This window comes from Diadema antillarum, unplaced genomic scaffold (genome assembly GCF_040938485.1).
Source record: "Diadema antillarum isolate AM-2024a unplaced genomic scaffold, OU_Dant_1.0 seq00001560_RagTag, whole genome shotgun sequence".
NCBI lineage: Eukaryota > Metazoa > Echinodermata > Echinoidea > Diadematoida > Diadematidae > Diadema > Diadema antillarum.
The window spans coordinates 289140-577497 of record NW_027272286.1 but is presented as its reverse complement, the minus strand read 5'-3'; the positions used below and the strand labels follow the sequence as shown (position 1 = coordinate 577497).

The following is a 288358-nucleotide window of genomic DNA, read 5'->3' as shown; positions in this document are numbered from 1 at the left end:
GGTCTGCTCCTCCATGGGCACGTAATCCACTTTGAAGTGCTGCTCCCCGGCCAGGTCCTGAAGCATCTGGGAGTAGGTGGGATCTGGCAGAAAGAGGGAGCAGCAACCTTAGATCACCCAGTATATATCAGTGGATAGAGAAAGCTTATTCTCATACTAACACCTTGGCTCTTTAGAGTCTACCTTTGGCCTGAAGATCCATATTTGGAATGACAAGCTATCATTTAAGAAACCTCTTACTGCTTAACACTTACCAACACTATTCATGATTTGAACAACAACAACAAAATCATTTGAAATAGCTTCAATAGTCATACCTTGGTTCAAGAAGTGACCACTTTGCTGGTGCATCTATGGGACTGTACTGTTTTAGTGGAATGCATGAGTTGAAACATATGCTTGTGTATACGTGTGTGTGCGTTTGTGTGAAATGTGTAGTTGTTCTTTTTTATTTTAATTTCTTAACTTTTATCTTTAGTTGATACAAAAAGTAACAAACACAAGGTACTTTTCTTTTTGTATACTCAAGTGGAATGTGAGTTGCACAGTAATATGTTTCACGCTTAATATGTTTCCATTGGTATATATTGTACATTTGCATACTATATCTAAATACGGAATGTGATCAACAATAATTAAGTAAATATGCGCATGCAACCGAACCTAAACCAATTAAACAAACTGGATCAAACCCACAAACATTCTAGTAAACAAGCAAAGAAACAAACAAAGAAACAAACAAACATCTGACTGTGTTCACCTGGAAACTGGAGTGGGTTCACCCTGAGACTGCCAATAAATGGACCGTCAGCTTGAGGTAGATTCTTGATAAACAGTCGGCTCTGGGAGGGAAGCTTTGGACGCTTTTGCTACGAGCAAAGAAAGCAAAAGACAAAGAAAAATTATGCTTTGAAAATGACATCTGCCAATGCAATCATTTGACAGAAAGCAAAGAAGGTTTTGGGCTCAAGTTTTGCAGCATGGGTGCGGTAGAGGCACTGCAATGTTCGGCATCGCAAGTTGCAATTCCCTAGCCCTGGCCTGCATACTATGCTATGATATTAAGCATTGAGCATTGGGGGAAGTCGCCTGGAATGTGGTAAAGGGCCTGACATGTGCACCTTGTCCACGCAAAAAGGCTTAAAAACAGTTAACACCAACTGTCTAAATAAAGATGTTTGCCTGAAAAAAAAAAAAAATCTTGATCACTTAACACATGCATCCCTTGGTGTATGCCAAACTCACTTTTGAATATTGTGCCAAACCATGACATTAGCCAATAGCAATATCTCATCTTGATTTATTCCTGTACAAAATGTAATGATGTTAAATCAAATTCATACCAATTCATTGTACACAATAACAAGATTTCAAAATTCTTACTGTCTTGAACCTGACCCTTACAGTATCTCTGCGCAGCCAAGAGAACTCCTCCACAGAGAAAGTATATTATGTTTGAAGACCTTGCAAATACTGACCAACTTGTGTACACAGACAGAGGCCCTTTAGTTTGTCTTCTGTGGGCCTCTTGGCCTAATGTGGCAGCATACATTTTAATCACCTACTCTTTCTTTTTTCTGGTATATTGCTAGTTATTTAAAGTAAAAGGAAGTATAAGATACATCATAAATCTAAGTGCACCCATTCATTTCTGGGGAGGGACAATTAATTGATTGATATGTAATTGGGAATCACACATGTGATAACCATTGCAGATACAATGTGATAAACTAGAATTATCACTGAAGGTGATTAATACCCTCGTCCCTAGTGTCGCTTTATAGTATGTGATGTCATGATGGCAATCATACAAACAAAATGTGACCACAGTTGCTTGAGTGCTATGGTAACAGTTGGTTCCACAAGGTTTGGGTAAAAAGTGTGGTTACCATGGCAACTCATTGTCTGATACAGACACAAGGGACATTTTGCATAACTACACATTATACAGGCACCAAATTTGACCTTCATAGCTTGAATGATTTATTTCGATACAAAAATGAGTGATTACGATGGCAACACATTTTCCTTGTACTAACACATTGGTGTCTTGCAAAGCTACACTTCTACATCATGATACATACTAAATTTGACTTTAATTGCTTGAATGATGAAAAAGTTATTCGATCTGCAAGGTTTTGGTAAAATTGTGGTTACCATGGCAACGGTTTGTGTGACAAACACAAAAATTATGTGTTCCACATCTATACCTCAGGGCCATAATGCCTACCAAATTTGGTTTCAATTGCTTGTAAACTGTGGAAGAAGTTCACTCCACAGGATTTCAAAAAAAAAAAAACATGCGGTTACCATGGCAACACATTGTCCGATACGAATACAAAGGACATTTTGCAAAACTACACTTAAAGAGCATCATACGCATACACACCAAATTTCACCTTCACAGATTAAATGGTTCAATTTGATACAAAAATGAGTGGTTACCATGGCAACACATTTTTCTTATATCAACACATTGTTATCTTTTTTTTTTCAAATGATAGAATTTATTGATTTCTCGAAGCAATATAATTTTACAGAGGATAAATGAATTACAAAGTTATTACTTCAACACAAAAACATTTCTTTGATACAAACAATTTAAACACTTATCTGTGTTTTTTATGCTTTTTTTCAAATATTTAAATAACTTACACATTGTTATCTTGCATAACTTCACCTCCCGATCATCATACATACTAAATTTGACCTTAATTGCTTGAATGATGTGGAAGTTATTCAATCCACAAGATTTTGGTAAAATTATGGTTACCATAGCAATGCTTTGTCTGACAAACACAAAAATTATGTGTTCCACATCTATGCCTCAAGGCCATAATGCCTACCAAATTGGATTTCAATCGCTTCAAAACTGTGGACGTTGTTCACTCCACAGGATTTCGAAGAAAACATGTGGTTACCATGGCAACGCTTTGTCAAGTACAAATACAAAGAGTGTCTTGCATAACTACACCTATAAATCATCATAGATACCAATTTTGAAATTGATTGCTTAAATACTATGGAAGTAGTTCCCTCCACAAGGTTTTGGTAAAATTGTGGTTTCCATGGCAACGCATTGTCTGACAAACACAAAAAACATGTCTTGCACATCTATACCTCAATATCGTCATTTACCCTAAGTTTCATTTAAATTGCTTCAAAACTGTAGAAGGAGTTTGCGACGCAAGATTTTGCAACAGACCGACCGACCACCCGATCGCCCGCCCGACCGCCCGACCAACATCATGGTGATTCCTATACACCTCCTTCACACTAAGTGTGGCGGGGGTATAAATATAGTTACAACCCTACAGGCCATTATCTTTTTTTTTTCAAAATCCCATTGAGCAGCTGCAATGTACAGACTTGACCAACATGGAAAGAGTGAATGACAAAGGCAGTCAGTAAATTTATTTGGAATTTCTCCTTGCGCTCACCTTCTGCTTCTTGTTTATGAGGCCTGGGTTGACGTCAACTGGTAATTTCTGCAGTACTTCCAACATTGCACTGGCTGCTGCCCTTTTTGCCAGCCTTTTGCTCTGATCAATGCCTGATGCCAAGATAGTGAGGAAAAAGTGTTGGATGTTCTGGTGATTTTTAGAAGAACTCTTAAACTTTCAATTACATTTTACAGTTGTCACTTTGGCGTAAAAAGGACAAGCTTGGCCATGAAATATATAACTAAATAGAAAGACTAAATGAGAACTTACCTGTTTGAAATTTGATCTTTATTTTATGAGGGAGTTTCAGGAAGAGAATACATTGAGAGACCCGCTTTGCGCACGAGCAGTCATTTTTCGAAGCATCAAATGTGGCTGCTGGATATTTGAAAGATTATGGAGAACTTAGCCTCAAGTTTGAAAACTTTGGGAGGGAGAGGAAGGAATGTATTCTCTTCCTACAACTCCCTCGTAAAATGAAGATCAAATTTCAAACAGGTTAGTTCTCATTTAATCTTTCTATTTTACTTCTGGAGTCTCCGAAAGAGACTACATTGAGATTTTGAAGCCCAGCAGCCATATTTGTAGCAAAAGATTACAGAAATGACTCTATGAATAGTCATTTATCAAACGGGTAAATTGTTTACCTTGTCTGGTCATTTCTTTAGTAGAGCAGTTGTGAGACACTTGCTCCCATCATCGAGCAAGGGTTTGCTGTAGAACCTCCTGAAAGTTCTTTCGTTCGTCCAGCCTGCCTTCTCAAGGATGAACGAAACTGGCAAGTCTGCTCTGTGTGCAGCTGACATCGCAGCTGCTCTTGTTGAGTGAGCCTTATATTTTGAAGTGTCGATACCTGCCGCTGCCATAACATCTTTGATCCACCGGGACATGGTTTGCGATGTTACTTTCGCGTGGGGTCTGTGAAAGCTAATAAAGAGCCGACGCTCTTGACCTCGAATTTCCTTGGTCCTCTGCATGTAGGCTTTGATGTAGTTGACAACGCACAATCGACGATCCTCAATGACATGATCTATCCACCATTTGAGCTCTTCTTTCCCTTCTAATGACAGCTTCATACAGTAGGTCTGTCAAAATGGCCTTTGTTAGATTCAAGGGCGGCAATTTTGTCACATTCTAGGCATCTGTAGAAAAGAGGGCCATGTTGGACTCCAGGGAAAGTAGCTATTATCTTGCCAAATAACATGTGACACCTGTCTGATTGTGGGTCTAGTAATGTCAAGCAAATCTGAACAGACTGTGATAATGTCCTGCATTTTCTCTTCTGGTAGGGAGATAGTCATATCACCCGTGTGCAGCTTAAACTCTAGGAATGTGAGCTCTTGTTTGGGTTCTAGCATAGATTTCTCCTCGTGGACTATGAATCCTAGTTCAGACAGGAGATTTGTAGTTGCATGTACAGCCTCCTTTGCTTGTTCTATTGACTCTCCGATAATGAGAGTATCATCAAGGTAGCCTAATACTTTGTGCCCCATTTCTCTCAGTGTAGCGAAAACAGGTTTCATGGGCTTGGTGAAAAGTCTGGGCGCTGTGCTGAGCCCATTTGGTAAGGCTTTGAATCTGTAAAATTTCCTTTTCCATGGAAATTTCAAGAATTTTCTGTATTTAGTGTCAATTGGGATGGAGTAGTAAGCATCTCTGAGGTCGACTGAGGCTAGGAAATCTCCTGCGGAGATCAAAAGGGCAGCTGTATGAATGTTATCCATTTTGAAGTGTTGTACATACGCTCACACACTTGCTCAAATCTGACAAATCAAGTATTAGTCGGACACCCCCATTTTTCTTCGGTCATGTGAAAATGAGGAGAGAAATTCTCCTTCTTCATGACCACACTCTTCGATAACATTCTTAGTCAGTAAGCTTGCGATCTCTCTGTCAATACAAGCTGAATTGTGTTGGTTTGGTCTGTGTTGAATGAAGGGCCTATCCCTCCTAGGGGGCATACATGCTTCTTCAAACTCAATTTTGTTACCCCTGATTGCTGCCAAAATAAATGGATCAGCTGTGATTTGGCACCATCGCCTGTAAAAAAGCCTCACTCGATCTCCGACTGCTACTGGAGCTTTCATTGGAATACATTGCACACATGTACAAATACATTGGGGACTGCAGGTATGATCATGATGTGAATCGAAACTACCTACCTCTTTGGGTATGCTGGTAGTTATTTCTTGCGCTGCATTGGAGGCCTGTGCTGAGAAGCCTGCTGTGGGTGGCGGATCGCTGTGTGAGGTGGTGGCTGCTTGCTGTGACCCCACTGTGGGCGCTGACCTAAAAAAGGCCTGCTACTACCGCCGAATGTTGGTCTGTGCGTTGAAGCAGCTGAACTTGCAGTCCAGCCGACGCTTCTGTATTGTCGCTTGGAGAAAGCTGCTCCCCTGTATGGGTGGTACGTACTAGACTGTGGCCGTGACACCGGGTTTCTCATCACTCCTGATGCAGCTTTCTGCTCCTCTTTGAGATCTTTCATTCTCCTTCCCAATTCGTCCCCGAATAGGAATTTAGTGACGGGAGTGGAAGGTTTGCAAAGATGAGAGTAAGTGGCTGCCATGTCCGGCTTGATAAGCTCTTTCCTCAACGAATTGAGTTCAAAATTGGCATTGCACAGCAACGCCAATGCGTCCTGCTGTGTGTCAGTCAGCCGAGGTGATGGGAAGGACTGTATTAGCGCACTTAGGCCCTTCGTCAGCAACTTCTGCACACGCTGTAACTTGGCATCTCTACTGCGTGTGTGTTGCGGTAGGTTATCCCATATCGGGCTGTTCACCTTCGGTGTAGCGAGGTAAATACAGTTGCTCGGGGCTGGGTACTTAGACGCGTCTCTTCCAACACTTTTTCTTCTAGCAGGTGGCTGATGAGGTAAGTAGTAGAGCTGGCTAAGTCCTCGTCCACCGGTAGCCCCGTATCACCCGGCTTAGCAAATTTTGCTGCGAGAACGGGAATTTCTTGTATGACATCTGCCGCGTCAGACACAAACTCGCCTTCTTCCTTGTTGGCTTCGACCGTGTCACGCGCGTGCGGCTCCCCGCACTGTTGAAAATCAGTTTCCATAGGAACTTCACACGGCCTGGCGCTGTGCGCCTTATCGTACGCCACAAACTGGCGCGATGCCGGTTTCGGCGTGGAGTTTACAATGGGCAGTGCGTCAACTACTTTACTGAGAAGACTTTCAAGCCTCGTTAGTCTGTCCTGGACATCCGAGGACTTTTCAGCCATCTTTGGGCCCCGCTTTGGAACGGCCGATTGCGGCGCTTTACCCGCCATGTTACTAGTAGTACCGGAACCAGTACCCGACTTTTTAATAGCGGATTTTTTTTTCGGCTCGTCTATTTTGTCTGCCGGAGAGGAACGTTCTTCGCAAACAACTTCGATGGTTTCCGCTGCGCCGGGCTTAGCCGGATGATGCAGCTGTTGAGCCTCCATCACGATATAGCCACCGCGTGACTTTCGTGGAATGAGACAGAAGAAGCTGTGCTTGCTGCCTTGCTAAGCACCGCAAAGATCGTTGTATGATCTAGAAGATTGTGGAAATCTAAATTCCACTAACTGCTGGTTTCCAGAACCGTTAGTACCGCGAAATGCGATAAAAAAACGGATAATGCGATAGGAGAATTACGTTCAAGTACTTGTGTGTAGAAAAGCGATATGACTGCGCGTGCGCAAAGCGCGTCTCTCAATGTAGTCTCTTTCGGAGACTCCACAAGTAAAATCTGATTTATACTACTAACATGATAATACATTGATATGCCACATAGCACATAATAATCTCTTAAAGATTCTCTATGCTTTCCATAACTTTTGTCTTATACATCAGAAAATTACAAATTACAAAATTACAAAATACAAATTGCTTAGTGTCTGTCTCAGCCATAAATCTGTCCAGCAACTTATTCCACAAAACAGGCGCTGGAACAGCAAACAGATCTCCACATCAACAAGTGGATGAAACTGGGGCAGTAAGTAAATGCTTATCAGAGGAGCAGAGGTTTCTTATAGGTGAGTAGGGAATCATTACAGTATATGAACAGGAAGGGGATTTTTTTTTTAATTACAACTCTATGACATAAAAGAACAATTTTATAGACAATTCTATTTTGCAACAGTTATCTAATGCCAGTGATTCACTCAGCATTGGCATAATTGGATCCCTACCTTAAGCATGTTCAATTAGTCCTGCAGCATTATTTTGGACTATCTGTAATATTCCTATTTCTCTTATAGGGAAGCCACACACAAGAACATTACACAAATCTCCTCTAGATGAACAAATGCATACATCATGTATCAATTTCTCTGTAGTCTTCTCACACAAGAAATTGTGAATTTGTGCCACTTTTTCAAGAGCACACTTAAATGATTGCATACCTTGCTCCTTGTACTTGTCTACGGTGACGGCGACGACGAAGCGTCTGTTGTGGGGTGGCCCACTCTCATCCACAGCCTCGTACTCTGGTTTTCTCCATCCCAGGCAGGTCACTAGCTCCTGAAGCTTCCCAACGGGATTGTATTTCAGTGTTCTGCAAAAATATGTGAGACCAGCACAGCTGTAAAGCTTCTGTTGTTGTCATTCATTTAGTTTCTAGTGTAATCATTCACCTGTCATTATCTATTCCTCGTATAATTTTGTTGGAATCTTATGGAGAAAGAATTACTGAAATGGAAAAGCCCACGCTGTTTCATTCGCGCAGTTCTGGAAATTCTGAACGGGTGGTCATTATTAATCCTTGGCTGTGTTTTAAATATTTTCTGGCTATAGTCTAACTTCTACACTTCTCTTCACAATAATATCAGAGCAGAACACATTACTGGGAACATTTCTTTCTCTTTCTCTCTCTTTCCTATGGAATTTACATTTCCCCATCATTTCCAGACTACCAGAATACAGGTAGTCATTACTATTTGAGAAATGAGTCAACTGAGATGCCAAAGACATGTGCCCTTGGATAAGAGTATTACAACATAAAATATCAAATCTTCTCACAAACTTTGATCTAAGATGCAGAAGATATTGTAGAGTGTTCGGAAACACTTGGAAACAAAACGCTTGATTGAGTGAGAACATACCAGACAGAAATAGGAATTTGGCAGAAAATATCATACACAATGGAGAGCCCAAAATGAGATGTTTGATGTACAGAAGAAAGACTTGGGGGGGGGGGGGGGCAGGGAAGTTTGATGATGAGAAGGCATATCTCTGCTAATAGGTAACAATTGTGATGAAGAGAGGACAAACCTGCCAGTTCAGTTTGGTGCCAAAGGACAGACAAGCAAGTTTGACAGTCACACACTGTAACAATCGTTTGATGAGTGGATGATACACTTGAAAGAATATCTGATGACAGAAGGTCGATTTGGGAGAACGTTTGATGAACTAAAGACCTACTTGAAAGAAATATTGATGAGTGAATACAAGACAGAAGTAAAAGTATAATGCTTGATAAAGAATGGAAGACAGACTTGAAAGCATACATGATGAGTAGTAGACAGGATTCTGACACCCACGAATGAGGATTCTTTCTAACTCAAAAGATTCTGCTCACCCTCCATCAGCCTGTTCAGTCTCCACTGTTGGCACTTCTACATCTAGCTGCTGCAGAACATCTTCCGCAGCTGACTGCTTGGCCGCCCTCTTGCTGGGGCCCTGCCCCGTGCCACCGACATCCCCCGCCGTGCAGCGGATGGTGAACTTGGGCTGGTGTGAGGCGCCCTCCTGGCCTATCGTGTCGTAGACTGGCGTTACCCCCTTGCTGGCACACAACTCCTGGAGGATGCTGACCGGAGTCTTGCAGTTTGCCATGGCGACCGGATGAGATCCAAGCCACTATAAACAATTAAGGTGTGCACACAACTATTCTTAATGGCATCATACTGAACACAGAAAAGGGATGTAAATAAACTATCAGTATGAAGAACTGCAAATTTCCTCAGCCAGCTCAGGATTAATTCTGGTGTGGTGGTCATATCATCACACATTTATGCATAGAACCTAATTACCATTTTGTAGTCATTACTATTATGATAATTATCTGTAATCGTATTAGATTTGTCACTTCTTAAATGTTCTTCTCCTTTTTCTTCAATGACTATGATTGATGAACTGCAGTACCCCATCACTCGAGGACCACGCTGTATTGCCCACCTCATCATGCTGTACAAGATCCATCACAGCCTTGCCTACGTGGGAAATATCAATGAACAGTTCCACCCACTGCCATCAAGACAAAGAAGGGGCCACAATCAACAATTTGTCACCCCACAATGCCACACACATTAAAGGACAAGTCCACCTTCATATAGGATTGAGAGAATGCAGCAATATTAGTAGACAGAAAGATCCGTCTGTCCGGAGGAGTCTTTTATATTTTTGACGTTATCGCTCTCCTCCGTAGACAGACGGAAGGTACAAGTACCCATCGCTGTGTGGATGTTCTTAACCACTGTCTCTATGGAAAATTGGGTGAGGTCGGGTGGGGTGAGGTACCTCACCCTTCTCGACTGCGTCTAATTCACGGCCCTAGGTCAGCAAATTTAAGCTTGTATAGCAAAATCAAAATTTCAAGAATGCACTACACTCACCAGATTAATGAATAGTTAAAAATGGAAATATGTTGAATTTGTTTTATTCTTTCTTTATATTGTTGTACACATGTGACATCACAAGCTAAGTAGTCTTTTCAATCAGCCATGACTGAGCAGAAACTTCACAAATTCATAACTTTTGAACAGATTGTCTGCTTTTCTTCAAAATTCTCACTGATGTGTTCTACTATTATTGCTGCATTCACTCAACCCACATGTCTATCCATGAAGGTGAACTTGTCCTTTAACATAGATCTGAAATTTATTCCTGCCACACACCACCATCAAGCAGTGGATCGGACTCTCACAGGATGTTGTTGAGACCAATTGCAATTCCATTGACACTTTTGTGTCAAGACCTCAAGTCTCAAGACTAGTCTTTAGATCGTAGACAAGAGAGTAGGTAGCTAAAAAATTACTAGCTGATCATAACATCTGCAAGCCATTAATTTATTTCTGCTTATCATAATATTAACCACTGCTAATCGCGCCTATTGCCATGATAATTATTATATTGATTGCTATTGACATTTGATTATTGACGGTCGCTGTGTTTGAAGCCAAAGCAAAAAGGCAAAAAGGATGAGCTGCCATTATTGGCTGATCCTCTGATTATCTTCACTTGTTGTCGTTGTAGGAGCATGAAGTTGTACAACTGTATCTTAAACATGAATACATTGATTACACGCCATTTGCGTCACGTCAGGAATATGATGCAAGTCCTTCTTGCAATCTCTCACACTCACAGTCACAGACATAGACACAGTCCATTTCGGCATTGACATCGGTCATCACTCGGTTTGGTCATTGCATGCAGCATGCAGTGACTGACTGTCGTCTCACTAACACAGGTCTCAATAAGTGGGACCATGGCAGCCACTCCAGCTACTAACACTGACCCCCAGGCAGGGCCCGGTTCGACATGAAACAATGTTGAATTACACTGTAGAATCCTGGTTTCATTAATGGAACTATGCAAGAAGCAGATTGCAGTAGACTATTATGACGACGTAATTAACCATTACATCACACAGATTTTCATGTCAGCTTACCTCCTCAGAGTCAGTTGGTCGCGCGTGCACAATACACACGGTAATACACGCTATTAAAACACAAATGCGTACACCACACCACATGCATGCATGCACATGCCAGCGCAGCTACTGTACACTGTAGTGACGGTGATGTAGTTACCCATAGTGCCCCATATATCACCATGTGTTGGGGGGGGGGGGGGGGGGGGGGAGCAACAGTGGGGCAAGAGTTGCAATTAAATTGCCAGAATTGAAGAATATTATATTAGGTACATATTGTAAGGATGAAAAGGAAATCCCCATTAAAAGAAATGAATTGGGTTTTTGCATTCATTGAAATGGGAGTGTTAGGCCTACAAACTTTCAGCCCCCGGACGTTACTTTTTGTGTCCCTCTTTTTTCCCCCATCATAACAACGGCTATATCTCTTTTTGACAGGTAGTTTTTTAAAAGTATTTTTATGAATTATCTTTCTTATTATAACAACGGCGATATTTGAGTGGGGTTTCTTTCCATGTTTTCTTTTTTTCTAATGAGTGATTTGTGTTTAGGTATATCTAGTAAAATAGTAAAATTGTATATGGGCAGGGGTATAGGAAGAACTACTTAAGGATGAGCATGTATGGCTGGAGCAGGGATGTCCTTTTAGTTTTAGTGTTTTTGTTGTTGTTGTTGTTGGTTTTTTTTTTTTTTTTGGGGGGGGGGGGAAGGGGTAGTTTCTAGTAATTAGTAGTACTCAAGTACCTCCGCCAAGAAACGAGGCTATGTTTTCATCGGCGTTGGTTTGCCTGGGTGTGCAAAATAACTCAAAAGTTGTGGACAGATTCGAATGAAACTTGCAGGAAAATTTGATAATGACACCACAGGAACAAATGATTCAATTTGGGACGGGGTAGGCCTATCTCCCTCCCACATACACCCTCCCCCCATCCCCGCTCGGTCGCTTCCCTCGCCGAGGATCTCAACATTGTCACATAGAATATGTGCCCCAATACATCATCGAAGTACCCCCCCCCCAAAAAAAAAAAAAAAAAACACACACACACACACACACACACACACACACACACATACAAAACCAAAAAAAAAAAAAAACCCAAACTAAAAAGTGTTCTGGCATGCTTGCATACCAGCTTTTATGCATTGTGATAACTCGAGTGGTAAAGGGTGGCTTTTGATACGCAATTTCAATAGACCCTATTTGACAAGAAGTAGGACTTTTTTACACATTTTTTTTTTGTTTTTTTTGTAGCCTCTAGTCTAAATATTTCACTTCCATGTTTGAAAGTAAGTCCACCATTAGATACTGGTATATTTGGGCAGATCATGGGTTTTTTTTTCTGTGTGTGTGTGTGTGTGCAAGAATTTTATGTTTTTTCCCAACTTTATTTTCCCGATTCACGTGCTGCTTCATACACCAAATACATGTATGATAATGAATAGTACATTATGGACAAAAATAACATAGAAAACTAAGATATATAAGAGCTTGCCATTTCCTCACATGAAAATCAAGACGATTCTTTTTCATAGCTACAACGTTCTGTCTTTTTTCCAAATGCTTCATAGAAAACAAAAACGGACTTAAAGGTGGAGGGATATTTTTGATTTTACAAGAAAATATAAAATATTTTGCGTAATAGATAATTGTATTCACGAAATGCCCTCTTTCAACATGTTAAAATTGTGTGTGCGCGAAATTTATGGGTTTATTCTTTTCCCGTTTATCCCTTTCTTTTTCCCCTTTTAGTAAAATTATTTCTTTTTCATTCGCAATATTGATAATGTGAAATTTATGTTTTCATAATGAAATTTGTATAATTATTACCTCAACTGTTGTATCTTTTTTCAGTATTATGTATAAAGATCCCCCAATTTTTTTTTTCAAAGAGTTAGACAGAAAAATTTATAAATTCATTTGGAGTGGTGGAAGAGATAGAGTAAAAAGAAAATATTCTTGTAAAGATTTTGCTTCGGGTGGGCTGCGAATGATTGATCCATAACTTTTTGCCATGTCACAGAAAATGGCTTCTTTTGGACAAAAATTACAGTAGTTTATGGATGATAATTGAACTTTCAGTATTAGAAGATTTTAGTCAGATGAATGATATTTTGTGGAAATCTCATGTACCTGAATCTGTTTTAATGAATAAGCTACCATGCTCTCAACTATCTGACTCTATTACAGCTTGGTATTTTTTCAGGGAGAAAGCAATATAGGGAGTTTGGTGTGAAATTCTCAGATTTAGGATCATGTCAATGTTTATATGGTTTAACAGAAATATTAGATCCAAGTCAAAGCGATTCTTTCTTTTGTTTATTCAAGAATGGTTTGATAGGGGTATAGTCTTTGTCAGTGATCTTTTAGATTCACCACTCCCTGATGGAAGCAAACTTTTTGAAGAACTTATTCTTGATTTCGGTATTTCGCCCAAAGGAAGGAGGAAATTTATATTTTTAATGAGCAATATTCCTCAACCATGGTTAACTATCTCAAATTGGGATCACAATGAAATTTTTGACACAGTAGTAAATAACTTGTGTTTAACAAATATGTTTACTCAATTATGGCAGAGAACTGTGCTCCAACAAAACAATATCAAATTTGTTTTTGGGAAGACCTGTCATTAGATCCAGATTCAGAATTGTGGGATAACGTCCATTTGAGAAATTTTAAAAGTTTTATTGACCCTCGAGTTCGTTCCTTTTATTTCAAGCTATATCATAGAGTTATAGCACTAAATGATTTTTTTTGCACAAAATCAAAAGGAAGGACTCCCCAACTGCACATTCTGTCAGAGATTGCCAGAAACTGTTATTCACATGTTATTTATTGAATGTCATCACGTAAAAAAAGTTTGGGATGAGATAACTAATGTAATAAATCAAAATACTAAGAAAAATTATAACCTCTCCGGTTTTGAAAAAATTTTCGGGTTTAAAGATGATAAATTCATAACTTATATTTTCCTTATCCTTAAATGTTTATTTGTGTAAATTCAGAGGTAACCAACCCTCATTTCAAGGATTTAAGGTGTACCTAAAAACATAAAAGAACTTGAGTATCGCATTGCTAATAAGAATGGAAAACTTGTACTTCATTTCCGTAAATGGAGATTTGACATATGGTGTAAGGGTATGTTATTGCGGTGAGCACTCTGAATTTAGCATATTGAAGCGATCATTATATTGTTAATGACACCAGTTGTAATATGCGCCAATCTGTGGTGCCAGTGGCAGTGGGTGTGGGCCTCCTTTGGGCTTTTGGGGGCATCTACTTGGTTCCACATATAAAGTGGTTTAGCCATTTGTTATGTATACATGTTTCTATATGCTGTTAATTGTCTCATGTGGAATCTGGTGGGTTCTCCTGAGGGCGTCTTAAGGGCGACTTGATGCTCTCTTTTATCTCTTAAGGCTGTTTTTCAAAGAATGTACCATTGTATAATATTATGTACAACATTCTTATTGATTTTATTCTATGCTGCTTTGCTTTGATTTTCTATAATTTGTCGACTTAATCTTTTACTATTATTTATTATAAGTAGTATTTTTATCATCTCGAATTTTGATGTGATGCTTTTGTAATCTTGCTAATTTGATCAATAAAAACTCGATGATTTTTTTTTAATAATCTTGTGATAAATTTATAGTATGTTACTACATGTAGTATGATCTTTATTGTGTGATGCAGGTGTGCTTTTTTTTTAAAGAGCCAAACGTTGAAAGGCTGTACTCCCCAAGACCTCACCTCCCTCCCACAGCCACCCCCCACCCTCACCCACACTTCCTTCGAAGTTCCCACCCCCACCTCCGATCCGCGGCCCCTGTAATGAATACTAGTATACTACACTGTAAGCTCCTCGATTACGAAAGACTGGTACCCGGCCCGGTAATTCAATAAAATTTTATCGATTTTTCGTGTCCGAATGCTTAGACTACACTTGCTACCTTTTAACCAATCAGAATGCTAGAAAATTATTAAAGCGCAGTTTTCAAAATGGCGTCTGTTTGACAAGGACGAGGCAATACATCGTTGGCGTAGCATTTGTAAACAAAGTGCCGTCAATCAGAGGTTTACATATTTACAGCCATTCAGGAGACAGAGAAAAGACAGAACAAATTGCGGTAAGTAGGATGTCTACATTGATTTTGTAAGTGCATGATTTTCGAATGTGGAACGATTACGATGAATTTTTCCACTGCTGCACTGACCTTAGGCTTATGACTGGCACTCGCACACACACTGCGCACTGACACAGCACCATCGAGACCCCTCGCCCTGCCCTCGGTCGGCTAGCCGGCCGGCCCGCGAGCGGCCCATGTCCGCTTCGCGCTTCCTCGCTGCGCCGCATCAAATGCCGCCGCATCCGCATGCCGCCGCGCCGTTGGCCCATGCATGGATATGGCGTCCAGCATTGTATATTAAAAGTTGACCGGAAGATCGGTCTGTATCTTGTAGTCGGGGATATCTTCATCATCATCATCTTCTTCTTCTTCGAACTTCTTCTTCTTTCAAGAACAAAAGATCCGTCTGTTTTCTGTATCTGGTTGTCGGGCCTGATCGGGGATACTCTGAGTCTGAGTAGTCTGAGTCATAGTCGTGGATAGAGAGCAAGAGGGAGCTCTTTTCTGTGTAACGTTAGCAGTTAGCTTCTTTTCTGTGTAACGTTAGAGTTAGTATGTAACAGTTAAAAATTGTAAGAGGTCTATGAGTACAGTGCACTCCCGTTATAACGAACACGGTTATAACGAAATTCCGGTTATAACGAAGTAAAAATTTTGGCTGCAATGCCATCCACTCTATGTATTTCTATTGTTTATTTGTTCGGTTATAACGAAATTCCGATATAACGAAAGAAAACTGCTGGTCCCGAGGACTTCGTTATAACGGGAGTCCACTGTATGACTATCTTAATGTTCCGCGGAGACTGCGTCTGGCTTCCCAGATCCCCTCAAAGGATCGTGGCATGAAATTTTCGCGAATATTATTGGAATTGCCACTGGCGTTCAATGCATAGAGTTTTATAGATAATGTAGTGTAACTGTTAGACAAGAAATTTCGCATGCATTTCAATTTCGCGAATCTTGGCACTCGCGAAATTCGCGGAATTAAAATGCACGCGAACATTCCTCGTTTTACAGTAAAAGGTTAGATCTATACCGTAGTTATGGGTAAACTCGGCCTAGCGGGTAAACTCGGGCCCCCAGCGCGCGCATTATACATGCGTTAGATAGTAGTAACGTGCGCGCTGGGGGCCGAGTTTACCCATAACTACGGTAGATTAATAGCAGATAGACCTAGGTTTAGGGCCTAACACATCTTCCGCAGAGATTAAAACAAAAAAAAATGTCAAGTTTCACAGAATCCCCTCGGAGGAGGCCCGTATTTTAGTTTTAAAAAAATGATTAAAAAGAAGCTCCTCTATACGGACGGATTTTTCTGTCTAAATCGTTACACTGAAAGAGCTCTAGCTTATCCTTAACTACACGCAGCCGCTGTCGCGAAGCACAGCGGTCTGGTCAGGCTAGCTTATCCTACACCGTGATGGATACATCGTGTCGCAGTCCGATACAATACAACTAGGGTTTCCATCATCATTATCATTATGTACGTGACTCCTTTACTCCTGTACGATATTTTTGCAAATATAAGTAGATCCTCACTCGTATTGTAGAATGGATCTGAGAGTGTCTGTAAATACTGTATTAAAATAGTTTGGCCTGTTAGCCTGGAGCATGTGCCCTGACCTGCTGAAGGACGCTTGTGGGGTCCTCACAAACCACTTTTTTCGTCATCTATCTTGTACTAGTTTACCCAGAGATTCACGCTGATTGGTGGGTATCCGAATTGTTATTCTCAGATACAACATGGATGCAAAGGATGATCCACCCTCGAATAAAGATGGGATGCTGGAAAGGAGCATCGAGGAGATTCGCTCCAAGATGAAGGAGAAGAGGCGGAAGAAGTTCCAGGCTGATCTCAGCTCATCGAGGTCTCGCTACAAGAATGGTGAGTTTGGCCATCCATCTAATACCTCTTTCTTTTCTGTGTTTGTTCTTCAATTTGAAGTTTATAATTGTATTGCTCATTACATCCATAATTGGTCCACAACATGACGGGAGTAGATTTACCACAGTTTGCACACATCATCAAATTCACAACAAAAACTGAAATGCATGATGCATTCACAACATGCATGCATTCAATGAGAAGAAAATGAAAATGGCTACATGTAAAATGAAAAACAGCATTATACAGTGAGTATCTTCCGTACATTCTCACAGCAAGTAATAACCTCATGTTCTATGTCTGTCCAGTGAATGTTATTCTGAAAACCAATCTGCTGATGAACAACGTATAGCCGTAGAGTAATATCTTTTGTGCATTCTCACAGCAAGTACCGTAATAACCTTTATGTCCCGTGTCTGTCCAGCGAATCTTATTCTGAAAACCAGTCTGCGGATGAACAAAATATGTGTCCCGCTACAACAAAAGGGTTCTAAAGTCGCTAACGGCTGAGCCGAGAAAATCGAGTTTGAAGTCACATCATCAAAATTGGTCAAACCAATCGAATTTCTGTTTTCGGCATAATTTTGTAGTGTAATGTTTTGTCTATCATTTGCTGAAATCTTGATATGATTAAAGGAAAGGCAAGAAATCAGTGATTTTCTGGGCCATGAATTTCCGACTTTCAGCGGAACAGAAACATGTCCAAAGATTGGGATTTAGCGCTGCAGCTATACTGTGCCCCTAGCAACGAGGGAGTGATCTTATTGGTCAGTGCAAGGCATTCTGATTACTGATTGGTCGTGCGTAGACCACTGGCGCTAAGCTTGAATGAACATCTGGGAGGTCACTAGGAGCATGCCTTCTATTGTCAAGCGATGAAAACCCTCTCGTCACCCCTTGATCATGATAACGTCGGAAGGAAAAATTTGAAGGCGTTTTTCTCAAAACTGATTTCCTCGGCTACTTGACATGCGCTAATGAAATCATTGATATCTCAGCAACCGAGTACTTTTATGAGTTGTTGTGCTTTATATGAAATTAAAGTAGAAGAGTCAAGGAATAATGCCGTGCCATTTTTAGAAAATTGTCCTCCCCCAACTTTCGGATCCTTTTGTTGTAGCGGGTCACATATAGTCATAGAGTAATATCTTTTGTGCATTCTCACAGCAAGTGATAACCTTTACATGTATGGTCCATGTCTGTCCAGCGAATCTTATTCTGAAAACCAGTCTGCGGATGAACAACATATTGCGATAGAGTAATATCTTTTGTGTATTCTCACAGCAAGTGTTTAACCTTTACACATGTCTTTCCAGCGAATCTTATTCTGAAAACCAGTCTGCGGATGAACAATCGCAGCTTGGCCAAGTCTCTGGAGGTGGCGCAGACGGAGTTCCGCCAGACTCAGCAGGCTAACCTTGAGCTCCAGCGGGAGCGCCAGCTCCTACAGAGCGTCATCAATCGGTACCAGGAGCAGCACAGCAAGCAGAGGGTGTGTCTCTACTGCTTTCTTTGGGTTAATTAAAGGGAAAAATCTACCCAAAAAAATCAGTTTTTGTGAGTAGAAGCAGAAACTTTGAGTAACAGATCTGTTAACGGGTTTGAGCAAATTTTGTTCAAAACTTTAGTCCTTCTTTGTAAATTCCCAGACACTATGACAGTCTGTCATTTCGGATGTTTTCATTCAAATCGTGGCACTGTTGCTATTAGTTTGAATGACTTGCTTGATGAATAGCTTGATTCCAAGGGATAAGGTAATCATGGCAGTGTCTGTACCCAGTTTATGAGTTGGGTTTATGTGTGTTTAAGACTGAGGGTGTGTCTGTGCTTGTAAACATCTGTTTTTCTTGTGTATGTGAATGTGTATTTGTGTTTGCGTATGTGTGTATGAGTTCATTTAACTTACAATTCATACCTAGTTCGATTCCAGTTCAATTATTCATGCAATCCTGGAAAAAGAAATGAAAAGAAATAGAGTTATTTTTGGTAAAGGTTTTCATGTACATTTGTACTTTTGTAGTGTCAGTGTGGCAAACAAGCAAAGCAATAAATAATCATAAAATCTGACATAGGAAGAATAAAAAAGAAAAACTGCATATTAGATTTTCAACAAAATCTCCACATGTCCTTACTTACTGCTTACTATCTTCACTTCTGCACTGTAGAATCAAATATCAGGGGTAAGAGACCTGCTGAACAAAGTGACCGCCAGCCTCCTGGACACTGTTGGCATTCTCGGTCAAGCTCTGGACATGTGCGTCATCCCGAGACCAAGCAAGGACAGCAGCCTCGGCACAGTGTTTCGCAAGTCATGTGCCATGTCTGACGACGATGACTCATCCTCGTCCGACTTGGAGAAAAATAGTGCGGGAAGGTGAGGTTTTGACTCTTTAACTTAAACCGTTGTCACAAATCATAGCATGGTTAGCATGGAGTAGTTAAGAGTAGCACAGGTTTACTGGAATGTGTATACTGTGCTCTGGAGATTGGGAGAATTTCCTTACATTGATGCAAGTAGATTATCTAAAAGTATCATCTAAAACAAAGGATTCTCAGACAATAGTTGTCTCTGTATAGCAAATTATGTTGTGAGATGTATTTCATTTATGCAAACCATGGTCAGGATGTAGCATTTAAAGAGCAAGTAGAACACATTTTCAAAGATGATTCAGACTGTTTTAATAGCCTAGGAGAGATGCCAATCACTTCCAGAAAGAGTTCTATTTGGGTCACACTTTGCTCAAGATTCTGTTCATACCTTTTCCTTGAATAGTCTGTGTATTCTACAAAAAAGAAGAAAAAAAAAAACCCTGCATGAACCAAGGGAACATAGCAGGTGCACTAGGTTGAACTCAAAGATCCAACAAGAATGGTTGAGGACATTCTTGATTGGTAGTGTAAGCAGTGTAAATAGACAAGTGACCCATTTTCGAACAACTCTTGATGTGTCCAAAACATAATATAGGACTGCGCTGTATAAAAAGGGTATATGCAGGTGAGAAAAAGAAGGAGAAAAAATATGTTCTGTCAAAGGCTTTGTCCAATGTTCTTTCCTTTTGTCTGTGTTTTTGTCCCCGCCGAACGAGTTCGAGCAGGGGACTATGAAATGGGCTTCGTACGTGTGTGTGTCTGTGCGTGTGTCCGTGAGTGATCAAAATGCTACAAAATGCTACTCCTTCGCCATTTCTAACCCGATTTCGATTCCGTTTGCTTTATGTGATGGCACTAGGTGAGGGCTTCAAAACTCCTACACAGAATTTTGACCTTTGACTTCTTTGACCTTTGACCTTGATTTTTGACCTATATTGTACATTGGCTACAAAATGCTACTCCTTCGCCATTTCTAACCCGATTTCGATTCCGTTTGCTTTATGTGATGGCACTAGGTGAGGGCTTCAAAACTTCTACACAGAATTTTGACCTTTGACTTCTTTGACCTTTGACCTTGATTTTTGACCTATATTGTACATTTTGCAACAAAATGCTACTTCTGGCGGGGACATATATTACGCACCGCGTAATTTCTACTTTTCCTTGTTAATGTCTCAGATCGGCTCCATCCAGCAATCCAAACATCTTCAATCAGAACATTGTCAGTAAGAAGAAGCTGCAAAAGATGTCTGCCCGTTCAAAGGGCCCAGTAGGCGACCAGGAGGATCTCTGCCAGGACTCGTCCAGCGACAGACCCCAGGATGAAATTCCAGACCTTCCGGACATAGACATACCGCTCATGTTTATGTCGGATGACTACCCCCTGTCCAAAAAAGGCAAAGGTACTTATCTTGACCTTTCAACCACCATGTTTGATTTTTTTTTTCATTACTTGTATTGTTGCTGCACTCTGCGAAGGTCAATACAGAAGGCCGTATGTGGACATTCAGCTTCTTGTGTTATGCTAATGTAATTTACTATAATGCCAAGTTGTTGATAGAAAGCTGATATGAACATTGCTTTCCAGCAATACACCTCACTGTGTGCATTCTTAAAACAGGAGCAGCAACCAAAATGGAAAGAGGCAAGGGTCATCTAACGACAGCAAAGGTGCTAGTTTTAGCTGCAGTTTATGCAATTATCGTGCAAATGATGTACTTTTGGTGACAAGAGTGTGGACTCTTTCATATATGCAAATTCTTGATTTCTTTATTTGACTTTTTAAAGTTCTGGTGCACTTTAAAAACCAACCTATTATTAAAGTCAATATATAAAGGGTTTGACGGCAAAACAAGTTACGTCCATTCTTGTGAATTTGAGATTCCTTGTTATGTAGCAAGTGAGGGGTCATTGGAAAGGTTGAATTTTGCTCTGTGATGATAGACTTACTTTGTAATATTTGCAAATGGTACCAAAATCATTATGCAATTAAATATTTCATATCTCAAGCTAAAGCTGTGATTTAAAATCATAGTTGCTGCCAGTGATGCTGACATCTAATGAGAATGCATTTTGGCAAGGTCTTGTCAGTTTTGAAAGTTTTGTCAGATGCTGGAATTACTCGATAAATTAATCTTTTAAAGGCTATCAAAAAAGTATGCAAATTAATGAGTGTAGTACTGATTGCATTATCACTTCCCGTCCAATATTTCAGTGACGGCCAGAAGGGATACCAGAAACATCTCGCCTGAGGAGCTGTTACCAATGCCAATCTCACGCGAGGATCCTGGAACCAACTTCACAGCAGATTCTGAGATCAAGGAGGTGGCCGAGGAGACTGAAACGATGCTGAATGAGGCAGCGGCAGAGAATCCTGTCCGTAGGAATTCATCGCTCGACTCAAATGCAGATTTATTTGACGCTGCGCATGCTGGCACAGATGGAAATGAAGTTGAGATGATGGAAGATGTAAGGGTTCCGCGAAAGAGGCGCAGCAGGCAGTCAAAGAAAGATCGCACAGGTGGGAAGCCCTTAGACCAGAAGAACGATGGAAAGGATGGATGCAAGAATGACGATGCGGAGGAAAAGCGTGGCAAGGAGAGAAGGAAAAAGAGTGGGCGACGGGGAAAAGAGGAGGAAATGGTTGCTCCTCAGCAGAATTTAGTGGAGGAGGAGATGGAGGCAGACTTGGAAGCCATGGAAGTGGGGCCAGATGAGGACCTAAATGATGGGACAGCAAGTCGCAGGAGAAGCAAAAGACAGTCGAAGAGGAGGGGCACATTTGTCAAGCACAGTCATGAGGATCGGGAGGTGGCAGTCCAGTTGGGCGTCAGTGAAACAAAAGACGAGCCGGCGAGTGAGCGTACAGAGGCTGAAATTGGTGGGATTATTGGTGAAGGACAGCCAGAGCACTCGGGCAAAGAGAACAATTCCAGTGGAAAGGATGCATCGGTGATCGCCCAGGCTGAAGAGATTGAGCACAAAGTAGATGGCAGTTCTGGTAAAGGGAACTCCACAGACTCAAGTAGTAGGCAGGACAAGTGCAGTCAGCTGCAGAAAGAGAAAGAAGATTCCAACGGAAATAAATCGGATTACAGACTGGCAGATATGGAGATGACCAGCACGGCCCTCGGACACATTTCAGTCTTGGAATCTGGCAGGGATAGAGGTGTTGAGGCCATGAGCAAAGGTGATAACAACTTAGAGATCGGAGAGGAAGACACCAACAGTCAGCCGACTTCGAAGAAGAGTAAGTTGCCTGTAATGAAAAAAGGGAAACTCAAGGACAAATCAAAATCCCTGAGACTGGTCAAACACAGCTCAAAGATCCCCTCGAAGGCTAGGAGCAAGAAGGAGATGCGGGATAACACGGATGACAGGGATGTTGCGCAGATGTCCATCTTTGATCTGTCAGTTGGGGACAGTTTTTCCCATCCAACCCCTTCCCGCCTGCACAAACCGCATCCTCAGACCCAGCCCGCTCCTGATGCGATGGCCAGCCAGGAGGCAAGAATGCCTGAAGGGGACGATGACCACAACAGATCAGTGAGAAATTCTCCATCTTCTGCAAAAACCACAGAACTGGCGCATACTCAAAGCTCAAAAGGCCAAGAGAATGTGGAGAAACATGGTGTGATCAAGAGAAAGTCCCGAAAATCAAAATCGGTTGTCACCCCGAGGAATCCGGAGGCCAAGAGGATGACGTCGGAGAAGGCTCTCCTGGAAGAGCTGAATAACCTCGATGCCTCCTACTTGAGCGAGGTCACCAACCCCGAGAGGAGGAGCAAGATCGGATCCTCCCTGCCATCGCGGAAGAGCAGCAACCAAAAGGAGGAGCGGGAGAGTCTGAGCGATTTGATCACAAGACCCCTCGTGCGAAAGTCTTCCAACAAACGCAAGCTCTCAAAGATGCAATTTTTCTTGGAATTGGAGGATGCTGAGAGTGAAAGCCGCAGCTTGAGTCTTGGCAAAGAGACAGAGAAGAAAAGAAGCTCAAAGGTTTCTGACATGAAACTGAAGGATTTGCGTGATGATGATGTACCTGATTGTAAAGGAGGGCAGAAAAGCCTTAATGTTACCCACAATGTCCTGGAAGACATAGATCATCTGGTGTCAGTGAGTAATGCTCAGGGCAAACTTAAGCCAGTCCCAAGACGTACCACAATCCTGAAGTCAGGCAAACAGACAGAGACATCCAACCTGAATGTAACATTTGATTTGGATGTTCAGCCAGAGAATGATTGTGCTCGGATGCAAATTTCTCACAAGCCCCAAAACTTTCATGGCAATGATGATTCCTATCAAAACCGTAAGGCGCTGAATGAGGGTGGAAAGAAAAGTTCGAACTCAAAGAAGGCTACCGAACAGTATTCGATTCCCTCGAAATGCTTTGATGATGAAATTGGCCATGACAAAGAGTCGACCCAGGGTGTAGCCAGAAAAGCATCTTCTGATACAGCAACTGAGAACCGCGAAAGAGTTCAGCAAGATCGGCATGCCCCCTTGCCCCGGGAAACAAGTGATCGCCAAACAGCCGATGCTGTTGAAGCAGCTGGGAGGAAAGGTATCAACACCAGCAAGAGCAAGAAGAGGCCGGCCGAAGACAACTCCAGCGGCGACCGGGAGGAAAAGCCGCACAAGGTCTCCAGGACCGATGCTGTGTCAAAGGTCATGACAGATGTGACCAACACATTAGCAGCTGGCGAGGAGAGCCGTGGGGATGACGTGGTGCGCACAGGGGGCAAGGGAGATGTTCCTGCAGGGGATGCCACGAAGGAGAATGCCCCGGAGGTGCCCCAGAGAAGGGCGCGCAGGACAAAAGGCATGGTCAGCTACAAGGAGCCGTCAGGAAACAAGTATGCTCATTTGATATTTGTATACCTCTGTGTTATATGTTGTACTGGTGGATAAACTGAGAACCTTTAGATATCATTAGAGATAGTGAAAGGGAGTTATGTGGCATTTGTTTCAAATATATTCCATAGGTTTCCTTTACTGTGTACTTGCAAGCTACACAAACTGAAATATAGAGGGCAAGAACTGAGACACGTGAAGGTATTAGACAAGGTTAACCTCTGCTTTTCTCTAGTGGGGCAGATATGTGAAAAAGATGCTCACTTCCGGCGGAAAATATGAAATTTTGCATATAGGGGTATTTTGGGGCGCTGATTTCAAAAATTGCCGGATCCAAGAGATCTGGCCACGGGGTCGGCCGCCATTTTGAATTCCAATATGGCCGCCGTCAAAGATCCCTATCTTCAGTTCTGAATGACATAAGCCATTGAAATTTGATACATAAAAGCGTGGTGATATGATGACTTCAATAACAGACTTATTCGATTCTTCTGACAAGCTGCACGGCAGTCAATTTGAATTTTCCTACGTAGTTTCCATGTTGCAGTGTTGAAAATCTCTTTCTCGGGTTTGTGAATTAGGCTACCTGATTGAGCGCGCGTCTGTAACTGATTGAGTGCGCGCTGCTGTATTTACATTGTGACGTCAGTGAAAGGTGCGTTATGCTTCATTTTTGTTGCACTTTTTGGCATGCCCGTGAATGTTAGTCGTGATGTTTGTCTTCGCAACCATATTGGAATTCAAAATAGCGGGCATTGCATTTGTCAGACACATCGCATTAGTCCATTTTTAAACTCAGTATGTTAAAATACTTCTTTGCACGTAATTTCAGCGTCACTCACCACTTAGAACTCGAGATAGGAATTTTGACAATTTCGTTGAGGCGGCCATATTGGAATTCAAAATGGCGGCCATTCGATGATTGTCAGACACCACAAATGAATCTTTCATCACATTTAATATGTCAAAACGCTCTTGTGAACCAAACTTTGGTGCCACAGGTCATTTAAAACTCAAGATAGGGATCTTTAAATTTGTTTTGTGATGGCGGCCATATTGGAATTCAAAATGGCGGCCGATCCCGTGGCCAGATCTCTTGGATCTGGCAATTTTTGAAATCAGCGCCCCAAAATACCCCTGTATGCAAAATTTCATACTTTCCGCCGGATGTGAGCATTTCGATCAATTTTTGTTACATCTGCCCTACTACTCACTGTATACTTACAAGTGTATCAGGCAATATTTGCTTACGAACATGCATCCTTAAAGCACATGATGTCTGCCATTATACATCATAACCAATCCTTTTTTGTCCCCGCTGAACGAGTTCGAGCAGGGGACTATGAAACGGGCTCCGTACGTGTGTGTGTCCGTGTGTCCGTCCGTCCGTCTGTCCGTCCGTCTGTCTGTCTGTGCGTCCGTGTGTGATCAAAATGTTCAATTTGCTACTTCTCTGTCATTTATGAGCCAATTTTGATTCTGTTTGCTTTATATGATAGCACTACATGGGAGCTTTGAAACTTCTACACAGAATTTCAGTTGTGACCTTTGACCTTGACCTTTGACCTATATTGTACATTTTGCTTCAAAATGCTACTCCTTCGCCATTTCTAACCCGATTTCGATTCCGTTTGCTTTATGTGATGGCACTAGGTGAGGGCTTCAAAACTTCTACACAGAATTTTGACCTTTGACTTCTTTGACCTTTGACCTTGATTTTTGACCTATATTGTACATTGGCTACAAAATGCTACTCCTTCGCCATTTCTAACCCGATTTCGATTCCGTTTGCTTTATGTGATGGCACTAGGTGAGGGCTTCAAAACTTCTACACAGAATTTTGACCTTTGACTTCTTTGACCTTTGACCTTGATTTTTTACCTATATTGTACATTGGCTACAAAATGCTACTCCTTCGCCATTTCTAACCCGATTTCGATTCCGTTTGCTTTATGTGATGGCACTAGGTGAGGGCTTCAAAACTTCTACACAGAATTTTGACCTTTGACTTCTTTGACCTTTGACCTTGATTTTTGACCTATATTGTACATTTTGCTACAAAATGCTACTCCTTCGCCATTTCTAACCCGATTTCGATTCCGTTTGCTTTATGTGATGGCACTAGGTTAGGGCTTCAAAACTTCTACACAGAATTTTGACCTTTGACTTCTTTGACCTTTGACCTTGATTTTTGACCTATATTGTACATTTTGCTACAAAATGCTACTCCTTCGCCATTTCTAACCCGATTTCGATTCCGTTTGCTTTATGTGATGGCACTAGGTGAGGGCTTCAAAACTTCTACACAGAATTTTGACCTTTGACTTCTTTGACCTTTGACCTTGATTTTTGACCTATATTGTACATTTTGCTACAAAATGCTACTCCTTTGCCATTTCTAACCCAATTTCATTTCCGTTTTCTTTATGTGATGGCACTAGGTGAGGGCTAACACCTCTACACAGAATTTTGACCTTTGACTTCTTTGACCTTTGACCTTGATTTTTGACCTATATTGTACATTGGCTACAAAATGCTACTCCTTCGCCATTTCTAACCCGATTTCGATTCCGTTTGCTTTTTGTGATGGCACTAGGTGAGGGCTTCAAAACTTCTACACAGAATTTTGACCTTTGACTTCTTTGACCTTTGACCTTGATTTTTTACCTATATTGTACATTGGCTACAAAATGCTACTTCCGGCGGGGACATATTTTACGCACCGCGTAATTTCTACTTTTCCTTGTTTTTTTTGGAATGCACTATTCAGTGCATTGATATTGATATGTTTTGTTTGTATACTCAACTTAAAAACATGTTATCTAATCACCAAAATCAACACAAAACTCCTAGTAACTCAGCTACAATTCTGAGTGTATTTCTGAAGAAATTGGTCACTCAGCTTGCCAAGACAAATTTAGTTTTGCTAATTATCCCTGGGTGTCCTGTTTCACATCTAAATCTGCACATTATTAGGTGATACGCTATCAGCGTATCACCTATTGTGATTGTCAAAATCTCTCTTTATTTCTTTTTATTCTTCTTTCTTTCTGGACAATTTTGTGTCATCAATATCTCAAGAATGACATTACGGAATAACATGACATTTTCAGGGAACATGTCTCATGACAAAATCTAGCCACAATAAGGTTTTCATGACAGTAACATATCTATGACGTCATCTAGGCGCCATTTTGTGATTTTCGGACCATGTTACATGATCGATCATAACTTCATATCTAAAGGTCATGTCTGTATCATTTTCGGCGGACATTAAGTTCAGGTCACGCTCTATCATACATTTTAATGCTAATTACCTAAGACATTATTACGCGCGCGTACGCGCGCGTCAAACTTTTAAAAGGCTCAAAACAACTTACCAATGGGAAATCTCGAAGTTTCAGACAATTTTAAGCGTTTCGCGCGTTCGCGTCCGTCCGCACATTTTCGCGCGTAGTGCGCGTAAGCAAACTGAAAATGCACATTTTTTGACAGATTTGGATTCCTGATACATTAAGTAACAATATCCATTGATTTCCGATCAATTTCGACCTATAACAAAGGAATGCGCTGGCGTCAAAGTTGAAATTTCGTGTTCGCGTCTATGTGGAAATATAGCGAAAAACATGTCTTTGTTTATTTCGCCATAGCTCTTTAAAACGTCAGGTGACCCTATGTTTTTATTGCATATTACAAAAGCATATGAATTGAAAATAACGTCTCAAGTATCAATATTTCCCTAAATACATTATGACGTCATCATATCATCATCTGAAATCAAAAAAGTGGAATTAATTTTTTTGAGGTACTGTTTCTGACATTCATTTGCTCGTATCTCTGTTGTTTAAGCTCAATATTATCCCAAATTCAGATATGTTGTACTTTGAACATTTGCCTTTTAAGTCCAAGTCATGGTTTTGAAATTTGATGACGTCATCATACCTTAAATTGTGATTAAAGGTAAAGATGCAAAATCGGACAAGTTTACGTGTATTGTCTATGGGAGGTGATTTTTTTTAAAACCATGCATTGACTTGACAACGTTTAAGCACCTTTATCTCAGCTGATTTTGCTTCATTTCCTCTGAAACTTAAGTATGTTGTAGCTGAGACAATAAGCTTCAGTAATCATGCATTTTATTTTTTGAAATCTCATCATCAGGTTGACAATTTTGCAGTTTAAAACTGAAAATGAGAATGGAATGTGGACAAAACGATTCCCGATTCAGCTTTCACATACATAAGTTTACGTTCCTCATATTTTCTCGCCGAGACGTATGGCCGAGTGGTTAAAGGCGACGTCTCAGAGACTTGAGGTTGCGGGTTCGAACCCCACAAGATCACGAAACAAAATACTTAGCTATTTTACTTTTTTTCTTCAATTTTGTATTACATATTCGTCCATGTAGAAATCACGTTCGTATATAAACGCACCTATACACACACACAGACACACAGACACACGCCATATCCCTCTTTTTTGTGTGTTGGAGACCACATTGCTTCGACTGCAGCAACATTTTGCAGGTTGACTTTGTCAAACCGATCATAGTATGTAATGACGACGACTGAGGTGTTGTACTTTGAACATTTGTCTTTCAAGACCATGTCATTGTTTTGTACTTTGATGACGTCATCACACTGAAAATTGTGATTAAAGGCAAGGTATCAAAACCAGCCGATTATAGGCTTTATGTCTACGGCGCGTATTTTTCCCAAGTTGCCAGAAATGGCATAGCGACATCAGTCGTTACAAGGCCGCATTTCCGTCTAGCAATGCAATACATGTTCACGCGGCCACGATTGTTGAGTGGGCATTGACTTTTTCCCCCTGTAATATCCATACATTTCTTTTTTGCCTTACCATTTCCGGGGATGTCCCGTGGCCGATTGGTTAGAGAAACGGTTTTGCATGCACGCTCAATATAACTTCAAGGTGCCTATATCACATTCTTTTCTTTGTCGATCACAGATGACCGACACCTGATGACCCCAAGCGTATCACCTAACTCGTCAGCGTGACGAGTTTCATATCTCGTTATCATTATTATTTAAATGTGCACATGATGCTACATTTCTTCGTATTTGCCTACTTTTTGTCTGTTTCATCCAAACTTTCTGTTGTTACTTCCCAATTTATACAAATCTCATGCATCTCTTAAAAAAAGACAAGAGCACCCCTTCATAGCATTACAGTGCTATATATGAAATGCTAATTTGAATCTGCACATGTACAGTGTAATTGCAACAAATCAAATTTTGTCATATCTGCATGTACTTATTTTCATTGCAGGAAACTCCGCCAGGGGGATCCCTTCACAGACACAGTATATAAGAGCATTGCCCCAACCAACGTACCCAAGGTAACAAAATCATTGAGCTCTGTGCTTCATCCCTGTCATACATATATGGAGCTCCTAATAACGCACCTTGAATCACTTTCATAGTGCAGTCCTGTCATAACAAACACAGTTATAACAAATTTTCGTTACAATGAAGTAAAAATTCAGGTCCTAAAACTCTTATCTAATATCTTTATGCACTTTAATTTGTTTGGCTCTAGGGCAATTTCCCCCTGGACAATTGCCCCGACCCTTCCCCAGACCCTAACCCTAATCCTGATCCTGAATCTAATCATAACCCTGACCTAAACTTTTATCCTAAACCTTACCATAACCCTAATCTTTACTCTGACCTTATCACTAACCACTATTTAGCTCTGTGTGTGTGTTTTGGGGGGGGGGGGGGGGGGGGGGGAGAAGGGAGTAATTGTACTCAGGGGGTAATTGCCCTGATATGATTTGTTCGGTTATAACAAAACTTTGTTTTAACAGGAGTTGCCTGTACTATTATTGAAATTCAAGAGTGGAGCGGGTATGTGAAGCATTACAAGTATTTGCTGCATATAGCAATGGATTTTTTTTTTTTTTTTTTTGATAAAGCCGTGCGTCTGATGTGTCTTAAACCCTTGATGAAGCAAAATTAGTTGTGATGTAGCTTTCCCGACTTTGGTATTGAGCCAAAACGCATGGGTCAATAATGAGAGTTGCATCTCTAAGCAGAGTGGGTGTGTTCTCATGTGCCCTAAATATTAGCCTATGATCCAGGCAGAGGATACAGCTATTGTCTTTGCTGTAAACGCTAAACATCTGATGCAGTGAGATTATTGTCTTTGCTAAGCAATACGTCTGATGCGGCGAGACCATGAACAGTGGACGCATCCACCGCCTATATCCACTCATCTTGCTTTAATTGTTGTTTTCTCATTATCCACTGAATCCAGAGACTCCACCCCCAAGCACCTTCTGATCTGGAGATTCTCCCGCCTGAAGCCCCTTTCAAACGGGAGACTCCAAATTTACAATTGTATGTGCGCGAAGCGCAAATCACAAGTGCGAAGTCCCTTGCGGCCTTGGTCCAGGGCCCTTAAGCGGGCCCTGGAAGCTCTAGGGTTCCAGATGCTCTCTCGTGCTATCTCATGCTTATTTTTTGACATACGATGATACTAAGTAAGATATCATTTCAAGCGGGAGACACAGAGCCAGGGCGGGAGAAATTGCATCTCAAGCGGGAGAACAGGAGATTTTGCAAAAATGGGCTTTTCGGTGGGAGATCTCCCGTTTTTGACGGGAGAGTTGAAGTCTCTGTGAATCAGTGACATTTTTTCATAAGAAAACTGCCTCCAATTCACAATCAATAATCAGAAAATAATGACTACAGCAAGATGAGTGGATATACAAATGTAAATGGTGGATGCTTTGGCCGCATCCACTGTTGGTAGTGTGGCCGTGTCAGACCTATTGCTTAGCAAAGACAATCTCGCTACATCAGACGTTTTGCGTAACAGCAAAGACAGTAGCTGCATCCTCTGCCTAGATTATAGGCTACTTTGATATTAGCTTCAGTGGTTGATCATGAGCAGTATGTCATACTGCATTTACCTGTTCCCACATTTTGTCCATCTCCAGGCCTGAAAGGAATGAAGTGCTGACCAACATCGCTAGCACAGCATTCTACCAGTGTCCAAGCAAGGAGCAGAGGAGTCCCCCAGACATAGGAGCATGGTCAAGCCCACAAGGATGGCAGGTGTGGCTAGGGCAGTACGCATCATCTTCGCTGGACAAATATTACAATGTACTGCTGGTCTGAATTGGCACTCGAGCATCTGTAGTTGCATTTAAATCCATATGTCTTTTTTTTATATTCTGAATCCTTGTATTAAAATGGTCATCTTCTCTCACTCAAATCAGGATATAATGTAAACAGTAAGTTCTGATGACAGTGCCACTGCATGCTGGCAATTGAAATCTTGCTATAATTTTCAGATAACCTCCCTTCACTAAATTTAATCCTCAGCAGTGACCACATGTGTTCCTCGTTTTTAAGGTGTCAGCCACTTCACTTGTGATATTATTCCAATACATGATTTTGAGTTTTATGCTGTCTATCAAAATGATTCCATTTCAGCTATAATAAAACAGTTGTGTATGTGAATAAGAGAGCAGTGATAAACACAGTAGGCTTCTTCTTTTTTCTTTTTTTTTTTGTGACAGAAGGAAAAAATTGCCTGTTAGGACATTCCGGGCTTTGAAATTGCAGATTTAGGGTTTGGATGATTGGGAATAGGGAAAATGTCGCTAATCTTACATGTAAGAATGTCAATATGTATGTTAATTCATGCCCCAAATTCATGGCTGAACTTGCCTTTCCACTGTATCCAAGATGTCTCCTTCATAAAGTAAAGAGTGAAAATTCAATCATCTTAAAGGCACTCAATCGTGGCGAGTGGTTTGTGCGGCACGGAGACGAACGCAACACGCTGCCTCCCCCATTCTGTATCAAATGTAGTGACCCCGAATGAGAATAACGCTGGCTCAATGGGTCAGCGAACAATATGCTAGACTACAAGAGCTCTAGTGCTACAAATCTCCTAACCCAAAATGGCTGTCCGAGCGAACCACGAGAGCTTCCGAATGGACGCATACTCTCAGTGCGCATGCGCATGAAGAGAGGCCAAAAGAGCCACACGTCTTCTGGCCTCTCTCCTCCAATCACCGCAGCTCGCGGTGACAATGTTTGTGTATGATGCGTACACACACACGCACACACACACATGTGTCTCAGTGGCAGCATTGTCCCACACGTTTATGGATATAGCACCGAGTCTGGCATTGCGCAATTGCATGCACAAACTTCGGTCGTTCGGAGTTTACGTACCATACAAGACGATCGTATGCCTTTAATATTGTATGTGTGATCATCAACATGGGCTACTCAAATTACTGCTTGCTTGGGGAAAAATGTGTTTACAAGTAGACTCTACTTATGTCAACTTTTATGAGTCTATGTTCACATTTGCAACAGTCGCCACATATTCTTCTGTCCACAAATATACAATGTATGATGTGCTACATAGTTTGGTGTTGTAAACCTGATGTACAATCGTGAATGTATCACAATATCATGTTTATTTGACAGCTTTGTTGTGTCCGTGAGGTTTCTTGAAATAGATCTGCTGTAGTACCTGTGGGTAATGATAGATACACATTTCCTTGGCAAAATTAAGAATAGAAGTGTAGCCAAACCTGATACCTTCTTTCTTGTGTGTGCGCACATGTGTCACCAGCCCATGGGATTGTTCCCACAAGGTATGTTCGATTTAATGCAAAAATTTATTCCTCTTGATTGTGATGTCTTTAACATTTTCTCTTGTTTTGTTTTTTTAAGACGGGATCAACATGTACAGGCAACTCCTGTTATAATGAAGTCTCGGGATCAGCAGTTTTCTTTCATTATACGGTTGTATCAACATTTGGATGTCGCCAAATGGTGTGTAGATATAGATAATTTTGGGACCTGAATTTTTATTTTGTTGAATGGAGAATTTCGTTATTACGGGAGTGCACTGTACACATTGTATTTACTTTCTCTTTGATGATGTAAGTGTAATTGTATAAAGATTGTAAGTTTGCAGTTATGTACATGTAGAATATTTTGAAAATACATAATCAGAGAATGAGTGTAGACCACAATTTTATTGTAGTCTGTGTAGACTGTGTGGTCTTTGATTTTTAAGAGTAATGTTGTACATGTATTTACAGTGTGTGCCTGGTGAAGGGCAACAAAGTGAATTTTGTCCTTTCTTATTTTATTCTGAGATCCACTTCACTTCTGAGGCCTTTTATGTAGGTTGAGGTACTTTGTACAAGGTATTTTCTCTCCAACTTGCAATACATGTTGTAGCTGACAATTTCATTGTCTGTCTGTGTTACCAACTGCTAGTGTACATTGTTCATATCACTTTCCACATGTTCATATATGTCCAAAAATGAATGTTTTGTGTAGGTAATGAATGCACAGAATCGTATGTCAAAGTTTTACAATGTATCAAAGCTTGTGTACAGTGTACAGTGTAAGACCTGCCACACAGGAATGTACAAATGTATATATCATAGCTAGGTTTATTTAACAAGACAGAGAAAGAATCAGATTATGGTAAACATTACCTCATGATTGCAAATGGCAAGAATGAATCAATAAAACAGTGTATGATACCTGAAGGAATAGTGCATGCTGAAAAAAAAAAAGAATGACTACTTTGTAACACTCCTGTTTTTTTGTACAAATTTAATGTGTCCCAGTTTTCCCACTCACACACACACTAGAAATTTACAATTCAAAAAATAATGATTGATTGTTGCAATGCAATGCGAAATCTTAATTCTTGTGCGTGGACACCAAAACATGGTTAATTCTTCAAATATTTTTTACGCATTTGATTGCTATGTGAAAATAAGTTCAGGTTGATTTTTTTTTTTTTAACTCATGATAATTTGAATTGCATGACAATGCATGAAAAGCATGCAGATTTTTTTTTTATTCTTTATCTTTAAAATCAAATAATGCAACTTACCACACTAGGTCCGCACACTTGGGTGCCCAGGTAATGCTCCAGTCATATTGTTTTAACATGAGTAGTCTGGAGATTTAAAGCACCTGAATCCGATTGTGACCTGAGGACCTTTTGTATCTTTTGCTGTGTATGAAAAGTGGCAAACAATTGATTTTTCACATCGCGATGCAAACGCTGATAATTCATTCCTGTGTGTGAATGCAGCTAATGTATGGCCAAACCAACAGCATTGGTTTGATCCTGGACAGATGCTTCTGGAATAAGAAGAAGAGTGTGACTGTGCGCATGTGTGTGTATATAATAAATTATGTATGCGTATGTGCGCACATTCTTATAAGATGCTTTAACTGGGGATATGATACAAGTTGTAGTTTGCTCAGGGCAACCGGGCATTTTCCATTATTTGTTTCTGGAAAATAAAAAATCTTTTTTTTTTCTTTTCCAATAAATCAACGACCAGTAATTGAAATTGAAAAGCATAGAAATTAATACTTATTTAAACACAGGTTAAAATACTTGCACTCAGCTGTTAGGCTGTTTTTCAGGAAGTCCGTATGATATGCAGAAAAACATGTACAATTGTAGTGGTACAATCAACATACAAGATAATACATTTTATATACACAATAATCATTACAACGAAACAAAAAGATGAGAGAAAAAATACTTTAGTAAGTAAAAAATCAGGCTTCATGTATTGTATAGATAATTATCCAACAATTGAGGATATGTGTGAAAATGTGCAAATTTCCCCATTTGAATGGGTAAAGATGCAGGTGCATTCTTATGTACATTGTACAGCTGTACCCCTCAGGTACTGTACCCCTAGGGCCTTGAGAGGGCGGTTTTTTATTTGTTTGAAATACATTTCAACAAACGGGCGTATGTGCTATGTGAAATGTATCCCTGGTTGCCTGGAGTGAAACACTAGATTGAAGCTGTTTACGAGAACATGTGTGTGTGTGTGTGTGTGTGTGTGTGTGTGTTTACATAAGATTTATGATACATATTCGCAAAGACTAGAAATTCTCCTATGCTGTAGTTTGTATTACTAGTACACATGTGTATCTCCTGTGAGCCATTCTCCCTTCTCTCTCGCTTTTGTTTCAACAGTAATTTCTTTTTTTTTAATATAAAATAATGATTATCATCTGCCATCTATCTAACAAAACAGATATACACACATTCTACACAAGAGCATGGGCACACACACACACACACACAAACACAATCAAGGAACCCTCTTACAATGAGGTCATCATGCAGGGATTGCCAAGTTTACCTCATTATGATCCATACCTAGTATGCATTACAATGTAACAGTACCTACATGTATATTAAAGAAAAAAAAAATCCACTCAAAGTTTTTATCAATTTCATAAGAGGAAAAAAAAGTCCCTGCAGAACAGTACAAAAATGATCAAAATCTGACAAGAAATAAGGAAGAAATGACTTTTGAAATTTCCAGAGAAATTTATTCAGAAAACACTTCTTGACCACTCGTTATGAATATTCAAATCAGCAAGATGATGATGTTATGCTCTTACAATTTCTTCTTCATTTCATGTATAGAAATGACAAATGTAAAACTTGCCGCCCAAAATAAAGAAGAATAAATGTTAACTCCGATATATTTCGCTATGGGAATATGCTTTTACCTCTGAAAAATATGACAATTTTTCCGAACTTCTTACACATATAAACATCCACGAAAAATTGTGAGGGCATGACATCATCGCCTGACTCACTCATTTGAATATTCGTAAGGACTGGTCAAGCAATGTTTTCTGAAAAAATGTGAAAGTTCAACATGTCATATCTTCCTTATTTTTTATCCAATTTTGGTCATTTTTGGAATGTTCTGTATATATTTTTCTTCTTTCTTCTAGAGTTTATCTATTTTTGGGGTGGACTTCCTCTTTAATGGAAAATTGGGACTTCACAATTCACCTCGTTCAAAGCGGTACAGTACCTCATAAGCGAGCTTGTAATAGGAGGATTCCCTGTATACAGATACAGCACCAAACCACATGTTGTGGTCTCTTGAGACTTGATTTTCAAATTGGATAAACCCATGACTTGGTTGTTTCTTTTTTCAGTGCTCTGGAGTATCAAAATACAAATTCTCTTTCCCTAATGCATTTTGCATTCATGGCTTGTCTTACATTTATAAACACGCACAGGAGGATGGCTGATCCCTGACAAAATGACTGCCAAACAACACCGTATCATCTCGCATCTACCGGTACACAAAATCAGACCACATGCAACAAAGTTCTGTCATTCATTTTTAGTTTTTATTCCATTTTCTTCAACACTGGTAGAAATGATAAATACAAACAATCACGTAATTCATAATTTAAAAATAATTCCACTGTAGCCAGCTCAATCTTTGATTCCTCTCTGCATGATTTCTTTATAGCCAAATTCGCCACACCATGAAAGTTCAAGAGGAAGGGGGTGAAAATTAAGAGCAGTAGGAGGAAGAAGGAACATCAAATAAGTTAAAAGGGTGAATACAATAAGACATAGTTGTAGCAAATTATACTTTGCACAATAAATACACAGACAAGATACAGTACCAAATTGGCAAGACAAAAAAAAAAAATACAACATTTCGTCCATTGAGTTTTCATATACATTTTTCTTTCTTTCAGAGTCAGATAACAAAGTTACTTTATGTACAGGGAGCAACAATCTCATGAAATCTGTACACGAAATGACACTAACATGCAGGTAGCTCACTTTGAAACGGAATATCGACACAGGCCACTAACAAAGCAAGCCAGCTAGTACAGAGCACAGTTTGCCATGTTTCTTTACACATTCAAATCATCGCGAGGAAAAACAAAAGGCATTTGGTCCAAAATAAATCAAAATAATTCTTCAGTCCAGCAGAGCACCAGGACCTGTGCAAGACAACACACGCAAAAAACAAAACAAAAACAAACAAAAAACACACACACAAAGAAAAAAATCCCAGACAAAAAACAAAACAAAACAAAACAAAAAACAAAAAACAGTACACTTATATATCTGACAAATTTAACACTTCATAACAATTAAGATTCATCGGCAGGGCTCTATATCAGTGGCATGGAAAAATAAACCACCCCAAAACACGAGATGACGTTAGAATAAATGGCATGGAAAAGAGAACATCTATGTCTACGTTATCTAAAGTTGTAATTAGGCAGTGTACACCGCTGGCTGTTTCAAATTAAAACTTTGCAAGAGTTGTGTTTTGTAAAGTATCTAATAAAAAAGAGAGGAAAGTACACGACGGACGTAGATGCATGGGAAATAAGAGCACAAGGTGGGCAAGATGAAAGCATTACACTTTTGAGTATTTTGGCAAGAATCTCACTTCTTTTTACGATACATATGTTAGTCAGCTTGGCTAAGAGCCTTTTTAGTTCATGTGCAAAAATCTTGCACTGACTTCAGGGGTACAATAACACTTCTGGCAATGAAAAGAGATGATAATATAAATATACTTCAATATTCACAGATGAACAAACCACCTACGAAATAAAAGGGGGGGGGGGGGGGGGGAAGGGGAGACTGATCCAAAGCCTGATTGATTTGAGAGAAATTACAAGTTAAAGTATTGTGAAACTTCATTCAACTAATGAAAAAAGACATTGTATCATAGGTGTGAGAAATCTCATTCATCCTCCAGACCAAAATAATGTTAACTTTCAGAGTTGTTGGCAGTTGTCTTTACAGAAATACAATACAAACTGTATGCCATTCCCTCATACCCACGTACGTTTGTACATAGGTACTTTTTAGTTTGAGTGAATTCCAGCACAATTTCATAATTTTGCATGAATTTTCCTATTCCACATAAAACAGTCTTTACAAGAAACTTGCAAAAGGATCAAGCAATCTCCCCCAAATGGAAAGGTTTCAATGCAATGAATGGCCCTTACACTTTAGAATATATATACTGAATATATTTTTCAACAATAGTAATCAAGGTTGCATATGAAATATTTCTAAAGGTGTGACATTAAACATACTACGAATCTCAAAAAAGACAGTCTTTTGTAGGCCTATAGTGCATTTCCAATCACACTGATCAATGCACTCGACATGGTCAAAATCGTCTGAATGATGAGGTCAATAAGAATATCCGATCTTGTTTATGTTGACCCCAAAAATTCCAAGAGAAAGTGTACGAATAAATGAGGACACATCAACCTCTCATAAAGATCATCAATTATTTAAAAATAGATTGACATACCTCATGATACATGGATAATTTCTACAGAATGAAATTTGTAATCAAAATTTGATAGTCTGTTCTTCCCCACCATCCATTCCCACACACACTATCACCTCATGAGGTAAATCTTGAGATAGTTTGCCCACATGCATTGGATTAAAGTAACAGTTTTCATTGATGTGAATCAGATATTAAGCTGGTGGTCAAAAGCGGAGAGTCAGCTTGGTAGATGATATGCTAGTTTTGGGGGTATTCAGGGTAAATGGTCTCTTTAAGTTTAACCATACACCTACCGAAAATTTGTTATTGCTTTGTTTTGTGACGGGTCTCCCCTTACACTACGTCAAGTTGTATAGTCCCTTGCATAGGGTATGGGGGGGGGGGGGGGGGGGGAGATGGAACATTTGCGGATTGTGGTGTGCTTGTGTACAAACCCTGGTCCCAACAAAGGAGCTGTTATGCCCCCTTTTGGTGTTGCACACACCATGCCCTCCCCTGCATTGCAAAAGACCTTCCCCTTCTTTTATAGAATGGAGGGATTGGATTATCTGCCAAAAGCTGTTTTGAATTTTGATGGGAGAGAGTGGTTGGTCAAATTTCCCATGTGTGGAACAAATTTCTGCTTGGCTTCTATGTATGTGCCTAACTCATGTCTTAAAATCAAGGCTCTCTTACGTTTAGAATGAGAGTTTTTGTGCAAGAGAGAGCACCACAAATGTACAATAAACCCAGTTTCCCCGACACCAGTTTTCCTAAATTGTTAGAAAAACTGTGGCCACATGTAGTACTGGGGGTGGGGATCCAAAATGCTTCTTGTTCCATCCAAGATGGCCAGAAACTGTTAAAAAGATGATCAGCTCAGTCACATTATGCCATAAGCAAAGGACTGTCTGTAACTGAAAAAAACAACATATGTATATTAAATACAAAACACAGTAAGAACTGACAAAATATCATGTACAAAATACAAAAGCAACGACTACACAAAAGTCTTGGAAAGTGAAACCATACAACTATTACCACCCTAACCCCCTTTGCAGTAACAACAAAGCAACATTGTGTAAGAGCCACAAAAAATCAAACGGCTACACTGAAATGAATTCTTCCTGAGTATGTATGTAGTAGTTAGAAACACTATACAACATAAAAAGTACAGAGAACAATAATACTGATCTTCACGTTGGGTACTAGGATGGACCATCAAAGCAAGAAGGATGTTAATCTCTCTACTGAAAATGCTTTGAGAGGAACACGACACAAGATAACACATATTTTTGTGTGGGGGGGGGGGGAGGGGGGGGGGTGTTCATGTAATCACACATGAAGGTTGAAATAAACGAAAGGATATTGTCGATTCTTCTCCGTCCCAAGCTGATCTGTAAGGAGGACAGTGGGGTTCAGGCAGATTCCATCATATGCACAATTTCCATGTGTATGGGATGTAACGGTAGCAGCTGCAAGCACGTAACCACATAACGTAGCTAATAAAATTTCACTTTTTGTTGTTGTTCTTGATCTAACCAAACAAACAGCGCCAATCCCATACACACATGCACTGAGACTAAAAAATGACTTAAAAGCATTTCAATACCACCACATCAGTCAGCACGCAGAAGCCTCTGTTGTCTTCAGTTCTGCTTAGAATATTCTGGAGAGGGGGAAGGGGTCTAGAGGCTTTGGGGTATTGGGGTGTGGGTTTTAGAATTTGGTAAACCCCTGATACCAAACACACCTGAACCACTGCAAAAGAAGACACAACAAAACAAAACAAAACAAAACAAAACCCAGAAAGAAAGTCAACTGCAAAGAAATGAATGCACACAAGAGCACGCCAACGTTTGGGTTTAGCGGCTTGACTCGCATGATTGCACCGCATAAACATCAACACGCGCAAGAGAGATTCAGTTGCCACGCCTTGGGTGTCACAGTTGCTCTCGCTCAGACTCTATACGCCCCTTGCTGACATCATCATCGTCCATGCTATGTGCTAATGGCCAAAAACTTTTGGAGCACATCTGGCCACAAAAGAGACGCCAGGAAAATTGCTTCCTGACTTGCTGTTTTGTTTTTTTGTTTTGGTGCTTTCCATTTTGGATAATTGAATATTTCAGCTATAAATATGAAACTGCCATCAAAGAATTATCCACATATTTGGGGGCACAGGATAAAAAAAGAAGAAGAAATGAAATGAACAAACAAAGACAATGAACAGGGAAAGGGGAGGGGGTAAGAAAATGGTTTAAAGCTCGGTGGTTGTAGTACACAAATACACGACAGAACAGTCCAGACATAAGTCAAATACCACGATAACACACAAGCACACAAAAACACGTCTACATGTACCAAAAATAAGTATTGTATTCTGTGACAGAGAAGACACGGAGAGACTAACTCTAGTCTAGCAAAAACAAAGACATTCAATAAAGCTTTCTAGTACTGTGAAAGGAACAACTGAAGAGGCGAAGGGGGGGGGGGATGAGGGGATGAGGAAAGAGAGAGGGGGGGAAGTAAGGTGCGATAAGTTATCTACACACAAAAATACATGTATGACTTATGAATATTGTACACACTCTGTCAAATATCATTACGTCATATAAATAGATAGCCTCATCTACAAAAAAATTCTGAACCTGCTGAAAACAAGCCATCAGCGATTTGATATTGTTAATCAGTACATACACTGTATGGTAGTAAAAAGGATAATTGCTGAAGCACCTAAAGGTAGTAGCAAAAATGCAAAAACACATTCATATAATTATGTATCTTTACTCGGGGCACTTAAAAAAACAAAAACAAACATATTACAACATATCATAATCTCCAAAACTTAACAAAATGACAAACACATTGTACAGTGACTATATATGTAAAAACTATTTAAAAATGCACTCATAGTACATTTGCTTGGTATGACAAGGATTTAACTGCATTCTTTCTTCTTCTTTTTTTTTTACCCCTGCTACATACAAATACATGTATACCACTTGATACAAGTATTTCTCATATTCAGTCTGCATATATGCATATCAAATGATAATCTGCATAACAGATGCTATTCAGGGTGTCATTTGCACTCTGGAACCAAAAGGATCTAGGGATACATCCATTTTGATTCCCCACAGCAAATATTTTGTGTTGGGAAGATTGCAGCATTTGTCCCATTGCAAGCAAACTAACAAAGGAACGTGAGTGAGCGCGGTGTGACACGCAGATCGCTGTTGAGAACAACTGACTGGCCCAGTGGGAAAATAACGCCCGGAGTTGCGTAGAAATTCTATACGAGTCTCGGCGGCTCAAAGTCCTTGACATCGTCTCGCGAGAGCATTAAACCTGTTTCGGTCGCTTCGATTTGGCAACAACGCACACGGGATATTATCGGGAACATCTCATTCCTGGGCACAAATCATGCAACACCCACTGCCTAGCTACAATGTAGGTTGCACTAAAAAAAAAAAATATATATAAAAACCTGACATGTCCGTTAGGATCAATTTGGCATTTCAGATAGACTACGTGTAGGTACTAACGCCTGGTGCCTACTGTACTACACAAAATACATACAGAACTTAATAATGAATACTATGGCAAGACACTATCAGGAATAATATTGCATTTTGAACGGAATTGAAGCGGGAATGGCAACAGGGTTTGACTAAAAAACAGTAACGACAATAAATAGAAAATTGACAGGAATACTATTATAGCAACGGCCACTGTGCCTGCATGTCACAAATCTCATAATGGCTTAATAGTACATATCAATCACAGAGTCATGATTTGTAAAATAAAATCACTCCAGCTTGGTTGCAAGTTGAAGAAAGAATATCTATATATACATTATACATACAAATGTATATACTATTGTTTGCATGTCATTTGTCATCATACCCACTGAGTGTCAACTGTTAAAAGACGCCAAGAGCTGCATCACTTTCAATACAAAATTTAGTTGTCACAAGTTGGCATACAACGTCATGTCTACATCGACATCAACCTCGAATTGCTACTTTATAAACGCACAGAAAAAAGTAACTACATGTAGTAGACTTGCACAACTACCGGATGTGACCGTTTGCTCATGCTAAGCATTCAAAACACACTGGTAAGAGTCAACGGCAGACAAATTTTGCCAGCTCTTGAGATTTGGCACTGAGCGTTGTCAAACCATGGCAGGTTTTTATGGAATAATTACTCTATACTTTCTAATCATTGGACACTGCGTGATACGTCAACTATAAGCAAATCTAAACTGCACTCTACCTTTTGTACTGAAATTATCATATAATCGCTGGGGTGACAAAACCTCACATCTCAAATTTTGTTGAAAATCACTTGTTCGAGTTCATTGTAAGATAATCACTTTAGATGATGTCCTGTTCAAATCCTACTAATTGTCTTGCCCTCATAGTAAAGCCACCACTGCATGTTAAAGGAAAGGTGATCCCATTTGTTATAGTGCTTTAGCTGCTTTTTTTTTCTGCTCTCCAAGAAATTTTGATATTTTTGAGATATGAGGTTTCGTCGCCCCATCAGCGATATTTGTATCATGTGCATGTGTGAGTGTGTGTGTGTACTGTATGTGAATGCTTTGCTTACAATCTTTGATGTCATAGTTACAGTTGAGCAAACACCTTAACCCGTTAAGGACAAGCTGATTTTGCTACAACGCACATTCCCAAAAGACACCTGCCCGAGTATACTCGGGACTAGTCTTCAATGGGTTGAAAAAAAAAAAAGCCCTGGGATATTTTGTCAAACTGTTTACGTATTGTGTTTACCCCATCACCTGTATGAAGTTGGCATGTTAAGTATTGAAACCATGGGAAATTACTGATCACAAAGACGGGTGGGTCAAACACACCCTGGCTAGAGTCTACGGAATGTGGGTGTCTCACCTGCGAACTCTACTCTTGTTGAGAAAAGATTCTTAAGTTGTCAATGCAGGTGCCAGTACTAGCATATTCTACACACACACACAAACACACACCTACAAAAGGTATTTTGTTACTCCAGCGGTATAGCACAGTATAGTTCTGATTGGATTATTCATGGAACTTTCTGACTTAACTGTACGACAAGAGCATCTTCTCAAAGTCATTTGAATAAAGTGTTGTCACAGTGATTTTTTTTTTTTTTGGCCTCCCTCTCACACATTATGACAGTATAACAAGGAAGAGGTTGACAAAAGCCTGGATCGACACTAGCACTTCAACATGTATATTGCTCTGTCCTGCATACAGCCCAGTACTGTTAGGATTCTACAGATTTTAACAAGGTCATGCTAAATTATCCTCCATGATCACTAGAGAGCTTTGAAAAAGGGAATACAGAGTGGGCATCTTTTCAAGGAAGCAATATTCAAAGAAATCAAAAAGAAAGAAAGAAAGAAGCATATTGTATGAATTATCGATTTGCTGTATACAATTGCATTCAGAAAAAGCATGCGATTTTGAATACCAAGCATAACAGACAGGTCACATGACATACTCTAAATATACACTTGGGAATCTGATTTCCCTGTCTAAATATGTACAGAACATCATCCTCAATGACACGATAATACAAAACATCCTACTGATCTACTCGATAGATACTAAATACTGGGTTGTATAAGTTAAGTACAGCTGTATTTCAAAGACTTCAGCAGTAGTCTCCACGTTTTGTGCCCTTTTACACAGATACATCATGGAAAGTACGGACAAAAATATGTACTGACAACTAGGCTTTACAAGATACGAGGAATTCACAGGTGAACCATCATTTCGTTTAAATATTTCAGGTCTTACCGCTCCGACATTTTAATCTTCAACTCCACTAGTTTCTTCCCCTTAGTCTCTTTGCCTTCAGTCAACACAGCTGTAGTCCTTATCAATATGTCCTTATTTTTTTAATTTCCAGAATTGTATTAACCTTGCGATCTATCCTTTTCTTACTCAATTTTCTAGCACACTTTCGAAAAAAAAAAAAGGTGAAAATCAAAATGTCCACTGGTGTCTTTTGATCACTGCTGACAGATAAATATGGAATATAGTCTGTGCTGTATACACAAACTTTGGATGAATTGGGATCAATATCGTCACACCAAAAGTCACTTGTCATCATAGATTCAGAAGAGAGAGAGGAATTAAAAAAAAGCAGCACGAACCAACCGGTGGTTACCTTTACACTTATAACTCATCTTTAGAGTGACTGTCACAGAGACAAAGAGATGTGAATTTTCAGTCACAATTACCCTCAGCAACTTCTATCTTTGTGATCGTGTACACCATTTTTTCTTTGATCTAAAAATCCTTGCATTAAGCAATTGGAATATCTTTATCATCACAAGAAGCATCTAGGCAAAGTCACCTTTGAAAACAGTTCAGGCTCATTTGCCTGCACCTTGAGGCAAACATTTTGTCTATTCATTCATTCATTTATTCCATAATGTACTTGTGTAACGCCGACAAGCCATAATAATGCTGTAAAATTTCAGTGGGTGGTACCATTCTCTGTGATGCTGAAAGGGTTGTGATGGAAAACTATAATTGACTGCAAAACTGCATTGTCAGATCAACACTTGGTTTTCCCTTATTGTGTCTTTTGGTTACAATTCTTTCTTTTCCCCCAATCTACTTCTCTGCATGGGACTCACTACTATTCTCGACCTATCCTTTGAATGATGTAGTTCCTCCTTTAACCTTTAAACTGCTCAGTTGCATACCCATCTGGTCCCTATTTATGCCTACATCAGTACATTTTGTGTTTAGAATTAAAGTGGGAAAATACCACCCTTGACCTACCTTCTAAACCATACCTGCACTGGAAGAATCAAATATTAAAGTGATCCTGCATCGTTGCAAATTCTTGTTTAGAATTCTTATAAGGTGGCCTCAATTTTACAGTAAAAAAAGAGTTGCTTTAAGGATACCTTCATACAAACTTTCCCCTTTGCCCTTAATGTACGGTCACTAGACATATTTGTCGTTGAGAATTTGGAATACTAGAAGAGGGAGGGAAATTTATGACTCTTAAAGGCATTTGGTCTGCCCTTGACTGTTGTAACCTACCCTGGGACTCTTATTCTTACAGAGAAAGAAGAAAATTGGACCATTTTCCACACTAAAATTTCTTCTGATGAGATATAACAGACAGGTGCACATGTGCTGACTGTCACTAGTGTTGTACCAAAGAAGGTGTCTTGCCGCACAGTGCTGCTTATAACCTCACCAACAATGGGTTGTAATAGTAAGCAGACACTCGCACAATTTCACAATCACTTAATTTACGCACAATATCTACCACCAACCTGTGTCCCTGCAAAACTGCACGGAACAGCAATACGATTCCCAGTACTGACTTACAAGCAACCCCATAGAAATGCTCAGAAACGATAAAGCACGAGACTGTTTTGAGTATACACGAGTTCTACACACACTTTCTCCTCGTGACGAGCTGCCGCGAACAAATTTCCAGACCAGCGGAAATCAAGCAGACCACACGTTTTGACAGCGACACGTTTTCGTACAAGACACATTCGTATCAAGTTCAAATGTACAACCATTACTTTGGTCCTGAAGGAAAAAAACAAAAGCTTCCTTTTAACTCTTTGCACTCCTGTAGACTTTGGTATATCGGGTGTCCTTTTCGTAAGTCATCACTTCCATCTACTATACCTGTACATGGTGACTACGTAAGTGTAGAAGCCAGCGTTGGATCTCCAGAAGCACGCTCAAATGATGATTGCGCAAGAACACTCTTCTCATACATATCGTTCAGAAATGTCTCTCCCCCCACCTACGGAAGAAATGCGCTGCAAGAAAGCTTTGGTAGGCTTATGCACAATACCAGTGGGGGGACAGTATTGGAAGCCTAATGTTATGTATATGTTAAGTGGCAGAGAAAAAAAACAAAAACAACAAACAAACAAAAACAAATAAACATAGTGCTGTTGTCAACTTAGTGAAGCTAAACAACCTGCACTGTAGAGTGTGGCTGCTGGCTTGTTTTAAAAAAAAGCTTGATGAAAATAATCATAAGTAAAAGATAAATTAGTAAATAAATTGGTGTCATTCCTCTACGACTACTGTACAGTGGTAGTCACAGTATTGATAGAGGTGCTACTTAGTATTAAGATTGCAAAGTGTCTGAGCTAATGTTGAGTGAACGTCATGTACATCAAATGCAGTACACTGTTTTTGTGACTTAATCACTCTCCTGCTCAATTACTGGAAGATTTGCACCTAATCCTGCATACAACTGCCTACTACGTGTATCCCTTACTGAGGGTCTTATTGCAGTAGCAAAACGAAATTTGAAATTCTATTTTCTACCTCTTTGCTCCTTCTTTCCTGTAGCTCTTTTGAGGCTAACTTGAATTTGCTTCCGAATTTTCTAAAGAAAATTAATACCGGTAGGGTAAAGGTATGGACAAAGTAGCAGTGGCATATAATGAAATGTGAAATTCTGAGTTCTACCTCTGCTCTTTATTCCTTCTCTTTTGTAGCTCTTTTGCTGGGAAAATTGAATCTGCTTCAATTTTTTTTTTTACAGGAAATGAATACCGGCAGGTTAAGGATATGTAAGTTAAACTAGGCAGGAGCTATGCTTTACTGTATGTATACTTACTGCAGAACAATACTGCTAATTTGAAACAAATCCTGTGATGAGGAATGAGAGAAAATCTATTGCCTTTCCAATTATTTAAAGGATAATTTGAAAAAATAGATTATTCCCTACGTTGTAACTGCACCCTTGTGAATTAATTGCCTCTTATTTTTGAAATACTGCATTCATTTCTCACACTACACGGGGTAGGACCATCTATCACCGTTTCTTGGGCAAGCATCACCAATGTTATGTACTGACTGTGTCTGTAATTCAGACAAAAAAAAGAAAGAAAAAACAAAACCTCTTGCCAATTGAAGGCTGCACCTTCTATTTGCGCTCCCAAAAGTACTCCCCATATGGCAGAGGTGCTAGATACCTCTGACCTCTCAATGCCAAAGATTTTTATTACACCGCATCTCGACATCTTGAACTGGCACGCTTGAAGATTAATGTTGGTCTTTGTTGTATGGATTGATCACTAAAAAAAAAAAAACCCTTCATGACAATATTGTCAATTTATTCTTCACACAGAATAAGTAATTGAATATCAATTCATCAAGCAACAAAGTGACGGTGGAGATCAACCTTATGAAATTTGGCAGACTAAATCCCCCTCGAAAAAAAAAAAAAAAGAGTCTGGAATCTTGAAGATCACTTCAACTGCTCACGTTGTTCCATCCTGTCACAAAGTATTCATTTACTCAAGGCTTCGTCTTACTGATACTATGTCAATGTACACGTTCCCAACCACGACTGGTTGCCGTCGACACCAGGGGTGCCGCTTCCCTGATAAGCAACTCACAAAGTTTGAGAAGTGCCCTCTCGCAACCCACATTTGCAGCTTTGGGACAGTGCCCACATCCACTCGGCACCCGATAGAGATGTTGCTTCTGTCTCCACTCAATCAATGTCACATCAATGCATATTCCAGAATGTTCCACGAGTTCCATTGTCCTTCTCTTTAAACTTGGAAAACACTTAGCTGATAAGCACCATTGCCCTTTTTTTTGCATGCCAGAGTACACAAATTCTCCCGCCACCTCGTCCTTGGCTGAAGATTCTCGTTTGCCCTCTACCGGCGAAAAAAGAGCTACACATGCTCCGGACTCACGGCGGACTCAGAGTCCTCCGCGTTGTTGTTTATCGTCGCCTCGGCAGCCTTCAACTTCTTGATTGTGTTCTTGAGCGCCTGGCGCTTGTTGCAGAACCAGACGCGGATCACCTCCCGGTCATAGTTCAGCTCCTGGGCTAGCGCCGTCATCTCGGCGCCTGTCGGGTGCGTGTTCTTCTCGAAGTGGCGGCTGAGGTACTCCAGGGCCTGGGGCGTGAAGGACGTGCGCCGCTTGCGCTTCTTCACAGGCTCGCTGCCGATGAAGTCGGTGAGCTGGTTAAGGCCGTTTTTGTGCCGCTCCTCCGCCTCCGCCATCCACCGCTCCAGGACCGGCTTGATCTTCTGCGCACTCTTCGGCGTGATGTCCAGCTTCTCAAACCTACCATTTGTGAAAAAAAAGGTATCAAACACGCTTATGACATATCCTGTTCAACCATCAATATCCAACGTATATTTCAAGGAAGGGCAGTGAACACAATGAGATGGGTCTCAAGTAACGCTAACCAAATACAAAATTCTTTGAACTTCAAAAAATAAGAGGCCAAACATGATAATGAATTCTGATTTCACAGCTAACAACACCAGCCAATTTCCTGAACTCAAGTGGCTGCCTTTCTCCAACATTTGAGAAATAAGAACAAATTTATCAATCTTTTGCACCATGTTCAATCTTTAAGAGTCTTCAAGTTGCCTCTAAGAGAAAAGTTCTTCACCCTATCCAATTCTGAGCTATTGAAATGCTTTTGCAGAAACGGTCACCTTGTTATATTTAGACTTGCACCATTGAGTTTTGCTGCACACTCTAGATTGAAGAAAGACTAGATGGGTCTAGTGATGGGCCCTAGGGCTAGTGTGCCCACAAAATCACACACACACACACACAAAATGATGGTTACATTATATGAAAGAGCTTCCAAACTGTCAAATAATGTCGCAAACCAAAATCCCATTTTGGGGGTTGAAATTTCACGTTAGGGCCCTTCTGCTGGGGCAGACAGAATCAATTTCATTATCACTATATGATAACTCAATACTCTCAATAGGTTGATACTCTACCTGCAGATGGCCGACTGGCTGTAGGCGGGGCCCTCGGACTGGCTCAGGGCCTGGCCCACCTGGGTCTGGGTGAGGCCCAGGGAGAGCCGTCGGATCTTGAAGGCCTTGGCAAACTCCTTGATCTCCTCCAAGTTGATGCCGTCCACTTCGGCCGCGTTGCCCATGTTACTTACTGCAGCCGGGTCACAAGAGGGAGACAGACAGACAACACCATAGAGATGATAATTCCATTAGCAGCTTTTTTACCTACCACTAAATATTGCTACAAAGTTATTGAAAATACAGACCTACATGTATGGAGACAGAGGAAACAATTTCACTACAGAGCTGCAGCTCAATATATTATGAGTTGAATATGAAAGCAGCTGTCTTCTTGTCACACTACAGCAAAAAAAAGAAGAAAGAACAGCAAAAACAAACAAAACAAAACAAAACAAAAAACCCCAAGAACTAACAAGAAATGAAAACAAAGTCATGGGCACAAACAACTAGTCACCAACGAACCAATCATGAATGACAACAACAAAGTATATAATATATGAAGGGCAGAATATAGAGAAAGGTTGGGAGATTGACAGAAAGACAAAATAGCTAGATAGAGAGAGATGGCAATGACAGATTGACAGATATATGCATACTGTATACATCATGGTGCAGAGACTCCAACTCTCCCGTTTTCGACGGGAGATCTCCCGCCGAAAACCCAATTTTGCAAAATCTCCCGTTCTCCCGTTTGAGATTTAATTTCTCCCGCCCTGGCTCAATGTCTCCCGTTGGAAAGTATTTCTCACTTATTGCTATCGTATGTTGCAAGAATAAGCCTTAGATAGCACCAGAGAGCATCTGTAACCCTAGGAACTTCGCACTTCGCACACATAAACTTGGAGTCTCCCGTTTGCTAGGGGTTTCAGGCGGGAGAATCTCCCGATCAGAAGGTGCTTCGGGTTGGAGTCTCTGCATGGTGTAGTTCACAGAAGTTGAATTTTCACATACTTATACACTGTATTGCCTCCTGTCTTGTTTTAAAGTTTGCATGGTGATGTAAATGAGGGAAAGAGATATGAAGTACAGTAACACCATGCGTGTGTAGTCATTCAAGGCGCATAGTCCCGGTAGTGAAGAGGGCGCTGTTGATGATACTGCCGATTACCGTTAGCATTGATGCAAAGATTGCCGAAGTTGAGCTGTCATCAAGAGTAAAGCACGTAGGTGTTGCTAAGTAACGTTGCCTTCATTGTCTTCTCTGCGCATCACGCAGTCTGTAGTAATGCCAGGGTGCGTGCATATGTGCTTCTTATGACATCACAAAAGAAGTTTGCTAAAGCTGTCATCCCCCTCAGCCGAATCATGAGCCGAACTGTGATCGAACCAATGACTACAGTGGATCGGACTTCTTCGGACTCAGGGGAAATGGGCCACAGCGTAAGCACTAAAGAGGAGTCGATAGCGTAGGTCTCTATAGGAAACTTGCGCCGTGCGCTCGCATACGCCTTTGACTTAACCACCGGGACCATGCACCTTTAAAAGGACTGCTCTTTGGCAAAAGAAGACCCTAGAAAGAGAAGAGTGGAGGAGGGAAGCGACATAGGGAGAGTGTAAGGAAGGCAAAAAGTGATAGTAGGAGGGCAGGGGTGATCTGGAAGTTGAGGTTGCACCAATGGAGACAAGAGAATAGTAGATAGGGATACATACGTACATTTTTGTAGTTGTAGGTAAGAACAGAGTGAGAATCAGGTAAATGGCTCGGAGGTCAGAGGGAGAAGGAAGATTTCTTTCAGGATTCTCTCTCTTATCCTACAGTCTAACTTCTCTTCGACCTACCTCTCTCCTTCTTCTTTTGTACATGTATTTCCTACTTTCCTCAAAACCCAACAGTCCCATTCAGAACCTTCTCTCACCACTTCACACTTATTTACGGGAACTAGTTCTCAAATTTTCTCAATTCTTCTTCCCCATTCAGGACTATATATTTTTTTTAATTTTATTGTCTTCTCTCCCACATTCCCACTTCCAGAGGAGTCCTTTTCAGGACTCTAAAAATAAAATTGAAAAAATTATTCTTCCTCTCTCTCAATTCCCCCCCCCCCCCACCCCCTCCGGAGTTCTTCCCAGGATCATCCACCCCCCTTTCTCACCTTTCACACATTTTGACTCCTCATTCAGATTTTCTATCTCTTATTCATTCAGATTCTTTATCTCTATACCAATTCCATTCTTTCTCTCTTTGTTTCATGATGCATTGTTCTGAATTTCATCTCTTCATCACTTCTCTCTCTTATCCCCTTGATTTCCCAATCTTCTCCTTCCCCCTCTCCTCCCTCCTTTCTCGCTCATCTTTCTCCTTCCAATGACTTCTGAACCCTTTGACATTCTCAATCTATTCTTCCTCACAAAACTGCCCTTATCTCCTTGTTGTATATCCCACATGCCACTTCAAGAAGAGGAGGAAAAATAAATGGTATGAGGACAATAATTCAATCATCGCCTGCATGCCGATCTTTTCATGTTACACCTTGTACATTTAAATGACTAAGCCTACACCTTGCCCATAATCTAGTCAGTCAACTGCCCTGTCACACTACTATTCCACATACAAACTTCTTCAAATAGTTTGCTTGAATAAAAAACTACAATGTACTGCTAAATTTGGAAGCCGACCTCTGACCGTTGCCAGAATTTGGCTCTGCTGAAATGATGGGATCCGGTCATACTAAGCACTTTGCAGCCAGTCTGATGAAATTACATTTCAGTACTTTGTTATCAAATTTTTGAGATATCAAAGAAATTCCAGCAGTACACCTTTTCCCCTAGAGCCACAGGTGGCGCTCTTCATAACTTAATCTGTGCAAATTGAGAAATGTGAATTGACAGCATCAAGTAAATTGGAGTGCATGTGCTGCTGACTGTGTGTTAACTCTAAAATTTCCATATTTGGCCTCTATTTTCAACCTTTTCAACTCAAACAAATCCTGCTGAAATCAAATCACTCAACAAAATGATATATCTAACTAATTTCTTTTTATATAACTAGTATCTATTGCAATAAAAAAAAAAGCAGAAAGAGGACGAAAATGGAAGAAGACAATGATAGCCATTATGAAGATAATGAATAAGAAGAAGAGGAGGAGGAAGGGAGGGGGGGGGGAGCAAAAAGAACACTGAATGGAGCTGTGTCTAATCCATGCACAGGTCTGTATGCAAAAACTTACAACTGCATGTACAGCTGAAATGTCTTCTACTTGTCATAGTGAGTGTGCCCAATCCTCGTCAAACTATCAACCTGACTTAAAGACTCTGGTTGTTAGCAAATCATTCAGAATAAGGAACTGAGAGCCTAACTGGGATGAATTTTCTCCCGAACCCATTTGTGTGCCAGGGACTGTGGATTGTGCATGTTTATCAGCACTCACAGCACACTATTCTAATGGTTAAAACATCTATCTTCATCATTTAAACCACTTCACCAATCTTCCTTCTTCTTTTACAAGAAGTATAATCAGCTACTGAGGACTGATCACATCACAAACATGACCGAACTTTCATTTAAAAACATACCATTTTGGGAGATTCAGGTATAGAAATTTGACAGGTGGAAATAGACACATGACTTTGTGCTTATAGTTCTCAGTGCAAAGGTAATCAGAATGACAAACACAGATGTTTTGACAGCTTCACAAGGTGGCATATTGACAATATTCTACTATCCACAGAAGTACTTCTACAGTGATTTTAGTGCTCAAAGAGACAGACAGACTTACTGCACAGGTATAAATGCTACATGTGCTTGTATCACTTAAAACTTAAATTAAGGGACTAATAAATTGAAGCAAAGGAACTGAATGCAGACTTAAAAGCACTGGTATGTATATATACAAATTGTATGCACGGAACAAAATGACAATTTCATTCGTTGTTTTTGTTGTTGCTGGCATCACATTTTGTGTTTTAGTAGGACAAGAGCTGAATTTATCCATATTCAAAAGCAGATGGGGATAAACAAAGTGATAAAACATTGACATAAATGAATAGGAATTTGATATTCATATATCTGGTTGCTCTTTTGATGTGTTCATATCATAACAAAGTTTACAACTCAGTAGATGACATAGATTGACTTTATTTTCTTTTTCTTAATCAATTTCTCTCAGTGAGGTGTCCTTCAAAAAAAAGAGACAAAAATTATTACTATTTAAATGGACAGACAACAAAAGGCTCACTAAAGAGGGAAATATTAGTCATTACAACTTTCCTTCATGGGTTGGGTGTTAAATCTAATGAAGCACGGAACAACACAAAAATATGACCTATATCAAGGTCTAGAAACGGCTACACAAAAGCCTGAATGTGGTCACAGTTGCATCTCAAATGTCAGCTTTCCTATCACAAGAATCTCTATGGTACTGTATAAGCAGTTATTTTCGCGAGGGTTTAATTTTCGCGAATTTCGCGAATCACAGTTGGATCGCAAATTTAACAACACACAAAATTGTCTCCATGCGCTTTGTTAACAGAGCATTAACGTAAGCATCGGCGTCGATTCGCAAAAACAACATGTCGCGAAAATGTCTACAACCTCATCAATCGCGAAAATATCTGTACGCGAAAATAACAGCGTAAAACAGTAATTACTACAAAGCACACTTGCGTCTTCTCGGGCCACACTCTCACTGTTGAAAACATGCACCACATCAAATCATGTCTACACAAAACAAGCACAATATACGAGCATTCATGAAATATATGCATTGCATAGAGTTAATCTCATGCATGAGACAGACACACACACACATATACTGACACAGATGCTAAAGACATGTACACAACATCAACCTGGCTCCGTAGTTGTATGTAGGGTATTTTTGGGATGGGGACTTCTGGGCTTTGCTGCATTTGGGAGGCATGGCTTGGACAGTTAACACTGGATTTCTTGTGGGGCAGGAGGGACATTAAACCACATATCTCTGACTTAACATGTCATGATTTGATCTTCACTGTATTTCGGTTGCATAAAAATTTGTATTATCTTAATTTTGCAGTAGATTTTCAATCGAAATGTGGATGAGACAAGTGCAGAGATATTCTGTGCATTAAGGCTGGAGTTACTCCTGTCATGTTAACTGTAATTCCAGTAGCAATCGAAATAGAATAAACCCAATCATTTTCATGAATCTGACCCGTAAGAAGAGAGTAAAATTTTAAGATGATCTGCCTAGATGCACAAGGTTGACTAGAGAATCAGGACTAAAGTTCATTACTTGAATTGCAGTAATGATGAAATCAATTATCTTCTTGCTGCCACATGCTTGTGACTTGGTAGATGTTTAGCATTACAACTTAGTGGTAACTTCCATAAAAGTTTGATGTTTGATTTCTTTGAGGGGCAAAAGTACAATGACTAGAGTCAATTGAGATCAGAGCCTGTTTCACAAGTGCCAAATATTGCTGCAAAACTGTGTGAAGGAGGGTCGACTGGCTGTGCGGAGTAGGTGGTAAGTGGGAGCAGAAGGGGGTTAATAAACCCAGTGTTAGTGCGTCAAGCCATGCAAGAAGGGGAGGAGGACACTTTGATTTCGGTGTCGTCAGTCCGGAATGGAGACACGCGACACTGCTGACGTGAAAGGGACACAAATGTCCATTTGTTAGGGTGGTCAGTTGAAGGAATCTATCGCGGACAGCAAACAAAAAATTTGTCAGTGGGTGGGAGACACAAACTAAATTTTCCGAAAGCATAATTTCACTTCTTTCCTCTCTAGTTAATTATCAATTGTTTGATTGTTTCGTTTGTTTGTCGAAATTTGCGTCGCATTGAGTTTGGTAAAAATCGTGAAGCCCCATCCCAAGTAATGGAGCCCGGACAGTACCTTTACCTGGGCTCGCCAACCCTCCGGCCACGTGGTTGCCGCCCGTCGTTGCCGTCGTCGTGGAGACGACGACCTGGTGGCCCGGCTGACCCCCGACCTGCGTGACCCCGACGGGGGCCGCCGCGGACTGGCTGGAGACCACAGAGCTCCGCACCAGCTGGCTGGGCAGGATCTGGGCGATGCTGCTCTGAGAGCCCTGGGCCGCCGCTATGTGAGATATGACGGTGCCTTGTGCCGTGTTCAGCCCGGCTGGGGGGGAAAGGACAACAAAGATATTGTAAAATCAAAATCAATCATTTGACGTCATGATCTCACAGTCAAAATCAATCCATTTCATGTCATGATCCCAAAATCAAATCAATCTATTTCATGTGATCTCAAAATCAAAATCAATCTATTTCACAAGATTTCAAAATCAAATCAATCTATTTCACAGGGTGATCTCAAAATCAAAATCAATCCATTTCACATACAATCACACATACAAAGGTTGTACCACCATAAAGAATTCCTCCTTCATACTTCATTCTCACCCACTTAACCCATTGAGGATGGTTCAATTTTGCTACAACACACATTTCCCATAGATGCTTGCCCGGGTACTCTTGAGACTCGTCCTCAACGGGTTAAAATTTGCTGCAACTCTTCATTTCAAAGTGCAAGAGCACTGACTGATCAACAGCACCACGAGGTGGAAGTATATATGAAACTGTAGCATGCCATAACTTTCTCTACACTTTGCACAATTCTAACGAAACTGTCACAGTTCTGTCTCATTCGTTTCTCCTCCCTTTATCACATTCAAACATGAACAATGAGTTCTTCCTTGTGGCTGGAGCTCGAGGGAGGAACGCTGTGAGTAGTACCTGCCAGTCCCTGTAGTGAGAGGGCTTGGGCGGCGGCTGATGACGTGGTGCTCAGCTTCTGTGCCGCGAGGAGAGGGGCAGTGGGGTTAGAGGTGGTGGTCGGTTGTGACACCAGCACTGACCTGGATGGGGGAGAGAGTTCGAGAGAGTTTGAGAGGTCAAACAGAGGTCATGAGAGAGAAAGAGAGAGATTAAAATTGAAATAGATCAATGCAACATTTGCAATACAGCCTCTGCCTTTCTTTAGGCGAACTGACTCTCTTTTCGAATGTAGAAGACCCACTAATGTAATATGTACAAGTTTCCTGTTTCTTTTAGTAATACTCATTCAGAAATTAGATGCCTAATGCATGCACCCCTATCCCTGCAAACATACATGTAGAACTTTTAAAACTTTCTCATGGAATACTAGGAAAGCCAAAGAGGTTATGATTGTTTTCAGCCAAAGACAAAATGTACAAATACACTGTACTTGTTTGAAATATGAATCTCACTTCATACAGCAAATGGATGTATTCAGTATACATTTATCAGGGTACTGGATACAGTAAACATACATGAATATACACTGTATCATACTGAATGATATACTTGCATGTGCATCTGTGCATACATATGCACACATTAGTGTCTAAAGACTTGTCTATACAGACATCTTTGATCAATTTTGCATTCATATTTTGAAGTAAAAAGAAACAGAATGGATAAATTGCTTCAAGTGGGGGTAGGGGGTTGGGGTTGGGGGAAAAGAATGTACCGTGCTGCATGCTGGCCTGAAAGGCTCAGTTGGTTGGCCGTGCTTCCCATCAGGCCTTGCGTTACCGTGGCGAGGGAAGGCAGGGCCTGGCTGCTGTGCGTGGTCACGAGACTCGGAACACTCGCAGACGTTGTACTGTCTGCAAGGCAAAACAAAACAAGAGTTTTTGGACAAAAATAATTTCACTGACAAATATCTACATCAATCAGCATCAGATCAGTGTTTGTCGTCGGCCAATCTACTGATGTCTTTTTGTAGCCATACATTTTTTTTTGCTTTTAATCTGTTAAGACGCAATTACGACACTATTTAAAGGCATTTTTTACTATTTGCAGACAAAACAAAAAACTCAGCTTTAGTGCTTCAAAATAGTTCTAAAATGTGAGTCAGGGATAGAAACAACCAATGTAAAAATTGAATCAGTATAATCAGTGTAAAGTATTGTCAAAAATCCAAAATGTGAACAACAGTTTTAATATGAATGTTTCTAGACTAAACTGGTTAATGAAAAAAATAGTGATATCTCCTTATATTTTAGGTTTTTATTGCTAGATCTTTACATGGTACATGTACATGTACAGTGTAGTATGTTTTGTGATACATCTGACCTACACACAGTGACCTACACACAGTGACGGGGCGATCGTTAACGATCGCCCCATCACTGTACAGGCATGCTAACCTGGAAACATTAAACTGCACATTACTTGAATATGAGACCATTCTGAAGCAAATACTTTTCACACAACAATGATTGTACATGCATATACTGTACTCTTAAATGAATCTTACAAGGATTGGAACAATCATCCCCCAGCATTCCCACTGATCAGTTACTAGCCATCCACTTTAAATTGCACCATTTATCTCTAGAAACAATCAGAGGCATTCACCTCCCACAAAGTGCTGGGGGTGCAGAATGAATCTGATATTACAGAATGCGATAGATGTGGTATAAATTTGACCCTTGACATAACATGAACCTAGTAGCATCACAGATGAAAATACAAGCACAGATATTAATACTACTGTATACGCCATATATTTCATGAGTCTAAATTTTTGCGAATCGGGAATTCCCGATGATTTTGTGAGTGGTTAAATTCGCGATCGTGGAGTCCTGTACTGAACGGAGAAATGTATGTGCATATCAGAGTCAATATTTTCGCGTGTCTTTAATTTCGCGAATAGCACCCGACTCGCAAAATTCGCGAAAATAAAAACCTCGCGAAATATTCGGCGTATACAGTATGTTGAATAGTCATATCAAAACAAAACAAGCATACATAGTCAGGCAATACAATAAATCATGACAGTCTGCGATGCATCACTGTCAAAATGTTTTCCTCTGACATCATCCAATACCTAGCTTTTCTCCACCACACACCATTCCACACACAATCACAAAGGGCCTACCAAGCTATCACATTTGATACACTAAGCATGAGCTACACTTTGTGTAGAAGAGTATCAGTAGCGCCAAACCTCCCCAACCCTTCCCCAGCCCCACTCCAAATAGGAGGAAAAAGAAACACATGAAACAATATCTTTCCCATTTTGAATGATTTCATCCAAGTGATCACTTTCTTATTTTCCCAGCCTAAAAACCCAAATGATATGAAAAAAGGGGGAAAAAAGGTAGGGAAATGTCATTTCACTTTTTTTGTGTGTGGGTGAGTTCTTTTTATATGCCAGCTCGTATGCCTGCAGAAAAGTTCAAATAACCGCACTCTGCTTGGCGTCCGGGTAACATGAAACTTTGTGCAATACAAATCAAATATTGACCGCCCTCCGAGGTTGTAAAGGAGGAACCTTCCTTCATGGGTTGTTCAGAGAGGATTGCGGGAAGGAAAAAAAAAAACGAAGAAGAAAACCCACAAACTGTCCAACATTTGGAGGACTCGGGGGATGTTTATTTTTTTCCGGATGTTTAGGGAAAAGGGAGTCGGAAAGACCGTCCACTGATATCTATCCATCAACAAGGCAATAGAGGCTCCCATGCCATCGGAACCACTGTGAATGTATGGAAAATTTTCTCTAGAGGCTCTGTTCCTTACCCCCACCCCCTACCCCTTGGGGATATGCAGTTTTAGGGCAGAGTCTATCGGAAGAGAATGAATACGGTTGCATACGCATGACCCTATATATCTTTTATATAAAACTGAGCATTCAAAATCTTGAAAACTATCATTGAATTTTACAAAAAGCAAACAGTCTAATGACCAAAATGAATGAATACCTATTGGCCCAAATAGTTGCATATGGGAGCAAGTGCAACAGCTTTAAAATGTGTGTGTGTGTGTGTGTGTGTGTGTGTGTGTTTATTGCACACAGTAGACGTAAAGACCCACTGGCTACATGCAAGGACCACTGCGTGAAAGAGCATATTATCACGGCAGGTATTCTTTATATTCCGTTATTCATTCGGCGAAGACTGAGAAGAAATCAGCTTCATTCCAATTCAATGTAAAATCTTCTGTAAAATCTCTTCGCAAAAAAAAAGAGGAAGAAAGAACTGACATCTTTTAACCATTCTTATGTAATTATGGCCTACTACTGTAAAACAAGATTTTTTGGGGGCATGAAATTTTCATGAATTGGAGCCGACAGCCCTTTTCGCAGCATGAAATTTTCGCGAGTTGCCTCTAACATTCAATGCATATAGTGTAGGACAAGAGCTTTGGCATGCATTTTCATTTTGCTAATTTTGGCTCTTGCAAAACTCGTGAAATCAAAATGTACGCGAACATTCCTCGTTTTACAGTATCTAATCTGTGAGACTCTAATCACCTACACATAAAGCGATGAACATGGAATTTTTCAAATATTCAAGCAATGCTTCTGACTAGACTTGGTTGAACTAGTGACATATTTGTTTTAATGTGTGAGCAAGCCGTTTGTACCTATTGACAATGGTAACGACATACAATTCACTCAAATACACATCCCATAATAATTCAAGTAGTGTACATTTTAATCGTAAAGAAGATGAGGACAGAAATGGCTGAAAAGAGAAGAGAGAGAGAAAAAAAGACAAACTGGAGAAGAAAAGAGAAGAAAAAAGATTGAGATGATGAAAGAAGAGAATGGGGGAGGGGTGAAGATAAAAATCAACACGAAAAAAAGAAAGAATTACAGAAAAGACAGAAAAGATAGAAAAGAGGGCAGTAGAACACGGTCGCAGTTTCCTGCGCTCAAAAGACTTTGTCTTGAAGTTCAGGAGGCAACACGATCTCCCTATTTTGAAACGGGAGCCAGCGAAAATAGAAAGAAAACACACTCACTGGTTTTGAAAGCTGTGCTGGATGTACTGCTGGTCGGCGTGGAGACGGAGAGGACCTGCGCCCCCGCCCCCATCAGCACCTGGGGGAGGGGGAGTGTGCCCAGGCCGGTCTGCCCCGTCAGGACGGAGACCGGAGGGAGGGGTGCGGTGGGTGAGGTCATGTGGTTGGATTTGGCAAGATGCGCTGCGGAGGAGACCACGTTGGTGCTGCTGGTGATGCTGGGGATGGCGGCCGGGGCCGACGGCAATACCTGCAAGATGGCGGAAACAATGAAGCCGAAGTGACCACCTGGGTTAATTTTGCAGGTATGCTTGCGTGTCTGTCTGTCTGTTTGTGTCTGTAGGTCTGCATATGTATTTTGTGTATCTGTCTATGTGTGTACTGTATGTTCGTGTGTGCACCTTTAAACTCACTTGCCTAAACACAGATTATTATTGGAATACACATGGGAAAATACAGACATCTGCAAAAATTAGGATTATAGAGATTAACAGATCTGTAGCTGATTACTTGTCACCATACAGCACTACATTTTGAAATTGGGTCTACACAAACACAGGGATGTCCAGAGTCCAGACATTTTGTGTCAGAGCAGAACAAAACCACATGCATGCATCTCTTGGCATCTTATAGAGACAAATTCAGGGGTCAACAATTGGGTTGAGTGTACTGTGGACTTTATAAAACATGGATTAATCATCATTTGAAAGGTTCACACATGTACAATGTATGAATAGTCATGGTAATGTGTGAAATTAGTCTCACTCACACACAATAGAAAAGTGTGATTTGAATCGTGATTGAAATCATACTTTCAACTGGTCCAGAACTGCTCTTTTAAAAGGTACAGTATGAAGTGTTTATCAGAGCAGAGTAACACATTTTCATGTGGCACTTTCTGCGATATGTGGGGACTTTACATCTGAGGCTCTGAGGGTACGTATACCTGTGACGGCATGGCTGCAAGGTTAGCGAGGTTCGGGGAGGCGAGAAGCTGCCCGCCGGTACCAGTGGGAATCAGGAACTGAATGCCCCCAGCCCCCTGGGCCAGGGTGACGGGAATGGTCAGGATCTGCTGCTGCCCGGCCGCGTTGGTGATGGGCAGGGTCAGTATCTGCTGCTGGCCACCGTTGGACGGGATGGTCAACAGCTGCTGGGCCCCTGAGAGCTGTGGTAGTGAACAAAAAAGGAGACAGAGAGATAGAGAAAGGGGATGGATGGGAAATGGACTTTTTGCTGTACTGACACTTTAACCCATTGAGGACAGGTTGATATTGCTAGTACAACACGCATTTCAAATAAACACCTCACGAGTATACTTGGTGGAACTCGTCTTTAGCAGGTTAATCACACATGACAGGTCTTAGTCAAGAAATATGATGGACGGTCACAACTTCGTTAACCTTTGACCCACACACTTTTTGCTTCAGCTTATAAACTACATGATAAATTGAATTGATTTGTTTTACATGGCCACTAATGGAAAAAATGAGTGCTTGTAAGTAAGCAACAACGGGTGCGATGGCTTTACGTTAGTCCCCTCGGAAGGATCAGGCAACAAAGCCAAGGTAAAATGCCTGGTCTAGGGGCACAACATCTGCAGCTAGGGGATTTGAACCAGGGACCTTGTGATTAACAGTCCATGGTCTTATCCACTGAGCTGCAGGAGCTCCTCAAAAGCATTTGGCAATCTGAAGCCCCAGTCACATAGACATGCCGTATCACCCTGGATCTGATCCAAGGTAATCCGGGGAGAGATCCGTATTGACGCCTTGGGCATCCTTGGACATCTGGGAGGCCAACACGGCAATTTTTGGAGGTCAAAAACATCCGGGATTATCTGGGGACTGCTGTGTTGGCAGAGCAATCCGGGATGGTTCGTGTGGCTGCCGCGTAGCTGTGTTGGTCTGTGTAAGCGCCGTGTAGATGCCGTGCTGTTCCGGCCTTATCCGTGTAGCTGCCGTGTTGATACCATGTGTACAGTCATCAATGCTTGTCAACGCTCCATCCAGGGCGAAACTATCCAGGAACTCCGCGGATCATTGTGTAGATCCTTGAGGATCCGCATTTATATGTGACTGGGGCTTGAAAAATAAACCCTCACAACTTGGCCACAATGAGAGTCAGGCACACCAATTGGGCTTTGTAAATGTTACAACCGTCCTACACTATTGAAGGTAATTGTCACATACTAGGGATACGCAATCCCTGCTCACCGCCATTTACATCTCCGAACATTGGCGCCAGTCGACGAAGAAAGTAAAGAAGTGGACAGGCAGAGTGGTGAAGAGAGCAAAGCAAAGGTTAATTCTCCCTTCTAATTTGGCTGTAAGAGTGGCATACAAATCTATTCCCGCAGAATGAGTTACAGTGCCGCCTTAACGGCAGCTGTGATACATTTTAGTTATCTATTGCATGCATTATCTTTTCACATTTGATATTTAGCCGGAAGGCATTTGCGGAAATCAGGGTGAACAAAGTGCACTTTTATTGGTTGGTGTCAGAATCCAGGTTCGAGTTGTCTACATGTATGTTTGAAAGTGGCAGATAAAAGAAAAATCTGAAATATAATAGTGTAAACAACCAAATGATAAATCTTCATATGATGGAAAGTCATCTGCTGTCATAAGTCAGTAAATCTACTCTTAACTATATTTTTCAGATTCAAAGCCAGTAACACAACAGCAGAGTGCAGCATAATGATACAAGCTACAGTGCCAGAGAAGAAAAAAGAGCCATATTACAGAGCATGATCAGTAGTTGAAGCGAACTGCGCTATTTTTTTTGTGTGTGTGTTTTCCTATTTTTTTCTTAAATCTGTCTGACATGCTATTGGACATAAAATGGAAAAAAAAAATCTTAACTCTGCCTCACAGAAAAAAGTGACATGTCTGCTTCAATCGCCGTATTTGAACTGAACGCCCCTCAAGGAATGATTATGAATGAACGCGTCTCGCCGCAACAGGTTCCCGTACAAGATGATGTCATATGACAGTGTACAACTGTTTAGTTGTAGTATTCGCCGACAAGTTGTATGCACCGACCTGTACAGGCAGATTTCGTATGTTTTGAAATCTCACAGAACTGTCCATGCATTATTCACAATGAGCGAATTGCCTTTGGGTACCAGATATAACGCTCCTTTTTTTTTTTTCCGACGGGGCATTCATTCTTTCATTCATCATTCATGGTGCAGCATCCTGGTGTCCGGCTTGTGGCCTTTCTGTGTCTTTTTTTTTTTCATTTTGACAATTACACAGCGGGTGGTGACATGGTATTCATCACAAAAACCACTGTGGCATTCGAGTAGCAGTGTATGTCAAAATCAATAATCTGGGTAGATCTAGAATGTGAAAGATCTACATTATCTATAAATACACTATTTCGTATAATTGAAGCATTGCACATTTCTGCTATTTGACCAAAGCTTGGGCATACAGGTGTATTTCAAAGCAGATGTACAGCGTATATACCAGTGGCAAATTGAACTGGTCTCATGATCCAAGTACATATGCATTTGCAAAAGAAAATAAAAAATCCACATAACATGAAAAGATATTCATGAAATAATCAATATTCAATGTTTTGGCATCAAAAGGATGAGTAAAGTTAAATTGGAATCCATGTGAGGATATTTTAACACATCCATAGCAGTTAGCTTATGATTATCCTGCATTTAGCATATTGTACTTATCCTTCTCTGGAAAAACAAACTAACAAACAAACAAAAAACAGTGAATGTGTTCGACTGTGTAATGGCACGATTATTTTAAACTGCACTACACACGCTGCTTTTTGATACTCCACCTGATTTAAGAAAAAAAAAATAGTGAACCACATTCTTTTTACAAATAGGATGTGGAATGTTTTTTTTGGTTGTTTCAACTTCCTTTTATTGCCATAATGTCACTAGAATTGTCCAGATATGCCCAGACTGTATAGCAAACCACAATTTACAATAAAGAATGCTCAATGTGATAGTGGAAACTAGAAATATCACTATGGGGACTGGTATGCCTCTGTCATGATTCATGGTTCTCCCAATACAGCTGTAGGTCTAAAGTACGTCTTGGCAATGTGAGATCAATGACAATTTCACATAATTGGCAATATATCAAAATGACATGTTTGTCACAAATGTGTTGAGTGTGTACTTTTCGTGAACAAGGTTTCATTTGGATGGATGGCTTAAATTGTTTACAGAGAGCAGGTATTGGGGATTTTAGCATTTTCAACTGACATTTGACACTTGACCCCCATGGCCCCAAACTTTCCAGGAGAATCACTGTCAGGCAGTACAATGCACATGCATATGTAAGTTTCATGATAATACCTTGAGTTATTTCTGAGATTTGGGCGAAGAAAGTAAAATCTTAGCATTTTCTTTTGACCCTTGACATCTGACCCCACAGCCCAAAACTTTCCAAGACAAGTTCTATCTGGTTATGAATGTATACACTATTAAAGTTTACAGAAAATAACTTCAGGCATTGCTACCATGGGGGAAATTGTGAAATTTTTAGAATTGAACTGATTTTTTTACCCTTGACCTTTGACTCTATGACCCCAAACTCCCAAGAGAATCACTGTCAGGCAGTACATGCAATTGCATATGTATAAGTTTCATGAAGACACCTTGTGCCATTTCAGAGATATGGAGAAGAAAGTGAAGTTTTAGCATTTTCACTTGACCTTTGACCCTTGACTCAATGGCCCAAAACTTTCCCTGGAGAATCTTTATTTGGTAATACATGTTAACACTTAAGTTTCAAGAAATTTACCTTCAGGTATTGCATAGACATGGGAAAAAAAGTGAAATCTAAGAATTTGACCTTGACCTTTGACCTTATGCAACCAAAAGTTGACAGGTACAACTTCGCCCACTCATACATACATATGCCAAGTTTCATTTGGATACCTCAAATGGTTCTTAAGTTAAATGCTGTCCACAAAATTGATTATGGACAGACGGACGGAAGGACGGACGGATGGACAACCCAAAAACATAATGCATCCGGCGATACTTCGTGGCAGATGCATAAAACCCCCCCACCAAAAAAAAAAATAACGCATGATTCTCCCAATAGGTGTATAGTACAATGTCTTCACAATGTGTGATGACAGTTTCACATAATTGGCAAAATATTGTTACGGTCCCAGAGTTAGGCAAATTGGGACTCCACTTGAAAGTTGGTAGGACAAGTCTTATGGGCGGACACATTAACTGAGAACATTGTTTGTATCTGTGGTTCTTCCTTTCCCCTTACCACGGACGAGCCCCCTAGAGTTTATCACCCCCAAGTAGACTCCCTGTCCCCAGACCAGACCACAAATGGTCATTGGTAACGGTCACTGTAGAAGACAGTCATTGTATACAAGAAGGTGATGAATGATGCTTTGATGTTGTAAGAAATTAAGAGGGAGTGTTGAGGAGTATATCTTGGGACGCTGACTGGAGTAAAAGGCAGTCTTGGAATGAGCACTGGCTTGTCATAGTCATGTAATCTTGCGAGCTCGAATAAAAGACTACTTTTGAGACATGAACCATCGAAATGACTGGTTGCCTGGTTTCTTCTTGTGTCCCTTAGAGTTTAACTCTAACTGTCTTGGGTACCAACTCGGCGGTCCCAACAATGGTGGCAGCGGTAAAGCGGTTATTATCTAATTTCGGACAAGACGCCATCTCGAAGCAACACGGCAAGTTTGCATGTTGTGAGGAAGGGAGGAGCTAGGACAAGGCAATAGCCGGCGACTTGCTTGAACTATGATTACCAGTATGAGATTTGCTAAATAACTCTCAACTCAAGGACATTGAACACGATGAAGGCCCTAACTCTCATACTGTTGATGGCATCAGTAGCTCTTGTAGCAGCCCATGCCCACAAGCGAATGAAATTATCGGAAAAAGGATCAATGGTTATCGCAAGTGTTTTCTGTGACACTGTGATCAGAGAAAAGGAGATGGGGAGACATGGCCTTCTTGGGAAAACATTACCAAAGTCAACACAGAACTCTTCCTCTCTTGGAAGTCATTTGAAAGCATTTGGATACGATGGTAGCAAATTCAACTTCGTCATCAAGGATTTCATGATCCAAGGCGAGGACGTCAGTCATGGAGATAGCACTGATGGAGGCAAGCTAGTGGCGACGGGTTCGATGATGACAACAACTTCTGCTGAGCTACTTCAAGTCTGGTTGCTGAGTATGGCAGGCGCTGGCAGGAACATGGACGGATCATATCATAACTTTGTCATCGCGACTAAGGATACATCTTTGTTGGACAGGGAGCACATCGGATAGACCCGGCACATATCACCATGGCAACGAGGATGCAGCGACCATATACGACCATCCACATGACTAGCGACTATGAGTGCGACAGAGAATCAAGACAGCCAAGAATCGAACACTGGGGCCAAGAATATACCTCATACAGGCACATGAAGGTCTAACATTGGACTCGGGAACTGGTATTGTATGTGCTCATTCTCCGTCAATTATTGTTTGGACCAAAAAGTTATTGTCATTATGTTTCACATCATTATACACTCAACCCTGGTGTTGTAGCTTAACTGCACACATATCTTTAATGCAAGCAAACATTTGTGGAGTTCCTTTCGTTCTATGACTGTGTGCTATTGTCAGTTTATGTTAGTTTTCGATATTCTGTAGAAACTGCATGAAAGATTTTGCGCATAAGGTTAACAATGAAAAATGGTGAAATCGGCATGATGAAGATGAAATTGAAACCCACTTGTCAGGGTTGTCAATAAGATGATGATGAAGGTGCCTAAAATGAAGAATAAGAGGAATAATTCAATGATGCGCATTGTTGTTCAGATGTGTATGTTGTTAGTGGTAACTTGCCCTGCGACTCCGACAAAGTCGCCATAGCTGAAATTTTCAGGCAGCAATGATCCAACTTGTAACAGCATACATATAGGAATATAGCGACAGTTTATCGAAAACATAGCGAGAGGAGTGTTTACACAGTTTAAGTGGAGGGTAAGTCTTTCATGTCGATCACACAAAACTCTGGAAGATACGCATTAATCGATCACCGTTGATCACGGTTTGGCAATAGTTGAAAACTTTTCCCGATTTTTTAACGAATTTTGTGGGTGTAAGGAGGCTATATTGCCCTGCGTCTCAGAAAAAGACGCCTCGCTGGATTGAATTTCAGGCAGCAATTGGTCCCTGGTCGTACGAAATTTGTTAGATAGTGGCCGAAGTTGCTTTATTTGTCATAACACGTAAACTGAACGATTTGTTACTAGAAAGATAAATGTTCAGCTGTTTGTGATTAGACAGATTAAGTCTCAGCCAAAAGTGGTTCACCACGATAGATTGAAGCCGTACCTTAGCAATAACTTTCCAGATTGGGTTCCCAAAGTACAAGTACACGTAGAGGTTCGCATAGTATTTCATTTGACTTAAGCTTATATTTGTGTGTATACTTGTAAATAGAGTTAAGATTATCAGTCGGCTCTGATAAACAACATTTTAACCTTGTTTTAGCTTAGATCATGCCAAAGTACTGCAGAAAGACTATGAGTGATGGAGAACTGTAAGGAGAACTAACACGTTGGTTTTATTGGCTCTCCCTCCCTTCGCCCCCTGCACACATTTTTTTCTCTCTCTCTCAGTCAATGGACTGCAAAGGGTCACAGGGGCCATGGCAAATGTTTTACGATGTTTGGAGGATTTCTCTTTTTTTTTTCTTTCTTTCTGCCGCCTCTGATTGTTGTGACTGGCCATTATCGTTGCGTTATGTGATTGTGGACGCTGTAAGAATGCATTTTTGTTTACTGCTTGATTAATGTCTTTTCGGTGACTAAGATACTGTAGTAGTATCGTAGTCATGATCGCTGTATGTGCCATGAGAACAGTAAGTCCTGTTCAAAATGTTTGTTGTGTAATTTTTTTTTTATTACCTACAGCCAATAAGCGATGTATAATTCATGAGCCTACAGGAAAACGAACATGTATCCATTTTTTTTTTGCTTTTGTTGTTGTTGAGGCAGTCTTTTCCCCTCTCTTCCCCCTTCCTCTCCCTTTCTATTTCTACCTCTGTCTCCCCCATTCTCTATGTAAATAGGTATTTCTTCTACTCGCTCATTAGCTGTGCCATTTTTTTTTTCGCATTGTGATTACATGAATGTGATTTGACGTTTTTACCAATGCTGTGTTGTATGTTAAAAGAAATCGTCTTGCCTTTGTTTGATCATCCATCTTGTAAAATGGATGGTCCATTTTGTTTGATTTTCCATCTCGTAAAATGGATGGTACAGACATTCTAGTTTACAAACCCTGATGGAGGTGCTCCGTATTGTGTATTACTATTAGTACAGTCTTTTCTTTTAATTGTTTTTATTGCAAAGACGCTGCTCCCTTCCTTTCCTCCGATTTTTCAATGTATCCTTCACCAATTCATCTCACTCGGTTTGTATTTCTATCTCTCGTTCAGTTCTTCCACTTCTTTGCTCTCTTTGATGAAAACCATCCTTTTCTTTATTGTAGCAGCACTATTATAATTTGCTGATGTGTTTCATTTTGTTTTAGCTTGGGCACGAGCGTTGTTACAGTGTAGAGTTACTCGTTTTGTTGATGTACATACAAACTGTTGTTACTGATGCGCATGACACATGTTGGATACTTGGAGTTTTTATTTCGGAGAAATGGGTTTCCTCTTTAATTTTACCGCTCAGTTCCCTCCGCTTCTCTCCCTTCCTTTCCTCTAGCTCCCCTCCTCTGTTTCTCTCTCTCCTGTCCCTTTCTCAATGTTTTTCCTCAATTGAGCATTTGATTCGTCCACAAGGGGTGCGTTCACTGACCAATCAGAGTAGCTAATTCCACTCTCCTTGGCATGAGCCTGCACAGGATAGGAGGTTACATGAGGTCAGACTTAGCATGTGCCTGCTCCATAAACTTGGGAAAGATAACTCTGAGATGTATTTTGATAATGTCCAGCTACATAATTCCGTCATCTGCATGGTTTGTGCCCGACTTCTGGTCTGAGTAATAGATAAGGAATTCTAGTAGGCGGGTGACCATAGACGGTCGGCACCTGTCTGCACTGTCCATCATGCAGTTGGTGTGGTCATTATTATGTTGTTTTTAAAGTGATGTTGTTTCCTGTCTCCAATAGGGGAGATGTAATTCCGTGCCATTTTTTTTTCTTCAGCCGGCGTTAGTGCTCTTTGTTTCATTTTCCAGTTTGTTGCTAGATATCATGAAGTGCGAGTATGCGTAAGCTTTGTACGTAGAATGGTTAGTATAGATTTTCGTATCTGTTGTCAGAGTTAGCATAGATTTTTATGAAACATGTCTCTCTTGTATTAAGGTCATTGTGTCACTTCTTCTTTTCTGTTCCCCTTTTTTTTCAAAACTTTTTTGAGTAGGTTCGTCAATGTTTAAAAAAAAAAACATATTCCGTTATAATTTGACATTTATTTACAATTTTATATAATTGGAAGGTTCTTTGGGGTCAAAAATTTGATGTATCGTTAACACATTTCTCTCTCGCATTCTGGTATTGCGGACAATACCTCTTTTTCAAAGGGGGGAAGAGTGTTACGGTCCCAGAGTTAGGCAAATTGGGACTCCACTTGAAAGTTGGTAGGACAAGTCTTATGGGCGGACACATTAACTGAGAACATTGTTTGTATCTGTGGTTCTTCCTTTCCCCTTACCACGGACGAGCCCCCTAGAGTTTATCACCCCCAAGTAGACTCCCTGTCCCCAGACCAGACCACAAATGGTCATTGGTAACGGTCACTGTAGAAGACAGTCATTGTATACAAGAAGGTGATGAATGATGCTTTGATGTTGTAAGAAATTAAGAGGGAGTGTTGAGGAGTATATCTTGGGACGCTGACTGGAGTAAAAGGCAGTCTTGGAATGAGCACTGGCTTGTCATAGTCATGTAATCTTGCGAGCTCGAATAAAAGACTACTTTTGAGACATGAACCATCGAAATGACTGGTTGCCTGGTTTCTTCTTGTGTCCCTTAGAGTTTAACTCTAACTGTCTTGGGTACCAACTCGGCGGTCCCAACAATATTGAAATGACAGGTTTGTCAGGAATGTTTTGAATGTTCACTTTCCTTGAACTAGGTTTGCTATAATTGTCTAAGAGTGCAGGTACATGTATTTGGGGAATTGAGGATTTTTACTTGACTTTTGACCGACCCTTTCATAAGTTTATGCATTGAGTGATTTTAAAGGTATGAAGAAAAAGTGTAATTACAGTATAAAATAAACAGTGAAATTTTGAGGAGTTGACCTTGACCTTTGACACCTGACTATAGACCCATGACCCCTAAATTCCCTAGATATTCCCTGTCAGTCAGTGCATGTGTATGTACCAAGTTCCATGAAGATGCATTGAACCATTTGCAAGAAAAGAGAAATTGTAACATTTTCACCTTACCTTTGACCTTTTGACCTTAGGACATGAAACTCTCTCTGGAGAATCTTCATGCAGTAGTACATGTCTACACAAAGTTTCAAGAAAATACCTTTGGGCATTGCATAGATATGGGGGAAATAGCAACATTTTTAGCATTTGACCTTGCCTTTTGACCTTTGACCTCTTGCCAATTTCGCTACAAAACTACTCAACTAATTGCCCCATCATACTTCATCCTTGGACCAAGTTTGGTGGAAGTTGCTTCGTCCAGTTTTGAGTTACAGCGTAAACAGATAAATTTTAGGATTTGACCTTGATCTTTGACCTTTGACCTCTGTCCGATTTCACTCAAAAACTAATCAAGTAAATTGTCTTATCATACATCATCCCCGGACAAAGCTTGGTGAAATTTGCTTGATCCAGTTTTGAATTATCGCGTAAACGGATACAATTTCATGATTTGACCTTGACCTTTGACCTTGGCCTTTAGCCGATTTCACCCAATATCTAATCAAGTAATTGCCTTATCATACTTTATACTTGGACCAAGTTTGGTAAAATTCCAGTCAATATTACTCAAGTTATCGCGTAAACGAACGCGGACGGACGTACGTACGGATGGACAACCCGAAAACATAATGCCTCCGGCACCACTTTGTGGCGGAGGCATAAAAACCTGAATCCTAAAGAACACGATTCTAAATCAAAGGTCAGCTAGAACGCAATTTCATAGCTGTCCAATGTATGTGACAAAACCTTTTACATTGTCACATCTAGCACAGAAACACAGAATGTTATTCAATGTCATCCAATACACATGCAGTGTACACATCAGCCTTGTAATCTGCTGTACAGGTCAAATTTTATCTATCTTTGACAGTCATTCTGTCTGATCCCCTGTAAAGGTCCTAGCCCATTGAAGACTATAGACCTGAGTATTTGTACACATATGTATTCTCAGGTAGTGTCAGCTGGGAGAAATGTGTGTTAAATGGCAAAATCAGCACATCCTCAAAGGGTTAAAGTGTACAGGGAGGGAGTGCGAGCAACAAATTACATTCGAGTTGATGGCTGATCCTTCTTGCCACAACACCGAGTTGGCATGGTCATCCATCTGCAGTACACATGTATAGAGTCTGTCTCCAGAGTTACCGCAAAGTGTACATTCTAAATGCCTGGCGGATAAGCGATATCTGTCCCTGTCTCACAAAGGACAAAGGAGAATTTTGAACACATACTGCAAATTGTTCAGTTCAGCAATTACTCATCAAATGCTGACAAAAATGAATAATGCAAACATACAAGTAGAAGTGCTATTAATGTACAAGCAATAAATAATTTCTCTCTCCCTTTCTCTCTCTCCAAATGTTGGTACATATAAGAGACAGAAAGACATACAAACATAAATACATACAGTGTAGTAGATATATATATATATATACAAATTACATGTAAGTACTTATATAGACAGATAGACAGACAGAAACAGGCACAGAGAATAGAAACCAAAGACACAATAAACAAATACAAATCCAAAGACGTATAATGTACCTGATTGGCAAGAATAGGTTGTGCTCCCTGTAACGTGGGGCTCATTAACAACTGGGGCTGGTGCTGCGTCTGGCTGCCTGGGGGTGGGGTGCTCACTGCTAAACTGCTCGCCTGCGATGCAATTCCTGTATTTGAAAGTGAAGTTGCAGGGGTGGGGGGGGGGGGGGGAGTTGGCGGTGGAAACAGAAAGGATGTATGAGACGGAGAAAGCGTGTTTATAAGTGTGGGTGAGACAAACGGAATGAGAGATAGAAAAAAGAAAAAGACATAAACAGAGAGAGAAAAAGAAAGAGAGAAAGAGATTAAATACGCTGGTTAATGTGCTTTAGGCACACGCCATTAAAATTGAAATAAGCGCAAAAGGGAAAATGCCACTTGGGCTTTTAGTGTAATTGCATTAATGTATCAGTGTATCACCACATAAAGCAAAAATGTATACAAATTATGTGTGTAATCAGTCTTTCTCCCTCAAATGTCACTTTGGACATTGTAATCACATCCTCCTAGGCACGTTTTATTGTTGTTCTGTAAGTCACCGATGCATTAGATGTTAAAATTTAATCTTAATTACTGTTAAAAATGGTGTATGAAATCACACTACAGTTCTGCAAACTGCAATAATGTATATGTCATACATTGTCAAACACTTCCTCGATACACCTGCCCCCACATACACAGAGACTTGCAAGATTCATGTAATTAATAGCATAAGGAAAACCCAGCATGTCAAAATCCTGCAATCTCTCCAGGTTAAAAACAACAGCAACAACTGCTGTCTCCTACCGTTGACTTCTTTTGCTCGCTTTATCAAGTTAGTCAACTTTACTATTGCATAATGCAACTATATGTGTGCATACAACGTGGTTAAAACTTGGTTTTTTTGACTGGAAGTCTTTATTTCTTTATGAAAGTCTTCATGAGTCCTCAGGAAATAGGAATCTGGATGACTCCGTAAGGGCATAATACTAGTAAAAAAAAAAAAAACTCACTCCAGGTCTTTTGAGATGGAGTGAAGACTTCTCAAGAATCTACCTATCAGGAGCCTGAAAACAGATGAGCATGTGCCCCCCCCCCCCAAAAAAAAAAAAAAAAATCATGAGGAATACAATGAACCCACAAACTGTCACCTCTAGCCATCAGGCGGTGCAAAGTGGCACCGTTAGGACATCATACCATGCATGAAATGATAGACTTGTGCAAGCTATTTGCAAAAACTCCTGTACAAGTTGTACATGGACCACATATTGGCTATTTAATGCATTGGTAGTACCAACCATCGAACTGTATTTGACCTGCACCACAAACGGTGGCTTTTCACAGCATAGCGCGTGAGATGCAGAATGTAATTGACATCGTTCTTTGCAGCAGCTATGCAGATAATACTGGTAACATTATAGTCTTGCATTAAACAAGGTACATGGCAGAGAAGCTTTTCTAATAGCAACCATACACAGGATATTGACCCATTGAAGACGAGATGATTTTGTTATAACACACATTTCTCATAAACACCTGCCGAGTATACTCTGGACTAGTCTTCAACGGGTTAAGACTCCTTGACCATGAAGGCCAATGCATTTGTTCGCCTTCAGATCACGGTAAAGGTTAAATAATGAACCTGTCTGTAAAGACCACCTGGCTGCTCCCTGATGAGGCCTTTTTCATATGAGATTGGCTGTATTATGGTTGACTGAAAGGGGATGGCTAGTAACTGATCAGTGGGAATCAGTGGGAATGCTGGGGGATGATTGTTCCAATTCTTGTGGGATTCATTTAAGAGTACATTATAAATCTATTGTTGTGTGAAAATTATTTGCTTCAGAATGGTCTCATATTCAAGTTAATGTGCAGTTTAATGCCCCTTCACTGTACAGGCATGCTAACCTGGAAACATTACACTGCACATTACTTGAATATGAGACCATTCTGAAGCAAATAATTTTCACACAACAATAGATTTATAATGTACTCTTAAATGAATCCCACAAGAATTGGAACAATCATCCCCCAGCATTCCCACTGATTCCCACTGAACAGTTACTAGCCATCCCCTTTAATGACTGTAAATTGACTGCAACAATACAGATAAAACAACTCTACATGTCAACTCACCGTAACCTTTCAACAGCGCCAATCAATCATATCGTCTGCACTCACTGCACTCGACAGCTTTCTAAAAGCAGAGATTCTGCACTCAAAGCCATGGCAACGCACATCAGGCAACAACTGCATCAATGTGTTTGAGTGTTCATTTTTGGGTATCACATTCGTCTAAGGAAACGCTAGACTGTTCACACTTTCCCGACAGATCAGCACGTCATTTGAACCCTTTTTTTTTTGTGCCCTGGCACGCACTTTCAAAAAATCTGTATTTGTTTAATTGGTTCATCAAAAACCAAAACAAAGACAATGAAAGAATTTACTAAACATCATTTCCTAAAACCCTTTCAGGAAATCCCCAACGGAGTAGGGATTAGGGAGATTACATAATCCTCACTCACTGATACTGAGGCTTCAGAAATTTGAATCACTGACAAAGGGGCCACTTATATTCAATTTGCGATTGAAATGCTGATCCAAAATTCCATTCACAGGGGAACTGTTCCAGTTATTATTATCATTTTTTTTTGGTAGGCTTGAGAGAGAGGCAATACCTTGAACATGCATAGCACATTTTTGGAAAACTAAAGATCCCTATTGTAGCGAGCTGTTCTGCACACGTCTACTTAATGTGAACCAGAAAGGCACTGACATGACGTCAGAATAAGCGCTCTATATGTGTGATTCTGTGTGTGCTTCCCCATTAAATGCGTTTTAGAGAGAATTTGCCAATCGTAACCATGGTATGCTCATATGTCTCCCTGTTAAAGGCATTTAAAAAAAAAAATCCTGATTGTAAACACACCTCTATGTGCATTTTGAATGCATTTCATATAGCTAGGACGCCACTGTGTCTTGAACTAAAAATGCTTCAAAAGCCTGAATATGGCCCACAAAAGTTGAGCATAAAAACACCCTAACACTGCACGCCAGGGAGTGGATGTGTCAATTGGATGATGTGTCGATTGGAGGATAGAGCACAGTAGGGGATAAATCAAAGTGTTCTGAGGATAGACAAGACTTCAACCCTTTTAAATACTGTGTTAACCTGTTGAGGACGAGTCCCGAGTATACTCGGGCAAGTGTCTATGGGAAATGCGTGCTGTAGAAAAATCAGCCCGTCCTCAACAGGTTAGATCATGTCCACTGGAGTGCTCTCTTCACCGATTGACACAAATGTCTAGAAACTAATTATCAAGGAATAGAGACTATCTAATCCCTCTAATCAACGTTGTTTGTTTGTTTCCATCCTGTTGGACTGATGAGTCACATTGTACCAGTTAATGCCCAAGCGGGCTGGCTCACTAACAATTAGCTCATGTTCAGAGCTAATTGCTCACTGACTGCATGTGAAGAATGAATGGACACATATTGTAGATAGAGGGTGCATAAGAAAAACTTAAACACATTTAACCCTTGCAGTGCTTTATGTGAAACTTGTCTGAGAGGGTTACAGTTACACAAGTACATGTACGGCTTGCCGTCTCACTTATACTGAGTCAGGTGTGCGAACATGGCACATAAAGAGTTTATGAAAATTAATATTCTTCACATACATGTGTGATTTGTTGTTGTTGTTTTTTTTTTTGCATTCTTAGAATTCAAGATTTCCAGCAAAAATGGCTAACATTTAGAGATTCCTCTTTATATTCCGATATCAATTTGTTGTTGTTGTTGTTGGGATGTTTTGTGAATTTCTTTGGAAAATTATGACACAGTAGAAGCACATTAATCATAGGGACATCTTTAGTTGATTTATTTATATATTATGCTTAAAACATTCAATGTAACTATCATTGAAACAAGTAACTGTGATGTGAGATGTGTTTGAATTGTCATGATTGTTGTACAAATGTCAATGGAAACAAAATTTCTATGTCCCATCATAGATCAAAACAAGATGAATCGGAATTTCCTGATAGGCACATCCACTGGGAAGCTCTCCTCATCAGTTGGCAAAGACTTTGGAAAATTCAGAGTCAATGAAAAAGAGATTGTCTGATCCCCCTAATCCCCTAATCCCTTAATCACCATAGCCTTCTAGTTGGACTGAGGCAACACTATGCCTAGAAGTGGGCAGTCTGAATGACATCAAGGTAGAGTATGTGTGAATTGACCGAATGATGTCAAAACTTGGCATGTCAGAGCCATATACGTGCATAATTTGCACCTGTGCATATACAGGTTTAGAGCAAAATACATTACACAAAGGTCTGAAAAAAAAGTAATAAAAATGACATCTGTGAACGTTAATGCTTTATGGACCTGTTGCCCAGGGCTTTTTCCCTCCTGTCTAACTCATCCACACAAATTGAGTTGAGCGATCTGTGTTATGTGTTTCGTCTCGCACAAAAACACCCACTATATATATCTTTTCCTTCCTCAAACACAATAATAGCATCTCATTCATGTATAATTTTATGAGCTTTTCTGTCGAGCGAGCGTGTGTAGGCGTGTGTTTGCATGGTGTGTGTCTGTAGCCGGGAGAAGAGATAGAATCCCCAGATGACATTTCAGGATTAAACAATGTCATTTGGAAGATTACATAAATGCATTTCCCTTGGGTTCACATTTTCTGTTAGAAAGGGAAAAAAAATAACAAGCATGCTGACATTGCTGAAGTCTTCACTGTCTTCCCCCCCCCCCCCCCTCCCCACACCCACAGGATCTTCATCAAGGAGGCCCCAAGATATAGCAAGCTACACCACTGACTGTGTACAAAAAGCATGTGTACATTCTGATGCAACAAACTCACTCCAAGTCACATACTTTGCTGGTTTGTCAAAATGCCTGGATGCAGTAAAATGAAGACCACTTTTTAACAGCAACTAGCTGGTAATAGGGCACTTTAGATATAGTGTACTTTTATCAAAATGCAAACTTTGGCCAAAAAAAAATAGAAAATAGATAATCCAAAATTTTGCAGATGAATGCAATAGCAGGAATGAAAGTATGAACTTGTTTGTTTTACATGGCTACCAAATAGAAACAATGAGTGCTTTACAAGCAAGCAACCTTGGGAGTGATGGCTTGAAGTCCCTTCCCAAGAACTAGGCAAATGAGGAGAGAGTGTGCCTGGCCTATAAGGGGCACAACCACTGCAGCTAGGGGACTTGAACCAGCGACCTTCAGACTGACAGTCCTAGGTCTTATCCACTGTACCACAACAGCTCCTCAAATGTAATAGCCAAGAGGAAATGTCAGCTACAACTAAAGCAGATCTGCACTATTCAACTAAAATGCACATGAAGTGGACTCCAAATCAATCATTAGATGTACGCAAAGACAGGTGGGATGTATCAATTCATTGAGCAGGATGGGTGTGGAATCCACAAAACGGCATCCAGCATGAGAAAACCTGTGTTGAGGAGCAATTCGCAGAGAACCATGATCTTGAATTAAAGCAATAGTTTGAGTTTGAGCCACACACACAGGTGCATGGTCCCCACAAACGGCAAAATCTCTACAGGATAATGCACAGTGCAGTTTACTTCTTTTTTTTTTGTGCTTCAAACTTTTGCACTTCCTTGCACCTCTGTGAAAATATCAAAGAGAACTCATGTGACTCATTTCAGCACTTCTGATTGGCTACTTTCTTAAACCCTCTCTAAAAATAAGTCTAGCTGTCATTAGGATCAGGGGTGTGGGAGTACTTGCAGAAAAAAAGTCTGAAAAAATACTTGAAACTTATGAAAAAGAAGTCTGAAATGTACTAAACTGTAAACATTTCAATGTATTTGGACTGCAAAAAAGTCTGAAAAGTGAGTTTGGGGCAAAGTAAAAATGTTTAAATTGATATCAGATTAAACTCTGAACTCTCACATCACTGTAATAGAATCTTCTGGGAGACTGAATAGTCTAGATGTGAGCAGACACTCTCGGAAGACCGGGCTTGAGGCTCGATTTAATTGAATAAGTGTTCCCAAGCTGAGAGAGTTCTTCAAGCCTTGCTCGTGTGAGATTATCATTGCCTGCTATCTGGCTATCGTACAATTGGATATCAGCATATTTTGGATATGCTGTATGTCCCCCAAAAAAATTACAATGGGACCCTCAACAATGAAACTTCAAAAAAAGTGAATCAATTCAAATACAATTTCAGGGTATGAAACTGTAACTTACTATCCACATCTTACAGAAAACCCCATCCTATGTGCTTATGTGGTCAAAGAGAAATGAGGAGTTTTGTAGAGCATGTCAGGAATCCCTTCCCTCCAAGTTCTGTCCCTTGTGTTTACACATCATGCAGTTCAAAGAGCATCCAAGTGCTCAACTTGAAAGAACCAGACCCATGACATGCTTTACAACGATCCACATAAATTTCTTTCCGACCACTTTTTACAAACCAAAGTGAATGGGGTTTTCGGCAAAACATAGCTAAGATGTTATATTCAAGACCCTGAGGTATCATTTAGACAGTTTAATCAAACTGGAAGTTATCAATGTGAAAATCTGATTGTAATTTTTTTTGGGACATACTGTAGTCAACTGTCTTCCTTACATCAATATTTATTTTTTCTCCCTCAGGTATGTTTGTGTTTGTGCTCTGCAAGCATCTCATCCTCCTAAAAATTCACTGCAATTTTTTTTTTTTTTTTGGAGGGGGGGGGGGATAAACTTGATATGCAACTGATAGATTCGTGGCTCAAAGTCACAGCTCTATCTTTGTGACTGTCAACCGACGTAAGACCTTTAGCAGGAGAGCGCATCATTCATCTGGACAGCATCAACAGGGATTTGAGAATGAGAGGAGAAATGCCTCAGCAAGGACATCGTGAATTGTCATTTTCGCTGCCCACTCTGCCCCACTCGGATGAAAGGGCACGGCGCGTCTGGGTGCAAAGTTGGATTTCGATTGCATTTAGATTGAATCCAATGGAATCGAGCTGACAAGAACTGTAAACTCAAATTGAATTCACCTTTTTTTCCCCTTTTCTTTCAGTGATGGCTTCATAAGCAAAAAAAAAAAAAAGGAAGAAAACCACAGCAGTACATACATAATAAAAGAAAGAAAAAACACATCTGGAGATACAACAACACAGTGTCAAGGTGAAAATGAAAAACCACTATAGAACAAAACAGTGTACTCAGAGAAGAAAGCAAAGACAACTGATATTTTAGCTGCAACTTAAATGTATCAGATGTTGTATATCCATTGCATTAAAGATAGAATGAAATTGTAAGTAAAGGCTACTAATGCCCCAAATGTACTGGGTTGGGCCATGTCTCATATCGCATAGCATTTCAAACTAAAATGCAGCACATATATTATACACAATTCATATACTCAGTGTTTGACTATTGACCACATAGATTATTGTACTTTGCAGTGTTCTCTTTACAAGCTCTTCCTGAATATTCACATCATTAGAAACACAGAATTGCTGCTTCAGAAAATGACAGCAAAAATTGAAGCACACACCACACTGTGCACTCTTTTCTACCTTTTTTCTTCTTGAGTCACAGATAAATCAACTTAAAGCACAGAAAAATTAAAAGAGGGTACCCCTGCCTGTACAGTACAAATCAAACTTAGATATGAAAGTATTAGGATTACAATGACTATGTGAGGATGGTATTTGTCAAATTTAAAACAGCAGGAAATCTACACTGTACTAATAGACCATAAGTAATGAAGACAACACACACATGTACAGTAGGCAGCAATTTTCATCTACATGTTGGAAATGTGGACCACTGGAACAATCTATGCTCTTTACCCCTGAGTTTTAAGCAGCTCCAACAGGTATATTAGAATTAAACAGCACTGTGCCATATGTTTTTTTAATGAAGGCGAGGTTGAGGTATCTATACACTGTACACTCCTGCGCTGCTGATCATTACAGGTGTGCGTATGTGTGTTGTTGCAGACGGTGTGCTGGGGTCCCTAATGCAGCAAATCGATAATCGGTCACTCGCGCCTTCTCCCTTTTCTGCTTCAGCTCCCTTTGCTGACTTAAATTTTCTCGCTGCTGGAGGGCAGTATTCGTCTTCTCTTACACCTTATCGTGACTCTCTGCAGCTCTGGACGCCTCTCCTATCCCCTTCTGAGTCACATGACCCCCCCCCCCCCCACACACACACACACACACAAACACAAACACACACAAACACAAAAACACACAAAATAGAGAGCGTACGGACAAAGTCTACATTTCGGACAAAACATTTTCCCTCATTAGAGCTAATGCATAGAGAGGAATGCTGAACACATTTTCCCATTTGGGACCAGATGGTGTACAAACAAGGTTGAGGGTGTTATGCAATCAGTCTTTCATTATCACATCAAATTGTCACATTTCGCGCGATAGAAGCCAAAAAAAGAGATGCGGTGTGGATCAATTGTCAGACGTCTAAAATTTTCTTGATGAACAATATCTGGTGTGACTGACTAGGTTTGACAGGAACATTAAAAGCAAGATATCGATCAGCATTCCAGAGGCAGCTGGTATGAAAGCTGTATGAAAAATAATGATATCTTCCGACTTGTCAAGATGTTTTAAAACCATGGAACATGAGAATTGCCCTCAATAGTAAGCACTCTTGAAAACTACCCTGTATCTTGAGAGCAAAATCTACTTTAGATGTTGAAGAAGTGGAGGCAATTTCGCATTTATCGTAAAGTGACTTTGTCATTTTGATTGCAACGAGAGAACTTGCGAATCTCATGTTCCAATTCCTTTGAATTTTCATTTGCAGCTAAAGTAATGCAGCTTGCTCAGCACATTACCCTCTCTTCACATTTCATCTAATAAATGTGCAATTATTGTCGGTAGGCCCTTTCAAAATGTTACATCATGTATTTCATCCATTATATTTCATCAAATTCCATGGATACACTTCAAATTGGGTAATTCTTTACTAAAGCACATGACATACATTTCCCTAACCTACATATATGATGTGATTTTTTAGAGAGAAAGGGGGGGGGGGGTGCTTTAAAAATTTTTTAGATTCATTGCTACTTGTACCATCTTGATGAAAGAGACATTGAATACTACCAAGCAAAGTATACTATGTGTAGCTATTAAGTGCTGGTCCATCCACATAGGTTGTAGTTCCTGACTGATGCAGTGAACAATATATATCATGGGTACATTTGGGAAGGGTGGGGGGGGGGGGGAGGACAGAGCATATTAACTCCTCCTGCAAACACAAGCTCCGGATGTACACAATGTCATCGGGTCACAGCCCTCGCGACACCATCCATCTCGCGAAAGGCACACGCCAACATCCACTTCAGGTTTACTCATTTGCCGCTCTGGCCAGCTCCTTTTCCAGGAGGCTGGTGATGTCATCACTATTCTTGTGCCCCCGCTGCTTCCTCCTCCACCTCCTCCTCCTCCTCCTCCTCCTCTAGAGGAAGAGATGGTTCGTTGGGTCTCCGGTCTGTGGCGGTGTCAAGTGGAATGGGGGGGATGGTGGTTAGAGGTAACGCGGTAAGGAGGAGTAGGGTGGAGGGTGGAGGGTGGGGAGGGGGGAGGGTGAGACACCGTGTGATGACTCAATGTCAGGGCGATTGTCTCTTGCCATCTACAGCTACGAAAAGCATCTCCCCACGGGCTGAATCTGACCAACGCATCAGGTTTGGTGATGCTTTCTACAGTCGTGCTACTAACACTCCCATTGTTAAATTCATCAAAGTATGATGGAGCGCACTCCATGCTATATATACATCACCTTCACGTTGACACCTCCAACTCACAGTTCATTCTTACATCGTGAGAGGATGGAGGCACATAAAACTAGTAATTTACAACTTGTACCATCCATTAAAATGAAGTAATACAAGAACAACAGGTATGTTCAAGAAATAAAGCAAAAGATGGACAATTACTTTGATAAAAAACAAAACAAAACATGATTTTAAACATCAGTATCTAAATCATTATGCATGGTTGTCAACAAGAACTTTGAAAGAATAGTAGTGCAAGACATGACTGCATGAAATGTCATCATGCCAATTTCTTGGAAGGCACATTCCCATGACAACTATGCAGAGTGCAAGTGAAGCATCTCATGGGTTGTTGTTGTTGTTGTGGGTTTGTTTTTTATTCTTTCCTTTAATAGAAAAGCTGGTTGGGAGGGCATGAAAAAGACTAGACTGGCCAAAATGAGAATTTCTCAGAAATACAATTTACAGTGTGGCTGCATATACTGCACAACATGTTGTTCTTGCATTTAAACAATATTAACAAAAAAATGTAATATTAATACCAGACATGCTATTTAAATGCATCCTATTGCAACTGAGGACCCATCAAAGTCACTTTGACTCAAACACACACAAATACACACAGCATATGATATAAAAAAGCTACAGCAAGTCAATTATCTTTCAATTATCAAATGTGTATTGTGCAGACTCTGTTGACGTCTGTGCATGAAAAATTGTCATGAATCTTCTTTCTACACACGTGACAGAGCACAGATCTTGAGGTGTGTGTATGTTTTTACAATTATGCCCCCTTTCTTGTATATATCCAGGTGTATTCATGAATCTACATCTGAGGAACATAAGCAGGATAAATATTATAAACACCTTTAATTTTCCAACACAGAGACCAAAAATATTCCTTTACTGGAATCATTATACTATCTGCAAAATATTGAACAAATAAGGACATCCACACATTTTTTTTTCTTTGACGGTGAGTACTTAGTTCATCCTAGACTTAATAGTATCACTATTCAATTCAGAGAACATGCACCTCTACCCATACATGATAGACACAATAAACTATGGTACAACTGTACAATACATGTATACAAGAACATCATGGTATATCAATGGATGCAATACACAAATGCTATGTACACAGACACGCACACACAAATACAAATACACACACACATACGCACGCACACACACACATACACACACATGCAATTACAGACATACATTAGTACTAATGTACCATTGTAGGCAAAGGGGACAAACAAACAAATGGAGACAAATTAGAAGTAATTGCTATTTGAAGGGCATCATTAGTCCCAGAGAGAGAGAGCTGACATTTCTCAAATTGATTCGAGGGCCTGGAGAGAAGGTACAGAGTAGTCTCCCGGATACAATACACGAAGACATGACTGTACACTACACTTCTTATCTGAAAGGCTTTTAACATGTGTGCATACTTGGTAAGTTTTCTATGAAGTCACTTGATGATGAATACAAAACAAAGACATACACCATAGTATGATACTGAGTATACAGTGGATCTCTCTCTCTCTCTCTTTCTCTATCTATTTCCATAAATCTATCTATATACATGTATCTGTCTACATATCCCGATATATATCTTAATATGATCTATCTATCTCTATCTAGATCCATCTTTGTTTTAATATCTATCTCCCTATTTAATCTTTTCTATAGGATTGAATTCCCCTTGACAAAACAATGTGCTGTAAAAGGAGGAATGTTTGCGTGCATTTTAATTTCGTGAATTACGTACGTGAGCGGCAACATTTGCATTATCAAAATGCACGCAAAAGTTCTTGCCTATACAATATGCATTGGATGCCCATGGCAAGTCGCGAAAATTTCATGCTGCGAAAAAAGGCCGTCGGCTTCAACTCTTGAACTTTTCCTGCCCGAAAATATCGTGTATTACAGTATCAGCAGTACATCACTGAGAACTTGTGTGAGGATGAAATCATTTTGCAAGAATATATGGCCAAAGACTAGAATTTTCTGGAAATTCATTCAGTCATCTGGGCAGACCATAATCAATCCTATTTACAATACACTGTACATTATAAGAACTCTGTAAATCATTATTTTGGAGCTTACATTCTACAAGCTTCTGCTTTTTAATAGGTTTCTCATGACAAAGGTTATTGATATTTGCTTGGTGTTTGTTTCTTTTTATCTCAAATTGAGTATTCTATGTAGTATTTCTCTCTTGAAATCAAATGGAACATAAAATTGTATGAAATGTGGAATATTGAACTACACAAGCAAAAAAAAAAAAATCAAATACCTCTCAGGGCAAAAAATATTTTACATTTCAAATATCAGGAGGAATCCTGTAAAAGAAAAAAACCCTGTGAAAGAAACAACAAACCCTTAGTTCTTCAATCTTTCATCTTAATTATAACTACTGTAAAAGCTGTTTTTAGCAAGAGTTTAATTTTCACGAATTTTACAAATCACTGTTTGGTCGTGAATTACGCAACACATGAAAATATTACCACATACTTAGGGTATTAGTGTGCACACCTAAAACAGCCTAGGCCTCAATTGCAAAAACAACACACAAAATATCTGTATGCGAAAATAAAAGATTTTGCAGAATTCCATACACTCACTTGAGGCTATACACTTTGTATATTCCTTGAACAATTCCAAGACTACTATATGAAAATATCTAACAATTTATGCATCTAAACGACAATTTTATCATTCAACAATTTTTACAAGCATCATGTCATCAAATTTTTTTCTTCTCTAAACTTTTCCTTTTCTTATATCAACTTTACACAAAGATGACACTGGACACCAAGTTTTTGAAAATGATAAAATCAAATTAAAGCTGAAATTGCCTCCTGGCTATAAAGCATAGTTACATATCTGATGGTTGACTTTAATTCATTTAGCCCCATCTAATTCATTTTTCTTGGAACCCCCGGATATCTTTTTAACTAAATTTTGGACATTTATACTGTACAAGATCTCTTAGAACTCAAACTCACCTCACCTCTGTATTTTGACCACCTACAGACATATTGTATGATGACCATCTACAGACATATTGTATGATGCCAGTCTCCCACAACTACAAAATGTGAATACTACTTCTTTTTCTCCACCATTTTGAAGGAAATTGCAAAGTGATGCACGGTTGGTCTTTGGAAACACGTTGATTAGCTTTACCTATAAATAATTTCAATACTTTCTTCAGGATACTCAGTACAGCTATTAACTGTTCAAAAGCAAACTATGCCACTATTATATAGACCACTATGCCTACAACCTTGCTGCGTGCTATGATGCAGTAAAGTTTCTGCATGGTAAACAATGACATACGGGTCTGAGTAATTACTGGATGCATGGCAAAAGTACTGGATGCACGATCTTTCAGCCAATAGGCATCTCGTACTGAGTGCGCAAATGCTTGCTTAGTGGACGAACCTCTGTTACAAGTGCGCCTACTCCTGCTACAAGTTCAGGTGTACGCGATTACATGTTTACCACTGTGACTCAGCGCATGGCGACACACACAGTTCTCGACCAATGAGATCGCAGGAATCTAACTACCCATTCTATAATATATAATGCACACTGTCATGGTCGATTAAAAACGATAACAGATAACAAAATAGTATAAAAAAACAAAGGTAAGGTTGTAATATGAACACTGTTGAACAATCACTTCTTCTTTATGAAACCTCCAATCACACTATTATACCACCATCACAGAAATTAAAGACATGTTTGGATACAGGGCTAGACATTAGATATGGCCCAGTGACCCGGTAGCCCAGTTCACTACTAGCATTCTTGTTGGGCCACCAAATTTCCAGAAGATAATCTTTTGGTGGCCCAATGGACCAACTAAGATTGAAAATGGATTGTTACGTTCTTTTTAGTTTGGCCTATACATTTCTTTTTCAGGCCACCAAAATGTTAGATTTTAAGATTTAAGGGTTCAAAATGGGCCACCATAGAAAAGAGTAAGTGTCCAGCTCTGATGTATATATCAGGATTATGTTAAGTCATAAGTAGCACCCTTTCCCCCCTACTTTAAAACCACTCTGGCAGCGGTATTTTCTATGATGGCTAAATAAACTGAGAAGTCAAAATCAAATGCTAGAATTTTATTGCAATGTGCAGAATGCACACAATGATGCATTGTCATAAAAAGTCGTCTGCAGGGCGAGATCCAGATTATAGCAACTCTTCAAATCACAAAGCAATTTTATAGGCACTACAAGGGGTACTGTGAAAGATGGAGAGATAAGCAGAGAGACAGACAGACAGACAGACAGACAGACAGATGGACAGGGAGAGATAGAGATAGAGAGATAGATTTATAGCATTGTGCATTATTTCTACTATTTTTCAGCTGGCTGCTACACCTGTTGACAATTATTAATGCTGCTGCCGGCTACCATTCATTATCTGTGCGCAGGAGCTACACTTTATATACATAGTTAATGCCATGCTGATCTCTCACCAGAAAATCTTGTTTATGCTTTTTGTGCATCTCATGGGGAAAACCCCCTCAAAACAAGAAACAGATAAAAGAAAACAAAACTAGGAAAAGTGAGAAGGAAAAACAGCTCCCTTGGTACATTGCTTGCACTTAAATCTTTTCTGGGGGGAAAGAAACCCCACCCAACTCAGCTTTCTGAACCCAACATACTTTCCCATCTCCTCAATTCCAGCTCCATTACAACTACTTATATGTTTCTTTAACCATACAACTGCACTTTTGAAATGCCAGCTCGTTTCATCCTTGATCAAAGGAAATTGTTGACAGTTCACAGACTTACTTCACGCTGATCATAATGCTTCCATAATTGAATGTATGCTCAGGTAAATAAAAGCTTTTACTGGTATTATTACCTTGTCAACACTTAATGGCTCAACCTGATATGGCATACTGTTCTTCTTTAATATCATGACATCACACTGGGGTATAAATATCTTCATTTGTGACATTTGAAGGAAGTACGCACAAGACAAGCAATTACGCAGGGTCGCAACATTATTTCGTATTTTCCTGGCTTGCACTGCCATTGCAGTACGTCTTTCGACTGTTATTGCAGTAATTACCATCTTGCAGATTCCGAGGAAATGTTGTTCATGTGTATCAATTTCTCGAGGCTATTTGAAACAAAAATATGAGCACGGTGCTGAGCAAGAATTTTGTTTTCATAATTTCTTTAATCTAGATGATGACGATTGATGATAATGATGATGATGATGATAATAATAATAACCAAGCAATAATAACAACAATAATAATGTACCTGGTCTGTTGTAGGGTGCATTTCCAATCAAATTGATTTATGTGCTTTACATGTTTACATGGTAAAATCATCTCAATGGTGAAGTGAAAAATATATTACTGGAAGTTCTTAAAATTCTTCATTGGTGAAGTCAAAAAGAATATCCAGTCAAAGGAAGTTCTTGAGATTCTTTTAATGAAAATTGATGCTGAGTGTGATGAGCGAAGTACCTTTGGAAAAGTATTCCATGCCTATGCTCCACAAACTGAAAATCCACGCTCACCAGCCTTAGTTTAACCTATCATTTTTCTACCATTTCTTGTAGTATCCACAGCATACAACAGACAAAATTGCTACTGATGTGATCAAATTGATAACTTACATTGAAGTGTTGACTAACCTCACTTTAATATATATATATATATCAAACACATATGTTATATACTGAAGTGCCCTGCTCCACTGTTATCAAAGTGCCATCTCTACTTTAACAGCAGGACTCAATATTAGTAGTGGCCCGGGGCCACCAGAAATAGATGCCGGGCCACCACTTTTTTAAGGAAAGATATGTGTTGGTGGCATGATTGGGCTACCAAATTTCATTGTCCGGCCACCAAAAGAAAAAAACAAACAAACTTAGTGTCGAGCCTTAACTATAACATCAAGGGGGGGGGGGGGGGGGGGGAAACTGCTGTGCTTGGACAATTAAAGAATTTTAAGCTCCCCTTGCAGTCTAGTAATATGCTTTGTTCTTGAAAAGAGAAATGCCTCCAATGTTTTTTGATCACATAAAAGTTTGTGAATTGTCTTCATGGGGTCTGGTACAATCTTGTTTTCTTGAGGTATTTCTAACTTCTCCTAAATGTGGTTTCAAGAGCAAACGCAGTTTATACTGTGATTACACTATAAATTTGACACAATACCAGGCAAGCAGGATAGAACAATGTTGGTTTTTACTGCTCTTTTATGCCTGAGTTCTATTTTGGAATCATGATTATCTTGATGTCCTTGAGTAATAAAAGCACAACTACTGTAAAAGTGGAAATTTTCGTGGTGTTGAAATTTTCGCGCATTTTGCGCGACCAGATACTAGCGTGAAAATAAAAACATGCAAATATTTTTGCTTACCATATGTTGCAGTAGTTGATGTCTTGATTCCGCGGAATTGAAAACACACGAAACTCTTCTTGACCAGCCAAGCGCGAAAAATATCCACTTTTACAGTATGTTGCTTAAAATTCTGCTAATATTCACTATCTGATCGTATCAAAGTAAGACGTACATGTACATCAACAAAGATAAAGATCTTGAATAAAATCTATGAAAATCATTTAAGTGTAAAGACCTTTTCATGAATATTGTCTTTCAATGTACAGAAACATGGAAAACAGTTTTTACTTGTGAAATGGCATTGAGACAGATGAAAAAGATAAACAGCTCATGTCAGTCATTACATAACTTCATCATCTGAGCAGGAATGGTGAGTGTGGCAAACTTACACTCTCTTTGCACAATTAAAAAAAAAATGCTTCCAAGATGTAAAGATGTTAAAAGAATTCAAATCTGCATTAAAAATGTATCTGCTCATCTAATAGTCTCATGCTTTAGCATTATGCAGCTGGTATGTCTGAACATTCTGACATTGTACCTTCTTCTCACATCTCTCTCTTTAACCCATTTAGGATGGACTGATTTTGCTATTTATAACACACATTTCCCATAGACGCCTGCCCGAGTACTCTTGGGACTCGTCTTAAACGGGTTAATAGTGCTAAGAGATCTTTATAGTACTTTAATGTTTTAATGTGAAAAGCGCTTTTATATTGTGAAAAACTATTATTATTTAAGACATTGTTTGCACAACTCGGGGCTAAAAAAAAAAGATGTTCCTTACCTGCTTGGTATCCCGCCTTAGCCCCTGTAACTGACGACGATGACGACAGCGCTGTACTGCTTTGAGTGCGAAGGGCGCCACTGTTGGCCGCGGCACTCTGCATGGCCAGGAGGAGTTGGTCGGTGGCGCTTTGTGGCTTGGCTGCTATGCTTCCTGCAAGCTGGAGAGGGCGACAAACAGAAACCGACACGAAAAAGTTATATCATTTCCTTGCTTTTTTTTTTCATCTTGCCTTGCATTCATTACCCTATAATCTGGCACACGACCAGACAAACTAAATCCTTGAAAATCTCCATTACAATTCTGTGACACAGAACCCTATATTCCATCAATGAGGATATTAATGCACTTAAACTCCACTAAATATCACTAAGTGCATTTGAAAAGTCTGCCTTGATTTGACAGGAAACTCAAAAACTGTTTTACCAGTATTACTGTAAAGCCAAAAATGTTTGCATCCATGACACTTTTGAGTATTTTGTGAAGAGCCACAATTCATCAAAGTATGAAGTACAAGCAAAAGTGTTTTGTCTGCACACAGAATGCCAGTGGTGATTTAAGAAAAGTTTAGATTTGTGAACATTTTAATTCTTATGTGGTGAATGTTATTGGTATTACAGTACTAGAGAATGAAAGTCTCCATTTTCTGCATGAAGAACAGTACTAACATATTGGTTTCTTTAATAGAAGGCATATATGTCACATACAAGATAGGTAACATAGCTACATGTATGTGCTGCCCCTTTAATATCAAAGTTGGCACAAGAATAAATTTGACGAGACCTGGGCCCTGTTATATTGACTGCTATCATAAGTCTATGGCAGCCTGTGTAGTAAGGATATTTATAATTGATTAAATATCTTTTGACAGAATGTGGCCCTGAAGTTGTTCTCACACAGTAAACTCTTGAGCTACAGATTTTGACCGCTGAGTTGCTGAGATGAATGCATGTGCTCTTCAAACTTTGGCCAGCCAGTACGAGTAATCCCATTTTCTTTTGACGAAATAAGCATGAGCCATAAGATAAGCCATCGTCCACCCCCCCCCCCATCGAAACAAAACAAAACAAGAAAATAAAGCAAAATAAGAAAATAAAACAAAACAACAAATCATGTGGGCCTCCTACTAAATGGTGATATGAAAATGGAAAGCAAGGACACACACTCAAAAAAACCCCAAACAAATAGGGACAGACGGGTGAAGATATTGATACACTGAATTGGAATTTTTTAACTAGTCCTTCCAGATGTTAATATGGGGGGGGGGGGGAACCGTACGGGTGACCCACTTGCATTTCAGAATCCATTAATAAGATATACGATACTATATGTGCATTTAGAAATAAGGTACAAATCTTGATAGTAGGCTCAGCTCGCACACTACAGCTCTCTTGTTGATCATTTCTGCGAAATGGCAAATGCGACAAAATATATCCTCCTGTATTATGGCACAGCTTGGTATTCCACAACAAATTCCAGCTGGTCTTTCTGGCTGGCTAAGAAAACATGTCCAGAGCAGGCCCTGCAGAAAAGACCCAGCCATCCCCTCCCCTTCTGCTCTTTAAATAGCAGTTGAAGGTCTTCGTATTGGCAGATACTCCTGTCCCATCAATGAATGATTTACAACCTTTTCCACTTCCAGTAAGTTTTGATCACAAATGACATTTCACAATCTTAGGCACTATCACTGATATTCAAGCATTAACACTGAATTGTTGGGAGAGCCCTGCAACATCATTTTGCAACAATCCAACTTTTTTCTGAAAGACTCAAGTTGTGTCATTGGAAGCTTTGCCATGAGAGTTGACCACATTTTCATTTGCTTCTATCCTCAGAGGTGGTCAAACAAATGAACAACTGTAGATTTGGCTTAGTTATGATGGAAGATGGAGTAAAGGAGAGATGAATGAAAACCAGTCTGTCTCTAACCCGTTGAAGACTAGTCCCGTCTACACTCGGGCAGGCGTCTATGGGAAATGCGTGTTGCAGCAAAATCAGCCTGTCCTCAATGGCTCAAGCTCTGAGGACAGTGCCAAGAGATACAAATAGGGAGTTTTCGATTGGGTGAATGAGAAGGTTGTGACGCCGAGCGCAAGAGTATGTCAAGGCGTCACGTCTGTACGTTGACCTGCTGCTGAAATACATTTCGATTTCGGGCATCACGTCTGGTGGTGTGTGCAGGTGGCTACCTGTGTCTTGGGTGCATACTAGTAGTTATGTGGAATTTGTGACTTGCTTTTTACCTGTAATATTTATTTTGTCTTTAGTTAGATACCAAATAAGTACCCTGGGATTAATTATGTGGATTTTAAAACATGATGCATGGTAAGGCTGCAAAGTAAAATGCGCTGCACTATATGCCAAGCACTGAGATGTGATTGCGTACCGCATTACGTGCAAATGCATGTTTGGGACTACGGTGTGCAATTGCAAATTGCGAAACAGTGACAGTGGGCAAATAAAGTAGGGACCAAAGACTGTAGTTTGTATACGGTCAGCGCTGCTGCTGTGACATATCAAGATCATAAGCTTTCATGTAATCAAATTATTAATGTTCTCTCGAAAGAAATAGCAAAACAGGTGAACTAAGCATGGATTTCCTGAGAAGTCACCATGCTCTCTCACGCAACTTCGTCTATCGCGAGAGGAGTGTGACGTCATAGATAAGGTGGGTTGAGCGCGGCGCAAGTGAATTGGGTGAACGGTGATAACCGGGGTTAACGCGTTCGAAATTTGGGTGATGAGCCGAGGGTCGACACTCACGCATGCGCAGTACGTAAAAAATATGTCCACCCACGGTGACGCCTGACTCAACGTGCAAATTGAAAAGTGCCTAATCTTGGTAGGTGGAGAATTGGGAGGGGGGGGGGGTGCTCATGGAGTACATTGTACATCTCCTCAGCTTGATAGATTAGGATTTGAATTAAAAAAAAAGCCCAAGGAGAGAGAATGATGATAGGACACACCCAGGCCAAGAGACATAGAGAGGATGAGATGAATCGCAACAAAGAAATTCAAAACGTCAGCTTCTGACCATTGATTGAATGACAAGCAAACATGTCAATTGAATGGCTGGGAGAACCACTGCAACTGCATGCTTTAGAGAGAAAAGAAGAAGAAGAAGAAGGAGGAGGAGGAGGAGGAGGAGGAGGAGGAAAAAAAAGGTCAAAATAGTCATACACTTCCATACAAGTGAATAACATACATGTACAAAATTCTTCAACTAAATTCGGAAAGCTGCAAAAAATATACAAAAGCAAACAAACAAACAAACAAACAAACAAACAAAAAGCAGTGTCTTTGTGTTTGGACACAAATTCAAGGTCAGGTGACACTTTCCATGTACGTTGTACAAGGAAGTTCCCCAAGTGTTTGTATGGAATGAATGAATGCATAGCGATCAATTTTGTAGAACACATTATAAGTGATAGTTTGAAGAAAATTGCACAATCCCATCAGAAGTTAGAGAATTTCAAAGTTTTTGGTGCTGCCATTATCCAATACCTACAAACTTGATGTAGCCACTGATGCAAAACGCACGACTAACACACCTTGTTTCATATGAATACATGTAGAGAATCGGTGTCGAGAACTTGGGGGGGGGGGGGGCACCGGGGCAAAAATCTGGCTTCTGTGTCCCATGTGTATCTGGGATTTCCTGTATAGTACGGGAAGTTTGTGAATTTTCGTTTTTGTGATGGCTGTAAACTGGGACAACGAAGGCTCTGCTGAATACCATTTGGTAGTCCTTGCTAGGTACATGTATCTCAGCTTCTCTGCACAGAGAGGTCATTAACATCCACTGGGTCTTTTCCTCTCGCAACTGGGTTAGGGTGACAGGGAAATCTGGGTGAAACTATTACGTATGCAGATCGGGTTTGGCTACCACGGACATCGCGAGATGGAGAGCTTCCTCTGGCAAACGAATCCTTATCAAACACGAGCGCATTTAATAATAATCCAAGTTTGTTTTTTATGTTTTCCTTGACCCGAAACTTGCACCGGGGGTATTATATTCAGAGCTCAAAGAAACTCCTCAAGTTATGTTGCATTTATAAGAAAGTAAGCAACAGAACCCTCCCCTGTATAAATCTAAAATATCCACACATCGTAAACAGATAAGGCTCTTGTAGCAAAAAGGTTTAAACAGCTGCAAGCAAAGACTATAGAGTTGTATATTTGCATGAAAATTCGCTTGATGATTACCACAGATATCCAGCCAATACATTGTAGGAGATGTGCTTATATTCACACAGAAATTTATGATTAAACAATATACCATAGATCTGTCAAATCTGGAACATCCGAGTATGCACAATTTGAAACAATGATCTGAAAAACATCATCACCTTTACACCAAAAATTCAATTTCTGAGTGCATTGCTCGGATTCTAGAGTCTTATTTCTAAAAGATCACTTATTTAAACAAACAGGATGTGCAACTATAATACGGTCTCCAACCTGTAATGCACATGCTTTTTCAACTGGTGATTCAATATCTTGTCATGTATGTAAATTCTCTCGTATAATCATTTGTCTATTTATTCTTGGAATGGGGAAACAGCATCTAGAGTTGGTCTATTTTTTGTTATAAAGTACAAATCAGAAAAAAATGGATTTGTATGAGTATCTTCAGTTTTAATACTGTGCTATTCGATACAAAGTATGTTACACTAGTACAATATCATTTTTTAATTGCCTTCATCCATGGATATAAATATCTTTATTGGTTACCAACATCGATTTTCTGGATAAACTGGCACATTGACACTAATATACGTAGCCCATATTTCACAAGCCCTCCTCAAGAATTGTGGTTGGTCTTTCTTGCTGTGTATTACTTGATGTTTTATTGATACATACAGGCATTTTCTTTGGCTAAATAATTCATTGAAATGAAGTATATGGCTCCAGAAATATCTATGTTATGTTACCTTGTTATATCCAGCTGGGCAAAGTTTCTTTTTTGGGACACAAAACATGCTGCAGCTCTGCCCTTGCCCACCTTCCTACACGACGTGCAAAGAATGTCAGTACAGCACACGTTTTTAATACACACAAGTTTGTATATGCATGGTGCGGAGGAGGGTACTACAATTAGCATTCATTTCTAGCGGTGAAGGGTTTTAATCGATCTTTTATAAGAGTTAAAAGTGGGGCAAAAGCCTTACACCCAATGCTGTTACCTATTTTCAACGAAAACACACTAAGATCTAGTTAACTGTATCTTTCACAGTCATCCAGTCAAAAGTGGGAGAAAAGACTTTGCACCCAAGCTATTACTTTTATATAATTCAACAAATCCACAATGAGGCTTACATGTACGCAACGATCCCCGGCAGATCTCTTTTTGTTTTGTTTTGTACTTTTTTGTGCGTTTTTCCAGATGCCACTCAGCATGCATCGCATTTCCATGACAAATCATTGATACGATATCCCTAATCCCCCAGTCTGGAATCAGTGTAATCCACCACAAACAGTATTCAATGACCCTGTTGTCTAAAGTAGGGCTTTCACCAGGTGCTGGAAGAATGAGAACAATTAGAAGAATTTTCATTTTGCTTTTGTCCTTCTTCCCCCAACAATAACAACTCAAGCTTACAATCAAAATACTACAAAGAAGAAAGGGAACACAAAATTAGAATTTTTGGAACAATTATTCTGAGAGGAAAAAAAAAAACAAAAACAAGGAGAAAACTCTATGAACAAAGTGCGTCTTATGGCATAATCAGCCACCACTTAAAATCGAGGATCTGTTCCTGTTCAGTTGCTGTAAAATCATTCTTATTTGATAAAAAAACCCCCAAAGATTGGCCTCATAATAGTCCAAAGCCATACGTGTACAACCCTTTCAAGGAGAACAATATTAATATCACACAATGCATGAGAATCAAAGGAATGTAGAAATAGCAAAAGATATCAGCAAAGTTTGAAGAAAATTGGAAAATCTGTTCAAAAGTCGTTAATATCATGAATTTTTAAAGTTTTGGTAAAGTCATTACTGAATGAGAAGACTACAACACTTTGTGATGTCAGGTGTGGACAATGATGCATTGTAGAAAGAAAATATAAAGAAAATTCAGCAGTTAAAAATTTATTTTACTAGCATAATGAAATATCCCTTGGTACGTCTGTGAAAAGTCAAGTGGAATTTGTATATATTTCAGTAAAAAAAAAAATGAAATTCTGTCAAAAAGTGTTGATGTATAAATAGTGTATCTAGTTTTCAACGGATCAATTGCCCGATTGTCCTCAAATATTACAGATGTGTTTTATGAATATTGCTGCATCCCCTCAATAATCTAAACTTTGGTTGAATTCCCCCTTTTTACCCATTGCTTATTGAACTTCACACATTGTGTACTCATGGAGAGATCTCCACTCTTCCGCTACTCTTATGCATATTCATCTTTTATCTCTGACACTTTCATCTTGGCCACAGTAGGATACTACGGTAATAGCTACAAAGGGCATGTCCATACCACAGAGATATATAAAGTGCTATTCCACACCATGCTCAATTGGCTTTGAATAATAAATAAGAGCAAAATAAGACAGACAGAACATCATCAAGACGATTCTGAACTTGATCTGGGCTGAAACAAGAGCGAACTTTAATACCTTACAGCAAAGAAATCTGGCATAAACTATCAAACAAACACACTTGTAAGCACATGCACACACACAGACAAAATGAAGCTTAATGTTTCATCACTTGGAACATCACTTTTTTAAAGGGACATCTGGCTGTTGCAAGGAGTTAAGGTTTTCCATAATGTACATATATGCTGGACTGGACAATCTAACAAAGCCTGTAAGCACATGAAAAGTGGTCTTAGTAGGATTGTATTGCTAGTTGACACTCATCGCTCGGAAATTTATGTCTCTACAGGTGGTCTTCAACCATGTGCATTGAACCTAGGAGAAAAGTGACATGTAACTACCAAAGGTATGTACACTGTATGTCCTTTTCACATTGCTTCGGTTTTTGGTACATCTGTCAAATACATATATGAGTAGAATTTACACACAATAACTTAGATGATTATTTAATAGCAAATACTTATTTTGTTGCTTTGTTTGCTTCTGTTTGCTAATGCCAAATATATAGTTTATGCCACAGGAAAGAATACATCTAATTCTAGGTATACATATTACTAATGCCAAGGGAGAAATACATGTATTCATACAATGAAAACAGAAAAAAAAACTGCCTGCATTTATTGCCCTGGGAAATGGCCTGTCCCCACTGATATTTCTCATTTCTATCTAACTAGCAGTTTGACATTTCTTGTTTGAGAATACAACTGCTGTGAAATGGTGTGCCAACATTGGTAATGGATGGCAGTAAAAACTGCTCACTATTTTCAACTACTTTATAATGGACTTCTGACCTTTTAAATCGTGCAAAGAATATCGTGGTAGCAGTACATTATCTAGTGTCCTAGCCAGCCTGAGTGCTACTGTCTGGAAGCCATTGAGTAATGGGTCCCATGGACTATCATATAGATTGGCTGGTTTGTCCCTTTAACTCGCACCCAACTGCTTCACCTCAACACACACAAGGCATTGGGTCGGTGGACGTTAGTTTTGCCCCGAAGATCACAATCTCCATTTGGAAAGGTTACGGCGCGCCGAGTTGGGGGCCCCTCTGGAGGGCACAAGACGGTTTGCGAATCAATTCAGTGAAAGGACACAGGGAAAAGGAGCCTCCACTCTCAACACATACTGCATCTGACCACCATGTTCTAGGAGAAATAAGAATTTCTACAGCATTGTCTATTTGTACAAGAGGCTGTATGACACAGGTTGTCAGAATGATAACGGTAACAGTTTCGGCTCAACGCGTGTGGTTTTGTCTTGTGCAATGGCACACACTGTGAGTCATACATTTGACTAGAATTTTTTCTCTATCTATTTTACAAATATATGTAATATTGCTTTTTGAAATGACATAAACTGTATAATTAACATATTAAACTTGACTTTATACCCCCCTTTCTACAAATGTTGTTCTACTACTGTAGTACAACCCAAGACTGTACAGCAATAGTCACTATGATTTATTCAAACATAATTTCATGCATTTTGTTTATTCACTCTCTTTTCTCATCAAAGTAATTCCAGTAAAATCACTCGTACTGTTCGGCTGAAGTTGTCTCATCAATTATATTTGCCTTACAACAACAACAACAACGACAGATAAGGATAAAAGTATGTCTTTTGTAATTCTGAAAAAAAAAAATATCACACAATATCGATAACAGCACTATGATTTTCATGAACTATACTCTTAAAACCAACTGTTACCTTGTGTGGCCAAAAGCCATATATTTGGAAACAACTCCAACTGGAGTATGGTGAAGACAGCCCTCCATGATAAAGAGACATTAAACTGATAAAAACAGTATTCCAGAATTAATTCATACTTCCTTCATACTCTTGAGCTAACAATACAATGAGGTCTCTGTACGGTTGACTTCCTTCATGGGTTTGTGGGGGGGGGGGGGGGAGGGAGTAAACAAACAAAAAAGGTGACTTCAAAAACCCCTTGCTTGCCCAATTCAGGCAAGCATTTTTCTCATTGTTCCAAAGCACTTGACCGACTGATTTTTTGCTTGACCCTGGCAATCAGGCATGCGCTTTAATGTAGCACCTTGACACTTTGCATTGAATGGTGATCCCTTTGTCTCTCTACCCATTGCTCTCCCCTTCATTAATCATCTTGATAAATGAAATGCAAATAGATGTGATATTGTTCTTCAGATCAACACTTATGATAGACATGCTGGGTGATGAATCATACCATCATACGTGTAGGGCCGGCGGAACGTTTTCAAAAGTGTGGGGGCCCACTTCCAGGTTTCATGAGCTACAATTGTAACAAGCAAAAAAAAAAAAAAAAAAAAAGGGTCCTCAGCTCATCTCTCCCCCTTCCATTTCTGGGGTTTTTTTTTTCCAGGTGACAAGCAAAAAAAAAAAAATAATAATAATAACAAGGTCTTCAGTGGAAAAACATAACCTTACCGCACTCACATTCAAGATCTCTATCTATTTCTATTTAGTGCCACTTACGTACTTCCGGGTTAAAAAAAGTGTGGGGCCCAAAGTAATAACACCTTAAATGTATTCCTTTGTATGGTGCACAAAAAGTGGGGGGCCCGAGCCCCCAAGGCCCCCACGGTTCCGCCGGCCATGTCATAAGAGTTCAGATATGATCAATGCACTCATAGCCTGGTATGAAGCAGCAGAGGGAGAAATATGGTAAAAATAGAAACAGTAATATAGTGATAATGATACTCATGACTGCTATATAATGATTAATAAAAGATCATGATGATGTGGATGATGATAATACTGACAATAACGATTTAACCATAAAAAATGATCAAAGCAACAACAACAAAAATGATCTAAACTTGATCTCAGCCCCACTGTCCTATCAAACTACAAGGTAACTTTGCAATTAAGGGTAATTCTATAATCAATGGTAACCATCACTAGTTTCTTGGCTTTGATTGGATAGGAAGTAGTCTTGCTATGGTTGTACTACTGATTGTCGAGTAACCATTAATTCTCAGTATTGCCAATGTGCAAAAAATTCTGCGTATGCTACAGATCAGAGCCCTGTCACAGATGCACTGTGGGATTCCTCAGGAGAATTGTGTGCTTCCAGTTGGTTTGTGCGTGTCTCATTTCCCATGCGATTCAATGCAATATTCGTCTGCTTTTCTTTCATTGCTGCTATTTTCTTCGGTCAGAATTAAGCTACTTAATAAAAAAGTTTGAAACTTCAAAATTTTACTAATTTGTGGTCACAAGAGTCATGGTTTATTACTGAAAGGCTTCAGTGTGCTGGTCACATGATGGAAAGCAACGAAATCTTAAAAAAAAAAAAAAATGGGCTTGATAAAGACGGAACGTGAGCCAAGTGCATACACAGCCAAAACTGGTTGCAAATTTGTCCCTTGAGCTATCTCATAATGCATCTGGGGGCTAAAGCAATGCTCGCCACAAGGCACCCACGTATTGGCGATACCGAGAATTGTAAAATTGACATGGATATGCATACATGTGTAGTTTTATGCAACGGGGGCCATGATCTTGGACTACAGGGGCGGATCCAGGGAGGACCGCAACCGGCGCACGCCCCCCCCCTTTATTTTTTGTTGAAACAAAAGAAATAAAAAGAAAAAAATGGGGGGAGGGGTGCGTGCGCCCCCCCTTTAATTTTGTAAACGCGCCCCCTCTTTACGGAATTCCTGGATCCGCCCCTGGACTACAAAGTGTAAATCGCCATCTAAAAGTACTGGAAAAATTTGCCCATTTCTTGTATAGCACACTAGCCATATCATTCAATATAATTTGCATTTTTTCTTAAAGTGCTCTGCAGCCGTGTGCTATTTCATCTTTAATGCATTATGTACATATAGACGCAATATTAGGATTGTGAGACGCAGTCATGAATTGCCACGACACCTTGCAATTGGCAATGCGCACAAGCCAGTACATTGTCACTCAAACAGTCCACGAATCAAGGTCTGCGTGGGCCAACTGGTGTTATAATTGAAGTTGTAAAATATTCTCTGGATTGGAAAGTGGCGCTCATGTTACAGCAAAATCAACGGCACAAATAAACACATATATATATTTAAAAAAAATATCAATACACACCCACTGTACACTGTATACATAAGAAAATATATTGAAAAAATATATTCGTTAAGTAAAAGAGGTTACTTTTCCTGCCATACCTCCGTCTAGGATACCTCCATCTAGGATTATGACAAGAAGACAAATCACATAATTCCAGCTTTAGTTCACTCCACAAAAATAACCTACTCCCTCAAAAAAAAAAAAAAAAGAAACTTGACTAACAAGTGACACTTTGAATTATCATTTCAGGTCATCTTGAAGTCAGACTAGAAAAGGGCAGATTTTTTTTTTTTTTGATAAATATGAGCAAAATTTCTTTATGTAGCATTTAATGAAAGTGTCATATTTTTGATAAAACACTGAGGAAAAAAAAAGGGGGCAGTGGAATCATCCTAAACAAATTTCATAAGTAACCGGCTTAGAATCACATCAAGGCCCTGTTTTATGAAGAGTTATAATTGATTTGATTTCTACCATAAAGTCTAAGGCAGCCTGTGTCGTAAGGGGTAAGGGAATTTACAATCAAATCTTTTCATAAAATAGGGCCCAAGTAGCACAGCTGGGGCTAAGGAAGACTTTTATTTCATTTCAATTCGGTTGTTATTGTCACTCATCAAAAAGTCTGGAGACTATTCAACAGTGGGAGCTTACATAAAATTGACACAGAAATAAAATCGAAAAGTTAAATTCATAAAAACATTGCAAAATTGTAAAGCATTATACACTGTTAAACAAATGAGTACCGAGGATGAAAAACATAGCAAAGGAAAGATAAGTGTGTGTGTGTGTGTGTGTGTGTGTGTGAGCAGAGAGAGAGAGAGCGAAAGGGAGAGGAGTAAAGAAATTGCTGCATTAAAAAAACGAGAGAAAATATAAGGCAATACAATTTTTTTATAAACTACTTTCAAAATACATTGTACCTGGAGATATATTGTTCAACTGTAAACACAGACATTTTCGTGGTACATGTACACTAATTTTGGGCTACTTCCGGCTAGTGCGAATTCCAAAGCATGCGAAAATATCTTAACGATTTTCTCTGCACATAATAAATGGGTTGACAATTGCACAGCACGAATTCAACAACCCATGAATATGTTTTTGAGCCGCTCAGCACACACACACACACACACACACACACACAAACACACATTAAAACGAAAAAAAAAGTCAAGGTGCTTCTCCTACACAGATATGTGTCATACTCATCTCACTTTTTGCCGAGAATTCCCAGAAACATCTCATAAAAGTGTCTAGTGTCTCTCCTTGATTTATTCCGGCCAAGTGGAAACCTGCGGGCAATCCCATCTTGGGGCTGCAACTCGTCACGTCACTGAGATATTTTTCCCCCCTGATCAAGGGCAGGTCTGTCTAATGGACTCCCCCATGAATTTGTTATTGATGTTCCGTTTGTCTGCTACCCCACATGCTTTTAAAAGGGCAAGACAATGGCTGTAAGTCTTCAAGTGTGCACTGCACTGGTTGCATGTCGTACATTTGGATGTACAGTATGTGTGCAAGGTCACGTCCGAGGGGGAGCGTTTTACTGTCCCGGGCGGGGGTCAAAGGGCAGGGCAGAGGCGGACATTGTTTCGCCGGAATACCGAGGCGCATAGATGCTGCCATAGGTGGTGCATGGGTTTTAATGGGAATTGCATAAATGCTATGATACACTACTGATAACGTACAAACTTGTACTAATAAAAATGAACTCTAGAAATCTGAATCGAAGTAATTTTGCACACCATTAAAACTTGTTTGGTCCATTTTTCTTCTTGTCCCTCCCCTGGCCCACACTTTCGCTCTTCCTTCCTTGCAATTGATTCCGTCCTAGGAGGTGTTTCACAAAGAACATTCAGTTGATCATAAAAAGTTAAGATCAACCTAAATTCATGATGCTGTGTGTGACTTTATTAATAATATTCTAACTTCCTGATGAAAACAAACCTTTGAGACTTTGACATGCGGCCATTATTATACAAAACAGAATAAAGGAAAAAGGAATTTTTCTGCAAATTTTGATAAAACTGGGAAGTTGATTCTCAAAACATAGAATGAAACTGAATAGGGAAGCTAATGGCATACCATACTTGTAAGTTGATTTTCACTTTTAAGATTGACATTTAAATTCTTTGTGAAATGGTGACATAACATTTGCCTCCTCCAACAATTGCTCTAGTCTCATTTTCTCCAAAGACTAAGGGTTAGAGTTGTGATGGGGTATTAGGCTTAGTCTGATGTAAGGATTAGGATTAGGGTGAGGATTATGTTTGTGGGTATAATTTATGTTTGGCTTAGTGTGCAGACATTTCACGAGAGCAATTGCCGCAGTCTGAGCAAATGTCAAGGAACCTTGTGAAACACCCCCATGTCTCTTCTTTAGTTAATGCCCTTCCTTTCTCCCAGCCCTTGTCTCCCCCCCCCCCTTTCTCACTCGCATCTCCACTGTCTTCAAAGTTCATGCGTCCCTTTTGCATCCCTAGACATTCAAATCCTTTCATAAAGCTAGTATATCATGGAAGTAGGTCATTCAGGCCTTTCCTCAGAACATGGACCTAATAAACAAGGATATATTCATCGTATCGTTAATGCACCTGTACATCTCAAAAGCGCCACAAAGGCATTTTTAACATGCTTCACTGCTTTGATCCCATCATCGTCACTGCCAGCAAGCCGGGAGAAGAACAAGATGGAGATTCGAGAAATCTAAAACTATACATGCGCAGAAGAAAATAACTCACAAAAATCAAGTAAAGTAAATGTGCAGTTGTAGTGTGTGTTAGGAAATCATGCCTCAAACAATTTTGCTTGGGAGAAGCAGGCAGTTTTTAAAAGAAAGATAACATTTTGGCAGATGATTGTCATTTGTGATCTCGATATTTCACTTTTCCGCAGCTTATTCCAGAGCAAGAAGGGATGGTAATGGTAGAGAACAGGTATATCTTGCCATTAGGCAAGGTCTTATTTGTGTGTGCGAAAATGTGCAAATCAGCAATTACCTATCTTTTGACACAAAATTTGTCATGTTTTCAAGTTTTGCTGCTCCTCATCATCTGTATTTATTCAAAGACATATCCGTCTGAAAAAGGCACATCAGCGAAACAAGAGTGAAATGAGGGAAACGATTCTTTTGTTAGTGACGATACATGATCACACAATCGTTATTGTCCAGACACCTGAATGTACTCATTAAGTTGCACATAATCATGAGTCTGCGACGATGATTACATCAAAGAAAGACTGCCGTGAACAGTCCATGTATATTTATAGGTCCATGCTCAGAATAATGAAACTGGGAACATATTTACTATGGACGGGTAATGAATACCATAGATTTTTTTAGCCCGTTGAAGACTAGTCCCGAGGATACTCGCGCAAGTGTCTACAGGAAATGCATGTTACATATCTAGCAAAATAAGCCCGTCCTCAATGGGTTAAATGCTATAATACACACACACAATGAGTCTATGACCCACATCTCTGTCCTGAATTCACGAAGGTATTTGAAATCAAATCCATGGCTTTAAATTTAGTCTATAGACTAAAAAACAAGTGCGAAACAGGCAGGATTCACGTTTGTGCATCAGCGCGCATTCGTTATTGGATGTCTGCTGCCATACACCAAACATCAAGCGCATTTACGCAGTTGAAATTTACATAATCCATGGGCTAAATTTAAACTACCTTTTCGCGAATTCCAGTCATGGTGTCCTGAATAGAGCTGAACCTGGTCAGTCCCAAAACTTTCCAATTATACATCTGACGTTGATTATTAAACCTTGTACTATTCTGGTTACTTGAATTTTTACTGTTCATTAGTGTTACCTAGTAACACTGAGTGCCTATGCACTTTATTTTTTTTCATCCTGCTCCAAATATCTTTCTTTCTTTCTTTCTGTCTCTCTCTCTTCATGGGAGTGGATTGGGAAGTGGTACAACAACATCAGCTGCAAACAAAAAGGGCATTATCACGTTCTAAGATTTGAGCGTAAATGGAAAAGAAACAATTTTCATGACATAAAAAGCTCATTTAATCAAAGTGGGTAGATTTATAAGCATTGTTCTAAATATTGGGCACAGTCGCACTCTTTTGATTTTGATTTTTTACCGTTTTACTGAAAATGAAAATAATCTAAAAACAATACCATGATGATATTGAGCTCGACAATGTGATACCAATAATTTGATATCCCCCAAAACTGCGGTAACACACTTAATGGTTCTCAGCTGACGACAATTAAATCTCAATTGAATAGTCTACACAGTTTGATGGTATTTGAATTCAAATATGAGAAAAAGATATGAACACAAGGTCAAAAAGAACTGCCCATCAATTCTATGAGAATATCAGCAAAGGATATTGAAGAAATATTTCTTTTTCCTACAGAATATTCTACAATGTATTCTCATATACACCTTTCCTATGATGCACATAAACAGTTTATCAGTTCAAATCATTTCCTTCAGTTTAAAGGATCAAAAACAAAATTCAACATGAAATTCTGAGAAAAAGGACAATGTTATACACTTTTTGTAGCATGTGTACTTTATTGGAAAACCATGGCAGAAGAAAATTATGCTAAAATTAAAAACAACCATCAAAGAAGAGTACAAGCATATCTAGAAAAGATATCATCTATAGATAGCTATCAATGTATTCAGACCCAATTTCATCCAGATACATATGGATGCACTTTTTACTCCTGTATATATATATATATATATATATATATATATATATATATATATATATATGTATAAATCTTTTACCTCTTAGAAAATAGGTAAAATAATATGTAATTAAAGATACAATATTGGCTCATGTCACGTTCACCTGCATGTAAAGTATTCATGATGTCCAAGTTCCGGTAACAAATGTGTGCAACAATAAACATTTTCTATGACATGTTCTTACATTTAAAAACAATTAATAGTAATTCTTGTTCAATCTTTAACTAGTGTATAACTAATTCTAAGTTAAATAATATATGGTTTCTTTTCACATAATTTGGAGTAACCTTAGGAATCACAAATATTTTCACCCAAAAAATTGCTTAAATTCACTCTAAACTCAGTCTATTCTGTTATTCTCTCCTTCAAGAGTGAACATTTTCACTTGTTTGTTTGTTTGTTTGTTTGTATTTTATTTTTTTAGAGAGAGAGTAGATATAAATGACACCCTCATCATTATCTGGATGTAGCTGTCCAGAGCCCCTTAATATGAAAACCATGTTGCATTTGTGTTTGTGATACTTACAATACACAGGGTGAATTATATTTCCAGATTGCTAAGTGTCATTATCTACAAAATATAATCGACAATGTATGTGCACACATCTTTGTATAAAGTCATGTAAAAATAAAGAGAGAGAGAGAGAGAGAGTGAAGCAATACTCTAGTTATCACCTCAACACTCAGAGAATTCATATCACAAATTGCATGCCTACACATGTAGATGATACTCTACACACAATGTGATACATTGTGGAAGCCCTACTTCAGTAGATATGAAACTACAGTGTAGTGCACTGGTTCTTACTGAATGTGTTATCTGTGGAGTTATGTTCTATGTAGGCATCATTACCACTCTGGACAAGAAAAGAATAAATGACATTCACGAATGAATGAATGCAACTGAAAAAAAAAAAACACACTTGAGGAACAGCACTGCCGACATAACAAGTCATTTATACAGCATCACTATCTGGCCCAGTCAATGAACGTGGAATCCGAAAAGTCTCTACAGAGACTCTGGTAATGAAGTCAAGATACGTGTACATGATGTATGGGAGGCACCTGTCAATCATATTCTTGTTACTCTGGCATCCTCCCCACTTTGCCTTCTACCCCACCCCTCCCCCCCTCTCCTCCTCCACCCCACCCTAACCTAACCCCCATCCCCCCCCCCTTAACATACACACACTCTCGGCAGCACATAATCAGTCAGTCAAAATACATTTTACCAACTGAAATGCAATGCACATTGCTAAGTAGCCAATTAGGAGTATATGCAGATGTTCTGACCCACTTACCTTCGTAGTCTAGCGCAGGACCATCGCTACCTCGATCGGCAGAGAGAGGGGGAGAGAGAGAGCAGGCGTCTTGAGCGCAGCGGAGCCAACGTTTCTGACTCCTTTGGCAAGATAAAGCAAACAGTGTTCACTCTAATGGAGCATTCCGGCGTTGGGCTCTTGTAAGATCCCAACTCCCCTCTGTCTTTCCACATTTTCGGAGCACTAGCGCGACGCCATCGCGCCCCAATCCACATTTGCGACTTTCCACGGTTCCCCCAAAGTGACCTCCTTTCACAAAGCCAGACATGAATATATTAGCCAGACACAAAAGATCCCCAAGAAAGTCAGGCCAGAACGGGAGCGAACGGATCCCCCAACCAGATAATGGGACCAAATATGTTGACGGCCAGTTTGCTTAGCATTTCAAATGGTGTGATAATTTGATATAAATTTTCCAGAGCTATTACCAAATTAAATTCACGCTTTTTTCCTCTCCCCCCTCTTCGTAAATCTGTGTGCCCCCTTTACTGTCTTTGGGCTCCTCCGCATTGCTTTGGACTGCATTTGCATGACTTGCCCCGGATTTGATTTACTCTGCTGCGCAGTAGCGCCCAATGTGAGCGGTGGATGCAGTGTGTATCAAGGGAGTGAGGCATAGCATAGTGGCTCCATAGTTATGCATCCTTGTGTGTGTGTGTGTGTGTGTGTGTGTGCGAGCTAGTGTGTGTATGTGTGTGCATGCATATGTGTGTGTGTGTGTTTGTGTGTGTATGTGTGCATGTGAGTAAGCGTATGCATGATGGCGCTAGTGGTTGTGTGAAATACCCAGCACCGCTGCACTTGACATTTTCTTCCTCACCTGTACGGCTGTGATGAGTTGAGTCTGCACGGCGGAGGGAGCGGTGACGATTCCCGCAATGCCCGGCTCGCTTTTGACCTTTGTCTGCGCAAAGCTAGGATTGGTGGCCGTCACATCCATAATTAATGAGCAGTCATTGCCTCAGGTGCCTGCAGCCAACTGGGATGGGAGAGAGAGAAAAAAAGAAAAGAGTGAGAACCAAAACAAACAAAACAAATAACAAAAGAGAAGCAACAGAAAGAGGTGACACAATAAATGAGAATGAAAGAAAAAGAGATATGTCAAGATAGTAATATAAGAATGATGGGAATGACTAATACAAGACAGTATTAAAGGCATTAATTTACCATTTGTAGATGAAATAAAAACCCAGCATTAGTGCTTCAAAATAGTTCTAAATTGTGAGTTAGGGGCAGAAACAACCAATGTAAAAAATTGAATCAGTACAATCAATGTTAAATATCAATTGTTAAATATACAAAATGTGAACAATAATTATAATAAAAATGTTTCCAGACTAAACTGTCTACAGTTACAGTTTATTGAGAAAAATAGTGATATCTCCTTTGAATATATTTTAGGTTTTATTGTGAAATTTTTATATGGTAGGTTATTTTGTGATACAAGTGACCTACACACACTGCATCAAATGTGATATCTTGAAAATTTTTTAAATCAATGCCGCTCCCAAAGGTAAACAGGACCTTTAAAGGAGACAAAGAGCTGTGAAAATGATATGAATGTACAGGAATATAGAATGGACATGTTTAACTGATCAGTGGGAATGCTGGAGGATGATTGTTCCAATCCTTGTGGGATTCATTTAAGAGTACATTATACATCTATTGTTGTGTGAAAATTATTTGCTTCAGAATGGTCTCATATTCAAGTAATGTGCAGTTTAATGTTTCCAGATTAGCGTGCCTGGTCAGTGACGGGGCATTAATCTGCACATTACTTGAATATGAGACCGTTCTGAAGGAAATAATTTTCACACAACAGTAGATATATAATGTACTCTTAAATGAGTCCCACTGATCGGTTACTAGCCATCCCCTTTAATGCACAAACACACACAAATGGGACAACAACAAAAACAAAATAGAGAGGATGACATGAAAAGGAAAGAAAGAGTGATCCAGAATCCAAAATGTGATGGAGTTTAATTGCAAAAGATAGGAAAAGGGAGAAGGCATAGGACAGGACAAATGGATGGATATGGATATTGGAGGATCAAAGATATAACATACCCCCAACACACACAAAGAAAGTGGAATAAGTTGCAGAAATACACAACACTATATATCACACATATATTGTGAATATAGTAACAATGGATTTCAATATTTCATAAGACAATTTTGCAGGTGGTTAAAATCATCACTGAAAAAGAAAAGAACTACTACAATGTATACCATCTCTTTTTTGATGATACTGGATACTAATATTCCAACATAAAAAGGGTAAACATCACTCTCCTGTCACTGGCAAAAATCCGTAATATTTGTAGACTTTCAAAACTTTGTTTATAAAATACATGTAAAACCACCATGATGAAAATGCCTAGTAAACACACGAAAACATATTGATGACATCTGTATTCAAAGACAGGACTTGCATAGACTATTATTAAACAGTAAAACATGGCCTAGGCAATGTAGAGCTGAAATTGTTTACAAACTCAAATGATTAGAAAATTAGATTGCTAATGGGAAAGGGGACAGAAAATTGGGAGTCGTTTTCCTATTCATTTATTGGTCTGCGGAATGTCACATGAAAGTCTGATGAGGTCATAGAATGCAGATTAGAGATGGACTAAAAATATCCACAAGAATCAGACACATGAAACAGATGAGTTACAGAGAGAGAGATAGATTCAGAACCATATGAACTGAGATCATCTCCTGACAGAAATATAGAATCTGTGGCAGATCCAGAGGGGGCGGATCAGGTAGACGACCCTCTTTATTTCTCTACAAAAGAAATAAAAAGAAAAAAATGGGGGCGCGTGTGCCCCCCTTTAATTTTGTAAGGGTGCCACCCCTTTACGGAATTCCTGGATCCGCCCCTGAGAATCCCTGAAACAAAGCATGAGCATGACACAATTCTAAATGTATAGGACTAATGAAGTTCCCTATTGGGAGTTCAAATGGATGTGCGGAAACACTTTCAAACATAAAAAAGTTTGGGGTAGATACCATGTCAGTATTAACCTGTTCCAATAATGGTTTAAATTCTAATTACATAATATCCTGTCTATGGAAAATTTAGAGTAAGAAGGGTCAATCCAAAAATAATGTTAACTCTTTGCAGTGTTTGACAATATATAATTTTTTGACAAACACCCATTTTTTTTTTCAATAGATTCACAGAATATCAGAGACAATGGTAGCACAAAGGACTATGCCACTCATTTTTCCCCCTCAAAAATTTGTCTAAGCAATGACAGTCGAGTATCTCAACTCGTGCAATATAAAATGATTTTAAAAAAAATCTTATAAATGCAATTATAGAATTATGCAGATGTACAATGTATACTAGCACAGATAAAGCCCTGTGAGTGATGGGATTGATAAATTATGAGAAATAGGGAATGATCTTTGGTAGATGTGAATATAATGGCAGGCTTTTCAAACAACTCTGCTTTATGAACATCCTTGCCTCTGCTAGGAGAAAGAGCAATTTTGAGAATTATTTTTTGCTGAGAGCAAGCCAAAGATTGCAAAGCATTATCAAATAAAGGAGAAACTATGTTCTTCTTCTTTGGAAAACAAACAAACAAACAAACAAACCACTGCATTTCCAATACTGAAAAATGTTTGTATGACATACATTTGTGCCTGTACAGTGAACATCTTCACTACCTTCATAACATCGCTTGAGGAAAAAATTGTGCCCGAATCAACATACCAGAAATGGAACTTATAAATACACTTGTAGATGATGAGAGTTGCTTTTCAGCTGTATTTTCATTCTTTCAGACTCTAAATACCACAATTACCCAGGCACAGTTAATATCAATTCATATTACATTAAATTCTTGGATAATCTACATAGAATTTGGGGAAAATGGGGCAATCTATACTGCAAACATCTGGCAGTGATGAAGTATGATGATTGTCAAAGTCAATACATGTTAAATGCTTTTTTTGTTGTTGCTGAATGTGGACACAAACCCATTATGGAATACAGCACCATTTGTTACAATGCACATGTTTGCTTAAATCAAAGATACCCTTTATACACCTGTAGGAGATATTCCTGTGACAAGAATTCTAAAAGACCTAACATCTTCATCAATATTTGGCAGATAGCCTTTCACATTTTTTTTTGATGTTTGCTCTAAGGATCCATCAAATGTACATATTCTTTTTTAAATGCAACTGGATATAGTAGGACTAAGGTCACACTTGTAATAAGATAAGCTGAGAAAGAAATTTTTAGAAATTCTATCATTTTGACATGGTATGACTCTTGCTGGGAACAATATGATTGGGTTGGCATTGCAAACATAGAATGCCCGTAATCCAAACAGGAGAACAATACACAAGTGAACTGATACCACTGCTGGGAGTAGTTGATTTGTGTGGATTTCCTTGTACAACACAAATAATCTAGGCTTTGACATACATCTGACAAAAGAGTTGTATACATGAATACACACTTTTTTTTTCTCCCTACTCTTAAGTTTAGAGATGAACAATACACCAGGAATTCAGGAGTTACAAGCTTTAGCTCAAAGCACGAATGAGATGGATAGCGGTTTCTCTCGGATTACGCTCGTCGACCGAAAGCAAACACTGCAATTAAAAGCTCTGGTTACAGCGCCAGTGCGGTGGTCGCAGCCTGGTGGTATCGAATGAGCTATGGACAAGAATCGTTGCCTTTGGATACAGAGCAGAAGCCGAGACTATGCGCGAGAGTTAAAATATACCCCTTGTACCCCACCCACCCCCTGCCTTTTATCTCCCTGTCGTCCTCTCTTATAAACCTATGTGTCCTCACGCAAATTACACATGTAGCCAACAGCAACTGACCCACATTATACATTGTTATCTCTGAAACTTCTTTCATATGAACCCCGTACCACATGCCCCTCCCCTCCCCCCCCCAATCCGCCCCACCATAATATGCTCCATTCTTCACTATCTCATCTCTAGGATCCTGTTGCTTCATGGAGGAGACTTTGAGCAACACAATGCATGTGGCATCTACTTCGGCAACAGCCAATCTGCTTTCAGGATTTCCACTTGTTGCCATGGTAACTGCTTCTACGAGGGAATTTTTTTTTTCTTTTTTTTTCTCCTGGCAATGGGCTAATGGGGCACAGGTCAAGTCTTCAACCCTTCCTATACCTACAATTTGTATTCTGTGTCATTTTAAAAAGGGCTCTCATCTTCTCACTGTAAAAGTAGAAATTTTCAAGGTGTTGAAGTTTTCGCGCATTTCGAAATCAGCGCAAAAATAAAAGCACGCGAATATCTTTGCTTGCCATATGTTCCAGTACTTGATGTCTGGATTCCGCGGAAATAAAAACACGAGAAATTCTTCTTACCCAGCCGAGCACGAAAAATTAGTCATGCGAAATTATCCACTTTTACAGGAGTCAGTCTATCAATTCTAGTCATTTCCTACCATTCAGAAAAACAGACACACAGACACAGACACAGACACACACACATGCACAATCAGACACATAAAAATGCTCATATACATACAAGCACACACAATCAGAGGGTAATGCAAAAGAACCCATATAATGTACAAACACACACTATCGGACAAGTAGAAACACAGAAATGCACACACAGAAACATAATACACAAAATCTGAACACGGACCCCATCAAGATAGACCCACATCTTCCCAAATCGATCAATTCTGCGTATCATCTGCACAGCTTCACACCTCAAATTTCTACTCATGTGATTGGAATCTCGACGGGACATTTGATACAGGTGGATGGATGGATTACAACGCTAAAAAAGGTGACAAGCCCACATCATATAGTATGAAAACCATACCTTCACATTGTATGATACATTGTCTCAAAAAAAGAAAATGTGAATGAATGCCATTATCTTGGGATGAATCTGTTCAGACTTCCCCAATGACCAATGGATGAATGATACTGCAAAAAATAAAACGATAATCATACGGCAATTCATGACTAGTCATCCTCACTCTTTTCCACACACACACATAAAGGAAATTGCCTGAATGAAATATTTGGAAGCCATCCATTTACTCCTTCGCTGATTCCTTCATTTAACGAAAAATTACAGTAAAATAATACACACACACACACACACACATAATATTAGCAAAATGAGAAAAGCATGCTTATATGTTAACATTCTGCAATATGCACCTGAATCACATTATCAAAGATATTCGCTATTTGATTTGTCAAATTGACTGACCTCATCCAGCCTAAGCTTTTTTTTTTTAAACAAAGAAAATCAAACTTCATTGCTTGTTGAAATAGAAGGACAAGAGAGGAAGAAAGAGAAAATCCTTGTCAATTAAGAATGGATTTCTACCACTGCACTTCACTCAGCTCCTGAACAAATGATGGCATGTTTCCTAACAAAAGGACTCCCCTTGAGCTAACACCAAAATTGACACAAATTCGGTATCGGTCCATGACATGTGGACTCGTAGCGTAAAAGCACAAAGATGCGTATCTACACCTTGCATCTTCCTGCCTTGAATTTCATTAGGTAAAGGACTATATCCACTCATACTCTTCTTCCCAAGGACAACTGGTGCAGATTTCTTGCACAATTTGCAGAGTCAACAAAATCTAACCATCAGCATTCCCCCAAAGGGGGAAAAAATCAAATGAGATAAAAATAAGTCTTCAGTCTTGTGACAATTGCACTTTCTTCCTCTTTCTCACATTCTAAATCATCTGTTTCTAATGTGATCACATGATGCTGGTGGGGAAGTTTACCCTGATGCATTGCAAATCTGCAAAGCAAGCTCCCTGCCCTCAATCCTGAATTTTACCAGTTCTGAACATATATCCAAATTTTTAATATTCATGTGCACTTGAACTTTGTCATCATATTTTGATATTTTATATTTTGATGATGAGATTTATGATTATGAGAATGTGATAATTGGGCACTTTTGAATTTTATAAGAGAATCAGAGAAAATAGGAATTTATAGGGAGATCACACTTCATATCCCTACCAGAATGAGACAAAATGAAAAAACAAAACAAAACAAAACAACACCTGAAATTCTGGGGAAATAGAAGAGATCAATTACTACATGCCAATAGCAGAATTCTAGTTGGGGTCATTCAATTAGGGGACACCAGGGATGAATTTGTTGGATTAATTATCACTTTTTTAAAACAAGAACCTACCACTGTCAGTGAAATTTAATGCCAGAATGAGGCTGCAATACAAAGTCCCTCAAAATACACAATGTCAAAACAGCTAAAGACAACAAACAAATCTGGTATGATCTATTACATGAAAATAATCATTCTTTGTTGATGTGCTACCCTTTGGCACAAGAAATCTGATAATATCTTAACCCTTTTTGTGCCAGGGACTTTGGACAGAGCGTACAATGCCAAGAGGTTTTCTGTGTCAACTGGTACTCAAAGCTCCATCAGGGTTAATGAATTACAGATTATCTCTGAAATCAATTTTGTGGATTTATGCATTGTACTGTGATGTTCAATTGAAACTGATTGCACTTTGGAAGTTTTTCAAATACACAGTCTCTTGCAAATAAGTTTTCAAGAAACATAATGTACAGATAACATTTTCTTGACCTCTCAGCACATCACAAAGTACATTTGTAAATGTACCAAGCTCTCAGAATGTACATGTATGCACTGTAGTATTTCAATTGAAAGAGCCATACTAATTCATACAATTGCTTAAGACTTATCATTACCTGTCCCTACAAACTTGTTTTCATCAACTAAAAGTGGCATACACTGGCAAACAATCCATTGATGTTTTATAGCTCATTTAAAGATAAACAAACAAACAAACAAACATACACATGTACATAGATCTATTGATAGAAAAAAGTGAACAAGAAATCCTACTCCGCACTTAACTGGCAAGACACAAAATTCATGTCTACGTCTTGGCCACAGTATTGACTTCAGTTTGAGAAGGGTAACCCCTAGAGTACAGTGCCCAAAGCCTCGGAGGGCAAATTAGGTCCACGAATCCACCAGATATAAGGCACACATTTCCACACATCTCCCTACATCTACATCTAACAAAGATGAATTGGCAAAAACCTTAAAATAACAGGGAGATGCATTAAGTTTGAGAGGGATACACACACACGCAAGTCATGTAGACGTGCGTATTATACTCCGCACGGCTGCATGTTCGTGCAGCTGGAGTACCTGTACGCTTGCAAGCCTTTCCCGTCCCCCCTCGACCGCCCCGAGCGCGGGCCTCTTTTCAATCAATGGCAATATATGGACATTCTATGATTCAATGTCCGATGCATTTTACGGCCAGATGGAGGTGATAGAAGGAGACAAAGTCTGGAATGTAAAAAGGGTGAGGGGGCTCGAGAGCTCATGGATGCCAAACTGCTTTTAAAGGACAAGATTAACTTTCACTTTGCCCACTTCTTGCCGGTTCCGAGAGGGGGTGGTGTGACATCCTGTCGTTCCGTTGGCACTGAATAGTCCACGGGTGCCTTTTCAATGACATGCTTTATCATTACTCCTCCCTAATAATTTACTGACCTATAAACACATTCATGAAAGCAAAACATAGAGTGGATTCAACCAATTTGAAATCACAGGGCCCATACCCTGCCCTGTTCCTCATTCATGTTCTAAATAATCTTTTCGTTTGCTTGATTTTGGCTTCTCCGGAATGGAGAGTCAAGCTGCAAATTATTACTTAACCAATTGCTTTTTCCCCTTTCACCCAAGTGCCATATTTGGACACATCTCCACATTCTTATATCCATTCCAGTGATCTACGCTGTCCTATCACACCTTGCTACAACATCTTTGTCTTTTTGGTTTCGTGTTCTCGCAAATCTGTATTTCTACTCCTTTGCCTATCAGTTGTGGGAGAAAAAAATATTCCAGGATGCAAAAAGAAATTACAGCAACAATAGTGGCAATTTCACTGCATAAAACATTAGAATATTATACAAGCACACCATAGTCAAGTGAAAGCAACAAATGGATTGGGTTCCTCATGTCATTTTATTTCACAGGGTGGGGGGGGGGGCATGGAGAAAAGAAACTTTATATATTCTATTGGCATATCAGAAAATACAGAGATTATCTTTAAAAAGGAAGATGGAATTGTATGTGGAAAAATAAATTCTATAATTTTTGTCTAGATATATTTGAGATTCGCATGGCTCAGAAAATTCCATTGATGTATTTGTTATGTGTAAAAGAATCTCATTTTATCAATTAAATGGTAATAAAGCTGGCAACCAGACAGACACAGTATTGTGAAAATGAGCCTTGAAGTTTACATGCAGCCAAGCAGGTAGGTTAAAACCAGTTGAGGATGAGTCCCGAGTATACTCGGGCAAGGATCTATGGGAAATGCGTGTTGTAGCAATACCAGCCCATCCTCAATGGGTTCATTAGGTATCTCGAGATCATATCTAGGTCAACAAGAAGCAAAAGAGTAACAAGCTCCATGAAAACCACAGTCCAAATACAGTTTGAGAGGCAGTCTTTGACATTTAAACACTCAAACGCCTTCTTTTTCCTGCACTTGTAAGTAATCGTTAAAATCTCTGATCTTTTTATTTCTTTGAAAAACCACCTCATCACGGAGTCTTTTCAGCTTCGATGCTTGCGATTTTTATTAGCAACAAAAGAGGACAGCACTCTGCGGGTGAGATTTGTGAAACCCAAATCATGCCATTTGCAAAGCTACGTACTCAAATGACCCTCTGGGAATAGAAAACTGCTGGGAAACTCGAAAAAATTAATAAATGGAGCTAAAAAAAGAAGAAAAGTAAAAAATAGAGACGACATTCATATTACATCATGTGTCTGGGACTACGGAAAATATACATATTGTATCAAAGCCATAATTCAAGGACTTGCAATTTCTACTTCTGCACTGTTGGGTTTGTTTTGGTTTTTTGTCAATTTAATGTTTCTCCCCATGACTTTTTTTTTCTCTGTCTGTCTGCATTTGAGCTACACATACTGTCAATGGTCCATGTTTTCACTGCATAATATTGCAGTCTGGCTTCACAATTGACAGTGTCAATATATGCAACAAAGACTTCTATTGAACGTGTGTATCAAACTTCCAATTTCATAAACCCTGGATGACATCTATTTCTGTTCATTAAATGTGTCTCATAATGAATACAGGCAGTTCATTTCCACGGTTTGCCATTTATTACAGTCTGTGCCGCTTGAATCTCTCGCAACAAGAAACAGTTCTGCACAGCAGATACAAAATTGAAAAAAAAAAAGACTTTATGAATGCAATGTACACTTGGAAGCCCTCGGATGGAAAGTTATTATATCCACTGAAATCTTTGTGAATAGAATTTTTGGATTTTGACAGAATGGCAAACAAAGTGACTATAAAGTGACTAAAACTGATATAAAAAAATCATTCATAAAAAGGATGAACATTACTTTTAAAGGATATGTCCATGAATCATTCACTAGAAAGTACTACACACAGAAGCTACACTACATATTCACATTGGAACCGTCACATTCATAATTCAACCGACATTTTGAAAAGCAATGGCCAGCGAGCCTCCAAATTCCCTTCAAAGATTGTCGACAGAGGATGTCTTTTTTTTTCCTATTAGCTAGTCTCAGCAAAAATTTGAAATCATGAAAAATAGGAGTGTTCAAAATCATAAATGCAATCACTTTACAATATTACCATTATCTATAAATGTATATATGTTGTTTCTCCTTTTTTCCCCTTTCTTTTTTTTTAAGGCTGGAGTAAGGCATTTTCTTTCATGAAATTCCATTTCTATGGAATGATCATGTTTTTACCCTCAATATCTGGTTGCTCATTCTGCTCATCACAAAATGTAACATATTACAGTTCCTCATTTCTTCAATATCAGCAGGTTAAAAACTTACATTTAGGTTGACATATAAATGTGCAGTAAAATAAAGGTGAAAAACTGTAGAGTTTCAACAAAGTGAAAAACACATCTGTCAAGGAAATGGTCAAATTTCTCCTTTCACAACATTGTGTGTGTGTGTGTGTGTGTGTGTGTGTGTGTGTGTGTGTGTGTGCGTGTGTGTGTGTGTGTGTGTGCACCTGTTGTTCATTTCATTGCTGGAAGCTGTCATTCTCACTTTTTAAACATCCAAAAGAAAAAAGTAGATCCTGTTAATGGTGCATCAAGGGACACTGAAATACTTGACATTACAGTGAGGGGGGGGGGGGGGAATATATACATGGCAATTGTTTTCTGATACTACAGTACTAGTGAGGAGTTTCAAAATACAATTCAGATTTTGTACTTCAAACATACAATGTTTAATGAGCTGTTATCTTGCAATGAAATCACAAGTTTCCTTTCAACAAAGGGCTAGTGGAAAATATTGCAGCAAGTACATGGTACTGCCTCTTTGGGGCTACCTCATTGAGCAGTTGGGAGTTAGTGAATGGTTAGGATTTTATTTGCCAACCTGCATACATGTAGCTAATTGAATACAGCTTGCTGGGAAATCAAGAGGAGGAAGTGTTTATGAGATTTGCAACTAGCCTTGTTGCATAAATATTGTGGTATAATGTTTGCTTGCTTGCCTTTTTGAGGCAAGTGACTTCTACACAGATATTTTTTTTTTAATGCCCACTGGAAGTGTAAGATGATCTTTGAAATGAGCTGCCCTTTTTATGCCATCAGGGCTTTTTGCTCGTTTGTTTTTTTAAGGAAATTGGTAGAAATGGGGAAATGGGAAAAGTGGCCTATTAGGAAGAGCTTGTTTTGTTCAACTCCAAATGATGTACTGCATTGGGTTCTGGCACTAGTCCCATGTGGGCAAAACTCCATCTACAAGTAAATTGCACTTTGACTGAACAATCTGCACCCAACTATCTGGAAGCGCCTAAATTTACATTCACGGGTGGCTTTTCTCCCTCCCCCCCCCCCCATCCCCATTTTAAATCTCTGAACTCTACTGCCTTTATCCAGCAAGATGCCACAATTAATATTCAGTGGTGCGAAACTCAGGCCAAGCATAAAAAATACCTGATTTCCCAGCAGGCCATGCTAAAATATTAATGCCCATAAGCCCCTACCCTCAATGCTGGGGACTTGGAAATACTATATTCATGACTCAACCAACTCACAGGGCAGGCACTGCAATAAAATTTGCAAAGATACACTTCAAAAACAATGCAAAATTTCGTCACAGCTGCAGTCATCTCACTGTTTCTTCTCTGTTTCTTCAAGGAGTATCGCCCTAAAGAAGGGGGCGAATCAGGCGCAGGGAGAAGCGAATTACACTTTGCCACACTCCACTTAGGAGGATTAATCTGCTCAGGGCGCAATAGGCAAAGATTATGTCCGAGTCAAAAGCTATCCTCTTTTCATTTTTTCCCCTGTCGAATTATGGAAGATTTCTCTGGGATGGGATCTTTGCAGGTATGGAGAATTGAGTGGCTGGTGGAAGATGTTCGGGGGGGGGGGGGGGGGGGGGAGGAGGACCTGAGAAAGAGGGAGAATAGTGAGGTGGTGATGCATTTGACATGATGACCATGATGGGAGGGGGAGGGGGGAGGGGTGGCAAGTAAAGACACACTGTTGGAGAAGGAGGAGGATTCGGCAAGAGCACCAGTTGAATGCGGCACCATGCATCTATTTGCAGAGTGCCCGTCTTGCAATTCCGCATACTAATGGACAAGACCTAGGGGCAAGCTATTGGGGAGAGACGGCGGTGGGGGAGGGAGGGAGGGAGGGAGGGGGGAGAGTTGGGATAGCATCGATCTGGTCAGGTTCAAGTCAGGCACAGGCGATTCCTGACTTTGTTTCCGACTTTCTTTACATCCTCTAGCAGGAGGAGTTTCACGTTGTGGTTGTGTGTGGGTTTTTTTTAAAAGACAGAATCCATAATTGGTGCAATGGTGGAGCATTTCAGAGGTAAAACTTGGCAAATTCCATCTTTCACCCTGCCCTCTCTCTCTCTATTTCTCTCCCTCAATATAAAACATAAACATAATGGACTTTTTGTTTTTAAGACAGGGGGCACTTCCTTATCAGCTGAGAAGTCAGTTCATAAGCAATACATAACAAAACAACCACATAAAAACAAAGGATTCAATGCCAATTCAAAGTATTTAACCCTTTGAGGACTGGCTGATTTTGCTACAACACACATTTCAAATAGACACTTGTCCAGAGTATACTCAGGACTCGTCCTCAATGGGTTAAAAGAGGGGAAAATGAGAAAATTAAGACACTTTTTTCCCAAATTGTCATGTGTGGTTGGTAGAAAGGAGTATGCCTGATGATCACACAGCTCTTGGTGGCGGTTCAATGACATCTGCTCATGGACTGCAACAACTGCTCAACCATGAAATATATGCACGCTAGGCCAAACATAAATTCTACCAACAAATATGAATCTAACACTAATCCTATCCCTCACAACAAACTAAACCTAAAACCCTGTCACAACCCTAACCCTAACCCTAAGACCTTGGAGAAAATAATAGACAGGAGCAATTGTGGCAGGAGCAAATACTGTGTCACCCTTGGTGACACATTTGTTATCTTCATGACTAACTCATGGCCAATGAGACTGAGGTGTTGGCTTAACAGGAAGATGGCCAATCATCAAATATAAATCTGTTGTTAATATAATATAGACATCTCTGTACCCTCATTCTCTATTTTCTGGGATTTGCTTTCTTTGTGTGTATTTTTCTTATCGGAAAAATGTGGGTGAGGAAGCGGTACTTCTATGATCACATCTTCCTAAAGTTTGCAGAAGCTGTAATTGATATAACTAGATACAGGTGAAACACAGCATGTGTACAGATAGAATAAGACCTACTGACACAAGACTACTGATGGTACATTAATTTTATGTGCAATGCTTTATTTCATGTTTGCTCTCTCTCTCTCTCTCACACACATACTCTTTCTCTTTCATTCAAACACATGCATTGTGCACACACACACACACACACACACACATTTTTCTCATTGTTGCAAGAGAGCCAGATAGCCCCTGCCCCCCCCCCCCCCCCCCGAAGAAGAAGAAGAAGAACAACAACAACAACAACAACAAATAAACTAAACTTAAACATTGGACTAATCTATAACATATTACCTTTTCTGTATTTGAATGGCGGAACAAGTTTTTCTGGTATCACATTGCAATTTGCTTTCCATTTTTCATACCATTGCCACAAAAACAGTAGAAAGTAAATAGCAGAACAATTTTTTCTTCCACACAAGTGTGCAGGATACCATTTCACATATTATTCATCAGCTGAAACTGCTCAGTTGAGTTGGAAGATAATTCCCGGGAATGACAGTAGAACGTGGTGTAATTGAAATACTAATATTCCATGGATACAATGCTGGTCCAAGTCTAATATCACAAAGCGCTGCAATACGCCAGCAGGATATAATTCATTACTTGAATGATCAAGACCCTTAAATTTTATAGGCCCGCCTTGCATTATACAAATGGAAAGTCCACATTTTTGTTAAATCCCCTCCTTCCATCATCACAGCATCCTAACACGAGCGCTGAATTTTGCTAATGTTCCCTGCCATGTCAAGATCAAACGTTTACGGAAGTCAGGCCCTTCGGTCGCTCATGGTTACCGTTTCCCCCCCACAGCAGTATCCACAACAATGCAAATCTACAGGCTTGCGCAATTAATAACGAATCGTAAACCACCGTCAACCCCCATTGTTGGCGTGGAACGTGTGAAATATCCTGCATGTGTGACAAATAATGGCTGTATTACACCCACAATAGGAACAGCGTAGATACAAAGGCTCTAATTTCAAAGGCCATTCAGTCCAAGACAACTTTGACCCTCATCCAATCAGTCTCTACAATGCAGCTTTGCCCATTTCCCATTTTTTCCTCCCCCCCCCCCCCCTCCCCTCCCCTTCTCCTTTCCTCTTTTTCTCTCCCTCTTCTTCTCATGGCTAGCATTTTTTATTCCGCCAGCATTTTCTATTGCCAATCAGAGTCGGAATGAATGATTGAGCACGATTGAGAAAGAGGCGCACATTGGGGGCATGCGGGTAAATTATTGATAGCTCCACTGGAGCGCGCTTCTTGCTTGACAGCCTCTCCTCTGCATCTGCATACACATCCCTCCTGCCTGAAAATTGACAGTTTGAGCCACACGGGCTCAGAGTTTGGTTTCCTGTCTCACATCGCCAGCTGTCCCGAATGCTGGGTGTGCAATATTTGTCAAATCTTGTCATTAGGTTGTCTCTTGACTATATTTTCCTCTTTTTTTGTGTGTGTGTGAATGTGCGGTGTGTTCTTATAAGACATTCTAACAACACTGGAAAAGGAATGCCCTATAGTTACATACATTCATACAATAAATACTCCACTTTTTTAAAAAAGAAATTTTTGCACATAATCTCTCAATCATCTCTCTTTTTGTCTATCTTGTATACATGGTATAGTCGAGAGCTAGCATATATGTATCATGTATTTCTTATAGAAATGCTACAAAGATTATTGCATAATGCCAAAGGGATATCCTTCACCTTTTATTAGTGATGGTGGTATTTAACTGTATTTTTTTAAGTTGTTCAACATCAGCCCATCCTATAAAGAAACAATAAAAGGACAATGGGATGGATACATGGATTTAGTTCTTAATTTCGTTTTCCCCAAAGGACTAAAAACCAAATAACTTGCAGCATGAAGTAGCACTCAAACATTAATTGTTCATGGTAAGAGTTGTTGTGTGCAGTTACAAATTACACGTACGAGATTACTTGGGTGTGTTACGACATTCATAAGTTGCCTTCAGGCCAATACACCCAATGTGAGCCAAAATCCCCGTTCAGTTCAGTTCAGTTTAGTTTGTTTGACTTGTCCACTTGCACAAATTTAAAAAAACAAAAGTAATGGATCATTGACAACTTAAATGGGACAAAATCAGATTGCCATGTACTATTATCTTTTCATTTTCATTTTTATTTTTACATTTATTGTTCAATTCTAGAGGGGGAGGGGGTAATAAAGAGAAAATGACAAAAGCAAAAGGTATAGTTATAAGGAAAGAAAATATTTGTCTTCTTTTTTCCTACAAGACTCACACTTGTTTTTGTGTTTTGTAACTGATTTGTTTGTTTTTCCTCTCATACAAACAACAAAGATCAGCTCTAAAGATATCGTACATACATGTACAGTATAATACTGTATAGTCTCCATCTTATTCAAGTGTTCTCACTTGGCTAAACTTCAACAGACTATTTTGAAGGGTGAATGTTGCAGCAACAATATCAAGAGAAATCGGGGAGATTATGTGCAGAAATACCCTATTCTTGAAAATTCAAATTGTTTTCTTTTGATGTTGTTGTTGTTGCTGTCTACTGGTAGCAAATCAATTCCTTCTGGGGCTCATGACTGGACAGTGGCAGAGATTAATTCTGTATAATTCACTATAAAATTTTAGAAAACACAGACAGACAGACAGACAGACAAACAGACAAACACACATATGCACACAATCTCAATAATGAACTCCTCAATGCTGAGTACGAAAAGTATCAGATCACTCAAAATCAGGAAGGAGCAGTTGACAAGGCAGGGATCGTAACATACAAAGTTTAAATTAAAGTGCTACCATTTAGATGAGGATGCGAGTCTTCCAGCATGAGACAGGAAACACAGAGGCACAGGGCCATTGGCCGTGCCCGTATCCTGTATGACCTCACAATGGCGGTTCATCTGTAATTAGAATTTTGAGGGGATCCTACCAGAGGAGCTGGCTATGTTTACATAGATCTGCTTCATATGCCAGCCAAGATGGGGTAGAAGGAGGGGGGGGGGGGGGGGGGAGGGAGGGGGGTTGGGGGGCAAGAACGTGATCAGGAAGCCACGGGACCGGAAGTGGAGAGCATTTGGCGGAGGGATCGTCCCACGCAGAAACGGCGGCGGGCCACCAACGCAGGTTGCATTGTCTTCCTGAGCTGCGGCCATCCTGATTCCAGCAGACGTGCGGAGTAGTTTCCAGCTAATGCTTGAAAACTCACCCCTTCTCTCTCTCTCTCTCTCTCTCTCTATCTTTTCGAGCAACAGCATGCATGTGTCACTACAATATCAGACTATCTCCCCACAGAGACTATCTCATAGAGCTGTACTACACCTGTAAATATTACAGTATAGCTTATTTCAGCTTTTTATACGGTGACATGACATTTGCTCCTGCAACAATTGCTCCAGTCTTATTTTTTCCGAGAACTTAGGGTTAGGGTTACGGTTGTGATAATGACCTCCTCAACGCTTGAGGTTTCCTCAATGTTTGAGGTTTAGTTTGATGTGAGGATTAGGATCAGGGTTTAATATTATAAATAGGGTTTAGTAGGGTTAGGTTTGTGGGTAGAATTTATGTTTGACTTTTAAATAGCGTGCAGTTATTTCATGGGAGGAATTGTCGCTGAAGCAAGTTTCATGAAACTATTTCATACAGTGAACAAATAAAAAATGTTCCCCTCAATGGTCTGGTCATGTTCTTCCATTCATGACTATCGTATCCGGGCAATTACCCCCAGAGGGCAATTACCCCCCTGCCAAATACTGGTTAGTGGTAAGGTTAGAGTAAAGATTAGGGTTAGGGTTAGGTTTAGGGTTAGGAGCTTGGAATAGGGTTAGGGTTAGTTTCAGGATTAGGATTAGGATTAGGGCCAGGGAAAGGGTGCAGGGTAATTGCCCAGGGGGTAATTGCCCTAGACCCCATGACTATATATGTTACTTTAGTGCAACCTCAGCGAAAAAAATGCAAACCAAAGGGAAACGAAATATCAAACTTCTGGACATGTAGTAACCAACTCCTGTTCAGGGATGACAGATCATAGTTTATTTATAAGTAAACACAGATGACAAAAAATTACACATTTTTTTTTTTTTCACACTACTTTACAGAAAGTATGTAGGTCTAAAAGTAAACACTCTCATATCTATGAACAAGGTGTTCCCCATATAATCTAATCATACATTAAAATGTGTAATGTACAATAGCATGTACAATTTCAAAACCCCGTCACTTCAAATTACAGGAAACACACACACATACTTTCAGAATGTGATACAACAGTTTGTGAACACGTCATGAGCTGCCGCACTCGAATAATGTGATTGGGGAAAATACAACCTAGACGAACCATCCATGGCACTGTTGACACATGGATCAGCTGTCAGCAATTCCATATCTACAGTAGACGTGTCTGGATAACTGTCAAGTGGAGTGTTGATACCAGCAAAACAACATTTTAAGCTGGAGTAGAGGGCATTCCTTCCTTCATTTTGCTGTTTTTGCACATTAATGACACAGCAATATTTCTATTTTTCATGGGGTGGGGGAAGGGGAAGGATTCGGTAATGATGCACTAGGGAAGTTTGTTGTTGTTGCTGTTTTTTATTCCAATATCTACACAAAGGGAAAAGACCAAGAAAAAAATTGAGTGGTCTCAGGGGTTTAATTTTCTTTTTTCAGAGTCTTGTCATTCCAACAATATTGTTTGCTTTGAGTTAATAGCAAACTATTTCATTGCTGTATAAAAGGTAGACAGTTGAGGTGGGGCAAATTTAATAACAATCGCGAGGCAGAATAAAAGCAATTACACAATATACCTCATGTTTAAAGGAAATAACAAGGTCAGAGATATACCCCGCATTCTGGACGTCTCAATCTGTGTGACTCTCTTTTCTTGTCGCCCCTCTCCTGCTTAGCCTGACTACTTTGCCGGCAATTATGCACACGAGGCGAGAAAATGTCGCAAAGTCGGCCAGCTGCCACAATTTCCAAGTACAAGAATACAATGCAGCTCTCCAGGTGTGCCGTGCCTATTAAAACTTAAAAAACAAAAACAAAAAAGACACAAGAAGAAGAAGAAGGGACAGAAGCACGGACCTTCGGGGGGATACAGAAAAGGAAGAAAGGATCGAAGCTTATCCAATATCCGCTGACGAACGAAAAACAAGACGAGCAGGACTGGAGGGCAAGCAGAGAGAGGGGTATAGTTTGTTAGATTAGCAGCTAGGGACTGATGGATGGTGCTACATACAACAGGGTCCATTTTGAAATGGGATAGACAGAGAGAGAGAAGTGAAAGGGAGAAAGAAATGGGGAAAGAGGGAAAAAATGCACCAGATTTGAAGCAAACCCTAATCACTGCTCCCAGTCTCGTACCCCCTTTCCCTGCAGGGAACTACATTTTGTAAGTCAACGTTGCTAACGAAGAGAAGGGGATCGCGAATAATGCGTGAATACAGGAAAGGCCAGTGGGCTTGCTTTATAGGACTTCAACATAGTGCGCAGTGGACTGGCACAAGAATTGACATTTAGATTCTTTGTATTCATATCTTCCAGAGGTGATTGAACACATGTACTGTATGATTCTTTTACACACAAAAAAAAAGAGAAAAAAAATCAGCATATCTTTTCTTTTCATTCATTTTCATACTTCTCACATGATGACACACTGAACTAAACACAGTGCGACTGAATATTTCTGCTGAACAAACATAATGAATAAAATAGACAATGACAAAGTGATGAACTATTGGAGTACCAGGTACTCCAAAAGAAAGGATATTAAGATAAACTAAATATTAAAGATAAGGTCTACATAGAAGCAAACTTGTTTGCAGGCAGGTTGCATTTACATGTATAATACTTGACATTTTGAAAAAACAAACAACAACAAAAAAATAATAGCAACTGTTGAAATGGAAGAATAACCATTACATTTGAAGACTACAACATGAAAGCTTGGCAATACAGGCTATTAGTGAAGAAAGTAATTTTGGACCTAAACAAACTTAGATGCTTAATACAGGGTGCTACATAACTTTTTTTTAACCACTTGCCCAGTCGGGCATGCAGATTTTCAAATTGTTGCAGAACACTTGCCCGAAAATGAATTTTACTTGCCCAAAGAGAAAGTCAAAAGATGTAAGAAACTGAAAATCACTTGTGAAGTCAAGGGCTTGATAAAACACAATCATTTGAATAAACACACACATGTGCAGAGTTACAAACTTGGTTCGAAAGAGTGTTGGTGTTGGATTGCATTGGCACTTCTTCATGTAAGTGTTAGAAAGTAAAGGTGGCTTGAAAACATTTTGCTTGCCCAATTTGGGCAAGCATTTTTTCTTATTGTTCCAAAACACTTGCCCGACTTAGATTTTTACTTGCCCCGCACAATCGGGCAAGTGCTTATGTAGCACCCTGTAATAGTATTTGGACTATAAAGGTACAAGCAATGCATAGCAAACGTGGCCAAGAGCCATGTACCTCGGAGAAGATAACAAAATATTAAGATGATATTGCAACTAATTGATAAACTGCCCTTCATCGATGTAAATAAACACCAATTCTTCAGTGTCTGAGCAATACCCATGATAAATAATTAGGGTCATACATAAGCAGTGGGACTCAAACATATGACCTCTTGACTGCTAAACATCCACTAGAGTACCTAGCTTCTGTCCAATAGCCAGTGATGGTTCTTTAAATTTATGCATTATAGCAGCAGGCACTGTATATATTCATACAAGTTAAAGACTCTTGCTTCGAGATGTTGCTTTTAAAAAGGCAAATGACTGACAAACTGGTCTTCATTGCTGTAAATCATCACCAATTATTCAGTGTCTGAGTAACAGCTGAGATGAAAAAAAAAAACAAACTGTGGACATAAAAACTCGAGTGGGACTTGAATCCACAACCTCCTGATTACCAGACAGGCATCGATATCCATTAGCACCTAGTATCTATATCCAGTACCCACTGCTATTAAAGGGATAAGTACCGTACCATCACTGGCTATTGGACAGTTCTAAGCTAAGTAGTCAAGTGGATATGTATAATCAGGAGGTCATGAGTTCAAGTCCCACCAGAGAGAATCCCTAGCTAGTTTACAGACTTGTTCAAAGAGTCAAGCCTACAGTAGGTGATTAGTACATTCAACAATAGCTACAGGTAACCATGACAGCACTGAACACTGATAGTATCTATCCCCGCGGTCAGACTAGCAAAAGATTGAGAAATTGAAGATTATGATCTTTAAGACATCAAAGTTTTGTAGTAAAGTATGACTGCAAACTTCCTGGGAAACTTCCCACTCAAACTAGGAGTATTTGAACTCTCACAACTGAAACTTCGCAAAGTTTGTCAGGTATTCTAACCAGTCCACCACCAGTTTGCGGCATCGATCACTGGCTTTCGTACTGCATTTTGCTTGCCGCTTGGCCTCAGAGTGGCTTCGCACTTTTCAGAAGAAGGAAAGGTTAGAAACTGAATTTCTATGATGTTGTGCCCTTCTCTTTTCTTTCACCTACCAAACAGCCAACAGCCTTTCAATGTCAGTGCATTTTGTTTTTCGCTAATTGCATGTGCTCTGTACTTTGTTTTTCAAAGTGATGCAATTTCATTCAAATTTGGTGTTATAGCTCCTCATGTGCCCACGCAAAACGCTAAAACATGCCTCTTACGTTTTTATTGGCACAGAGCAAAGGTTTCTCAGCACAGTGCCGACAAGTCTTCAATTGATGCAGAGATGCAGGAGGGGGATTTTAATCATTTTAACAATGCACTGACACCATACCCTTACAAATGTCAGGAGTTCTGCTTACAGTTTACGAGTATTTGAAACTTTGCAAATAAATGAAAGAATTATGCAGCTTTAAGACAATATCAGACCAGGATTTTCAGATGGCAAATTTCCAGTTTTTCTAAGTTTTTTTTTATTTTGGTGATTTTTTTTTTTTGCGAAATGTTGAATATTCTTTTAATTTGTATATGTTATCTTGCAGATATAAGTTCCACTTTCAGCATTAAATTACCAAATTGGCATTATTTATTTCCTCTCAAGGTTTCTTTCTGCAAGTCTCATATATACGGAATGTGGCAAATCTGTCAGCAATTACATAGTAACACACCATATTCTTTCCCTGTGATGACATCACCTTGCTACTGCCGCAAATGACAAATGTTTGAATTCTTGACTGTACTGGTTCTTCACAGAAGTTGTTCCCTCCCACACTGCCCGCCTGCCTCCACAACAAACCGACTTAGATTTCGAATTTCATTACAGTACGTCTGTTTACCCGACACATCACCAAGTCATCATCTTCACCTGATAGCTGGTAAATTCAATTATGTTTGAAAAAAAAGACAAGAAAAAAAGGCATCCTACCCATTGCACTATACTCTTAACTTTATAGGACAGTGAAAATAAACAACATCGTGCAGCCTAGCAGTTCTGCTAAACCAGAGATGCCTTAAAAAAGAGAGAGAATAAAAAGAACAAGAGAGAAATAAAATGGGCACTCACACCCAACCAAGAGCTGCATCAATTTTTTACATTAATATGACAAGTCACACTTGACAATTTTTTGTGTGTGTGTGTGTGTCAACTTTCCTCCCTGTACATGTACAGCAAAGGAATATGATTTATAAACAAATGAGTCCCTAGGAAAAGGGACATATATATTGCAGTTACAGGGATGGAGAGAGAGAAGGTTGGGTGGAAACAGAAGGAAGAACGAATGAATGTAAGAGAGAGAGAGACTGGCACAGAGAGAGAAAGTGAGGGAGACAGAGAGGAAAGGGGTGGATTGAGGGAAGGATGGATAGAGGGAAGGACGGAGGGAGGGAGTAGGGATGAGCAGGGATATGCAGCAAAATGAGTATTCATGCGAAAGGACACTAGACAAGCAGGCAGGGACAGATGAATAGGAGACCCGGAACAAGAAAAAGAGAATTAAGTGGACATAGATGAAGTTGAGGATGATGAGAGAGAAGAGCAAAGACACTTAGGTTTACTTCCACAATTCTCAACTTTTTCTAACCCGAGACCCACTTTGGCTCCTACAAGGTGTTTTTTAAGGCCCAGTTACATGTGTAGATTAAATACAAATCTTTATTATTTTATTTTGAGAAATACATCGCAGCCCAACTGCGAGAACTCAGCGGCCCACTGGTTGAGAAGCATTGGTTTAACATCGTCCATTTCATGCAGACAAGTTGGGCTAAAAGTGGCTTATTTCATTTTGAAATGGTCAAGCGCTTTTATTTGTAATGAGAGAGTGTGGTATTCAAACTTTGTTCACAGCATAAATAATCAAGTTGACAGAGACTGAGTTCTTGTCTTGCATTGCCTTGGTATTATAACTAGTAGACATCATTTGACATACAAACACAAAAACAAACAAAAAGGAGGCTCTCAATAGAGTACTACTGGTGTGCAATAAATGCATGTTTGGAGAATTCTACGCGCGTTTCATGCTGGAAGGAAGGTAGGACCAATCAATTTCCAGCCTGGAGTTTGAACAAGAAGCATAAATGAAAGAAAACGATACAACAGAGCGTAAAGAGCTGCGGTCACTACATCGGGGTTGGATTGCTCGGCTCCCCGCAATATTCAATGCACGACGTGGGACTTGTGTGTGCACTTGGCGCAGGTAAAGTACACCATCTCAATGCCACGGCAGGCCAAACTCTAAAAACACACAAAGGGGGTGGAACAAATGCAAGACGGAGACGAAGATGAATCCGAAATGTCAGTGGCAGCTTCTTGATAAATAACATAGCGTATCGGGTGACATTTGGGGCTCCTGGCCTCGGCTAGATTGGATGGGCGCAAATTGGGATCCCAGGGGGTCACAAAGAGTGTAGCACACTGGAAAGGCATTTTGTACAGCGGTGAGCAGGTGGGTGCGTTCACACCGCGGCTACTTGACCCACCACTCACATGAACTTTGCAAAGACCACGTTCTGGCCTGCCAGTATGTGTTCTCACTGGCATTACAGTATCGGAAACCTTCACATTGCATTATCATGTTCACACTGGAAACTTGTTGGTAACTGCTGTCAAATCCTTTTAAACTGTTAAAACAAATCAAAGAGAACAACAGGTTGTGTGGAAAAGTAGCATATTTTAGTACAAAATTCTTGCGCACATTTCAGAAGGGAAGCAAATCTCATGACCTTCATAGCCAGCAGGTTTGGATGTGATGCAAAGCCCTAACCTTATTGTAATATATATTACATTGTACTTGTAGTTTGCAATCTGGAAGTTGCTTTGTCATCAACATTTTTGAACCTGTTACCTTTTTATTCATACCATGTAGGACTGGCTCCACTTTTACCTTATGGATGTACACTAAAAACTCCCATTTTATTGTATAATGATAATGGCAATAACAATTGTTATGGTGATATTCACCATAATGGTAATGGTAGTAATCAATGATGGTCACGTTATACAATGGCGATACTGATAGTAATGACAATATATTATAGCAATAGTGAGTAATCCTTAGTAATATTAATGGTACTGATGAAAATCAGAATGATGAAGAATAGATGGCAATGATATTGAAAATGAGGATAACTGGAAATCATTTTATTAATAAAAAAATTGCCATTAGAAACCAATAAACTGATGGGCCAAAACTGTGAACTGAGATATGTGTATGAGGAAGACATTTTTAGTAGTGTGAACATGTTTGCACCACTGCTTTCTTTCATAAGGTCTGAAACACTCACTTCTAAAGTTATGCAAACTTACATGTAGAAAAACACACTGCATTCAGCAGAAAAATTAAAGTAGTTATGCCTTAGGGGTTTTTCCAGTGGTCTACAGCAAAACTGCTTGAGTTTGAAAAGTAGCAGCCCATTTTTGCTTAGCCTACGAATTTCTGTGAAATTGGATTTAGAAGATGGGATATAGAGCCCGAACTGTGTTAGATTTCAGCTTGCACCACTCACGAACGTAGTACTGCATAATGAATACACATTCAGAGACACTTTTTTGAAATAGCTTTCGTTCAATGCTTAGAGTTTCTTCCACCGACATTATGATCACATTTTCTTCAACAGGTACGGTTGAATGTTACTGTGCAAGGTTTCAATCCAATACATGTTGTGTAGAAGTTTATTTCAAGCCAATTCATACATTATGGTTTTTACTTTGGACATTAATACTGTGTACATGAAGGGCTACAATTTATGTTTTTTTTTTTTTTTTTTTTTAAGGAGAAAACGGCAACTGCTGCATTATATCACTCTTTACGGATTTACCTATCAGACTGTGTACAACAGGACCGAGAATTGTAAACTGTTATTTAAACTGAAAATAATTGAAGAGCTATGCACATCAGCTTGCTTGTTCATGTGATTTCACACTTTGCATAATATTTAAATACATGTACATGTAAATGTTACAATGCGCCACTAATTCCTCATATTACTCCAAGCTAGACAACATTCATCAAGTATACCTGTAGAGAAGACCCACATCTTAATGGCTTTGATTCCATTAAAAAGGAAAAATGAGACATGTTGGATATCATAACTTTTTTGTCTCACACTAGAAGTTACAGCTGTTATTATTTCTAAGCGAAAAAAAAAAATGAGGCAGATCCTTTCCCACAAAATGTAAAGTTCAGCATTCCTTGAACAAGGCCTGCTATCTATCCATCAAACAACACTGAATAAACTATACATCATACACTATGCTACATGTAGATTTTGATAGTTGAGAAAAATTATTGCCACCTGGTAGGTCAAATGATAGTTCACCATTAATATCACTGTGTATCAATATTGTGTATAGTGTACCCCTCTGTGCCAAAGCATTTTTTTTTTTTTTTTTTTTTTTGTGGCCTGCTGACCATACTCAAGCAGGTTCCATCAGGTTCCTACGTCAAACACTTTATTTCAAGTTCTGCTGTGATTAAATTTGTGTCTTCTCAGTTTCAAGTTAGAAAATGCAACTGCATAAAAAAAAACAACTAATATTATTGAACTTCAACCATGCAACAAAACATTAATTCACAAAGCAAAGCAATTCAGACAAAATTTTACTCCAGTCCACTTACTTTTGAATGAAAAATTAACTTTCTTTGCCACTTTGAATCCCCTCCCCCTTCCCTGGCCAGTTCTTTCCTCCTTCCTTAAAACCAGTATCTTCTTTAAAGGACAAGTTCACCTTCATAGCCATTGTATGGATTAAGTGAATTATGCAGCAATATTTAGTAAAACACATCAGCGATCACACTACAACTACTACACGGCTCTACATTTGGTTGACTCTTATTTCATGAAGGGAAACAGAAAACAACATGATTAACAACAAAACAAAAATAAATTGGGATCTGTTACTTTCATGCATAAAAAATCCTCAAAACACCAAAAAGCAAGAAAAACAAACAAACAAACAAGCAAAAAAACCCAACAGATCATTGTCATATTGCATACATTCCTCCTCTCCCCTTCCCCCTCCCCTACCCAACCCCATCCTTTTTCATCTTCTTCTCTCTTATCTTCTTCATCGAATGACTCAAGGCTCTCTAAATTCTTCTTTCTTTACAGTGAACCGATCAGCAGATACCAAATTGTACTTTGGTTGTAGCATTGCATGGACGGCACCACATTTTCAAAAGTGTGTGGGGGGGGGCACTTCTGGGTTTCATCAGCTAAGCAAAAAAAAAAAGACTTTGCAGCGCAAAAGCAAAGGCTTTACTGAGCTCACAATGCCAAGGTTTCATTTTTTCTAGTGCCATTTCTGGGGTACAAAAAAAAAAAGTGGGGGGGGGGGGGGGTGTGAGTCCCTCCAGCCTCCAGCCCCCCCCCCCCCCCCCCCCCCCCACCCCCACCCCCAGTTCTGGCCCTACATTAAATCGATCTTCATTTACTGCCCACTGCGATACATTCAAAAACCAGGACTTGTGCAGGCCTGCAAGAATACAAATTGCACGTCAGAGAATACTGAATGTGCACTATTAGCAAATGACTGTACAAAACCTATCAAATGCTTTAGATTATAATATCTTCAACCTGTTGAGGACGGACTGATTTTGCTACAATACACATTTCCCATAGACACCAGCGCCCGAGTATACTCAGGACTCGTCCTCAACGGGTTTACTAAGGAGGTTGGCCAAAAGAAGATAGTAACCTGCCCTGAGCCTGTTGTGTGAGCATTTTAAGGAGCATTATGGGGAATCCCCAATATCTTCAGTATCTGGCAAATCTTTGCAATAGGTTGACTGCACAATGTAAGTCTCAACATGATACAGTCTCTTTAAGAGTGGCACGCATTGTGCCAGGTCCATGGAGTTATCCCCTAGGTGAGCAAAGACAACTGATGCAAGACAAATTCTTCCATGGGACGGTGCACCCTGTATGCCATGACATGAGGTGGTACATGCAGGGTTTCTCACCCTGTTGACTTTGAGAAACTGAATAATATCTCACCATCATCTGTAATACATCACCGGGTGTGTCACGTGATGTATTTTAACCCGTTGAGAACGATCTGATTTTGCTGCATTTCCCATAGACACCTGCCCCAGTATACTCAGGAGTAGTATTCAACGGATTTAAGGCATACCTTATAATTGTGTTCTATTATCATCATCATCACTGCCATTAGCATCACAATAATGGTGATGATAAGAAATGAAACTATGAAATAAAGGTAGGGGGAATAACTGCACTCATCATGAATGTGAATCTCCCACTGGATATCAGCATGAATAAGTCAAGATAATTGCAGCGTAAAGAAAGCTATTTTAATCTGAGTGCACCCCTGTGTTATCCACACTTAGTATGATTGAAATTACAGCAAAACTACCACAAGCTGTGATGCACTATAGTAATACGTATTAGACATTTCAACAATTTAAATGGTTTCCAACATTTACTGTATATGTGCACTCTTAAAGTCAGGCATATGACCCATGCTACAACCAATGACTAAAACTATACAGTGAAATATAATGTTTATTTTGAAAGAAGAAGATTCAGGAGTACAAATGTATTTACATTCACTGCTGTGGCTGGAAGCTGCAATCCTCACACACTAGTTCACGCTTTTTTCCCTTTTTCTTCAGGGTATCACTACATCAGAGACTCCAACTCTCCCGTTTTCGACGGGAGATCTCCCGCCGAAAACCCATTTTTGCAAAATCTCCCGTTCTCCCGTTTGAGATTTAATTTCTCCCGCCCTGGCTCAATGTCTCCCGTTGGAAAGGATTTCTTACTTATTGCTATCGTATGTTGCAAAAATAAGCCTTAGAGAGCACCAGAGAGCATCTATAACCCTAGGAACTTCGCGCTTCGCACACATAAACTTGGAGTCTCCCGTTTGCTAGGGGTTTCAGGCGGGAGAATCTCCAGATCAGAAGGTGCTTGGGGTTGGAGTCTCTGCTACATGTAACTGTATGTCTGTTTTTCCTTGTCTCTGCTTGAAACTCTAAAACTATTGAAACTATCAAAAAAAACCATTCTAGATTGACATACAGCAGCATACTGTATAATAAGTATCTGGTAATGTTTTTTTTTTTCCTCAAATCAATTAAGAATACATATTTCATACTGATACAGAATGTGGCACTTCAATGCACAACACAATGCTTTGCCATGTGGCATATGATCATTTTTTTCAAGTTGTGTAACCCCTTTCAGTGGTTTTTGACACTAGAGGATATCATCATCATCACTCAGCTGATAAGAGTTTTTATTGTGGGCTTCAAAAAAGATGATACTACAACTTACCACTGAAACAACTATTTGTAAATCATATTAATTGATGAGAACAGTATTTTACAAACGTACTTGAAGAATTGATACCTACAAGTATTCATACTAAAAACTGCCAGTCCCACCTTCCACAGTGGCTAGCACCTGCACTCCTTGGGTTTGCGGTTTGGGGGCCTGGTAGTAGAACTTTGATGACAATATCTAGTGACCTCAAGTAACAGATATCTTTCATCTATATAATCAATTACATCAGGAAAACAGAATGAACTTTGAATACTTTGTACAAAACATTGGGAGCTTCTTGACAACGAAGCACAATCTCTAGTCAGTGACTGCACATTTTCATCCATAAAATACTCTCACGAGGATACAAGTTTGAAAGTTATGTGACTAGTGTGTTTAACAGTCCAGTGATATTGAGGATCATATCACAATACAGATGAGTTTGTACAATTGTAGATGGCCATTTTTACAATCAGTGGTGTAAAATGCAGTATTGGTACTAATTGGTGTATAACTTTCTTATACACTAACAGATATGCATTATTTTTTCTCATAAACTTACCACCCACAGTGTCTACCTTGGGTACCTTAATGAACTTTCCTCTCTTTTTCTTTCAGATGTGGCAGGCACTTACATGCTTGAAATCCAACACTTTTGGTGTACTCACTCTGACATAGTATTTTTGTCAGAGCTAGCATATTAAATTGTTTATTCCTTTTCATTATTTTTGTTGCTGTTGTGATAGACAGGTATCCAACTTTAAGAACTATTATGTTTACCAGGTTCTGCTTTGTCTTCTTTAAATACTGAAATTGTCCAAACTTTATGTTTCGGAGGTGACATTTTCCGTTAACAATTAACCCCTCTTTTGAGTTAGCTCTTGTTCACAATTATAAAATTCAACTTTGCTAATTTGCATCAAAACAGAATAGTAATCAATCTGACTTAACTTTGATCCAAAGATTATTTAATTCAAATAACTTATCATTTTTTTGTGAGCGTTTATAAATTTATGTAACTTTTCCGTTAACATTTCTGTCACCTCCGAGACAACAGATTTATGTATTTAATTTTTTTATTCTTGACATCAGTTATACATTACATTTGCAAAAATGTAACATATCCCCTCACATTATCTCTGAAGGAAGGTAGTAGAAATATAGCCTGTTGTTTTCATTTCGGAGCAATTTACAATTTTCCGTTAACACTTGTCACCTCCGAAACAATTGTCACCTCCGAAACAACAGGCATATTATATTTGATAATTTCTCGAAGACAAAGCAATTTTGTTTGATTCTGTCCAATTGACAGGAATCTCTTTTGGATGACAATAGTAATATGGCAACAGGAAGTGAGAATTTTCTAGGGATTAATAAAAGATTCAATAAAAACTAAAAATTACTGTTTCGGAGGTGACAAAACACTGTTAACAAGATTTTTTGTTCATTTCTGTTGAAAAGAAACCATATCATGTACACCAATGGTATCATTTATTTTAGTAACATAAGTCTCAAAGTGGAGAAATCAACTACCACACTCTCACTCTTTTTTTTATTACTAGACTGTACGTTTTAGGGCAAATTTACATTTTTTCACTTTTTTTTAACAATGAGAATGCACAAAATACACCCATCTGTTGTATATATAATATTGTAATCAAGATCATTTCTCCTGCTTTAGTTAAGTAAACATATAGATGCTTTCATCTTAGAAGCTTGATTTCCAACAAGCAATTTAGTTGTGAAGATTTACCAATCACAGCTTTCCTTGTAGGTTGCTTTTTCTTGTGTTTCAGAGGTGACATTGTTTGTTAACACCATATTGTTATGTGACAGTGAAAGACAAGACTTCAGTTCCTTTTCACTATCTATCAACATTTTCTAATACATTTAATATCTACAAAATCATCACAACAGAAGTGACTTTTGTATACATAGCTCACTAGAATTCCCTTGATACCAAAGTAATACATGTGGCAGTTCATGCATGCCATAGTCCACAATCTTAAAAAAAAAATAATGTAAAAAAAATCATCAAATAATCAAACTCCACAAAAAGGCCACATGCCTATAGCTGGTGCACAACTTGTTCTTGAATTCATAGTTGTTGTTTTTCCATGTACAATGTGGTAATCATAAACAAAATTATGTGATTTTTTTTAAATATGACAATAATTATTACATTTTCCAAGTTGAACCAACTGTTTATGACATTGTATTTTTTAAGATTATTGAAGTTATGTGACAACTAAAGTGAACAGAGGATCAAGTCCCCAGGACTGGAAAGGGAAAGATAAAAAAAACAAGATTTGTAGATCTATTTCAGTACTTTTGATGAGGTGTTTACCTTGTTTTGTTATTATGTTTTATCTTAGAATTTGGCTTCAAATACTGGAATTTCAAGGAAAAGAAAATGGTTTCTTAAAGGACAAGTCCACTTTCATATACATGTGGATTGAGTGAATGCAAATGTTCAACAGTAAAACATATCATTGAAAGTTTGGGGGAAATTGGACAATCCATTCAAAAGTTATGGGTTTTTTAAGTATCTGCGCAATCACTGCTGGATGAGAAGACTACGACAGTGTATGATGTCACATGCATACAACGATATAAGGAAAATATAAGTGAATTTCACAAAACTTTACTTTTTGAAAAAAGTGCACATTTCTTCAACTTGCTTCTGATGTATTTTAGGGCAATATTATTCACCCTGCCTTCCAAAAGAGAGAAGTCATGTGTTCTTTTGTTATGCAAGAAAAGTGAAAATACAGAACGTTGAATTTTCTTGATACTTTCTCTATATCCTTGTACACATGTGACATCACAAGCTATGAAGTCTTCTCATTCAGCTTTGACTGAGCAGAAACTTTAAAAATCCATAACTCTGAAACGGATTGCCTTACTTTCCTCAAACTCTCACTGATGTGTTTTACTAATATTGCTATATTTACTCAACCCTCATGTCTATTGAGGTGAACTTGTCCTTTTCCAGTTTCAGTCCCTTATAAGTTTATTTGAGACCAGTTTGTGTTCAGGACCTTCTGTGAAGTTGATGGGGAAAATTACTGAACAAAAACAAATTTTCCCCTCAAGTTCACAACTCATTATGCATTATGTTGCTCTCTTCAGCTGGGAAACACAAAATGTTGTCTTAACCAACTGTAAAAACCTTTTAAAGATTAGTATGAATTACAATCTCAAACAAAATATGAGCTGGTATCCATTATCATGAAAGAGAATAACCGAACGAAATAACAAGTAAGAACTGAAAGAAAGAGCTTATATTTGAAAATTAAAGCCATGAGGAAAGACATGAATGTTCACTAAATAGTTAACATCTGAGAAGTTGGGTTGTCTCTGTGTTGTGTCACCTCAAAAACAATAAAATGTTTTTTCTTATCATATACTTTTTACTCTCAAAAGTGACTGTTAAATATGCATGATTTGCAGGTAATTTTCAATCAATTCATTATGATATGTAAAATATATTTTAGTAATGTCAACAGTTTAAATGAATCTGGTGTATAGAAAATTTATCCCAGATGAACCAAACACCTTTCACCAGTATTATAACATTTATATGGTGGCTATCAAGGATGATGAAGAATTCATGAACATCCTTGAATTAATCTATTTATAAAACTATGTGCAAACAAAAAAATACACAAGTCAAATAAGAATTTTTGCTTTTGGTATTCATACCGTATGTCCCCGCCAAAAAATTACAGTGGTACCCTCCGCAACAATAACTTTAAAGATAGTGAATCAATCTAAAATACAATGTAAGGGATTGAAACTATAACTCATTGCCCACGCCTTACAGAAAACCCCATTCAATTTGCTTCAGAGGTCAAAGAGAATTGAGGATTTTTGTAGAGCATGTGAGGAATCCCTTCCCTCCAAGTTCTGCATGTGTTTACACATTAATATGCAGTTCCAAGAGCATCCAAGTGCTGAACTTGGAAGAATCAGACTCCTGACATCCTTTATGACAATCCACATTTCTTTGAGATCACTTAACCAAATTGACTGGGGCTTTCTGCAAAATAGAGCTAAGATGTTATAATTTAAGACCCCAAAGTAGAATTTAGTTGATTTAATCATATTGGGTGCTATCAATGCAAAAGTCTAATTGTAAATTTTTTTGGGGGGGACATACTATATGAATACATGAACACAATGTTAACATTGAATGTCACCTCCGAAACAAAGTTATTCTTCCCTGGTGTTGTGGAATAAAATATTCTGAGAGTAAAGAAACATTACTGAAATGATCTTACACCCTCATTTCAATTTAAGGTAGAAAATGGAATGCCATATTTCTTCAGCTTACAATATCTAGCTTATGTCCATCATATTCTTACTGTAAATTAATATTTTATCACAATGTTAACATTGAATGTCACCTCCGAAACGAAGTGATTCTTCCCTGGTGTTGTGGAATAAAATGTTCAGAGAGCAAAGAAACATTACTAAAATGATCTCACACCCTCATCTCAAGTTAAGGTAGAAAATGGAATGCCATGTTTCTTCAGATTACAATATCTAGCTTACATCCTTCGTCCAAATGGAAGGCAAACTACTGGTACCCATGCTAAATCATGAAGTGTAAAAAAACACTTGTTCTGTGTGGTTTATCTGCTTGAAACAGGAGTTAATTTCTTGTTCTTGAGTTATAATTATTAAAAACATTGATAAAAAGAAGAAGTTTTTGTGTTATTGTCACTTATTCTCAAAATAAGTGAGTGTTAATATTAATGTCACCTCCGAAACATTCTAATATGTTAACTGTCACCTCCGAAACATCCATGTGTGAAAAATCCAAGTTTTAAAGAAATGATTGGAATTTCATTTAACCTATATAGGAAGGTAGCCCTTCTTAAAGACTTGTTATAGTAAGAGTTTGACCTGGCCTGCCCTCCAATAAATAGTTAAAATCTTAAAAATTACATGTCAATTGGTATTTTTTAGCAAAAATTTATAAATCTCATGTATTTTTTGTAAATTCACTTTATATTCAACCCCCAATTAGTTATGATTGACAAACTATATATTGTTGTTAACCATATAAACTTTGCATGGTGAAGTTTGACTACAGAGTTTTGTCAATATGGTGCAATTCATGAAAGCAAAATTTTGCTTAAATTTACTTCAGGTGCCAGGGTTTTCCTTAAATTACACCAATAACCCTTCAGCTTTAAGGTCTGAAATGTTATTTTTTCAAAAATTTGAATACTTTCAAACAGGAATCAAACAGAATAATGAAAAAATATTTTGTTTGAAATTTTGACCCTCCGAGTACAAAAGTTACACCACTGATCGTAAAAAAGGCCAGATTGTATGTCCCCCTTGTGATACACTGAATCCCCTAGATCCCTGGGCAATGATATTGAAAACTTCAATTTGTTCTGACACAGAATCAATCCTGGAATCTAATTTCTGTCTCCCCCCCCCCCCACACCCCCCTTCCTTCACGCCCTTTCAAATATTGATATCACAGATATTGCAGTGGTTTCTTCCATTACAAGATGGATTCTGATGGGCACATAATAACATACACAGTGTATCGTAAAAAGTTGGGTAGAGCTCTACAAGTCCATGTACTAGAATGTGCAATGTAAATATGGCATAGCAAGGTTATTTCCCCATGCCAGTATTTCTCGAGAATGCTGTCTGGAATGTAACCAAATTTATATAATATGCAAACAATGTTTTACCTTTTTATGACCTGAAAGGTCATAAAAGGGAATAGTGGTCACTGGATCACACATACAATTTCTCTTAAAGTATAAAGATATTTCTATGCTTGTCCCATGAGATTGAAATTTCTCCAGAGATATTGTAGCACACTTACAATGTATTATTGTACTCTGAAATCATAATTCATGGTTTTGGAAAACCAGATCGAAATTACCGTACTCAGTTTTGCTACAGTTATGATCTAAAGAAATTTTGTCACTAAGAAAAAAATAAGATTTGAAAATAAATGCAGAGAGAGGAATGTATCAGAATAAAAATTTGCAAGATCAATCAGACTACAACATTAGTGCTTAGGAAAATATCATACCGTCACAGATACAGATTGTATACATACAGTAGAAGTAATGCATACGAGTGTAACTGTGGATGCCTTCAAATTCAAAATAAAATGCACATCCTCACACACACACACACAAAATCTGAGTAATTTCAAAGATTTAAAGAGTTTGCAATTTGATAGAATTGCCCAAAAAAGCCCATGTCACATATTGTCTGGTCTACAACACGTATCGTATCGCACAATATTGACCAATCACCTAATTGTTATGCTCACTCACGTAGTCCTGTCATTGCGTGTTATCACATTTCATCAGTTCATCACAGGATCCCCTCACGTACATTCTGTATTATAAACCCTACAATTTACTACTTGAAAAAAGAAAAAAAAAACAAGCAAGTTCTTGTTACTTTATAGACTAGTCGCAACATGGACACCATGGGCTATATCCAAAGTAAATCCAATTTTTATAAATATGAAATATTGAAAGTATAACATGCAAATTATGATCATTAGCTAAATATTCACACAGCCATCTTTTCTGTCTTTTTCACTAGGTCAGTTATGTTATGTCAGCATTATATCCCCTTGCACCATAATTACGGTACATGTGGTGGCCTCGTGCAAACACCATTTATATTTGAAAACTACTTAATCCTTTAGGGACAATCACTTCCTTTGAGAATTATACTACTCTCACAATACTGACAAGTGCACTGCAGATACTGTAAAACCCACTATATTCTGAGAACTACCAAAGCGTGTCTTGATTCACATTTACCTGGTAGGCAACATCATTTGATTTTGTGTAATGCACTGTGAGCAAGTATGATTGGGTTGCTAGTTTCCGTAATTCTTTCCCTTAATGACATGCACAAGACATGGATTAAGAATATTTAACAATACACAAACATAAAAACAGACAGAGAATTCAGTATTCTCAGAAGCACATCTTTATTGGAATGCTCACAAGTCATTTGGCTTTAGAATATCTGTAAAAGTTAACCATTGCCATTTTGGAAGGTTTTTTGAAGTTTTTATTAAATAAACTTTATTTAGTTTAATTATAGACAGAGTACATGCCTTTTACTATTTAACCACGTCATTGTCCCATGGTAAGAAATCAAACAGTTGCTTGACTGTCATAATCTTATTCTTACTGGTTCAAATCAAACTTGACTCTCATTCTGTGTTTTTGATTGTTGTTGTTGGGTTTTTTTTTTCAGGGGGGGGGGGAGGGACAACTCTCAAGCTCATTTAGATATTGTTCTAACACTCATCCATCAAAGTCTTAAACAACAACAACTAGAGCGGAATAAAGATGGATACCGTTTTTTTATTCCTGCGTACAATGCATCATTAGGCCTATGAACGTCAAATGATCAGTTGTGAACAACCAACCCATATTTTCAAAAAATGAAATTAGTGCAACCACAACAATTTTGACAATCTTAATTTCTCTATGGTCTTATCTATCCCAGGAATGCTCTTCCATGCTTGCACTGCTGTGCAAGAGGGCCCCTCATTTATTATTACCCCAGCCTACTAGCAAGTTATAGGTACCCATGTTTTCACACTTTGGGTCAAGGAAGGTATCATAAAATGAAAACATCCAGTCCAAGGAAATGCTCGCATGCACCAGCCAGGTTTCAAAGCCAGGATAATATTCTGTTTGCAATGTGTCTCCACGAGCAATAGCTACCACTATGAACCAGAAATTTCTGTGTGCATGAAACTTTCATGAATTTCACAAGGAGCCGAGATTTGCACTGTAATTAAAATGCAAAAAAAAAAGGTAATTATATTAAATTCTCCTTGCATTTTTTTTAAAAGCTCTCTGTCTGTGTATGTCTATTATTCTCCTGTTTATTTACAAATATGTACAAAATGACATCAGTCCACAATATCTTAAGGAATTAAAATATTGACCTCACCTGACCCCACACATAATCATAGATCACAACATCAATCCCTTTTCTGTCTGAAGTCCTACAGCTAATACGAAATTTTATGGGGACCGGTCTTTTTCAGTCGCTGCCCCAAGATTGTGGAACTCATAACCAAAACATATCCATCAGTCGTCTTCATTGGTTTCTGGTTTCATTCAAATCATCTTTAAAGACTTATTTGTGAAATGAACATTTTTGTTTGCATGTGTGCATGTGTATGTTATGCATACCGTTTATGCTGAAGCTCTGCATGATTAAATCTATTTTTATTATATTGAATGTAATTTGTCAATTATGTTTTGTGATAATATTGTAAAGCGCACAGGGAACATTAATTTGTTATATGCACTACAGAAGGGCAAGTTCAATGTACATAAATTATAGTTAGTTGTTACACATTCTCATTGAAGTTTGAGGAAATTCAGATCATTCGATCAAAAGCATAGCACAATCCCTGTGCCGTCAACACTGAATAAGAAGATAAATGTCACAGTATGGCAATGATGATACAGTCTGTTTACAATTTATACACAAAATATGAAGAGAATTCCACAATATGGATTTAAAAAAAAATGAAAAGTGCACACTCATTTGACTTGAATACTGACATAAGAATGCAGGATGGGTAAATTTAAATTCCCATTGCCTGCTAAAAGAGGAATGTCAATCTGGAACTCTTTCATTACGCCAGACACTGGTTTCACTTTACTTTGAACACAAGAAAATGATATGCAGTGATGCATTAGAGTTTTGATAACAAAGCTCATTATAGTCTTCAAGTGTGTAGAACATTTAGTCTGTCCAGCCTCCTGTAAGTTTGTGGAAGTGATAGTTTACCAGAGAAAGAGACCATAATTTATGTATTTCATGCAGAGCTTTGCATTAAGCTCCTTCCCATAAATCACGCAAAGAAACACAAAAACTTAAAACCATTAAAAATGACCATTGCAACATCTCAAATACAGTGTTTACTCTAGGGGGTTCTAAACACAGATGTCATCGATAGCAGGGTTTCATACTGTAAAAGTGGATATTTTAGCGCGACTAATTTTTCGCGCTTGGCCGGGTGAGAAGAGTTTCGCGTGTTTTTAATTCCGCAGAATCAAGACATCAAGAATCAAGACACCAAGTACACGAACATACAGCAAGGAAAAATATTCGCCTGCTTTTATTTTCGCGCTGGTTTCTGATTGTGTGAAATGTGCGAAAATTTCAACATCGCAAAAATTTCCACTTTTACAGTAAATGGCAACATGAATCAGGATATTCAAATGCGCGTACATTATAAACTTACTGCTGCTCATATGATGAAAATATTTGAACCTGCGATTATCAATTCTATGGATTACATTATATCTGTACATGTCTGAATACTTTGAATCTTTAAAGGAATGATAAAGAAATAAGAAAAAACACAATTGTGAAGTGCAATAGAAGCTACACTGTATTGGACACTTTGCTTTCTCTACAATACCCTCCCTTTCCCTTCCCTCAAAAAAAAAAAAAAAAAAAAAAAAATGTTCGACAAAAATTCAACTTGTCCCAAACAATCTAAACAGCCAATGGCATCTGGCTATAGTTGGCAGAAATATGGAGGGCTTCATACACAAGAGAGGACTAGACTACGTATGTACCTTTAAAATATGCAAAGAAATTTTCTTGCATATATAAAGTCAGATGAAATGTGCTTTTACTGTTTGTAGCGAAAAGAGACTACCAACAAGTACTTGATTCACATGAATGGTTGCATGGGAGACAAAACTTGACCTGAAACACTATACTTGATCTGTTTAATCAAAGCCAACAAATACAAAAATTATGACACTGCATACTGAGTAACATACATTTACTGGACATCATGTTTCATTCAGATTTTGTACTTTGTAATGCAGTAAGCTCTGTTATAACTTATATTCTCTACTCTTATATTGCAGGATTTGAAATTGAGGTCTATTCTTATATTTCATGGCTAAATACAATGTGTAGGCGATTTAAGTTTATGACTATATCAGGGCTGCCAATACTGGAAACTAGTTGAGAGTGAGACTCCCATAGGCCAATGCTTTTATTTAGGAGTCAAAATGAGTGAGATCAATAGAAATGCATGCAAATGAAGTAAAGTTTTAGAGTGAGAAAGGACCAAAATGTGTGAGTCTCACGCTCAATGCGTGAGAGTTGGCAGCCCTGCTATATTCATTTAAGTTTTAAGCAACACGTACTATGACAATTTAAACAAATGGAAAATAATCACAATTTGACAATATGTGACTCTGTACATCATAGTAGAAGCTGACTTCCCAAGAAGTCACTCACAATAGCACTTAAAGGTTGCAATCAATACCCACTATGATAAGCCACAATAATCAAGGTTCCTTTTCATACTTCCGACCCAAATATCTAATTGCCGACAATGCATCAGGTCCAGGGATCACACACTAAGTTTAACCCTAGCACTACAGAAAGGGTTTGTTACCGTGAAGTACTGTACAGACAAAACCCTAGACATCTCAGAACAAAGACCTATCCCTACACTCGCCCTCACTCGCACGCACGCACCACACACGCTGTTCACATCAACGAGCCCAAACAATATCCCACAGCACATATTCGCCAGACTGCAGACACAGAAATCCTCCCCATATGTGTTGATGCAAGGCCAAGACACAAAGCAAGCATTCACAACACATTGCAATTGTATGCCTTTCTGTTTACAATCTGACTGGCACAAATATGTAGCACTTCCACCACTGCACAGTAACGGCAGCTGAGCCAGGGCAGTGCAGCAGTTGTGCTCTGCGACTCGGTGGAACAATAACAGTAATTCCTCCTAAATTATGATTATGACATAGTAATATTATTTCAAATAAATGGTCAGGATGATCAGCATCATAATTGCACAAGTATTATGTTTCAAATGAAAAAGGAGAAAAAATAAATATCACATGTCCATATAAATTATGATAATTCTCTAAATAGCGAGTGCAGACATTAATTACTATCAAATCATCCTGTTGATAAATTAATTCACTTACTGCCTGCAGGGCTCAACAGATCCGATGTTCAGCCAAAACATAGTCAGGAGAATTGAAAATATTCAAGCTTTCTACAATCTGAAGTCACCTTCTTGACCAGAGCTGGCAAAGAAAATGCATTACTGCCTCAGCTCTGGCCTGGATAAAAAATTCTAGGGACCCCTACGGGGTTGATCAGATGCTCTCTCCGCACTGGTACACAATCGTAATTTGCTGATTTTCATAAATAAAATCACAATAAATACACGTGCAACAGAAGATAAATTATGCTAATAAAATACACAACGCTTATCTTAGAATTCGCCCACAGAATCTGTACGAATTACGGTACGGAATTGACATCACAAACAATAAAAAATACGAGTCTTACCCAAATTTCAAGCCTTTTTTGATATGAGAAAAATGGTCGTCCGGTGTTGTATTACAGCGGTCGTATCCCTAAAGACGCATACAATATGTAAATGTATTGTGTGAAATCCCGAATAATAAGCACCGGATCGCGAACTATGTTCCTCCGCAAGATAAAAAGTCCAAGCGTTTCATATCATCAAAATTCAAACTATTTCTTTTATTTTAATCAAATAGTAACAAAATAAAACCTAAGAATCATTTGCGGCACAAAATTATCCGTACATCTCAGATTACTTATTATACTGCGAGAAGCGGATTACCATTTTATGCTTTGCAAGAAAATGTTGAATATTCATTAGTAGCGAAATGGAAGGAGGAGGCGCAGCGACAGTGAGTGTTGACTTTCTTTATAAAACTGAACGTATCTTTGTCAAACATCGTTTAAGTATCAGAAGCGGCTGCAAAAAATTATAAGAAATATTGTGGATAATGTGTGTCAGTCTGAAACGTGAATGTCATAAGGGAATGCGTTGAACTTGACCTATATATATTTCGTCCTGCTGCCATCGTCTTCTTATATCAGTCCCACATGCTGAAATCTTTGTAGGTTTCCTAATCGGCGGTATTAAAACACGTGAAAACAGGTGTCGTTGAATGTTGGCCGACGTTGCTGTATGTACTTGATGCTTGATAAGATAATTCCTTTGTATGGTAGCTCACATAGGAACTATATTGGAATGATAGATGCAGTGAGCCATGAGGAGTGTAGTGACTAGTGTCACGACATGCAGGAATGGTGGTGTCGACGTGTCTCAAAGCGAAAGGTGCGCCCAAGTTTCTCAACTGGCTGGGATGGGAGTGAGAAACTGTGATTTAGAGACGAGATGTAACCAAAACAAAAGGGGTGCGGCGCGGAGCAGTTGTGGGGGTTGGAGTGGATGCCCGAGCGGATGTCCCCTTTCCCTGTATTGAGCTTTTTCATTTTGGAATTGAAATTGTGTAATTTGGTGCACACATGATTCTAATAGCATAATTGTCATCTCATTGGAAGGTGGTTCTGCAAGTCATTATTTTGTTTAGCATTTTTAGCATTAGAATGAGTGCAGATTGTATGACTTACCTAACAGTTAGTTACATTTTATTCTTAGAGACCTATGTATTATTTATCTGGAAAGGAAAATAGCTGTTATACGGCCAGTTGGTATTCTCCAGCAAACAGAAGGAATGAGGAAAGTACAGTAGACCTCGCCTAAGTCGACATCGCATAAGTCGACAACTCGCTTAAGTCGACACAATAAAAAAGTCCCGATTTTTGCCTTTGTTATTCCTTGAAAATTTCCTCGTCTTAGTCGACATTTATAAGTCGACAACTCGCGTAAGTCGACCTGATTTTTCAGTGCCAACTGAGCTGAAATACGTGTTAATTCCCTCGTCTAAGTCGACATAATTTTTCGCTCAAAATCTTATCGCCATTCTCTGAAAAAGAATTGTTTTCCCGCTCCGATTCGCTGCGTTTCTACTCGGTAATTCGCTAGTGTACGGCGCGGTAGCGTTCGCGCCATGTGTTCATTGTCTTGTATGCCAGAATATAGAAAGGACATACACTCATTTACACTGGAGCATTACATGTAGTACCCAAGACAGTTCACTTTACCCCTTTTCTCCCTCTCGTTTTTCTCAAAACGCACAAATTTTGTACACTTATATGTCCCAGTAGGTATTCATTATCCGAACATGAAATAGGTGTTTTTGTAAATCCGAATATTCTAACGTTGATTATTCCGAAGCGGTATTAAAACCAGGGCACTTTCTAAAAAGATTTATTACAATACAACTAATAATGCAACTCAAAAAATCAAATGCAGGTGTATCAAATCACACGCAACTTTTGCATTTAAACGCAAGTGCGTTGCTGAAAAGACTTGCGTTTGATAATCATATGAAACTAGAAAATAATTGTTACGAACCTGAAACTCAATTGCGTTTAAACGCAACTCTAAAGATCAATGCAAGTCCATCAAATCACACGCAACGATGTATTTAAACGCAAGAGCGTTGCAGAGAAGACTTGGGTTTTTGTACGAAACTAGAAACTGCGTTTAAATAAATCTCTATACATCTACGGAAGTGCGTTATTGTTGAAAAGACTTGCATTACTTTTTTCATTTCGTAAGCAAAATCAAAAATTAAACCTCAACTCTGAAAATCAAATGCAAGTCCATCAAATCACATGGCACGCTGAAAAGACTTGCGTTTGATAATCACACGAAACTAGAAAATTGTAGGAAACTTAAACACAGTTGCGTTTAAACGCAACACTAAAAATCAAATGCAAATGCAACGCTGAAAGACTTGCGTTTGATAATCATACGAAAATTGTAGGGAACTTTTTTAAACTCAAATCGCACGTAACGCTGAAAGACTTGCGTTTGATAATCATACCGAAAATTGTAGGGAACTTTTTTTAACTCAATTGCGTTTAAACGCAACTCTAAAAATCAAATGCAAGTCCATCATATCACACGTAACGCTGTATATAAACGCAAGTGCGTTGCAGAGAAGATTTGCGGTTTTTGTACGCAATCATAAGAAACTGTGTTTAAACACATCTCTAAACATCTACGGAAGTGTGTTATTGTTTAAAAGACTTGCATTATATTTTTTATTTCGTAAACAAAATTACAAATTAAATGCAACTCTAAAAATCAAATGGAAATCCATCAAATCACACGGAACGCTGAAAGACTTACGGAAGTGTGTTATTGTTTAAAAGACTTATCGTAAGCAAAATTAAAAATTAAACGCAATTCTGAAAATCAAATACAAGTCCATCAAATCACACGGAACGCTGAAAAGACTTGCGTTTGATAATAACACAAAACTAGAAAATTGTATGAAATTTAAACTCAATTCCGTTTAAACGCAACTCTAAAAATCAAATGCAAGTCCGTCAAATCACAAGCAGCGCTGTTTTTAAAACGCAAGAGCGTTGCAGAAAAGACTTGCGGTTCTTGTCCGAAACTATAGAAATTGCGTTTAAACGCATAAAAATGTACGGAAGTGCGTTATTGTTGAAAAGGCTCACATTATTCTTTATTTCGTAACGGAACTTTCGCCGTGACTGAACTTAGTCTGCACTTGCAGGGGAAAGACATCGCAACATTTACACGTTTCAAACTACCGAAACGCATGCTGCTTCACAAAATGTCAATGAAAAAAATGATAACGAATTATTGTTAAAGTTCGCTATGCCGAAGTTTTAAATCTCAGTTCAAAGTTAAATTAGTCCGACAATGGTAAGAGGTTTGTTTTTACGAAGGTTATAGTAGTCCGAAAGATGTCGTTTTCGGATGAACAAACTTTTCTTCTTCTTGTTATTTCAGACAGGCCCGCGCCGTACAGAGCGGTAATGTTGCGAATCGGAGCGCGAGAACAATTCATTTTCAGAGTATGGCAATACAAATTTAAGCAGAACAAATATGGCGACTTAGGGAAGGAAAATCACACATATTTCAACTCAGTCGGCACTGAAAAATAATCTCGACAGAATCATGCGAAATCACACGCATATCTTCCCAGCAACGCACTTGAATTTAAATCGCAAAGTTTAAAGCAATTTTGGGGAATTTGCCTTTGATATTTCAAATCAAGTTTGAAACGTTAAGTGTCTAGAAACGGGCCTAGGTTTCCGATCCCGCTCTCTCAAAATCTCTCTAGAGATTTGGGAATTATGCGTTGTCGTTACTAACCCGCGCAAGATTTATGCATGAACTAAAACATTATTGTTGCTCATGTCAGTAGGCATGTTTTGGTGGCAAAAGGAGTAAGATATGGGTAGCGATCCGCATCGTGATCCAAATCTTACTCTGTACAGAGGAAATTAATTTTCATTTATAAGTCGACAAAATGTCGACTTACGCGTAAGTCGACATTCGCGTAAGTCGACGTGTTTTGCTCAGTCCCGATTATGTCGACTTACGCGAGGTTGACTGTATACCGGTACTCAATTCAGCATAAGCGGGCTTCTCATCTTGTCCAATGATAATATTATTGCTCTACCTGCCACATTTTTTGTCATTCTTTCTTTCTGGGAGGCTTGAGAAAATTATTGCTGGGCAGGTGAGCATGGGATGTGTTGCAGGGGAGTAAGACTCGCGTCTATGAGACTTGATGGATCTTGTGTGTGTACTCTAAATGTTATATTTCAAATAACGAGACACTATCTCTTGATTCTGTGACAGCAGGATACTCTTTCATTCAGGGGCAAGGTTACTTTAGACCCTGTCCATGTTCTTTGGCCAAAGTAAAAGACTGTTGGGTAGTAATCATGGCTGGTGCCACGTTTTCAAAAGTGGGGGAGCCCACTTCCGGGTTTCATGAGCTAACAAGCAATCAAAAAAAGAAAATAAAAAAGGTCTTCAGCGCAAAAACAAAGGCCTTACCGCGCTCAAAGGTTTCATTCTATTTTTTTTCTAGTGCCACCACTTCTGAAGTTAAAAAGTGGGGGGTCCAAGGTGGTGACACCCTATGTATTCCTACAATGTATGAACAGATGCAAAAAAAAAAAAAGTGTGTGTGTGTGTGTGTGTGGGGGGGGGGGGGGGGGGGGGGGGGGGTCTGAGCCCCCCGGTTCTGCCGGCCCTGCTAATGGTTGAAATTCTGGTTTGATACTGGTTTAGATTCAGTGTTCATGAATGAATTTCACCCTCTGCTACACTAGACCCTAGCTAGATTGCTTTAAAATATTTATGTATTAGTAAGAATACTATTTGATGCATCACGTGTTACCCCGGGGTACCGTAGTACCCCGGGTTACCGCGTTGTGTAGCGCCACCTCACGTCCACTCGAGGACAGCCGCAGAGAAATGCATGCACTGTGTGTGCGTGTACATAGTCACTCCCATGCTGCTGCATGTTATACGATGCATGCATATCACGCTGTGCTAGCAATAGCGTGTGCTTCAGTGCACTGCAGTGTAGCGGCTAGTGCCGCTAGCTCTAGCACCAAAATAATTTCCACTTTTTGGCAACCCAGGGTACAACCTTTTTAAGAAAATAAATAATTCAACAAAATGGCTGATTTTCATTTGGTACCCCGGGATACCATTTATGTCATCATTTTAAGATATTATAATATTTACAAATGTATCTTCAACTTTAGAAATACTCATGATCTGCAACTAGTTATTAACAAGTGGCATTCACTGAAATTGGCCCAACACAAAAACTTAATCAAATAAAAGTTTTTGCAAGACTTTTTTGGTACTTATCCCACAACATGTCATTGGTTTGTAGCTGTGGTATAACACTTCTAAAAATCATAAGATCTGGTGCAACAGTGCAGTATTAGGAATTTCCGTCATCAACTTAAAAAAATAGAAGAAGAAGAAGTTTGCCCGCAGTAAACCCCCCCCCCCCCCCATTTGCAAGCAGCCAAAAATATGAAAGAAATCAAAAGAAAAGTGTGCCCCTTTAATTTTTGTTAAAGAAACCAAGAAACCATCTTTGTGAGAAGATTGTAGTGGTACGCGAAAAATGTGCTGTTCAAAGCTTCTTTTTTTTTTTACTTGTTGGCCGATGAAACCCAGAAGTGGCACGAGAAACAAAACAATTGCATGGGGAGCCTTTTTTTTTTAATTGGCTTGTCAGCTGATTAAACTTGGAAGTGGCACGAGAAATATTTTTTGTGCCCCCAATGTGGAACGTAAACTTGAACTGAAAGGTCCATTTTTTTTCTAATTCTGAACCCTCCCATAAAAATCCTAGTTGTGGCCCTCTTACTGTTGTACATTCTCACATTTTAGCTTTTCCACAATGTCATGATGATCATGCTTTGCCAATGTGAAATCACATTTTTGTTATGAACCTTGCCAGATCATGCATGTATGTTCTGGAATACAAAACATTCTACTCATTCACTCCTCTCTGTATTTGTAACGCATTTAATGTATCATAGGCTCTAATATATAATTCTTCCATTATGTGCTGGTTCTGGTAAGATTTAGCCGCTGTGAGAGAGTGTCAGCTCATTAGTGTAGTGGCCTTAAATGCTCATGATAAGAGGTCCGTCCATCATGTTTAGGGATTCTTACAAGTGTGTGTGTGTGTGTGTGTGTGTGTGTGTGTGTGGTTTGTTTGTTTGTTTTTCTCTCTCTTTTCCTGTCGCTCTAATGGAGAGACTTCGTAGAAAGAGTAAATTTCTTTGTGTCTTTTTGGCATACCAAAATAAAAGGGGGCGTAGGGAATTCTTGCATAGTTTGTCTTTCATTTGGGAGCTTAAAAGACCATCGTACTTGTATTGTGACAGTGTTCAGATCACAGTTACTAATTTCAGCAAGTCATGGAAAGATTGTCAATCATAAACATAGAGTAGTGAGTGAGATGGGTGTGATATTCTATGCCCTGAGCAATGTTTTAATACCAAATTACACTGGTAATGACACCAGGGAGAAGCTGAAACATGTGAGAATGACAATCTTTATTTAAAGAAATAAAATAAAAAAATAGGAGCTGCACATGTGCAATGAATTTCACATCGGTTGATGGCTGACCTTGCTTTGTTGCTGAGACCTTGTCTGGTTTTAAAGGGTTTTTTTCTTTTTCTCTTTTTAAAGATTCATTCCTGCATATTGTGTGTAGTCATTCACATATTAAATCCTTCATGTTATATCTAGCCATTTCTAGTAATGGATGAAGATGAACTTTGTACTATGTAATTACTGTACTAATGTACAGTCTTGCACATAACACATTCAATTGTAGGCATTTCAGGTTGTGTTTTTCACTGTGACAAGATGTTTTTGATGAAATGGTATTATGAGGTTGATGCACTGTGCTATAGTGTCTGAGATTGACATTCATTGCAACATAGAGCATTAGCAGTCAATCACAACCCTCCACAGTCCTGTAATGTCTGTTTATAGATTCAGTTTGATTTCTAGTAGGTCCTTATAGTTTTTTTTTTAATCTGTGAGGTTGACTATTGACATTTTTTAGTGTTGTTTCGCTTGTCATTAAGTTTACAGTGATGCAGCATTCTTAAAAGTACCAGTACCAAGGTATTCGGACGATATGTCTCAATGACTGGGTTTGGGACAAGCTAGTAAGAAACTGATGGAGGGATGACATTAGTGGAAGGTTTTGCAATTAAATTGTCACTCTAGTTGCAACTGAACTAATGTTCAAATGCCTTGTGAAGCAAGTGGTGGTTATTTTGTTGTGAATGTTGTGACAAGTAATGTTCTGTTTTAATAATGCTGTTTTAACATTTTGGAGAAGATCCACCGGAATGCAAAGTGCATTTTCAGTGATTGCATTAAGGAATATACCCTTGAAAACAGACAAAAGTTGAGTGGTTTGTAACAGAAACTACTCTGGTAGTAATGCATGCATGCTCACTAATAAAATTCAAAACAATTGATGATGATGATGATGATGATGATGATGATGATGATGATGATGATGATGATGATGATGATGATGATGATGATGATGGTGATGGTGATGGTGATGATGATGATTACGATGATGATGATGATGAAACAGCATTTGTATAGCCCCATTTATCTGTAGAAACATTCAAGGGCGCCCGGCTCCCACAATATGTCACACATCACTTTGTTATCTGTTGGTTCTTTTTAAATTCAGATTCAGATTTATTCAACACTTTCAGTAAAAAACAGAGAAAAAAATACAGAAATTTGACAACACCATACTATAACAAGAAAAGAATGATCACAATAAGCATCAGTATAACATTACGAACACACAATACCTTTGAAAGTGTTCGGAGACAGACAGAAAGGCTATGCCTTATATAAAAGTCCTGCCCCCATACTATTCCATTTATAAAATATCAAAATATTGATCAAATACATTTCCTTATGAATTAATACACACACACATACGCACACACACACACTGACGTAAAGAGAAAAGTTTATCACACCATTTCGGCATACTGATTTAAATCTTATCAAATCATTGTAATATTCATGATGAGAGTGTTGGCAAAGCAACAAACCAAACTCATTATTTTTTGTGCTCCAATAAAAAATGGCATTTGACATAGAGAAATGGTTAGACAGTAAATTGAATTATGCAAATATCTAGCACAGCTAACAAAAAATTAATGGAAGAAAAAGAAAAAGAAGACCTGAGCCTCGAGCTTGTATCAGGAGTGAAAGTTACATTTTCTGCAATGTCATCAATAAAATTACATTGTAAATGACAAAGGTTGATATGCATTCATTCTCTATGTTTTTGTCTCATAATGACTTGGCCTGACATGGAGATTTTGACAGCCAGTAAAGAGAAACACAAAGATCTATTTTGATGTACAAGTAGAGGCATCAAATGTTTTTGGACTTTCTCATCCTCTTTTATTTCTTAGTGAGGCAAATTTGTGCCTTAAATTGTTGCCCTGAGCAACCAATAATAAAAATGGATTTTTAAAAAATACATTAAAAGGGGAATGAATAACCAAAATCATTCTTGTGTGCTTTAGTTGACTTCAGAATTTGGATTTTTGTCATTTGATTATTATCATTTTAACATTCTCACTATCGCTATGCAACAGTACTTTAAATCATATTATGACCCATTACCGGTATGTTCTCTTGCTGATCTGCTACACTGGGATTTGCATGCATTCAAGACATGACAACCCCACAGCGTTGGCCAGTATGACTAATGTAATACACATACCCAAAGATCAGACTCCATGCAGTGCCATAATTAACTTCAGTCTGGCACTTTTGTCAAGATATTTGATGTGTTGCCATGGCAATGGCAACAATTAGGCTGGCATCACAGATGTGTCAATCCAGGGGTTTTGCTCAGCGAATGAGATGCCATCATACATCATAAAGAAATAAATAGATTAAGAAAAAATGGATTCAAGGACTGTGAACGACTATTAGAAAAGGCATTTGTCATAACTTCTGTGACATTTTTGGCTGGCATGTGCAAAATGTGCATATTGCTGGTTGTCTTTCTCTTTCTCTTTATATTTTTTTAAAGTACTTGTGGACCGAACAAGAGAAAATACATTGCTTTGATGGGAAACTGTAAACTATTGTCATATGCACCAACCAGAGTCATTCTAAGTTAATTCCAAAATGTGGTGAAACACATTGTTTATGATCCCCTTTGCAAGAAAAACACAAACCCATGGCAGTCAGGAAGGGTAATGAATTTTGCTTTTGAGCAGAATCTGAACAGTTGATTTGAATTTTCCTTAATAGGCAGTTATATCCAGAAGAAACAACACTCAGTTGATACACAATTCAATCTTTCTCAGTTCAGTAGTTTTTTGCGAGCATGGCTCTATAAGAGTTAGGACATACTATACCAAACTGTGTCTGTGGCCACAGATTCAGAATCGATAATAAGAAAACAACAACAAGAAAGTAAGATGGTGGATATGAGGCGGTGAATGCTTTCACTGTTTTTAGTCTCGCTGCATCAGACGTATCGCTTAGCAAAGACAATAGCCCCACCGCATCAGACGTTTAGTGTAACAGCAAAGACAATAGCTGCATCCTCCGCCTAGATTATAGGCCAGTCCACCCTCTGATGTTGTCCTCTTAGTGTATCTTCTGCTCATGGTTTTGAACATCAACACTTTGTTTCTCTTACTGACAGAATAAGGACCAGGACCAATCTGGTGCAGGGAGGGTGGAGGAGGAGGAGCAAGATAAGCAACGCCATCTTCCGGGCACTGCCAAGGATGAGGAAGGGGATGAAGAAGAAGAGGATGATGAGGATGATGATGATGACGACGACGACGACGATGAAGACGATGAGGATGAGGATGATGACGACGATGAGAATGAGGAGGATGCGGATGAGCCCAAACTGAAATATGAACGAATCAGCAATACACTGGAATCCATCCTCAACAGTGATGCTGCCAGCTACTTAGCAGTGCATACAAAGGTATAGTCCAGTATTATTTATGGTGTATGCTTCAAGTTCAATATGTACACATGAACCAGAATGTGTGCGCTGGTACATGATTTAAATTTCTATGAATATTTGCAAATAAATGTGTATTTTTCTTCAGCAACACAGCAAGCCAGGTGGTTGGACTATCAAAATTTTGGGGTTATGTTCAGTGGGTTTTTTTTTTTCTTTCCTTTTATTTACCACAATGAGCGTGTTCTTGATACTTGGTACTTGGTAGCGATCCTCCAAAAGACCCCAAGCAGAGTTTAAATTGAAGGTGGCGGCAGAAGGTGGACTCAATTTGGGAAAACATGTACATGTACTACACGGTTTTTGTAGCTGTTACTATGAAAATGGAGATTTAAAGATGGCCCTTCCCTTTTGCATTCCTTCCCAAATAGCACAGAACATGATATATTCCACCAGAATGACAAGACTATTGTAAATCTACTTCTGTATAACATTTCTGTGATATTTGAAGGTTGTTAGCCATTAAAATTCAAATAATGCACCAAACGCTCACCGTAACGTATTCTGTGTACTAGGCACAGCTGCATACATTAATCCTCCTGTGGTTGTAATATGATACTTACACTTCGAACAACAGATATGCATGTTAAAGCTGTCAGAAAAGAAGAATTCACTAGCTTCTCTTACTTTGTTATCAGTGGCAAATAACAACACACCACTTACATGAACTACATGTACAACTAAGTGCATCACACAGGTCTGTAAAACTGGACTAGTATTTAGATTTGTAATTTTTGCGTAGTACGCAAAAATTATTCAAATCTTAACGGTCAATTTAACTAAACAAATGAAAACCCTCTTGAGTTCAAAATTTACAAGAGGTTTCCAAATAGTGTTTTCTTCAATACCTAAGTGTTCTCACCAATTTTTCAAAAATTTGCATGCGAAAGGGATTGGCTGTCTTTAAGCTCAACTTATTTTTGACACTCAGCCTGGTATTGTGACTTTGCATTGTATTTGATTTGGTGGAAGATCATGACAATGTAGCAGGCACTTCACAATAGCATCGATGAAAGTCTTCCCAGCTGTGTGGTAAAAGGTAGCTGTCTGCATTACAACAGCAAACTCACTCATTCTATAGAGGTCTCCCAAAGAGGAAGAAAACTACAAATAGAATAGCAGTTATACTATACAATACTGTAAAGCAAGATGTTTTTGCGGCCTGAAATTTTCATGAATCTGAGCTGACAGCCTTTTTCATGGCAAGAAATTTTCACAAAGAGGAGCCGACAGCCTAAATGATTTATTATATGCCTTGAGGTTGTTTTTTTCTTTGCTTTTTGGCAAAGGTCTGTCAAGACTGATACTGTGAATCGATCATTATATGTTTTTTTGATGTTGTTGTTCATTTACAAGAGCTGTGGTACTGCCGATCAAACTTTGACCAGTTATATGATTTTTCTCTTGTTCCCTGGCTCTAGTTCTTGGCTGTTGGCACCCACTGGGGAGTTCTGCATGTGTTGGATCACCAGGGAAACACCATCAGTGGCAAGGAGTTCACCAAGGTGAGAACCTGGGTACATCCACCCATCTCATTGAGATGACACTGCCAACAGTCTACCACCTGTCCTATTGGCCTAGTGAGCACTTGAGACAGTTGCCCCGCTCATTAGCAGAAAAAAGCTTACCCACATTGTCTCAGACGGACACTAGCACTTGAACCTGTCTCAGTAAGATTTCTAACCACGAAATTGCCCTAGACTTTCTTCAAGACTCACCAGGTTACAGTTAGGCACAGGTGACAGTAAACCACAAATACTTAAAGCATCATCCTTAACTGAATGATTACTTTTATAGTTTATTGATGAGATGTCCAGTGGTGTGCATAGCAGATGATATTGTTTTGGAACATGTGTTTATATTTTGATTTTGTTTTTTTAAATGTGTTAACCCAATATTGAAGTTGTATTACAAAGATCTACATGTACAAACCATATCTGTGTGTTCGTGCATGTCTGTATTTTTGTTAAAATGTGGTTTCAGAAGGTGTGAAACTTTGTGACTCTCAACACTTGCCCATTTTATAGGTAACCCTTCATGTGCTTTCTTCACCATTTGGCACATTTGTAAAGATACAGAATTGTCAGTGAAAAGAGATAACCTAATCCCCCTAATCCCTATTGTTTCACCATGGCCTTCATGCCTTTCTGACTGAGGCTCATTGCTACACATGAGTGGGATTGCTTTAATACCGGTATCTTCATCTAGGTCAAGTTTGGATGGAATGTATGCTGTTGAAAAAACATATTGGGAATTAAACCATGTGCCTATAACGGCACTACAAGGGTTAAGATACAGTATGGCAATATAGAATCATTTCAGTTTTCACTCAAAATCAGCTGTGACATATAGAATGGAAGCAATAATATTACAGTGCTGCCAAGTTTCCCTGATGCTGCAGGAGGCTTACAGGAATTTTATGTACAAATGTCTATTCATGGCTTGAGAAGAGAACATAAAAACCTGCCTGATTAGAGAATATTTCACTAACTGAAATATTTATGTCACATATTCATATCCCTGAGCAGTACTTTGAACCTTCCTGATATTGGTGGGCGAATGTTGGTGGTCCTAATTTTTTACACGACTTGTCATTGAAAGAAACATCTGGGCCCCATTTCATTATATAAAGTTGATACAATGTATGATAGTAACTCTTGCTGGAATGGCAATTGTCATGGTAATTACAAGAATCCAGTTTCCTGATCGGCTGTTACTAACTGTGATTACCGTTCCAGCAAGAGTTGCTATCCTAACATCTTTTATGACATTGGGCCCTGGACTTTGGAAACCTCCATTTGTATTAAAAAATGCACATTCACATTTTCTGCCTTCTGCTCTACTGCACTCGGCAGCACACCACGACGGTCAACCAAGTTAGCCTGGACATGAACGGGGACTACTTGGCCAGCTGTTCTGATGACGGCAGGGTAAGTAGCCGATGAGCAACTGACCAGTTCACCAGTTTTTCCCACATCCCTTCTTGTCAAAGGTCGGTCCCGACAAAAACAGGTATACTCTGCCACACAGTTACCTGACCTTTGACGGAGTGGTGCATGCACACTGGATTTTCAAATGGTACGATTCAGGGTGTACCTGTGCTGTTCCGACTCAAACATACCATTTACACTTGAAAATGCCATGGGAAAAAAAATTGTTGTGGAGACTTTGCAAATCTAGCAAAACTAAACTGATATATAACACAATGCATGTGTACCTGCAAAACGTTTGCTTGCTGTAACTGTGCGGCAAAGAGAAACTTTTCAGACACAGTTTAATTCCTGACCATGCCAGCAAGATTTCATGTTGGGTTTGTCATGTTTCATTGAAGGTTTTCTATTTTTTTTTTCTCTCTCTCATTCATCACTGCATAAGATATTGATGAGGCATGAACTCTGGTGCACATCTCTGGCAAATGAGGCGTGGCCAGAATGTTCTCATAAAACTACCATCCATCAGGGGAGTGGAGATGACAAATGGGTTTTTGTCATTGTGCAGGGTTGCGTCTCATTTTCATGTTGTTCTGTGTGGTTGTTGTCATTGTTTAAAGGGGCAAAAAGGTTCCCAAGTTCTATTAATTTGCTCCTTGGCATTGCTCCTGCCAACAAGGAGTAATGGCATACAACACAAGTCATGCCATGTAAGACATAAATACCAATCTAGTGTTGTATGGTACAGTGTATATTGTCTGTCTTTTGAGATGTTTTGTGCATTTTTTTTTGGAGGTGTTTACAATGTATATTTTCTTAGTCTTTCCTGGATTTTTTTTGTCTTTTTGTAAAGGGGGAGTTCTTTCTTTTTCTATAAATGTATCATGCCTTCTAGTTCTGCATATGAGGGGGGATTACTTTCTTATTTCTGTAGATCCATGCCCTCTAGTTCTGCAAACTTAACTTGTTGTTGGTGCTTTTTTTTTCAATGAATACCCAGGTGGCTATCACAGGCCTATATGAAGGAGAGCACAATCAAGTCCAGTCCTTTGATCGTCCAGTCAAGGTATGTACCGACTGTTCTCTTTCAGTCTTAGCGTCATTCGGTATTTAAGACATCAGTCACTATTTGTAAGTATTTAGTCCACAATGTGTAGACTGCACTAGTTCTTTACTGTATTCGTATCAACCAGTGAATGAAAGCATAGCCATTGCATCAATTTCTGTCCGAACAGCCCAGACGTTTTGAAGGGAAGGAAAAATGTGTTTTCGACAGGGATATGATTTCATTTTGTTATCAAAGCTGAGAGACTGTGTGAGCGATATTAATATTTGAACTGAGGGCTTTGCTTTTACAAATGTAGCTCAACATTTCAGCCTTTATATAAGGGCAGTTTGATAAAAAATTACCACAGCATTTTATAAAAGATGCATATTCCTTGACTTTTGCTTCCTAGTGTATTATTCTCCTTCAGCGTACTTGGTCAGCCAAATGGCACCTCTGCTGGTGTGCTTTCTTTCCAGATGTCTCAAAATTTTACCTTGTATTGCCTGTGATATTGAAATGTCTTTCTTTGGTCCTCTGGTATCACAGTGGGATTCATGACATTTGCTCATGCAACACTTGCTCCCATGAAATATTTACATGCTATTAAAGTCAAACATAAATTCTACCTACAAACACAACCATAACCCTATTAAATCCCAATCCTCACATCAAACTATGCCCAAAACCCTATCACAACACTAACCCTAACCCTATCAGTCCTTGGAGAAAATGAGACTGAGGCAATTGTTGCAGGAGTAAATGTTTTTTCACCATCACAGTGACACTTGTCTATGACTGTCATATAAAGTTCATTCATGGTGGGAGTGGGGGGTGGGATGCAGGGGAGTAAACTTAATGCAGTTTACATCAAGTAACTGCTCTGTACATTTGCACACAAAAAAATTATAGGGGAGTTTACACAGTGATTTCTCAGCTAGACATAGGATGTTCATGCACCCAGTGCATGACGTGATGTATTTACACCTTATCTGTGATTGGTTTACATGTATTTTTCCATCTTCCTCCTCTGATGGATCCGCAATGTAGGCTGTGGCCCTTGATCCAAAGTTCTCGCGACCCGGAAGTGGAAAGCAGTTCATAACAGGAAGTGATAGGGTGAGTGTCTTTTCCTTCAAATTATATTTCCTTTTCCCCTTCTGCTTTCACTCTCTCTGTCTTTGTGACACACAAGAAATCCAGACAAATTGGTGAAGTCACATAGTGAAAGCTAAAGCACCCACAGATATCACATTGACATACTGATGTAATGGATTTTATTTGGAAATATATGTATGATGTACGTTTCTGTTAAGTTTGGTATGAAATTTGTTACAGTGGCCCTTGTAGATAGAGAAAATATCCTGTGGGCATAGTTCAGGCAAATATTTGCTCTTAAAATGGGATTAACTTTCAGACATTTCTCCAAGTACAGTACACTTCTATCTGAACCCCACCCCCATTAACCCTAACTTACCTGGGCTATTGCGAGCTTGAATTCCTGGGGGGGGGGGGGGGGGGGGGGGAGGGGCCATTATGGCCCCCCTTCAGATCTTGGCCGTTGATCGCGCGATCACCGCAAAATTTTGCATGAACGTAAAGCCGGATGTAATCTACAAGACTGTTAAGTTGAATTTTCAAAAAATTTGCATTTTCTGTTTTAAATCAATTAATTATGCAAATATATGCAAAAACCTAATTTTCGTCTGTAATTGGCTTATAAAAGCTTATGGAACGCTGATTTTTGGTGTAAATATTCGTAGTGACATTCCAAACATTTGTGCATTAAAAAAGATTCAGTATCAAAATTCATGTCTTATGTTTTTTATTGTTTTATCAATTTTTTAATGTATTTCTTTGTTTTTCGAACTTTAGTTTTTGTTGTTTGAACTTTAGTTTTTGTTGTTTTTTTCAGCAGAATTTGTCATACACATATTTTGAAGCATAATTATACTAAAATAAATTGATTTCAGCCATTAAAATTAAAGATATGACTCTTTATATGAATTAATTGAAAAAACACAATTTGTATTGACTTTGTACACAAAATCACTTTTTTGAGCAATTTTGGGGTTGACGAAAATTTTTTGAAGGGGCGTGGCTTCGGAACGGTATGCCCGGGCATGACAAATTTGGTCTCAAAAGTTGCACGAGACTTGAAAGTAAAAAGTCAGTGAGCGGCACGGTCAAAAAATTTTGCGCGCCGTAATGGTCGTGGATTTCGTCGAGGGGGGGGCCCATTATGCCCCCCCCCCCCCCCCCCCCCGGTAAGTTAGGGTTAAGAAAAGATTGAAGAAAATGTAAGCTAAACTTCAGACTATGTGCTAAGTGTACTTAACTACCTTCACAATGGGTGAAATTAGTAGTTCTGATACCACTTTGTATCGAAATGCACATTTACCTCTTAGAGAAAATGACCAATGAGGTTACATGAGACATGGGTGCTGTCCCAGAAGGCGTTTGGTCGAACAAAGACCAAAAATGCTTGTTAGAAAAAACAAAGCAAGGTCTTGCCCTTTGATTTCTGATTTGTGAAGTATAAATACAATGTATGTGTCGCCCGAGGGTCATGTATGTACCTCAACTGGCAAGAGATGACCTTTCGCCTTTGACCTCCCCTTCCAGCTGGTCCTCCATGAGAAGGGCTTCCTTGGGCGGAGCAAGTCTACCATCCTCCACCATGGTGAGGGTCCCATCAGGAGCATCAAGTGGAGGGCATCCCTGGTGGCCTGGGCTAATGACTTGGTGAGCTGCAGTCATAGTGATAAAAACGAGAAAAGCACTCAGAGAGTGCAGCCCTATGCCAAGCACCTTATTTCCACCATTTCCACCCTTACATGCATGCTGAAAATCGCCCAATATCCAAACGATAGCCAAAACAAAAGAAAAAAATAGGATCATCTAAGAAGTGTTTTCCTCATTAGCTTCCTGATGCACAGCTCCTCAAGCAGAGGACACGCTTTGGTACGTGTATGAAAACTTCAAATATGCGCAGCTTGAACTCCGAAGTTCATTGACCCTATTTGCCAATGTATAGAAAAATCCTTTAAAAAATTCATAAAAATTCCTGGATCACTACCAAAATTTAATCATCTGTTCTTTGTGTCATTATCGACTTTTCCTGTAAGTTTCTGTTTTCATCTTTTTGAGTTATTTTGCAAACAGACAAACCAACGCCAACAAAAATATAATCTCCTTCCTTGGCAGTGGTAACAAACAAACGGCAATAATGTAAAGCCAGAAACATTTGTGTCATGAAACTTTTTCGGAATTGGATCTGACGGCCTTTTCACAGCATGAAACTTTTGCGAATTGCCATTGGCATTCAGTGCATTGTGTAGACAAAAGCTTTTAGTGGATCATGGCTCCGTGTGAAATTTACAAATGTTTCTCTCACACAAACATTTCTGGCTTTACAGTTTTCCCCACAAAATTTATGCCCTTAGTATTTACTTGAGGGAGCATCCAAATTGTTTGCAGTCCTATCCATCTTTGCATCCCTTTCTCTTCTACAATGTATTTTGATCTAAACTGACAGTTATTGAGGAAGAGCAGCTTTCATACGTTTTATATTCAAATTGCCTGCAGGTTCAACTTTGTGATATGAGAGTGATTTCTTGAGAAAATTTAAAGAGAGTGAACATGTCTATAATTCCGAAGAGAAGTTTTCAGCTGTCAAAGATGGCAATATTTAGACAACCATGTTGATGCTCTTCAATAGCCATGAATCTTTTTGTAGTGAACTATTTCCCAATGTGATTCATTGTATCTTTACGCATGATTCACATATGGCTTCTATAGTGTATTTGATCACACTAAAGGTCTGTAAGTTACAAAACACCTTTTGCTACTTCTACTTGACTATTTGCATGTATTTAAGTAGCCAAAGGGGTACTTTTTATGTCACTTGCATTTTGCCAGTGTTAATTTTCCCATCCAAACTTGACCTAGTTGTAAAGTTAACAAGCCCACTCAGGAGGAGCAAGTGCCCCAGTCCATTTAGAGGGCCATGGTGACACAATGCTCATGATTGGGTAAAACGTCACTTCAGGTATCAGGTATACTGTAAAATGAGGAATGTTTGTGTGCACTTTAATTTTGCAAATTTCACGAGAGGCAAGATTTGCAAAATCAAAATGCATGCAAAAGTTTGTGTCTACACTATATGCATTGCATGCTAGAGGCAACTCGCAAAAATTTCACGCCGCATAAAAGGCTGTCGGCTCCAATTCGCGAAAATTTCATGCCACAAAAATATCGTGTTTTACAGTAGCTGGAATGAAAACAAACAGCTCGCCGTGTACAGTGCACGTGCTAGAGCGTGTGGGGTGAATATGAATGCATGTAGCGCACGCAAACATTGTACAAAGCTATGTGGTGACCATACAGACAACATTGAAATGGCATGTATTATAGGTGGACAGAATCCTCAATCTACCATTCTTTACAGTACTTTGTTGATAGCATTCTTGTGTCATGTGTTGCTCGAAGGTTTGCATGGTGAAGTAAATGAGGGAGAAAGGTTTGCGGTGACACCATGTGTATGTAGCCCCTAACCGGATTGTTGCTTGGAAGAAAAAGAGCCTAGAAAGAGGAGAATTGAATTCTTGTGTCAATCAGAAATGTTAAGATTGACGATAATCTGAGAGTTTCATGGAATTTCAAAGGCTGTTAGGGAAGAAAAGTAGAAAATTTCGATTAGAAAACATGCTGATCATCGGGCTTATCGTGGAGAATCGTGGTCTTGTTTTCACTCCAGCCCCTGCTAAATACCGAGATGTCCAACTATGAGAATAGGGATTTGGGAGATAAGGTAATCTCTAATCACTGACAAATACTGCATAGTTTCCAGGCATCTGTGCCAGTTGGTGAAGAGAAGTGCTCCTGCGTGTGTGCCAATTAGCAAACAAAGCACAGAAAGGGTCAAGGAGCCAATGATGGTGTTGGTGATGTCATAATGATGTCATGATGATATCATGATGATGTCATAATGATGTAACGATGATGATGTCACCGTCTGTGCATGCCAGGGAGTGAAAGTCTACGACATGCATTCCAAGCGCCGCATCACGTTCATCAAGAGAAGTCACCCCGAGACCATGAGGCCGGAGCTCTACCGCTGCAACCTGTGCTGGAAGGACGACAATACCCTCCTCATTGGCTGGGCTAATACCATCAAGGTACTCTGTCCTCTTTGTGTTAACTGAAGCACTCTCTTTTTATGCCTCCCTCCTGGTGGCTGCAGTGGAGGTTATGCTCATGGGTCTGTATGGGTCTCATGTCTGTATGTCCATTTGTACCTCCATCCAAGATCGTGTATATTATGATCTAAGAGAAATTATTCAGCAATATCACTTGTTAAGTGGGTCAGACATGCAGCAAAGTTGCAAGGGTAGAAATACATATAGATACATGTAGGCAATGATTTCCATGAAATGATAGTTCAAAGGTCAATGGCCACTGCCCTTCAGTTAAAAGTATCATTCTCCAACCAGTACTGCAGTTAGATATGTGTAGAGATAATATCTAGTACAAAGGAGAGAAATAGATGACAAATTCTAAAGTTTCGGAAATGACAGGGATGAAATGTCCAAGGGGCAAGTACAAAACGTCAGCCAAAGTTAGCTATTAAAGATATTAGTTCCTAGCCATTAATTCTTCTTGGTGGAAGTCCAGTGTTATTCACTTTAGTTGATAAAAATAAGGGGGTTGGGAAATACTTCTATTGTGCAGAGAAGGTAAATGGACAATTCTTAGTCAGAAGCAAGATCAGTGAACTTCATCAAAATGCACACTGTAATTAAAGGGTTTTACACCTATAGCAGATAAGATGTAATTGCTTGAGACATTCAAGTCTACTGTGTAGAGGAATGAAATTGCTCCAGTTATTCATGCTTTTTTTTTTCAGAAACACGTCACTGACTTATGTCAAGCAAGCAACTGTACTGACTTGATTTAGCCCATTATTGAGTTCTCACCAGCTCATCCACTTCTCACTATGGTGCCATCTTTAGAGCTACAAACATTCATTGTATGCATTGTATTATTATTGTGAGAATAACTACCCATGGTAGATGTCCTGATTTTAAAATTATTAACATGTCAAACAGCATATATGTATACATGTATTATGTTTGCATTTCTTACTTTGTGTGGTCATCAGATTTGCTGTGTCAGAGAGAGGATGACCCCGGAAAGCAGGGATCTACCAAGCAAATATGTGGAGATCAGTGAGTATACTAGACTGCAGTGGTAGTTGTATGACTGACTTACTGTTTGCTCATGAAATACTGTATACGCTATAATTTTCGCGTACATAAATTTTCGCGAATTGCCGCTGTCACACATTTTCGCAAGTGGTTAAATTCGCGATTGGGGGACCAGAGAAAATATGAAGTGGCAAAGAAAGTGTGAATTTTCAACTTACTAGCAAATAAGAATGATACTAGTTATACACTACATGAAAAAGACTTGCCAAACTCTGCGAACTAGTAAGTTAGAATTCAACGTTTTTGAAGTGGTTAAGTCCATCGCGCTAGATTTCTGACGAGTGGTCCCCTTGCGATAATGGATTGGCTCTCTACAGTATTCGTAAGTAGACGTGGACGTGCGTAAACAAGCTTAGCCAGTATGGTCTGTTCGGTAAGCCGTGACATGGTATACTAGTACTGAAATGTTCGTATCATCAAGGCAAGGGATTCATTTTGGAAGGTAATATTTTCGCGTGTTGTTAATTTCGCGAATAGCTCCTGACACGCGAAATTCGCGAAAATAAAACCCCCGCGAAATATATAGCGTATACAGTAATCCTTAATATTATCACCTTGGATCTTCCCTTCCCCCACTTTTTTTTTTTATAAATAAAATGAGATTATTAACGGAGTGAGGAAGTTTGATAGCCTGTCATGGAAAGAGAGTTGGAAGGTTGATTTTTATATGAATGTCACTAAAATACAGATTAGAGGTAACCAGTAAGCAATATTCCAGCATGTGCAGATATGTGTACTTGTTAAACTGGGAGAATTTTTAATGTGCCTACTTTCAAGAATGCTCATACACTTTTAGGGATTTTTTTCAAAGGTTTTAGAGTTTTAAGGATGTGAATGAATTACAAAAAAAAAAAAAGAATTAATGTTTATAAGTGTGTGATTATAGACTGATTTTAGTTTTCTTGTGTGTTTGCGCTGTCACATGCTGGATATGATTATCTCGTGTGTTTTCCCAAACAGCCTCCATGTTCACGACAGACTTCACCGTGTGTGGTCTAGCTCCTCTCAATAGCGACCTGGTGGTCCTTGCCTATGTGACGGATGGACCAAAGAATGAGGTGAGACCTGCGGTCTTTACACCACAGACAGAATCATTATTTTGTATGTTTGATGAGGGATAAGGTACATGAAATTAGCGAGGAGAAAGAAAATAGTAATTCTATAGACTCTCCACAATGTATACAGTGACCTTTTAGTTCTCAAGCTAACAATGAGGAGGATTTTGTGCCCTAAAGCCTCGCAGTTTATCAGTGCACACTCCATGCATGTTTTATGCTTTTTTATGGAGCATGAACCAGCAATCTGTCACCGAAGGCTCACACTAGACAAAGCATAAACCATAGAGTACAGAACTTGCGTCCTCAAAATAATTCAACATTGCCTTTGATACGTGTAATTTGTATCAATACACAAAGAGCATTATCAAAAGAAAGTACACTGTAAGTATATGTTATAAAGAGAAAGATGAAATGATGATGTCTTATAAAGGCCTGCTAGAGCTAGACTGGACAACAGAAGATGCTATCATGGTCCAAATTCACTAAAAAATAAGGAGTTTAGAAGAGAATCTTCAAATTTTTTATTGGGATACTCGTGATAGAGAGCAATATTCAAATTGGATGGGTGATGCATCAGTGTTCATTTCTAGCTGTTATCATTTTTGTCCGTAGGGTGAGGATAGCGGAGCTTGCCGACCCCAGCTGAAGATCATTACCCCATCACCCGACGACTACCAGCTGGTGACAAGCGATGCCCTCTCCATGCGCGGATTCCAGGCATACCGTCCCAATGACTATCACCTAGGTACTACACTTTGTGAAGCCTGTGGAAATTTGGGAGGGGAACCTCTGCAGAAAAGAGAAAAAAAGAAAACATGTTTGAAAGTTTCATTTTAATAGTTTGCTTTGATGTGAGAGAGAACATCACATAAAGCACCTTAATAGATATTTTGCAGTTGAAAGAAATATACTATTTCGTTATTCCAAATTCAGCATAGTATTTTTTGTTGTACACTGTAGCAGAGATTCATAATTTCACAAATATCTGCAGGTGTAAACAATGCAAAGGCTAGACACGGAAATTGTATTTACACTGTAATTTGTACAATTTTAGTGCAGCTTTGATGGTGCCAGTTACTTCAAAGTACTTTTACATAACAAAGACTGGGTATGGTCTTTACACAGCATCCATCTTTTGGCTATCAAAAACTTTAACAGTGAGCTTTGACATACATTGTAACCATGGAGGACGGGTTATGACTGATGAATTTTGAGAGCTTTGCATGAGTATTCAGGTATTGTTTTTACAGTTCACAGAAAGGTATGAGAAGTATGTGTGATAGCATGAAGTTATGTTGCTGGTCACATCAGATGTAAATTACTCTCTTGTGTCTATCAATGGTCTCCATCCTCCCCTCCCACATGCCAGAATACCTGGAGGATGAGGGCGTGTTCTACATCGTCAGCCCTAAGGATGTGGTCGTTGCCAGGCAACGGGACATGGACGATCACATCAACTGGCTGTTGCAATTTGAGAAGTACGAGGTGAGAAAAGGTCGAGCAACTGTCCTTATGGAATCAATGAGAAGAATCACCCCTTTGCAAAGGGGAAGGGGGGGGGGGGGGTAAGGAGGGAGTGTAGAGGTCAGACTAAATGGATTGTTTACTCACAGGGGTGTAGTATACCCCTTTACAAGGAAGTTGACTCTGTGCGGATTCGGTGAATGCAGATTCATTTAGTAGCATGCAGCAGTGCGGTGAATTTTGTTGTAGTGTAATGGAAGAGCATAACTTACTTCTGCCAGAAGGTATAAGGCATGATATAACCCTGTAAACATCTATCAGTAACAAATCAAAGGAATGTGTACTTTTCATTGAAATAAAGAAAATTTCTGGAATTTCCTTAATATTTTCCTTATATCATTAGCCTACTGTGGCATCTTTATTTGTTGTAGGCTTTTTATCTAGTGATGAACTGCTGGAGAATTGAATCAGGTCTCCATTTTTTTTTTAAAGTAATATTGATATATAAGACTAAATGTTAATTATACTTGGTCAGGTACAATTTACGAGTACAATGTAGTGTGTAAAATTATCCATCCTCCATAGCTTTTGAATAGTCAAAAAATAAAAACAAACCAACCGACAATGCTTTGCATTTTGTGTTGCATGCTGTTCCAAAGTTACTTTCGCATAGTTACTTCCTTCCACATGCCCTTTGTTATGTTCATTATTTGTGTAATATGGAATCTGTCAACAGGAGGCTCTTGCCGAAGCCAGGAGACACGCCAAGGATCTGATCAAGATCAAAGTTCAGGATGTTGGGAGGAGCTATCTGAACCACCTCTTTAGCACTGGTCAGTTTGAGAAAGCAGCCAGGTGAGTTGTGGTTTACTAAGTAATATACAGTTGTATGTAGCATTCTTGCAATCTTCAAATGCTGTAAATGTACAAATTGTATGGTTATAGTGGCAAACTGATGTGGATCGCTCACAGAGAGTACAGAATGCTGCCTCTAGACTAGTGTACCATGTTCGTTCACGTTCTCATGCCACTCCTCTTATACGTCAACTCCACTGGCTGCCAGTCAAAGCAAGAATATCCTTCAACCTTCTCCTACTGGTCTACAAAGTATTCAACAATAGAGCTCCAGAGTACATTGGGGAGTGTGTGGTACGACACTCTCACTCTAGGCGCACTCGTCTTTCATCATCCGTTACCTTCACTCAACCACACACGAAAAAAACTAGCCGGAGATGCAGTTTTCTCTTCTTCTGCTCCTAGGCTGTGGAATAAGCTCCCTCCTCTTCTGAAATCATCACCAACACTTGATCATTTCAAACAAAACTTGAAGACTTATTTATTTTGATGTCCCTATATGTGCACTGGACTTGCACTGTCGCTGCCTGGTAATTTGTATATATTTTATCTCCTGTGGTGACTAGGGATGACATCTCATAGCGCTTTGTATCCAGTGGAAAAGGCGCTCTAAATATGTCTATTATTATTATTATTAAACAGGCTTTTTTATGACAACATTCTTGTAGGACAAATAGATGAATAGCTAGCAAGCCAGCCTGCCTACTGGCTGGTTCAATGGATGGATGAAAGATTGAATAGATAATAGATAAATAGATTTTTTAAAAAGTACAATGTAGATAAATGAATGACTGACTGACTGATTGACTGACTGACTGACTGACTGACTGAATGAATGAATATATGAATGAATGAATGAATGAATGAATGAATGAATGAATGAATGAATGAATGAATGAATGAATGAATGAATGAATGAATGAATGAATGAATGAATGGATGGATGGATGGATGGATGGATGGATGGATGGATGGATAAATGAACAATCAAGTGAATGAATGTATGGATGGACATATGGACGGACAGACAAATGGACAAAGGAAAGAAGCTCAGCCAAATTTGAATCCTCATTCCAGTCGGTCATAAAGTTCAAATGTCCTGTCTTTACAGTCTCTGTCCGTCGATCCTGGGTAAGAACAAGGAGTTGTGGGAGAATGAGGTCTATCTCTTTGCCAAGCTGCGGAAACTGAAGGTCATCAGCCACTACGTACCCCGGGGCGATCTCCGCCTCTCCAAAGCTATCTATGAGATGATCCTCAATGAATACCTGCAGACAGACATTGAGGTTAGTGCCCACACAACTCTGATTTCAAGCGGCCGGTTTCTCGTATTTTTTTTTTTCACTTAAAACCATCAACTCACATGCACAAAGATGCTAACTGTGACTTTTTGGCAGTATTTTGTACTTATTTTGCCAAAACTACTGCATGTTTCATTGAAAATGCTGTTTTTCCTGAATTGTATGTCTACATGTGTATTGCAAGAGAACACTTATGAACACTTATGAAGTTTATGTGCCATTCACACTGGTGGCCAAACTTTTCAAAGTTTCGGTTCTTTATAAGTTTTCAAAGTTTGGGTCATTTGTGCACATGCATAACGAAGAACAGAGCAGGTGCCGTCTGCGGTCCGTGGACAGGACGTGAATTGGTCACATTACAAACTTTTTGAAGTTCCTGCTGTGTGCTGTCAGACTGCACAAACTTTGACAAGATTCACGGGGGTTCAGGAAATTTCCCCAGTTTCAGTGAGAAGTTTCGCAAGAAGTTTTCAGGAAGTTTGTGGTCGCTCTGGCAAAAACTTTTGAGAACTTAAATTTCAAGAAGTTATGCCAGTGTGACTGCGGCTCTTGCCAGACTTTTGAAATGGGGATAACTGTAAACGCATTTTTATTTCTGAGCCTCAAACCACCTTTCTTCCTTTTCTATCCACGGTACACACAGGAGTGAATCCGTGATTCTTGTGAAAATGTAATCACCCCTCCTCCTTCTCTCTCCCTCGTATATATCCCATTTATGGAACAAACCTGCAGGGATTCCATAAGTTGATCAAGCTCTGGCCGCCTGACCTCTACGACCTGATGACCTTGGTGTCAGCGGTCACTGAGCGACTGACCGCTGACCCCGAGAACCGAGCACTGATGCAGACGCTCGGGGAGCTGTACCTGTACGACCAGCGCTACGACAAGGCCCTGGCCATATACCTCAGGTACGTTTGGACCTTTTATCCTTTACCAGTGGTGCAAGAATGCACTGCCTTCATATCTTGCAGTGCTTATGCAGTTGTGGCATATCATTTCTTTGAAGTTGGCCTAGTAGGCTCAGTTGATCTTGTAGACTCTCAAATCTTGTTCTTGATGTCATTATTTTCTGCAGTTGTAATGTCAAAGCAGAATCAATGTCACTTCTTTCTTTCTTGCATTCAATTGTCAGTGCCCTTCTCTTTTGAAAGAATCCACATTTGCTTTACACCTTGTTTAATGCTTGAGACAGGCTGTGGTGTCTGTAAATATAACTCTGTGTCATCTTTCACTTCCATTACAAAAAATAGCACTCGTCTCGTTTTACACTGCTCAAATTGGGGCAACAAAGTATACAATGATTTTTTGAAATACAGGTTCAATGTTCGATCCCATGGCTTTTTAACTTACTTTCAACAGTCATAAGTTTTTTAGTTATTTGCCATACAATGTATATCGCTAAAGATCTTTATACCGTGGTACTTATTTCAAGCTGCGATCTCAGTGTTGCATTTACATGTAGTTCCTGTTTTTTGTTTCATTTTTAGTCACACATACTGGTAGATTTGACATGCCTTATGCATCATTTCCTGCCTCTCATTGTTTTTTCTACTACAGGCTGGGGCATGAGGATGTTTTCAAGCTGATCCACAAGCGTAACCTGTTTGACTCCATCCAGGACAAGATAGTGCTCCTCATGAGATTCGACACCAAACAGGCCATTGAGATGCTTATCACTAATACAGACAAAGTTGCAGTGAGTGCACTAGGGGGAATGCCCCCCCCCAACCCCATTGACAGGGTAGCCCAACATTTGCCCCTGAGATTAATTGCTCCAGTCTTCTTCTTTTCCAAGGACATGGGGTTAGGGTTGAAATAGGGTTTTAGGTCATGTAAGGATTAGGAGTGGGGTTAGGGTTATGTTATATGTGGCGGGATAGAATTTGTGTTTGGCTTGAATATTGCGCAGATATTTCATAGGACCAATTGCCACAGGAGCAAATGTCATGGAACCCATCGACAGAATGATGTCATATCTACTTGTAGTAGGGGACCCTATTTTTCCACTAAAGAGGCATCAGTGACTGTGCATGGTAATAAATTTAATCCCACATTTGGCCAGATACAAGACATCCCATAGTTGGTGCAACTCCACCTCCCCCCACCCCCAATAGCTGGAAATGAAGAAATGTTTCATCTCTTGTTTGCCAATAAAGAGAAGTTGTTTTGAGAGCTGTCAGTGTGAAGGCGCTGTGTAGAAAAGTGGCTGCTCTCCTTTTGTGTTTGTGCACCTGTGTGCACTGGCTTGATATGGGTTAGAAACATATCTATTATCTTTCTCGTGGATGAGAATTTGCAAAACCAGTTTACAGTAACGTTTGATGGAAACAGTGCTATCTCCTTCTTCTCAATGATCTAAATTGTTGTTCCATTTCCTTTTTTTCCCATTTGAGTATACAGTTATATCGTCGAATGCATCGTTACATAAAGTGAAAATTAATTTTGCAGATATAGGGAAAACTCTTTTCAGTGGCCGTCAAGCAGTCGTTATGTCCTGCTGTGTACACAGTACTGATGCATTTCTTAATTAGTCATACTTAAAAATGACAAGATACTGAACAAAGGTTGGGTCTACATCTGTAAAAATATAACATTTTGTTTGCTGCTGGTCTCTTTGCTGTAACAGCATTCGGAAGAGACGTCTTTATGGACAGACTATGATGCATGCTGAAATGGGCACATTATATCTTCTTTTTCTCTCTCCTTTAGGTAAAGAAAGTGGTATCGCAACTTCAGGAAGATCGGAGGTTACTCTACCTGGTAAGATAGAGAGAACCATTTGTGTTCCATCTATTTATGAAATTTCAATTTTTTGTCGTGAAACATTTGTTTTTATTTCTCATGATTCTTGTTTTACTAATTCATTCAATGATGTTTGGAGGAACAAAATTCATTGAATGATGCTTGAAGGAACAAAATGTGATCAGTGCAAGGACTAGTATGTTCCTTTTTTTTTAAAGGACAGAAAACAATGTGGTTCCCTCACATGCCATACATTTAGTTGCAGAATTTTGTATGTTCTGCTTGAACTGAATCAAGGGGTTAAACCTTTCTCGTGCTTAACAATGATACAAAGATATTGCATATCAATGTGTCATTGCAAACTTCATTGTTTTTAGTAAGTACACAGTATATCCACCCTATTCTTCATATAAAAAAAGAAGAAGTAATGTACATGTAGATAGTGTTGCGCTCAAACTTCAACCATTAAAAGGAAGAAGATTTAAAATTCAGCATTACTGTAAGATAAGGTTTACCAAGGTAATACTTTGGAAATGAATTTCTCTCTGCATCTATCTGTGTCACCACCCCCACCTCGCACTCAGTACCTGGACGCGCTGTTCCAGAAAGACGCCAACCAGGGGCGCGACTTCCACGCCATGCAGGTGGAGCTGTACGCCGAATTCGACCGGGAGCGGCTGCTGCCCTTTCTGAAGACCAGCAACTACTACCCGCTGCAGCAGGCCCTGGACCAGTGCGAGCAGCGGAACTTTACCAAGGAGATGGTCTTTCTGCTCGGTGAGTTCCGTAGAAGGTCCACCGCAGACCTCCAGGTCAAGGGTCAAAAGTCAAAGGTTGCTGAACTTGTCAGTGTCCAGCTCTTGCACAGTTTGGAAAAGTCTGATGTTTGAAATTCAATGTGTTTTTGTATAGTCTGGCAAAAGTTGATGAAGAATTGTTTCCATCACAGAGAGGTTAAAAAGTTCATTCCCAATGTTCAATACCAAGATGAGTGGACTGCTTCTACATGTAAAAGAGGTGCATGCTTAACTCTGCGTGTGCTTTTGACAAGAAAAACCCACAGCATTGCACACACTACCCAAAGTCCCTGGCACAAAAAGAAACAAGGCACAACATAGTAATTGCACAAGTAAGTTGAGGCATCTTAGTTGATTACATGTGGTGGTCAACTTAACTTTGTTCTATCATACTACAGAATGGTAGGCAAATAAAAGGGCACAGATACTTTTTCTCCCCAATATGCATTGCATCTGGTATCGAAAGTAGATGAAGAAGTGTAATGTCTGGGCAGAAAATTGAAGTACAGTGTATGCCACTGCAGCTGGTGATCAGAAGTGGGCATATTAGTGTTGGTGCTGGCATGGGAGGGTTAGCTGCTGATGGGTGTAACGGAATAGTAATGTTCGGCTTTCTCCCTTCACATGGGTTCACCAGGACGGATGGGTAACACCAAGCAGGCCCTGCGACTCATCACCGAGGAGCTGAAGGACGTCGAGCAGGCCATCGTCTTCGCCAAGGAGCACGACGACGCCGAGCTCTGGGACGACCTCATCGACTACTCCATGGACAAACCACGTGAGTCCTTGCAGTGACCTGGTCGCTGATGAAAGCCTTGTTGATTTTAGTTCCAAATTGATCATAGAATTTGTTCTTGTTTATTTTAGGTTTTTGTTTGTTTGTTTTAACCCTAAAAAGGCCGGGGGGGGGGGGGGGGTTGAATCAACCCCCCCTCGACATTTTTCGCAACTTCTCCGCCACGCGAAATTTTTTGACCACGCCGTTCGCTGACTTTTTACTTTCAAGTCTCGCGCATCTTTTGACACCATTTTCGCGAAAATCGTGCATACCGTTACGACACTGCATAACGTTTTATACATGCCTGTCAAATCGAAAATGGCTCAAAAACGTGATTTTGTGTATAGTCTATGCAAATGGAGTTTTCTCTTCATATTCATAAAGATCTGATTATTTTCACTTTTATTGGCTGAAACTAATTAATTTTAGCATAATTATGCTTGATATAGGTTCTGTCATAAATTTTGCAGAAAAAAAATGATAAAACAAAAGGTCGAAAAAACAAAGAAATACATAAGAAATTCATAAAACAATAAAGTACATAAGAAATTGATTTTGATACCAAATTTTTTTTTCAAGTACATTGTTAGGAATGCTACAAAGAATGTTTTCACCAAAAATTAGGATTCTAGGAGCTTTAATTTCTGATATAGAGCAAAATGTATGATTTTATGCATATGCTAGCATAATTAATTATTTTGACAAAAATTTCCATTTCTTTTTGCATAGCTTGGTAGATTACGCCACAGGTAATGCGCGTGCCAAATTTCATGGCGATTGCGCGATCGACGGCCGAGATCTCGCAGGGGGTTTGAATCAACCTCTCCCCGGCCACAGAACACCCAAAAAAGCCCGGCCTGGTTAGGGTTAAGAGAGACACAGACTCACAGCTGAGGATCAGGTGCATGCTTTGAAATTAACCCATTCTGTGCCAATGAGTCAAATGTGTGCAAATTTCACACACAAACCTGTGGACAGGTGATTGATTTGGCACACAGAGGATTAAAGGGGATGGCTAGTAACTGATCAGTGGGAATGCTGAGGGATGATTGTTCCAATCCTTGTCGGATTCATTTAAGAGTACATTATATACCTACTGTTGTGTGAAAATTATTTGCTTCAGAACGGTCTCATATTCAAGAAATGTGCAGATTAATGCCCCGTCACTGACAAGGCACGCTAACCTGGAAACATTAAACTGCACATCACTTGAATATGAGACTGTTCTGAAGCAAATAATTTTCACACAACAGTAGATATATAATGTACTCTTAAATGAATCCCACAAGGATTGGAACAATCATCCCTCAGCATTCCCAGTGGTTCCCACAGATCGGTTACTAGCCATCCCCTTTAAAACAGATCTGTTGATGATCTGCAGTGCAACAACATGAAGTAACCAGCAATTTCTTTGCCCTCTGTACTCATATCAAAAATCTTTGTTTGATTTGATGTTTGGCTTGTTTGCCGTCTATGCTGCTACTTTCCTAAGCTTCTTTCAACGCGGGTTTTCTTAGATGAGCCTTGTTGTACGTGTTCAAATTCATAAAACTCAGACACGATGAGAAAAACATCCACTGTTTTTCTGTTGCAGCAACTGTGCTTTGCAGTCATCGTTCTAAATTCAACATATTGTATATCTGGATGAACATAATATTTACATATTTTTCTGAGTCCCTATTCCCACCCCTTTCCATGGAGTTGTTCTTGGAGTGTGTGCTACTTCTACAATTGTACATTCATGCAGTTGAAAAGATTACTTTGCCTCATAAGTCAATGAAATCCAACTACAGGCTTTGCCAGTTGGATCTGTCAAGTAAGATGATGTCTTATTTATATCTTAATATGTTGTTGTTTCTTGCATGTTTTTGCATTGAGAAGGTGGATTTGTACAACAAATTTTTGAGACCAAATTGTGTCACTCTGTTTATTTGTTTGACTTTTATGTTCCTCACTGATTTACTTCTTAATACCATAAAAGTTTGTGCTTTCTACTGTATGCATTTTCCTTTCAGCATTCATCACTGGCCTACTCAACAACATTGGAACGCATGTGGATCCCATCATCCTAATCAAGGTTGGTGCTATATTATCAATCTGTGACTGTAAGCTTGATCATGTATGGATGCATTTCTTGTGAAAAAATGACACAAAATAGGAATTCCAGTCTTCTGTGTAGATTTAGTAGAGTATGACGACAGAAATTAAAAGAATGAACACATTGAAGTGTTTAATGTATGTGTTTGTAATGCTGAAATATTAGTTTAAACCCAGGCATTATATTTCAGATTAAACACAAGTTGAAATATGTGACCCTGCATCACAAAACCAACAAAAAGTCGCCAGACATAGATTTTTTAGTTAAGAGCAGATTCTGAAAGAGCAGATTTTATTATAAAGCTTTAAAATGATGTATAACTCAATTGAAATGGAATCTCCTCACCTATTGGAAAGAAAGCATGCACTCTGGAAAACTGTGAACTGAGAAAAGAGGCTCTGAAGTATGGGGTCTATTCAAACGTTAAATCTTTCCCAAGTAGTGCTAGCTGTGTGATGAATGGGACAAAAAAACAGGATGTAAACCACTTGAGCAATAACAATTATGAAGGGATTATCAGATTAAGCTGAAATTGAGCATGCTTTCTTAACCCATTATGTCCATGATTAATACCAACTTTCAAAGCAGTAACATCATCCTTTTTAAATTTATTACAGTTGAAAGTGAAAAGTGTGTATGGGGTTTTTAAGAAATGAAAAGGGGACTGTATAAGATACACCTTATCACACTATTCTACAAAAAAGTATTCAAGAAAAAAAAAAACTGCTGAAAACACTATTTCCCGTTCGTTTTATGATCCCAACTTCAGCATAATGTACAATGTAGAAGAAGACTTGCTCTTTCAGAAAATATGAAAAACTCAAAATTCGCCAGGTTGACCCATTTCACCTATTTTCAGTCCTCACACAAAATCAGTGCGTGTGGCTTTTTGTTGGTTTTGTCATGCACGGTCACAAATGATTACCTGGTATGGCTACAATCTGCTATTAAATTCTCAATGATACCACTGCAGGTGTGATCAATATGAAATGGACCTCGGTCTCCTTCAAGCTGGTAACCATGGGAACGATTGAAGTGTGCATAAGGTTCTTTACTCATGAAGTTAATTCCATGCAAGTTTTGTTTGTCGGTATTTCCCATGACTGTCCTGGCAAAGAGATGATCCTATTGGGTGGACTCTTAAGGTTGCCACCCCCCCCCCCCCCCCATAATCTTTCATACCAACATGTTATCCACATGTTATAACATAGTGAGCATTTTACAAATGCAGTAAAAGGATAAAAGTTCATGTTTATAGTGAAGAATTGGCAGTTGTAAAACTTCAGCATTTGAAATTCTTCTTTCCCGACTATTCAAAACCTGTCATATATCAGAGGATCAAGGCAGGAATGGAAATACCAGGCCTGAGGGATTCACTTGTCAAGATTCTACATGATTACAATTTACAGGTACGTGTGTGTCAATTGGCTGTTTTTGCTGTGGGACGTATAGTCGTGGTACTCATTGCTTTCATCATCTGGTACATTTGTTTTGATATAGCAATAGAGTATTCAAGGCCATTCATTGCTGTCAATCTCAAAAAAATATAACACTTTGGAGGAATGATATAAGAGATGTTAAATTGTATTGAATCATGTGAGTTAGTGTTTTTCACTCGCATCGTGAAAGTCTGTTCAAGATATTTTTATATATTCTATGTTTGTTGTTGGTTGGTTCGCACTTTCTTTTTTCCCCCACATCCTTGTACATGTATACCAGGTTTATGGCTCACTGCTTGTTCACCTCCACCCCCCCCCCCCCCCCCACCCCTTTCAGTCTTGCTGATGCTACATGTATTTCTCTCTTTTCCCATTCTTTATCCCTCTGTTGTTCCTGATCTTGTTTGATGCTGCCTCCCTATTCATCTTTATCCTTCAGCAGTTGCCCCCAATGATCTTGGGATCATCACTGGCCTACCTCTGCCTTTGTCTGTTCACCCCCCCCCCCCCCTCCTGCTTTAATCCCCCTTCCTTATACCTGTCTGGCTCCCTGTCTTTGACTTTTAATCCACCCCTTTTGTTTTCATTGTTCTGTGTTCCTAGCCCTCCTCAGACTGTGTTTGTTGTGTGTAGTCCATGTGTATCAAAGCAATCACATTCAAAGCAATCACATATTATGTGATTGCTTTTAATACCCACTTGTTAGTCGTATTTGGCCTCTGACAAAGATTCTGCTTGGATCGAAAGCTCAGGGCCCTTTTTACTCCAAAGATATTTTTTGTTAGCTCTTAGTAGAAGTTGGTCTTACTTTGAATTATATTCAAACTGTTGAGTTTACTGTGTTCCTAATCTTGGTAGTCCAGAGTGTTTTGTATGTTGACAATCGCAGTAGAGTGTCCAGTGTACAAAATATGTATGTTTTTCAGCAATCCAGCAAAGCGTACAAGTGTATAAGATGCAATTTGAGATCTAAAGTATTCTGGTGTATTTGACGCCAGTAGTCAAGACTGTGCAGGTGTTCATGATTCTGGAAGTTCAGGATGGGCAGATAAAGGATATGAAGTGGACAGATTAGAGTACTGTGTTGTAAGAAACACCTGAACTTCCACGGGATTGGTGTATGTAACTGGAAGTCCAGAGTAAGCTGGTGTACAACTACATGACACCAGCAGTTGAGAGTATACTAATATACATGACCTCAGTGTCATCAGTTGGCTTGTGTTTATGACAAGGATAGTCCAAAGTGTGGCAATGTAAAAATGAACACAGACCATCTAGATGGCTGGAGAGGGCCGATGTTCTCAAACCTGCAAGATTTGCAACACATACACTGTAAGTTTGACCTGTCTTACTACATCGCACCATAGATCATGCTGAGGGAAGGGTGTAAGAAGATCCTGGTGTCGGACTGCTTCTCCCTCATGAAGAGACTCAACAAGATCCAGAAGCGTGGTGTCAGGGTACAGATAGATGGTAGGTGCCTATGGAAATGGTCACAAATTTCTCTACACCAGAGGTAACACGTGTTAAAAGTCCGCAGCCGTGACCTAGGAAACTACCTGGTATGCTGATGACTGTCCTTTGAATCACACACAACACTGCCCGGTGTAGTGGTCGTAGACACTTCACTTGCAATTTTCCTTTTTTCCTGCCCCTGCCCCTGCTGGTCAAATATTGAGATGATTTCTCAGACTCTCGTTGACACTTGTTGATAGGTATCAGAAGAACTACACAAGGAAATCACAGCAAAAGCAACAGATGAATGAAAAAAAATGTTTCTTCTGTAATAATTAAATAATGCCAATATGTTTGGACAATTTTAGGACTATTTATTTTCGCCACTTGATATCACCTATTCAATTTTCACTTCTTTTATACAGTACTTTAACCCTAAAGCATTGAGAGTCTAATTTTTGATCTGTAAATCTGTTTTAGCATATTCAACAATTGTACATCACAAAAACTTCCAAAACTCATTCCAATTCTTATGTATTTTATTGTTTTCAGAATTTCTTATGTATTTCTCTGTTTTTCAACTTTTGTTTTTTCTTTGTTTTTTTCATTGGAAATTGTCACTGACCACTTTTCTACCATAATTAGCACAAAATTAATCAATGAAAGTGATTAATTGTAAAAATAATTAGGTTTTTATGACTTTCATGACAGAGCACCGTTTTCCATAGAAAATGTACACAGAATCACAAAATTATGCCTGTTTTGGGGCGACATTCCGTTACAAAAATGGGCGTGGCTTCGCAAAAGTATGCGTGGACGTTGCAAATTTGGTCTCAAAAGTTGCGCGAGACTTGGACGAAGAAAGTCAAGAAGCCTCGCGACGAGGCCTTCTCGCGTTACGGAATTAAGGCACAAAACGTCGAGGGGGGGGGGGGGGCGGATTCCGCCCCCCGGCTCTTTTAGGGTTAAGTCATCCTTATGCTTGACTCTGCTTTGTCCTAATTTGTTAAATCTCCATCAAATGCACTTGATGTCATTATGCCACTGCTTCATCACAGTGCCATTGCTTTTCATGCATCTCTGAAAGATATTGCAGACCTCCCCCAACCATTCTGACTTTATAAAGGAAAGAATCTGCATTTTGACCATTCCAAGTTCATGTTTCAATAGGAGTCTCCTACTTTTCTTGATAATTTGACTACACACACTTGTATGGGAACCGCTCTTTCTTTCCTACTTTTGAGCCAAATCATCCATATTTTCAGTCAGAAAGGTTAGAATGTCTGAGATTGTCATATACTGGCTATATTTTCTGCTTCTAAAATCTCATTTCTGCTTCCTCCCTGTGATAGAACGACAGTCTTGCGACTGCTGCCACCAGCCTCTGCAGAATTCTGGTAAGTTTCAAGGGTTTTGTATTAACCTTTTAATGCTCCGTTTTGTGTATACCAATACAGTGCACCTCAGTTATAACAAACACAGTTATAATTATGAAATTCCGGTTACAAAGAAGTACAAAATTCAGGGCCGCAAAATTATCCGCTCTACAGTGTATGTTTTTTATTGTTTATTTGTTCGGTTATAACGAAATCTTGATAGAACGAAAGGAATGCCGGTCCCGAGGACTTCATTATAACAGGAGTCCACTGTACTTATCTCTACGTGAGTGCTATTTTCATGTATACAGCCATTCAGTGGTGTACCACATCCTCGTTTTCATACAGTTGGCACACTTTCATTGTCTTTGCCTACTGATTTTAGCAGACTGTATTGTATGCATGACTGATTTTAGTGCTGTAGTCATCCCTAGGCACATCCTTATTGTTACTGCTTGCCTGTTGACTTTATTGTTGTTGCTTTGTTGATGTCAGGTATTGTTATTTATCATTAAAAGTCTTTGAATAAGTCTGGCAGTGAAGGAATAACTCTTTGGCAGCAGCTGAAAACTCAGTAGGCACTTTAAAAGGGTGAAAGAGCATTTGCTTTTCTTTGTTAGCTTATCTTGGGGTTGATCACGTTTTCATGTCCCTCTTTTTGTCCCTCTCTTGTAGTTCTTCCTTCCTCCCTCTCTCCCTCCCTCCTTATCCCCCCCCCCCCCTCTTTCTCTCTCAACTAATCTATCTACAATGTACTACCAATCTATCTACATTATATATACCTGTCCATCTACCTGTCGTTCTATCTACCTACTTCGTACCTACCTCATCAATCTGGTGACATGATATTTGCTCATGCAGCAGTTGTTCCAGTCTTATTTTGGTTAGGGTTGTGAAAGGTTTTTATGTTTAGTCTGATGCGAGGATTAGGATTAGGGTTAAAGGACAAGTTCACCTTCACAAACATAAGGATTGAGAAAATGCAACAATATTAGTAGAACACATCAATGAAAGTTTGAGGAAAATCGGACAATCGATGCAAAAGTTATGAATTTTTAAAATTTTTGTGTTGGAACCGCTGGATGAGGAGACTACTACAGCTTGTGAGTCATATGCGTACAACAGGATAAAGAAAATGTAAAGAAAATTCAACATATTTTCACTTTTTTCGCATAATAAAAGAGCACTCGACTTGTCTCTTTCTAAAAGCAGGGGGAATAATATTACCCCTAACATATGTCGGTAACGAGTCAAGGGAATATGTACTTTTTTCAAAAGATGGAATTTTGTGAAATTCTCTTTATATTTTCCTTATATTGTTGTACGCATGTGACATCTAAGTTATTCATACACTGCAGTAGTCTTCCCATCCAGCGGTTACTACACAAAAACTTCAAAAATTCATAACTTTTGAACGGGTTGTCCGATTTTCCTCAAACTTTCAATGACGTGTTCTAATATTGCTACATTCTCTCAATCCTTATGTTTACGAGGGTGAACTTGTCCTTTAAATTAGAGTTATGTTTGCGGGTAGAGATTATGTGTGGCTTAGCCTGCAGATATTCTATAAGAGCAAATGTCTTGGAACCATCAATATATCTATCTGTCTATCTACAGTGTAGTGTCCAGAACCCAGCTATATCTTTGGATTTATCTACCCATCTGTCTGTCTGTTTATCTGTCTGTCCGTCTATCTATCTGTCTGTCTATCTACACTGTATTGCTCTGTTTTCTCCTACATCCTCATACAAAACGGACATTTTTGTTGTAGCCAGAACAGGCAAGTATCTTTTGCCACAATTCTATTTATCCCAATGTGATGATGCCAGTATTACTTCATGAGGAGTATCTTTTTCTTTCTTCTTCTCAGAGCCGCCCCCAGTGACAGTGGTCTTCTACTGCCACCACACCTTCCATGAAGAATGCCTTCTGTCACAGAACATGGTAAATTGATTGATATTTGATATTTGATATTTTGATATTTTGATATTTTGATATTTATTTCTGCAATTTTATGGCAAATGTAGTATACAGATATACTTTTCTTTTGTACAAATCATAGGATTTTTAATGAAGTAATAAACTTGATTGATACAAAATATTGACAATAATTATAATAATAATAATAATAATAGAGAAAAACAATTTAAAGGTACAATCTAAGGGGAGCAATTGCAGATAAAGGCTGTAACCTATAAGCTTACGCTTGACAGCGGAAACAGCCAAGTTGACAAAATATAGATGATGTTTATTGCCCTTTATTTGAATTCTTGCATCCAGTTTATATTGCAACTAATTGACAAATTGCCCTTCATCAACATAAATAAGCACCAATTATTCAGTGTTTTAGCGGTAGCCATGATAAAAGAAAAATTGTGGGCATCCCAAATGTACACGTATGTCAGTGTTGTTGTTGTTGTTGTTGTTGTTGTTGTTGTTGTTGTTGTTGTTGTTGTTGTTGTTGTTGTTGTTGTTGTCATGGCTACTACTAAAACACTTTATTGACAGCACTTTGAATGTTCACAAATTGCACAACAAACCCTCATGGACCTGAACTCTCCAAGATGGTTGAAATATAAACTTCATGGTTAAAATCTACTCCATTGAGCCAAGAGTAGTGCAAAATATGCATGAATTATTGAGTGTGCATTGGCACCTCTAACACATTCCATCAGCTATATTGCTGATGTATGAAAGAGAGGACACGTTAAAAAAACGTAATATCATGGACAATGTTTTAAATTAAAAAAAAAAAAAAAGATGTATGAGCCCCAGTGAATGCTGGTTGACCACACACCATATTTTTTCTTGGATATTAAAGTATTTGCTACATTTGCTACAAAACATATGGAGCCCAGGCTTCTCCTTATGCAGTCATTCAGAGACAATTGACAATTTCATTAAAAAAAACAAACACAAAACAAATCTTTTATATGCATGTGTGCATGGAACCCTACACTGCAGAATGTGCTCATGAGGGTGTCTGCCAACTAAACAGTCCATTTAATGTAAATTGATGTTGTCAAGAAAACTGTAATCATTGTTGTGTTTGCATCGTCTCTCTTCCCATTACAGACTCACTGTCTGATCTGCCACTCGCAGCGACGCGGTCCGGGAAGTGTAGCGTCGGCCTTCATGAGATGATGATCCCGACGTTGCCCCCGCTCAAAACGCTCAATGTGGCTCCCTCGTTTCCCACAGAATATTGGGACTGTTCGAAACCGAGTGCAGCACATGATTTTTGCATCATGCTATTGCCCATTTGTACCCTTCATCGGTAATTGTAGTCACTTTTATGATCGTCAAGGTTATATTGAATATCAGTTCTATCAGTTCCGAGCCAGAGGGGGTGCCAAGTGTATCCAAAGTTTAGTGCAGTACAGTGGAACCTCGTCATAACGAGGTCGGATGTACTGTAGCAGGATACCTGATATAACAAGGCCCTATTGCTCTTTTTAGTCTTTTGTCTATTCATGATTTGGTGAGATACTCGTTACGAGGCTGAAATTTCAGTAGTCCCAAGTACATTGTAGCTTGTTATATAGCAAGGTTCCCCGTGGTAGTCTCTTGCTAACCAAGTGAAGATTGCTACCCCGTGGTAGTCTTTTGCTAACCAAGTGAAGATTGTAGAAGAGAACAATTACAAAAATAAACATGTATGCAGGTCAGAAATAGCAAAAATTGCAAATTAACAGCAGTAGAACAGAGAGACCAGCATTGGTTATAACAAGGCTGTTTAATGGATGGAGTTCCAACTGACTGTAATTATTGAAAGTTAATTTGATGAAAATTGGTTTTTAAATGGCCGAGTATTAAAAATAAAAGAGAGAGAGGGATACTGATGAAAGGTGGGACCCACCTTTTATTAGGACCACTTTGATTTTACTCTGTTTTTTTATATCTCAGCCAGATCAAAGCCGATTTTCATCAGATAAACTTTGAATTCCTCTTAGAATTGTACGCTCTTTCATATACAGGGGAAACTCGGTATAACGAACACTGCTTTAATGAGATATCGGTTATAACGAGGAAATTTTCTCGGTCCCAAATCTCCTTCCACACAAGTCTATGTAAAATGCTACTCTTATAGCAAGATCGGCTATAACGAAATAACTGCTATAACGAGATAAATTTTGTGACTTCCAAACAAAGAAAAGCATAGTCAATCAAACCTGCTATAGCGAGGTAAAGCAAAATGCCTTCGGTAAAGCTTTACTTCGCCTGTGCCATCATCTTCCGAGATTGTAAAGCTTGATGCGCCAAAAACTGTCTTGTACACACATAATCATTTTCTTCAGTGCACTCCAGTTAGCACTGCATGTTGTACGTGTAAGTGTGTGTGTGGGACGGCCATATGTATACATGACATCATCATGTCGTTTAGCAGGTGTGAGGCAATCTGATGCTGTGATTGGCCTCCTACGTAGGGAATTCCCCATCTTCACTCACACGCAGTCATAATGTACATACAGAATGTGTCACATACACACACAGCTTTGTGCAGACCATTATTCAAGCTTTCCACACAACACACACCCATACGATAACCACCTACCAATCCACAGACGATCTTGATAAAATCGCAAGCTATATAAATGTACAAATTCAAACATCTACAATTAATAAGAAACACATTCATGATATTGGATTTCTTGGCGAAAAACATCTTCTTACCCATAAAGGTGAGTTATTCCCTCACACACAATATCAAGTTATCAGTATTGATTGAAATATGATGGGTAGTCCCACATGTGCAAATTAATGTCTTTATGTTATGCCTTCTTTTATGCCTACTGATATAACGAGATATCGGCTATAACGAGGAAAATGACTCGGTCCCGACCATCTCGTTATATCGAGTTTCCACTGTATTACACAAGGTTTCTAATTGTCTCACATACAGTTTAAAGATCTACTACAGTACATGTAAATGGTTGTTCATAAATTTCTGAGTCCATTTATGTTGTTGAGGCCATAGGTCAAAGTGACACAGGAACGTGTGTGAAAAGTTGTTATTTATGGGCGAGTAGGTTTTGTTTGGTGTTTGTTTAGCACATGGGATACTGTACGAGCTGAAATTTTTGCGGTGGTTTTATTTTCGCGAATTTCGCGAATCGCCTTTGAACCGCAAAAATAACAACACGTGAAAATAACAACGCGCGAATAACTAAGTTCATTTAGACCCTCGCAACCGCGAAATTAACAACATGCGAAAATGTCCTCCAAGTAGCAATTCGCGAAAATATCTGTACGCGAAAATTTCTACTCACCAGCTATGGGGGAAAGTTCATTGTAAGAATGAGAACTTTGTAAACGGCCGTAGTTGTTGACTTGAGGACATTTGTATTTCTCGCACATGATTAAAAAGTTTTTATCATGGTCCAACCAATGTAGTGAACCAAAGGGTTAGATCATGTTGTTTTATATCATTTCTGTATATTTCTGTCACGTCAAATGAAAATGTCGACCACAACTCATTACTGACATTAGAAATTTATTTGAATTATATATAAACAGGCACATCATGTATTTTACATTGATTGAATGGCAATTAGAGGGAATGTCATTCCAATCTAGTGATCAAAATATACATACATGTACATCAATCTATATCATTATATCTCACCTGCATCTTAATAGTAATAAATACCTATGTGTACTTGTACACAAGTACAGAAGGTGAACAGGAACAAATGAATAACAGTGCTCTCTGAGCATGAAATTAGCGATCTTATCAATCAATTATGCAACATACACAAAAGTGAGAATGCAGTGAAGGAGATACATTACAAACTTTATAAACAGATAATATTGAGTCCGTCTTCAACCCACGTATTACACTATGTAATCATTAATGATTACATGTACAGCATTAATGCACACTTTGAACACATGTAGAGTTGAACTACGCACAGCTTTTTGGTTGGCATGTACAAAATGTATGAAAACATCATGACAGTCCTGTATTGCTTTCTGTAGGGACAAGGAATTGAGAATGAATTATAAGTCATGGAACACAGCCTCATCATAAAGACACACCATCCTGGTTTGTTTACCCCTGAGAATTGTATCATACTTCTTGAATACATTCAGATTAAGATGTATAATTTGTTTTTGTACAAATGTGTTTTACATCAAGAGAAATATATCAATGCAACAATGGCCATACATTGGTCTTCAAGTGAACTGGGTAGGCACAAATAATTTTTGTAGTCATATACTTTTTGACTTTTTGGTCACTTGGAAATCAAAGTTGCAGAAGAATTATTATGAATGGAACCAAAATTACCTGCAAATCAAGTAGGAGGAGATATTCTAGCAAACAGGGTGATGTCTGTCATGAAGAAATTACATTGTACAGATGATATGCTTCTTTGATTTGAGCTTTTTAAACATTCCATCCTGTTTTGAGGTAAAGTTATTGTGAGAAAGCCTCTGAAATGTTGCATAAAAATGACAAAATTTCTGCAATGCTTGTGTTAAAATGTTTCAGATATCTTTATCCATTTCTTCACAAATACAAAGGAGACAAATACATTTGTAGATATTAAGAGACCAAAACCAGAGCAAGTAGCATAGGTAGGAACACACATACACATGGAGGAATCAAATTTATTCTCATGGAGAATGTAATAAAGACAATAACTGTGCAATAAAGTCAATACAGTCGAGATATAATACATGTACAGTTCTTCAGAAAAAAAGAAATGTGATACTCCACACTAATCAAATAATTTTGCTGTGTGAGAATCAGATGTCTAATACTTTTTAATACTACGTGGAGGAACGAGCTACGTATTGAAAATTCTGCACACACTTGTATTAATCCTTGGTTACATGCTTATCTTGTTCATGCTGGCTTTTGATATATTATATGTAGATAAAATATAGCTTTCTATATAAACATTCAAATGACTGAGCCCCTTGTACTACTGTGTGTGTCATTTTCGTCCAGTGTATGTAAATTGCCACTCTTGCAGGAACTCACTAATAACACCCAGTAGCATGGGAAGGCTGTGTGGTGGGAAGGTTGGCCTCGATTGAAGCAATCTCCACTGGCTGCCCACTAGGGTATAATCTAGAACCTTGACTAGTGCAAGCCAACTAGGATAGAACTGCCGTTTAGTGAATATGTGCAACAAAGCATACGCTTGTCGGTAATGTCCAACTCCAGTCAGCACTTACATTCTGTACCAACTGTGTGCGTACTGCACTAGAAGCTGCACACAATTCATTACAGGGATTCTGGAGTATACTGTATCTGAGTGGGGCCAGTCTTCCCATTACATGGTGTACCCACGCTACCTGGTCTTCAACCGCAACAGGCATTTTTACTATTCAATACAGAAGGAACACCGTGAAAAACGATGTCTGCTCTCATCTAGTTGACAGAATCGGCCCAGTCAAACTGGTGTAGAAAAAAATACAAACTCTTGTAAATGGCTCCATTCCACTCATCCCTCCAACATTACGTAGACCCTATCTGTGAAACTACCTTGCAGTGCTTCACTCTAACCATGGCTTCGCATGAATTATATTCTGGTAGAAAAGGAAAACGTGCGTTTTCCACCCTCAATGTGCATTTTCTACTGCACAGGAGATGCTACTACAAATGGAGACATGTAACAGGGAGGCACTGTACAGTCAACCCTCTGGCTGATAAACAGACTGTGTTTGGTTGTGAACAGCCAGTACACATGTACACAATAAGACCCAATGCACAACAGTACAAAACATTGGCCGCAAAACAAAGAAAGCATATTACATGACAATACAGTGTATTGGCTGCAAGCCAAATGTCACACATTACAAGCAAAATTGTCCAATGTTCCCAAATATATGTACATGTATATGAATAATAACATTTGTGCCACAAAAGCCAGAGCATTTTTTTTTTCACAGAAGGAAACCCCATATCACGCTTTGATCGACATTCGAAGCGGAGCTGGTGACATCTGCAATTGAGATCAAGCACAAATATGAAAGTTTTTTTTTTCTTCTTCCTCTCCTTCAAGTTATACATTTCTTGTAACATCGGCAGCACAGTGAGCAAATGCGATGATGCACTTTTGAAACTACAGGTTGTACAGTCAACCTCGCCCAAGTCGAAACTATTTTGTCTTAAGAAACAGCTTCTACTTAGAGAAAATTTGACTTATGAGGGATTAAACTCAACAGAATATAAAGAGAAGAGGCCTTGAAAAGACCTCCAACTTAGATGACTATTTGACTTTCGTGAGGCGACTTTAGCAAGGTTGACTGTACTGCAGATCTGGTACTGTACACTATTCCACATTTCTGAGTCTTGGATTCATCTCCATGTATGATTTAATCTTTTTTAATCTTTAAACTCTGAGGTATCCAATCGTGGTGGGATGACGGTTTGTCACTGAAGACTATTGCACAAATTTGCATATGATACATATGTAGTTTGTGTCTCTGCATACATTGGCCTGAATGTCAACAAATAATAGACTGATTTTGGCACATTGGTAGAAATGCACAGCTGTGATATTAGCGCTACACAAGTAGAATACAAGTAGAATAATGGTAAAAGGATTGCAGGTATTGATACTTAAAGATTGTAAAAGAAAAAAAATATGCAGATCACAAATAGAAAAAATTGCAAATAAATAATAAATTGCGGAACACCAACAGATTGGCGCCGGTTATATCACATGCATCGCAAAAAAAAACAACCACTGGTACACGGGTGACTGCAAGAAGAAATGCTTTTAAGGGCAAGTTCACCTCAACGAGTAAATGCAGCGATATCAGTAGAACACATCAGTAAGAGTTTGAGGAAAATAGGACAATCCGTGTGAAAGTTATACATATTTGAATTATCAGTGCTGCCTTTTCTGGATGAGAAGACTATCTGCAGCTTGTGATGACATGCATAGAAAATGAAATAAATTCTTTTCACATATTTTCATTTTTCTCTCATAATATATAGAGCCCTTGACTTGCCTCTTCCAGAAGGCAGGGGGGAAAAACATTCTAGCCTTAACATACGTCAGTAAGAAGTCATGGGAATACTCACTTTTTTTCAAAAAATAATATTTTGTGGAATTCTCTTTACATTTTCCTTTAATACATGTATCGTTCTACACATGTGACATCATAAACTGCAGTAGTCTTCTCATCCAGCAGTGAATGCACAGAAACTTTAAAATTCTGAACTTTTGTACGGATTGTCTGATTTTCCTCAAACTTCTGCTGATATTGCTGCATTCACTCTTAAAATCCACATGTATATTAAGGTGAACTTGTCCATAAAATACAGAAAGATCTTCCCTATTCACAGAGAAATGACATAAAGACGCAGAGACTCCAACTCTCCCGCCTTCCATGGGAGATCTCCCACTGAAAGCCCATTTTCGCAAAATCTCCCGTTCTCCCACTTCAGATAAATTTCTCCCACCCCGGCTTTGTGTCTCCCGCTTGCATGGTTTTGTAGATGCCAGTCAATTTCATATGCATGCATAAATAGCATCTGAATATGATATACTTATGAAATGAAGTTTAAAGCGAAAATATAAGATTTGAATCATTGAATTATTACTATTCGAAACTTAGTGCCATCTTATGTTGAAAAATAAGCCTGAGACAGCATGGGAGAGCATCTAGAACCCTAATGACCCAAGGACTTCACACACATCAAGTTGGAGTCTCCCTTTTGCTAGGGGTTCAGGTGGGAGAATCTCCAGATCAGAAGGTGCTTCGGGTTGGAGTCTCTGTAGACATTCATCACAGGACCAGACATTGCACAATCAATCAAGCGGTTGAACGATCCAATAAATGTATGGTGCACCCTACCTACATTGTACTCCAATTACAATCAAAATACAGACGTTACTACCATTTTTATGTGACATAAAATCATGTGCAAACACAAAGTGTAGACTTTATACTTTGCACTCCTCACTAGTTAGCCTTCATACACATGAAGTAAAAGCACAGACGATGCCTCAGCAACTTTCACGTAGCATTCATCTCCGACACACGTGGAAAATTCAAAGGCAAACACACGACATTCATAAAAATATTTATACACATGTCCATATGTGTGTGTACACTGTCAATACACGGCTAGATCGGCAAGAACAATCTTTTGGTACAAAGGATGAAACACTAAAACAGCAGGCATCGAAATGCAAACAAAAAACAAAAATTATTATAACAGAGAAAGCACAAAATACCATACGCAGGGAAACGGTTGATTTCGATAAGTATTATCCCCACACAATATAACAAAAACATTTTAGGGCTGCTGCTACTAAAACAAGAAGTACATTACAAATAATCCTGTAATGTTCCCTTTTAGTTTTTTTTTCTTTAAAAAAAATATCACAATCTAATTCAAATTTAAAATAATCTGATACTACTCTATCTGCCATATGGCAACAAAATGAGAATCTGACCGTCGATATCAAAAAGAGTAAGAGTACACAAAACAAACAAAACAAAACCCTCAAAATTTGAAAAATATTCCCACCTCTTGCCGCTTAATACCCTAAGTGTACTCTATGTCTATAATGGACTTCTGCAGCGCTGATGGTAAATATCATTCTATGGCATGATGATGTGATAACTGAGGGATACTGGGAGGTACTGCATAAATTCATTTAATACTTTGAAGGAGTTTTGATGCAAATTAAAGTGACCTGTCACTCTGCTATCCTCATAAAGTGGCAGACTTTAAAGACACAAAAAAATTGTTGGTTGGAACATCAGAAATTTGAGCTTTGGTATACACAGCCTCATTTTCATAACTAAGAATGTTTTGAAGATCTTAACATTTTCTGCTTCTATGAAAAAAAAGTGATCACAGTGTTTCTAATTGCTTGACTTTGTTTAATTTCCTGCATGACATGAATGCATCATTCTAAACTTTAAAGCAATTTTACCAAAATCATGGTCATGTAGAGGCTGACTTTCTTACCTCTTCCAATGTATTTTTTTTCTTCCTTTCTTTCTTTAAACCATACATGTGTAAATAACATTTAGTGGAGCAAATCATATAATGTGCACAGCAAATATTTCACAAATCTCGCGAATCGGGTGCTATTCGCAAATTTAAAGATGAGCAAAAGTTTTGACTCTGATCCCGATATGAATGTGACATGCACGTATACATTTCTCCGTTCAGTACTAAACTCCACGATGGTGAATTTAACCACTACCAAAAACATCAGGAAGTACCAATCCGTGAAAATTTGGACTTGCTAAATTTATGTTGTATACAGTACTTTGTGCAGCAGCTCCACATGAGACTGCAACCTTTATATGTGCTTTATCTCTTTATGTGCCATCATGGAAACGCCCTGTGTGCCACATTATTCTGAGACACCAACATTGTCATGCTTTGAGAGAATATTCTGTTTTTCAAATCCATACTAATTTTAAAGATTTCTGTTAAGATGGACAATGTAGTGAGCAAAGTTGTAGAGAAAATGCTAGGCTTTGCATTGATGTTCATTTTATGACAAACCTATTATTGTTTTTCTTTCAAATGACCAATAGCTACATTACAGTGAAGTCATCATGATGACTTTTGCACACAAAACAGTGACAGAAACCTAAAACTTTCCCGCAAATCCAGTAGGGAACAGTGCTTGCTAGTCAATCTCCACATGTAAAGTGCAAGATTTATGTGAGAGGAACAGAATTCTGAGAAACGCTTTCCTTGCATACTGTGGTATTTGGCGATTTATCGATCTGTTTGGGCGGATTTGCAGGTTTGAGCAGAATATGCGAAGTTGGCATGCCGTCCACTGAGTCGGGGGTGCGAACGTGGCACAAAAAGAGTTAGATTACAACTTTCCCAATACCTACAGTATTTTTACCATATATTTTTAAAGCATCATTTTTTTATACCCTCTAACCATGAGTATTATAATGTCTTCATATTGTGTTTAATACCCTTTCAACCATGCTCACAAGCCCATCATTTTTCTTCTTCCAAGGAGGCACAACCTCCCTGAAGCAAAGTATGTCTCACAACTTTAATACTTCAGCATGTCCTTAATCAACATTCCTCCCTTTGTCTGCTTCACTGTTGATTTCATGAAATGGCACACATTCCATGATGTCCACTTGTGCAGAACACTTTGATACATGTATATTCCTCCTACAGACTTGCCTACATTCTTCACACATTGTGCTTTGTCATCACTCCGTTCTCCTCTGCTTGCAGAATGCTTGGCATTTCACACAAGGCACGGATGATTACACTTTCCCTGTGCATGCATAGTTTGCATGACTCAGACCCCATTTACAGTGTGGGGCTGGGCCGAGCTGCGGCTGAGCCGCGGCCAAGCCGTACCTCAATTGCGAGGCCGAGCCCCGCAATTTTGTCCGTTTACACTGCCGGGCTCGGCCACGCTTTTTACTCAAACCTTTCAATATTTTGTCATAGTGGCGCTCTGCTTGTAAACAAACGCAATTTGGTATTGTCTGGTTTTCAGACCTTTTGCCAACTGAATTCCCTGGCGACGAAGTCGCCGTCAGGGCAAAGGCCTTTGCTGAAGGAAAAAATCCTTTGCAGGACAAAACCACCTTAAACTACACTAGTTTTCGACGTTGAGGGGGTTAATATCCTGAATAGCGAAATAGTACAAGGAGAGGGTTTGGAAGCCAGACTAAAATTGGCCGCGCATTTGGCCCAGTTTGCGTTTACACTGAGAAAAGGCTGGGCTCGGCTGCGGCCGAGCCGCGGCCAAGACTACCTCCAGAGCATGGCCAAATGCGCTGCCAATTTTGGCCTCGCATTTGGCCTTTTGCGCGTTTACACTGAAATGAAGGTAGGCTCGGCCACGGCCGAGCCTTGCACTGTAAACGGGGTCTAGATGTATAAGTGCTATTTTTAGGCACAATCTGGCTTTCCACACAAGGGATTGCATGTACTATTTATGAGCTGTAAAGTCACAAAAAGTGTAACCACTGCTAACATTCTACATAAAACGCTTCTAACTTTTCACACAAGATATGTGTATGTCACAGTACAGAAAAATTGTACATATTATGTCGTATTACAAGAATAGTATCCCAGGCCTGTCCATCATGTGAAGGTTTTGTATGCACATTCTGGGCTCTGCAATACTGGGAACTTGGAGCATAAGAAACTGTCACTTGCATAAGAAACTGTCGCTAGCATTTTTCTTTTCTTTTTCCATTCCAGATGTTGTCAGTGCAGGAGGGCTTGTATTTGGCTTGGGGTGGGTTTTCCTGTGAAATTTTCGAGAAGAGAAAAGTGCATGTTGAAAACACTGATTAGACAAGACCATTCAAACACTTCTAAATCTCTTCACTGATGACAATCTACAACGAGGTCACCCTGGTATGGTTTGGAAGAACACCAGCTGAAGAATATATCTTGAGACAACTACATCACACGTACATTTTCTTGGCAAAGGCTTTACGTATTTGCATATAAAACAAAAACTAGAAATGTTGCTATGGCAATTGTAGGTATGTCTCCACTGTAGCGCATTCATTCTCCCAATACACTCAGTCTACAGAATATCTCGCCAATTTCTATCAAACACCACGAGAAGAACGAGCATAGAATCTTCTCTGATTACAATTTGTTCAGGAAATATGGCTTGCCATCAATTTGATTGCAACACTTCATAATTTGTTACAAAATAACACAATTCATATGAAACATTATTGGGCATACTGCTTATTTTATATTAAGTAGTCACTGAAACAATAGTGAAAGAACCATGTACATGTACAGTAGTTGCAAAATAGGTAGCACCAGTAAAAGAAACATTCAGAGCATTCACAAAAAGGGAAAAAGTAGATTTAAGTAAGTTATGTTTCACACATGTGTAATTACCAGATGAACTGGGAAAAAAAAATAAGCATTTGGGGCAAATGTTGGTACACCATTCTACAAAACAGATGATGCACATGTTTGTTTGTGTGTCGGTAGGAGTAGTGTGTATGCGGTAACCATGGAAACTAGTCTACAACTCCTCCTCTTGGGTTAAACAGTTTCCAGAGTTCCCTTATTTGTATGCACACCATTCCTATTGACGCACTCAAGATGCTAGATATGCGCCGCAGTTGTTACCAGCTGTGAGAGCAACAAGAATTGCAATTAATCAAGCAAGACATTTAAACAAGCAAATAATATCTAAATATTGTTATTTAATGGAACCATGCCCCCTCCTTTTTTTCTTAATGTGACATAACAAATGCACATCAGATACTACAGCGTAGGGCTTTGCTGTTTGTTTCTGATCTAATAGTCTTACGGCACAATGGCACACAAAAGACAGGAGAGTGAGAGAAAAAGATTTTGCAGCACCCTGAAAGAACAGAGTTTCGGAAAGGAGGCCCATGGTGTGTTTGGTGTCATTAAAAGCACTGCTGTGAATTAGTCTTTGCATAAATGCGAAATTGCGCTCTCGAACAACAGAAAAATGAGAAGGAATCAGGAGATTGAAAGTTAAAGATGAATGCTTTTTTAAGAAGAATGTCCTAACAAACATGACATTGACACACCAGAAATAATGCTAACATAAAAAAAAAAATAATAAAACCATAAATAACTCCGACTCGACATCTGCAATGTATATGACCATTAAAGGCACATAGACCCGGTGGTTTAGTCAAATGCGTATGAGGGCGCACAGCGCAAGTTTCCTAGAGAGACCTATGCTATCAACTCCTCTTTAGCGCTTACGCTTTGACCCGTTTTCATGAGTCTGAAGAAGTCTGATCCACTGTGGTTGTAGTCAGTGGTCCGATCACAGTTCGGCTTATGATTCGGCTGATGATGACAGCTTTAGCAATCTTCTTTTGTGACGTCATACTAAGAAGCACGCACACTGGCATAACTGAAGACTGTGTGATGGGCAAAAGACAATGAAGGCAACATTACCTAGCAACACCTATGCGCTTTACTCTTAATGACAGCTCTACTTTGGCAATCTTCGTATCAATGCTAATGATGATCGGCACTACCATCCAACAGTGCCCCCGTACCTACCGGGTCTATGCACCTTTAAAGTAACACATCTAGATGCATTATGCAACACTGATACCACTAAATCAAAATGTCTGTACAGCCTTTGAAGGTTGGCAAAGAATCTTCCGTTCAAAGATGCACAAATGAAAGACGAAACACAAAACAATGCAAAGATGTGACATAAATTGAATTTAAAAAAAGTTGTTCTATTTTGTCACTAGCACTGACAGAAAAGAGAGGGTTGCTGAAGTCATGAAGACAGCATGCTGTATTTACCCATTACGTTGGAGAATTCAACACTGCATCGTCTCCTAAAATGAAATGTACGATCAGCAAATTATTCAATAAAGATCCATAAGTTTCCAGGAAAGGAATGGGACTTCTTTCCAAACCTCTCCCAAGTACTAAAGATGTATGTCAACTTTCCTTCAATATTCGGTTTGCTCACAAAGAGAACCTCACAAAGGAGGTTTCCTTCCGCTAGTCTTTATGTTTCTGTATGGACACATAAGGACACATTTCCTTTCATTCAATCTTGGATAAAAAAATGTCACCATATCACTTGACTAGGTGACATCCAAATGAATTACTTGAATGTTTGTTTCATCTGTCCAATTTTGCTCAGTTTCTAATCTCTCGCTTTTAAATTTGTTACTTCCCATCTCTTTTAAGGGCATAACTCTCTGTAAACTATCCTTGAGCTTTACAAGGGATGACTGAGAGTTTCCTCTAACCTAACAATTAGACCTTGTAGCTTTGTCTTTGTTTGATCCTGCATACACAAGCAAACTTTAATAACTATAACTGAAGTCCTTTTTACATAGGGGGCTCTCATAAATGAAGCTGTGACATATGAGCAAACCACACACTGTCATATGACATACATGGACTCTGCTTTATGAACCTGACTGACTGCCCAACCAACAGTTGTTCATACATTGTATATTACACTTCCACTCTCTCTATACTGACACATTTTGCCCTTCAATTGTCATACAAATGACAAGGCCACTTCAGACATCATTGTTCACCCAAATTCGACAAAAAGGAATGAAGTTTACCTGGCACTATTGTGCAGCGGAACACCGGCATACGGGTTTGGTACTTGTGTAGACTGCTAATGTTGGGCTCTTGGCCTCCGAAGGCGTACAGGTGTACAGGGACCAGCAGATGGTGGCGCCCTTTGCCGCTGTCCGGGAATTTCTCCACCTCGCAACCTTCGTTAGCATATTGCACCGACTTCAGGTACAGACTGTGATCCGTCTGAGAGCGTTTCCGCAGTTTCGGACGAACCTGTTTATGATGTTCCCTTCGTCTCGGGTTTGTTCTATTTCTTTGCTTAGTCCTCTGTCTCTCCAGAAGCAGAGTCGCCATGTTTGGCAAATCGTTGAAAGACTTATGGTGCACATCAGACGCAATAGGCGTGTCATGCAGTTTGTGTTGCAGCGATGTCAGGCTGTTTGATCGCGGTCTACCGCTAAAAGGAAACTCGTCCGCCGCTGTAAAGCCGGCATTGTCAAACGCTAAATGATCCTGCGACTTCAATGCCTCAGTTAGGCACAGGTCATCGAGAGTGCCATTGAGCCGTATGAGTGGTGTTCTGTCTGACTGTGAAATTGGCATAACCTTGATTACACGCTGGGAATCCAACAAATGCGGTTGGTTATTGCACAAATCCTTGATATGGACCTTGTCATTCATATTCTCATTGATGTGACTGCTCTGCACAGCAGACCTCTCATCAAAGTCATCAATTTGCACTCTTGGTACCGCCCTGTCTCCATGTTTTCCCATCCTTGAGTCTGAAGAGCTCACCTCTCGATGGCCATTACACACATCCCTTGCTGACATCATTACAGCTGCGTGGCGAGAGACACTCTCCCGCTCAGGAGTTACTCTACCCGTTCTCTTCCTCCTCGTGTTACACGTGGAATCCTTGTGCAATGAGCTGCCAAGCAGTTGTTCCCTACTAGCATTCAATGCTTCCCAGACAGGAATAAATACCCTTGATTCATACAAATCCTCCTCCTCCTCCTCCTCCTCCTCATCGTTTTCATCATCATCATCATCATCATGACTATCTTCTTCTCCTTCACTTTCCCTGCCCTGCCTATCTCCGCCCCTTGCATCATCACCATTGCAGCCATCCATCATACGCACGTTACCACGGTGAGCATCATCCGCAGAGGACAAGTTTGGGCTTTCACCCGCCAGTGGATGCACCCTGTTCTTGAACGTCCGCGTCCTGCCGCGCGACTTGCCCTGTGGCTCCAGCGCGTAGGCCGGCGAGGAGTGGGGTCTGGGGAGGGGCGTGACATGCAGTGAGGACTGGCTGGGGCGCTGGAGGAAGGGGGCGGAGAGTGACCGCTCCTCCTGGGGAGGGAAGAGGGCATCACTGTCTGGGATGTTCATCTCCAGGGTGTGGTGGACGGTGGGGGATGGGATGACACTACCCTTGTAGGACATCTTCGTCCAGTTCTCAGAGCCTGCAGATACAGATAGTCATAGTCACACATATCACACTGATGAAAGATAATGCCTGCAGACATAGATTAGTTCTAGTATTAAATATATATAACACTGATGAAATATAAAGCCTGCAGAAATAGAGAATTATGGTCACACATATGTAAAGGTAACACTGTTGAAATAGCAAGAACTTTGAGATACAGGGAAACCCTCTTGCACCAAGGTTACCAGGATCGCTGATTTTACCTCGTTGCAACCGGTAGCGTATTTGAAACATATCAAAAAGGAGATCAGCAAAATACGAAGGAAAATACGAACTGCTGAATTTACTTTACTGAAAGCAAGTTATGTTGTTGTAGGCAACCTCGTTATATTGGGGTTTCCCTGTATAACTGCATTTTATTTCCCAAGTCAACTCTTAAAAAAAAAAGACAACACAAAACAAAAACCCTAGACAAAACTTTTTTTCTCACTATTAAATACTATGACATGTCTGTTAGAGTTCTTGTTTCCATCCCTTGCCATAGCACTGTTACCTGTCTTACTGAGCATTATATTTGTTGCCATGCTGTCAGCAGAGAACACCACACTTAAACACACAGCCAGTACAATCATCCTTCTCCAACTCAAAAAACTATGCATTCTAGAAATTGTCACTCCATGAAACCAAGGGATGTCAATCGTGCATACTGTAAATGCAGAAATTCTTGCGGTACAGCGGTACATTGATTTTAGGGTATTTCGAGCTTCTTCACGCTGGTGTAAATTCTAAAACCTGTGAAAATATCTTCACAATTTTCTCTGCACATTTTGAATGGGTGGATAATTGCGCAGTGCAAATTCAAGAACCCACAAATATATGTTTTGGGGCCGCTCGGCACGAAAAATTAATCACACGAAAATATTGACATTGACAGTATCCCATTATCGTATACTGCGAACTGAAAAAGCAGTATTTTTATTTTTCCAGAAGTAGGTACTAGGTGTTTCAAAAAACATTTCCCACTTTTGATTCTTAATAATTCAAAAATATATATCAAATAACACTGTCATTGATATGAAAGATAGCTGAATAGTGTACAATTTGGTTGAAGGTGGTTTAATTTTGAAAGCATAATAAGTTTCATGAAATCCATGATTAATTTCACAGTTAGGTTCCAGACTTTGCTCTATTTTCAACCCTCTGTACAAAATTTCACTTTGCACAGGGGGCATTGGGTGTGTATGGGAGTGTGTGGTTAACACCCTGACAATGGTCCTGAACAATGGCCAGGGTTTGAATGCTTCATTATTCATTCATGAGAAATTCCACTATCACAGCTAGTCTTTATTCAGCCTCTGGCAGTATCTGTGTAAAGTCAAACGCCTGTCGATACTGTCGTTGAGTCGCGTCAGTGCTCTCCCTACTTCTGAAAAGCAAAATTACAATGAATACCTTCTGTTCTTTCGTAAACGTGGTGACAGGAAGTAATGAAAATCAATTATATATCAAGTATATATACACTTGTGTATATGGAGCCTTAAATAAATCTACTCTGAAACAAATCGCCCCAATGATAAATGCAGCTGAACTCTTTACCAAAAATGATCTCTTTGTATCGAAAAATTTGTCAGACTATTTAATTAGTAGACAGTTGTATTAAAATGAGGAACTTTAGATCATTTATGCTTATTTATATCCCAAATTTAGTGATATGTGAAGCAAAATTTGAAAATGATTGCCAGCTGGAATGAAATGTGGTGTTTGCAAGCACTTTACCATGCATGAATTCAGACTAGCAGTGCCCAGGGCAATCCACATGAATTATTGATCAAGCATTCATGTGCCAGGGAGCGCCAGACTGACGCCTAGTCAACAGGTGGTTCAGGCATGTCCATTGTTCAGGGCCATTGTCAGCACACACTCACATACACATCATTGGTTCCTGTGCCAAGTTCAATTTTTGTACAGAGGGTTAAAATTTGACCAAAATCTGAAACCTTACTTCAAAATCAATCTTGGATTTAATGAAATTGATTTATGCTTTCACGTGCAAATCACCTTCAAACAAATTGTACACTATCCAGCTATTACTCATATCAATGACAGTTCTATCGAATGAATAGTTTTTGAAATATTTATGATCAAAAGTGGGAAATGTTTTTTGAAACACCTAGTATATGTTGTAACACAATTTGCGAAAAAGAGAGTATTTTCTATGAAACCTGCAGTACTGCAGTACTTTCCACACAAAAAAGTGGCAGTTGGCATGTCTGGATACTGCATGCAGTGATGTAAGATACAACAGAAATAAAGCCAAAGCCTTGATAAAAAAAGAGATAACACAAATTTTCAAGGAGAACTCACTGTAGCTGAAGACCCAGAGCTCACTCCTGAGGATGCCTCCCGAGTCCTCGCCCCCGTAGACCATCATCGAGTCCCCCAGGGTGACGGCTGTGTGACCGTGAAGGGCTGGCGGGCCCTGCCAGAAACGCACCTTGCTCCACTGCAGGCAGTCTGATGGAAGAAATCATCGGAAAGAATGGATTAAAAACTGCATTGTGTTCAAAAGGTGTTGACTACCAGGGTATCCTAGAAAATGGTAAATGGTAGTACGGGACAATGGTTTGAAGAGGGTTAAACAACTGAGGTGAAAAGAAGGGGGTGGCAAGGGTAAAGGGGTGAAGGAAACGGGAATGCTAGGGTGTAATTATTGCAAGCAAATAGATACAACATTAACTGTTCCAACAAATTTTAGAGATTCTTTGTCATTCAGTAGAGAATTTTCTGAGGAATATGCCCCAGACACCATGGTATCATGGACTTGGCTATAGCATTTCTTAGTATCATTGCAGGACTAACTGTCACAGCCACAGCAAGTAAACTAAAAGTGATTTCTCTTTTCGGGAGGGGGGCACTTTAACCTCATTCCCTTCATGAGTGGCAATTGGCTTGCTCGGTCTTATGTACTTGTTTGCTTTTATGTTTCCCACAACAATCCTGAATATTTGAAATGATTGATCCACTTAATACAGTGTTTCAGTTCCTAACAGAAATGGGACAAATAACCTCTTGCCTTATATCAATGAGTGAGTACTAGGTGCCCTTTTGAATGATTACGCAATAGTTTTCCTTGCCATGGTAAAGCACGCAAGCGAGGTGGTTTCACTGGGCAACAATAGTTGCGTGAAGTGGTTTTTCCTTTGGAAATTGTGGCCTTACCAAAGTCCCATTTCCACATATCTTTCAAGGGCTGGAGGTTGTTGGAGCCACCGTACACAAACATGCAGCTGCCACGGATCACGGCCGAGTGTCCATGCCGAGGGGGCGGGGCGGGTTCCTGGTTGTTGTACACCCATGTGTGCCAACATAGAGTCTCTGCAATGAAGAGATCACAGATTGAATGTTCAAAGGGAACAAGTCATAAATACATACTAGCAGATTATATGGATTACCATTAGTCAGATACTAGTTAGTTAATGGTAAAACAAGACCATGGGGAAGCTGACCAATAGTGATGAGGGGGGAACATTTCCGTGCAAGCTAGAGAAAGCAGCGAATAAGCAAAATAGGGCATGCAATTCTGTGTACCCCCTGCACATATATGTGGTGGTGAAAAGATGCTGAAGCTGTGAATAGTTGAGCACAAGTATAAAATAGCTGCAGTTATCTTGCTATGCACTTGCCAGTGAGGCTGCATAAAAATTGCTCCCCCCAAAATTCAAGCTTTATACGTAGTCATACCGCCCCCAATATACAGGGTACTTTTACTGAGCTATATGATACATTGTATAACAGATAACGATTTGTGTTGTTGAGGTGAAATTGTTTGAACCTCAGGGTTTGATAGGCACATTAAACCCTTAAGATGGCTTGTCCTTCATGTCTTCTTCACATCTACACAAGTGAAGTACAAACAAAACCTAAATAGGTTTGAAACACCAATATTTTTATAATTCAAGTGACATGCACTCTCATCATAGATAGCACACAGGCTCTCAACATAGCAAAGATTGTCTCCATAGCTGATAAAAATCTATGGTGCAGCTTCAAACTTAATTGCCACCTTTGTGAGTTGTAAACTGTCTGAGTTGTAACTGGCTACTGTGGTCACCTTGGTAATACATCCAGTCAAGCTTACCGAAGTCCAGCGTCCACATCTCATTGGTGGAACCCTTCAGGTCCACGTGGCCCCCAAAGATGTGCATGCCGTCTCTGTGTAGAACGACCGTGTGACCCCTCCGGCTCGCTGGGGTCATGACCTCCGAACAGATGACCTGCTTGCTCCAGACATACTGCTCAAGGTCAAGCATCCACAGAGCGGTCTCGTCGGGATCGTCAAAGCCGCACAGACCCCCAAATATGTAGATCGTATTCTGCACACCAAAAAAAAAAACACATACCACATTAAGAAATTATTCTGATGCAAACATGTATTTTTTTCTAATGATTGCGATGAAAAATGGCCATAAAAATGCGTAGTCACACATGCTTAGAGTTACAGGTAGAGAGTGCTGTGATGGGCGACATAAAAATGTGGAGAACAGATCTGAATCTGTGCCATTATAGTGATCACTTGCATCAAGATATCTGCTCACATTGGCACAGACTTCTTGAAACAGCAAACTGCAAAAGGGTACTAGGTAATGAAGGAAGTCACTAGAAATGTTGAAGTAGCAACACTCTGTTTAGGGGATGAGAAAAAATACAGGGCCTTTTTTAGGACTGAAGTTGTTTTCAGAAAATGGTCTCAGACAAAGAAAAAAATAATTCTTGTTTGCACATTATATGAGAAACTATCAAAACAAAATATTTGTGAGTCACATCATACAGCAAATCACTATATCAGTAATGAACAATGCTATGAAGTGCATTAAGCCAAATGGAAACTTATGAGAAAATCAAATATCCCTGATGCCACACACCAATCCGCCATAATGGTTTTCCATAGAGGTTCAAGGTAAGTACGAAATAAAGTCAAATATGGTGCGTATGTCATATTCCTATATATAGATACAGAGAGATGCTACTATCATCTTCCAGAACACTCTATCCTTACACATTGTAACAATCTTAACATTTTTAGAATGCCTACCCATGAATATCCTTATTTTTATGTTTAAATATCAGAGGTATGCTCCCTTCTGTATTTGACAACATGTTCCAAACAAACTCTCATTTGCACAATATTCCACTCATTCTTGAAGTAATTTATGGTACTCATTTGATTGTACGATCTCACTCTATTAGGTTCACCAGTGCAAATGAATGGAATTTAATAAACACAACTGCTTTGAAATGCAGCACAACTCTCCCTAGATTTAAGTGCTTACTGAAGTGATGTCTTTTTGAACAGTTAGCCATGACTGAGTAGACAATGAATGTTCTATTTATCCTGTATTCAATCCTTTTGTATACTGCATGTGTGTGTGTTGTGCGTGTGAATGTACATAATATGTACATACTAATGTGATGGTGTCTTGTTCATCTACTTGACTTCACACAGAATTATTTGTAATATGTGTTGCCACTGTAAAGTACATTGTATATATAGTATTTTCTTGTGTACGCATCCTAATACAAGCACAAGATGCTTTCAAGGCTGCCTGGCCCTCATTGTAAACGCCACTATCATATGTTTTTGTGTTTTATTTTCTCAAATAAATGGCTTCAATCGGCCTCAATCAATCAAGCAATCAATTCATTACCTTGTAGCCCACCATAATATGATCCTGGAGCAGGGGCGGGGTATCCCCACGACACTCTATCTTGGTCCACACGCAAGGGCCCGGCTCGAACCGCCACATGTCCTTGAGGGCGACGTTACCGCACACCCCGCCATACAGGTAGATGGCCCCATTGTGGAGACAGGTGGCATGCTTTGCTCTTGTCATGGGGGCCTTTTATAGCAGAGGGGAAAGGGTAATGAAACAAATACTATTGACCTCACTGTGGAAACCCTCAGTGCAATATACAACAATGTTCACTGGATACACCAAACACTGTAACACATATGTAATTGATGACATGTAGGAGCGTCATCAACAAACTATGAGATGAAGGAAAATATATGTCATGTGTGCCTCTTTATGTAGGAGCGTCATCAACGGATTATGAGATGAAGGAAAATATATGCCATTTATGCCTCCTTGCACATCCACGGGACATGCACTAACTCTGAATGTCAACATCTACAGCTAAAGCTGTAATGGCTTACAATAAACACATCAAAGACCATACACTTGGTTAAATAGAAAGAATGGCAAAATTATTTGGGAACTAACATTGAAAGTGCTGCTCCCCCAATTACTCCATCTCTCCCTCTCTCTCGCTATCCGAGATATGTTTCTCTCTCTCTCTCTCTCCTTGGATTATGTCTCTGTCTTTCTCTGATTTATTCCACATCTTCCATCCATCTGTATATGTGTGTGTGTGTGTGTCTCTCTCTCTATCTCTCCTCTATATCTATCTCCCTCCATATCTTTTCATCTATCTATATATCTATCTCCCTCCATATCTTTTCATCTATCTATACATCTATCTCCCTCCATATCTTTTCATCTATCTATATATCGATCTCCCTCCATATCTTTTTATCTATCTATACATCTATCTCCCTCCATATCTTTTCATCTATCTATACATCTCCCTCCATATCTTTTCATCTATATATCGATCTCCCTCCATATCTTTTCATCTATCTATATATCGATCTCCCTCCATATCTTTTTATCTATACATCTATCTCCCTCCATATCTTTTCATCTATCTATACATCTCCCTCCATATCTTTTCATCTATCTATATATCGATCTCCCTCCATATCTTTTTATCTATCTATATATCGATCTCCCTCCATATCTTTTTATCTATCTATACATCTATCTCCCTCCATATCTTTTCATCCATCTATACATCTATCTCCCTCCATATCTTTTCATCTATCTATACATCTATCTCCCTCCATATCTTTTCATCTATCTATATATCTATCTCCCTCCATCTTTTTATCCACTATACATCTATCTCCCTCCATATCTTTTCATCTATCTATACATCTATCTCCCTCCATATCTTTTCATCTATCTATATATCGATCTCCCTCCATATCTTTTCATCTATCTATATATCGATCTCCCTCCATATCTTTTTATCTATACATCTATCTCCCTCCATATCTTTTCATCCATCTATACATCTATCTCCCTCCATCTTTTTATCCACTATACATCTATCTCCCTCCATATCTTTTCATCTATCTAGTGTATATATCTATCTCCTTTCACATCTTTTCATCTATCTATATATCTATCTCCTTTCATATCTTTCTATTTATCTATATATCTATCTCCCTCCATATCTTTTTCTCTATCAATAAATCTCCTGCTCCTCAAAATCTTTTTATCTATATATATCTATCTCCCTCAATATCTTTTCATCTTACCATCTATATATCTCCCTCCATATCTCTTTATCCACCAATATCTCCATTTATTATCTCCATTCTAGGAAGCCAGTCTATTCATAAATCTAGCTACCTTGCAATCTACTTCAGCACAAGTGTCTCTATTCATTTATCTAGATTTACATCATGTCTATCCATCTATTTTCTTGTTTATCTATCCATCCCTGGTCTATCCATCTGCATCTATGTGAATCCATCTATCTCCACTTATCTATCCCTCTGTCTCTATCTATCTATCTATCTATCTATCTATCTATCTATCTATCTATCTATCTATCTATCTATCCATGGTAGCTACAAGTACCAACCTACCTACATGTACCTATACAACTGCAATGTACCAATAGTATCTTGTTTCAGGGGAAAACAGGTAAAAAAAGGCCCTGGGGTAATATAAATGACTTGATGGTCGCAGGACTAACCTGGGAGCTCTCGGGGAACACGTGGGTCCACACAAAGCTGTGGCCTAGGTGGAGCTTGGTGTGGGCCAGACTGGGGTGGGCACTGGCACTGACCAGCCCATTGGTCAGCATCGCTGGGCTGCCCACAGGATTTGCCAGCCTGGTCCACTGTGGAAAGGGGGGGGGATGAATGAGGTGAAAATTTATTGTACAATCCATTTGATCAGATTAAACACAATGAAAATACATGGTAACATGATATCGCTACTACTCACGGATAATGTTGATAATGTGAATATCAGCATACAAAATGGGCAGCTACGGAAAGCTTTGAGTCCATTCAGAACGTCACTGATCTGTAGTATGGTTGTGTATTGTGCATAATAATCAAAACATGACATGCAATAGGTAACAAATGACAGCTGAGGGTAGAACATGTAATTCAAAGGAATGTATGTGATGTCCTCCTGTTGGTTTGAGTGTCCACATGCATGCATGCACGCACACACAGAACTTATGTATTATTTGTTGAGTCTCTGTGCAAACAATCCTGAATGGTGTCAATCTTTTTAGTATGTTTGCATTATATGTATACTACATAGAGTGTACATTACAACGTAATACACACAATTGGTTACATCGTACGCAATGAATTTTCAATTACCAAAATCTGACACCTTCATAATGGATACAGAAACTGCTAGTAATATAAATTATGCAACTTTTTAACGCTGGGTTTTTCAATTTTCCTTTCCCTGACTGCATCACGACTACCAAAAATTTTACAATTCCTCTGATAACATTTATCTTTATACCTGGCCTATTTCATTTGAACAATCAACAAAAATATAAGAAATAGATACACGGATGTGCATTACGTTAATTGTTCAATTATACATGGAAAAATCAATAAATGAATATAATGTATGGTATGCCACTTGCAGCAAAAAAACACACTACAAATCTCCACTTTCTACACTGTTGTCAATTGATTACTACTACGGAGCAGCATACAGATCTGTATAGAACTCAAAATTTCACACCTACAGATTGTATCAGGTCATCCAGAGACAAAGACCTTGGGAAAGTTATATTGATCACAGGTTTTACACCAGCAGTCCCCCCCCCCCCCCCCTTTCCTTTCTGGAAAGCGGTGTATAATATATTGTATTCACATGAACAGGTGGGATCCACAAACTGAATGTACACTGTATGACAAAATGCATTGCACTCGACACTCGAAACACAAGACTCACCAAGTCTACAGTGCGTCAACCGATACAGATTTGAAGCCTGTCATGCTTGCCAGCCCCATTCATCACATTCCCACGACAACTCCGGCAAAGTGTGTCCTCATTAATTGCGTTCCCATTTTCACTCCCTGACCATCACTTTAAAGCCGACGACGAGTGGTTGGTAATTACTCCAATTTCTGATCACGATGATGAGAGAGAGAGAGAGAACACTCACAACCCAACCATCACGTCCCCTCCATTGCAGTCATGCATGGCTTGAAGGTCGCTTCCATTAACCAAGCTTTCACTGCGCTCTGTTGTTAAGATACAAAAATACAACAGATGCTACCAACGATGATAAAAAGAGGCGGTCATCGATTGCACAACATAATTGATTCGTCAACGGGACAAAATACAGGAAATGAAGTAAAATCTCTCCTTCTGATCTGTATTTGAGACTCTTCAAGTGTGTACGTACCTTGTGTATCACGGTCACATATGGTATCATAGCAACCATTTTCAAGAAAGCAGAAGGAGCAAATATTTGGAATAAGGGCCATTCATGACTAACTGAGAAATAATTGATGAATAAACACAATGAAAGGCAAGGTCCTCATATATGGTGAAAATTGATCAAAATTGGATAAGTAGCAAAGGAAGTCAACCCATTGAGGACGAATCCCGAGTATACTCGGGTATTACAAGCGTCAGTGGGAAATGCATGTTGCAGGAAAATCAAGAATCGTCCTCAACAGGTTAAGACTATTTAAATCTCACAGCACATCACCCAAATGAATTACATTTCATGTACTTGTGTGTACCCAAACACATCTTGGTCTCATTATTCAACTGCTCACTTAGCTACAGTGCTAAGATTTTTACTCTTTATCGCAATGCTAGAAATATATTGTCAACAATTTCACTCCACATTACACTTGTAAATTTCATGCTTTGTAGTCTTTTCATTCAAATCATGATCATTGCAACAACAACAACAACAACAACAACAACAACAAAAATAACAAACATTCATATGGGAGTTTTCTGGGTTTGCTCACATTAATGCAAAAAAACCCCACAAAGACACTTGTATGTTTCTATGAATAGCATTGTAAATAAATGTATGGCACATGGGTGAGAATACGTATGTCACATACATGTAATGTACAATAACCCTTTCTTCATCTCTCCCTCAGCCCCTCCCCCTTTTCTGATCTTTCTGTTGGGGGTTACTCTGTTAATAGTTACGAGAACTAGTAATAGAGTACTGATGACTGTAAAATGTTAACCACTCCTGCACACTGGCACTGGTCCCACGGTTCCTGACCAGTAAAATCACTGTCGGACCAGTAACTGTTTTAGGTACATTGTATGGACTCGCAGTAAAAAAATGGAAAAAAACTGGGTACCTACTGGTCCAACAGACAGGTCGGACCAGTACCAAAAATGGGTTAATGTGCAGCCCTGTGTAGTGTCTAAAAAAAGGGGGGGGAAAAGTCAATAATGAAACAAAGCAAAATGCAAAAATAATATTTAACAATAACACTAATATTGAGCGCTGTATTAAACGCCACACACAGGCTGTAAATACTTGGTAACAAATTCTGTAAAAGAGAGAATGGGCTTTAAAAGGAAAATGGAGGGAGAGAGAGAAAGAACTTATATGTTATCATTACAGCTCTTGCTCACACTATACAACTTCACTGACCAAATAACCTTAACTGATTATTTACAATGTACAGTAGACTTCCTCAGATGTCCACTTTTAGCTGTGAAGCACACATTGTTTACTCCTGCAACTATGGAAACGCAGTCCAAGCCAATAGCTAAGCTTCAGATGATGGAACAACCCTGATGTAATGGTCCTTGAGTAACCACAAACTGCTCACTGTGTACACACAGTGTGCAGCCTGCTGTGCCCCTGGAAACCTTACCATCAGTGTGCTAAAACTGCCTGACACAATTGTCCATACAGCTGAGCTGCAACAAGACAACATAACAACCATGGCATCACATGTACAGTATTTAATGTTCATGTCCAATGCTATTCTGATAATAAGAGTAATGATAATGATGATGATGATGATGATGAATGGTGGTGGTAATTAGTAAAAATGGTAATGATAACAATACTGATGGGCAATTCCGTATGGGAAGGGCAAAAACAGCAAAATTCAAAGTTAAGTAAATGCTCAGAAATTTCAGTTTCCCGTACAGATGGATTGTTGTATTTACGGAAACAAAAAACCCTTTTCCAATAACTTTCCTCGTTTTTGTTGTACACACTTTTAAAGTTGGAAGACTATTTATTGTATTTATCTAAAATTTTACAATATTAAATGAAAATTTAAAATGAAACAACTTAAATATCTCTCTGCTTTATCCATACTTCCACATCTTTCTTCCTATGCTTCAACAATCACATGTAATGAAGCATTCAGTCACTCTCATTATGATATTTTTTGGAGAAAGTTTCAAAATCTACTGACAAATTGACGTAATTCCGTTACCATAAAATTGAAAAAAGTTTTCTCCTGAACAAACTAATCACTGATTTTTTCTCCCCTTGTAAATTTTTTCTCTACATGTGACTCCCTGAAAAGTCACAAAACATTTTGTGCAATATCTCCTTCAGTTCTTCTGTAATTGTGGTAACGGAATTACATGGTAACGGAATTACACGCACATCTAATATGGAAGAGAATGACATATCCTACTTTCGTGCCAATATGTATGTGAACTGTTCATGAAATAGCTTCAGGGCATTATTATTGAGCTTATTAACAGTGTTAGTGATTGACAGAAAAGGAGTGAAACTGTATGGTATGATACACTGACATGACTCAGCATACAGTGTAGCTGGATGCCTCTGACAGTGAGTCCTGACATCAGGGTACACGCTTGACAAGACTTCTTGTGCTGAAAGTCTCCTCCCTTCTTTCACCTTTTCTCATGTACAAGAACTACATGTGTACATGGAGACTGTGCTAACTGATAACTTTATAAGGTTTGCTACAGATGCTCATTCTCAAATGTTCAAAATCATACTGAATTCTGAGATATCAATGCATATTTTCTTGCTAAAAAGTCTCATGGTTGCATACAAAATCTAAGTATAGTGATGAGGGACTATTGAATGGGTGTGATGCAGCATAAATTGAACAAAGGTTACAAAGAAGAGGAAGGACATAAAATTTCTTTAAAAGGAAAAGAGAGCACTGCTACTGACAGAGAGAAATGAACAGGATAATTTTTGTGAGCAAAGATTAAGAATTTAAGAGAAGGATCATACACAATGTGATAGAAGTCATTACTTGACACGGGATGCCCACTGAATGTGACACCTTTGATCTTTCTGTATGCTAAAGGCTTTATTATCACCAAGTCGATAGTCTGACCTTTTATTGAACATGTCCTGTTTTCATCCTCAAGTCCTTTATCTTTAATGGTAAGTGTATGACTATGACCTTCTTTCACCTGTTTCTTAGATCTTTCCTCCACAGAAACATGTATTTTGATTTTCATGCCCATTTGATACAGAGCATCTGCTACCCTTTGAAATTTGTTCTTTAATCCTTTCTTTTTAGAAGGAATAAAGACAAAAACACCATTTGTGATGAACATTTACCCAGTCAGTAATTGTGATACAGCTCTAAAATGTAACATTTAGGCCTAGACTTTCCCATCCTAAGAAGATTTTAAATATTAAAGTCAATGGGCTTCTACTTCTACCTTTACTCTTCATGTTACCATTTGCTGTACTATCCAGTTTCCTTTCATACAAGTGTCATTACAGTGTATTTTATAATTTGCTTTCAGGCAGTCAAAATACAACTTACTGCAATAGAGAAGATGCACACTTCTTGTGAGTAAATTTATGGCAACACTCAGGATGAGAAAATAGACAAAGTCAAAGAAGAAAGACAGAGACAGGAAACTTGTAGGAAATTTATAGGCCTGGTCATGATTATTTTTCTGAAGACGTCATTTGGAAATTTTGTGTGGTCAGAAGTAAATACTAACATTATTCACAGGTTGATTAATCTAACTCTAACACAGTGAGCTGCAGATAGATAAAAGAGGCCCTCTTACCTTTCTATGAAATACATTGTAACAGAATTTGGTGGACTCTAATGGTTGTAAAAGTTGTAGTTTGTTAAAGTTATTTTGCTGTTTTCTATTTCCTTTTAGTAAAGTTTATTTTATTTTGGTGGGCATAAGTAGGACTTACACTGTAAGGGAATTATCAAATTATGCACTACATTATATACCAGGGGGCAACTTCAGCTATTAGTAAAATGTCACAAGTTTTTAGTGATTAATATATGCCACAACATATAGATAATAATGATTAAGCACTGGTGCAGTACCATAATCATATAAGAAAATTTTCTTTTCTATTTATGATTGAATTGTAATTTGTCATATTTGTCAGTGAACCACAACTGCATCTTTTCACTTAACAAATTAAAAGTTTCAAGCATCTTTAGTGTTCATCCTTAATATTAAACATTGTGTTCAATGATGGGGCTGCACACTGTGCTCTTGCACTGTAAATTGGCACTTTATGATTTAGATTTAAATTCAGTGTCAATCCGGACAGTTTTTTATTATTTTCTTATGCATGTGCACATAATATTTATGTACAATACTTGTAAGTAATTCACACATATTGTCAATTATTGGCATATTTAGGAAGAAGAAAACAGAGAAATCTGTCTTGCATGATATCAACAAAAGAAATACAAGAAAATTTGAGTATTGTTGACTGGATTTATAGAATTGTACTTGTGTAGGGCTATTCTAGCGTAATTCCGTTACCATGTGTCTTAGATGTCATTTACCTGCAGAGTGTGAAATTCTTAACTTGAAAGTAGACAAATTTTGATGGATGTGGTACTTAGAAGTTACGAGATCTTGGTTGACATAGTTACGACTTCAAATCACGGTCGTTAGCCTGAACATTTTATGTTTTTTGACAATAAAAACTCATTTGGCACCTATACACTTGTACCAGTTCAAGGTCAAAGGCTAGAGAGTACTTATTTAGTGGTTATATTATAGCTAAAGGCATACACAATCTTTATCAAGACATTTCAGAATACATGAGTACCAAGAATGTGTATTTTTTCCAGTGTATTTCAGAAGGCGTAATTCCGTTACCATTTGTGTAATTCCGTTACCACTGACTTTATAGGGAAAAAGCCTGCTGCTTTGAAAATGTGATGAAATATTTGAAAAACAATACAACTGAATTGAAGTCAACACAATCAAAGATGAAATCAGACAACAACCTACAGTGTATGTGTTATAGATTTCAGAGAAACAACTCCCAAAGTCAGAGTTGAAGTTGTGACTAAATTTTCTGGTAATTCCGTTACCATCACACATAGACCTCCTTTGTAACCAACCAAGTGAGAACATTTAACAAATTTGTATTTGGGGTGACAGTGTGAGTACCTCTGCATCTTTTAAACGTACAGTACGCGCAATAAGAAACGCCTCCGTCAATTTCGTTTTCCAACGAAAGTTCGTTATCGATCGAGTAGCAACGAAATTTGGACGAAATTTGGACGAAATTTCGTTATCGATCCAGTAGCAACGATTCTGACGCTTTGTGGACGCATTTCACGCACGACCGCCCGCTCAATTTCGTTCGGCAAATGCGTTGCTCGTTCGGAAAATGCGTGTTCGGAGCTCGGCAGTTTCGTCCAAATTTCGTTAAAAGCGTCCGTGATCCAAGGCGCACATGGAATACAGTACACACGTGTGTGTGTAGTGGCCACATCCACAGCCGCTAGCCGGCAAGAATCACTGCAAGATAAGACTCAACAAGTACTAGTAGTAGCACAGCGGTCGGGAATGAGAACAGTAGACAGGCGTGGAATTCACCTGATTCACATAATACTATTAAGAATGGTAACATGTATACATACATCGATGCCGTTTTCATTGAAGCAATTTGTAAAAGTTTTAGTTTCCCTTACCCTAGCTGTAAGTACGGCACCGTTAGCAGATTATTCACTGCATTTGTAAGTCACCTGATACATCACATGTTGGTATGCGGGCTGCATGTAACTAGGGAATGTGCACGTGTGGGAAAGGCGAGTGCGCCGTATGTGCGTCGCAATTGCCATGGCATGGCTCGCTCGGCTGAACGAAACAGAGATGTACGATACATGACAAGACCCAGTATAAGGCCTACTAATTGTTCACGTGTTGTTGTTTTTTTTACAAGCAGAAAATAAACAACTGTTGATCATGAAATAGACTAAATTACCAATCAGAGATCATTCGGGTTCATAGTATTTAAGAGAAATCACGCAATTTTGGCGAGGGTGAACCCACAGGAACCCACAGGAACCTTATCGTAGAATGCCGACCAAAAAGAAAATGGTTTCACTAAAATTGCGTGTACGTAAAATCCATTTGAGTATAGAAAGAAAATTAACCCCCAAAAAGAGGAAAAAAGAAATTAGAAGGATTTGTTCGCCGTTATTTGGTCATTAAATATATTTTCTTTCTTCAGCAATTGCGCGTTACATTGCCCGTTTTTTTATTGAATCAGGGCCCTGTTGCATAAAACCCTTACCGCTGGACTTACCGCTCCTTTCTATGCGGTAAGTCTTAAATCAGCGGTAAATTTTATAATCATTGATGCTGACGGTAGTTACTATTGAAATTCAATGGTAAGTTTTATGCAACGGGCCCCAGAAAAGCAAAAAAAAAAAAAAAATATTCAAAACAAGACAATAAGTTTAATTCTTAGTTTGATATCGTTTATTTCTTTATTGGACAGAGAGATAATTCAGACGGTACGTGGAATTTTCAAAGCGACTAATTCAGACTGATTCTTAGTTTGACTTGGCTCTTTCTTTCTTTCTTTTTTTATTTTTTTTTTTTTTTGGGGGGGGGGGGGGTTTGAGGTTCATGTTCGTTGTACCCATGCACCCATAAGGTTCATTAGGACGAAAATGAAACATTCAGATACACGCGACTTCCCTACACGAAAAATAGATGTTCGTAAATGTGATAGTCAAATTATGATTCATAATTCGAAAATGCACGAATGTTTGTGATTGGATAGGTGCGTTATTGTCGGATTAGCAAACCTTCGGAGTACTGTAGTATCGAGCCTGTTGTATTCAAGGATAAACGAACTTTTGAAATAATGAATTTTATATTCAGAGTAAGACAATAAGTTTAATTCTTATATACCTGTAGTTTGACATCGTTTATTTCCTAGTTGTGAAGCGGGAAGCGAGAGATAATTCTGAAAAGAAGTATATATACAGTCATGCAGACGGAACGTGAAATATTCAAAGCAGCTATGAGATTAAATCTTAAGTTGTTTATTTGTTTGTTTGATTGCTTGTTTGTTGTTATGCTCAAGCGTTGGTGTAATTATATATACATTTTTTTTTTTTTGGGGGGGGGAGGCATTTTTGTAGTACCCAATGCACGTAAAGTTCGCTGATGCGAAAGTGATAAAATGTTCCGTAACACGCAAATTCCCTACACCTTGTAGATGTTCGTACCTAGTGTGAAAATAAAATGTATTACTATTATTTTGTTTCCCCCATTGTTCGATGGGTATAGCAAACCTTCGGAGTGTCAATCCTTTCGTTTTCGGATAAACGAACTTCCTTAACTCACAACACCATGTTTCAGAGTAACAAACTAGTCATTATTTTATTCGGGCATTGGGAATAGTTCAGGAATAAAATATAGAAGGGAGGAAAATCTTTAAGGCAAGAATTACGATGGATTCTTAGTTTGAAATCATTTATTCATTTCCGTGGTGTTCATTATTCCGAAAAAAAGAAAACGGGTGCGCTATTCCGATGGTTACGGCGTTATTTCGAATCCGAAACACGCATATTCCTTGTGCCTATCCATGTTTGTTGATTCGAAAATGTAATCATGCTGCGGGTAACTGCTATAGGGGGCCATATATTGTTTTATTTCTGTCTATTGTTATATTATTATTATCATTATTATCATTATCATTATTATTATTATTATTATTATTATTATTATCATTATTTTTATTATTATTATTATCGTCTTTAACATTATTAACCAGTGTTTTGATTAACGAGCATTTTGTGGGCTGTTTTTTTTTTTTTTTTTTTTTGGGGGGGGGGGGGGGCATTGCCCGATTAGCAAACCTTCGGAGTGTCAATCCTTTTGTTTTCGGACGAACGAACTTCCTTACCTCAGAAGAAGAAATCAGTGTAACAAACTAGTCATTATTTTATTCGGGCATTGGGAATAGTTCAGGAAAGAAATATAGAAGGGAGGAATCCGAAACACGCATATTCCGTGTGCTTATACGTCATGTTTATTGATATGCTGCGGCTAAGGGCCTATTGGAGGTCGTTATACCTTTCGTTTGGTGTACGATTTCTTTCGTTTCATATCACTTTATTTGTTCATTTCATATTCTGAAATATTTAAAGGTAATCTTTCAATTGCCTCGCACTGTGTATATATACATGCATTTTCGTAACGGCGATTTCGCGCTTTGCTGCAGTATTTCGAAGGGTGTTTGATGCCAGCCGCTTCGGTGTGCTCTGTGGTAATGTTTATGTGGTTGTCAGGGAGGTTGTTGATACTTTGTCTGTTGACATTTATTTTCGTACAGGCATGGGCGGATCCAGGAATTCTGTACAGGAGGGGGGAGGGGCGCAACTAATATTTCTGGTGCCACTTCCGGGTTTCACTTCTATTTTTTTTTTCCACGATAAATAAAGGGGGCGTGCGCCTCATGCGCCCCCTCTGGATCTGCCACTGTTACGTGTTTATCTCGAGTGATGGTGATCGTGTTTCTAAATGTTTATAAAAAAAAGGACAAAATTATCCGAGTGATGCCTGATGATAGTGCAAGTGATGATAATCAACGATGCTGATGTAAAAGACGGCTTGCTGTGGATGCTGAGCGTACGTGCCCTTCGTTTATTTAAATAAGTTTTCCCTCTTTTACTCTTCTTTCCCCTCCCAAGAATGATAAAAAAGAAAATACCTACACCTCACAACAAAAGGAACCACGTGTGAACAACCATCGTTAAGTTCAATCGAAATGTTCATTATTAGCAAAGAATAAGGGGAAAACACGAGTGACGGAAAATGATAGAAGCGACGAGATTGTCTTCTTGTGTATAATGCGGTCTCTTGGGATTGGAAAAACCCCACCACCCTCTCCCTTTGTGGAAATTTCCACAAAACCAGGTGCGTGCCAGACCCCAGGTGCCAGACGAAAGAATGCGCGCATTTGGTGTAGTATATCGATCGAAGAACTCGCGGGTGAGTTGAGTTAAAGGAATCATTGCAAAGATGTTCTGATGTTCTGGTTCCCGAACTGTAAAAAGGAATTGATTAATCACTCAAAAATGCAATCACAGATTTATATGAAAAGTCTCATATGCCTAGACAAATTCACTGAGATGTCCTATGTGATGCAGCCACCACCCGATTAAACGGCAAAATCATGACAATAAAATTTCACGCTCATCAAAACTGCCTATTACTTTTCATATGAATTTTGGTTATCAACACTCGTTCGTGGATTTGTTTGTTTGCATGTTTTGTGTGTATTATTCCTCGATCCTGAAAGACGTAATAATTATTCGCATCGAACGTAAACTGTTTACCGTAACTAAGCCTATGGCGCATTCGATCCATTCAACTTGCAGTAACCTTTAAGGCAGTACAACTGTTAAGTAGCACATGGTGCATTCTTTTGAACCACGTGTTTCGCATATCGGCACATCCAAACACATTAGCGATCGTCCTTATGGCAAACTTTCCGATTACAGTCAGGGGAGAAGAAATCGTAATACTGTACATGTACTTACGAAAGTGATTATGTTCAAGTTCAAGTTCAAGTTTATTTAACCAATTCATTAAACATTTGACATTTTACAAAAGGATACAGCATTAAGAATAATGAATGGTTTGGGACCCCAAAAGAAGCAGAGCTTGTAAAAAAGGGGTCCCGGATAAACATATAAAACAAAGCAAAACATACTAAAGTTTTAAACATATTAACAAGAAGTATAATAGTAACATATTTAAGATCAAATAAAATGAAGAAGTTTGAAAACAACTTGGCAACACTCAATCAAGTTTTGCATTCTCTCACACAAAAGCTCTCTTGAGAAAATGAAAGCATTCCCTCTCCCCTGCTAGATAATGGAAGTTTTCATTACTAGCCCAGCAAGTTTTGGGAGTGTACATGAATGTTTTTAGGATAGAGTCAAAAGGGACCTAAGTTTTCGATCATAGCAGAATCTTCGTCAGAAGCAAAATGGCAAATAGGCAGAAAAAGCAACCACACACATGTAAAGCGACTTCACACAACAAGAACAGTCAGGAACAGGGAAGGGACAAGGAACAAAGAAAACAAAAGGAGAGGGTAGGATGTCATGGGCAAGGAGCCCAACAGGTAAAGGGAGGGGGATTAGAGCAGGAGGATGGACAGACAAAAGGCAGGGGAAGGTTAGTAATGGTCGTGAGGGCCAGGGGGCAACCATTGAAGGAAAAGGATGAATATGGAGGCAACATCAAACAAGATAAGGAACAACAGAGAGACAAAGAAAGGTAAAGAGTGAAATAGCAACAGCAAAGGGGGGGGGGGGGGTGAGCAAACAGCAAGCCCTAGAAAGGATCTGTACAAGTACCAAGAGGAGGCAACAAAATGAAAGTTAGAGTCAATCAACAAATGCAATTAACCATATCAAAGTATGGTAATATTAATACAGCAATAATGATGATATTGACAAAACAAATTAGAATAATCATTAAAGCACATAAAAAAGGGGGGACACAAAGTCCATGGGAGAGAAAATGTATACTTGCAAAGCAAGTATCAATAGGCAAATTAAATACGTTTCAAAGAGCTGGTTCATATGAAATCACCTTTGATTTATGATTTTACAAACAAGAATTTTCATCGCTTACTTATTTCTTTTATTACTTTAGTAATGTCATGATATTTCATGATGGTATGTGTTTTGTCTTTACATGGCAAGATAGGGTTTTTTTTTCCATCCAGGGTCAAAAGAAGAAAGTGATAGAAAGATAACTGAAAGGATAGAATGGAACACCTACTCAGCAGGCAACACTAAAACAGCCCCCAGGGCCAGGCCATGTCGTCAGTGTCACTCTCGTCTTAGATCATTACAGGCCTACATTGTACATGTATAGGCTACTCGTTTCGTACTCGTCATCGCCAACGTCATGATGGTCGGTCACACGAAATAAATTGCATCATCATAAGAGCTCTTATATCAACACCCCACTAGATAGTGTAGATTCATTATCATTATCACTATCATTCCAGTCGATCTCATCCACCGCGAAACCCTCTAAATCCTCAAAATCATCGTGGTTAATACTCTCACAAAACACATCTGTAAACGATTCAGACATCGCAGACCTAGCTACACATCTTGCACACAAAAATGAAATGGAGGTGGAAAACTACGATGAATACACAAAAAATATCGACGATGGCATTTTACCGTAGCAGAAAATACACAGAGTATCTTGCACCGGAAAAAAAAAATGGATGTGGAAAACTACGATGAGGAAAACTAGGGTGAAAACCCGATGCGTGAAGACGAACGATGAAGACACTTGGTACGGTAAAAATACTTACACGGAAACAAACGAGTGGGTACGATATTCTCGCACACACGAAGATAATCGACACATCGTTCAATCGAAAAACTCAACAAACACTCGAACAAAAACTCACCCCAAATTGTGGCAAACACGGTAATCACTTAATAAAAATGAGAAAAAATACTCTCTAAAGTATGATTGTACTCTGAAAAGAAAGGGATACAATGATACGAAAGCAAAAGAGAGAAAATGAGAGAAATGGACGGGAAACCTAGAGAACTTCGACGAAAGAAGAGCTAGCAATTCGCGATTAGAGCTAACTTTCCTGTGTGTGTGTGATCGCGTGTAAAGGTTGAAAGCGTTGAAAGCGCTGAAAGCGTTGAATGCGTCCACAGCTTCGGAAAAGCGTTCGGGGATTTCGTTGAATTCGTTGAATTCGTCCAAAATCCGTCCATGAAGTCTGGACGCAAAAAGCGTTGAAAACGTCCCCGACGAAATCAACAACGAAAAAAGCGTTGGGACGAAATTTGGACGCACTTTCGTCGGGCGTTTTCTATTGCGCGTACTGTATCAAGAGAAGGCAAAGTAATCAATCCTGTATACAGGGTGAAAGAATATGAGCCAAAATTCTCTGATTTGTAATTCCGTTACCGCGGAATTGCCCTGATATAAGTAATAATACTATACTAATGATTTAACAATAGTAAAAACATCCTATAATTAGATGTACATAATAATAATAATACACTACAAAATATACTTGATCTGAATGTAACCCCCCCCCCAAAAAAAAAAAAAAAAAAAAAATGAGCAAGGTCTGAAACAAACAGACTAACTATTGAATGGGAGATAGAATTAGCACATTGTATTGTGCACTAGGAAAGGTACACTTGTACGTCTGTATGAGCCATTACTCCTCATCCCTAATTAAGCAATGTCTGTGACAGGCATAAACGATTGATTTTTTCAACACAGTGCAAATTGCAGTCCCTGGTCCATGCTTGTAGTGGACAGACCATTTGTAGTGCATGTATTGTATTATGAACTGACCAAAGCTGAACCAGGCTGCAGTATAGATTACAACACTGGGGCTTTACAAAAGAGCTCAGTGCTTAATTTCCTAGCTAATCAATTAACACATTTTAACTCAATAAGGACAGGCTGATTTTGCTACATATCCAATAGACACCTGCCCGAGTATTCTCGAGACTCGTCCTCAGCAGGTTAAGAATAAAAAAGGATACATTTACGATCCAACATTTTCCAGTCGGGAAAATCAGACGTACATTGTAGGTCTCTTTCAATAAAAACATACTTAAAACAAATATACAAATGAACAATATAGAAGCCTTTGTTACATAATAAACCCTCAGCTGCGCAACACGCCTCACCCTAGCAGAAACTAGAGCACGCACTTTAGTGCGTATTTGAAAACCTCAAAAATGCGCAGCTTGAACTCCCAAGTTCATTGACCCTACCTGTCAAAATATCAAAAATCCTTCATAAATTCCCAAAAATTTCTCAGATCACAACCAAAATTTAATCATTTGTAACTTGTAATGTTGTGTCATTCTCAACATTTCCTGTAAGTTTCATCCAAATCCGTTACCTACTTTTTGAGTTATTTTGCACATGGACAAACAAACAAACAAACCATTGGCAACAAAAACAACCTCCTCCCTTGGCGGAGGTAACTAGTGTGAAAGAGAGTACTATAAATTTTAGATCTCAGCTCAATCATGTGTACAAAGTCTTGGACATACGTCATGTACAAGGGCAGTCCACATAAGTTGGGATCTATTTTTATTTTTAATTCCAATATCCTTTTATCTGAATGCCCAAATATCCTGTTCGAGAGTGAGAGAAGATTTACAACTGCAGTACATTCTAGTCAGCAGTAACTTGTCATTCTCTATGGCAAGATATTGAACACATTCAGGCCACCATAACCATTGCAAAAAATCCCTAATCTGAGGTCGTGGGTCGCAAAGATCTATTGTTGTACTGTCAAAACAACATTTTCCAGTGCGAGTAGTGTGATGCACCAGCAGACGACATGTTACACTTTTGATACTGAATATCGCCACTTCTGAGGGCCTGAAATAACTGGTTTTTGTACTGAAATGCGTTTTACCCCACCCTTAACATAATCAGTGGGCTAAAAGTCTTGATTTTCATTCTTCTTTAAGTACACACTGCCTGTAGTCGCCATCAGGACAAGAAGGTTTGATTTCAAGACAGATACATTCATAGACATGGATACCGGTATACATGTACAGTACTAAAGTAAAGGCCATGAAATGATCACAATTCAATTCACCCCCAATCGATGTCTATGGTATGTCATACTTAAATCGCTGGGGGAAAAAAAAAATCATCTAATTAGAATGTCGGCAGCAACTAGTCTCATCAAACAGGCAGATCTAAATGGTAAATTAATTCACAAATTTTTGATTGTGGCAAAATGAACCTTGATCCAGTAACGGTACGGTAGGGCCTATCAACATGATTACGTGACACTTCAAGACACAGAATTTTATGCATATTCCTTGAACCTTGATGAGATAATCCCTGAAGCAGCTCTTTCCGAACTAACAGTTTAAAGTGGGGTGGGATTAACCGCTACCACGCAGCAGCGACCCCAACACGTACCAAGTCGGGTTACAGCGACCCCGCGCCGGGGTTAGGATGGGATTTGACCGACAAGTACAGTCAACTTCGGATACCTCGAAGTCGTCGGGACTGAAGAAAATGGTTCGAGGTACGCGAAATTCGACGTACGCGAAATTCGAGGTACGCGTACGTACGTCGAATTTTCTTCGATTTATCCGATGTTTACCGATGTTCAACATGGTATCTGTTATAGTGCCTACCGATTGTTTGCATGCTTGTCAATTGGAATTGAAGCGACTTTTATATGAATGAATTGAATGAAAATCGGAATTGAAATCAAAATTTCAGAAATGAAGATTTTGGTGGCCCTATCGCGCCACCAAAAAAAGTCTGATGTTTGCCTTTACTTTTGAAAATTAACAGCGGTAACAATCGGCTCCGTAAGATACTAAAATAAATGTCGGATGTGTGCTCATACTTTTGGAAATGAAAAACTAGTACGATAAGACTCAGCTCCGTATGGTGCTAAAACTAATGTCAGATATTTGATTTTGCGTTCGGAAATGAATAAGGATAATATTCGGCTTCGGAAGACGCTGAAATAAATGTCGAAATTGGCTTTGACGTTCGAAAATGAAAAACAATATTCAACTCCGTACGATGGTTAAACTGTCGGATGTTTCCGTATATACTTTCGAAAGGAAATAGCAATAACATTCGGCTCCGGAAGATGCTAAAATAAATGTCAGATGATCGCTTTTATGTTCGGAAGTTGCAGTAATATTCTGCTCCATACGATGCTAAAATAACTGATGTTTGCTTTTAAATTTCGAAATGAATAACAGTAACATTCAGCTGCGTTCAATGGTAAAATTAATGTTTGATGTTTGCTTTGACGTTTGGAAATGAGTAACAATAGCATTCAACTCCTTATGATGATAAAATAAATGCTGGATGTTTGCTTTTACGTTCGAAAATAAATGGCAATAACATTCAGCTCCGGAAGATGCTAAAATACATCTCGAATGATTGGTTTTACGTTTGGCATGTTTGGAATTGAATAGCAGTAACATTCTGCCCCATATGATGCAAAAAAAAAAAAGATATTGGATATTTGCTATTACATTTCGAAATGAATAACAGTAACATTCAGCTACGTTTGATGGTAAAATAAACGTCTGATGTCAGCTTCGACGTTCAAAAATGAAAAACAGTAAAATTCGGCTCCGTACGATGATAAAATAAATGTCGTATGTTTGAAATGATTAACGGTAATATTCGGCTCCGTAAGGTGCTAACAGACTAATAAATGTTGGATGATTGCTTTTACAATAAGAAATGAATAACGGTAACTTTTGGCTCTTTACAATGCTAAAACAAATGTCGGATGCTAACAAATGTCGGCAAATGCTCATACTTTTTCATTTCAAACGTAAGTTTTGACCTCCTAAATGTATAGGCATCAACTTTTATAATCTATACGCCTATTTGCTAAATCTTAAAAGACAGAATCTGGATAATTGGATTTTCTATTCATTTGTTTTAGACATGGGCATCTGTATCACTTTAATATGCTTAATATTCATTTTTCGATGTTTTGTAGGACCGATTTAGTTTTTCTAATGTTTTTCTCCATTTTTTTTTTTTTTTTTTTTTTTTTTTGGTGTGTGTCGCCAGATTTTAATTTCGAGTAAATTCGACCACCAAAATATAAAAATCAGTGATACTGGTGGCCTGATAAAAGTTACAAGTGGATCCCTGTCTATTCTATTCTTTATTATGCTCAGCCGATACTTCCACATCATATTCCACAATATTTTCATAATCGCATTGCTGAAAAAAAAAAATCAGTGCTTGCGTTCTCAGGGAAGAACAAATGAAACATACTTTGTGAAAGGCAAAAAAAAAATTTTTTTTTACAAGGCACTACGCTGGAGATTGATGTTTGGACAGTGGACCGTGATTAATGCCAAAGATATAACTGTCAACACCTACGCAGGTGCGCCATGACGGTTAAGAAATCTACGCGCACGGTATGACTACTGTATCGTGATCAAGAATTAAAACACAGTGGTTAAAGAAAAGAAGACGATGGGCAGAGCGTAGTGCTATCATAAGCACTCCATTGCTTGGCAAGGGTGATATGTGCATACCGTGTACGTATGTACAGTAGGTACTCCTAGGTGTTGGGATTTTTCTTGTCCACTGTGTACCGGGTATTTCTTTGGGCGCGCGATTGTTCTGGTCGGGAATATTTACAGTGGAGTGTGAAAAGATTTGTGACATGTCTTCTTCGCTGTCCACGCGCGCTTTATCGGAGATGCTGAGTGATGTTGCAATTTCGATTCGAGCTACATGCCTGGAAAAACAATAAGTTAATTGAGCTCGGGACGGTAGATTTCACTTCGAGGTAACCGAACTTCGAGTTATTTTCTTCGAGCTACGCGAATTTTAATACACGGAAACTCCATAGGAACAATCGGGACTTTCATTTTGCCCCCGAAGTAAGTGATATTCGGCTTATCCGACGTCGAGGTATCCGAAGTTGACTGTATGTCTAATTCCGCGAAAAACTTCTCATTTAATGATATTTGCTGGGTCAGTTTTTCGCTTCTTAGACAGACACCATTGACACATACGCTGTTGCGATGGTTTCAACCATTTTGGTTAACGCAACTTCTACCCAGTTCCCCCAGCCTAAAAATGGTTATTATTTTTTCTAGCTTGGAAAAAATACAGGATTAATCAGTAAACATTTTGACTCACCTCTTCCACTGTTTCCTCCTGTTTTCTGGTCGTTTCCTCCACTTCTTTGCAGTGCTCCCCAATTCATCGCCGCCTTCGTTTGAAAAATGACTGCACGAACGTCTATGGCATGCCAAATGCTCCATACAATCACTACATCGGTACACTTGCGTTTATTGACTAAAAGTACTAGCACAAGTCTAGTAAGTTGTTCGAGCACTAAAGTTAACTTCGTAATATTGTGAATGAGTATTTGGCTTGCTAAAGACATTTGTGCAGTCATGTTTCAAAAGAAGGTGGCGATGAATTGGGGAGCGCTGCAAAGAAGTGGAGGAAACAACCAGGGCCAGAAAACTGGAGGAAACAGTGTCAGTGGAATACATTTGTAGGTGAGTCAAAATGTTTGCTGATTAATCCTGTTTATATTTGTCCCAGATTGATTTGAAAACCAAGCTGGAAAAAATGATATTTTAATAATAATAATAATTTGTATGCGGGGTGGGGGGGGGGGGGGGGTGGGGGGACTGGGTCGAAGTTGCGTTTGAAAACCAAAACGGTTGAAACGGTGAAAACACACGTGTTTTAATGGGCGCTCTGCATCGGTTGATTAAAACTCGATTTTTGGAAAAAAAAACAGATAGGATTTTTTCTTCTTTTCATCATGGATAGTGGACATGTGTGTGTAACAAAAAATCACCGTGCAAAGTTGCGACAATTTATACGTCAGATGTGAGATGAATAGAAATGAATAGGGGGGCCTCATTAGGCGTTCCCCCTGGGCCTCATGAGGCATGGGGGCGGTCCTCATGAGGCGGGGGGGCGGTCCTCATGAGGCGGGGGGGCGGTCCTCATGAGGCGGGGGGGCGGTCCTCATGAGGCGGGGGGGGGGGGGGGCGGTCCTCATGAGGCGGGGCAGTCCTCGTACGCAGGAGCGGTCCTCATGAGCGGGTTTCCCGGACTGATGTCTCTATTCTGGTACTGACATGTGGCGGCTGTCGCAGTTAGTACTGACAGAGATCCATCCACTCAATGCCAATGCCATGGCAATGCCTTCTCTAAAATCGGTTAATCGTTAATCTTATATTTTATGTTCTCTCGCTTGGACACCGAAACGGTCACTCAGCTCAGAACACAACATACAGCAGCATTCAGCATACACATATTTAATGTTACTGTTAGTGATAGATAGTAGCCTAGGGTCGGGGAGTTAAGACGCCTCAATCTCACCTACAATGTACGTACGTGTACTCTGTCTCTTAGCCCCGGAGACCGCACCGCCAGGCGCGTACTCTGTCTCTGTACTTTAGAATCTACCGTACCAGGCAATAGCCTATTGTATAATCTAGGTGAGTTACCTCCCTACCCTGGATCTAGTATGTCCATTCTATTTCTACCTTCTATTACAGCAGCAGTTGACTGTGTTGGTAAAAATCACCATGGGGTGGGCCTGGGGTAATTTTCCACAGCTTACGATTCTCATGTAGCTCCAAGCCAAGGATGCAAACAATCATCAGGTTTTCCTGGGCCAAATGTGTACACGCGTGTCATGTATGCATCGGAAAACACGGCAAGGCCTCACAACACAACAACGTTGCCACAACTTACCAGCGACTGTCCCTAGCTTGATTTGTGTGCATGAATTGCGAATCGTCGTCGGCGTCCCTTTCTTACTATCTGTACGACAGCTGTGTACGCTATACGTACATGTACGTCGGCGGCCGCCGTGTTGCGGACTCTCTTATTCCATGTACACGAACACTTACTACGCACTTTATCTATGCGGTCGCAATGCAGAGCGTCCCTCGAAACGTAAATAGCGTACTAGTAACACCCAAAAATAGCTTACGAGAAGAGAAGCTGCATCCGTTGGACGCATTCAACGTCAGATGGCGCTACTAAAGAAAATTTGGACCGTATGTCGGATAATTAGCAAGACGTTGTCAAAACACAGAAAAAATACGCAAATCAATCAATCAATCAATCAATCAATCAATCATTTCAAAGGAAATAAGGTTCGTTATAATGATAATAATAAAAATAACAATGATAATAAAAACTAAATCAGGTACGTTATTCTGGAATGAAATCAGGTTCGTTATTCCGAAGATTCGTTCATTCGAGAAGCCAACGTACATTGTAATAAGTTTATTAACGGGTACTGAACATTGCATGTTTCGGTATAGCGAAACTTTGTAATAACGAAGTTTGTTTCATTTTCGGATTAACAAACGTTCAAAATAACAAATCTTGTTTCACTTTCGGATTAAAAGCATTGGGAATAGCGAACCTTCGGAATAACGAACCTTATTTCCTTTTCGGATTAACGAACTTTCGGAACAGCGTAGCCTACATCATCGTATTTTTTCTAAGCCCCCTTTCTTATTCTTAGTTTCATTTATAGTGAACTGGGTTTTAAGAAGAACCACGAGCTATACAAGAAAAACGAAGCGACAGAGAACAAAATCTAACTGAGCTCTCAATTTTACCACCAGTTTTCCTCGTGAATGACTTTGAGATTCATTCAACAAATCCCCACTTCTACTTTTATCTGCAAATCGTTTCATGTTTCTGCTTTGAGGTGGCTTGAAATGAAGACGACCGAGAAAAGATAAAGACACATCTTTCAGAGAAACGAAAGAGACTTGGCAGATTTGGGATTTTTATTGAAAAGGTGTATTTTTGTGTCAATTACACCAACATAAATTACATCGATGGGCAAAATCTTTTATTTGAATGATTTATGTTTTTAGGGTTAGATTGAATATTATATAACATACGATTTTCACAAAATTATAACTCGCTGAGCATAGAGTGATAAAATCAAATGAAATGGGCAAGTCCCTGTTAATACATGAACGAGTAGTGTAATAACACAACAAAATTTGGGATTTATAGGGTAAACGTAATCTAGTACAAGACAAAACAATTAGCACAAGAGAATACTTTCATTGATTAGCAATAATCTTCTATTATCAGACAAGATCATGGACAAATCTTATACTCATTCTCATGTTCGTGTACATTGCCTAATTTTGCTGATCTTTGTAACAGTGCATGAGAGGACACCCGAGTCAATGTTAATGTTAATGTTAATGAATAACACTGTCTTATATAGCGCTTAATACTGGATGTTTCTAAGCGCATTAATCCGGGGGAAAAAATGTTGAGGTAAGATACATTATGTACACATGATATAACAATTACAGCAGCAACAACAACAACAACAACAACAATGAGGATTGAGTAAATAGATAAGTTTTTAGCAACCCTAAAGAGAGATGGGGGGGGGGGGGTTATACCATAATAGTTAACCAATATTCTTTGGCAGGGACTCCTCTTGACTGTGTGTACAAGGCTATTAGGGTTCACTGCCCTCAATGCCACTTGGCATTTAATGCACACAAAGGGTTAATACAAGGGACTCTTTACTTTGTAACCATAAAATTTAATGTCGGTGATAAAGAATATGGGAAAAATGCGTGAGAAAGAAGGAAGGGGAGATAAAGAATAATTGGAGAAGGGGAAATAGGTAGAGAAAGAAATATAGAGACATATGGTCCTATGTTTCTTTTTATTATACTTAAAATTTGCAAAGTGGCAGCAGCATCAGTTCAGTAATCTTTGCAGAATGATACAATAGTCTGGTAGATACAGTGACATCATTTGAACATCGTCTATTATAGCACAATGAGATACCCAAAAGTCAGCGATGACTTTTTTTTTCACACAATTTGCTGATCAATAATCAAATTAGCAATTAGCAAATATTGTGCAATATTTGAACAGAAAATAAAGAATACCTGCACATAATATCAATGTTTGATATTGCTGTATAATAGACCCCAAAATACTGCAAGTCCTTTGGGAAATATCTCAGTGTTACAAAATGAACATCAATCAACAGATGATGGGAGAAAATTCTAGTGCAGCAGGTGTAATTGACAGGATAAAACAGTTACAAATAATGTCAACTAGGTTTTTTTTTTTTTTTTTTTTTTTTTTACTGCAATTTCTTCAACGTTCTCACAGTCACGAGCGCAGCCAGGGTACATAACATTAATCAGTAGAGGGCGCTAATACAGATTATCATGTCAGGACCACTCCACAGAGATTTTATAGGGTTGTAAAAAATCTCTTTGATCAGACGGTAGCTGACGTACTACTAGAGGGGTGGGTCGGTGAGTGGGTGGGGGGGGGGGGGGGAGGGGTATGATTTCTCACCTTCCTTAATTTTGATTACAGGCTGCTTGATATGGACAAAATGATACATGATTATGTGTAATATATTATGCATACTGATTTGATTTTTTTAGGGTATAATGTGATTTTTTTAATGATTAAGGGGAAATGTTAAATTGAGTAGAACAATAAGGGACTGTTTTCGACAAAATGAGGTGTGTGTGTGCTTTTTTTTAATTGACTTTGTATTCTGTATCGATAATCCTCTGTTGTATAATGTAATCATTTCATGAAGGCATTAATGTTTTGTTTATTGTGAATATATCATATGCCAAGAGGAAAAAATTAAAAATCTATCAAAAAAAAAGTATCATTAGCATCTCTGCGAGGGACAAGTCAAGCACGAGCCAGTGGCGGTTCCGGGGGGGGGGGGGGGGGCACCTTGCGCCCGGAGAAAATTACTACATCTTTTAAATGACAATGCACTCGTTACTGTAGCATCAAAGATTATTTGTAATATATTATCAAAATCATATGTTTTCACTATTTGTTCAATTTCATTCCAATATCTATCTATCTATCTATCTATCTATCCATCCATCTATCTATCTATCTATCTATCTTCCTATCTATCTATGTATCTAAATTGTGTATGGTATATCTATAAACGTTTATATGTCTCTGTGTGTGTATGTGTGTGTGTGTATATGTAATAGTAAATAATGTAAAATGGAGAATATCACTGGATTGTAGAAAATAATGAGAAATGTAAGAAACATGAACAATATCATTGTGTTGCATTTTACTTAACTCTATATTACTCGATACTTACTTCAGCATGCAATATTTAGGCCTATATGTAAACATAATGGGTATGCTCTGTACATATACGGTTTATTATGTATATCACGCTGTGATAATCATCACCACATCATACCCTATATTCATTCCTGTACAACCATTCCCGGATCGTATATGCGACGGAAAAACAATGCAGCTCTTTAATAAATCCTATACCCCATAATATCGAACTGAGAGTAAGCGTGATTATTTATGGTCGTGGCTGCCATTGTGATTCGAATAGCCTCTTTATGGTTTCGCGTATACAGAAATATGTCAATACTCCGCATTTTGTTTCTTCCGTTTTATGGCGTGCTGTTGTCATGGCAATAGGGCAAACACTCCTGAAAAACACTCGCATTTTTCCCGCGCAAACAATCGCACCAAAATTTCAGTTCGTCAGCGTTGAAGTAAGGGCAAAAAATCATGGGGCTAATGAATAGGGATATCTTTGTTAGCGCTATCGCCATGGTGCTAGGGTCGCTACTTCATTATGAGACGGTGATCTTGCCATGACCCAGTTTGTTGACAGAAATAGTTGAATACTGTTGAAACCGTTCGCAGGGGGCCGGGGGGGGGGGCGATATTTCTTCCAACAGTGACTATAATTCTATGGAGGAAACAAGGGAGGCGAGTGGTGCATGAGATTTGTACAACTTATAGACGAATAGATCTTTAAATTGTATATAGATAGGCTTAAGATAGAGCAAACTGACATTTGTGAAATTAAACCTGTTTGATCCGTTCAGTTTGTTTGGCATTGACACTGAATAACAGTGTGCCGGGTTTTGTCGATATGCATCTAGTACAGTTCATTAATTGTTAAATGAAGTGAAATAAATTGAAACGGATCACTGTATAAAACGAGCGTTGATATACTGCGGCATAAAAAGAGATATGATGCGATGAAACAGAACTTGAGCACAACAATAACAATTCACATCATATGCAAATTACCGGAGATACACTCACTATCGTTTGCACAAAAGGTTCTCATTTTAAATCCTGTTTCACATTGAATCGATATCAATTTCCATTGCATTCTGTGAAACAAATTATGCGTAACGCAAGAGCCTATACTAATACTTTTGCCTTCTTGTTAGGGAAACACAACTATCGCTTGTTTAGTTTGTAATGATCATAACCACTAATAGCAATTAAACCAGTTTGATAAACAACCCCACCGGTCACTTCAGAAAAGTTTGCATTTTGTATTCACAAATCACATTCACTAATTTACTATAGTGTTTAAATGTGATCATAACATTGTGTAATTATGCAATAAGTCACGTGATTATTCATGTGATGTATCACAATATGATGTAATGGTAATGGTTTATTAAAAAAAAACATTTGCAGCCATTGATATGGCTGAATTGCAGAATTTTGTACATTTTCATTTTGTAATATCATACATAATCACGCAATCATTCTTAGATTAACATGTAAACCAAACAATCATTATAAAAAATAACACCTGATGAGCAAAATTTCAAAATTAATGAAATACACTTGTACATGAAACAAATTGGAAAAACTGCTATGGAAAATTAAACATAATCTTCATTTCACAATCATAATTTTCGCACACAAACTTATAAACAAAATATATCAAATATATTATACAAGTAAGCTTGTGTGTAGCAGTTCGATATAATAGTCCCTATACGGACATTGTTATTATTGGTCAATAATAATCTTAAATGACATATATTTCATTTTAATTGGTTAGACGTGTATGACCTTCATTAGTTTGGCTCAAGTAATGCACGGCCATGCACTTTAAACATGAGTTCTTATGGAATTAATGTTATAGCTATGATAATTATGTTTCTTTGCCATGCAGTGTCTCGTGCGTGTATATAATACACAAAGCTTTCACAAAATTGGAATTCACTTCCCTGCCTAAGAAGTCAGGGAGAGACAAGACTTATAGCTTAATTTGTCGTGTATTTCATCTGTAGTGTGGTGCAATCAAGATATCTCATTTTTCATACAGATAAATAATATTGTTGGAAAATGTATTGAGAGGAGAACAAATACAAATCAAAGCTGAACAAACACATTTATAAGTATGACAGCCGGTAATCGGGTAGCTATTAACTCTTTAACTCAGCCATAAATTATCAATAATTATCAGTCGGAAGAAACGCTGATTGGCATATACAGACACTGGTTAATGACTGTCATTATCAAATATTATATATTCGATATAATTAGCTCGACAAGCCATGACTGCACGAGTTCAATTTCATATAGTCTTGTTTGCTGTGATTGTATTACACTGATAAACGCACCTGACATCATTTTTAAACAACCTTTACCGCTTGGTAGTGGTGATATTGTAGCTGTACATATAGGTGAAAAAAAGCGGGGAAATTATATGAAATCGCAATAAGAGCTTCATAACTTATAAATTAGTTTATGGTAACAATTATAATTCCGGCAGTATAGCTGTAAAAGAAGGAAAAAAGTATTACATAAGTAGTAAAAGAAGATAATAGATACAGCGACTATAATATTCATTTTTACCAATCTGTTTATCATACCAACATATTCACACACATACATAACATGCACACACACACACACACACACACACACACACACACACACACACACACACACACACACAACACACAACACACAACACACTCACACACAAACAACCTTACGATATGAACTATAGCATGAATACTCATAACCACTTACCATTAGGTCCAAAGGCACGAGTACTTATGAACGACCACTAAAACATACACGCACAATCACGTTCATATGCGCATACATTGTAATTGTACACAATGATAATAATGATACACACGTGCAATACATTTTCATTGATCTGTAGTGATGAATAGAAGCACATATCAAATAAGATATTGCACATAACGCATCTAATTCACCACTCTGCACACTTTCGTAATAGCCTTTCACGTTGCTTCTTCTTTTCGTTTATAAGGCACTGTAAGGTATATAGCACAAGACAAAATTCAAGGGCAAATTGCGCATTTCTGTGAATGTTTTTTTTTTCCTGAGGCTGCCATCACTATCAAGCACCTGCTTGAAATATATAGATAGAAGACTTGAATTTTTCTCTTCTCTCTCAAACTGGAAATTTATAGTGTACCATTGACTTCTCTCATCAAAATGGTTCTAAAATCATCGTGATCATTACACTGCAAATTCATCATGTGGATAGTTGTTGTGGGTTTTTTTTTTGTTCAGATAGTATATGTGCCTTTAATTAATGTATAATTTTCATCTAAATGCAGCAATAAAATCAAACTGACACTAAAACTTTTGATCAGAAATATACATATAGATAATAAACCACGCCGGATATTTTGCCCATACCAATTGTTTTTTCCATCAAAACAGAATTCTGAAAATTTCAGACTTATATTATTATAATCTCGGAATTTTCATGTATAAACTAACAACTAATGAATTACCATCTGTTTTTATCCACATGTTCAAAAGAAATCGTTCTATCCACTGTTATCCCACTCGCCAGAGTGACGCCTATCACCTTCCCCGTACTCGCACTATTTTTGCAAAGAAGACAATTATATTTACTGGACCCAGATATTGGAATGATCTCCCTCTAGATATCACTTCTTCCTTATCTTTATTCACCTTCAAACGCAAATTAAAACAGTTATTACTTAGTGGATACACACTACCAAGCCTTTAGCAACCTTTTTATGCTCCCAGTCTTTTGTCCTTGTCCGCAGCACCAAGTTACTTAAGTTATTTCATGGTACCGATACATCTTTTAATAATACAGCATTTTTTGTTATTCAAACACTGCGAGATTTGTATGCAGTCTGGTTTGTGCGATATCTATGTGGTTCATTAGTTTATTACTCATCTTTTTTTTTTTGTACTGGTGTAATTTTAGTTGGTCAAGACAAACATATCCGTTCTCCGTGTAAAATTATATGCCTATGAACTCGGGAACCTACAGTTTTACAAGCTTTAAAGCTTTAATGTAGGCCCCATCATATTTCTTATACTTACTAGTGACATTTTCATACGATGTGACCATGTACATTTGTGTCAAGTATATTTTCTTTTTCTTTTTCTTCTACAATCAAAAGACATGATTGTATATATTTTGTACTCTTGTTTTGTTGTCAATAGTTTTGTAATGTCATCATTGAGAAAATGGAAATATGAAATAGATTTGAACTGAAATTTGAACTGAACTGAAATATATTTATATATACGATATTAGATGTAGTATCTACTGGTAATGCGATTATACAGTCTGCCCCAAGCACAACTAAAATAATGTCTTTGATACTGTATTCTGTTGATTTGCATATTGTAAGCTGGTACCGACTTTGTACTCACTACTGTTTATATAAAGAGCTATTCTTATATACTGGATAAATTTTGCGTTTCGTTGGGTTTGTTTTTATTTTGATAATGTATACTGTATACAGGGCTGAATTGAAAAGTAGGTCTGCTGCGGATACCAGCAGAATTAGACGAAATGTCCCTGTTGAAGTATGTCGCGAATAAATAAAAAGTACATAAATACAACTCTTCATTTTCATGGTCTTAACTTGACTCTCCTCTTTCCAATTTTAGAGTTCATAATAGGGAACTCTTTTAGCGTATTAGGTTGATTATGATATGCACATCCTCTGTTCTTTAAAAATTGATTGTACACTTGCATATCATAATCACAGAAATATTTGTACCTGCAAAATAATTGATAAATGATAACTTTATAGCCTTTAATTCTAACAGCATCGTTGATTATGGAAAAAATAACAAGTTTTCAGTCTTTATAGGTCAGTCAGTCAGTGGCAAGCCATTTACAAACTGAAATACCTAGACCCTTTAATTATAAATCATCATTGCATTCACTGGTTTATTGCACACATTTTCGTTGCTTTCCGAGTGTCGGAGATGGGGGAGGAGCGATAATGCGTATCGGACGTGAAGACCCACCAATAAAGTATTTCCCTAGATCGTGACAACAATTCCTCAACAGCGATCGATTACTGTCGTGAATCGTCCTTGACCGTATCCACGTTTCCATTGACAACACGCGACGCCGAAGTAAGCCGGGGAAAGAATGGCCGACCAATCAGACTCCGTATTTCAACAATCCTTCATTCATTACACGAGACTCCCCACCCCACCCCCAACAAAAATGAACCATTCGTTCCTCTTCTCTCTCCTCCCCCTCTCTTTTCTTAAATCCTCTTCTCATCAGAGAAACACTGTCGTTTGTGGACCACTCTCCCAATTTTTGTGTGGCTTGCAGGGTCTTACTTTCCAAGACCAAGTTGTCGTTCTCTCCCTGCACTCTGCGCGCGTGGACTTCAAATTGGATATAGCCATCTCTTATCTTATGTGCTATTGGAAAATATAGTAATCCCTCGGGAATATAACAAATTGAAAAAAAAAAAAAAACAAGAGGAAAAGCAAGACAAAATCTCTGCAAATATGGGTGAATGGAAAAACGGCACCTTTGGCTGCTTTGCCAACATCGGAATCTGCGTGATTACTTACCTCGCGCCCTGCTACACGGCGGGCAAGAACGCGGAGTCGGTCGGGGAGAGCTGCGTCCTGTACGGCTGCCTGTCAATGCTGGGATGTGTGGGACTCTGGTCTATGACCACGATAAGGGGGAAGACAAGAGAAGCGAAGGGGATTGATGTAAGTTGTCATCTTATTATCAATTTATTTCATTTTCATTTCATCTCCAAACAATACAAAACATCATAGGCCTACCCATAATTACACAATATTCATATATACGATACAGTAACGAGGAGAAGGTGAAATTAGCAATGATAAGCTTCACTTTCTAATGATATCGAATTAATATAAAAAAAGGGAGGAGACGTGCTGAAAAGCCAAGATTGTATATTGCAGCCTCCTAGTGGACAATAAAACTAATAACTGAACAAAACTAATAACACTGAGGAAGCAAGTTGCTGAGATCATTTCAATTTATTTATCTTATTTGTTTATTTGCGCCATTTAAGCTTCACTACAGTGTATTAACTATATATTGATTTGATTTATTTAGGTACGGGGAGGGGAAGATAATTGAAATAGCTAGCAAGAGAGTTAGGCGGCATTTTCCTTTCTTTTGCTTCATCATCTGTCAATATCTTAGTTTTTAGCAAGGACGTACCCATAGAAGAAAGAGGAGGAGGAGTATGGCTGAGCTGTGATTAACTGCGAAAGTACCTTAATATACTTTAGTCAGAAAGAATAAATGCAGAAATCACTTTATATTCAATGCATAACATGAATATTGTATACGCGCAAAATTACCCATCAACCACTGCTAAAGATTGCTTTGCAATAAGGCTGGATGCCTCTTAAAGCTATCAACAAGGTGCCTGTAATCATTTAAAATGAGAGGACTAATCATAATATATGTTTCCGTGCGTCTTATTATACGTGTGCTTTTGCAGGGAACACTTTATTTCCCCCCCCCCCCCAAAAAAAAAGGAATGCTAATTTGACCACTTATGACGTGAAACGGTTTGAAATGATTGAAACAATTACATACATTGCGTTATATTGGACTTGGCAACACATTTTATGACAGTTATTTTTGCATAAAGGTGTTGCTTTCTTATCGTTGTGTTTAGGAGGTTTGAAGAACGTCGTATAATTCATCAGTAAAATCGTATTTGTCTGCATGCATTGGTTGATATCTTATTTTGAAGTCCAGAAACATTGTGTGTAGATTGGTCTGCTCTGTAATAATGGAGCCTGCACACTGAGCTGCCGCTGACCCTCTGTCATGTCGATCCCACATCATTTTCATTCGAATATTTTCTCTCCAGATCTTCTCCCTTGTGTAATCTGTATACATACCATTTCTTTTAAACAAAGCATGACTTTTGCTTTTCTATCTTGGGAATGGAAAAACCCTACAAAGAAGTGAGTAATAAAAAATATATATACTGTTCGAATGCATAATCATGCCTGCTTCTCAATTTTGTTTTCTGCAGGGGTCCTACACGAATGACCTGCTCCTTATTTGGTTCTGCACGCTCTGTTCACTAGTCCAGGAACGGTTGGTAAGTCAGCACCAGCACTATTGATCATTTTTAAGAGATGCAATTATTATTTTTTCCAGTCTTTTTGACCTGCTGGACTTAGTGTAGTGAGTGACAAGCAAGCACACGCGCACACAGACAAACACAACACCGATAAACAATATGGCCACATCGATTAACTCAAAATTATGGTTCATCCAGTGGACGGGGACACGATGCCACGCGTTTAATCTATTTATCTATAGACAATGACAAGAGCATTGACAGCGTATTGATATAGCGTGAACTTATCATCTTCAATCTACAATGTGCTCCACAACGATATGGTGTTGCAAAATTTGTGTTTTCATCTAATATTTATGTTTATTATTGCTTCACGAAGGGGACTGTATGTTGATCAGCCCATCCACTGATCCAAACCTACAAACCTAGAACTAGTATTTCACTTATGCTTCTATAATTAATGACACCAAATAATGAAAAAAAATGTATGTATATACCTACATCTGTTTCCATTCCCACCATAAACTTTTTGCTTCAGGAAAATGTGCACAAGCCACTCACATTAAATTGTTCAATTATACAGGCCTCATATACAGCGTCTTAATTGTCTTGATATGATTTACATTTACATTCTGATGTCAATGTATAATTTCTTGTTCCTCTCATTTCTTATTCTTGTTTTCAGGAGTGGGAAGGTATATCTGGGGGTCAAGGAATGGCTCGCGAATAACCCACACCACTCCGCCCCAGTCTCTTGCAGGAGGGACCTATACTTCAAAAGTCGTACACCAGCAAAGTGCTGTCACAAGTGACTTGAGAAGAAACTACACATCCTATTCAACGCGTAAATACTCAATCTTGAGTGCTAGACGCCATTTAAACAAAAACAACAACAACGCAAGAAAAAGAAATAGCACAGAAAACCGCTTTTGAAGTATATAATGGAGATATCGATGGATGTTCATTTTGTCATACTGTACCGTTTTGTACCTGTCTTGAATCTTGCTTCCACTTTTTGAAACAGTTTTCACTTTGCTTGGAATTTGTGACGTCACACTGAATCCATTCATTCACGATACGACTTGCGGGAAACGCCATAAAAAAAGTCCCAGGGGAAAGAAAATGCGCGGGAGGAACATTGTTATGTTCTATTGGCTATCAGATATTGATTATCAATACAATTTGTAATGATCGTGTATTGTTAGAAACAACGGCAGCTGAAACGGAGTCGTATTATTGAAAAAAAAAGATAAGGGGATTACACATACGTAACTTTTCTCCTTTTTTTTTTTTGCAGAATAGATGCGTATAAATCGTGACTTATAATAATTATATCCCACAACTAAGATAAAACTATGTGTTTTGTTTGGCATTGAGAACTGCATGAATTCATTAATAGACAAAATGGCGTAGTTTAGAGAAGGTTTGTAGAAAATATTCGCGTTCTTCTGCCAATGTCTATAGTATGTGATACTAAGTTTGCAGTGAAGTGTGTCGTGTGCTTTGTTATATAGGCTGAAATACTTTCTATTTTTTTGTACTACCTTCTTCTGTCTTGTATATTCTTTACTTTCTTTTGATATTCTATGCCACTGAAGGTAGATTTACTACTTAGTGACTTTTGCATTATATTCAAGATGTATATATACTTGCAACTAAATGAGAGAAAATCCCTCTGTAAGACGAACTAAAATATCAAAATTCAAACAAACTTACATCAACTTTCAACAATAACTATTGAGTAATATTATGCCAGATCAGGCCAAACAGGCAAATCTTTTTGAGGCCTCATGCAAGTGGAGTTATAGTCCAAAGATTTTTTTTCTTCGCAACATCAATTTCTGTAAAAGTTACACTCATGTTACACGTCATGGTGTACCCTCGTCAGCTCTTCGTGTGTCGATATAAAGAAATGAAACACAACAACTCCGTACATAGCAATGGGTTTGTTTTCTTTTGATGTGAAATTCCTTTCTTTGTCTTGCTTCTGGAGTTTCGAGGAAAAGTATATAATAACTATAGGGCTCCATTTCGAACCTAGGGAGTAGTTGCTATGATGACATGCACCTTGTGATGCAATAGTACGTGTATTATCGAGACAAGAATCGCTCGCTTCTTATTATTGGGTGTCGCTATACGAGAAGTTGCTATACTCTGGCAAGAATTTCTATCCTTATATATCTTTCATGAAATGAGACCCTGAGGTGGCAAATCGGAAAAACCCAGCAGTGATTTGTCTTTTCCTTGAAATAATGTATATCCGAAAATCTGAATGTTCGGAAATCATGAACTGCATCGCGGGTTGCTCTTAATTTCTAAATCGGAAACGAATGTCAAATAAGTTGTGTATACGGATGGTGGGTCTTATATATGTAGATTGCTAGTGCTGTCATAGTCAGCGCAGTCATAACACGGATTTTTTTTCCATGTCTAAGTATAATGATGTGATGTGTGAAATCTACCAAAAAAGAAATGAAGACAATTTCCTTGAATAATGAGATCAGAAGGAATCGCCCTTATGATTTCGCTTCAATTGAAATGACGATTCGATTCACTTTCAGAGCTGCATGCATGTTTGTTGGAAGTTTTTATCTGGCGTCTACATTGTACATTTTTATTGAGTATAATTTTGAGGAAGCTTCGAGGCTAAAAAAAAATAAAGATATTAGAAATGATATCCCTTTCACTATATAAGATTCTTTCAGCTTTCTTTAACGATGTTTTCACTTAAAGGGGACCTCCGGATGATTTTCAGACTTTTGCATTTGAGCAACCATAAATTAGTTAATAAGAGTACAGAGTTTCAGTATGTATAGTGATTGGGTTGAGGAATGAGAATGTTTTTAAAATGTATAGTAAACTGCAATGAACAAGGGTAATGACATGGCAGCCTTATCATAAGAATGCATGAGTTGGGGCTCAAGGAAGCAGAACAAAAGAAAATGGCATGCATACATTCTTCACAGGTGTACTTGTTCAGCAAGCAGTATTGTAATAGAATTACACTGCTAAATTTCTGAAATATGTGAGGCTCTGTTGTCATCATCACTGTTCAGTGTAATTTGTTTAAGATTTTTACTTTATTGATTTCTCTGCTCAAGGACCGCAATTAATTCCATGAATCTGTACATGGAGCTGTCGATTTATGTACTTCATGATGTGAAATTATGAAAATCGTCTGGAATGCCCCTTTAAAACCAACAATGGGAATGGAGAGACGGGTTAATATGGTGAATATCCTCAATTTGATCTTACGTCATTCTGTGTACACGAATGTATTGTGTATGTTTTGGAGTGTGCGTATTTCTGTGCGATGGTATAATAAATGTGTTAATGCCCCGAATGTCAAGTAAGATATTTCACAGCCGCACCCATCCCTATACACACATACACACACTCACTCACACGACATCGAAGTTGTATAATGTGAGCATGATTTTAGCATCTCGGATGAAGTATTAATAGTTGGATGACGACATCACTCACATGTACATCTGCCTGTGGAATGCGAGTACGAGTAATCGTGGTTGTAACATGGACATTTTTATAACTATAATATAATATCGGTAACATCCCTTCGACCCTGTGTATGGCTATAAAGAACGGTTGCTAAGAAACTCGTCCGCAGCATGAATGTGCGCTAACTTCGAGCGTGCAAATAGAAAAAAAAAAGTCATTCAGTGCGTTCATTCAGATACAAATGTCGTGTAAATTTGCTTTTGGAATGTAAGGAGAAGGGTTCTTGCAGCAAACGGACAGTTACTATCGAACCTTTGCTGTTGCTCCGATATCCGTTGCTAGGGAAGCGAAAATCGTCGTTGCAATTGAGCGCGCACATTGCCAACGAGTCAGTGCTCAGCAGCCCGTGGAATACGCTCGATCGTAGTTTGAAGGTCAGCGTGATGGCATTTGCAACTTCATCGACATCTTTTTTTTTTTACCCAACTCAGAACTGCCTTTCCGGCATGAGCAATTGATCACCATAACACTCTCGTCCTTTTATTAGGTCGGGTTATTGTCATCATACGAGAGATCGATAACTCTTACGAGGATGAAATCGATACTTACAAGCAATATTAAGAGATAATGCGTGCGGCAATATGGACCATTCAGTATAAAATCAGACGTGAGGATTAGGTTTTACCCCCAGGAGTTTGATTGACAGTCCTCTTCAGCTGTTATTTCTTTCCTCTTCTACCATTTATAACTTTTTTCTCTCTTCCTTCTTGTCCTTCTTTCGTCTCTGTCTAGCTGTTAGTCCTCATAATTTAGTTCTCTGTCAAAATGGTGAAATCTTTTACAATAAACGGACAGTTTTCAATAGAAAATGATACCCATGAGAGATTGGGGATCAAACACTCTTTCAAAACGTATGACAACCTGTCGTTCACAGGTGTTTTTTTTTTCTCCAGTAAATGACGTTTTCTAGGTGTATTCTTAAAAAATTGTTATATATATATATATATGTATATACATATATATATATTAATTCTCTTACGCGTATACTAGTGTTAGCACTTTGAGCTCCATTGAAATGGGCAAAATGCTTGCTGTTACATAAATTCACAATGTTTTTTTTTTTTTTTTTTTTTTTTACGTATACGCTCGTATAGATGATATACCTATTTGATTTGTTTCTGTGTGTGTGTGTGTGTGGCGGGGGTGGAGTGGGGCTGAGGGTATGTAGGACCCTATAGTGGAAGCAAAATAATGTACATAGCTCATGTCCTTTTTCGTAAAGTATGTTTATATACTTGTAAAAAAATATCAGATATACTTCATGTGAAAATGGACCGGAGTATACCGGGGTGTTGATAGAGACCATAATTCATATCATCAAAGGTCGACCACCAGCTGTTTGTGTAGCTGAGGCTACTCTCAAAGTTGAGAAGTCGCGATGCGAAATTGTACAATCATAATCTTATTAATACAATGGAAAAACATGCCTCTAACAACCCCCTGTAACGTGTTCTAGATCTGGCGCACATTTATACAATTGTCCCTACATAGTGCACAACAAGCCACTTCGTAATTAGGTCATGTACACAACGGCACAAATGACCTTATTCTTATTTTCTCAGTTGATTGAATAAGCACTCCCTTCACTGGTTTTCAAAGCGACAGATAGCGCGGGCATTATGCTTACCCAACGTAACAATAAGACATTCATCAATCATGTTCAAACAAAGAATGAACTTGCGCAAATACGTCATAATGACTGGAATCAATGGTCCTTCATATATTACCACTTGGGAAAGCATCCATTTCATTACTTTATATTGAAAGTATTAAGAAGCGTTTTATATTTAGAATCTTATTCAAGCTTTGCTATCAGGTGGATGTAATGGTTGCGCATTGCACGACGAATCTCGGTCTCCCCCCCCCCCCAAAAAAAAAAAAAAGAAAAAGAGGAAAGCATATTCACGTTTAATGTATATTCTGTACTTTATCTACAACACACTGTATTTAATAAAACAGGCGAAAAATATACAGCTTGGTTTCGAGAGATACAAACATTGATGCTCATTTTCTTCTACTTCTTGTCATAACATTGTCATTGAATAATTGTTTTTCATCTAGTTTACAAAGAAAAAACAAAAGAAAAACAAAAACATGTGATGGAGATGCAATGAGATACGGATATGATTATAGGAAACATTCTTAAACGAAAAGGGTAGAATATTATACCACGGGAAAATTTCGGTATTATATTGATGGTAGGTGCATAGACGCAAGGTGGAGCGCACAGAAAGCATGCTCAATTAACCAACATACAAGATTATTTCATCCACTCGCGGACATTGGTATTAAGTTGTGACAATCCCGTCGCAAAGACGCTTCCTTTCCAATTCCTACAAACTAAATGAACTTAAAACACCCCTAAAAAGCCTCGAAGCAAAATCATAAAGCCTATATAATTATCATGTATATAATCATGATAGATTGACAGAGCGATAGTTTCTATTTTCTTTTAAAAGGTAGGTTGGAGGAAAATCAGTGCAAACTAAACAAAAACAACATGAAAACTTATGAGAGAAAACTCAGCAAAGATTTGTCTAGCAGCAACCGTCGTAATCACTCAGACCACGTTGCCAACAACATGTTTTGTAGTGTTTTCTTTTTCTTTTCATTCATTCGTTTGTATTTCTGCAAGCAGTTATACGAAGTCTAACTATACGCTGTATTCGTAAAAGGAAGACATACAAGTATGCACTGGTATGGGAGCACTTGTATTTAAGAGTGCAGATCTCAGCTTTGTTCGATTTGGGTTGTCGATGTCAAAACATTTCGAATCTCTTGTCTGTATTCTCCGACTATAGAAGCACCTGAACAAGTGATCTGGTTCCCATGCCAGCCCCATCAAGGTTAACCTCCTTATCATACTCGACTCGCACTGTAAAATTCAATACAAAAGACGACATCTACAATGAATGCACGGCTTTGAGTGCCTGGACAACGCATACAGATGACTTTGAAGTGCCTTCAACCCCCCCCCCCCCCCCAACGCATTCATCCACTTTTTTTGTAACTTTCATCTCATTTCTATTAATTGTAATTGTGTGAGTGTGTGTGTGTGTGTGTGTGTGTGTGTGTGTGCGTGTGTGTGTGTGTGTGTAGTCTAGTCTCTGTATATGTGAATTGGATGATTTGGAAGAAGGATGGGTCTTTTTTTAATACTGATTTCATGCTTTCAAAATGACTTTGGTATCATGATGCGGTAGGCCTATCATTTTCAAAATGATTGTATTTAAATCATTAAATCATTTACTTGTTTTATATACATTCAAGTGAATGTTTACAACTTATTATAATGATTATGCTCAATGAATTCAAATAAAGATTACATTGGGGGAGGGGGTAAGAGGGCGTAGGGTTAACAACGGTGCATGTTCCTCACAGTAGTCAGTTAGATGTTGATAAACAGTACAAACTGACCGGTAGGAGAATAACAGTTTCATTCATATCGCCGTTATCCGGACATGTACACTCTCTGAGCTTTTCTTTAAATCATTCTGTTGTTGCTAACGCCCGATTCAATTCAGAATGACTTAACGGATGTATATACTTCGAAAAGAAAATGTAGAGATATTAATCTTATTCGCGCGGGAGGTGAGAAATTGGATACGAAAATCTGACATCTGTAATGGAATCTATTCATATACCTAAATTCTTCGAATCATTGCGCCATCCTGCATTTCAGAGTATACACAACTCCCGCCGACCTGCGACAGTAAAGGAACACGCATGATCAGAGATAAATCGAGACACTACCATCAATATAGCCTTCAGTGCCTTTCGTGGGAGCACTGGCAAAGTTGGTGATGTTCGTTTATTCCGAAGGTTCGTTAATCCGATTAAATGAAGTAAGGTTCGTGCTTAAATCTGAAAAAAAGTGCGTTGGTAACGTAGGCCCTACCTTCAGAATTACGTACATTACTATGTTTTCGGATTAAGGAACCTTTGGAAGAACGAATTTTTTATCATTTAGGGCAGAAACCTTGCAGTTCGGATTTGTTTCATTGAGCTTAACGAACCTTCGGAATAACGAACATTATTGCCCATTTCTTTTTTCGGAATAGTCAAACCTTCGGAATACCGAACCCTCGGAATAACGAACCCTCGGAATAACGAACTGTGACCGACGGAGTGGATATGACTCTGGAACTCTTGAACACGAAGTCATGCGTTCGAATCCTGCCAGGAGCGCTACATCCGTGGTAGAGCACTGTACTTATATCGAATGACTCTGGAGTGCGTATGTGTCCTGCCAATATAGTAGGCCTACGATCGAGGTATACAATGAAATTCGCAATGCCCGAGAAAATGTGGACACACATTCTCAACAGATTCGTTGAGACAATGTAATGGATCCTCATATAAAACTATAGTTTGGAGTTAAGAGTGCTTTGCAAACTTTCAAACGGCACATAATTATATAATACTGACTGGCCTTGGGGAAGATGTCAGAAAATATTGCCCAAACTTAGAGAATAATTATTGCCCGAGTCGAAGACGAGGCAATATTCTTTCAGTGCAGACAATATTTATCTGGTATCTCCCTCGAGGCCAGTCAATATCATAATTATTATCTATCCTCTAGGTAAATTAGGAGAATATGTGAATACGGCTATATAAATCAAGCCACATTTGACTACCTGTGATCATCACCAACATGTCGAATAATTGCAAAATTGTTCTTCAATGTATATCATTCAACTCCAACTTCCAAGATACATACTTGTACATGTAGGTAGTTGTAACAGGCGAACTTCAAACATCTGAACGTATCTTACACTTTGTTTTTGCTTCTGTTCAAATTTGGAGAGTTGTAATGATAATGACTGATGGTCACTGTGCAGTTATTGAGCACAATTGGACTAGTCATTGTTTGACGCGTAGTGCTGCTGGAAGTGGTCGACCTTGTATGAGTTGATTTATTGGCGTTCTTCTGCGGTGCCTGTGTCCCGCGGATTTGTGAATGTCTCCTCGTTGTGATTGACTGGAATGTTTACACATAAAGTGAATGGCAAGACCCGGATGTAGGGTGATACCCACTAATATCGCCCGCTGACCTCGACGACCGATCAAAATACCAACTACAATTGCCCCGCAAAACTACCTCATATAGGTAATAATACATGATTCTGGTTCAAGGTCAAGATTAGGAAATATCCGATGTCTTGGTTCTGTCTGTACAGGCTTAGGTGCCTACATATCGACAACTCGCCTGACTGCGTCAATGAGAAACATCTGAAGGGCCTGTTCCTGAGAGGCTACTACATTACGTAGCCACTACCGTCTTACTACCACCATGATACATGTACCTACGGTTTTATCAATTCAGGGTATTTCTTCAGTGTTAGTATTGTTCTTCCTAGGGGCCCTGCAGGGTCCCTAGGAAGAACAGTGTTAACACTGAAGAAGCAAACACACACTTATTATTACCCTAGCATTGTTGGGTCTTAATTCATGGGTCGAGAAGGACATCATGGGTAAAAAGAAAACAAAACAAATAATTAAAAAAAGAAACCAAAAGTCTTGATTGAAATCCACGAATAGGGGGGGGGGGGTCTATAAAAGACGTATTCAACAAGAGTGGCCACCAGTAATTGGGTTTGGCTTCCTATTGAAAGCAAGAACGTTTTCCCTGGTGTCTAATCCTTCATGTGCATTAAAAATCGGATCAGCACGTTAATCCACTTCTCTTTAACAACCACACAAGCTAATGACTGATTGTGAGCTAATGCTCTAAATCCTAAATGATTTGCAGCTCAATTGCAGAGACTTAGGGTGTGGCTGTCTCTCCTTTATCGCCCGGGTGCGAGGTTGCCTTTCAATGCACGGTCAAGCTTGAGTGACAATGACCTTACAAGCAAGGATGCATTCAGTTGTAACTCCCCCAAGGCTATTCATTAGTACGGTATTTGGTTATCCCAGCCACCATGCCCTCGAACTTTGATCTTTGTTCAAAATCAGACGATCTAATCTTGTTCAACAAGATGCATGCCCCCTCTGAGACCAAACCATTTATGATACTGGAAGGATGGGGGGGGGGGGGGGGGGGGGGGAACAGGCTATTATTGTTTCTTGACAGGTTAGTTAATTGACAATAACTTGATCTCTGCCAACTGGCGCGGAAAGCCAGTCATGATAAAGGTGTGCCAGTAGTGCTTATAAGCGCAACTGAAAATTTGATCAAAGTCGGATAAAAATCAGGAAAGTTATGAAATTGAATAGTTTCTCTCATTTTTGCAAAGACAGGTCTAGACCAGTTGATATGACTATGTAAATGAATGAGTTGATGATGTCATCACCTCACAATTTTCCATTGAATGTGTACAAAAAAAAAGTCTGATGACAATTTATTTTCTGCTTAGATGTGTAAAACATAATCTACTGGATGAATAATTTCAAAATAATGATCAAGCAAATACACTAGAATTTGAGACTGGGGCATAATTGCATTAAAAAAAGAGGGGGGGGGGGAGGGACCCACACACTGTAATGTCAAGATTTTGTGTACAAACTATATTGCAAATTGTGAGCTAATGCCATCATCAATTCATTCATTTGTATCTATTCATATTGACCGCTGAAGAAGTGTTTAGTGAAAATTAAAGTGAAACTTCACAATTTCATAGGTTCCTTAAATCATTCTTATCCCATTTTGATCAAATTTTCACTGTTTGCCGATCAAATTGTACTGTTTCTTATCAGACTAACCTTTAACTGGTCTGGAATTCCTCTTTGAAATTAAAGAGCAAGAGAAGATGCTTGGCAAGAATAACACTGCTCAGTGAAGAAGGCATGTGTGGGGTTGCTCTGGAAGGTCATGGCTTTAGTGTTAACCCTATTCTAACTGGGCTATTTGAGACCAAGTTTTTACTGGGGGGGGGGGGGGGGGGTCAATTTGACCCCTCCCCTTCAGATCTTGGCCGCCGATCACGCGATCACCGCGAAAGTTTGCCTGAAGATAGAGCTGGATGTCAACTACAAGATTACATGGTCATACAATAGAAAAAGATTGCCCTTCTATTTTTAATAAATTAATTATGCAAATTTGTGCATGAAATCATATTTTCAACCTTAACTCCATTAAATAGACGGGAGGATTACTAAATTTTTGTGTCAGAATTCCTCAAGACACATCAAATAATTTTCTTGTAAAAAAATACCACAATTGAAATCAATTTCTTTTGTTTTTTATTGTTTTGTTAATTCCTTATGTATTTTATTGTGTTTTGACCTTTTGTTTTCTATTGTTTTTTGCCAAAATTTGTTGCAGGCACTTTCTCAAGCTTATCTACACTAGAATTGATCAATTTCAATGGTTAAAAGTTGAAATAATCTAATTTATATCAATTTAAACAAAAAACACAATTTGCATTGGATTTGCACACGATATCATGAATTTGAGCTGTTTTTCGGTTGACAAGCATATGCAAAACATTACGTTACTTCAATACGGTGTGGCCGGACGTCGCAAATTTGGTCTCAAAATATGCGGGAGACTTCAATGAAAAAAGTCGTGAAACGACGCGGCAAAATCTGTGCGCGTTGCGAAATCGTGGCGCGAAACGTCGAGGGGGGGGGGTCAATTTGACCCCCCCCCCCCCCCAGTTAGAATAGGGTTAAAGCATGCAAAGGGTTATAAATGACATGAACAACAACTCCAATCATTAAAATCTGTACAGGCAATCTCATAAACCAGGATGGAAGTAAGACTGACACAGGAAAGTTGTGTTCCAGTATCAACACAATTATCATTTTTAATCATTATCCACACACTAGGGAATATGATAAATATTCAATTCATGGAAAAGCAGTGTTGCAGATTTTGTACCAAATTGAACTCTAACTTCAATGAATATTACTGGCTAATCACACACCTGTAGTCAACATACAGCAGGAAAAGGATTGCAGGATGCCATGATACCAGACACAAACTGACATCATTATGTCAACAGAATATCAAGCTTTCTATGAATTTCAGATGAGAATGATCACACATTGAACACCGCCAGGACACATATCAGAACCAAGCCTTATATCATATCTGAACCAATGTATTGCAGAAAAGAAAATTATCCCTTTGGTGGCATAGAGCTTTAATGTTCACTTGAACTCTTGCATGCTAAAGAATTTTACTAAAAATGTTACATACACCATAAAATTGCCACACCAAAACAAAAAAGGACAACAATACGGTGAATACCTCAGTAACTGCACAGTACATGGATTTAAAATGACCCACACATATTTAAAAGCAGATGACACTCTAAAACTTGCATGTTTTGCCCAAAACTGTGGTCTGTGTATGTCACTGCCCTTCTGATAAAAATCTTTCCACAATGAACGCCATGTCTTTCAAGCTATAATGCATTCACAATTTTCATTCATTTGGCGAGTCTTAATTTTCTGCAAATCGGGACTTCCTGACAATATTCATGAGTGGTAAACTTTGCGATTGTGGAATACAGTGATGAACACAGAAAATGTATATGTGCATGTTGAATTCCTGTCAGGATCAGGAGCAGATATTTCTGCGCATCGTCAAAATGATGAATAGCACTGGACTGGTGAAATTCTTCAAAATAAAATTTCATGAAATATATTGCATATACAGCATATAATCATATCAAAATCACACTTTTTCTGTTTTTCTTATCATTCTACTGTACCTTACCCTAAAAAAAAAATTCCTGTCAAAGTGACAATATCTGATTGCTTAAAATGTATGTAACATTTTAAAAGTAACACTTCTGAGCAAGTGCCATCTTCATATTCTTTTTTTTTTTAAACTGACATTCACCTCTTGAATGTGATATGTCAGTTTCACCCACACAAGAAAATGGGCAAATGATGGCGACCCCTTGTGGTTTGCCCCAGGTGACTAGGACCCCGTTTACAGTGCGAGGCTCGGCCGCAGCTCAGCCACGGCCGAGCCCGCCTTCATTTCAGTGTAAATGCGCAAAAGGCCAAATGCGGGGCCAAAATTGGCCGCGCATTTGGCCACGTTCTGGAGGTGGTCTCGGCCGCGGCCAAGCCGCGGCCGAGCCCGGCCTGTTCTCAGTGTAAACACAAACTGGGCCAAATGCGCGGCCAATTTTAGTCTGGCTCCCAAACCCTCTGCCCGTACTATTTTGCTATTCAGGATATTAACGTCGAAAACTAGTATAGTTTAAGGTGGTTAATTTGTCCTGCAAAGAATGTTTCCTTCGGCAAAGGCCTTTGCCCGAACGGTGACTTTGTCGCCACGGAATCCAGTTGGCAAAGGGTCTGAAAACCAGACTATACCAAATTGCGTTTGTTTACAAGCAGAGCGCCACTACAACAAAATATTAAGGTAGCCCGGCAGTGTAAACAGACAAAATTGCGAGGCTCGTGCGGGGCTCGGCCGCGGCTCGGCCCAGCCCAGCACTGTAAACGGGGTCTAGCAATAGTCAGCAAACCGTATCAACCAGGCGCTTTGTGCTTTTAAGCTTGAATGAATTGAATGAACCTCTTAGATTACGAACACAGATGTTACCGGGTACACAACGAGAGTTTTACAGCTACTGCCATTCAAGAAATATGCCAAATATAGCTATAGCCCAGTCAAAATACAAAGATAAATACATGTATTCCTGAGCTGGTCTTATTGACAACTACATATGAGAGAAAATGCCTACCACCACTAAGCCACTGGTGGTGTACAAAGCAGTGGATATAAGGTTTCCTATTGGAGGAAATTGGGATACACTGGAAGTAAAAGAGCCTCTTTTGCACAAGACATTTAATGATGATGATGATGATGATGATGATGATGATGATGATGATGATGATGATGATGATGATGATGATGGCTTCTTGTATAGCGGCAGCATCTGCCTCTGAAGGGCCTTCATGATCTAGAATATCTCAACTTCTCCTGTTCAGTCAATTATATGATGTTGGGATATGTAATTTCGATTATCCTGAGCCAAGGGTGAGGTAGAACTACTACTGTTGGGAAGGCACAGCTTACGTAGCTGGGAATCATTTGACAAATCATTTAGCTGCATCATTTAATGATTTGTTGTTGTGAGGGGTATTCTCAGTTTTAAAAGAGCATCATTATACAGGATGACCATCATAAGAGATCTTCTAGCAACAACTTGTGATGAAAGCATCTCCCAACATACTTCTCATGGTCATTAACCTTTTGAGTGCAATGCCTTCCATGGGCTTGCTTTCCCACAAGAGCCGAGTCTCTTTCATCACGGGTGTGGTCATACATAGCCTTTTGTCAAGGCCCTCTTACTACACGATGGCTGTAACGGGCGAGCGAAGCCAGCTGAGCCGAGCACAATAGTGCGAGGGCCTTTTTGAGATCTGCTTCACATATTATTATTCATGACACATAACCCTACTAAATAGTCATATTAACAGGTTCCGGTCAACCAATGGAATGGCACGCTCCCCACATCCTCCGTCTTGGCATTGTTCGGCCTGTTCGTATGCATCATTGACCCGCACATTGGTCAAGTTTTGCTCCCCAATTCAGGGAGCAAATTTGGTTATTCAAAGGGCTAACATAAGGACGTGAATCAGATCTTATAAGGCCCTCGCACTGTCCAACTCAGCTGAGTTCGCTTTATTTCCCCCCCCCCCCCCCCCCCATTCGCTCACCACCAAACAGCAAGAGGGCCTTGGCGAAAGGCTAGGTCATCCACTGATTTTGAATCCCACCATAGTTAACTTTGATTTCTCATGACCAGGTATGTTACAACATCTTTTGCTGCTGTCAGCACAATGGCTCTTTTGAGTTTTTGAACATACCTGTTAGGCCAACATGTTTTTAACTTAAACCATAGATGAATCTCTGAAAACAATGTGACACAAGATAGAAAAACGGGCAGAAAATATGACTTCTGCACAGACCCCTTGTCTGTGAGGAAGGTGCAGTTTGTTCTGTGGATGCCTGAAATCCAAAAACAGTTACCAGTTACTGGTTAAGTTTCCAGTTGTACCCTGAAGTGGAAATGACACCGGGAATCGGTGCGAGTCAGTGCGTTTAATAGGTGAAGATCATATTGAAGTCCAAATTCTGTGACCACATTCAGAAAAGATTTGGCATTGTGGTGAAAAGGTGAATTGCAAGATTGATACATGTATGTGTATTTTCCATTCTTATCATAAACTATAATTTAGCTAAAAATTTACAACATTACAACGTGCATGGTCATATAACCCATTAGTTTGCTACGATCACTGGTATACTTGTACCACAAAAGATGAACCTTGCTGGAATTACTACCACTGGAATTCACTCCTGGTATATATATGTGACCTGCTGCATCAAAAGGATCCGAAAGTCGGGGAGGACAATTTTCTGAAAATGACATGACATTATTCCCTTACTCTTCCACTTTAATGTCATATATAACATGACTCATAAATGTACTCGGTTGCAGAGATATGGATGATTTTATTAACGCATGTCGAGTGGTTTAAGAAATTAGCAATTCGAGAAAACCGCCTCCAAAGTTTTCCTTCCGACGCTATCACGATCAAGGGGAAGCAAAGTGGTCTACGCACGACCAATCAATTACCAGGATGCCACACACTGACCAATGATATCACTCCTTCGTTGCTAGGGGCAGAGTCTAGCTGCGGCGCTACTGTCCAAATCTTCGGACACGTGTCTGTTCCGTCGAAAGTCAGAAAATCATGGTCCAGAAAAACGTTATTTCCTCGCCTTTCCTTTGAACATTTAGCTCCGAAATTTTGGCAGATGATAGAAGATACATTAGACTATAAAAGCATGTCAAAAACAGAAATCCCAATGTTTTGAAGGATTTTGAGAATCTGACTTCAAACTCGATTTTCTCGGCTCACCCGTCAGTGACTTTAGGATCCTTTTGTTGTAGCGGGTCACATACAAAGTGTATGTAGGACAAAACTGTAGTGTGAATAGGGATCAAAGTCATTTCTTTACCTCTTACCTACCTGTAAATAGACTGTAAATGCTAAATTGTTGAAGTTAGAAAAAAACTCATCTTGACACTGGACATCGAGTCCAGCTTGTTTGACATCTTTCAGCAAATGACCATTGCAAAAGATCTAATGTGAAGGTGAGAGTTTAAAAAATCTGGTGAAAGTTCACCGTCGTACCTCTAAAGATTCTACAACTTATCATGCACGATTTTGATCACAGTGCCAACATGAGCAACCATGCAACAGTCACATCAGTTGATATAATATTAAACCCATTCCCCCACCCCCTGTTTACTGTTTGAGGCTGACCTATCATCGAAGTTCAGATCTTCTGCACAAAATTACATGTACACTATATGCATGGTCTGCAATGCTCAATACCCATTCATTTTTACGTGAAAACCTGGCCTGCTTTCTCACAAAGCAAAGACGCTGTTTTGGCGGAAAACCTGTACTGCAATCACGCCAATGCAATGAGTGGGATGTGATATCATCTCATAAACTAAAATACGCACCTCTGACATATCAGTGGTACATTTACCATATCACCAGTAGGATATATAACCTTTTTTCACTATTTCCCTTGAGAAATAATTGGACTCTGACGGGATTTTGCACAGTGGCAATATGTTTTATCACTTTCAATGGCCTCGACCAATCAAAGGACAAAAAATAATTGGTGAGGGATGTAAACGGAAATAATTATGAATTATTTACTGTAGATGCCTTGTGTCTTGAACAAGAAACAAGCAGGCAGTGCTAGAGAAACATTGCAATCACTTGGCCTGAAGAAGTCCACAGGAGTGGATGAAAGATCTAGCCAGCAAACCCCTGAAGGTTGGTAGAACCTGAATCTCCCATTGCTTTTTCTAATGCTATAGTTTCTAAAATATCATTAGTACATGGATGTTGTTTTGAACAACTTTAGGTAGCCGAAGGTAATGAGGTTTAACATATCAAATCATTCACGGCTTAATCCTCTTGCCGTGGCACTACTTTTTGTCCTCCATTTCGAGGGCTCGTTTCTTCTCGGCGTACAGGTTTCGCAAATTTTCCGTGGGCTCCAGGCGCCTCTTCCCAAGCTCCGCCCACGACTTCTCCAGCCGGTCCAACGTGGTGGCGTTGGCGATGCGCTTCCCGATGAAGAACCGGTCCAGCTCGTCCTTGCTCTTCAGCCGGCACGAGTCCAGCGAGCACAGGTCCACGACGGCGGCGCTCCGCGTCAGGTTTGGCAGGAACGTGATCCCAGCGGCCTTCTCCAGGGCCTCCAACGAGACCTGGAACTCTTTGAGTCCACGCTGCTTGGAGTCGATCGCCTCGTTGGGGACGATGAACGCACCCACGCCAATAGTCTCTGAGCCGTTACCTGGCTCCACGGTGATGACCTTGTAAAGATGTGTGGGCACAGCCACCAGATTGTTCCCGATGACCTGGAATGCAACAAACAAAAACATTAGGCAGCCATTAGTGACCATAGACATGTGTTTATACAGACCTTGAAGAGTACGGGAATAATGTCACGCCATTTTCTAAAAATTGTCCTCCTCTGACTTTCGGATCCTTTTGCTGTAGAGGGTCACATATAAAGACTTTATTTAAACATGTGGTAAATTAATTTTGCTTTCATTTTAGCTTAAATAAGCAGAACTTTCTATTTTCCCTTCCTGTTTTTGAGTATTATGATATCTGGGCTTGTTAGTCTTTCACAAGTGTTGTATTCTCCTGAGGCATCAACATAACAGTGTACATTACCTATACTGTCAATTAAGCTGTACAGGAAGTGCAACTAGCAGAGAAGAATTTGTTTTCAGCTCAAATTACTTGTCCAGGGAATACTGGCAACTGAAATCATCTTCACAGATTACAAGCATTGTTTAATATTGCAAGTGGCTTTTTCAGGTTAAAATTGTTGGTCTTTGCTGACTGAGTGGTATGATGATGTAAAAATAATGCCAGAAAAATCACTCTAAGTTAGAGACACAATTTTGAGAATCATTGTAAATGTGATCATTAGCAAGTGATCTATAAACAAATATCACCATGCTACAGATCGTTCACTGAATGGTTCACTTTAACACTGCAGTCTATGGGGAAAATTGAGTATAGTAAATCTGGTCACTCACAGCTTTATTTTTCACTCTTGTGAAACACTATGTTTTTATTTTGAACTTATTGATTTTCCTTTGTTTCATATTAGAATGACACGAGAGATTCCACTGGCATGAAGGACCACAAAGCTCAAAATTTTAAATGGGGGACATTGTTCAACATTGCCTTTGCAGACAAAAAGACCACAAACTTGTGTGACATTTTCATGTCAGGATGGCTCCGGCTAATTTTGCCTTGTAAATGTATAACCAATAATACCCGTACTTAATATTTTTTCATGTTTCCCTATGGGCACGCCTGCATGAGTACAATGGTGATTGACATTTTCTGAACTACTTATAAAATTCTGAGCATGACTTAATGTATATCCAAATTTGTGAACTTTGAAGTTCCATCAAAATGATTCAGTAACATATAATGTGAACAATCCCAACATGTTGGGGATGGACAGTAAACATTGGACACAATATACAATGTACCTGAGTAAAAAATACATAAAATAAGAAAATAATAAAAATAGTACAGGTAAGTATTAAAGGAGAAACTACAAAATGACTGGACCTCTGAAGGTTTGGCACACATCCAGGTCATTATGGGGTTATGTTTCATAATCATGTTGGTAGCAGCACTGTGTATTGGATCTGCCACAAGGGGGCGCCCTACATGTATACAAGTTTTTATTGATTCAGTGCTTAGGGCTCACCAAGTACTAGATACGGTAACTGGAGACGCTCCCCGTTTGAGACACACCAAGATTACATCATTTCTCATTAAAACCCAGAGTGCTTCCCAAACTCATCTTACAGCACTGGAATTTCAATTAAGTGTTTAGGCTACAGTATGCACGATCATCAAGGAAAATTGTATCTTTCAAGGCTTTTGTGAACTTTGACTGTACGAGCAGAAATTTTCGTGTACAGATATTTTTGCGAATTGCTACTTGGAGGACATTTTCGCATGTTGTTAATTTTGCAGTTGTGAGGGTTTAACTGAACTTAGTTATTCGCACGTTGTTATTTTCGTGTGTTGTTATTTTTGCGGTTCAAAGGTGATTCGCGAAATTCGCAAAAAATAAAACCATGGCACCGCAAAAATTTCAGCTTGTACACTAGTACTGAGAAAGAATGTGTGCCCATAGAATAAACACAAGCTCTCGCTGCTCACCTCATACTTCACATATTTCTTGCCATCCTCGGTGACGTTTGGCACCATCAGGGGTCCGCTGATGACGCGCACCTCGCTGAAGGTCGTCGTCAGGTCGCGGCAGTAGATCTCCATTAAATTCCAGAAGTTCATGTTGTTGTCAATGTCCTGAGGGAGGATGTTTGTCAGATAGAACGTCTCATCCATTGCATCCTGTAAGCAGATGACGAGGAACACAGACAATCATGGCCTAGAAAAGTTTATCTGCGATATCACTCCATTACCAAATTGACTTTGATGAAAATTAGTTTTTCGAACAATAGAACAAGTTTCAATAAGGACTGTCAAAAACATTCAAATAAGTTTAAAATACAACTGATAATGGAATATCACTGTCCTATGTACACATATCTCCATTACATTTCCTCTTTGAAATCAAACTAAAAAAATAGTAAAGTTGTATTCCAAGTCTTGAAACTTGAGATTACCTTGCCCATTATGAGGAAGGAGACCTGTCAACTATATTGACTGCATTGCATGAGATACTATGCATGAATTAGCCAATGTGCAAATACTAATGATGGATATTTAAGGATAATTGGCAAGGCATTGTGCACTCAATCCCGAATGCCTTTGTCGAGATGTAGTGGTAGAAAGTTGCATCTTTCTTATCAAATTTCCACAGTAGTGTAATAACCTGGTTATGATGATCTTTTATTAAGGGGTGAGAGGGTTTGTGCAGCAGCTAGATAAGTGGGGACATTAAAAAAGATAAATTGGGACATTACAAATCCCAAAACATTCGCCATGTTCCATGCGTGATTGCAATAAAACCTACACCATTATATCTGTTTGAATTTGACTAATCATTTACACTGATACAAACATGGAATGGATTTTCTCCATGTACATTGTAGGGGGAAATTAGGAGAGGGGGACAATATTTCCTGCTGTGTATTGTAAAATTCATTGGAAGACAGCTAAAGCTGGCCGGGTTGCTAACATTCAGACCAAATTTTGCGAATCAAGGATATTCCACAGAGCAATCAGGGAGATGCCTCTCAGTTTTAATGCAATTCAAGAAGTCAAAATGAATCCCTAAATCAGGGTGACTTTGGCATTCCTTTGTCACCGGAAAGGAAACACATTTAATATCTTTCTAATCAACAGAGACTCCTGCAAGATCAGGAACACTTGGTAGCTCTACTTCTAAAATATTAGTGTGTAAATGCTAATAAGCAGCAAATGATCACAATGCGAAAGATTTGGGCTAAACTAAATACCTACAAAATGTGAATTTTAAGCATTTCACAGACGGCAAGAGAATGATAAGAGATAAAGATGTGGTATGTCTCACATAAACAATATTTGAATTGAATCTGTAACATGACATTTATGAAATTAGCAACTTGTAACTTGACACAACTCGCCATTGAAAATGGTTCCGTGTTTGATATGTCTCACAAAGATACTAAGAGCATGATTCTGATTTTGACATTTAAAGCGAAATGAAACCCCTAAGTGTACTGAGTGAATGCAGCATATATAAAGAACAATATAAAAATAAAGAACATTCCACAAAATTTCACTTTCTTTAGAAGTACAGATTCTCTTGACTTACTGTAAAAATGTGGCATGTTTCCAATACAAGATATTTCACTGGAATCTGTAACATGACATTTGTGGAATTAGTAACTTGTAACTCGACACAACTCGCCATAGAAAATGGTTTCGTGTTTATGTCTCACAAAGATACTAAGAGCTTGATACTGATTTTGACACTGAAAGGGAAATGAAATCCATGTGGATAGAGTGAATGCAGCATGTATAAAGAACAATATAAAAAATCAAGAAAATTCAACAAAATTTCACTTTCTTCATAAGTACATATTCGCTTGACTTGTTCCTGACATATGCTAAGGGTATATACCCCTGTTTCCTGAAAGAGGTATTAAAGGGTGTGTACAGTTCTGGTTGAGGTGAGGATTTAGCTTTTAATGTTTTCCGAGATATTCAGAAACCACTCTATAAGATGTCAAAGAGCATGCAATTCTAAGGGGTATCAAAAGTTTATTTGATGAAAATTGGTTGTGAAATGGCTGAGATATCCCAAAACAAGGTGAAACAAAGAGATCCTAATAAAGGGCGTGGCCCGTCGCCTTTTATTATTATCACTTTTTTGGATATCTCAGCCATTTGAAAACCAATTTTCATCAAATAAACGTTGAATCCTGCATAAAATTACATGCTCTTTCATATTTCATATGAGGTTTCTCATTATCTCACTTAGGAATTTTCAAAACATGAATCCCCACCTCAACCAGTACTGTACAGTCCCTGTAAAGTCAAGTGCTCTTTCATTATGTTTGCCTATAAAAGTTTACTTTGTTATTAGTACACATTCCCTTGACTTGCTACTGACATGATTATATTAGGGTAATTTATCATTCCCCCTGCTTTCTGAAAGAGGTATAAAAATCAAGTGTTCTTTCATCATGCTGGAAAAGTGAACACATGCTGAATTTTCTTTACATTTCCTTTATATCGTTCTTAATAAAACATATGTAAAATTAACTGTAGGAGTCTTCTCATTGAGCAATGGCTACGACAAAGCTTTAAAAATTCACAAATTTTGAACAGACATCCAGATTTCCCTCAAACTTTCACTCATGTGTTCGACCAATCACGTATTGCTGCATTCACTCAATCTACATGTACATGTATATTTGGGTTTCAGTCCCCTTTATGGACATGTCATCTTCCAAAATTATAAGTTTCCGTGCAAGTATCCATGCTATGTCATTTCTATGATTATCAATCTATGACGATTGATCAGTAGTCATAAATCTCTTTATAGAGAGACGATGACGGATATTAGGCACTCTATTGACACAATCGCAGACACTTGTTATTAGTGTCATGCATCTTCCTCAAGAGGCTAATATACATATGCAGTATATATCAGTATGCAATTGACTAATTAATCTCTGAAGTGATTTATGGGGATTTGCTTCAGTTTAGTTTCACTCAGTATACGCAATCAATTTGTTTTCAATGATGAAACCACCATGAATTCCCGTTGGAGATGTGTCAAGGGGAACACATTAGTCCCCAAAACCCACATTTCTGTGGTTGGCATTGCATGTTTTTGCAAATTGTCATAATTGCAATTTTCATAATTCCTGTGCAAAGATCACACATGTAGTCCAACGAGGCTTTGGGATAATAGAAGTCTGTCAGTTGCTATGAAACAAGCTACTAAATGGGTTTTTTCATTTACAGTCGTAGCTATTATTTTTGAACAGCTAATCTCCAAGTTTTCTGACTGCGTGTAAACATTACTGCCATTTTTTTTTAACTGTTAAAAAAGTTACAGGCTTTTTGCTGGATGAGAAGATTACAACAGTTCCTGATGTCACAGGAGGACACTGATATAAAGAAAGTATAAAAAGAATTTCACAAAATGTCATTTTCAATGAAAAAGCACACATTCCCTCAACTTGATACTGACATATAGTACATTATGTTTTAAAACCCGTTGAGGACAGACCGACTTTGCTATTTCCCATAGACACCTGCACGAGTATACTTGGGACTCGTCCTCAACGGGTTAAGAGTAACATCATTCCCCCTGCTTGCTGAAAGAGGTAAAAGTCAAGTGGTCTTTTACTATGCTAGAAACCTGAAAATATGTCTGGAAAAAAAATTCTTTGGACATTACGATCTTGATTTATGATTACTTACAATAATAAATGTTTGTGTGTCCTCCTCAGAAGATAAGTTCTGTTTGTGCCCTAAAATTTGAGAAAAATTAAATTAAATTCAGTGAAATTTTAAAAGAGAGTTGCTTAACACCTAGATCACACAGCATTGCCAATTAGTCATACTCCCTAAACTCTTACAATTCATAACTTTTTGTGTGTGTCTGATTTTTTCCACAAATTTTCACTGATCTAGTTCACTGATGCCTCTGTTTTCACACACAGCAAGATGATAATCAGGATGGGTTTTCCTGTTAATGTTCAGCGCCTCACTGGACACCCATCTATACACCTGGGTGGAGAGGAGCACTGTGGACAGAGAATCTTGCAAGGGAACGCAAGTGCCATAGCGGGGCTTGAACCTGAGACCTTCTCATGGAAAACACACCATGTCACCTGCATTACGTATGGTATAGCTTGTGCAATGGGTGATGCTTATCTATAGTCTTTCTAACTTTGTGTTATTCTCGCAAGCGGGCAGCTCTGTGGAATCGTCCAGTTCCATTTATAAAGCACCAAGCACCTGGCGAAGTGTACGAAACTTGTCATACTTTTAAAAGATTGGCAGGGTTACAGACACTTTGCAATGCACAAGTCACATCATTTCAGCTTTTGCCTGGTAATCCATGTCCTCACTTGAATATCACAGAAAATGCAGTGCAATGTATGTCTAGGTCAAACGTACCTGAGCATTGTTGCCGTTATACGCTTTATTACCTCCGCCAAGGGAGGAGGTTATGTTTTCTTCGGCAAATTGTTGGTTTGTTTGTCCGTGTGCAAAATAACTCAAAAAGTTGTGAATGGATTTGGATGAAACTTACAGGAAAGGTTGAGAATGACACAAGTATAAAGAGATGATTTTTGGTAGTGATCTGGCAATTTTTGAGGATCGTACGAGGGATTTTCAATATTGTGGCAGGTAGAGTCGATGAACTTGGGAGTTCAAGTTGCACATTTTTGAAATGTTCATATGCGCACTAAAGTGCGAGCTCTAGTTTCTGCTAAGGCGAGTTGCGCCACGCAGCTGAAAGTTGATGACGTAAACAAAAGGCTTCTACATTGGGAAATCAGGCGACTTTCAGCATGCATATGTACATGGGTGGAAATCACTGATCTCTATGGAAGAACAAGATCAGTGGTGGTAATGAGCTGCTTGGCGGAGGTCTGCGCTCTCAGAGTGCTTCTCTAGTTTGTTTATACAGATATGATATACAATCAAGTTCCAAGAAGTCGAAGCTGAATGTCACTTTCTTCCGGCACACTTGGTGCATCTCAAGTTCTAAGATTTGACCATCTATATATGACGTTCCTATTTGTTTTGTGGCATAAATTTGGCCGCTCTGCAAAACCGATACTTGCATCATATCAAATCAGAAAAAATATTTCATTTCCATTGAAAAGGCTAACCAAACAATATAACCAACAGGGGAAAAAACAAAAACAAAACCCAAAACAAAACTGCCGGCAAAACCCAAGGTGAAAACAAATACTTTACATACCGATATCGATAACAGATGCATGTATTTCCCCACTCTTGTAGTGTGTAGTCTTTCTTGGAACAATACATAAGAAGCATTCCCTGACAGGTAAATACCCTCACCTGGTGGGGGATTCTTTCTTCCTTAACAGATCCATTACTCTACCCCTAATGACCAGCAAGAAGATATATTGTCTGCTGGATGCATCCTGTTCTGATAGAATACAATATGTAAGCTTTATGTTCCCATGTGCTGATATCATCTTACCAACATTCTACCCTCAAAACCCAGTTGAAACACAAGATTTGTTGTGATGTGACTAAAATGCTGTCATGTGAGGCAGAATAAAAGGATATGGGGCTAGGTACATTTAGTTTTGGGAGTGTCCCTTGTGACATAAACTTCAGAAATCCTGAATTCCTAACAACCATATTTTTTGTTTCTCTCTCTTGCGCTGTGGTTACGTTACGGAACCAACTTACTTCGAACATCTGCTCATAGGTACCAGTACTTCTTGTCTGATGTCTTTTCAGCTTCATATTTCCAAAGCCCATTTTCCAAGATGTATTCGAATACAGGCAATGCTATGTCTAGTCTTTGTCAAAGGCTTTTTCACTACACGATTCCTGGAAGAGATGTGAGCAGAGGGTAGTCATGCAAGATAGACCCATGCCACTAGTGAGATCCAAGTCACAGTGACAGGGCATTTGCAGACTATTAAAAATCCAAATTTTGGAATTTATGTCTTCGAAGAACCAAATTTCGTTATCAGTGTCTGGTAGCAAAAAAAAAAATAAATGAATAAAATAAAACAAACGTAGAACACACATTAAAAACAACAACAACAACAACAACAACTACACCTAACCAGGAGAGGTAGGAGTCAAGGAAGCTTGAATACATATAGTGTGCATTATATTCCACATACGAAGAATCTTACTATAGGATTGGTCAAGAGCTGATCACGTGATAAAGCATAGTTTTGCCCATCACATCACCTATCAGTTAATACAAGTAAGACTAAAGTGGTTATTTTTTCGAGAGGTAAAGTTCGTAAATACCCTGTTTTTTCTTTTGGTGAAAGTCAGCTTGATGTTGTGGATGATTATGTTTATCTTGGAACAGTGTTCAACTATAATGGATCATTTAATAAGGCTATTAAAAGACAAGTGAATCAAGCTAGGAGGGCCATGTTTAATTTGATCTGTAAGGCTAAGAAGTTATGCTTACCCGTAGATATACAATGTGCTCTTTTTGACCAGCTTGTTGTTCCAATTTTATTGTATGGTAGTGAGATTTGGGTTTTTTGTAAGCTGGATTACATTGAAATGTTTCATAAGAAGTTTTTAAAAAGTATCCTTACGCTTCAGCGTGGTACTGCAAATTGTATGGTGTATGGGGAATTGGGCAGGTTCTCTTTAACAAGTACAGTAGAGAAGCGTTTGGTAAATTTTTGGGCGAGGATTAGTCAAGGAAAAAAGTCTAAGCTTTCATACATTATTTATAAATTGTTACAAAAGCTACATGATTGTGGTGAGATTGAATCAGAGTGGATCAAGAACGTTAGAGGTGTTTTAGACAAGTGTGGTATGTCAAATTTATGGTTAGAGGATGTCCCATTGAATCTAAAATGGGTGAAATCATCTTTGAATCTTAGGTTGGATGATATGGACAAGCAAAATTGGATTGCTGAAGTTAACAGAAACTGTTTATGTTTTAATTATAGAATTTTTAAACAGGAGGTTGGCTTAGAAAATTACTTATTAAAGTTGGATGTTGTGGAAAGAATAACTGTGTAAATTTCGTTGTGGGAACCACAAGCTGCCTATCGCTACTTGTCGATATTTACCTGATCAAGTATCCCAATTATGTACTTTATGTAACTTGCAGGTTCAAGGGGATGAATTTCATTACTTGTTGGTTTGTCCTTTCTTCAGTGAAACACTTAGGCATTATATTAAGAGGTATTTCTCACGCCGTCCTAACGTTATTAAATTTCATCAATTATTTAGTAGTAAGAGTATTAAAACGTTGAAGAATTTGTCTAGATTTTGTAAGATAATTACGTTGAAGTTTGACTAGAATCATTTTTAGTAGTGCCAAAACTGTGAGGTGTGCAAGTTGGCACAGTGTGCTCTATTTGTTGTTAAATCTTGCCGATATTATATTACAATACATGTATTTATGTGTTGTGACTGCCAAAGATTTAATTTTCTTTTATTGTGTGTTTTATACTCATTGTATTTCTTCCATGCCCCGGGAGGGGCCATTTTAAGAAATAAAATTCATTGTCATTGTCATTGTCATTGTCATTGTCATTGTCAATTCATTGTCACCTGAGAAGAAAAGTTAGTTACACTCTATGATGATAGTCATTTTGTTTCTCTGATCTCTTAGTCCACACAGTCATAACGCGTGATATAACTTACAATTTTGAGTACGCGCGAAATAAAAGTGCGTTGCACTGTGTTCTATCATTTGACCTGGGTCAAGCGATAGACCACAGTGCAATGCACTTTTATTTCGGTGCCATGCGTGGGGTGCGGAGCAAATTCGTTGTTTTGTCATCTACGCGCTTGATACGTCTAAAGTAAACTACGTAGCCTAAGCCCGGAGGATACCTAAAGACAACTAAAATGGTTTCAGATGTGGAATAAAATGGGAATATCTAGGACCCTAGATGTGGAATATAAAGCAAATAACCAACTTTTAGTTTCAGGCAATGAGACAAACTATCACATCCTCGGCGATCTGAATGTGTACACTATCTTTCCTCAGCTGCGCTTCGGAAAGATAGCTACATCCAGATCGCCTCGGAAATGATAGTTTGTCCCATCACCTTCACCAACGTTGATTATTTGCTTACTGGCAGCTGATGGGGAAATGTAACAATTTCACTAGTTGTGAAGTGAGTATAAACTGAAATATATTGAGTGGGAGTATAGTAAGCTGGTTAACCCACTCCTGGCTCATGAATGAGTGTGATTTTTACAGATTTAAAAACAAAAGGCCCTTGCATTGACAAGGCTTGGGTTCCCTTGCAATCACCAGCACTAGAACAAATGCATGACTGTCTTTCAAACAGGCTAGTGCTGAATTTTTCCCAACACTAAACATTTTTCTCTCCCGACCACTAAAATCTTTGAATCTGAGATTTTGGTGGCCTGAAATAAAAGGATATACAGAATTTCGGTTTGAATTTTAGCTGCGTGATCAGGCCACCAAAAGATAATCTTATCTGTAAATTTGGTGGCCATTGGGCCACTGCTAATGTTGAGCCCTGCATAAGGTGCATGAGAAGAGCTCATTTCCACTGGGATTGTGTGTATGAGGGATGGAGGGGGGGGGGGGGGAGACATATCTTTAGATGCAAACAAATGACATATATTGGTAAAGAGTTTGTCTACACACATTTGTAAAATAGTGATGTCTGTTCCCAAAGCAAAATGCAAATACGATGAAGCTAAGCTTTCATTGCCTTGTCTACTACTACTACTACTATTTCTACTACTGCTGCTGCAACTATTGCTACTACTACTACTACTACTACTACTACTACTAAACTACTACTTCTTCTTCCACTACTACTACTAGCACTACTACTACTACAACTACTGCTCCCATTTCCGGGTGTTATAAAAAAAAAAGATCTTCAGAGAAAGCACACAACCTTACCGCCGCCATACTTCAAGATCTCTATCTATTTCTATTTTAGTGCCACTTACGTACTTCCGGGTTGAAAAAAAGTGAGGGGTCCAAAGTGATGACACCTTATGTATTCCTTTGTATGGTGTACAAAAAGTGTGGGGGCCCGAGCCCCCACGGCCCCCACGGCTGCGCCGGCCCTGCTTAGGTTCTCATACAAAAAAGTTTCCCTGATATAACAAGATTGTTCTGGCATAGCCCGTTCAGTTGACAAGGTCCTAATGTGCTTGAAACAAATAGGACATCGTAATAAAAAGAAAGATAAAGCTGCATAAGCTTGATCATGGCAGATGTTTCTTGAAATCAGGTTTGCCTTCCTCAAGTACATGTATACGTAAAACATGATATATTCGCGGCATGAAATTTTTGTGAATTGGAGCCGAGAGCCTTTTTTGTGGCATGAAATTTTCCCGAATTGCCACTGGCGTACAATGCATATAATGTAGACAAGAACTTTCGCGTGCATTTTAATTACGGGAATCTTGGCGATCACGAAGTTCGCGAAATTAAAATGCACGCAAACATTCCTCGTTGTATAGTATCTCTTTGTGCAAGGAGATGAATAAACCTTCTTTGTTTTGTTTTTTCCCGGATTGTGATCATTTGTGAATGCCGTGGCTTTTCATCAACAGAAATATTGAAACGTTTTTCAGCTCTTACTCTTAATCCACAACCCACTTCAAATGATTCTCTCCACTGTGTATGTGTGTATTTTTTTTCTTTTTCTTTTTTAGTTTGTTTTTGGTGACAGTATACCTAGAAGAGCTAAAGTGCACTCTAAATGAAACCAAGAAACACAATCCCTTCCTTGATTTTTATTTAGTTGGGCTTTTTTTTTTGGGGGGGGGGGGGGGGAGGGGTTCCAATGTTACCTGACTGTACTTGCAATCAGCGGCCGGAGCCATGTGACCCCTTGACCATCCGCTGCCCCTGTAGTCGCTGTTCATGGAAGAATACATCGGGGTCAAGTTTGGGTCCATCTTGAAGTTGCTCTTCTTGCGGTTTGCATCACCTGATCGAAACACGTATTAACGAGCAATACATTTGTACAAGGATCTTAAGGAAGTACTTTGTACTTGATATGAGAGTGAAGGGAACACCGCAGACAATTACTGGCAAGACACACAGGGTGAAAGTCTCTTTCAAGAGGACCGATGAGGTCTCATAAATATGACATGCTGGAAAATGGCACAGCAATGCTTCATTTTACACAAACTGGAAAATGGAACTTGACAATTAAAGGGTGTGTACAGTTCTGGTCGAGGTGAGGATTTAGCTTTCAACGTTTTGCGAGATATTCAGAAACCACTCTATGAGACGCCAAAGAGCATGCGATTCTAAGGGGTATCAAAAGTTTATTTGATGAAAATCGGTTTTGAAATGGCCGAGATATCCAAAAACAAGGTGAAACAAAGAGATCCTAATAAAGTTGTGGCATGTCGCCTTTTATTATTATCACTTTTTTGGATATGTCAGCCATTTGAAAACCAATTTTCATGAAATAAACGTTGAATCCTTCTTAGAATTACATGCTCTTTCATATTTCATAAGAGGTTTCTCATTATCTCACTTAAGAATGTTCAAAACATGAATCCCCACCTCAACCAGTACTGTAGTCCCTTTATTAACAGACATGATCTTGATAATAAATGAGTGTGAATTTTCACTGTCTTAAAACACATCATTTCAGCAAGGATCTGGTTTGATACCGGTACCCCCCCCCCCCAAAAAAAAAAAAACCAAAAAAAAACCAAAAAAAAAAAAACTGAAAGAGAGTCGCCCACTCGTCAATGTTGTATCCCAATGTCGCTGTGCACATCATAGCATGCATACATATGTACCATTGTATAATGTAGTCATGGTCTGAAAAGAAGCTAGAGTCTGCTGTACACTAAGGGTGGCGAAGGTTTTATGGTTTTGTGGTCTTTCATCGTCAGTGTCATTATCTTAATCAGCAGTGGGTTCATGGGTTCAACGTGACACCTGCATGGAAGTTCACATAGAAAATTGTTGGAGGCTGCAACGGATGAAAAAAAAACAAAACAGTGCGAGTTCCAGAAAAATTGGCATACTGGAAAAGGTCCACACGAGATTGTAAAAGAGCTTCTCTTCAGCATTAGGTTCTGAGCCCTCTGACACCATACAAATTATCAATTTACATAATCTCATCTGAAATACACAGAGGCTCATAAAAGACAAATTTTGCATTCTAAAATCATTGATCAAATCTTATTTAATATTCTTATAAACTTTTTGCCCTTACTGATCTGTTCCCTTATGTATTTTTTTTTTCTCTCCAGTATACAACAATATGATGAAAATTCAATCAGGCACAGAAATTGTGTGTTGTCATGTATTTGAGTAGGTCACATGACAATGTTAAGACCAGGGCCCTGTTTTATCAAGAGATAAAATCGATTTTAAATTTCCTTACTACAAAGGCTGCCATAGACTTACCAGAGAAATCAACTATATAATCAATTTTAACTCTTCATAAAACAGGGCCCTGGTCCCAAGACATCAATGGAACAAATGACCCCTAATAGTAGTACCTGCCCTCTAGAATAATAGCAGCATGGACCTGGGTACAAACCATGGAGGTGGTCCAGTGATTTAGACATGGCTCCATGATGTGGTAACAGGTGCCAAGACAAAGTTGAGTTCCTTTTACACGGACCAGGTCCTATAAAGATAAGGACTGCATTTCATGAAATAGACCTGGCACGGTGACACATCCCTGGTCTCATGGTTCATCAGACTGGATCCCCCGACATAGACCCTCGGGCCCGAATTCACGAAGGTGGTACGATTGAAACCTCTGCTTAAACCATGGTTTCAATTGCACCACCTTCGTGAATTTGGGCCTAGTTGTACAGATGAATCGTTCACAACACAAAATTAATGTAGTTACCTCGCAAATCTTGGGCAGTGATGTGTTCCGCCACCCACTTGGGTATCTTGCTGGTCTGGTCATAGCTGAGGGCGTGGTTGAGGTAGTAGCGTGGCTGGCTTCCGTCATCGGGAACACCGTACTTGAAGATGTTGGATCCCTGAATAAGACGGCCCCTTACTTTCCACACAGAAGGAGAGGAAGGTATATCGTATGTGAAAGGAGCTACTTGTAGAGTTCAACAGGCACTTCAGACTGTGCCATCATACGTCATTTGGATAGAGGTTTTTGGTTCTTCTACCATAATTTCATTCTCTACGCACAAGATTTTAACTGTGCAGGCCCTATATCTATCCCAGTACACTAAATATTTTTTTTTCTCTCTTATATCTCTAATTTGCCTAATTGGGTAATGGGATGCAGGATGAATATGAAATATATAGTCTGTCAGTCTTGTAAAAGCTATTTCAGGATTTGAATGATAGATATGTACAACTGAATTCAATTATTCATTTTCAATTTATCTATTGCAGTGTCAATTGACATGGAGGGAACAGAAAGTATTATGCACAAGACTTATGAACCAAAAAAAAAAACTCTATTGAAGGAATATTTTTACATTTAGTATATGTTGAGATTACATAACAAAAACTTTATGTGAGACCAATATTTGATCAGAAATCAATCAATACCCTTATATCACTTGGATTCAGTTCCTCATGATTAAAAATACAAAACTCTTGCTCAAATAGGAAAAATTTTCAATGGAAATCGATGATATGAGTGACAATTTGCAGGCAACATTGACAGTACTTGGGATTATTGCACGAATATTTCAAATACTCAAACACTGCACTGCAAATCCACATACCTGGTACAGTATATTTCTCTAGCAAAATCTCTGCCATTATGAATTTTATCTTTTTTTTTAAACAACATTACATTTTAAATTGTTCATGGCATGCCTTTAAATTCATCAATTTTACACTTGTAGGAGAAAATAAGAAAGACAATAAACAACAACAGAGGAGAAAATTACATAAATTGATTATTGGGACTAAAAGAAAAAAAAATGGTCGACTGAATCATTGCATCAATTCTGTCTGATACTACATCCGTTGTGGCTTCCTTCCTTCCTGCATGGGCACATTTTGTGTATCATACTCTGGTTGGTACAGGGACAGGACAAAAAAGAAAATCTCATTAACACTTTGCCCTACCAAAGAGAGACAGGTGCGGCTTGTCCACAGTCTATGAGCCATTCACAATCTTGTGTGGGTTAAGAACAATTGTTCATGCTGAAAGAGGAACCTTCATGTGAAGGTGTGTGCATGGGTTGGGCTATGAGTAGACTTGTGGGTTGTGTGTGATTCCACCTCCGCCTAGCCAAACTTCCCCCTCAAATGACAGGCGGAAAGAGCCGCGGATTATTCACGTCGCGCTGTCCCTCACTGATGACTGAATGTGTTGATCTTCTCCCTACATTGTTGTAAATTTTTCTTTTTATTCAACATCTTTTGTTTTTCACACCGGAACTGGAATATCATGTCCTGACCTAATTTCAATTGTGAATAGAAACTCCACAAATGTGTCTCAAATCCTCCATGAAAATGAAATCAATATGAATTCAGGAAGAAACACAACTATAGATTTTCACATAGTTCCTGACAACAACAAAAATATAGCATTTATAAGGATAAAGAAGTAGAAGAAGGAGAAAGAGAAGAAGGGGAGAGTTCCATTGTAGTTGCAACACCAAACTTATGGTATCAAAATGACAATATGTGACTCTGCACCTCAAAACAAACAAAAAGTCGCCAGACATGAATTTTTAGTTAAGACCATATTCTGAAAGAGCAGACTTTAAGCTTTAAAATGATGTATAATTCAAATCAAATGGACTCTCCTAACCTATCTAAATTTTGGAAAGAAAGCACAAACTCAGGAAAAGTGTGAACTGAGAAAAGAGGCTCTGAAGTACAATGTTTATTCAAGCGCATAATCTTTACCAAACCGTGCTGGCTGTGCGATGAATGGGACAAAAAACAGGAAGTAAACCACCAGAGTAACAACAATGAAGGGATTATCAGATTAAGCTGAAATTAAGCATGCCTCATTAACACATTCTGTCCATAATTAATGCCAACTTTCAAAGCAGTAGCACTATCCTTTCAAAGGTTATTAGAGTTGAAATTGAAGAGCGTGGACAAGGATTTCAGATATGAAAAAGGGATTCTAAAGACACACCTGATCACACTATTCTACCAAAAATGTTCGAGATAAACTGCTAAAAAAACACACTTTCCTGCCCGTTTTATGATACCAAATTTTAGCATAATGTAAAAGAAGACCCGCTCTTTCAGAAAATATGAAAGAGTCAAGTTCGGCTAGGTTGACCCATTTCACTTAATTTCAGTCCTCACGCAAAATCAGTGTGTGCGACTTTATGTTCGTTTTGAGGTGCACTGTCACATATAAGCAGACAATGTAGTGAGCTCTTTAGAAACCAGTGAAGCAAAAATGAAAGTGTTTTATGGCACAGTTGGGGGTTGTCACGTTACATCAGGGAGGTGAGAGGAACTGTTTCCTCTCACCTCCCTGGTTACATACATGTTGTACCGTATGTAATGCTACACTGTAGTGCAAGCTACACCTGTATATTGTACGGCTTGCTTAATTTCTGTATAAACTACAGTTACCAGTATTACAATAAAGATATCTTGATGACTTGAAGTATATGCTGGACCATATGATATTCAAAGTATTGCAGCATTGTGCAGGGATCTTGATGGGGTTTTCCACACCTAAGCAGTTCTTTCCTTTTGTTATTTTGAAGGACATTTATACTGTACTTCCTTCTTTGAATTTCATATACAAAGTACAAGTTGTACGAACACGACACTAACTCTCAGGTCTTTCTCAAGCTTACACACCTGAAAAGCTTTTCCCAAAGTCTCACGAAATGACCACCATTGAAACAATAGTCACATTTTGAGGCATTTTTTTTTCCAGCTAATAATAAAAAAAAAATGACAATAAGTATAAAGCGACTGATTGAATGAATGACAGCTTGAAAATCTATGTGATTTACAAAGTGTACAAGTTCCTTTAAATCTGTGGGGGGGGGGGGGGGGGAGGGTAGACACCCCTCCAATGTACACCCTCCCTCCTTTCTAGCTTTGATCATTCGGGTGACATGGCTCTGACTAGATGTAGGTCTCTGCTAATATGATGTAACAATGATCAGAGAGCCAGGAGTATGCTACAGTCACACACGGCCGGGTCACAAAACAGATTTGATCCGGGTGAAAATGAGCCGGATTAGTCCCGGAATGGAGGGTAATTTATGATACAGTCACACACGGCTGGATTTCGAACAGGGTCCATAAGGAATTACAACCGTATCGACACGGTTCGAGCCATACAGACCGGTATTGACCAGTATCGAACCGTATAAAAATCTGATTTAAATCCCTAACTGAATCCTTTTCAACCCCTATCGACCCGTGTCAACCCGCTTTGACCCGTACCGACCTGGATGTAAACCTTGTCATCATCCGTTGCATGAAGGCAATGCAGTATACAGCAAGGGTCCATATGGTTTAATGCTGCGGGTTGCAGCGGGTCTACGCGAGTCAATGCAGTTCGAACCGGGTCAATTTGGATATCAGTATGGTATTGAAGTCCGTGAGAAAATTTTGAACATGACCAAAACATTGTCACCACCGTATTGTAGCCTGCCCCCGGAATCCATCAGGAATTGACACAGGTTACGATGCGGGTCAATGCGGGTCTCTACCGCTCGAAGCGGATCGATATATGGTTTTAATTCCTTGTGGACCCGGTTTGAAATCCAACCGTGTGTGACTGTAGCATTTTTAAGGAGGCGATGGGTACCAGATGGCATCAGGTTGACAGAATATTTGGACTGCTACAGAGTTTGTACCATTAATAAACATCTGGAACCAGGTACTACAGCATTTAACTACAATCCATACATTTGATAGCAGGATCTAAAAGTAAAATGCAAGCATGCAGTTTTTAGCCCATTGAGAATGAGTCCCGAGTGTACGCAGACAAGTGTCTATGGGAAATGAGTGTCACAGAGACTCCAACCCAAAGCACCTTCTGATCTGGAGATTCTCCTGCCTGAAACCCCAAGCACATGGGAGACTCCAAGTTGATGTGTGAGAAGCGCGAAATTCCCAGGGTTCTAGATGCTCTCTGGTGCTATCTACAGTTAAGGCATATTTTTTCAACATACGATAGAAATAGGTAAGAAATCCTTTCTAACGGGAGACAAAGAGCCAGGGCGGGAGATATTACAAATCTCAAGCGGGAGAACGGGAGATTTGGCAAAAATGGATTTTCGGTGGGAGATCTCCCGTCGAAAACGGGAGAGTTGGAGTCTCTGGTGTTATGGCAAAATCAACCCATCCTAAATGGGTTAAAACTTCCTCAAATGCTTCTTTCATTGTCAGCTATTCCCACTTATCTAATGTAAAAATGTGGTATGATACTTTTTATGAGGACAACAATTAATATCTTATGTTTCAGTAAGCATCTTTATTCATCGAGTGATTTTGTAGGGCACCACATCTACACGACACAACCTTACCTGCACACGTACACAAGTGTATCAAACTAAAAGAAAGTTCAATCAATCAATTGCATGGCAATACAAGTCTCTCTATACATTTTGTACAATAGATGTCACAGATGCTGCTAAAATCCTTCATTAAGTAAAAAAAAAACAGGGATTTTTTTCTTGTTAGTTTTTGAAAACTGATTTTTTTTTTAAATTTCTAACTCTTTCATTTTCACACTTATTTTAATTTTTCAAATTTTAGTCTGTAACTGCCAGATATGAAATAAGAACAATTAATGCTGTTGCAGTTCATCATAAAATCAATGTCACTGTGATATCTGCAAATCATAATTATGAACTACATGTCTAGGCCCTATTATGCTTCCTCTTTCATAACAGTTGAAAAAGCCATGTTGTATTCCTATTTTAAAGATGAACTTTGGTCTGTGTGCTTAATGAAACAAGAAATAAAATCAAAAGATTGCTGAATTATTCCACAGGTAAATCATCAAAGTGGTCAAATAAATTAAAAATACGGTTAAAGTGGATATTTATACAGGGAGCTTGAGAGTATGAAACAGTTTGGTTGTGGATTCCACACAGCAATAACATGTTGTGCAAAGACAATTACCAACATTGCTCTTTGGTTGATGGCTTCAGTCAGGCCAAACAAAGGAAACCAAAGTCTATTAATGTGGATTGTGAGATTGAAAGCAGCAATATTAGTGCTGATTGTAAAAAAAAAAAATCAATTAAAGTTTGTGGGGAAAAATTGGACAATCGATTCAAAATTTATGAATTTTTAGAGTTTCAGTGATGTCATAGCTGGATAAGGACACTACTGCACTTCACAAATGTTCTTCATTATGGACAACAATGTGGAGAATTCCACAAAATGTTATTTTTCAGGAAAAGTACACATTCATCAACTTGTTACTAACTGATGTACGCTAAGAGTGATATTATTCCTCTTGCTTTCTGCAAGAGGTACATGCACATTTAAGTCAAGTGTTCTTTCAGTACATGGCAGAAAGTGAAAATTAATTGCATTTTCTTCATATTTTCTTTATGTTGTCCACAATGACATCATGAAGTGTACATGTACTGTAGTAGTCTCCTTATGCAGCCTTCAGACTCAATGAATCCCAACAATACTGGGTCTCACGTGTGAGTGGTTTCACAAAAAGGAGTATTCAGTGAATTATAATGTTTGATGACAGACGAAATAATTATCACTGATTTAAAGGACAAGTTCACCCTCATAGACATGTGGGTTGAGCGAATGCAGCAATATTAGTAGAACACATCAATGAGAGTTTGAGGAAAATCGGACAATCGTTAAAAAGTTATGAATTTTTGAAGTTTCTGCTCTGTCACGGCTGGATGAAAAGACTACTATAGCTTGTGATGTCACATGTGTACAACGATATAAAGAAAGAACAAAGAAAATTCAACACCATTTTCTCGCACAGCAAAAGAACACTCGACTTCTCTCTTTCAGAAGGCAGGGGAAATGATATTACCCTTAACGTCAGTAACAAGTCGAAGAAATGTGCACTTTATTCAAAAAGCGAAGTTTTGTGAAATTCTCTCTTTATTTTCCTTATATACCTGGTAGTTGTACGCATATGACATCATACACTGTAGTAGTCTTCTCATCCAGCAGTGACTGAGCAGATACTTAAAAATTTCATAACTTTTGAACGGATTGTCCAATTTTCCTCAAACTTTCACTGACGTGTTTTACTAACATTGCTGCATTCTCTCAATCCTTGTGTATATGAAGGTGGACTTGTCCTTTAATACGGTATGTGTGTTGTACATGTATAATTTGCAATAAGTTGCTTCAGCTTGATACATGCTGGTCAGTGACAAGTATTGGCACCCGTACCAAGGTTCAACTTCCCGTGCCAAGGATTGAATCAACTTCAACCATGCATAAAAGCAGGTTTCTACATGTAGCAGGCAGTCAAATTCTGGACGGCAGTGTGGTTGAATTATGGGCAGCTTGTGTTAGTACCCTACGGCCTGATAACAATTTATTGGGTCTTACTCTTATCGTCATGCTTCCTTGCAGTGCCAGTCATGTCACGGTATAGACAGAAAAATCTGTCTGTCCGGAGGAGCCTTTTATCATTTTTTTACTCTTACAGCTCTCCTCTGTAGAGGAGGGGATTCATACCCCACCACTTGTCAAATGTGTGTGTGTGTGTGCGTGTGGGGGGGTGGGGACTGTGAGCGTGTGCATCTAAGCGTAAGCTAGCAAGGCCATGATATATAATGAAAATCTTTTCAGGAAAAATATTTATAGATTATGTCATTATTTTGATGGGAAAGGTATACGGCCGATTATTTATTTTCAAAAAGCAGGTTTATGCAGTGAGGAAATTGAATATGTTTGGAGGATTTGTGATGTTATTTTGAAAAGTGGACAGTTTAGTTTGTCGTGGGTCAGTATTAAACCTTTTCAAGTGGATGATATTTGGTTAAAATTACACGGAAAAGAAATTAGGATTGGTGATATACCTTCGAGAAAGATTTACACTCATTTTTTAACTGATCTACAGCCATTATATACATTTACAAATGTACGAGATCAACAGAGTAATTTTGCCTTCTCCCCAAAAGTAACCGTAGATATTTTTCTCCGACCCAGAATCACAACTCTTATCCCAAAGCTGAGGGAATTTCAGTTTAAACTTCTTCATGGTGCACTTTATACAAAAGTTAATCTGCTGAGATTTGGGTTTGTTTCTAATGATCTATGTTCTTTCTGCAAAAAAAGCACTGAGACACATTCACATTTATTTTGGGAGTGTATTGAAGAGCAGGAATTGTGGCAAATTATTATTAAGAAATTGAATTTAGAAGAATTAGGAAAAAACTGAGAAGTTGTTTACAGGTATATATCCGGAAACTCGTTAAAAGTCAAAGGATGGAATACAAAATTTTATATCGATGGTTAAACATATTTCATAATTAGCGAGATCAGAAGGGAAGGTACCGAAGTTTAATGATTTTATGAAGTATAATGTGTAAAGAAGAAGAAAATAAGATAGCGAGTAAAAGAGGAACAGTTGGAATGCATTTGTTAAAGTGGGAATATAATTGTATGATGTGTACCCATGATGAGACATGATTTTTTTTTTTGTCTTCATTTTGCCGTATCCGTGAGTTATTATCACATCGTTGTCGGGTTTTTTTCTCTATTAATTGCTTCTACCATTCCACATCATCTCCATATTATGATCAATAGGATGTATTTTATTGTATGACAAATAAAATGGCAACTTACATGGCAGAGTTACTCAAGTGTACACATAAACCTGAGGGCTGAAGGCACGGGGAGGGTGGAGGGGGGGGGGGGGGGGAAGGGGGGGCATGTTGGTGTTAGGTGCAGGTGTGTCTGTGTGCATGTGTGTATGTTTTTTCGCAAATGGCCTCTTTTTTTCTTTTTTTTTCTCCTTTTTCTTTTCGAGAAGCAATGAAAAATGCCTTTTTTTTTTAAAGCAAATTATCAGGTTCCTGTTTTGCGGGCTTTTGCGAGAATATGTGTTAAAAAAAAACAAAAAGTGGATTTCTGTTTTTTTTTTGTTAAAAGAGTTACAATGTAAGTTTGATATTAGTTTGCACAGTGTGTAAATTGATGTTATTTTGTTTTATGTTTGTGTATAATGCAGTCTGTTTTTGTATGATGTCTTGTTTTTGTTCTGTGACCGTTTCTGATCCTTCTGATATGAAATTGAACGAAATTCGAATAAAGAATTACCCCCCCCCCCCAAAAAAAAAGGCCAAGGTATAACGTAAAGGTGTAAGAACGGTATGGAAAAATTACATGGGGGGGGGGTTGATAAGCAAGTCTTTCCCTCCAAAAAAGTGAGATTCTAATACATTTTCACCATGATCTCTATTCGAAATGGAATCAATAACACTAACACTTACAGCTGTAGTAACACTACCTACAGACTGATAGTAGATCTACCACTACCAGCAGTTGCAATTGCAGCTACTTAATCTAAATTACCACACAATCAATGTCAAAAAGAGGATGTCATTTATTATCAAGAGTACGCGTAGTAGCTACAGTATTAGGCATTAATTTACAGGGATGAACAATGTCTGCGCAGTGCAGTGTGTAAGTACTACTGACGTTGTACTGTAGCCTAGTGTAGCAGTAGGGCTGCTAAGAATAAAATCAGTGTTTATCTCACACCACCACAGGCCACATGCGGCGATGACAAGTCTGCCCCTGGTCTGTAACTATATATATTGTGTGTGTACATTTGCGTTTGATATATTTTTTCGTTTTTGACAATCTAGAGCTATTTTTCTGAGCTTCTCCTAAGAAAAAAAAATGGGTTCTTACCAGCATCTTCGTGAACCTCGGGCGCGGGCTGCGACGGCAGGGAACGTTTGAAGACAGCATGCCCCTGATTGTGGTTGATCAGGGCTGCATACAGTGCGTACACAGCAACAGAAGCAGCAGCGCCGCTGGCAAAACCTCTGGTAAACGTGTTCATGTTATCGACTGTAATTTACCGCTTGTCAGCTTGTCGGGAAAACTGAATACATCATCTTGCCGCAGGTGTTCATTTGGTTGACTCTGTAACTAAAGAGACTCTACGTCATTAATATTTCAGGGCTACCATGGCCGCATGGGGAAACATCCCGTGTCCTGTTGTTTTACAAAATTGTACAATGTATTGTGAATTACACTGTCTCAGGATGTCCGTTGAGGGGGTTTTAACAGGCATGATGGCTGGGGATTCCCCTTCCCTAACTATCGATAACCGTCCACGACCACACCAAAATCGTTCTATGTACCGTAGTAAAATCACTGTGTGCTCTGCTGTGAATAACTGTTCGAGCAGCAGGGAGGTAAACCTAAGTCTCACGCCCACCGCGTGAGTCTCACTCCCTAGCGACCCATCTCACGCCTACCCGCCCAGTAATAATTTTCTCAAGCCTCCCAGGAACAACAAAAAAAAACCACATACACACACACACACACACCATGCACACACATACACACACAAAAAAAAAGCAAAACGTTGATCAATTTTGAACATCGGATGGATAGCCAGCTAATGCTGAACTGAGTGAGGCAAATCTTTTCATATTATCTTTTTGTTTGATGATACCTACATGGCTGTATCTCACAAATGACAGCTACATATAAACCTAATATTCTAAAGAAATAATCCAAAAAGTCTTTAAAAATCCTGCCATCTATACAATGTTACGTCAGTCATAGAATTCTAGAGTATGCACTAAACTCCACAATTTCTAATCCCAAAATTCAATTCAATTCAATTCATTTTATTTCCATACTTCTCATTTATGGACATTATAACAGAAATGTAAGTTCTTTCACCTTGTAAACAATGTGCAAAACACAACAATGTACATGGTGATAGCACAGTATATGAAATAACTGGTCAAATTCGAAATCTAGATGGGGTTGATCAAAGAAAAGTATGGCGGGACCTACATGAAAGCAAGCTTGTTTGGCTGTAAGCCCCGAGTAATCAGTGTTTGTGAAAAAGAAACGGAGAACGGATAGTAGATAAGACCAGATGATGTAAGGGTGCCACAGACAAAAAATGAAAAGCTTCCTACCGTAACGGTAGGAAGAGATTATATTTCAGTATACTGAGAGAAAATAACAACTATTGTACACGTTCAGGTTTCACGACATATACTGTGTTTCATACAAGTAACATTTGACTAGCTGCCCGTTGCGATATTCCTACCTTTTGCTTTCTATACCTTGTTTCTCTCAATTAAACTCTGGTTTCTATCTCAGTCCCCCCGCCCGCTGCCATGCATACTGGTCAGTAAGTTTCCCCCTTTTTTTTTTACTTTTGTGATGATTGACATCTGAAATAGATCTAAAATCAGAGCGGATGGGATAAAATGTGACAATGTATAAACGTTTGGAATAAGATATAGAATGAGAACATTAAAAACGAAGACAACGCTGATTGTTTTCGTTTGATCCATCATTCGTTTTGTGTAATTTTTCCATCCTTATTGATATAAAATCATGCGCGTTGTTTGTTATTATCTTCATGACTTTCAATTCTCACTGTCAGTCATCGGAATATATCGATTTCATCCAAAATTAATAATCGTACCTCACACTCATAATCTTCTTCATTCTCAATATAATTTCACTTTTTGATAACATTGTGAAGGAGGAAATGAAATTCTTTTTTGGTTTCGTATCGAGAAATGATAAAACACATTGAGGTGTGCTTTTCCTTTTGCAGTTTATTGCGCTACTGTGCATCATTATACATTGTCATGATTGTTATGGTTACACTGGTGGAAAAGCCGATATAATCGCGTCATATATAGATGTGCGGAATATTCACCAAAAAGGCTTCTCTCAACATGCCTATTCTATAGATTTATTGTGAAGGAAAACATGACTTTACTCATTGACGGGTTTATATAGATGACAGTATGACCACAACACAGACAAAATATGCATAAAATTAATCATGCAGCACTTCATTTGCTATTGACAATTTGAACGCATGCAAGGTCTATATTATGGTGTGTCACAGTCGTGATGACACGGAGAGAGTTGAGGGCTCACACGGGTAAATATTTCCCTGTATAGACACGTGTGTTAAAATTCAAATGTCAAAAAATTCTGTAAATAGCTGAGAGAAATGAAGTGTTTCATCTTCACTAATCTGGATAAATGAGATATACCCTTTCATCCATCAAATTTCCAAGGGGGGTTCTTCGGCTCAAACTCTGTCCAAGGGTTCGCAAAGCCAGACTACGAGTTCTTTTCACTCAAAAAATCCCCTATTTTCTGTACATGCACCCAATGAAATATAGTCCCTTCAAATTCCACGAGAAAAGCTTTCATCTTCCAACCAAAGTGCAGTTTGTAGAGGAATTCATACTTAATATCTGCAGCTTTTCAATTCTTTGCGAAAGTGCATTTCTGATTTTTAATTGTTTTTTCTTCATTTATTTTAGTATCTTTGGTACGATTTTGTGAAGCGGTCAGGGACATTCTATTTTATTTACAGGTGTGAGCCCTTAAGGACACCACGTGCGTGCCATACGTCCGGAATAGAGCTGCATGGAGAAGAAACTCTCAGAATCCTTTCAACTTCGGCCTTCGAAAATACATGTATTTATCATATCATATATAGCCGAAGTACAATTTCTCGGAGCAAGGATCATCCCTCCGGTTTATTCTTTAAGCTCACGATAGTCTATCAATCGAACTCTTGTTTCTCCGCTAAGATCATTCTGGACATAAATATTGCTACAAGACTTAATGATATAAACATCGATTTTGTTCCATCGAGTGCTTTCGTTGTTATGTTCATATCATCAACTATTGTCACGGCCTATAGATATCATAATACAATAATGGGGTAATCTTATAGTGCTATGTTGAATTAATTACCTTATGCGGAACTGTCGTAAAAAGAATTGCGGAAGCAAGCGTGAATAATATTGAAGGTACATTCTGAGTATTCAGAGCATAAAATATACGCAGTTGTGAAGGCGTTAAATAATTGATCACGCTGAATTCAACCAAGACGTATATCGACAAAGAAAACACGTGTGGAAATAAAACCGAAATAATAATAAATAACAGCATAATGACTGCCTGTACCTGATTTTCTTTTCTTTCATCTGAATTTCTAGCAACCATGTGATTAATTTCCTTGTGTCTATTTCTATGCTATTCATCTCCGGCAGCAGGTGAAACCTACGACCAGCGGAGTTACGTTTTCGGCTCCATATACAATGATAAAGTATGTCTGTCTGTCTGTCTGTCTGTCTGTTTGTCAGTCTGTCTGTATGTCTGTCTCTCTGTCTGTTTGTGTACAAGATACCTCAAGAAGGGATGAACGAATCTTTACAACATTTACAGGGTGTGTTCACAGTGAAGTAAGAAAGAAGCGATTTGATTGGGGGTCATGAGCTCGAAGAACAAAAGTCATGGGGGTCAGAAAGGATATAGAATAAGCGTAATCTCCCAATAAAAGAACGGACAATCGGATTTTCACCAAACTTGCAGGGTGTGTTAAAAAAGAAAGGATTAAATTTCGGGGTCAGGAAGTTAAAGGTCAAAGGTCATAAGGGTCATAAAGGACATAAAATATGCTTAATCTCTTAATAACTCAAGAACGGATGGCCGGATTTTCACCAAACTTGCAGAATGTGTTCATAGTGAAGTGAGAATTAACGAGACTTAAATTTGAGGTCATGAGGTCACAGATCAAAGATCATAGGGTTATAATAGACATAAAATAAACTTACTCTTCAGATAACACAACAATGAATGATCATTATTTTCACCAAATGTATTGTGTAGATGTCACTATACCTCTACGTTTGTGTTGAAGATACAATGGAGATATCTTAATCAAGGCTGCCCGGCGGAGGTCTCTTGTTGTACACGCACAATTTTCTTAGCAAAAACGCTGGAATGACCACAAAGAAATCTAAGGTGAAGAGGATGCGGTAACACTGTACACTTATCTATTCATACAGCAACTTTGATGTTATCACAAATCGCTCTTCTTCATTTACACCACTATGTAAACTTTCAAACAATTCATAACACGTCATAATGAGAATTATATCTTGCGATAATGAAACATAATATCATAAACCCGGTAAATGAATTTATGACGGAGAACAGGTGGAGTTATAACATCGCAAATTTGTAACGAAGCAAATTAGGCATAAATAGATTGAAGAAAATAACGTATCATATTATTTCAACCCAAGCGAATGAATGAATAGAGAAATTAAGACAAAGAGTGAGAGAGAAAGCACACTGGTGAAGAAACACAAGGATAAAAACAACACAGCACAGTTTTTGCAATCTGCTGCAACAAAGCAGAAACATTTTGGCACAATCCAACCACTGAGTCCATTGACTATTATATTTGTCCCGGCCACCTTAGTATAGGAGTATAGGAAGGTCTAGGATTAAACAGTTGAGGAGGGCGTCTCCATGGACGCAAGAGGAGTTTGATTCGTGGGTTGAGTGCCACCGGGGGTGTCTGATACGGAGTCGAATACGGTCTTGAGACTGCGTCTCGGGATCGACGCGAACATTTCCCGCACAGCTTTCCTGAAGTTCGCATTCCTGGCTGCGTAGATGAATGGGTTCGCGCACGAGTTCACGAAGGCGAGGAGAACGAAAGACCTATAGAGCGGACTGTAGAGGAATGATGGAGCTATCCAGCCGACGTTGAGCGCGAAGTAGCAGATCTGATCGGGCGTCCAGCACACGACGAACGTGATCACGACGATGGCGAACATGTTGATGATCTTTCGGCGTGACCTCGCGCGGCGCAGTTGGGCTTGAGTCGGCTGCGAAGCGGTCGGGCAATGATGCTTCGCCACGCCGGGCTGGACACATTTCTGGACCCGGTTGAGGGCTCTGATGGTGGTGGTGTGAGCAAATGTCATCACAACGACCGGTATGACGTACTCAAGCAAAAACACCAGAGTTCCAACCAGTATCTGGACACCCATATTTGGATATCCGAAGACGCACTGGTTGTCGCGGAAGAAAACGACAAATGGAACCGGCGCATTGATGATGACAGATGTAACCCAGATGCCGATTACGTATCTCACACTTTTCTCGGGGGAGAAGATCCTCTGGAAGGCGTAGGGATACTTCACAGCCACGAATTTCTCCAGAGAAAGCGTGGTCAGCGTGAAGATGGACGAGCAAATAGATATCCACATGAAAAGAGACGAATGGACGATGCGACAGAAGAGTTGAGAGCCGATCGAGTCCGGCAGAGTGTTGACCCTGGCATGGGGGATCAAGAAGACCGACGTGAGAAAGTCGGCCACGGCCAAGGCAGCGATCAAGGTGTCGGTCGAGCAGCGCTGGCGTTTCGGCCGCAGCAGGACCAGCATGACGACGAAGTTCCCCGCAATGCCCACCACGGACAGGATCAGCTGTAGCACATTCGCCCAATTCCAAGATACCGCTGACCACGTCCATGACGCAGACACGCTGATGTTACTCTCCGCCAACATTCTGGGGACTCAGATGATTGGACTCCAAACACAAATGAGTTCTCTTCGGCACTGCTAAGTCCCTCACACTGCCTTGAACACCGGCACGCAAAAGCTTTTAATCGTCCTATTTCTATTGATACAACTCATGTTAGAGTATATGTGACTATGTTCGGATTTCCTCTTGGCACGCACCTCTAAAATTCAAGTTCAGCAGGCGACAGCAGTGATCTGAGTACCTCTCCTGGGTATTTCCCGCCATTAAAATGATAATGTCCATCTGTTGAAAAAAAAAATCCACTTGTAGCTCCGAATGACAGTCAAAGAGGACTCAGAATCGGCGCACCAATCACACGACGGTATGTGATGCCTGCATGCTGTTCGTATAATAATATGATATTATCCTATCCAATGACTGCCGCATACACATGTGCAGGAAATAGACACAACGGATATGCAACGTCTGTGTGGGCGTGGAGACAGATGCATGAGATTTTATAGTACACTTGAATGTTACGCCTACCAACGTACACTTCAATCACCTTCCTTCTTTTACATCTTATTCAATCTCAAAAAAGACAAAATGTCACAGCAGCCCAGCTATAAAACCAAGACTGAAGGCATCATAGGAGGGAACTGCCGAGTTTCACACTTCCAAGCCAGACACTTGGCTTCCTTTCTCACGGTGTCCTTCCCAATTAAAAAACAAGAAAAAACAAAACAAAACAAAAAGTTACTCACCTCATATTGCATTGTGATGGAAGCAAAACAAGATGAAACTGGAGTTTCATATTTTCTCCCCTTTTGTGTGTTTCCTAGTTGCACTTCCTTCCAAAGACCAAACCTATTATAGGTGATAAACGGAACATTACATGTTTTCCTTCTGTTAAAGAGCGAAGAGGAAAAACATTCCAGTCTAGGGTAACATCGAAAGAGAACTCTCTTTATGGCTCCTTCAGCAGACGTGGATGAAAATCGAATTGACATAATTATCTCATGTACAAGTATAGAGGCAGTGCATCTTTTTTTCAGTCTTCTTTCAAAAGAAAAAAAAATGCCTTCATATTCTTAAAAGTACACCATTGCATTTACCATTGGGAGCAGTGATTAAAAAAAATTAAAGTCCGCGTTATCACATTTGATGCTTATTTACAGGTTAGTGGTATCACAAAACATCCTACCATATAAAAATTTTACAATAAAGCTTGAGATATAAGCAGACATCACTATTTTTCTCACTAAACCATAATTGTAGACGGTTTCGTGTAAAAACAATTTTATAATAACTGTTGTTCACATTTTGTAAATTTAACAAAACTTAACGCTGGTTATTGGGTTCGGTGTAAAAATGGCAGAGGTAAAAATGGCAGGGGTAAAAATGGCAGGGGTAAAAATGGCAGAGGTAAAAATGGCAGAGGTAAGAATGGCAGAGGTAAAAATGGCAGAGGTAAGAATGGCAGAGGTAAAAATGGCAGAGGTAAGAATGGCAGAGGTAAAAATGGCAGAGGTAAAAATGGTACGGGTAAAAATGGCAGGGGTAAAAATGGCAGGGGTAAAAATGGCAGAGGTAAAAATGGCAGAGGTAAAAATGGCAGAGGTAAAAATGGCAGAGGTAAAAATGGCAGAGGTAAGAATGGCAGAGGTAAAAATGGCAGAGGTAAAAATGGCAGGGGTAAAAATGGCAGGGGTAAAAATGGCAGAGGTAAAAATGGCAGAGGTAAGAATGGCAGAGGTAAAAATGGCAGAGGTAAGAATGGCAGAGGTAAGAATGGCAGAGGTAAAAATGGTACGGGTAAAAATGGCAGGGGTAAAAATGGCAGGGGTAAAAATGGCAGAGGTAAAAATGGCAGAGGTAAAAATGGCAGAGGTAAAAATGGCAGGGGTAATATCAGAGGTAAGTAATTATGTCAGTGGTAAAAATGTCAGAGGTAAAGTTGTGAGTGGTCGAAATGTCAATGGTCAAAATGCTAGAGATAAAAATGCCACTGATAAAAATTTAGTCGTTGAAATGCAAGAGGACGAGGTAAAAGTGACAGATTTTGTTCTTTATGTTTCTGACACCTTTCTCGCAATACGCGCTTTTCGTGTCTTCTGAAATAAAACACGGGGGAGACCGGGGAGAAATGGGACACGAGAAATATGGGACACTCATGTAACTTGAAAAATGCTTGGCCAGCCAACAATCCAATTATATCAGTAAAAAGATGAGCCTCGGTACACCTGAAAATGGACATATTAACCACTATACGGCTCTACATGTATCTTGTCAGTAAAATATCAAACTTACTTTGGATCTGGTAGGTCCTATACTATGTTAATAGGTATTTTAATATTAGTGTGCAAACTTTTGAAAATAAAATTGCTTGATAACAGACATGCAGGTATGAAAAATTGGCAGGGATCTTTTACTGTTTCTGTTACCACTGGGAGAAATTTAATAGGGCAGTGTTACATTTCTCCCCGCGGCACATCTAAATCCTACTTTGATCATGATGGTTATCCAATTTTTCTCCAGGTTGTCTCATTTCTCCCCGCTTGATGTCCCATTCCCCCAAAATTAGGGGTTAAACAAATCATTAATTACACGAAAATGTTTTATATATTAAGGGGTATCACTAAATACTCTTAGTGGGGCAGCTTAGCAAACCTATCGTGCATTTTGTGATACAAGCACCAAATTTGGCACAAAATGTACATTAACATATTGCAAACATTTTCAGATATTAGGCCACTTGGAATTCTCTCTTTATGTCCGCTATATTGAATTTCAAAATGGTCGCCATTTGAAATCTACAGTTGCGATTATCTCAGGGTCTAATGGTGCTATTGACCTGATTCTGGTGTGTTCCGGGAGATACGCCCATGCTTTGGGGCAACAGCTAAGTTTGAGAGGCATCAAACATGTACATTTTTCGCCTGCGGATTCCTTCAACAATAATTGAAGGGGTCGGTGCAATATAGTGTTAACCCACACAATAGTCATTTTGAGATAATCGCTGTTGAATGTTTGAAAAGTCCATACATTGTACATTAATAAAACATGAATGCATGCATTTCTTACCATCTTATTGGTTGAATTCAAATACCATATTTTCACAGAGGTTAGAGTGAAGGATAAAGATTATGAAAATGCATGTAACTTAATTTGACAAAAGTGTTGGTTAGCACTATATTGCACCGACCCCTTCAATTGAAAGAAATCCAATGACAAACTATCGGTTTTTACTCTCACTAGACAGTATATTGCTAATGTTCGTCTCCAGTTTTAATAGGCATAAGTTTGTAAAATGACCACAAAGTGTTCATTAAACTTCGAGATATTTGTTTTTGCGCCATGTGATACTTGAACAATGTAATAAAATATTTTGCAAGAGCTTACTTATGTCTGCCGATACATCTGCTGCAGTTTGTTTTTTGCGTTTTGTATTTTTACTTATTATTTTATTTGGCTTTCAATCACAAATACATTTTTCGAAATCAGAAAATTGTACATTGGAGTGGTAAGGGGGCACCAGGTTGGGTAGCCCGGGTCTGGAAAGAGCCAACTAAATGACTTAGGCCCTCAGGCCATCCTCCCCAACCCACCTGGTGCACTCAAAACAGTCAGTTTACAATATAAAAAATACAAATTTCATTAACAGGCATACATAAAAAACAAAAACAAAACAACTGTTTCTTTGTAAGTGTCAATTTGAGATATGTGAACCTACCAATCTTTCTTATTCCATTCAGATATCAGAGGTCATTTTCTAAATAAAATACTACTAAGAAAAAAAAAATTATACATTGCATATATGTATGTCAGCTCTTAAATGACTACCGACATCAAAACCTATACTGCGTGTGAAAATGCATACAGTTAATGAACAATGTATGAATTTGAAATTTCCATGTAAACTATATTCCCTTACAACATTTCATTTTAACTTCTACATTATGTCGCGATCAGGCCTTGTGAGATAAATAGGCTCCTACGAAACCTGAATGTGAGAAAATAACATATAGAACAAGTGACAATTTAGCGGTTTGCTTCGACTATGTCTCCTTCACTTCTTTACACTAAACAGTTCAAAAGATGAAAAATAATGACAATATACTAGCCTGGACGTGAGCGGAATTCGTTTGTGTAAGAGTGTGTATGTGAGAGTATGTACATGTGTATATCTGCGTATAGAAGTATATGTTTATGCCAAAAGTGGGTTCGTGCGTGTGTGTGTGTGTGTGTGTGTGTGTGTGTGTGATAACTTCATTGGGCGAAACAATGTAGGATTAAACTGTTTAAGGGCTTTGCAGCATTGTTGGAACCCCCTTATAATGATAGATAACATAAATAATAATAATAATAATAATAATAATAATAATAATAATAATAATAATAATAATAATAATAACAATAATAATAATGAATAATAAAAATAATTTCCCATAGGCCTAATAGGCTCTTAGCTGGTTTATCATTCCTCTGAACAGACAAATTACGCCACTGCACTTGAATCAAACTCAGAATGAGAGTGCTTTAATCTTTTTAAAACATAATTCAATAAACATTCTTCAAATCTGCAGTTTGGATTTTATAATTCGATAAATACAGTTTGCTCTGGCTAGGTTATCATTCAAAACCTCTTCATACGCTTATATCTGACGAAATCGCTCTCATTACTTCTAACATTTTATCTCTGCCATTTTTACCTTTGCCATTTTTACCTCTGCCATTTTTACCTCTGCCATTTCTACCTCTGCCAATTTTACCCCTGCCATTTTTACCTCTGCCATTTTTACCCCTGCCACTTTTACCTCTGCCATTTTTACCTCTGCCATTTTTACCTCTGCCATTTTTACCTCTGCCATTTTTACCCCTGCCATTTTTACCTCTGCCATTTTTACCTCTGCCATTTTTACCTCTGCCATTTTTACCTCTGCCATTTTTACCTCTGCCATTTTTACCCCCGCCATTTTTACCTCTGCCATTTTTACCTCTGCCATTTTTACCTCTGCCATTTTTACCCCTGCCATTTTTACCTCTGCCATTTTTACCTCTGCCATTTTTACCTCTGCCATTTTTACCTGGCACCGGTTATTGATGATGGACTTTTTTACACTGGTTGTTTCTATCCCTAATTCACATTTTAGAACTATTTTGAAGTACTATGGCTGGGTTTTTATTTTATCTGCAAATGGCAAACAATGCCTTTAAGATCACTGCATGGAGACATAGCAACAGGTTGCACGATTCTGACTCTGAAGGTAAATTAACTTTTCCGATTTTCTTCAGATGCGTTTCACAATTCTCTTTACAGTTGTCGCTGAGTCAACATACACAACCATGTTTGTTAAAACTAAGTCTTCCTCTTATTGGAAACATGGTTGAAAGAAATGGAATGGTTAGATCACCCATTCAAGTTGTCACAAGAGGAACGTCCCTTTTCCCCCATTCTCTTTTAACAGTCATTGCTTATTAAGTTTACGTCACTTGCAATTTACAAGATTGCGTGTCATTTGCTCCTTCGACAAATTGCTCCCATAGAATATCTGCAAGCTAAGCCAAACATAGATTCTGCGCACAAACATAACCCTAACCGTAATTCTCACATCAAACGAAACCTAAAACCCTATCGCAACCCAAACCCTCACCCTAGAGTTCTTGGAGAATATAATTATGATCGGAGCTGCAATAATGTCGCAGGAGCAAATTATGTCTTGTCAACCATTTAAAATGTTACGATGCAGAGTCTTAAAGGGGCTGTATACAGTACTGGTTGAGGTGGATTCATGTTTTTTTTTTTACACTCCTAAGTGAGATAATGAGAAAACTCTTATGAAATAATGAAAGAGCATATAATTTTACGAAGGATTCAACGTTCATTTGATGAAAATTGGTTTTCAAATGGCTGAGATATCCAAAAAAGTGATAACAATAAAAGACTACAGGCCACAACTTTATTAGGATCTCTTTCTTTCACCTTGTTTTTGGATGTCTCGGCCACTTCAAAACCGATTTTCATCAAATCAACTTTTGATACCCCTGAGAATTGATTGCATGCTCTTTGACATTTCACAGAGTGGTTTCTGAATATCTCGCAATATGTTAACAGCTAAATCCTCACCTCGACCAGAACTGTGCTCACCCTTGAAGTCTCTTTTACGATGGTCATTAGTGCGCCCCCAACGACAGTAACTACCTCTATTGAACTCCTGCTATCCCTCTCTGCTATGGATGTGGCTATTTCTTTTTAAAAATAGTGACTTCTACAAAAAGTTTCGCATATGCACAACATATGAAATATGGGTTTAAACGAAAATTGAATGTTCTGCATCGGTTCGTGATAAATAGATGTCGGGGAAGGAGTTAAAGAAATACCGCAGAACCCAGACATTCTTCATCCAATATGTAGGCCTATATAAGCACCTATATGTTTATCAGTTGTTTATTGAGTAAATTCTCGTCCACGTTTTGGTTCAATAATGTAAAAAATAAAACAGAACTCAATCTCATGCTCTCA

At 38.9% G+C, this 288358-nt stretch overlaps 7 protein-coding genes and 1 pseudogene across 7 annotated transcripts in view; 2 read left to right on the top strand and 6 right to left on the bottom strand.

Annotated features, from left to right (window-relative positions):
• The window catches only part of LOC139710769 (RISC-loading complex subunit tarbp2-like), a 13163-nt gene extending 2063 nt beyond the window's left edge, over positions 1 to 11100 (bottom strand). The window contains exons 1-6 of the mRNA XM_071622687.1: positions 11093 to 11100; positions 9002 to 9282; positions 7827 to 7978; positions 3441 to 3553; positions 761 to 869; positions 1 to 83 (exon numbers count right to left, since the gene is read on the bottom strand). The exon at positions 1 to 83 is cut by the window's left edge and continues 2063 nt beyond it. Of these exons, the coding sequence (XP_071478788.1) occupies positions 1 to 83; positions 761 to 869; positions 3441 to 3553; positions 7827 to 7978; positions 9002 to 9258 (714 nt within the window). The 5' untranslated portion in view covers positions 9259 to 9282; positions 11093 to 11100. The remainder of the gene's footprint in view (positions 84 to 760; positions 870 to 3440; positions 3554 to 7826; positions 7979 to 9001; positions 9283 to 11092) is intronic.
• LOC139710758 (uncharacterized) lies at positions 5552 to 6884 on the bottom strand (annotated as a pseudogene).
• Positions 11101 to 47499: 36399 nt separating the features above from the next.
• On the bottom strand, positions 47500 to 145616 carry LOC139710771 (uncharacterized). Its single transcript, XM_071622689.1, has 11 exons — positions 145547 to 145616; positions 106420 to 106578; positions 88891 to 89050; positions 71940 to 72064; positions 60925 to 61146; positions 59979 to 60228; positions 56695 to 56833; positions 55938 to 56059; positions 55078 to 55320; positions 49211 to 49382; positions 47500 to 48533 (listed from the first exon to the last, which is right to left on the bottom strand). Exons 2-11 carry the CDS (start codon positions 106537 to 106539, stop codon positions 48134 to 48136), a joined length of 1953 nt encoding a protein of 650 aa, XP_071478790.1. The 5' UTR covers positions 106540 to 106578; positions 145547 to 145616; the 3' UTR covers positions 47500 to 48133.
• A 277-nt stretch (positions 145617 to 145893) lies between these two features.
• Positions 145894 to 186374, top strand: LOC139710768 (vacuolar protein sorting-associated protein 41 homolog). The gene is made up of 25 exons (XM_071622686.1): positions 145894 to 145917; positions 155173 to 155466; positions 156927 to 157010; positions 158361 to 158435; positions 159436 to 159501; positions 160531 to 160599; positions 162106 to 162225; positions 164511 to 164660; positions 165644 to 165710; positions 166710 to 166807; positions 167420 to 167552; positions 168177 to 168292; positions 169008 to 169126; positions 170238 to 170412; positions 171160 to 171335; positions 171985 to 172123; positions 173137 to 173187; positions 173754 to 173946; positions 174604 to 174744; positions 176760 to 176821; positions 178177 to 178251; positions 179649 to 179754; positions 181089 to 181133; positions 182983 to 183056; positions 184188 to 186374. Exons 1-25 carry the CDS (start codon positions 145894 to 145896, stop codon positions 184254 to 184256), a joined length of 2721 nt encoding a protein of 906 aa, XP_071478787.1. The 3' UTR covers positions 184257 to 186374.
• Positions 186375 to 194064: 7690 nt separating this feature from the next.
• Positions 194065 to 208162, bottom strand: LOC139710767 (uncharacterized). The gene is made up of 9 exons (XM_071622684.1): positions 208124 to 208162; positions 206432 to 206578; positions 204253 to 204444; positions 202686 to 202920; positions 201767 to 201922; positions 200912 to 201061; positions 198240 to 198581; positions 197157 to 198182; positions 194065 to 194342 (listed from the first exon to the last, which is right to left on the bottom strand). The coding sequence occupies exons 1-9, from the start codon at positions 208160 to 208162 to the stop codon at positions 194302 to 194304; spliced, it is 2328 nt and encodes a 775-aa protein (XP_071478785.1). The 3' UTR covers positions 194065 to 194301.
• A 26954-nt stretch (positions 208163 to 235116) lies between these two features.
• On the top strand, positions 235117 to 237426 carry LOC139710770 (uncharacterized). Its single transcript, XM_071622688.1, has 3 exons — positions 235117 to 235329; positions 236646 to 236714; positions 237382 to 237426. Exons 1-3 carry the CDS (start codon positions 235117 to 235119, stop codon positions 237424 to 237426), a joined length of 327 nt encoding a protein of 108 aa, XP_071478789.1.
• Positions 237427 to 253147: 15721 nt separating this feature from the next.
• LOC139710757 (nuclease EXOG, mitochondrial-like) lies at positions 253148 to 276422 on the bottom strand. Its single transcript, XM_071622676.1, has 5 exons — positions 276196 to 276422; positions 267263 to 267421; positions 265224 to 265363; positions 255429 to 255620; positions 253148 to 253585 (listed from the first exon to the last, which is right to left on the bottom strand). The coding sequence occupies exons 1-5, from the start codon at positions 276347 to 276349 to the stop codon at positions 253148 to 253150; spliced, it is 1083 nt and encodes a 360-aa protein (XP_071478777.1). The 5' UTR covers positions 276350 to 276422.
• A 4076-nt stretch (positions 276423 to 280498) lies between these two features.
• LOC139710766 (galanin receptor 2b-like) lies at positions 280499 to 281879 on the bottom strand. Its single transcript, XM_071622683.1, has 2 exons — positions 281243 to 281879; positions 280499 to 281185 (listed from the first exon to the last, which is right to left on the bottom strand). The coding sequence occupies exons 1-2, from the start codon at positions 281877 to 281879 to the stop codon at positions 280809 to 280811; spliced, it is 1014 nt and encodes a 337-aa protein (XP_071478784.1). The 3' UTR covers positions 280499 to 280808.
• Positions 281880 to 288358: the final 6479 nt, after the last annotated feature.

Coding starts and splice junctions, on each gene's coding strand:
- LOC139710766 (XM_071622683.1), bottom strand. CDS start 281,879: ATGTTGGCGGAGAGTAACATCAGCGTGTCTGCGTCATGGACGTGGTCA. Junction 281,186..281,242: donor CCTCAACCGGGTCCAGAAAT/GTGTCCAGCCCG, acceptor AGCCGACTCAAG/CCCAACTGCGCCGCGCGAGG.
- LOC139710757 (XM_071622676.1), bottom strand. CDS start 276,349: ATGAACACGTTTACCAGAGGTTTTGCCAGCGGCGCTGCTGCTTCTGTT. Junction 267,422..276,195: donor CGAGGTTCACGAAGATGCTG/GTAAGAACCCAT, acceptor CTGTGTGGAAAG/TAAGGGGCCGTCTTATTCAG. Junction 255,621..265,223: donor CTGATTGCAAGTACAGTCAG/GTAACATTGGAA, acceptor ATCTGCTTACAG/GATGCAATGGATGAGACGTT.
- LOC139710770 (XM_071622688.1), top strand. CDS start 235,117: ATGGGTGAATGGAAAAACGGCACCTTTGGCTGCTTTGCCAACATCGGA. Junction 235,330..236,645: donor GAGAAGCGAAGGGGATTGAT/GTAAGTTGTCAT, acceptor TGTTTTCTGCAG/GGGTCCTACACGAATGACCT. Junction 236,715..237,381: donor CACTAGTCCAGGAACGGTTG/GTAAGTCAGCAC, acceptor TCTTGTTTTCAG/GAGTGGGAAGGTATATCTGG.
- LOC139710768 (XM_071622686.1), top strand. CDS start 145,894: ATGGAAGGAGGAGGCGCAGCGACA. Junction 165,711..166,709: donor AAGCAAATATGTGGAGATCA/GTGAGTATACTA, acceptor TTTCCCAAACAG/CCTCCATGTTCACGACAGAC. Junction 174,745..176,759: donor CTACTCCATGGACAAACCAC/GTGAGTCCTTGC, acceptor TTTTCCTTTCAG/CATTCATCACTGGCCTACTC.
- LOC139710767 (XM_071622684.1), bottom strand. CDS start 208,162: ATGGTTGCTATGATACCATATGTGACCGTGATACACAAG. Junction 201,923..202,685: donor GATGTGGACGCTGGACTTCG/GTAAGCTTGACT, acceptor TCTTCATTGCAG/AGACTCTATGTTGGCACACA. Junction 194,343..197,156: donor CCGCTGCACAATAGTGCCAG/GTAAACTTCATT, acceptor AAAATTTCACAG/GAAAACCCACCCCAAGCCAA.
- LOC139710771 (XM_071622689.1), bottom strand. CDS start 106,539: ATGGATGTGACGGCCACCAATCCTAGCTTTGCGCAGACAAAGGTCAAA. Junction 61,147..71,939: donor AACCTATTCTTGCCAATCAG/GTACATTATACG, acceptor TCACTACCACAG/CTCTCAGGGGCCCAGCAGCT. Junction 56,060..56,694: donor TCAGGCCAGCATGCAGCACG/GTACATTCTTTT, acceptor TCCCCCATCCAG/GTCAGTGCTGGTGTCACAAC.